Consider the following 245,729-nt stretch of genomic DNA (forward strand, 5'->3'; position numbering starts at 1 on the left):
TCTGTCCCCGTCTCATTGTCTTTTAAAGTAGCCAGGTAATATCCCCCCCCATCTTTAAAACGCTCTTCTTCATTGAGATGTCAGCCCTGCTTTTCATCTTGGTTTTCTCCCGTAGTTCCTTTCCTCTCCTGCACTCATCTCTTTCCCCCATCTTGGCCAGTGGAGGAGAGATACTAGCTGGAAATGGGATGGGCAGCATGGAGCATAGGCGGCAGGTTTGTATAATTTTTGGTGGTGCCAAAAATGGTGGTGCCCGCCCCTGTCCCCCACACTCTCGCCCTGAAGCTACAACGCGTCGGCACCACAAGATTACAAGTGTCAATTAAAAGTGGAAAGTCAGAAGCAGCACTTGCCTGCTTCAATATACGGTATTATATTTTGTTGCACCTGTTGTGACAAAGTGGGAATGTTCTTAATGTTTTCTCTGAATACTGTGTGGGTGCCTCAGTTTCCCCTGCAAGGTGCCAACTGAAGGTGCTGGGGACAAAGAGATCAGAAGAGATCCAGAAGAGACACAAAGGCTAGAGGAGGGAGTGTCAGTTTGGAGCTGGCTGGGGAAATGGGGAGAGGCCCAGAACTTGGGTCTAGGCTCCCCACCCTCCGAGATGGACCTGACTGAGGGGTCCTGTTTTCTGTACCTACAAGCTTTGTTTTAGACTGTGATCCTGTTGTCTAATAAACCTTCTGTTTTACCGGCTGGCTGAGAGTCACGTCTGACTGCAGAGTTGGGGTGCAGGGACCTCTGGTTGCCCCAGGACCTGCTTGGGCAGACTCGCTGCGGAAAGTGCATGATGTGGAAGGGCATGCTGAATGCTCCGAGGTCAGACCCAGGAAGGTGTAAGCTTCTTGCCCTGGAGACAGTATGCTCCGAGAGAGGAGGGTCCCCCAGAGTCCTGACTGGCTTTGTATGGAGTTGTTGCCGGCCCAAAAAGGCCTGAGGCAGCAAACAGTGGTTCGTTGCCCGGTGTGCGTCGCACTAATTATCACACCAGGGTGGAGAATGCAGAAAAAGTTTATTTGAGCTCAAGTAAGGTGCCAGGGAGATATTTACCATCTCAAATCCTGCACACACAGATACAAGCTGTGTGTGTCTTCTTATACATGATTTCAACAAGGCATCCTCATTACCCCCCACTAGTCTCCTCCCCACTCCTATACAGTGTATAGTTAACAATTAAATCATCCTTGACAGCAGACAATTCATCTCGTAACTTTTCAAGGCTGTTAGCTTGGTTTACTTCTGAATTTATTACCTTGCCTCGCCTCCCCTCCCCTCTTTCTAAACTAAACAGGAGATAGTAAAAAGGGGCCCTATCTTCTGGTGTCTTACACTGATAAGAAGCTGTTACACATTCCATTCTCAATACTAGCCTGGGAGTTCAATTAGAGTTTAATATGGAAGCACTTTGGACAAGCATAAAATAACTTTGGTCCATTCAGGCCTGGTACAGAAAAGCTTCATTAATACTGTGGTTTTCTACCCTCCTGAGTTATCTAGGGATATGCCTAATGACTCCAACAGAGTAGTTCCAAAGCATCCCAGCATCCTCTTCCACACCATGCGCTTCCCGGAAGTCCACACAGGCACTGACACTCCCTCCTCTGCCTTGGTCTCTTTTCCAGGCAATAGGAGGCCACCTGATCTCTTTGTTCTCCAACACCTTCAGTTGGCACCTTGCAAGAGAGCGACCCAAGCCATCAGTTGCCCAGAGACAGGGTTTCAGCCATTCTCTGTGCAGACGGCATCACACTGGCACTCTAGGGCTCTACAACAATCACACACCCTTATCCCACCATCTAGATCCTTGAGAAATGCATAGGGGAAACTGAGGCACCCACACAGTAGTCAGAGAAAACATTAAGAACATTTCCACTTTGTAACACCTGTATACTCTAAAGGGTGTAAAATAATCAAGTATCGTGCTAAACACAATGATACTCCAAACTGACCACCAAATTTAAGTTGCACGTTTTTCTCCTCAAGTGAGGGCTCTGGGATGGGGCTGAGGGGTTCACAGTGCAGCAGGGTGCTCAGGGTTGGGGTGCTGGGAGCGCAGGCTCTAGGGTGGGGCAGGGCTGGGGATAAGGAACATGGGATGCAGACAGGCTGCCCCAGGGCTAGGGCCAGAGAGGACTCTCCCCCCTCCTTACTGGTAGCAGCTAGCTCCAGGGGAGGGACCCCTCCTCTCCTCCTCCCCCCCCCCCCCACCTGCAGCACACTCACTCTGCACCACAGTCACTGCACATGCTCCTACGGACTCTCTCAGGTCCAGAAAGCCCACTCGCCTCCCCTATGGAGGGTACTGGGGTGTGGGGTTGCCATCATGTGTGGCCTCTCCACCCCTTCTGCTGCCCCTGGGTGCCGGGGGGGGGCAGGGGAGAGAGCTCCCATCATGTGTGTGCCTCCTTCCCCCTCCTCTCTCCCTCTTCCCCTCCCCCGGTGCTCCAAGAGGCTGCCTGCCACTGATCTCTATAGCCTTAGGCAAAAGCAGCACAAACAAAGGAGAGAGGTACTGGCTGTTTTCTTTCAGGCAGGGAAGCTCCGAGGTGGGGGCAGGGGAGAAACCCTGCTCCAAATATTGGTGGAGCACAGCCCCCAGCCTTGAATATTCCTGGGGCTTGAGCACCTCGAGCCCATATAAGCTGCCGCCCCTGGCATGGAGGAATGGGCAGCACTTACTGCACAGTCAAGTATGATTCGTTCCACGAGGGATCTAGAGTAGTTGTCTTGGAGAACCCTGGATTTTAGATGCACATAGAATCCTCATAATTTGGCCTTTCATCCACTTTAAGGAGATGTCACTTGACAGACACACAAATTGCTTTACTCCTCTTCACTCTTGTGGGCTCACTAAAGAGTAAGTGATACAGCTCCACTACTGACCAGAGTCTCAGAGCTAATTATGGCTGTCCCTACCCTGATATACTAAATTTGGAGAGGGGAGGTAGACAGCGCCCCCACACACAGGAACAGCCATGATTCGGCTGGCACTCTCCTGGTGCACAAGCATAGGGCCAGCCAGTGCTGCTGGCAGAGCTGACTGGTTCAGAGGATGGCATGTCTGCATGAGACAGGGCAGAAGATAGATCCATCAAGACAATCAGACTCCTGCAGGTAAAGAGTGAGATTCCCCCTCACTAATCAACTTGGACAGAAAGGCAAAACTGATCAGAAAATGAAGTCAGGGCCCCATGGCTCTTATGGCAGGCACCTGATTGCTGCACCAGCTGGAGAGCAGCTATGCAGCCTGCAGTGCTTGCTAAAGGTCTGCAGAGAGCACCAAGTATCTGCTTTATGGAGCCTTCTCTCTCTGGGCTAAGGGCTGTGCTGGCTGCATGCACTGCAGTATGCAGTTCGCATTGACCAGCAGGAGACTTTAGCTTCTACAATTCAACCCTCCCAAAACCCAACTTTCCAAATGCTGTCCTTGGGGAAAGAAAATGCATAAGGTTCTCTTTGAGTGGAGAGAGCCTCAGCTGCTCCATCTGGGCTTTGGATGAAAAGAGAGTACCAGAGGGGTAGCCGTGTTAGTCTGGATCTGTAAAAGCAGCGAAGAGTCTTGTGGCAACTTATAGACTAACAGACGTTTTGGAGCATGAGCTTTCATGGCTGAATACCCACTTCGTCGGATGCATGTAGTGGAAATTTCCAGGGGCAGGTATATATAAGCAAGCAAGAAGCAGGCTAGAGATAACGAGGTTAGTTCATATATACCTTACATATATATACCTGCCCCTGGAAATTTAGTTAGTCTATAAGGTGCCACAAGACTCTTTGCTGCTGATGAAAAGAGAGGGAATGGGGATGTCCTTAAGCAAGGAGGATGACACCTCTTCCAGGAGAAAACTAAGCAGGGCTAAAGGACTCTCTCTCTAAGAGAAGAGAGGAAAGGGCAGGCAGAAAGTGTTATGCTCTTGGGGAAGAGGGGTCTGAATGAGGATGTGAAGAGGCACTAAAGCAACTGGCTGAAAGAGGGGGAGGTGTAAAGGTGCTGGGGGGGGGAAGAAGGGAATAGGGGGGCAGACAAGGGAATAAAGTGAGGATCTAAGGAATAAAACAGCACTGAGCAACCTAGACTACAGAGAGAGCAGCTGAGCTTTTCTAATGCTACCCCACAACAATGGGACAGTTAGGGGACGGAAGCTGATAGGTCTGTAGGCTGGGAAGGGGAGAAACATATTTACCTTATTTCTCTCCATGAACAATGTTTAAAGCAAGTAGATAAAACTGCTCGAGGTCACGGAGGGGGTTTTGTTTGCTAGCTGATCTGAGCCCCCATCAGGAGCAGAGCTTGAGCCAAGCGCAGCTCTGTGAGAACAGAGAGCCAAAGGGGCACAGGGATGGAAATAAAGGAAGCTGAGCCCTCCCCCCCTCCGGACCGGAGGCGCCCAGGGAGGGGCACATGCGAGTTTCCCCAGGTACGGGGCGGGGGGGGGAGGGTCCAAGAGAGGCCGCAGCAGTGTGGCTAACTCCGGCGATCTCATTGAGAACCTCGTGACACTGTGCTCAGGAAAGCCCTGGCGCCTGGAGTCGCGGGATCCGGGGAGACTCTCCGCTGTTTTTGTTTTTAAATAGGAAATTTCCAACCCTGGCGGCTGGGCAGGAACCGAAACCTGGGCAGGGAGGGGCGCAGACAGGGCCAGCCCAGCAGGGGGGCTGGTCTGCGATGCCTGGGATAGGGGTTGGCCGCTGCCCACCCGCCTCCCGACCGGCACACGGACAGGCCCGGCGGCAGCGCCACCTCCCGGGTCACGTGACGAGATCCGGTCACGTGAGGCGGCGCCGGGATCAGCTGGCTGCCGAGCTGCCTTCCCCGCAGGCGGCGCAGGGCCTGGGCCGAGCCGGGAGTGGGGATGGCAGCGGGGCAGCACTGACACCCCGGCCCGGAGCGCTGCCCGGTAAGAGACCCCCCCTTCTCCCTGGGGGTCCCCCTTCGTCCCCCCAGCTCCTCCCGGGGGATCCCCGGCCCCTTCCATCCCCCCCCCCAGCTCCTCCCGGGGGATCCCCGGCCCCTTCCAACGCCCCCAGCTCCTCCCGGGGGATCCCCGGCCCCTTCCATCCCCCCCCAGCTCCTCCCGGGGGATCCCCGGCCCCTTCCATCCCCCCCCCAGCTCCTCCCGGGGGATCCCCGGCCCCTTCCATCCCCCCCCCCCAGCTCCTCCCGGGGGATCCCCGGCCCCTTCCATCCCCCCCCCAGCTCCTCCCGGGGGATCCCCGGCCCCTTCCATCCCCCCCCAGCTCCTCCCGGGGGATCCCCGGCCCCTTCCATCCCCCCCCAGCTCCTCCCGGGGGATCCCCGGCCCCTTCCAGCCCCCCCCCCGCTCCTCCTGGGGGATCCCCGGCCCCTCCCTTCTCCCCGGTGGGAATCCCATCCCTGGGACCCCCTTTCCATTCCCTCCCAGCGTCCTGCAGAGGGACCCCTGTCCTCCATCTTCCCCCCTGCCCCAGTTTCACCCCAGGAAGAACCTGCTCCTCAAGCCCCAAGATCCCTGGCCTCACCCTTCATCTTCCTTCCTCCTAACCTCACACTCCTTCCCCCCCTTGACCTTTTCCCTGGCAGCCTCAGCCCCCCTTTTCCTCCTAGACCCTGAGTCTCACCCCCCCCCCCATGTTCCCCACAGGCTACTCCCCAGCCCAGGTCTAATTGTCCCACATGTCTCTCCCCCACCTCTGCTTCTTAGGGGAGTAGCTCTGACTCTGAACTGTCAGCAGAGCTGGGGGAGATGTTCAGGGTCGTTCCCGCCCCCCCCAATCTCTTCACTCCCTACCCATGTCTTCCTCTTCTGTTCCTGTCCTCCTACTCCTCCCTCAGCAGCAGCAGGCCCATTGCCCTGTGGGGAATCCAAAGCATGGCAGGGCTTTTCCAGCTCTAGTCCTCCACTGTGGTTGGCACCACATGATGGAGAGGATGGGCCCACTGTTGTAGAGCAGCCGTGTAGCATGGAATCCAGTCAGGACCCTGCAGGAGGGCAGATGGGTGGGACTCACACTTGCAGGTGTCAAGTATCAGAGGGGTAGCCGTGTTAGTCTGGATCTGTAAAAGCAGCAAAGAATCCTGTGGCACCTTATAGACTAACAGACGTTTTGGAGAATGAGCTTTCATGGATGAATACCCACTTCGTCGGATGCAAGTACATGTACTTGCATCCGACGAAGTGGGTATTCACCCACGAAAGCTCGCACTTGCAGGTGTGTCTGCTTTCTGGGCAGGTGCGCAGCCCATTCGGTGGCTGCAGCCACCTGGAGCAGAGGCCACCTCAGCTGCTGGGGTGTGCAGAGGTGTAAGAAGCCCCTGTAGCAGCTGTGACCTGAGCCCTTGGCAGCTGGATGGGTGCTTTGGAGAGAAACCTGTGCTCATTGTAAGGTTTGAATCTTCGTTCTGAATGTTTTATGTGAAAGTAGTGCCTGGAGAGGGATCAGAAGAGGGGCAATAACTGGCCCCAGGGGGTACTCATTGAAGGGAGTCTCCTGGAGTTAATATTTTTAATTTTGAGGTGGGTTTAGTGAAGGTGGAAGATATTAGCTTTCCAGTCCTGGAGGCTGAGTCTTCTCTTTCCATACCAGGCACAGTAGTGGCAGTGCAAGCTCCCAGGTGTCATCCTGCTGCGGTGCTTAAGGCTTGTTTGGTAGAGATCACCTCTAGAAGCTAAAGGGTAATCTTCTCTTTGTGGCCCATCCATTCCTTTGTTCTCTGGAGGTCTCTTGTATGTTGGAATCCACACTGGTACCCTTAGACTGGCCTTCAGAGCTGCCATTGGTTGTGTGTAATTTGACCATGGATCACCTTCTGTTGAACCTCTGTGCCCTGTATCTACCCTCTTGCTGCAGGAAGCTAACCTCATGGTTGTTCATGGTTGTTCACCATCTATCTGCCTATGTTAGGTAGGGCACAGGTGGCAGAGAGAATAATCTGAGTGTATGACTGTGTGTGTGTGAGTGAGGATGTCTCTAAGTCAGGGGTCAGCAACCTTTCAGAAGTGCTGTGCTGAGTTTTCATTTATTCACTCTAATGTAAGGTTTTGTGTGCCAGTCATACATTTTCACGTTTTTAGAAAGTCTCTCTTTATAAATCTATAATATATAACTAAACTATTGTATGTAAAGTAAATAAGGTTTTTAAAATGTTTAAGACGCTTCATTTAAAATTTATATTAAAATGCAGAGCCCCCAGGACCGGTGGCCAGGACCCAGGCAGTGTGAGTGCCACTGAAAATCAGCTCGTGTGCTGCAGGTTGCCTACCCCTGCTCTAAGTCCAAATGGCATGCGTTCTTTGTCCCTTTCTTGACTCTTTGCCAGTCTTCATAATTGTTGTCCTTCTACACACACAAGTGTTAATGTTCGGAGTGGGTACAAGGTTTTGTGACTGACAGGATAGCTGCTTAGTAGTAAATTCTAACTGGGAGTCTTCCCACGTCAGCTTTGGGCCCTGCCTGGGGTTCTTACTTGGGTAATTCGCTGGCATCTCATCACTTCCTGTTCCCAAGGGATTTGGTTGCTGCTACTTTTCAGTCTCTTTAAAACATGCTGCAGTGAGCAAAGTATAGTAGATGGGACAGCAGAAGACTGAGCTGGAGTTGGGGTTTCCTGGTGTTTTATAGGAGGGGAGAGTGTCTTTCTGGTACCACATGACAGTCTCTGTGCTCCACCTTGGAGAATGCTAATGAGGTCCAGTCAATCACCTGGCCTCTATTTCCAGTGTATACCTTTGTTTCCCAGCATGGGAAGCTTGCTGCTGCTGAACACTGGGGCTGTAAAAGCTGGGGAAAGATTTGTTTTATTGTAGCCCTACAGCGTGGATGGCTTAAGTGTGCTGGTGAAATTCCTGTCCTGTGCATGTGTGTGTAAAGGAGGTTGTGACGATGACACTGTTGATTTCCAAAGGAGAGTCAACGTGCAGCTTTTCCAGTACTACTTAGTGGTTATAGGATTGTATTGCTTTGGTGACTAATATATGTAGGGAAATTTGGGGGGTTACGTTTCTTTGCTTGTTCACAGTTGGGAAAGGTCCCTCATAATTATGGATGGGTTGCGAGGAGGGAAATATAAAGTAAACATGGTATCTGGAACAGCTGTCTTGACCTGAACTAAGTCAGTACAAAGAAATGCTTGACCTGGAAGCTGCACTTCCAGGAATGTTGGGAGTTGACTGAAATAGCATTCTCGGGTACCTGCTTCTCATGATGCTGTCATAAGAATGGCCAGATTGGGCCAGACCAATGGTCCATCTAGCCCAGTATCCTGTCTGCGGACAGTGGCCAATGCCAGATGCTACAAAGGGAATGAACAAAACGGGGCACTTAGCAAATGATCCATCCCCTGTTGTCCACTCCAGGCTTCTGACAGTCAGAGGCGAGGGACACCCAGAGCAGGATTTTGCATTCCTGACCATCTTGACTAATAGCCATTGCTGGACCTGTCCTCCATGAACTTACCTAGTTCTTTTTTGAACCCAGTCCTACTTTTGGCCTGGTAATGAGTTCCAAAAGGCTGACTGCATGTTGTGTGAAAAAGTACTTCCTTTTGATTGTTTTATACCTACTGCCTATTAATTTCATGGGGTGACCCCTGGTTCTTGTGTTGTGTGAAGGGGTAAATAACACTTATTCACTTTCTCCACACCACTCATGATTTTATAGATCTCTATCATATCTGCCCTTAGTCGTCTCTTTTCCAACCTGAAAAGCCCCAGTCTTATTAATCTTTCCTCATATGGAAACTGTTCCACACCCCTAATCATGTTTGTTGCCCTTCTCTGCACCTTTTCTAATTTATCTTTTTTGAGATGGGGTGACCGGAACTGCATGCAGTATTCAAGACGTGGGCGTAACATGGATTTTTTGGCTGATAAGCTATCCCTTCCCAAATGTTTCCTTCCATTCTGTTAGCTTTTTTGACTGCCGCCTCACATTGAGTGGATATTTTCAAAGAACTGTCCATAGTGATTCCAAGATCTTTGAGTGGGGACAGCTAATTTAGACACCATCATGTTGTATGTATAGTTGGGATTATGTTGTCCAATGTGCATTACTTTGCATTTATTGTCATTGAATATCATCTGCCATTTAGTTGCCCAGTCACCCACTTTTGTGAGATCCCTTTGTAACTCTTGGCAGTCTGCTTTGGACTTAACTATCTTGAGTAATTTTGTATCGATTGCAAACTTTGCCACCTCACTGTTTACCCATTTTTCCAGATCATTTATGAATATGTTGAACAGAACAGGTCCCAGTACCGATCCTTGGGGCACTCTGCTATTTACCTCTCTCTATTATGAAAACAGACCATTTATTCCTCCCCTTTGTTTCCTGTCTTTTAACCAGTTACTGTTCCATGAGAGGACCTTCCCTTTTATCCCATGACAGCTTACTTTGCTTAAGAGCTTTTGGTGAGGGACCTTGTCAAAGGTTTTCTGAAAATCCAAGTACACTATATCCAGTAGATCACCCTTGTCAACATGTTTGTTGACCCCCTCAGAGACTTCTAATAGACTGGTGAGGCATGATTTCGCTTTACAAAAGCCGTGCTGATTCTTCCCCAACAAATCGTGTTCTTCTGTGTGTCTGATAATTCTGTTCTTCACTATAGTTTCAAGCAATTTGCCTGGTACTCAAGGTAGGCCTGTAATTGTCAGGATCGCCTATGGGGCCTTCTTTTAAAAATTGGTGTCACATTAGCTATCCTCCAGTCATCTGGTACAGAAACTGATTTAAGCAATAGGTTTTACATACCACAGTTAGTAGTTTGCAATTTCACATTTGAGTTCCTTCAGAACTCTTGGGTGAATATCATCATCTGGTCCTGCTGATGTACATTAAACAGTAGGACTGTCAAGCGATTAAAAGAATCAGTTGTGATTAATCGCAGTTTTAATTGCACTGTTAATAATAAAATATCATTTAGTCAAATATTTTTGATGTTTTCTATATTTTCAGATATAGGCTGGGAGCACAGGGCTCAGGGCTTAATTAATTTTGTTTTCAGTTAATTGCAGGCATTAAGTGCAATTGACAGCCCTGTTGAACAGTAATATCAATTTGTTCCAAAACCTCCTCTGCTGACACCTCAATCTGGGACAGTTCCTCAGATTTGTCACGGAGAAAGAATGGCTCAGATATGAGAATCTTCCTCACATTCTTGCAGTGAAGATGGACGTGAAGAATTTATTTAACTTCTCCACAGTGGCTTTGTCTTTCTTGAATTCTCCATTAGCATGTCGATCATCTAGTGGCCCCACTGATTGTTTGGCAGGCTTCCTGCTTCTGATGTACTTACAACTTTTTGTTCTTAGTTTTGTGTCTTTTGCTAGGTGCGTTTCAGTTTCTTGTTTGGCCTGCCTAATTAGACTTTTACACTTGGCTTGCCAGAGTTTATGCTCATTTGTATTTTCCTCAGTAGGATTTGACTTCCACTTTTTAAAGGATGCCTTTTTGCCTCTAACTGTCTCTCTTAGTCTGTATAACCATGGTGATGGTTTTTTGGTCCTCTTCCTATTATTTTTAATTTAGGGTATATGTTTAATTTGAGCCTCTATTATGGTGTTTTTAAAAAGTTTCCATGCAGCTTGCAGGCATTTCACTCTTGTGACTGTTCCTTTCACTTTCTGTTTAACTAGCTTCCTCATTTTTGTGTAGTTCCCCTTTCTGAAGGTAAATGCTCCTGCAGTGAGCTTTTTTGGTGTTTTCCACCCTCACACCAAAGATGTTAAATTTAATTACATTATGGTTGCTGTTACTGAGTAGTTTAGCTATATTTACCTCTTGGACTATATCCTGTGCACCACTGAGGGCTAAATCAAGAATTGCTTCTTCCCTTGTGGGTTCTAGGACTAACTGCTTCAAGAAGCAGTCATTAAGACGGGCTGGTGCAGCAGATCAATGAGACAGCATGGTCTGGGTGAATGACCGTGTGACTGGGAATTGGGAGACTCCTTTGACTGAATTTCAGGCTGGGCTGTCATTTGACTTCTTTGTACCTCTGTTTTCCCTGTGTATAAAACGGGGATTATACTTGCCTGTCAGGAAGCTTATGGTAACTAGTTGATGATTGCTCTGAAGACACAGAGTGCTGTGTAAGTGACAAAGCCCAGATTCTACATCCGGTCACTCTCCTGCATCCACGCTAACTCCAGGCTTAGAACAGAGGGCACAGCTGGAGCCATACAAAATATCTGAGAGTTCAGATGGCCCATCCCTTTGGGCACGAATTCCCTCACCACTGTAAGATCAAAGGGTTCAGTTCCTTGCTTAAAAGAGCAAACATTCGAGCCTCCCCTGAAGAGTGTCCTGATGAAATGACCAATATTTTAACAGCAAGAGAACAAGCATTTTAGCGGGGAAGTGCCACTAAAGGAAATGAAGTGGGCTTTTTGTCTTAACAGCAGAGAGAAGAGAGTGAATGGGAGCCGGAATGTTTGATTAGGGCAGGATTAATTTGGCTTGGGCCCATTATTGCTGCGATTCAGGAGGGTTGAGACCGCCTTGGATTGGGGCCATCTCTGGTTGTGGGGACTGCAAGTCCTCTCTGAAATGTCAAGTGGCTGACGGGATCTACACTCAGTCTTATCTCTTTGCGTGGATTTCATTTTGTAACATCTGATAGTGTTCTCAGATGTGCTTCCCGCCCCCAGGGTCCCGGCTTGGGCTGCTCTTGCCACCCCTTTGGCATGACTCAGTTGTGCCACCCTTGACTCACTTCACCATGCTGCTGCAGGTTCCGGCCCGGAGAGCGCTCGCACTGCTACAGAGCACAGCGAGCTTGTAACTTCACTTTGGGATTTCCTTCTGCTGCAAGGGCTGTCTCTGCCTCTGAGTGCAATAAATGTGTTAGTTACATACACGAAGGAAACGTTTTCAAGCGAGTAAAAGATGCTGGTGCTAGAATATCTGCCATTGGTTTGGGAGCCAGTCCGTGCTGCCAATGCTGGCCCAGCAGGATTTCCCAGCAATACCAGTGCTGGGCAGGCAGAGTGTAAGGGCAGGGATGACATGAGCTAGAAGCTGGTGAAAGATGTGTCTGCAAAGAGGGTTTCAGATACTTCTGAAGGTGATCTGGCAATGGTACAGTGTACGTGCCCTTTCTTCCGGTCTGTGTAGGATCCCCCTGCACAGGAACCCATGTGGTCTCACAGTACAAAGGATGGCATGGAGAAGCATGTCCACTGTATGATACAGAGGTCCCAGTCTGCTGTACGCGGAGTAAGGATGAAAGATGCGCCATTATGTGGACTCCTTTCGCCTTGTGCTATAGGCACTGGAGTCTCCTTCAGCCATTAGGCTGATGTTGTGTCCATAGAGAGCGTTTACTCGGTGCCTGGAGAAGGATTCCTGTCTCCTAGTGAAGTCCTCCAGGCTCTGGCAGAGGTCCTTGAGCTGCAGAGTGGATTTGTCCTTCACCGACTATTCCAAAGATCAGTGTGTGTGAGGAAAGGCATGTGATGAGAGGACTAGGGTGCAGTTTATGTAACTTAGCTTGTCTGGGGAGAATGCCTTCCTGTCTGCACTGGGGTTGGTTGACAGTGTTCTTGCGCAACATGCATGATAGGCAGTGTTGTCTAGTGGCTAGAAGGAGAGAACTGGGAGATGGGAGGCCCAGGTTCTAGTCCCAGCTTTGCCGCAGACTTGTGTGACTTTACGCTCGTCTCTTGCAGTAGGCCTGTCTTTTCAAAAGTGGCTGCTGGTTTTGGGTGCCTAACTTAAGATGCCTAGGACCTGATTTTCAGAGGTGCTGAGCTCATAAATGTTTTGATTTCAGTTGGAATGAGGGGCGCTCAGTGTTTCTAAATATCAGGGCTCAGCATGTCTCCAGTTGGGCTCCTAAAATCAGTGGCCATTTTTTTTTATTTTATTTTATTTTTTTTGCTGTAGCTCTTCTGTGCCTTAGTTTCTCCAGTTTATGCTGGGGTAGGGTCACTGATCTGAGTTAGTACAGTAGTGTCACTTGGTTGTGTTGGAATAATAAGATCCTCCGAGGTGACCCAATGGACTCCCTCAGCTTGGGATCACTAAATATTATTGCTCTTACGTATCTTCTCGCATAATAATACTGAAGAGTTACTGGCTATCAGTTGTGATGTCTTCAAAGTACTCCTCAGATTGATGGGTTGGATCAGTCAGTCCTATCTGAGAGAGATTGAATTTACCGAGAGCTGGAACGTGCTAATCACTTTGCCGTTAAGGCTGGGACTGAAAAGAGAATGGTCTCCAGCTGACACCATTGGGGGAGGGGAGGAAGGGATAGCTCAGTGGTTTGAGCATTGGCTTGCTAAACCCAGGGTTGTGAGTTCAATCCTTGAGGGGGCTATTTGGGGAACTGAGGTAAAAATCTGGGGATTGGCCCTGCTTTGAGCAGGGGGGTTGGACTAGATGACCTCCTGAGGTCCCTTCCAACCCTAATATTCTATGATTCTATGATACTTCAGGGTCAGGCAGACAATGGCCCTGCTGGGAGATAAATGTTAGCCTGGCCAAAGTGCGCCCCAAGAGAAGGGGTCACTCCTGCAGGAATCAGAAGGGCTCTCAAAATGTTGAGATGAAACTGGAAAGAACTAAACCTGCATCTCTGGAGTCCAGGCGGCTTCATTACATGACATGGGAAAGGTTTTGTCCTAGGAAAGGGACTGATCATGTGTGGCACCTTGCAGACATTTCTGTGCCTCTACTACTCAACTTCCTCTCCCTCCCCACCCTCAACTTCTGTGCCTGTCTCCTCTCCAGCACTTCATTGGCCATCAGGCACCCCTAGCCAGTCCCCACAGATGGGAACAAGTTTTGTTTTGCTCATGCTGGTGTAACTCCTGGGTTACTTCACTGAAATTAACGGGGGAACATGACTGAGAAACAGGAGAATCTGGCTGGGAGAGTCTACACACAGATTCCTGGATGCATCCCCAATGGGCCAACGCTCAGCTCATCAGTAGCTCTTCCTCATCCGCCTGCTCCTTCACAGCACACTGTTCCTTTGGACAGCTTGTTAAACAACTAGTTCCAGGTTCTGAGTCCCACTGTAAATTTTTGTGGCTTTGCAATCCTGTTTTCCCATTTTTCTTAATAGTCTCTCTCCCCTTTTGCTGTGTGAGACTCTCACAAATGGGGTAATTGGCCCTACAGTGGAAAGCGTGAGAGGACTTAATCCTGTATTATGGTCATCCCTAGTGGCTCCAGTGTAGATTGAAAAAACAGCGAGGAGTCCTTGTGGCACCTTAGAGACTAACAAATTTATTTGGGCATAAGCTTTCATGGGCTAGAACCTGCATCATCAGATGCATGGAGTGGCAAATACAGGAGCTGGTATAAATACATGAAAGGATGGGGGTTGCCTTACCAAGTGTGGGGTCAGTCTAATGAGATAAATCAATTAACAGCAGGATAACTTCTGAAATGGTAATGAGTGACCCATTACAGACAGTTGACAAGAAGGTGTGAGTAACAGTAGGGGGGAGAAATTAGTATTGGGGAAATTAGGTTAAGGTTTTGTAATGACGCAACCACTCCCAGTCTTTATTCAGGTCTAATCTGCTGGTATCCAGTTTGCAAATTAATTCCAGTTCTGCAGCTTCACGTTGGAGTCTGTTTTTGAAGTTTTTTTTGTTGAAGAATTGCCACTTTTAGGTCTGTTATTGAGTGACCAGAGAGACGGAAGTGTTCTCCTACTGGTTTTTGAATGTTATGATTCCTGATGTCAGATTTGTGTCCATTTATTCTTTTGCATAGAGACTGTCCGGTTTGGCCAATGTACATGGCAGAGGGGCATTGCTGGCACATGATGGAATATGTCTCATTGGTAGATGTGCAGGTGAACAAGCCCCTGATGATGTGGTTAGGTCCTATGATGGTGTCCCTTGAATAGATATGTGGACAGAGTTGGCACCGGGGTTTGTTGCAGGGTTTGGTTCCTGGGTTGGTGTTTCTGTTGTATGGTGTGTAGTTGCTGGTGAGTATTTGCTTCAGGCTGGGGGCTGTCTGTAGGTGAGGACTGGCCTGTCTCCCAAAGTCTATGAGAGTGAGGGATAGTCCTTTAGGATTGGTTGTAGATCCTTGATGATGTGCTGGAGAGATTTTAGTTGGGAGCTGTAGGTGACAGCTAGTGGCGTTCTGTTACTTTCTTTGTTGGGCCTGTCTTGTAGTAGGTGACTTCTTGGTACCCTTCTGGCTCCGTCAATCTGTTTCTTCACTTCAGCAGGTGGGTATTGTAGTTTTAAGAACGCTTGATAGAGATTCTGTAGGTGTTTGTCTCTGTGTGAGGGATTGGGGCAAATGCGTTTGTATCTTAGATTGTAGATTGAGGTACTGTTATACTAGGTGCTGAACACAACTGCAGACCTGGCCCTGGAGTGCTTACAGTGTAAAGAGACAAGACTGCCAAAGGTAGGATTATTGTCTCTATGTCACAGTTGGAGAACTGAGACATGGATATTAAGGGAATTGAGGTCGAGTCTCCAGAGTCCCATTCTGGTGCCTTAACCGCAAACCCATCAAATATACAAAACAGAAAATATTGGTAATTGCTCCAGGACGGAATCCCAGATGTTACTTGTAATAACCAGGAACGTTGTTCAGAGAAGTGTTTATAAATGACAGCACCACTTTAAAATAGAGACTACAGTACAGGGCCCCTTCTTGCTTTCTCCCCATTTCTTGTCCACCCAAGCTATCTTCCTGATGGATTGTTCTTAACTTGCCTCTTAATCATTCATCCTCTCAGCACCTACAGGAATCCCAAACCAAACTCCTTTTTCTTATGACTTGCCGTGTTGCCTCATTTCATCTGTGGGAGAGGTGAGTTATTTGTGCTTGTTAAGATCTGACAAGAGATCCTGCAGTTTATTGGTACTGTATTAAGCAGTGCATTGTACATAGTACTGTTCTGAATCCTGTAAAGCCAGAGCATTCTAAACTGAGAAACTACCACATCCGCTGTGTGTATTTATTTAAACCTTTGAGAACTGATGATGTCTTTGTGCATAAAAATAAATCCACCTGGGGTGTCTATAAAATCTGAGATTCAGTGAAGGTTGTAAAACTGTTAGCAACCTGCTTTGGTATGTTAACTTGTTATTGATGTACCACGTGTTGGGTACAAAGATCAGCTGGCCTCTGTATTTTTTGCATCTTGCAGCCTCTATTGAAACTTTTATTCTTCTAATAATTTAATTGCCTTAAACCCTCCTGTATAGAGGTAGGGATGCAAACAAAGAATTCTACACTGGTTCTGTTTTAGGACTGTGTTAGTACAGAGCGATCAGAATGGTAGTGTGCTTTCAAAACAAGTGAAGGTGAAAATGTTGGCAAATGATTAGTGGTTCTGGATTGTCTAGTTGTGATTCAGTGTGTTGGCGAGTGGCTAGTGATTCTGGGGGCTTCAAGCTCTGGATGCCCAACGTGAGCCACCTTAAAGGGGCCTGACATTCAGAAAGGAGGAGGCCAGACCTCTCTGAAAGCCCAGTGTCTTTCAGGTGGCTCAGTGTGGGCCCATGAGTTCACTAGTCAGTTTTGAAAGTCTTGGCCAAAGGGCCTGCCGCCATCAGTATGTTTCTTGGAATGTCTCGGTATGGGAATGAATAGAGGAGACATCCCCTTCTAGTGTTGGGTGGGAGGAGGGGAGGAAGAGGGGGCACCGGGGGGGTTAATATTAATGTTTGATTCAAGTGTGTCCTTCCGCCCTGCCCCTCCTCACCTCTATGCCGGGGTATGCTGCCAGTAAGGCTAGCATGTGATGTCTTATTGCAGCCCCACCCTGCCAATATGGGCACAAGGCGGGTTCTGGCGTGCAGCTGTCTGATGTAGTCCTGCAGGTCGGGCTAGTTCCTACATTACAGGGTTCTAATGCTTATCCAAGTCGGGGAAGGAGAAGTGCTGATAAGGAAAACTGCCTTTTCCAGTTCTGGTTTCTATGGAAACAGGACATCGGAAGAGCAGAAATGCAGTAAGTGCTTTAAAATAATTGCCAGTTCTCAGAGCACATGGCCTGTTCTCAGCTCACTCACCCACCTCTGTTGCGATGGCAGCTGTAAGTGGCCAGCCCCCATAACAAGGTGCTTCAGGAGAAGAGCACTAGTATATGCAGGCAGCCTGTGTTTTAACCACTGAGTCATCTAAATCAGGGGTTCTTAACCTTTTTCTTTCTGAGCACACACCCCTTCCCGCCCCCGTGCCCCAGTATGCCATAAAAACTGCTTGGCCCAGCCGTGCCACAACTGTTTTTCTGCATATAAAAGCCAGTGTCTGTGTTAGAAGGTAGCAAGGAGGGCAATTGCCCGGGGTCCCGTGCCACAGGGGACAGCACAAAGCTAAGTTGCTCAGGCTTCAGCTTCAGCCCCTGGTGGTGGGGCTCAGGGCCCCAGGCTGCAGCCTCATGCAGTGGGCTTTGGCTTTCTGCCCTGAGCCCTAGCGAGTCTGATGCCAGCCATGCTTCGCGGACCCCCTGAAATTTGCTCGTGGCCCTCCAGGGTGCCTGAGAACCACTGATTTAGATCTCTTCTGAACTGGATTGGACAACACGGCCGCTAATCAACTGGGGTCAATCCAGGCTACCTCTCCCAACATTGCTTGCGCTAGTGAAATGGCGGGAAATGCGAAGAAAATGGCCAGTGCAGTTGCAGCTTCTGTGATAGACTTTCTATCTCAGTGTTTGAGTGTTGACATTACGGGTTCCTCAAGAAATATCTACACACTTTCGGGTACCAGAGGCTCGGCTCCGGTAGTTCAGGAGTCAGGGCCATCCTTAGGGATACGCAGCATACGCAGCTGCCTAGGGCACCATGAAATTTGGGGCACCAAACAACCCCAAATTTCATGGTGCCTTAGGCAGCTGCGTGCTGCATACGCGGCAGCTCCAGCCCCGCGATCAGCCCTATCCCCTGGCCGGCCCCCCACGAGCTGCGCCCACTGCAAAGGGCAGGGCCGTCCATAGGAGAGTGTGGGACCGCGGACAACTCCCTCCGCCCCACCTCTTACCCTCCCCCCTGCTCCACCCCCAGCCAGTCCCCATTCCACCTCTTTCCCCCAGCGACCTCGCACTCACTGGCGGTGGTAGGAAGCGGAGCAGCCAGGCCCCAGCCAGCTCTACTCCACCAGCTCCCAGCTGCGGTGCTCCACTTCCCGCTGCTGGCGAGTCGGGAGGTGGGGGGGGGACCTTTCCCTAACCCCCCTGAGTGACATGGCTGGGGCCAAGGCAAGGGAAGCGGAGTGGGCTGGGGCCGCGGTGCTCCGCTTCCCGTCACTGGTGAGTGCTAGGACGTTGGGGAAAGGACGCCTCCCGCACTTGCTGGCAGCGGGAAGCGGAGCAACGTGTCCCCAGCCCACTCCGCTGCCCTCGCCCGGGCCCCAGCCGTGTCACTTGGGGAAGGGATTCCCTCCCCTCCCCCCACTCACCGGCAGCGGCAGGAAGTGGAGGAGCCCGGCCCCAGCCCACTCTACTCTGCCAGCTCCCAGCCATGGTGCTCCGCTTCCCGCCGCCAGTGAGTGCGGGGAGGTTGGGGAAAGGACGCCCCCCACAACTTACCGGCGGCGGGAAGCAGAGCGATGCGGCCCCGGCCCACTCCACGGGCTGGGGCCGTGTCACTCCACTTCCCACCGCTAGTGAATGTGCGCTGGTCTCAGCCATATGCTGACTATTCAGTTTAATCCCTAACTTCCACTTTCTTCTGTCTCCAGCGGGTCAGACAAGTCAGACATCAGTGTTGAAGTGAAACTTCTTTATCTCCTATAGGGTGGGAATTCTGTACTTCTCTTTTTAGACTTATTGAGGGCTTGCTGGGTTTTGACTGGCATAAATATAGTCTTCTGGCTTCATGTGATCTTGGTTTTACTCATCAGTTGCTTGTTGGTTTCCTTATAAAACTAACGCCATAGTATCATCAACAGTCTGAGCACCCTGATTGGAGCAGAAAGTACAGGCCAGGAGAACTGTCAGGACGGGGAGAGGAATTCCTGCCAGGAGTGTCTCTTTCTTCCTACAGTCCTCTCTGTTGCTCTTTTGTTTTAAACTCTAAATTAAAATTGTCTGCACAGTTGAGGCTGGGAAACAAAATCTTCTGATCACTTGGCCTGGGCAGCTTTAGATTTCGAATTTGATGTCTGTTGCAAAAATGTGGCTGTCCAGTCTGCATGCTATGGCCCCAGTCCCTCGGGCAAATTGAAATGAAATATTATTGCTTCTGCAACTAAGGGCCTTTCTCTGCACTCTTCTTGTTCTGCTCTGGGCTATTGGGCCAAGATGGCTCAGTTTTTATCCTCTTGGTTTAGCATGTCCAAACCTCATTTAATCTGATGTGTTGAGCTTTGTCTTCACTTTAAAATGCCCCTACAAATCAGACGCTGAGGCTGTGCAACTGACTTCAAGTTCAATTCTAGATGGCTGATGTCCATCCGGTTTGCAGTCTAGATCTGATCATGCAGAATAGCCTGCCTGGTGCTGCTGCTGGGTGCTCCCTGTGACCGTGTTACCAATTCTTTTCACGCTGGTAGCAAATAGCCTGTTGGAACTGGCGCGTTTCTACTCTTGGACCACTCACTTGTATCTTCATCAGATCCTGGAGCGTTCTTCATTGCCTGCATGTGGGTGGGGCTTCTGCCACAGCGGTGTTGTAAGTTAGTGGTATTTCCACCAGGGGTGACACAGGCAGGTGGCTGGTGAACATATAAGCCTTGTTCAAAAGGCCTGTGTGCTGTCATTTGCTTCCCATTTAATGGTGTCTAAATGTCAATTTAGAGGCAGCCATTGTGGGTGAGGGCCCAGCCTCTCCTGTTCCGTCCCAGGGAAAGCACTGCTGATTCTCAGTTTGTACGTTGCCAGAATGGGCCAATTCTTCATTGCTGGGTCACCGTGTGGACCACGGACTGGTGCTTGCTGTAGTTTGGTGAATGTGACACCCGCATCTTCAATGGCAGGAAACCCAACACTTCTGTTTGCCCAGAGAGTGCTCAGCCTTGTGCTGGGTTCTGGGTAACAAGATCCTTCCTAGACGGGTACAACACTTCATCCGATTATGGGTTGTGGGTCAGTCATGCATATTAGAGGCCGGTTTGCGCCTGGGATTTTGACACTGTGTGGGATGTATGCAGATGCGTATCTATACGTGTGATGTCTATAGATCTGTATCGACCTGACTCTCTGCCAGACCTTGGGATAATCGCTATAATGCAATTATTCCAGCAGTAAATACTGTAGTGATAGTGCACGCTACAAGGCAGTTCCTATCTTGCAGCGTAGATCAGACAAGGTGATTCATTAACCTGAAATTTCTCATCGATTTGTGTGGTTCTGTTTGATGCCTTGAGCTCTCCATGGAGGTTTGAGGCTAGGTGTGGTATTGTGATGGTTTCATCTCTGGAAACCCATCTCTTTGATGAGGAAATTCTGTCTTGTGAGATGAGGAAAGTAATTGTTATGTTTGTGTCAGTCTGCGGCAGCTGAGCAGTCTCACTGCACAAAGTTGCTTCCTTTGATTGATTCCAGTGTGCAGGCAGCCTGCAGAGTATCAGCTGCGGGAGGGCAGAGGCACAACCACTGTGGCAGGATTTTATAAAGAGCCCCTGTGACATACCTAGGGTCTAGTCTACACTAGCTGGGTCATCTCTGCCCTCTAACCTGGGGGCTCTTTACACTGCTTTGTTGTTGTTGCCTCCATTCCTGGACTGCTTGCAACCCACTGCTAGTGTGTAAGTCACTCCCAGCTATATCTGTGCGCACTTGCAACCTGTCAGTCACACCCAGACTTTTACCAGCTTGGATTATACTGCAGGGTGACCCCAGCATACTCCCAGCCCCAGATGTTTCCCCGGAATTGTATGTCTTGTACTGCCCAGCCCTCTCCTGGGCAATATAAGCTCATACAAGTCCGTCATTTTATTAATAGAAATGATATGCACGAATTCAGTTCTCCCAAGTACTTCAGTCAAAACACACTGGTCTAGATAAAAGAATAAAAGGAGTTTATTAACTACAATGAGAGAGATTTTGTGTGAATATAAGTAATGAAGTAGAAGAAAAATAAAGATAAAAAGCAGCTAGTGTCTCACTTAACAAACAGATTCTAAGCAAAGATTCTCTTGCCACGTGTTCTCAACAGTATTACTGGACCAGCTTTGTAGGCCAGGACCCCTTCTTCTGTGTAATGGCTGCTTCGTTTGTTCCTTCTGGTGCAGTGAATCGATGGAGAGCAAGAAGGAGGGGTGCTTTGGGGTGTTTCCCCTTTCTTTTTATAGTTCTCTCCTGCCTTTGGGTAGCATCTCCAGTCAGGAGACAGAAGATCTATGTGGACAGGAACCCCAGGCTGTTTCTTTGCTAAAATGTAGATTTGTCGCCCACGTCCCCTTTCCTGCCAAAGAATGGCCACTTAGTAGGTGATGGTCCATTGACCTTATGTACCTCTGGCTGAGGCAGCAGCTTGCCCTTTGTTGTGGAAGAACTGGCTTGGCCACTCTCCAGGCTTGGAATATGTGTTAGTAACTCCAGACCGAGGAATCTTAGAACTCGACATGCAATGTTGCTACACATGTTTTACTAGGACAATAATGATCAGCAAATTATGAGTTTTCAAGTGATACCTCCCAAGGCATACTTTGTACAAAGATCATTATAGTGGTATGTGAGGTTGTGAATACAGGGGTACAGTCTGTCTCGGCTCTGTAAAACTTATTACTGGTGGTTGGGCTTGCTAAGAGAAGGGTGATTAAATCTTGTATTTCCAGGCATGAAGTGACTGCCGGAAGGGGTCAGAAAGGACACGCCCCTTTGTGTTCTCCCCCAGTATCCATGTATTGCATTTCATGCTTATCTGGGGGTGTCACAGTAGCTTCTTGCCTTCTTCTGAAGCATCAGGGTACTGTCTGCTGCTGTGGACAGAACACAGGGGGGCTGTGGCAAATCAAGCATTCCTATTCAGCAACCCAAGGGCATGTTCTAGTTCAGAAGTAAGCCTCGGGAGCCATGACGTACTAGCAACCTGGGCGTCTGAGGGCCATGACCATAGTTACATTGAACCTCCCTTGTGGCTTCTGGGGGATTACAGGATGGGAGGGAAGCAGCTGCCCTTGTTACATCCCAGAACATAGAGGCAGATGTGTCTGCCCAGATCTTACCCATGATCTGCTTCCACTTGACTCCTTCCTTCCTTCACTACTCCCATCCCCTCTAAGGGAGCCAGGGACAAAGGCAGCCTTGTTCTTAAGCCCAGTGGCAGGGGCTATGCCAGCTGCTGACCTAGCGTTAGGCTGAATAGCCAGACATCAAAGCTCCTGGGACTCCTACTGTTTGTAGCATACTTAAGCCATATTTGCGCAAGAGGCCTTGACATTATTATTGGGTAAACACTAATCAAGTCCTTAGCGTGCAGTGTGCCAGCACCTGGTGCTTGGGCACTGGGAGCGGGAGATGGATAAGTCCATTGTTTGCCCGGAAGCTTTTAGAAAAGTCTGATGTTTCAGCTCAAAGTACAAAAAGAAGTGTGGAAAAATTTCCCCTTACAGCCAGGTTTTTCTTACCCGAGAGGAGCAATGTCAATTGGCAATACAAGAGGGTAAAATCACAACTCATCTCTCACTGGGGTGGAGATTTTCTTTTTTTCCTATAAGGAAATTTCTTAGTGCAGTGGCCAAAATAATGGGGAAGTGGTTGGAATGAAAAGTAGAGAGAGAATCTTGCAAGACTAGTTGAAGGACTGAGGTGCAATCCAAGTACAGATCTTTCTCCCACACACCTCCCTTTGGGTCTCTACGGAGCTCCCCACATTGTTCTTGTCCTCATCTGTAATAGTGAAATAAGATGACTTATTGTTAATGCAGTGCTAAGGTTGCAAAATCAAATACTCCAAAGCCTGGAAATTCCAGAAGTTACCAACTTGAGATCTAATCAGTTTTAACATAATGGGTAAAAAGTAGCTTTGTGTCTTCCAATCTTTGAGGTTGTACAATCTCTCATTCCCATTATATAAAAAATAGCTTTGCTATGTGAAAGACTCCTAGGAATAGGGGAAGTGGTAAAACTGACTTGACAGAAATTGCTGAATAAACAACATAAAGACTCTTCCCACCTCCCTCATTTATTTCTGTTCTAGGAATCATAGGGTTTGTCTGAAACAATGGTGGGTAAAACACGTGAACAGAAGTGTGTTTTTTAAGGTACTGTCTCTTTAAAGTTTTTTTCACATTTTTAATTCAGTCTCTCTCACAGAGTCAGTCACCTGGTATATTTTGCTGCCTTACTAAAGGTAATCTTTCCTCTAGTATTGTTTGTTTTTCAATGCCTAGCCTATAAGGACATGCTCAGCATTCCTAGGATTTGCAGTGTGGTATAGGGTGTATTCAGTGTGGTATATAATTATACACAATTATATCTTGTTTTGGAGTTATAGGGCCAGACTTTTAAATGGTGACCTCCCTTTTTGTGCATGCAATTACTATATTAAGTGTAATTTAGGCCACTCGGATGTCTAAGTCTCTGATAGTACCTGCTAATTGGGTGCTGAGATGTCTTATGATCTAAATTGTGCTATGGCTTGACTTCTTCCCTTTGGACTCTTTCTTTATGGTTATTTGTTATTATAAACAACAATGGCCAGATTTCTTTTTTAAAGGGGTGGAGCACCTGTAGCTCTAGTGACTTCAGCCAGAGCAGGAGTTGCTTAACACTACAAACAGGCCACTAGAGTTTACAACAGATGCCTTTGTTAGTTTTATAAATCCCAGTAAGTATCTTTTCTCTAATGATTTGCTTGTGCAAATTGTGTCCCAAGAGGGAGGTCCAGTTAAGGCTAAGCTAAAAATCAGGCTTATCAAAACTTAACGTTAGAGCCCTACGCAGTTACAAAATGTGTATCTGCATCTGATCTGCGATCCGCAAACATGGGCTGTGGATATAAAGCAGATACCTGCAGATTTGCAGGGCTCTAGATACAAATTTTATATCTGCATCCATCCGTGATCCGTAAACATGGACATATCCGCAGATTTGCAGGGCTGTACTTAACATTATGCTACACATATCTGTTTGTGGGGCAAGGCAGAGTGAACATTGCATGTTTTTCCTACTGGTCTAGTCTTTGTAAGTAAAAGAGAATAGGGGAGGAAAAGGATTTCTCTACTTTTTTCTGGTTGTTTACTCTGTGCATTGGACTGTTCTCTGTCAGGTCAGTTTCACTTTCTCCTCTCCTTTCTAGTCAGTTTTCCTCATTTAGGTGATGTTACTAGGGCTCCGTGAGGCTCTTTCCACTTGGATCCGACTGTGGGGTCAGGGCCGTATATTGTATCCGCCTGGGTGAGCCTGATGCTGCTCTCACTAAAGTCTCACTATGCTCAGTGCTGCATTTTCAGACATTCTTGACTGTTCAAAACCATTCTCCCCACCACACACGCGCATGCACACGACACACCTTCATGCTCTCCCTCCCCAAACTTAGCCAAGCATGTGCTGCTCATTAAGACCTGTTGAGACATCAGAGCCCTGATCTTGCACAGGCAGAACCCAGTTGACTTCACTGGGGCTCTGTGTGGGTGCAGTGATCGGAACAATTTCAGATGTTTTGAACTTAGCCCTAAGGTGGGGGAAAGAGAGGCTGCTTTTTACAGAGGGGTAGAGGGGTGGGAGGGAGGAGTGTGTGAGCTTGTCCTCCTGTTATTCCACAGCCAAAGGGGTTTTTCTCAAATTTTGCCTGAAGTGAATTTGTATGAGACTGAGCCTGGAAAATGTCAGCCTGAAAGCTGACTGCTTTGGAAAGCTGCCTGTACGTGTGGAAACAATAGGTAACAGTTTTCATTCCAACCTCCTATGTGGCAGTTGCTGCTGGTGAGACTGCTGTAATATAACTTACCTAGAGCTTTAAGCATTCAAAGCATTGCACAAATACTGACCTTTAAAGCACCCAGCTCTGCACCTGGCCTCATTTCTTCTTACACCCCATCCCCCTCCTTATTGAAGGCTCCTGCATTGTTACTGATAATTCTACCTTGGGCTGCATCCAGGCTTCTTCTAATGGTCTTTTGCCCTCTTCAGACATATCTCCGCTACACATGGAACAGACCTGCCGCCCGGTCCAAGTTCTCTAAGCCTTCTGCTCTGGGAGGTCTAGTGGGGCTAACCTCAGAATGTGTCTCTCGTCTGCTCCTAGTGGTGGTAGTGCTGTCTCTGGTATGGTGGCTGGAGACTGTAAGCTCTTTGAGGCAAGGACCTAGTAATTTATCAACCCATCTGATGTAGCTTTGCCTCTGGAAAGGTCTTTGTGCACCTATGAGTGGGAGTTTTCAAAGTCACCTAAGTGACTTAGGCACCCAAGATCCTGCATTGAAAGTCAATGGGACTTGTGCGCATAATTCACTTAAACACATTTGAAAATCCCAGGCTGTAAAAATAAGACTTCCTCACTCCCCAAAGAGTTGGATCCATTGCTAAAAGAAACCGGGCTAGACCCAAAGCTGTTCCCATGTGCTGGCTGTTCAGGGAGCTGCGTGATGTGAAAAGAGCTGGTGGCCCCAGGTAAGTTCCTGGTAGATCAGTTGTTTTTGCCTGAGAAGCCCACCATAACTGAGCACCTTACTGGAAATCTCACAACTGGCCAAAAAACAAATGGGCTATAAAGCATGAACACCTCCCTCCCTCTTTCCAAGAGGTAGTTCCTTTGGGCCAGGTTTGAAGCACAATGGCAGGGTAGAGTCGGGGAAGCTTGCCCTGCTGCTACTTGTGCTGTACAGATTCTACATCAGACAGGAGAAGGGGCAAGATGGGGTCATCCTAAGAACTAGATACGGGCAGATCAAACAGAATCAGCAAGAGAAAGCTGTGCTGGGCTCTTCTAATGGCCACCCCCATGACAGATGAGCCTGGGTTTCTTTTGTACATTTCACTCACTGCTGACTGCTCTTTTTTTCTAGAGTCCAGGAACTGGGTGACTCTCCTCTTCTGATTGAAGAATGGTCGTGTTAAGGCAGTTTGGGTTGCTTCTCTGGAAGAACTACATTTTGCAGGTACTTTCACACTGGGCTTTCTGTGCGGAGGAGAATAGATGATTGTGGAGATGAGGCTAAGAGAAGCATGGCTTTAGCTGTCTAATGTACGATGCTTCAAATTAAGTCACTTCTCAAGACCCTCCTGGTATGTCTTCAAGCTCCAGTGAACCTTAGCCATTAGGGCAGGTCATCATCCAGAGGAGAATGTCTCTGGGTTCGTTTTCTTCTGCATTTGTCTGAGTGTATGCATGAGGAAGGCAGGGTGGTTTTAGTTTTTTGTCACACCCCTTCTCTGCCTCCCCGCTCCCTCCCTCCCCATTTACCAATCCTTGTCAGTTAAATCAGGACAGCCTGTTGATTTTTTTTAGTTCTTTGCAATCTGCTCCAAATACAGTCTGGGGTACACAGTTTAGCTGTGAGCTAGTCATCGAATTTGTTAGCTCTGCAAGGCTAAGCTGTGAGACTAGGGCAGCTGGACACTGGCTTGTTTCTTTCAGCCTTTCAGACACTTCAGATTTGACATTAGTTAGTTTCCAGATGCTGAAATACTGATCAGGGAACACTGTTTTAAATGCCTGATCTCTCAGATGCTTTTATTTTAGGGTGGGGGCTCTATCCATCTGGCATACAGCCCACACCCAGCCGGCATGGTGCTCAGGGCATCTGATCCATGTTCCATCCTGCTTTGCTCCCAAATGCTACGCGTGCTCCGGGCAGAGCAGAGCACTGATTGGAAGCTGCTGACCAAACTCACCAGGGGCGTTGTCAGGGTTCCTTCCCCACTCTGAACTCTGTGGTACAGATGTGGGGACCTGCATGAAAGACCCCCTAAGCTTATTTTTACCAGCTTAGGTTAAAAACTTTCCCAAGGCACAAATTCCACCTTGCCTTGAACAGTGTGCTGCCCCCACCAAGTGATTTAGACAAAGAATCAGGGAAAAGACCACTTGGAGTCCTATTCCCCCAAAATATTCCCCCAAGCCCTGCACCCCCTTTCCTGGGGAAGGCTTGAGAATAATATCCTCACCAATTGGTACAGGTGAAAATAGACCCAAACCCTTGGATCTTAAGAACAATGAAAAATCAATTGGGTTCTTAAAAGAAGAATTTTAATTAAAAGGTAAAAGAATCACCTCTGTAAAATCAGGATGTTAAGTACTTTACAGAATAACAAAAGATTCAAAAACACAGAGGATTTCCTCTCTAGACAAAACTTTAAAGTTACAAAAACAGGGATAAAACCTCCCTCTTAGCACAGGGAAAATTCACAAGCTAAAACAAAAGATAACCTAACACATTTCTTTGCTATTACTTACTATTTCTGCAATATTAGATGCTTAGCTTAGGAAGATGTATTTTCCCTGCCCCGGTTCATTGTTGACTCCGGGAGACACAGACAAAAAAATCTTCCCCCACAGATTTAAGGGGAGAAGATACTTTCATTGGTCCTTTTGATCAGGTGCCAACCAGGTTATCTGAGCTTCTTAACCCTTTACAGGTAAAAGAGGATTTTATGCTACCCTTAGCTGTATGCTTTTGACAGGTGTGTGTGTTTGTTTGTTTGTTTGTTTATTTATTTATTTTGGTGCTGTGCCTTGTGCATGGCCCACAATCCCAATCCTTGTTCTCCACCCTCTCATTGCAACTCTCTCCCACAACCCTGCGGTGTGTGGGCATTGTGGAAGCAGCTCTAGGTGGAGAACACTGGGATTGGTTTGGTGAAGGGGTGTTTCCTTCAGTGTCTCTATCCTGATTGAAAGGGCACTGGCTGGGGGAAGTGGCTAATCCAATGATCCTGTAGAAAGATTCATTTCACTAAATGTCTCCTTGTTGTTGCCCTTGCATCACCTCTTCAAACGGAACGTTCCGATAGAGCTGGTCCACGTGCCCATGGAAAGGCAGTAGAGAGGGAGTGTTAGTCTGTCCACGTCCAGCCATGCTGGTAACTCAAGACTGGTTCTTGGCACTGTAACCGTTTGAGCTCATGTTGGGAGAGGAGTGAACGCGGGGCCCAGCTCCACCTCGGCACTATCCGAATAGACCCTGCGGTGCCTGTTGAAAGAGGGAGAGGACCTCTGGCTTTCCACCCACCTGGCCTTGAATATTGCCTGCCCCTTGAGTACGAACGGCTCACTGCCGGTTCAGCTCTGCCCCTCGCTGCCAAACCTGTCTGCCTCTTAGGATTGCGGTGAGGCACTGGACCAGTGGGAGGGGAAGGCATGTTGGGTTAGATCTGGCTCCATTCAAGCGGCCTGATTCAGCAGCACAGAGCCTGTCTCTTCCTTGATGGAGAACCCCATCAGCCCAGCTGTGTTTCTACAAACTGGGCAGCAATGAGAAGCGTAAGCTCCTTCAGGCTGACCGGTGAGCGAAGGGTTAATGGGCCACCCATCAGACAGCAGCTCAAACAGTGCTTAGCTGCTTTGGCCTCTTGCTGATTTGGGGCCACCTTCCTGTTCTCCCGTGACTCACCACCCAGACATGCAGAGGCACGGAGCCTGCCCTTGCAATGGGGGTGGAATCTGTAGTTTGTTTTTACAATTAAAAACCATGAAAAAGTTGCAGATCAGCACTACATGTTTGAAATAATCACAAACCCACAGTGCGGTCCTAGTCCGTGACTAGGGCTCCTAGGCACTATGGCAGTGGTCACCAACCGGTCGATTGCAATTGACTGATCAGTCCTAGGGGATCTCCCAGTCGATCACAATCTCCAGCAGCGCAGTGTGGCTACAGCTAAGGCAGACTCCCTGCCTACCCCGGCCCCATGCCACTCCTGCAGCCCGGGGGCAGGGGTCTTCCTCTGCACGCTGCTTCTGCCTGCAAGCATCGGCCCAGCAGCTTCCATTGGCTGGGAGAACTGCGGTGACGGTGCTTGCAGAGAGGAGCAGTGCGCAGAGCCACGAGGGCCCCAACCCCAGGAGCCACAGAGGCATGTTGGTCCCTTCTGGGAGCTGCCAGAGGTAAGCGCTGCCCAGCGGGAAACCACACTCCAACCCCCATCCCTGAGCCCCCTCCCAGATTTAGCACCCTGAACTCCCTCCTGCATCCCAACCCCCTCCCAGAGCCAGCACCCTGTACCCCCCTCCTGCATCCCTGCCCCAGCCCTGACCCCCCTCCCAGAGCCAGCACCCTGTACACCCTTCTGCACACAACACTCTGCCCCCACTCCTGCACCTCCCAACACTGCCACAGCCCGGAGCCCCCTCCTGCACCCAAACTCCCTCCTAGAGCTTGCACCCTTGCCCCCTCCTGCACCCCTCACCCCCTGCCCCAGGTTCAGTCCAGAGCCCCTCCCACACTGCGAACCCCTCGGCCCCAGCCCAGAGCCCACACCCCCTCCTGAACCCCACCCCTCTGCCCCAGCCCGGTGAAAATGAGTGAGGGTGGGGGAGAGCGAGCGATGGGGAGGGGGGATGGAGTGAGCAGGGCGGGGCTTTGGGGAAGAGGCAGGCTAGATCCTGGGTTGCCATTAGATTCAAAAAGTGATCTTGGGCATAAAACAGTTGGAGACCGCTGCACTATGTGGATGCAGCTAGTATCTTACCCTGACTGCCTTACCACATCATGGAGGGCCGGAGCCAGCGGCCTGAACGAGGAGTCTTCATTTTGAACTTGCTTCACTTCCCTCGTCTGTTGTCTGATGCTCTTAGTGCTGGGAGGCAGCGTTGTCTAGTGGGTAGAGCACAGGCCTCTTTTTGTAGCTTTGTACTTCGGAGGTTCTTGCAGAATGGGGGACACTGTACTCAAAGCAAACATCCTCAGGGGCTGGGTCACTCTTGTTCCTGGGTTTGTATGTGTGTCTTGGGAGACTCGGGATATATCTCTCTGGGCTTAGTTCTCTCTAATAGGAAACTGGCAGGCCTGGGTCAGCCAAAGGGCTTGTTTCTCCCTGGCCTCCTACTCAGGGAAAGCCGCTCTGATTGAAGAAATGAAACTTGCAAGTGATTAGCAGGCCAGTTAAAATGGCTGTTGTGTGAGGGTTAGTTCTGTGTATGGAGCTGGGTCCATGTGACTGGCTTAGCAACTAGACAGCAGTAGCTGAGACCCTCGTTGCTGCTGAGAGATGACAGCATCCCCGTAGCCTCCTGAGCTAGCGAGCTCTGTAATAGTGCAGTCCTGCAATGGGCAGTGTATGTTGGCTTCCGTTTATGGAGCCAGATGATGATTTTGGACAAGGTCCAGGAGGCAATTAGAGGGTTAATACAATGATGATGCCCTGGGAGGCAGCCTGTCTGCCAGGGGAATGTTGTAAAACCATCCAACATTCATAACGCTGACTCTGAGCATGGCCTCTGAAACACTCCTCCATCATGCAGGGCCAGATCATGCTGGGTGTAACTCCAGGGACGGCAGTACATTTACCTCAGGGTTGAATTTGGCCCATGACATGTCAGTTATTTCATTGATTCCCAAACCCCAGGGGGACAGAAAACAGGCTGATGCCTGGTAAATGTCAAAGTGAGGCAGCCACCCCTCTGATTGATCCTGCCCCAGCCAGATGTGTGTGGGGAATCCAAACGTGGGCCAGGTGCATAGGCAGCAGTGAGTGGGGCAGCATTAGCTGTACTGCCAGTCCCCCAAATGCTACCCCCTTTCAGGGATTCACGTCCCAGGTGAGCCCCCCTCTTTCTAAAAAACAGTATTTCCATGGATGCCTGGGGTCTGGGAGCCCATCCTGGCCGGGTGCCCCACTGCTCTTGGGATATGCTCCAGGCAGCAGGTCCCAGAGAGCCAGACTGTGCCCCTCTCCTCATTTATGCCACCCTGGAGGCCCTCAAATTGCTCACAGGCCTCAGCCTCTTCTGGCCTTGGCGCTGTCCCAGCATGCATGTCCTAGAACCTGTGTGGGCAGGGAGGTTCTACCGCCCATGGGGGCTCATCAGCCTCTGGTGGGACAGGGGCTCCCCACCCCTCCTGCCCAGGGCAGCCATGCTCCTCCAGCCAGGCAGCAGTGGCTGGAGCTGGAATAGGGGACTTGGCTAGAGAGAGGAATTCTTATTTCATCAACAGTATTTTGAAGAAACAACAAATAATTCATAGCCAGTCAGGTCCTCGCTCCCCCGTCCCTCTCTCCTTCCCAATAACCTTCTTGCCCTCCCCAGGAGTGTGCATCACAGTGTGGGAAGGAAGCATGGTCTTTTTGGCTCTGGAGTGGGGCACCTTGGTTCAATTCCTGGCTCTGCCACAGATCCGCTCTGTGACCTTGGCCAAGTCACTTAATCTCTTGTCTCCCCATCTGAAGAATGGGGTGATCCTTCCCCCCTGTGAGGATAAAATCCTTTAATGTTTGTGAGGGGATGGCAGGTAGGGGGGATAAACTCCTGTGAGGGCTGCCTTGTTGCATTCACTCTTGTTTCTTATAGGCCCAGGAGGAATCAGCCGTTGTAGGAAGAAAAACAATCTATGAAAGGTGGAGGGAGGGGAGTACAAACACACACCCATGAAAAAAGTATCAAGGTTCAACTCCGGTGCATCGATCCTTTCAACGGGGATAGTGAAATGCATCAGTATGAATCTTCTGACAGGAAAACCAAACCCTATTCTGTCCTTGGGTTTAAATTGCGATCCTTCCTAACATCAATCAATACACTTGTGGGCCAAATTAACTGATTGTTGGAAGCAGCTACACAAATTGCACACCACGTTGGAAATGATTTAACAGCTTGAAGACTGCTCCAGGTGGTGTTCAGGGGTGGAGCTGGGGCACCTGAACAGGTAGTTGCCTGGACAACAAATTGAGTAATAACACCTTCCCTTTATCATTGGATCTCCAAGCACTTCACAAGCCTTTATTAAGCATCCCCTTACCCCATTGAAGTACGTAAATAATACCGAGCTCTTCTTTAGCACTTTTCATCAGTAGATCTCAAAGTGCTTTAAAAAGGGGGAAACTGAGGCACAGGGAAGTGAAGTAATTTGCTCAGGGTCACCCAGCAGCCAGGTGACAGATATGGGACTAGAACCCAGGTCTCCTAAGTCCCAGTGCTCTATCCCTGAGGCCATACTCCTCTGAGATGTTCTGCTAATTTTACTAATGTGAAGATGGAGGCAAAGTGACTTGTGTGACGTTTATAGCAATGTAGTGGCACAGCAGGGAATAGAACCTGAAAGTCCTGATTCCCTGTCTTCTAAGCACTGTAAGACATGACACAGTGTAATGATGCTGTGCATCGTCACCCCCTTTGTGCCCTTCTTCCCCCTCCCCTTCACTATATTCTGAATGCTGCTGCCAAGATTCTTATCCCCCTCCCCCAGTCATCTCATTCCTACACCCCTTTCTCAGGTCTCGTCTACACTAGAAAATTAGATCGACCTAGCTGCATCGCTCGGGGTGTGAAAAATCCACATCCATGAGCACTGGAGTTAAGCCGAACTAAGTCCCCGTGAGGTGGGTTTACTATAGTAGCTGGTGAGCCCCTCCCATTGCTGAAGCGCTACACTGGTGGTAGTGTTTTAACTGTAAATGTAGCCTCAGATACTTTTACTGGCTTCCATTCTCCTTCATATTCAAAGCTCAGCACAACTATTCTCTCCTGTTCCTATCTATACATCAACTCTTCTCTCCTCCTTCTTAGTCTTGCTGTTCCTTTACCCAGTCCCAACTTCACTTCTCCTTTCCTGCTGCTCCTCATGCTTAAAGCAGCATCTCTATTGGGGGCCTGATCCAAAGCCCATTAAATGTTTCTCACTGACTTCAGAGTGGTAGCCGTGTTAGTCTGTATCCGCAAAAAGAACGAGGAATACTTGGGCACCTTAGAGACTAACACATTTATTTGAGCATGCGCTTTCGTGGGCTAAAACCCACTTCATTGGATGCATGCAGTGGAAAACTCTCCCAACTCTGTCCACATATCTATTCAGGGGACACCATCATAGGACCTAATCACATCAGCCACGCTATCAGAGGCTTGTTCACCTAAACATTTACCAATGTGATATATGCCATCATGTGCCAGAAATGTCCCTCTGTCATGTACATTGGCCAAACCGGACAGTCTCTATGCAAAAGAATAAATGGACACAAATCTGATATCAGGAATCATAACATTCAAAAACCAGTAGGAGAACACTTCCGTCTCTCTGGTCACTCAATAACAGACCTAAAAGTGTCAATTCTTCAACAAAAAAACTTCAAAAACAGACTCCAACGTGAAGCTGCAGAACTGGAATTAATTTGCAAACTGGATACCATCAGATTAGGCTTGAATAAAGACTGGGAGTGGATGGGTCATTACGCAAAGTAAAAACTATTTCCCCATGCGTGTTTTCCCCCCTTACTGTTACTCACACCTTCTTGTCAACTGTTGGGAATGCATCCTGATTATCACTACAAAAGTTTTTTTTTCTCCTGCTGATAATAGCCCACCTTAATTGATTACTCTCATTACAGTTGGTATGGCAACACCCATTTTTTCATGTTCTCTGTGTATACATATCTTCTTACTGTATTTTCCACTGCATGTATCCGATGAAGTGGGTTTTAGCCCACGAAAGCTTATGCTCAAATACATTTGTTAGTCTCTAAGGTGCCACAAGCACTCCTCGTTCTTTTCACTGACTTCAATTGGCCTGGGATGAAGGCCTTAATGAGGTGATGTGGTCTGATGGATTGAGCATAGAAGTGGGCCTATAGGCCAAGAACTCACACTTAATCCAGCTCTGTCACTGATTTACTTAGTGACCTTGGGCAAGTCACTTCATCGCTCTGTGCCTCAGTTTCCCTGTCTATAAAATGAGGATGTTGATACTTTGCTGCCTCCTGGGATGGCTGTAGAGGGTAATGTTTGTATGGCCTTGGGAATCATAAAGCGATAGACATGGTAAGTACGAGTATTGACACTTGTCAGTGGGGCATTCCATGTACTCAGGGAAACTTTGTGGCTGGAATAACACCCTACTTAGCTTGTTGTGCTTTACTGCCTTGTGCCTCCAGATTATAAACTCTTTGGGTATGACTGCACTTAAGCTTTTAATGCCATTGTACTTGTTAGTTACCATGTCTGAACATTCTACACGCTTCTGTTCCGGGACAAAGCCCTAGGTATATCACAAACCTTTGTGGCCAGGGGCGTGGAGTGTCTAGACTAGCACATTCACATGTGTTAACTTGAGTTAAATGTCAGCTCAGTTAACTTGATATTAAAACTCCAGTGTAGGCAAACTTCTGAGGCAGAGGCTTTGGACTCAGACGCATTCTCCCTACTGTATGGGGTGCATGCAGCACCTCTAGTTCTATGTAACAGTGTTGTTGCAGCTAGGGTTTGAGTGATTGGCAGCTAAGTAGCTTTAACCATTATAGATGTGGTGGGATTGGCTGTCATGCTTGGAGCTGCTGTAGGGTTATACTATAAACTGTCCAGTATTTACATATAAAACCAAACAAGAGGTGACTTTGCAGACATACTGTCAGATTCCAGTGCTGCCGAATAGCCCCACAGCTGGGCATGCTCTGTGCTGGTCAGATTCCCGCTATCCTTGATGCCCTGCTGTAATCTGCAGCTATTCAACTTTGTGCTGTGAACTTGTCAGCTCTCATCAGCTAATCAGACTGGGTGCTTTGATGGGTGGCCTCCAGGGAATTGCTGAGGCGCTGCAAGAAGCGGTATTTGTGACTTCCTTGGAGATGCTCCTTCCCCTGGAGTCAGAGCTGACCTGCTTATAAAGACCTCTTTTTGCTGGAGGAGGAGAATTAACCGTGCTATGCTCTGACTTAACTCCAGCTCCGTTTGCCCCATTCTTCTCCTTTTCCATTTGAATGCATGATTGTTCTTCACTCCCAGCCCTGAGATATTGGGTAATGCTGCTATGCGCTGTTAATCAGCTGCTGTCCTTCACCCCAGTGGTGCTCAATCACCAAGCATCCCTTTCCATCCTTGTAAGAATGCTGTGGTGTAATTTGATGTCTGTGAAGTGCCCAGAGATGGCCAGGAGAGCCCTGTATTTCCTGTCTGTTTCTTGCATGCAATTGCCCTTACCTCTAGGAAGGTTCTCTGTGCACAGCAAGAGGTGAAGAGGGTGGAGAATGACATGTCATGAGTTGAGTGCTCCTGCATCCATCAGGACTTTACATCAAAACCTTGCTAGCTGACAATGGCTAGGCTGCAAACTGGCTTGATTCACTATTAACTCCCCAGGCCTTTTTGGCTTGTTCACCCTGTGCTACGTGCCACAAAACCCAGATGACAAGATCTTGGAGGCCGGGAGCGTCTCTTCCCTTTGCCTGTACAACATCTAGCACAGTTGGGTCTTGGCTTGATTGGGGTCCCTTTGCCAATGCAATGCAAATAATGGTCATCACTTTTGCCTTTGGCTATGACTACAGTGAAATGCAGTTGACTCACTATGCGTAGTACTGGCACGTGTGAGCTGTAATTTCCTTCCCAGTGCTAAATTGATCCCCTGCCTGCTAGTCTAACTGGTTCTCCCTTATTTCTCCTGCAGAAGCGACAGATTTTGGTAACGGTCATAGAAATCTGCTTGCCATTGCTATTTGCTGCAATCCTCATTGCGCTCCGCCACCGAGTGCATTCGATCAGTCACCCCAATGCCACCATCTACCTCAACCAGTCAGTGGATGAGCTACCATGGTTTTTCCATCACTGGAAACCTAATCCCTGGGAGCTGGCTTATGTCCCCTCCAACATCACTGCTGTGAAGAACATCGCAGAGGTGGTAGAAAAGGCGTTGCGCATCAATATCAAAGGTTAGAATGGGCTGGGGGTTCCTGGAGGGGAGGGAGGTCTTTTAAGTGTAGAAACCAGTGTGTACATGTATGTGGGCACGCGTTTCATATGGCCTTATTCACTTGAGCACATTTTGCTTCGCTGAAGAGAGATGGGATTATCTTAAGTGCTTTTAAAGCTAAGCACCTGCTTAAGTGCTTTGCTAAATTGAGATCTGTGGGGAGGCTGCTTTAAGTGTCCTGGATTCAGCTTCAGAAGAGAATGGATATTTCTCTAAGTTAATCATTTCTAGGGACCAGAGTTCAAAATCTGATGTAGGCACCAGGTGACAGTGATGTGGCTGCCTTCATCTTGAGGTGAGTCTTCTGCTATTGCAATTAAAGTAGTCACTTAAAAATCAGACTTCTGTCTGGAAATTTTCACCTCCTGTCAAAGTAGTACCTGAGAGAGACTAACACAGAGGTGGGCAAACTATGGCCTGCGGGACCCTCCTGCCCAGCCCCTGAGCTCCTGGCCCGGGAGGCTAGCCCCCGGCCCCTCCCCTGCTGATCCCCCTCCCCACAGCCTCAGCTCACTGCGCTGCCGGCGGGGCTGCGAGCTCTTGCTGGGCCTCACCCAGTGCTCTGTGCTGTGCGGTGGCGGGGCTGGCTCCAGCCAGACGGCACAGCTGCCTGTCCTGGCGCTCTGTGCGGCGTGGCTGTAGCGCCGCCATTCACCGGTGCTCCAGGCAGCGCAGAAGGGGGTGGGGGGGAGGGGAGGGTTGGATAGAGGGCAGGGGACTTCAGGGTGGTGGTCAGGGGGCAGGGGTGTGGATAGGGGTCAGGGCGGTCAGAGGGTGGGGAACAGGGGGCCGAGGTCCCAGGGGGGCAGTGAGGAAGGAGGGGGGGGTTGAATGGGGGCAGGGGTCCTGGGTGGGCAGTCAGGAATAAGAGGAGGGGGTTGGATGGGGCAGCGGGGGGCAGTCAGATGTGGGGTTCCAGGGGCACTCAGGGGACAGGGAGGGAGGGAGGGATGGATGGGGCAGGGATCCCAGGGGGGCTGTTAGGGAACAGGGAGGGATGGGATTGGGTAGGAGTCCCAAGGGGGCCATCAGGGGGCGAGACGCGGGGGGATCAAATGGGGGCGGGGGCTGGGCCACGTCTGGCTGGTTGGGGAGGCACAGCCTCCCCTGTACGGCCCTCCATACATTTTCAGAAACCCGATGTGGCCCTCAGGCCAAAAAGTTTGCCCACCCCTGGGCTAACAGAACGAGATTAGAAAAACTAGCAATCTCCTTTATGCTGCTTGTTTGTTTTGTGCATTTGACAGCTCTTTGTCTAGTCAGTTTTGCTAGTTTCCCTCTATGATAGGGAGAGCCAGGTGAAAAAAAATTTCTGTTGGAAAATGCTGATTCAGCTAAATGGACATGTTTTGCAGGAACATTTCACTTTTATCAAAATTTTCAATGGGAAATTATGGAACTGCTTCATTTTCACTCCTGTGTTCTGTTGTGAAATGTTCTGACCGTATCGGAATATTTTTTTGTTGTCATTTTGAATGTTTCTGAAATATTTTGGAAGTTTCATTTTGTGGAACATTTTTTTTTTCATTCCAATTTGGAAAATAAGCGAACGTTGGCATTTCCCATGGAATGGAAATTCCCTTTTCCATCAGCTCTAATGATCTGTCTCTCCCTGTAGTTTGCATGAGTCTTTCACCCAGCACTGGAGAGAAAAAGCTTTACAAATAGGGAAATGGGGTTTTGCAACCACAGGAATTGTCAGGGGGATTCGAGGCTGGATCCCGAAATTGCTTTTTAACTCACTTTTCATATTGCTTAGGCTTCCAAGTTGGCAGGATCCCTTTAACAGGGATGGGTATGGGATGGGATCGGATGGGATGGGATCGGTACCAGACCTTCCACCTTAGCCAACATTTGATTTGTTCTGGTTTTGAGTTAGTTTAATGCCAGTAAAAGGTGCCAGATTCCACCCAGGCGAGTGAAGTTCTCTGGGTAGCTGCACACTAGCTACATATTGGCAGCAAATGCCCTACCCTGGCTAAGCCTTGTTGGAGGGGAGCCCCTCTAGCTCTAGAAGAGCTGTCCCAGACCAGAATTGCATTGTCAGGTGACGGGTTTGGTGAGCCGGCTCTGGGGAGGGTCCTGACATTGCTGGCCACAAAACGGGGGGGCGGAGTTGGGAGAACGGTTTGCGGGAGGCTTGTACAGGCCTTGCCTAAGAAGACTCTGAGTCTGGCTGGGCTTTCACGTGCATGAATCAAACTCTCCCGTTGTTTTTCCTTTAAGGATTTGGGGGCAGGGTGAGCTTCCTCTCTTGTGAAAGGAGAAGAACGTAACCCCTTGGTACCAGGAGCTGGCACTCCTGGCATGGGTGGGGACGGGGCATTATACTGGAGCTGCCTTCAAGTGGGAGACAGAGCCAATGTCGCTGATCAAAGCAGAGCTCTGATGATATCATCCTGCCACCCGCCATGCTCCCCAGGCAGCCTGTCAGGACTGAAACCCAAAAGCCCTTGGCTTGGAAACGTCCCAGTGCACTCCCTCGTGGCCGCGGAGCCCACCCCATCACAGGCGACTCACTGCATTGATTTCCCTCCTCTGCAGCTCAAGGGTTCCCCTCGGAGAGGGAGTTTGAGGACTACGTGAAGTTTGATAACCGCTCGGGTAACGTGCTGGCCGCCCTTGTTTTCAAACACTGCTTCAATCAGAGCAAGGACCCCTTGCCACTGCAGGTAAGTGAATCTGCAGGCCAGGCCCTTTCAGAAGTGGGTGTCCTCCCCCGTTACAAAGGCCAGCGCTCTGAGGAGCTGTGTGGTGACCCCCATGGCTGCCTCAACGTGACATGAGAGAGAGGACATCCCAGTTACGATGTTACTGTGCACCAAGTGGAGCACAGAGAACGCCATGAGCATTTCCTAGTGCCACGGTGGTAGAGGAGAGTACCGAGGTTGCCATAGTGATGGGGGTCATCAAAGTATCCAGATACCTATATGAAAGACAGCACCTCCCCGACACAGCATCCCCAATGCTAAACGCAGGGTGGGGGGACTGGTATCCCTTCACCTGTCCAGGCCAGAGACAGCTGCCCTGTTGTGATGTTTTTGGGGAAGACCTCCTAATGGTCTTTTGGGGGTGCTCCAAGATGCATCTCCCTTTTCTCCTCTCAAACTGATGCTCTCTCTCAGGCTCTGATTCTCCGTTGCCTCCTCCACAATCCCCTAATTTTTTTCTGACTCCAGCGCCCTTCTCGTTCTGTTGCCTTGTAGGTTAATTATCAGCTGCGCTTCAAATACAGCCCTAGGAATGCCCCCCGGAGCGAGCAGACAGGCCTGAACCCCAACCTCGACCGTGACTGGCACACCAGCTACCTGTTCCCACTTTTCCAGTTACCGGGCCCCAGAGAAGCCAAGTTCGCTGATGGAGGGACACCAGGTGAGCAGGATGTCTCTGGGGTTCATAGATTCCAAAGCCAGAAAGGGAGCATTGTGATCATCTAGGCTGAACTGCACAGCACGGGCCAGAGACCTGCCCCAAAACAATTCCCAGAGCAGAGCTTTTAGAAAAACATCCCATCTTCATGTAAAAACTGTCAGTGCTGGAGAATCCACCACAACCCTTGGTAAATTGCTCCAGTGGTTAATTACCCTCCTTGTTAACAATTTACAGCTTATTTCCTGTCTGAGTTTGTCTAGCTTCAACGTCCAGCCATTGAATCATGCTGGAGTTTTTTCTGCTAGACTGAAGCACCTATTATCAAATGTTTGTTCCCCATGTAGGCACTTAGAGACTGTGATAAGTCACCCCTTAACCTTCTCTTTGTTAAGCTAAATAGGCTCAAGGAGCTCCATCTATCACTATAAGGCAGGTTTTCTAATCCTTTAATCATTCTCCTGGCTCTTCTCTGGCCCCTCTCCAATTTATTAACATCCTTCTGGAACTGTGGGCCCCAGAACTGGACACAGGATTCCAGCAGTGGTCGCACCTGGGTCTGCTGGGTCCTAACCCAGCGCCTTAGTCCAACTATTCTCCTTCCTCTTGTAGTAAATCCGTGGAGCACACTGCTGGCAGCCAGTGCAGGTGGGAGTGCTGGCATCACTGGCTCTCGGTTAAAACTTTGGGGCAGGGATGCTGCCATGCACTGCAATAGCTGAAACCTATCCAAGGAACAGTCCAAATAAAACACGGGCCCTACTGTATGGTGCCGTATGCACTGTGTTACACATGGAACAATGAGGATGATCAGTCCTAGGGCTAATTATGCTGCTGCTTCTCCTGCTCCACCAAACAGCCTCTGAAGGCCGCATCCTTTCCTAGCATACGCAGCATTACCCCTCGTTGCCATGTTCTATACATCTGTTTAGAGCAGGGGTGGGCAAACTTTTTGGCCTGAGGAATAGAAATTTATGGCGGGCCATGAATTCTCACAAAGTTGGGGTTGGGTTGTGGGAGGGGTGAGAGGTCTGGCTGGGGGTGCGGGCTATGGGGTGGGGCTGGAGATGATGAATTTGGAGTATAGGAGGGTAACCTGGGATGGTACCGAGGGGTTCAGAGGGCAGGAGGGGGATCAGAGCTGGGGCAGGAGGTTGGGGTGCAGGGGAAGGCTCAGGGATGCAGACTCCGGGCGCCGCTTACCTCAATCAGCTCCCAGAAGCAGCAGCATGTTCCTTCTCTGGCTCTGGCACGGCCAGGCGGCTCTGCATGCTGTCCCATCCGCAGGCACCGCCCCTGCAGCTCCTATTGGAGCACTGGAGGGGTTCATTAGAGCGGGGCCATTGGAGCGCATAGGACCCAGAGGGGGGCCATGCCGTGGCTTCTGGGAGCCATGTGGAGCAGCCCCTGACCCTGCTCCCCGGTTGAAGCGCTGCAGGGGGACCATGCCGTGGCTTCTGGGAGCTGTGCCCAACCCTGCTCCCTGGCTGAAGCGCTGGAGTGGGGCCACAAAGCTGCTTCCACAACCCGTGTGGAGCAGCCCCTGACCCTGCTTCCCAGCTGGAGTGCTGGAGCGGGGCAAGCCCTGCTCCCCAGAAGGAGCTCAAGGGCCAGCTTCAAATGGTGGGCGAGCCGGATTCAGCCCGTGGGCCATAGTTTGCCCACTCCTGGTTTAGAGTGTAAGCTCCTTGGAGCAGGTTCTGTGTTTGTTTGTACAGCACCTAGCACCATCAGGTCCTGTTCCCTGTCTGGGCGCCCAGTCGTTATGCTAATACAAATAATACAGTGCGCACCCATTTGCCAGCGGGAAGCATTCACCTCTCGGGGCAGCTGGCTGCTCCGTTCCTGTGGTGCCTCTCACTTGTCACTCTGTGCTTTCTCACAGGTTACATCCGGGAAGGGTTCCTGGCCGTGCAGCATGCCGTTGACAGAGCCATCATACAATACCATGCCAACGCCTCTGCCACCCGCCTGCTGGAGGAGTTCACCGTGGCCGTCCAGCGCTTCCCCTACCCACCATACGTCAATGACCTCTTCCTCCTCGCCATCCAGAACCAGCTGCCCCTGCTGCTCATGCTGAGCTTCACCTACACCTCGCTCAACATCGTCCGCGCCATTGTGCACGAGAAGGAGAAAAAGTTGAAGGTAAATGCTAGGCAGATGGCCAGGGCACTGGTGGCTTCCTGGCAGGCTGAGCTGCCGCTGCGGCAGTGACACCATGTGCTATTGCCAGAGCGCTCTAGTCTGGGGGAGATCAGGACCATGGCTTCCAAGACAGGATGGCACTTGAGTGGTCACCTGCTGTTCCCATGCGGTGGGAGGGGAGTGTATTGGGAAGCTGAGCCGGCAAGGTTGCTCTGCTCTGCTGGCCAGCTTGCCCCAGCAGCCTGGCTCTGCGCCTTGGAGGAGGCTTCTTGTGTCTGTGCTCCTGGTAGCCAGCTGTGAGAAGAATGTAAGGAGAAATGATGCTGTCCTGGGCTGCGGAGGGAAACCTGAGCACTCCACGTGGGCTGGAGTCAGGTGGAACAAGGGAGAGGAAAGCGATAGGGAAGTGAGGGAGTGGGTGGAAAACCCTGTGCAAAAGGAGCATGTGAAAAAATAGCCCTGGAAGAAAAACAACTAATGGCAAGAGCCTTGCTTAGCTTCATGCAGTGCAATCTCCTTGGAACGAGTAAAAAGCCTGCGATCAGTATGAGCTCGGTCTCTATGCACAGTCACAGATAACTCTGCATTAAGTGCTTTGCTTGCCCGTGCCAGATGTATTCTAAAGCTTTTAAGCTGCTGAGTTGTAAACAAAATCCCACTCTTGCCAGGCAAGCAGAGGGCAGGAAAGGGGGTTTGTGGAGGGTTAGTGAATTCCAGGGAGGAAGGAAGCTGATCCTGCTGCAGGAATTCAGCTCTGCCGCCTTGCCATGCAGCTTTGTCTGCTTGGCGATGCTCTTAGATCTGCTGGCAGTGGCAGGCGGGTCGCTGTCTTGGGTCTGAGTCTGATGCCTAAAGGGTGGCTCTGGGGGAGATGGAAACTGTTGTGGGTTCTGGTGGCTCAGGTGCATAGGGAGGTTTGTTGGGGTTGGGGGTTTCTTTAGGTGTTGGGGCACAATGCATTGTTTTATATCAAGAGACTGGTGTCTAGGCAACCATGAGCTCAGGTAACTCAGTCACTAAAGCATCAGATTGTTAATCTGAGGGTCCTGGGTTCAGTTCTTCTTTGGTCGGTGAGATTTTTCCTGGGTTATGTAGGAGGTCAGACCAGATAATTGTAATGGTCCCTTCTGGCCTTATCCTCTATGAAAATGGATTTGGGTTTCCACCCAGTGCTCCAGTGGAACCTTGCTCTTCCTGCCACCCCAGCCTGACCCCCACGTCATCCAGAGTCACTGGCGGTTGTTCAGAGACAGGCTAGGATTTAAAATAGAACTGCGCATGGGTGACAGCTGCACCGTGCTTCCCCACATTGGGCCTGGTTCTAGCACATGGTGCCCGGTTCTCATCAGCCGCCTCTTTCTGTCCCACAATGGAAAATCCGATCAGGGTGCTCTCGGCAGGCAGTTGTCAGCCTGCCAGCAGCTGGCTGCCACGGCACAGGGTAATACGCACTTGTGTTGCCCTCCCACAGGAGTACATGCGCATGATGGGCCTCAGTAACTGGCTGCACTGGAGTGCCTGGTTCCTCATGTTCTTCCTCTTCCTCCTGGTGTCCATCTTCTTCGTCACAATGCTCTTCTGTGTCAAGGTGAGTGTCCTGGCTCCGGCTCCCAAGGTATATGTCAGAACCACCCTGGGGATGGCGGTGGGGGAGCTGATGGCTTTTTCGTGTAGACTGGCATCTCCAGGTGGCTTTAGATTGCAAGGGGGTGGGGGATGTCCTAGGCCCTTAGACTCAAAGATGCTGCTGAATTATATTTCCCCACCACTCTCCACTTCAATCCAGACAGCTTTTCTCTTCACTATCCCAAACCAGGGGGAAAGTGGAAGCTGGGGGGTAAGACTTCGAAGTCAATATTGGGGGTCAGGGCGGTGCCTGCCCCTTCTCAACGTGAAAGTTCACTTTGCTACTTCAGGCTGGGCCTTTGCTGCACTCAGTTTTGTAAGTGTCTGAATCCCTCTCTGCAGACACCGTAGCTTGCTTTTCACACAACCTTGTGGCAAGAAGTTCCACAGGCATCATTGAGGCCAAGAGCTTAGCAGGATTCAGAAAGGGATGGAACGTTCATATGGTTAACAGGAACATCTGGTTATTAAAGGATTAAATCACCCAGGGTTTTCGAAGGGATCTAAACCCTCCTGCTTCAGGTTGCATGCAGCCTTAACCAATGGGAGGAAACTTCCCTTGTGGGCAGGCTATCCCAGAACTGATGCTGAAGGGTTTCCTGTGCCTTCCACTGGAGCAGCTGGTGCTGGCCAGTCAGAAACAGGGTGCTGGACTGGCGGGACCATGGGTCTGATCCAGTCTAGCCATTCCAGTGGTGAGCCTACAGGAGTTCTTGGAGTGTCAGGGGCATAAAGGCCACTCTTCGTTAGAGCCTGGTCTACACTAGGATAATCACCGCCCGTAATGCTCAGTGCAGTGGTACAGACTGTAGGGTAGAAAGCTCTTGGGTATCTTTAACACAGTTTCTTTATCTCTTTTGACCACCGAGCCCATGAGGATTGCAGGTCTCAGTTCCCAGGCTAGGTGCTGTGTCCGTGTGGGTAACAGTACTCATGGCCTGGATTTTGTTTGTAGGTAAGCCAGCAGGGGGCGGTACTCACCAACAGTGACCCAACCTTGGTGTTCACCTTCCTGGCCGTCTTCTCCATTTCCTCCATCTCCTTCAGCTTCATGGTCAGCACCTTCTTCTCCAGAGGTGAGCCCATCCTGTTAACCTTTCATGCTGTTTATCAGAGAGGGTGCTTTGGCTATGGAACATGGACACCCATATAGAAATGGCACCGTATCCTCTTCCCGTGTGGATCCTACCTGCCGACTTTACTAAGATCTTCCCATTAGCCTGGCAGAGCCAGCCCAACTCTGGGAGAGTCACCTAGAGTCTGATCTGCCTTGAGAGTGATCAACAGAATGATATACCAAGTGGCAAACCTTGGAAGACAGGGGGAGCTGCATAGGTGTCACTAAGGGGTTTTGTCCTGCAGAACCTTTATTTCCAGTGGGGATGTGTGAGAAGGAAAGACCCCAGCTTGACTCTCAGATCCCTTGGACCTTGCAGAGCCAACTTGTTACTTACAAACAGAGCAGATATGCTATAGGAGCCACTGAGAGCCAATAAATACAGAGCCCCACAGCTCCATCTTTGCAATTTCTCTTCACCACGTGGTGGAAGGGGCAGGGGCTGGAGTAGTTTCGACAGCACTCATGAGCACTGATTGTTCTTTGGGGCTAAATATCACAGCGTTGGGCTAGCTCCTCTGAATGCCCCTCGCTGTGTGGGAGCTTTGTGGGGAAACAAGGGGTGACAACCAAAGGGCTGTTGGTTGCTTGTGAGTGGGCAGGGGATTTGACTAGAATTCCCGGCTTCTTCCTGGTATCCTTCCGAATGGAACTAGTGACCAAAGGAATGAAATCCCGCCTCCAACCTAGTGCCTCCAGCTTCAGAGGGCAGCAAGCTGTATTTGTGTAGGATTGTTGTGGCCCATGCTTTAAAGAGGGCAAGCAGGGAAGGCAGACAAGAAGCCAGAGGAGAGTCGTGATGCCTGCACCCTCACATCTAGAGCAGGGTTTCTCAAACAGGGGTCGCCGCTTGTGTAGGAGCTGCTGGAAGCGGCGGCCAGTAAGTCCCTCAGCCTGCGCCGCTTCCAGCAGCTCCCATTGGCCCTGAGCAGCAAACCGCGGCCAGTGGGAGCCGCGATCGGGCCGGACCTGTGGATGAGGCAGATAAACACACCGGCTTGGCTCACCAGGGGCTTTCCCTACACAAGCGGCGACCCCTGTTTGAGAAACCCTGATCTAGAGTTTGATGCTCTGCCAGCGGAGCCACCTGAAGGTTTGATTGTTGTGGGACCTTTGCCCAGTTGTCCATTTGGCACTGGGCATTAAGTGCGAGTACGCTGGGGACAGAGGGATGAGCAGTGTGCCACAAACCCAGCAGAGCCAGGTGCATTCCTCCATGTCAATAACTGCAATGGAAATACCTGCTGGTCTCACTTGTCCATTGTTTGGTCTCCTAATGGCTCTTATTCTTGTTGTACAGGGGACAGTCCAACGGGGAGGGTGACCTCTAGCCAGGCTAGAGAAGCTGTTGCTCTGGATTTTTGTGCTGGGTGAGGAATGCAGGCAGATATTCCATCAGCCCCTCCAGCAATTTTCCACAGGAGACTCAGGGAGCAGTTTGTTCTGAAACACACCAGTAGGGGAAGCTCTTTCCTACGGGGTCAGCGTCGTGGCTTGTAAACATCCCTTTTTCTAATGGGAAAGGTCTGTATGTTGAATTGCTGATGCCCCTCCCACCTGGTAAGGGCAGGACTCATCTGGTGGAGGAAGGGTTTGGTCTTTTCCGTCATCCTGGTGTGACTTACAAAACCAAGCCTGCTCTCCTCTGCAGATGTGCACTGAGCAGTGACTTCAGTTTGGGAGGCCACAGGTGTCCTTGGCTGCCGCACTCTGTATGGTAGGATGCTGGGAAAGGCTCCAAAGCATGTTCCCCTTACTGTTCGGCTGTGCGTGGGGCGTGCAGTCACTTGGGGGCTGTCTGGTTTGATGCCCAGTAAGGGCTGTCTATACACATCCCCATTCAGCATTATTATTAAAAGCTGTGGTGCATGGGAAGCTTATATACCGGACCTTTCCAAAATGGGCCAGTGTATGCATTAAGACCTCACTGAACCTGCTGAACTCTTCACTGCACTGCTTGGAGTTTTCTGGGGCTTGAAACGACATGGTGCAATCCGATAGTTAGTGCAGGGAGGTTGGGAGACTCTCCTCTAGTCCCAGCTTGGCCACTGACCTACTGTGTCGCCTGGGCCAATCAGTCAATCACTCTGTGCCTGTTTCCCCGTCAGCGTCATGGACATAACACCCGCCTTTGCCAAGTACTTAGATCTCCTTGCGTGGAAGCTCTGGAGAAGTTTGCAGTATGTCTGTATCCATTTGTGTTTGTCACCACCCTGTTGGAAATTTCTTTTCTTTTTTTTCCCTTTCTCTGCACTTGCAGCAAATGTGGCAGCTGCCGCTGGGGGTTTCCTTTACTTTTTCTCCTACATCCCCTACTTTTTTATCTCACCTCGCTACGACCTGATGTCCCACAGTCAGAAGCTGTCGTCCTGCCTCATCTCCAATGTTGCCATGGCCATGGGGGCACAACTGATAGGCATGTTTGAAGGAAAAGGTGAGTGATTTTTTTCTCTCTCTCCCTGCTGTTGTAATATGCAGGCCCAGCTGGGGAAGCCAAGCACGGGAAGTCAGCCTGGACACTTACACTGAGCTCTAGAGTTCCAGGGTTGGGGATGTTAAGCACTTTGATGCTAGTCTGAAAAATCAGGCTCTAATCTGGCCTCCTTTTTTGAACCTTGAGACTTGATACTGATCCTGTACCACTGAAGGAGTCTTGTCATTGGCATAAGTGAGAGCAGGAGTCAGTCCTTGGACAGCTAATCCAAAGGAGGGGATCTGTCAATGCACACACTTCCCGGCTTCGAGGTTCTGGATAACTTATACCTCTCTGGAGGAGCTGCCCTCAGTTTGTTGGGAGCACCTCATCTCCAAATTGGATTTGGCTGGCAAAGCTAGGATTCTTCGGTGGTTTTGCTTTTGTTAATTACAAAGTTAATACTACTGTAAGGAATGTCATTTCTGACGTTAATTGAATCCAGATCATCTTTCCCCCGCTAATCTCCATATCAATGAGCCGTCTGTCTCTTTTTTTCCAAAAAGGACATTGTCTTTGCGAATTGATGAAACTTAGCAGGAGATTGAGACATGGGTAGTATTTTTAGGGGAGAAGACACACCTCTCTCTCCTTGGTACAGTGTCAGAAAGTGCAAAAGAGGGTGGATGGTTTGTGACCAAGGGCCCCATTTGGGAATCAGGAGATCCGAGTTCCACTCCTGTCACTTATCCTGTCTGTGCCTCAGTTCCCCATCTGTGACATGGGGATTGACTGTACATTCGTACCTGGCAAGGGTGCCATGGGCTATAATTTCTAACCTATGAGAGATGCTCAGGCGCTACAGTGGTGGAAGCCATGTGGGAGCCCAGATGGGAAATGGTGCAGACTGATGTGAAGGTTACACTAATCTAAGCGGTATGTGGCAGGGACACTGTTCAAAGCACTCCTAAGGGGATACAGGGGGTTTTACAAGTGTGTTAGGAGGACCAAATGGTACATGCCTTAAATATGGACACGGCACTGAGGCTGGGTGGACTGATCTATACCAGCACTGAATATTTTCTTTGCCAGCTTGGGTGTCCTGTACTGGAACAACGTTTTTAGCAATTATTTGATTCCTAGTACAGGTGGAGTTTTTGAAGCCATACTCGGGGGGCCGGGGTGGGGGGGGGAAGGAATAGAACAAGCTGCTGAGAACAAGGTCATGCAGTAATGTAGGTATTTAGCCAACACATTTTTGCAGATCTTTGTAAATTAAATCACACAATAAGTTACAGGCATGTGCTAAACTCATATTTATCGTGTCTTGCTTTCAGATGTGTTTTCTATCCCCCTGCCACACACATGTACACAGTGTGCTAGCAGCGAATTTGTGTTGTGATCCCTTATTTCACAGTCCCAGAGAACGTGCACTGCTGTATATATTCTCCCAGCCTGCGGGTGAGGAGTTCCGATGTGTTACATACTGTGGCTGCACATTGGCAGACGCAAACACCATCTTGTGTGCTTTCAGGGACCGGCGTTCAGTGGCAGGACCTCATGAAGCCAGTCAGCGTGGATGATAACTTCACCTTTGCACAGGTGCTGGGGATGCTGCTGTTGGATTCTGTCCTCTATGGCCTGGTGGCCTGGTACGTGGAGGCTGTCTTCCCAGGGGAGTATGGTGTGCCACAGCCGTGGTACTTCTTCTTGACGGTGAGCACCGCTGCTGCGCGCTCCGTCGCTGGCAACGTCTGAGATGAAATGCAGGGATTCTGCTCTCACACCCAGAGTGTTTATTATAATGGGACTTAAATAGGAATTCTCTGCCCTGTTATGCAGGAGGTCAGACAACGATTGCAATGGTTTCTTCTGGGCTTAGTCTCAGCATCTGTGCCAGCTAAAGCCCTGTGCTGCCTTATATCTGAGGAGCCTTGCACTGAGAGCGAAATGCGCTCTCCAGGTCTTGGCTTTAGATCTTCGGGCTGGGGTTTATTGGCACATGTGATGCTGCGAGTCATGTCACCACACCCCAAACACCTACGTTAAGGCTTAGAGAGCAGCCACATGAGTGACTAGATCTTAGAGTTTGAAACCTGGCAGGCTCCATACAAGAGCAGGTGGTACAGGGCCACCAGGCATGGTGGTGTTTTCTTTTGCCCCCAAATCCACATCCCAGCATGCTTTCATTTTAGTGCCTGGCTCTGTAGGGCGGGTGGGAGCACACAGAGCCGAGCGCGTTCCTCTAGGATACCTGTGTGGGGCTCAGGAGCCAGCTCTCTGCTTGGCAGGTTGTGCTGCGGACTGCTGGAAAGCACAGGGAGTGCCAAGACCCTTTGGATCAGGAAACAGTAACCTGGTGCGATGACTTTTGACACTTTCCCTTGCAGCATGGAATGGGTCAGGCCCACTCTTGTGGCAGGCAGAGGGTTGCTGTAGCAGGCAGGAGAGCCAAATATGGGAGTGGAGTCGGGCCTCTCCCTCCAGCTAAGACCCTGAGTGGCCCTTTAGGTCCTGAGAGCATGGCTCCCCCAGTGACTAGAGTGATTGCAGCCTCTGACTAGTGGAAGTTCATGGCTTCTTTCACTTAGTGTGTTTGAAATTGTTGCATGGGCGGGGAGGATGATGTGCAGTGGGAGATTGAAGAGTAGGTGACAACCCTCTGAGCAGCCCTGATTGCCCCCCCACACTCTCACTGGCCCAACCCCCTGCCTTGGGGAGCTGGTGTTCCACTTGGTACATTCCTTGGCCAATATCATGCTAGGTGGGTGGTGCCTGGGGTCCTTGTGCTGCTATCATCTCCATGATGATGACCGCTATAAGAATGACTACCTTCATGATGATGATGTGTGCTAATATTAGCGTCAATGAGGGATTTCTGGCTAGAACCAGAAGGACCAGCGTGTAAGGGCAAGAGCTTTCAGCCAGTGGTTGATCTACCCGTCAGTGCTCTACTTTTGATTACAGGTGCACTAAAACTGCCTTCTTGGAAGCTAGAGTGCATCAGTGGAGCAGTGAATTAATTCTTCTGATGCCTTTTCTTTCGAAAACGGCTGTCAGTAGAGTCAGAGGCTCCCCTGGGAGTCTTGAGAAAATCAGGGGGCTCCCCTTGGGGTGGGGAGAGAGGGGATTTCATGGCCCAGGGCTTCTGTTGTGTTAGAGACGCTCCATTCCTAGCTGGATCCTGTGAAGTGCTGATTTGAAAAAGGGAGTATTTCTAAAGCCTGTCTGAGGTGTGTCCAATGGGCATCTCTGTATGACGTGTCTGTCTCTTTGCCAGTGCTCTGTACGGCTCCATGTACGGGATGTATTGGCGTGAGCTGTGGCAGAACGAATCCCATCTGGGTTATGCTGGTGGACGGGAGGGAAGGTTGCTGTGCACGGCAGCTGGACTACTTTCACTCTCTCTGTATCTTTCCTCTTAGCCCTCATACTGGTGTGGGACTCCCAGAACCGTCCTGGGGAAAGAGAAGGAGGAAGAGGAGGACCCAGAGAAGGCCCTGAAAAGCCAGTACATTGAGGAAGAGCCTGCTGATCTGGTGTCAGGGATCAAAATAAAGCACCTCTCCAAGGTAAAGTCCCCCATACCAGCCCCTGCCCAGCAAGCAGGAGCAATCTGACAGCAACACATTGCAGGTCTTTAGAGCAAGCAGTAGAGATCCCCCCCCAGCAGGAAGAGTCTGGCACCAGATAGATCCGTGCTGGCCTGGGTAATGCAGTGTCAGACAGGAATAGCTAGTAGCAATGCTAAGGATGGGGTGACTCAGCTCTTTCCCTCCCTTCTCCCCCACCCCCTGCAACAGCCTCTGGGGGCATGTCTACACTACTGGTGAAAGTGCTGTAGCTATGCTGCTGTAGCACAGTAGTGTAGACGCTTCCTGCACCAATGGAAGGGGTTTTCCATCAGTGTCTGTAATCCACCTCCCCAAGCAGCGGTAGCTTGGTTGGTAGAAGAATTCTTTCATCGACCTGGCTGCAGCTAGATTGGGAGTTAGTTCAGTTTAACTACAGCACTTAATTCACACCCCTGAGCGATATACCTAGCTCGATCTACATTTTAAGTGTAGACCAGGGCTAAGGGTTTGGAGTCTTTTTTCAGAGTAGCAGCCGTGTTAGTCTGTATCCGCAAAAAGAACAGGACTACTTGTGGCACCTTAGAGACTAACAAATTTATTTCAGCATAAGCTTTCGTGGGCTACAGCTCACTTCTTCGGATGCATAGAATGGAACACACAGACAGGAGATATTTATACATACAGAGAACATGAAAAGGTGGAAGTATGCATATCATCAGCAGGAGAAAAAAAAATTTTGAAGTGATAATTGAGATGACCCATAGAAGGTGTGAGGAGAACTTAACATAGGTTTGGAGTCTGTCACTTTCATGAGCCATGGGGATTGCAGGAAATGACTAAAGGTGTTTGTTACAACGCTCTGGAAACCAAAGTCCTCACTTTGGAGTCCCTAGAAGACATCAGTGGGGCTCCTCGTGCTTCAGACCCATTCCCTTCCCCTACCTGGAGCAGTGGCACCAGAGCACAGGGCTGCATACAACTCCTCTGTCAAAAAAGAGTTCGAAGGCTGGGGTGTAGCTGCAGCAGCCGTGCATGCAAAAAACCCCTCCTGGCATTCAGTGGGTCCTGTGCTGCTATGGGGATGGGCTACTGCCATGCTAGCTATGCGCACTGAGCTCCCAGTGGGCATGCATCCTGGTTGCACTGAGCAGTCCTTCCTTTGGCCCTCTCCTGACGTCTTTCTGCCTCTATGCCCGACGCATCAATTAACAAATATCGAGCTAGCTCCCTCCTTTCCTCCCTTCTGCAATCACCTACTGTTAAACCACCCCCACCGTAGGGACCGCACCCCGTTCTGTACTGTCAGTGTGTACTGTGCGTTTGGCCTGGATCTCCCATCATCCAGCTCCATGCGTGACATGCAAGCTGCTGGGTAAACCCCCTCATTACATGGGCTTTGGGCTTTTAAACAATGGATCAGGTTGGATTCCTAGGCCCTTGCTGATTGTCTGGCTACGCATGCTGAGGAGGGACAGGAAGTGTTGATCTACACCAGATCCCTGTAGCTGATGGCATGGGATTGATGGATGCTGAAAAAACATCTGCCTACAGGCTGGTGGCCATGACACGGGCTTGGGGGATTTGGGGCACACCTGTCCTTCCCCAGGGGTCTGAATTGCCCTCTCTTATATTTTAAAAACTGCCTAACCATAGCTCCCATTTCAATAGGCTGCCATCTTCCTGAGTAGATTATAGCTGGGCGTTGTTAACCAGTAGCCAAGGCTCACACCATGGGTGGTAGCATTTTTGCAGTGGGATAAAACAATCTGTCCGTGCATATGGAGAAACCCAACATTTTAACATAGCCACTCAAGGGATCTGCATACACTGGCTGCATAATGTTGTAGATTTGAAATTGCTCTGCTTAGTCACACTTAGGGGTGGTCTCCTAAGACGTGAGGTGGCCTCATCAGGAGGTGGTCTCTTGTACGTGCTGTGGGATGAAGGGTGCAATGGATAGGCAAGATGAATGTGTGTTTCTTTCTAATACTCGGCTTCTCTCTCTGCTTCTGCAGGTGTTCAAAGTGGGGAGCAAGACCAAGGAGGCAGTAAGGGACTTGACCCTGAACATGTATGAGGGGCAGATCACTGTCCTTCTGGGACACAACGGTGCTGGGAAGACGACCACCCTGTCCATGCTCACAGGTACAGCCCCCAGGCCATCCAGGGGCAGGCGCACTGCAGCACGGTGGATATGGCTGAGCGTGCCCAGGTGACAGCGCGTTTCCTGGTGCAGGGTTGTATCTTGCTTTGGAGCATAACCATCTGCTGAGGTGCCTGGACTCTCTACTGGTGTCTGATCCATCCCCAAAGCAGCATCCTGTGACTACTGCAGCACAATCGACTCTTCTTCTTTGGTTCCCATCCGCCAGCCGAATGAAATCTTTTCACTGCTTTCTACCTTGTACCAGCTTCATTCATCTTTAAACCTTTCTTCACCGTGTCTGTCCTATGCATCCTCAGTCTCCCTCTGTTCCGAGTCCTTTATGCTCTGGTATGTGTCACCCTACGCAGTATCTATTCCAAGTCTATCTGTGACACGTCTAAACCATCGCAGTTGTCTTTCTTGAACCCTCTGCAACGGCATTATTTCTTGCCCTCTACATTTTCTTATCACTGCATTTTTAATTTTCTGCAGCCTCAAAGCTCTCAGCGTTCCCCTCAGCCAGTTCATTTCTGCAGTCAAAATCTTGTTTGTCAGCTTTCCTCAGACTCCAGCATTCCAACCCACACGGTAGTGTTCATCAAAATGTCTTTAGCCTTCCAGATCTTGCAGTTTTCTGAATGCAGTTGCTGTTACTCCAAGTCTTTTTGTGTCATTGTAACAATTCCCATTCTCCACTCCTAGTCTTCCAAGGCACACAAGATTTCCCAGATGTTCTAGTTCTTTGTCTCTGACTTTGATCTTTACCTTTTCCTCCTGTCTTCCAATTGCCATTTTTTTTTTGTCTTCTCCATGCTGATCTTACATCCAAATTTTCTACTTTCCCAGTCGGCCTTGTCAGATGTTCTTTGTAAATCTTCCTTGGTCAGTGCTGGTGGGGGAGGGGAGCAATATTGTCTGTGCGTTATTCTCAGTCCTCCCATACAATGTGACTTCTCTCAGGGCTACAGCCTATACTGCTTCCAGTATCGAGTGGAACAAACCTGCCGATTAGCGTGCGCCCTTCTCTCGTTCCTGTGGTCATCCTGACCCGCTCCATCAGCTTCTTGTCAACTCTCACCGCACTCAGCAACTTGCTGTAGATTTTTTTCCTCTCAGCTTGATCAGTTTCTCTGGGGTGCTATACGTTCTCCTAACTCACCATGCCCCTTGCTGCTAAGTGCTATCAAAAGCCTGTTTGAAGTCTAAAAGTTGTTCTATGCACTTCTCCAGTGTCTGTCCTATTACAAATAGGTGAGCTGTTGTACTTTGCACTGGCCTGTTCCTTTGCACACCCTGCTTCCACATACCTCCTTGTTTTCCTGTGCGACGCCTTGGTGAATGCCACAGAACGATAGACTGTTGCTATTGCACAGCAAATGGCTATCTGGAAATGAGAGGCTCTTGATAATTCAGGGAGCTGTGGGGTGACATGTGGCCCCTTTCTCCTCCTCATGGGGCCTGCCTCTGCTGGCGCAAGAACCAGAAGATGAAATGTGGGAATCTCAGCCAGGCTCTCTTGCTTGATGGCTGAATTCCCCGGATTGGCCCACCCTTCATGTGGCTCTCAGCAGTGTGTGGGGCATAGGACTTGCCAAGCCAGATCAGACCATTGGTTAAGCCAGTCTGGTATCCTGCCTCCTGTAGCAGCCAATAGCTGATGTATCCGAGGATAGCACAACCCCTGCCAGTTATGCAAAGGGAGGAGTGAATTCCTGGTCCCTGCAGTGAGTCGTCCCTCTCCCTGCAGCAACGTGCTTTGCTGGCTGATCAAGGCTATGCAGCCAAGCCAGGACTGAGACTTCATTGGCTTTGAAGGGGATTTCAGGAGGTGGGGGCCAGGGGCTGTGCACTGCTGCATGGCAGACACTGGTTCACATCCCCACCCATCTGTCTCTCTCCCTGCTCAGGCCATTCTGGGAGCTCTGTGAAATCAGCTCCGTCAGGATAGAGGGAAGAAGCTAATTAAGGGGTGGTACAGAGTGACTCTAAGGGGAGCCCCATTCAGTTCTTCGAAACACAGTGGCTAAAGTGAAGGTTAGTCAGCCTAGGGCGAGGGATGTGGGAAACCCACAGGGCTTGGGAGCTGAGGGCTTCAGTGTGGGCTGGGAGGAGACAGGGCCCTGGCACCTCACCGCTCTTACCTACATGTGGTTGTCACCTCCTAGGTCTGTATCCTCCCACAAGCGGCCAGGCTTACATCAGCGGCTACGAGATCTCCCGGGACATGGTTCTGATCCGAAGGAGTCTGGGTCTGTGTCCCCAGCATGACGTTCTGTTTGACAACATGACAGTGGCAGAGCACCTGTACTTCTACTCTGGGGTGAGCGGAGGACATGCGGCGTCCTGGGAGGGAAGAGGCCAGGGGCCTCGCTGTGCCTGCAGAAGCGTTGGTGTCTCAGTAGCATAATGGTGGCCGGTAGCTCTGGGCTGGGCACAGCAGTTGCAGTCAGTAATGTAGCGCCATGTTACTCCTGCGTGCCCCCTGCACTGAACACTGATGTTTATACTTTTCATACAAATAATAGAAAATAATGTTTATCCTTTAATTTTCTATCCATACTGGGGCTATCTACATGCCAGCTTGCAGCTGGTTTGGTTGAACAGGTGCAAACCCTGCAAAAGCACTGTCTTTGGTTTGAATAGCTTATTCCATCCAGTTTATCTTAAACCTGTAGCTGATCCATTTCAGCTAATCCAAAAGAGTTGGATTTAAACTGGGGCGTGCACCAGATTATAATGACACCAAGTTATGCTGCTGCAACTCAGCAGGTGGACAAGCCTATGGCCTGTGAAATGTTGTAGAGTGTATGAGAGAGCGATTGGGAAGTTTGCTTCCTTGGTCATCGATATGAGAGACCGTGGATGGGTGCGTAGCATCTAACTACTCTTGGATGCCTGCCAGCTATTCTGTTGAGTCCAAATTCCCTTCCCTCCTTGTAGCTCTGTGCAAATGGGGCAGGATGAGCTGAACTCACCATCCAGGGCAGACCATGGTCCTTGTTAAATTCTGAAGGGAATGGGGCTTCCCCCACATGCTCATTTGCATTTGGGGGCCTTTTCCCATGTAGCGCTGCAGCTCTAGAAGACCTGAGAGAGCAGCAGAGCCCCTGGCGGAGCGGCTCCAGGGATGCTCTTTCACTGAGACATCTTGCTGTCCAATTTCCCAGCCTGCTGGGGGTGGAGGGTTACTGGACTGGAGACTGGGTGGCTGGAAGGAGAGTTGCAAACAGCGCAGTCCAAGCAGAACCACTCCCTGCCCCCTTTTTCTCCTGTCTTTGGCCTTAGTTGTAAGCTTCTGGTTCGGCCAAGCTAAGCAAAGACTCCAATAGTTCAGCTCAGGGCGTCCCTCTTGGCTGGCTCTCTGCAAACCCAGCTGGGATTTAGCCTCTAGGAATCCCATTAAGGCTGTCGCGTTGGGGCAGCCGCTGGGACTGGCTGTGCCAGAGCAGCATGGCCTCTCCCAGGGGACAGGAAGGGTCTGATCAGGAGATTCCTGCGGGAAAGGATTCACTCTGTGGCAGGAGATGAGCGGTTAACTTCTTCCCTTTCTCCTGACTTTGCATTCCTGGTTAATGCAGAAGCGTGGGTAGAGAGGGAGTATGAGGCATGTCCTTACACCCAGGAGCTGAGTGAACAAGGCCCCTTGCATAGGGGCTTTCCTGCCTGCTTGTGTCAGGTTCGTCCCTGCTGGGTTTGCTTTCTTTACCGTTAACCCTTATTTCACCTTGTCTGCCAGCTGAAGGGCTACCCCTCGCTGAAGTGCCCGGAGGAGATTGACCGCATTGTGAGGCTGCTGAACCTGGAGGAGAAGCGCTGCTCTCTGTCGAAGTCACTGTCCGGGGGCATGAAACGCAAGCTGTCCATCGGCATCGCGCTCATCGGGGACTCCAAGGCAGGTGGCCCTGTGGAGCCCAGCGGCTGGAGTGCTAGTGAGGGAGCTCCCTGGCAGAGTGGCTGGTCCCGAGCCCCTCCCGCTCTGCCACCTGGAGGTGCACTGGTGATCTCAGGGGCACAAGGAGGCTGTGTCATTCAGTGGCTAGAGCAGAGGGCTCTCTGGGGAAAGGGCTGTGGCAAACTGCTGCTGCCACCTGTGCCTGGCCCCGGCCTGCTGGAGCAGGATGGGCGCTGAGCCCCTCCCCTCATGAGTCAGGAGGGTTGTTAGAACGGCACGTGTTGGGGGGCGGGGAGTCCGGTGCCCCCAGAATGGAAGGCAGGAGGCCAGGCTGCCTTTTCCAGACTAGCGCCAAAGTTGGTACCGACAGCGTCTAGACTGGTGGGGCAGCCGAGTGTGTGGCAGTTGGTCCCTCCACTGTGCCCATGACAGACTTGTGCAGAGCTGTGTTCAGCCCAGGCTGGGGACATCCCTCTGCGCTGTGCCGTGTCTGTTCAGAGCTGCTAGCTCAGGGATGCGGTCAGCCCAGGCCTTGCAGATCCCTGCGGGCCACAGAATCATGGAAACGGGATGGATGGGACCTTAAGTAATCATGAATTCCAGCCCCCTGCACTGAGGAAGGGCCACACAAATCTCGTAGACCATCCCTGGCAGATGTTCGTCCTACTGGTTCTTAAAGCCTCCAATGACGGGGATTCCACAACCTCCCGTGGAAACCTGTTCCAGAGCCCAACTGCCCTTGTAGCTAGAAAGTTTCCCCTAATGTCTAACCTAAAGCTCCCAGGCTGCAGACTAAGCCCATTACTTCTTGTCCTACCTTGAATGGACAGGAGAACAATTGATCACAGTCCTCTTGGTAACAGCCCTTAACACATTTGAAGACTGTTCTTAGGTCCCCCCTCAGGCGTCTTTTTTTCAAGACTAAACATACCCAGGTTTTAACCTTTCCTCTTAGGACACGTTTTCTAAACCTTTTTTAATTCTATTGTTCTCCTGTGGAGTCTCCAATTTGTCCCAATCTTTCCTAAAGTGTGGAGCCCAGAACAGGACACAGGACGCCAGCTGAGGCCTCACCAGCGCTGAGTAGAGCAGGACAGTTACCTCCCGTGTCTTACATGCAACATTCCTGTTAATACACCCCAGGCTGCTATTAACCTTTTTCACACCTGCATCACACTGTTGATTTATATTCAACTTGTGATCCTCTGTAACTCCCAGATCCTTTCCTTACTGCCGATTCCCCACTTTGTAGCTGGGCATTTGATTTTTCCTTTCTAAGTGTAATAATTTGCACTTGTCTTTATTTAATTTCATCTTGTTGATTTCAGACCAATTCTTCAATTTGTCAAGGTCGTCTCAAATTCCAATCCTGTCCTCCAAAGTGCTTGCAACCCCTCCTAGCTTGGTGTTATCTGCAAATGTTATAAGCATCCTCTCCACTCCATTATCCAAGTCATTAATGAGAATATTGCATAGTACCCAACCCAGGACTGACTCCTACATGACCCCATTAGATACGTCCTCCCATTTTGACAATGTACCATTGATAACGACTCTTTGAGTACAGTCTTTCAACCAGTTGTGCACCCACCTTATAGTAATTTCATCTAGACTGTTTCTCTAGTTTGCTTATGAGATTGTGATGTGGGACTGGGTCAAAAACCTAACTAAAAGTGAAGATATATCACATCTACTGCTTCCCCCTTCCACTAAGCCAGTAACCCTGTCTAAGAAGGCAATTAGGTTGGTTTGGCATGATTTGTTCTTAACAACTCCGTGTTGGCTATTCCTTATAACGCCGTTATCCCCTAGGTGCTTACAAATTGATTGTTGAGTAATATGTTCCAGTATCTTTCCAGGGATTGAAGTACAGCTGACTGGTGTGTATTCCTCAGGTCCTCTTTGTCCCCCGTTTTAACTACAGGTACTATGTTTGCTCTCCTCCCGTCCTCTGGGACTTCACCTGTTGTCCATGTATTCTCAAAGATAATTGCTAATGGCTCTGAGATTGCTTCAGCTAGTTCCATAAGTGCCCTAGGATGAATTTCATCAGGCTGTGCTGAAGTGAATTCATCTAACTTAACTAAAGATTCCTTAACCTGTTCTTTCCCTATTTTGGCCTGCATTCCTCCCCCCTTGTTGTTAATATTAATTATGTTGAATATCTGATCATCATTAACCTTTGTAGTGAAGACTGAAGCAAAGCAGGCATTAAACACCTCGGCCTTCTTGATGTCATCAGTTATTAGCTTTCCTTCCCTACTATGTAGAGGTCCTACACTTTCTTTCCTCTTTTTCCTTCCGATAATGTATTTAATGCCTTTTATGTCCCTTGCTAGGTGTAACTCATTTTGTGGCTAACTGTTCTGATTTTGTCCGTATGTGCTTGTGCTGTTCTTTCGTACTCCTCCTTAGCAAGTCGTCATCTTTCCACTTCCTGTAGGATTCCTTTTTGATATTTAGATCATGAAAGAGCTCGTGACGCAGCCATATTGGCCTCTTCCTATTTTCCCTCCTTGCATCAGGATAGTTTGCAGTTGTCGCCATGAGAAACTGCCAGCTGTCCTGAACTTCTTTATCCCTTAGATTTTCTTCCCATGGGACCTGACCTACCAGTTCCCGGAGTTTGTTAAAGTCCATTGTCCTTATTCTGCTATTTCACTCTTTCCTTTCCTTAGAATTGTGAATCACTTTCACCCAAATTGTCTTCCACCTTCAGATTCACTACCAGTTCCTCCCTGTTGCTCAAAATCAAGGCTAAACTGGCTGTCTGCCTGGTTCTTTCCTCCACATTCAGAAACAACTTGTCCCCAATACCCTCCAAATATTTACTGAAAAGTTTGTCTTTTGCCACATTACTTTCCGAACAGATGTCCGGGTAGTTCCAGTCCCACATTACTACCAGCTCTTGGGCTTTGGATAGTTCTGTTTTTTGCCTCATCCACCTCCTCTTCCTGATTTGGTGCTCTATAGTAGACCCTTACCATGACGTCACCCCTACTTTTTACCCTTGTAGTTCTTTACCCAGAGACTTTCAAATGATCTTCCTCTCACCTCCTCCTGGACCTCAGAACAAGTGTCCATGTTCTAGGTGTATAATGCAAAGCTCTTCCCTTTTTACCCTGCCTGTCCTTCCTGAATGAGCTACACCCCCTCTTTACCAATGGTCCAGTCATGAGACTTATCCCACCACATCTCTGCTGCCAGTTAAGTCATTATTTAGCTCATACGCTAATATTGCCAGTTCTTCCTGTTTGCTCCCCATATGCCCTGCAGTTGTGTACAGACATTTAACATGCTGAGCTGATTCCACCCCTGATTTCCCACTTGTTGCTCCTTTGACCCTGTTGTAACTATCTGTGTCCCCCCTCCCCGTGTCTTTGCGGAGCTGCCAGGCCAGGGCTGTGTTCAGCTCAGGCCCCTGCACAGTGCCAGGTCTGTCTTAGGCCCATCTAACAGATGACCTTCTCTGGTGCCCAGGTGGTGATGCTGGACGAGCCAACATCAGGAATGGACCCAGCCTCCCGCAGGGCCACCTGGGACCTCCTCCAGCACCAGAGGAGCAGCCGTACCATCCTGCTGACCACCCACTTCATGGATGAGGCAGACCTGCTTGGAGACCGCATCGCCATCATGGCCCAGGGCGAGCTGCAATGCTGCGGGTCCTCGCTCTTCCTCAAGCACAAATATGGTATGGAGAGGCCACCTTCTCCCTCGCTCCATCTGCCCAGAGGAGGAGGGAGTTCCAGGCTTCATGGGGGTGCTGCAGGGCCTTTCTGCTGGGGAGGGGAACATTGCAGAGGTGGCTTTAGCCAGGGTCCGTGGATGCCCCTGCACCCACAGGACTCAGGCCTGGATCAACCAATGTGCACTTGCACAGGGCCCCCAGCTCAGGTTTGGCCCAGCTTCCCCTCCACGTGACAGGTTTGGCACAGCTGCCTGCCCCTCCATCATGGCAGACGGGATCCCGGCCCGAGCCTGAGTGGCACTGTGACTACTCGCTCAGATTTGGCCCAGCTGCCCCATTGTCTTGACAGAGGGAGACTGAGGGAAGGAGCTGAGCCCAGCGCCAGGGGACAGGACCCACCCCAGCAGGGTGAGTGCAGGGAGGCCTCTCTCTCCTGTCCTCCTCAGGCCAGGCTTGGGTTGCAGCACTGGGCTGGAGGCAGGGGTGCTGCTGCAGGTGATAGGTGCCCCCTCGGTGGTCTAGTGTAGTGCACCCATGGGCTCATGAGGCTACATCCACCCTTGGAGCTCTGCTGTCAGGCACCTTGGGGAGGGAGAGACTCCAAGGGCGAAGGGGTGGTGGGACTAACAAGGAAACCCCTGGTCGTTTTGTATTCCTGTTCACTCACTCCCCCTGCCTGTTGCCATTCTCTCTCTTCGAGATGTCATCTGCCCATATTCCTCATCATAGGTAAGTTCATGCAGGATAGTCCATAGGTGTCTATTAGCCAAGATGGTCAGGGACACGACTCATGCTCCACATGTCTCTGAGTGCCAGATGCTGGGACTGGATGACGGGATGGATCACTCGATAATTGCCCAGCTCTGTTCATTCCCTCTGAAGCACCGGGCACCAACCACTGTTGGAAGAAGCTGAGCTAGATGGCCCATTGTCCGACCCAGTCTGGCCGTTCTTATGCTCGTGTGTTTTTCGAGAGACTGCAGGCACCGTGAGGCTGGGAGGGTTTTTCACTCCTTCTGGTGCTGGGATTCCTGAGGGTTCCCTTCTAGATCAACACTATCCGCTAGTCCCTGGGGTCACGTCCACCAGCTCCCAGCTGGGGAGGGTAGGTGAGACTTCTTCAGGTCCTGTCGAGGTGCCACCTGGTATTAGGTTGTAGAGGTCCATGTAATGTGGCATTAGGCTGGGCCCTGTCTTCTCCTCAGCAGTGAGAGGCTAGGTATGCCGTGGAAGAAATTTTCTTTGTGACTGGTGCCTTTCTGTACCTGGCCTCCTCCAGGTGCCGGCTACCACATGGTGATGGTGAAGGAGCCGTACTGTAACCTCGGAGAGATCTCCCGCCTCATTTGTCAGTACGTGCCCAATGCCAGCCTGGAGAGCAATGCTGGTGCCGAGCTGTCGTTCATTCTGCCCACAGAGAGCACACACAGGTAACAGCTGCTCTTGGCAATTGTCATAGCTGCCTTCACTGCTGTTTACATGGCTGTGTGCCGAATCCGGTGCCAAGCTGCAGTGCCCAGTTTCTGGCAGTACTGCCACACACAAGGCCTGCCAGCAGTTAGAGACCTAAACTATGCTGCACTGCTCGGTTATCCAGCAAGGTGTAGGAGGAAAGATGGGCCAGTGGTTAGGGCACTAGCCTACAACATGGGAGCCTGGGTCCAAATCTTTGCTCTGTCCCAGACTTCCTGTGTGACCTTGGGCAAGTCCCTTAGCCTGGCTGGGCTGCGGTTCCTATCTGTACAATGGGAACAGTAGTTCTGCCCTGCTTCCCAGGGGTGCTGAGGGTAGATGCTTTAAAGACTGTGAGTTCCCACACACTATGGTGATGGGCGTCACAGAGGTACCTAACATGGACCGAAATCCAGACTAACTGGGCAAACTGTCAGTAGCCAAAGCAACACTATCGAGCGAAGGGCTGCCTAGAGGAGCAGAGTTGCCTGGTGGTTAAAGTGCAGGATTATGACCCAGGAGACCCTGCTGATGCTGACTCCCTTTGGGACCCTGGACAAGTTCCTCAGTTGCTCTGCCACAGCATTCCCAAGTGCCAAACAGGGCTTCTCCCTGGATTGGCCAATGGCGTTCCTAGGATGGAGGGTCTCTGGTACACCCCAGCTATTGTATCTAGAGAAGACAGACCAGACTGCCTGACGTGGGGCACACAGGTCGCTCCTCAGGTGCACAGAAGAGAGACTGAGGAAGCAGCTTTGCTGCGTAGCTCCATGCTCAGTGCTGGAGCCCTCGGCCTCCGTTTAGGAGGGCTAGAGCAGTCTGGTATAGGCACCAGAGTGCTCCTACTGCTGGGGGGAGATCCCTGCTGTTCCCAGGCGTGCTGTCGCTAACGGGCAGCAGGGCTCTGACGCTGGAGGGCTGCTTGGATTGTAAGCTCCTCGGGGCAGGAACCGTGTCATCGCACAGTAAGGCTAGTCGCCATGGGCGCTACAGGGATATAATGCTGTTGGATTAGCGTTTCCACAGGGGCTTAGTGAAGCTGCAATGGGATGACCGTGCGCTGGGCAAACCACCCTTCCATTGCAAGGCGGGCGGGTAAAGAGTGAGCTGAAAAGCTGCTCCAGAGCCAAAGCATAACTGAATGCAGGAGCTGCATGATGGAACCCAGGCTCCTTGGCTCATGCCAGCGCTTGGCCAGTGTCCGGACGGTCTCTTTGCCCTTAGCTGACTTGATTCCCGTACAACCCTGTCTGCCTGAAATCCCGACGCTGGGTGTCTAGGGCAACACCTGCTGGTGAACTGCTGTTCTGCTCCATCTTGCTTCCCTTCACCCTCTGCTGGTCCATTAATTGAACAAGCTTGTCTGAGGGAGCTGTCTGCCTGGCATCCTAATGGACGAGTGTGGCTGGCTATTGCCTGGCCTCTGCACAGGGAAACTGGAGAGCCGGCTTCTAGCAAGGGCCAGAATGCAGCTTCTAACTCCATCCCTGTCCTGGCAGGTTTGAGGCGCTGTTCACGGAGCTGGAGCAGAAACGGGAGGAGCTGGGGATTGCTAGCTATGGTGCCTCTGTCACCACTATGGAGGAGGTCTTCCTCAGGTGAGTATCACGCGATGAGCCATTCAGATAGCCAGTGGGGAAGGCTTACACCCCACTCACTAAGGGTGGGGTCTCCGAATACAAGCCCCTGTCAGCAATATCTGTTTCAGTGCAGTGACATGATGAGTGAACCCAATCCCCTTCCTTATCCTCTCAGGAAAGTTTCCAGATCTGAGCCTTGCAGCGGGGCTCTGAGATCAGAATAGCTTGTGGACATGTAAAACCTGTACTGAAAACAAGGGCACTCTAGGAACCTCTAAGGAAACAACTGAACCCTCCTGGGGTTCATGCGTCTCTTACACGACTGATCACTGAGATTTAATGTAGCCCTAATTCCTGTCATTCATAGTCAGTCACAGAAGTCCAGAAGGGACTCGGCTGATCGCCAGTCATTCCGGCAATTACTCCAGCATCCTTGCACTCAATTTTATACATTTTTCACCTCTGTATGAGTCATCAACAGTGTTTGAACCCCCCAGCCCTCAGATCCACAGCACAGACCTCTTCCACTTCAGCTGTAGATGTCACTGGTGGTAGACCCGAGTCAAGCTGCTGTTTAGAGCACTGTGAAGTTGGATTGGGAGGCTCTCTGGAAATGCCACTTGAGTCAGCACGTGATTGGCCAAAGCCGCCTTCAGTTTTCTTAGATTTAAAAAAAAAAAAATCCAAGCAGCATTCGCAAGAGCCTCTTGGAGCCCTGAAAGCTCCTGGACCAACATTTCCATAGTATAAAGCCTTTCCACGAACCCTCCTCCTCATGGCTGAACTGGGAATGAATAGCTGAGAGAGAAATATGTGGGGGGATGAGTCGATCAGGCAAAAATCTGAATGAACCTAGGCTGGGAAAGGGCATGTGGACTGGAGTTCAGCTTGTCCGTTTAGAACCCTGCATGGTTGTGTGGGCTCAGGCCAATCTGTAGTGCAAGTTGTTAGCACTGACCCACGAGTCTCCTTTGTTTTAATGTAGCAGCATGAAATTCAGTCCCCTGCGTGACTTCCATTGGCTGCTTTTCCTTGTGTTTCAGGGTTGGCAAGCTGGTGGACTCCAGCATGGATATCCAAGCCATCCAACTCCCTGCCCTGCAGTATCAGCACGAGAGGCGGTCCAACGACTGGGCCATGGATGACTCCAGCAGCCTGAGTGGAATGACTGACATGACTGATGATAGTGGGGCTCTGATCACGGAGGATTGCTCCAGTATCAAACTGAACACAGGGGTGAGTGCTCCGTCAGGAATGTCCGGGCGTAGGGAAGGCTAGAGAGTGTCTCCACTGGCTTGGTTGGGGTTTGGAGGGAACTGTCGTATTGAGACAAAGACACAAGGTTGGGCAGGTAATATCTTTTATTGGACCAACTTCTGTTGGTGAAAGAGACATGCTTTCCAGCTACACCGGGCTCCTCTTCAGGTCTGGGAAAGGTAATCTGTGTCACAGCTAAATGCAAGGGGGAACAGATTGTTAAGCGTAGTAAGGAGTTAACACATGTTGCAGGAGACCATTCAAGATGAAGTGGGCATTTAACCAACACTGCAATCATAAGGCAAAGCAGGGTTAGTGGGTTACAGGTTGTTGTAATGAGACATACAACCAGTGTCTCTATTGAGTCCATGATTTTCAGTATCTACCAAAGTTATGAATTTAAGCTCCCAGGTATGTCTGTCAAGGTGTGGTGCAGGTTTTCTTGGAGGATGAGGACTGAGAGGCCAGATGTGGAGCGATTGCTTTGTGAAGTGTTCTCCCATGGGTGATGGAGAGTTTTTGTCTTTTATCGTTTTTCTGTGCGAGTTCATTTGAGAGCACAGTGATTGGCTGGTTTCACCTGTGTAGCTGTGAGGCAGGTCAGTGTCGGATCCCTATTTTACATGTGGGAAAACTGAGGCACAGAGCGGTGAAGTGACTTGCCTAAGGTTACACAGTGTGTCAGTGGCCGAGTCAGGAATTAAAACCAGAAGTCCTGATTCTAGTCCCCTCCTCTGACTCTGGATTCCCATTGCTTCTGATTTCAAATGCCCAGAATTGCAATCTGAACTGTGTCTCAGTCGCTCTCCTTCTGAAACCTCTCTGATTTGACTGGCACTAGTTGCTGTGCCAGGGTTGAGGTGTATAGGAGAAGAGGCAGAATTCCTCCATAGCGAAATCACTGGATTGTGTGCATCTTAAGCCTTTAATTGGGAAGTACAAGAATTCCTGTCTCCTTTTGAGATGTCCTGATCTTACTCTTCTCAATGTTTAACACTGAATATTTCCAGCATTATAAAGGCAGATTTCCTCTCTCTGGCGTCTTTCCTCTGCTAGGTGGATTTTGTGCATTAAATGAGGGAATAGCCACTGCAGCCCTTTTAAAAGTGCATTAGATTTAGAGGAGAGACAATGTCTGTTGTTGGACCAGCTGCTGTTGGGTAGAAGGGACGAGCTCTCTCGGGCCCCCCAACACAGCTACAACAGCCCTACAAGTGTTATGTTTAAAGGGTCACTTTCAATTGAAAGAGATGCAAATTATCTAATATTTTCCCTGCCATTGTTCCAAGTAGCACGCCTGTGCCTAGCACTGAAGATTAGTGGACACAATCTTTCTCTCACTTTGTGCAGCTGCAGCAGCACCCTGTATGCAGCCTGTGTGTGTCCACATTCTCCTATTTCTCTCTGTGTGTATTTCACTAAGCCACAGAGGAGGAGAGAAAAAAGTAAGACAAGGTGGTTGTAAAACCACAAAAACTGGCTGGGGCCTTGGGGTAGGGGTCTGGAGCTACTCTTCTGAAAACAGATCGGATCTCAAGCTGACAGTGGCCTGTTGGTTAGTTGCAGATTGTTGACCTTGCCATCAGAAGTCAAGTTGTTAACCCCCCATAATGTTCTTACAGGCTTTGCTGGAAGCCAGCATCGCTAGTGGGAGCTCTGATGTGAGTCCAGTTAGCATGGTCTGGGTCAGGAAGGGCCCAGCAGGGATGGGTTTTAGCATGCTTGTCCTGCTGGGCTGTCTGCTGGTGTCAAAATAAAACCTCCTCTCCCCTCTCTCCCATCTCAGTTCTACCTGTGCTGCCAGCAGTTCTATGCCATGTTCATGAAGAGGGCAGTGTACAGCTGGCGCAACTGGAAGATGGTGGCAGCGCAGTTCCTGGTGCCTCTGATTTTCACAACCCTTGCTCTGGTTGTTGCCAAGACCTTCCCCGGGCCGAGAGATTCCGCGCTGCTCAGGCTGACGCTGGACCCGTATGGCAAGACTGTCGTGCCTTTCTCTGTCTCCGAGGCATCCAGGATCTCCCCAAGGCTGGCGGAACAGTATGCAGCGCTGCTGGATGCTCAGGGCCAAGTGCCCCTGGAGGTGCTAGGTAGGTCAGGCCAGGGATGGGGCTGCTACTCTGGAGGGGTCATACAGCATCAGGCTATATGTATAAGAGCTGCTGGTCGCCTGCTCCAAAGATCGTGAACAGCTAGAATAACTGAGCAGAATCAATGTGATGCAGCCAGCAGACACCGGGGAAGTCAGATTCCAGCCTCACTGTATCCTGAACGGCCTGGGTAATGCAGTACATAGGTTATTTCTGATCCTGTCCTGTTAGACCATTTCGCTAAGCAGGAATGCTAAAGACAGAGCTCCACCTTAACCTCCCAATTTCCACCTGCCTTTCAACCTGAGCACTTCTGGTAGCTAATTCTTTTTATGGAGGGTGACAAAAGATTTCTCCATTAGCTCAGAACTCAGTTTTGGCCTCAGTATTCACTGGCTTTATGTTCTTAATATAAGGTGTGCATATTAATGCTCATTAAATGTATCCAGGTCTGCATATAGTCTGCTTATTTTCTCCATATTATTTCTCAAGGTAGGCTATGTTGGCTCTTAGCTAGCCTCTGCCGTCTGTCAGACAAGTAGATGTTTGTTTGCAGATGCATAAATGTTTCCTCGTGTAGATGAGAACAGGGGGTTAAACTTAGTTCAGCTTTCCCAGACTCTGCGTGCGTGTTCACTTAATTTAAAAATGTTTGCTTTCAGAATGCTGTGTTAAACAAGCGCATCTTGCTTCTAAACAAGGAAATCTGGCTTTATAGGAAGGCTTGGAATTGCTGTACAGGCTGTCCCATAAACAGCTTTCTTTAAATAACCCTTCCCCAACTTTGTTAGGTTTGGCCCCCGGGGGCCTGTCTGTATCTCTCTGACACGCTTGCACTATTGGTAGACTTGCTATTCGATTTCTTCTGTCACATTAAATAACAACCTGTAGGTTCATCCCTTAGCAAGAACTCTGGATGGCGTGATCCTCTTTTGACTTAGCTCAGCATAGAAGTACTAGAAGTATCTATGCTCCCTTCAAAGGGCATTTCAGTTTTATATTAAGCAAGCAGCCTATCACTGATTAGATCTATCAGTTGCCTGTCCTGTGTGTCCTATCCAAGCCCTGGAGATTTGCAGAGCCATGCAGTATGTTCTGAGTTTTTCCTGAATTAAAAAACCACCAACACAAACCTAAGACTCACCCACCTGTGTAGCATGCGATTTCTTTCAGTGTGGAGCGTGCCAAGCCTTGCACCTAATTCCCCTGTCAGGGTGTATTAGAGCTGGACTCTGAGGTGTGGAGCCTCCCCTGCTCCTGTGGACTTCTGATGGAGTGTGGTTGCTCTTATGCTCAGGCCCTAGTGTGCGTTGCGTGGGTATGAGCTGGGGTCTGTTGTAATGGCGAAGTGGGTGTGCTTGGCACAGGTGACCTGGAGGAATACCTGATCTCCCGAGCGGCGGAGGAGGGCGGAACTTTCAACGAACGTTATATCGCAGCTGCTTCCTTCGAAGAGGTCAAAAACCGCACGGTGGTCATGGCGCTGTTCAACAACCAGGCGTATCATGCCTCCGCCACTGCACTGATGCTGGCAGACAACGCCCTGTTCCGGCTGCTGGCTGGACCCAATGCTTCCATCACTGTCACCAACTATCCCCAGCCCCGGAACATAACAGAGACAGCAAAGGACCAGCTCATGGAGTACATCCAGCTTCCTTACTACTTGCTTTCATGCCAGGGGTTAGGGGCCCAGATCGGCAGCTGGAGTGAATAGGCCTAGTTCCATCCAGCCACGCTAACTTGCACCAGCTATGGGTCCCGTGCAGAATTTCCCAAAACTGGGAGTATTATCTCAGGCAAGAGCACAGGCCTGGGAGTCAGGGGATCAGGGCACTGTTTCCAGTTGTGCTACAGACTTGCTGCGTGACCTCACCCAAGGTCATGTAAACCCAAATAGCCAAAAGTGGGTGTCTCAGTGGCTGAGTCTGTCTCTAGACACCTAGAGCCTGGTTTTCGGAGACGCTGAGGGCCCAGGATTCTTGCTGTGGTCGATGGAGCTGACGAACACCTTGGGAAGTCAGGCTGTAGGTGTCTAGAGTGTAGGCAGGTACTTGGCAGTGGAGATGCCCACTTTCAGCCATGTTGTACCGCGCTTGTCTGTGCCTTGACTCCCCTCTCTTCCCAGAGGATCATGCTGCTGATGTCACAAGGGAGTGTTAGGGTTAGTTGATGGTTGCCAGGTGCTCCGAGAGTTGTGGCTAGAGGCACTGGGTTACTACTGTAGTGCTCGTTCGTTTTTATTTCACTTACATCTTGGGCGTGGTTTTGGCTCCCTTGAGCTGAGCCTGGGGCGGACAGGGGCTGCTCGAGCTCTGCTGGCACCTTGGCACACTATGCTCTTCCAGCCCATGGCTCCTCTCCACAGGCAAAGCAGCCTGCCATTGGTGCTGAATTATGTGATGGGTAAAGGTCCAGCCAGGGGTGAACTGCTGCGGCCCAATCCTGAGTAGTGCAGAGTGCCTGCAGTTTTTACTGAAGTCTATGGGAGTTGCAGCACCGCTCAGGATTTGCCCTTTGGTGCAGCAAATGCTGAACACATTGCAGAGCAGATGTTGCACCAAGAACGTCTCCCCGAACTGTCCATCTGCTCTCCAGGCTGGAGCACTGGGCTCATTGCTGCCTAGAGTGACTGGGAGGGAGCCCAGGGGTGGGTCTGGAAGATGGTCAGGATCCCATCTGGCATTAGGAGAATCCATGCTGGGGGAGGGAATAGCAATAGGCCATACAGCCACAGTAGCTCAAGCTTGGTCTGTGTGCAGCCTATGGCGTAGTCTGCAGCATGAGCTAAAATGCTCGGTATTGCTCTGGTGAGATTTTCCCCCTGCTAACCAGTTGTTTTAATGTTCCCTTAGAGGCCAGACTGGGTTCGCCATTGCTATAAACTTGCTCTATGGGATGGCTTCCTTGTCCAGCACCTTCGCACTCCTGCTGGTCAGCGAGAGAGCCATCAAGGCCAAGCACGTGCAGTTTGTCAGCGGAGTCTACGTGGCCAATTTTTGGCTCTCAGCCCTGCTTTGGGACCTCATCAACTTCCTCATTCCCTGTGCGCTGATGCTGGTGAGTCACCACTGACATGTCCCTGGATTAGAATCATAGTAATGTAGAGCTGGCAGGGACCTCGAGAGGTCATCTAGTCCATCCCTCTGCACTGTGGCAGAGCCAAGTAAACCTAGACCTGCCCTGACAGGTGTTCGTCCAGCTGCTCTTAAAAACCTCCCATGATGGGAATTCCACAACCTCCCTTAGAAGCTTATTCCAGAGCTTAACTCCCCTTGTAGTCAGAAAGTTTTTCCTAATAGCTAACCTAAATCTCCTGGGCTGCAGATTAAGCCCACTGGTTCTTCTACCTTCAGAGGAGTGGAGAACAATTGATCACCTTCCTCTTTATAACACTCCTTAATAGATTTGAAGACTGTTATCAGGTCCCCCGCTCCTCCCCCCAGTCTTTTTTTTTCCTCTCAAGACTAAATGTGCCCAGGTTAACTTTTCCTCACAGGTCAGGGTTTCTAAACCTTTTATCATTGCTCTCTTCTGGACTCTCTCCAGGTTGTCCCCATCTTTTCTAAAGTTTGGTGCCCAGAACTGGACACAGAACTCCAGCTGAGGCCTCACCAGTGCCACACAGAGCGGGACCATTACCTCCTGTGTCATACATACAACACTCCTGTTAAGGCTCCCCAGAATATTAACCTTTTTCACACCTACATCACGTTGTTGATTTGCATTCAATTTGTGATCCACTCTAACCCCCAGATCCTTTCCAGAAGTGCTGCTGCCTAGCCAGTTATTCCCCATTTTGTAGCTGTGCATTTGATTTTTCCTTCATAAGTGAAGTACTTTGCACTTGTCTTTATTGAATTTCATCTTGTTGATTTCAGACTAATTCTGCAGTTGTCAAGGTTATTTTGAATTCTAATCCTGGCCTCCAAAGGGCTAGCATCCTCTCCACTCCATTATCCAAACCATTAATGAAAATATTGAATAGTACCAGACCCTCGATTTTGATCCCTGTGATATCCCACCAGCAACACACTCCCAGTTTGACAGCAAACCATTGATAACTACTCCTTTGAGAACAGTCTTTCAACCCCTTGAGCACCTATCTTATATCAATTTAGTGTATGCCACATTTCCCTAATTTGCTTATGAGAATGTCATGTGGGACTGTGTCAAAAGCCTAACTAAAGCCAAGATATATCATGTCTACTGCTTCCCCTTCCTGCCCCCCCTTTCCACTGGGCCAGTAACTTTGTCAACTTCCATCCATCTCCTATCCTGAGGGCCCCTCTTATTACAGTAACTGTCTCTAGGCAGAGCAGGGCTGAAGATGGCTCCCAAAGGGCCAGAAGCTGTAGGAGGTGCTGATGTGGCCAATCCAGTTGGGCTGTACCATGTCACGTAGCTCAGTGGCATGGCCTGGGCAGCTCTCCATTTGCCATAAACTCCTTGAGCCTCTTCATGAGTGATGCGAACTGGTGGCTTGCATGAACTGGGTAATGAGACCTGGATCCACTGGCCTGATGTGCCTCAGCCTGCCTTTGTGACCTTGGGCAAGTTACTGATCTGCCCTGTCACTCAGTTCTCCATCTGTAAAATGGGGATAATATTTCCCTGTCTCTTCAGGGGTTGAGGATAAATTCACTGATGTTTCTGAGATGCTCAAACGTCTACATGATGCCCAGTGTTGTAGTCTGGAGATAGATAGAATGGGACCGTCCCAGCTGGATCCATTATTGTCTCGATTACTCTAAAGGACCAAAAGGGAAAACTGCATCTCTGGCCTGCCGTAATCCTGCTGGAAAGACTTGTGGTGGTGGTGAAGTGTAAACAGTGTTGCTTTACTCCCGGTGTCTTGATCTATGGCTTCTTCTAAAAGGAGAATGTTGTCGTACCCTGGTGGGAGCTGATGGGGTTGTGCAGAGGTGGGGGCTTCATCAGACAGTTTGCTCTGTCCAGGCCCCGGAGGGAGCTGGCAGTGCGTGTGAAGAGTTAGCTAACAGCTTAACAATGCTGCTGTCTGGCCTGTTCAGATGGAGGCTCTATGGGCCATGATCTAGAACAGCTCACTCCTCGTGTTGGTTTTCCTCTCGATGTCGTCTCTAAGGTGATATTCCAAGCCTTCGACGTGAAAGCTTTCACCCAGGACAGCCACCTCGTCGATGTGATGCTGATCTTCCTGCTGTACGGCTGGGCCATCATCCCCCTCATGTACCTGCTCAGCTTCTTCTTTTCAGTGGCATCTACAGCCTACACGCGCCTCACCATCTTCAACATCTTCTCGGGCACAGCCACCTTCCTCGCAGTCACGATCATGAGCATTCCAGGTAAAGGGGCTGCCCTCTGCGCTCCTGACAGAATCCCCATCCCCCACCCCCTGTGTCTCATAAGGATGCTGGCATGATTTGTCCTCCAGTGGAAAGAGGTTTTCCTCAGTTCCTTTGCTGGGGGATCCTGCAGCACTAATTGCTAGCAGGGACATCTCTGCAGATTCGTTCCTCCTGCTATGCACTGTGGTGCCAATTCATTTTCCCTCCTAGCTTTGTAAACTCTGAAGTCTTGGCGCTGTGTTTTCTTGGCAAGACAGCAGGTTCCATCATTGAAGTCCGCCCAGCTGATCTTATTTCTCTTTCAGAGCTGGGCCTCGTGGACCTGTCCAGAACCCTGGATAAAATCTTCTTGATTTTGCCCAACTACTGCTTGGGCCAGTGCATCAGTGACTTCTACCAGAACTATGAGTTCATTCAGTTTTGCACCTCTTCTGTCGAAGCCATCATCATCTGCAAAGCATTCAGTGAGTGTCCCAGTCACTCCCTGCTCAGCTCGCCAGCCCACGACTGTCCAGCATCCCTACGCACCCTGCAGTAAGATGGCACGAGCTGGTGTCCATAGCAGACTTTTCTGAGAGGTGTTGGGAGTTAGGGGGAGAGAAAGGAACATTGCTGACATTCAAGGGAACTTGAATTACAAATGCTGCTCATCCCTCTGTATCATTTGGTGCTATTGAGTGCCTTCATGGTGCAGTTGTATTCCTGAGGCTCGGCTTGGCTCCCTCTGGGGAAACCAGTGCAAATTGGCTGGTGGAATTATATTTATTGACTTGGCATTTGGGCTCCTGGGGAGCTGGAGAGCAGATTAGAACCTTCATGGTGATCCAGAGCCATGGTATTGCTGGGCCAGGCTCAAGGGGGACAGAAGAGTTCAGGGGAGGAGCTTGGAGAGAGGTGAAAAATACTAGAAAGCTTACTGGTGTCTTTGATCCCTGATGTGTGAATACACAGCAAGGGTGAATCCCTGTCTCCCTGTTTCTCTGGGCCTGGTTTCTACAGTTAGTGTTCCTTCACGACACCTTAGCGTGGGAAATCTGTGTGTAGCAAAGCGAGACTCGCCAGTGCGGCGCTTCCTGCTGGTTGTCCTGGGAATTAGCTTGATTCCAGCTTGGAGCGCCCTCTGCTGGCCTGTGGCTCACCTGCCTCAGGCCCTGTGTCCCTCCCAGTGTCCCCGTACCCCTTACCCTGGGGTTCTGCCCCTGCAGGATCCTCACTCTCTGGGCCTCCCCTACCAGGGGAACCCCCAACCCACTACACCCACCTTGCCTCAGTGGCTACTGCCAGTCATCATCTAGCCCCGGCTCACTGGGGCAGACTGCAGTCTGTAATGGCCACTCATCATTGGCAATGGGGTAGGACCAGCTGCCTCTTCCTATCCCCGGGCTACACCTCTGCAGCCCCAGTACCTCTGTAGGCCTTCACCAAGTCCTGCAGCCTGAGGGTTTACCAGGCTGGAGCTCCCCAGCTCCTCTTGTCCTTCCCCAGCACTGCTCTGCTTCAGGTACCTTGCTCCCAAGCAGCTGGCCCTTCCTACTCCAGTGCTAGAGTGAGACTCCTCCAGTTACTGGCCCCAAGCCCTCTTATCAGGGCCAGCTGGGCCCTGATTGGGTGTGGCCCCAGCTGTGGCTGCTTCCCCAATCAGCTTAACTTGGCTGCTTTTAACCCCTGTTCTCCAGGAGTGGGGCAGCTGCCCTGCTACACAGTGGTTCCAGCACCTTGGGGTTCCACTCCTGCCCTTGGACGGTGGAGCTGAGAAGTCTGTTTGGAAAGCAAGAAACGAGGAGATGGTTAAAGGCTAATGGGGAGGGGGAAGGGCACAGTGGGGGTGGGGCATTCGCCTTTTACCTCAGAGGAACTAGGTTAAAGTCTGGACAAAGAATGAAGAATCCAGTGGTCTTTGGGGGGGGTCCTCATGGGCATCTTTCTGCATCACCAGATCCTTGCCAGTTTGCATTCTCTGACGGGGTGTGGCACGGAGGAGGGGCACTGGCCCAACTGTCCCCTCCCACCAAAGGGCCGAATGACCCACCTCTGATTTTTTTTTTCCTCCTCCCCTTCCCCCCCCCTTCCAGATATCAGTTACCAGACGAATTACTTCTCATGGGAGACTCCAGGGATTGGGCAATATCTGACCTCCCTGAGTGTCCAGGGCGCCGCCTTCCTCCTCCTTCTCTTCCTCATTGAAACTAACCTCCTCTGGAGACTGAGGACCTTAGTCTGCGGCATCTGTAGGAGGCGGAAATGGGTGAGCTGCTGACTGCGCATTGTCGTTCCAGGCCTCCTCTACCCCCCCACCTTCGTTCTCCATGGTCTGTGCCTTTTTCTTGGCTCGTACCAGCAACTGCCCTGTTCATGGCCCCCTCTGCCAGGTTTGGCATGTGCCTCTGGCCACAAGCATGTGCCGCAGGAAGTCTGCCAGGCCCAGCATTGCAGGGGGTGTCTGTGTGCTTGGGGTCCTGTATAGAGACTCCCCGTGTCGTCAGGATTGGCTCCGCTGATGTCAGGGAGGTGACGCTGGTGTAAATGGGAATTGGGCCCATTGGCTCTTGGAGTGATGATACAAACTGGAGATGGGCCCAAAGTGCTCAGTTCAGATCTGGTCCCGATTGTCCCCGAGCGTTTGGGACCATTGGGATTGGGGGATGTGTGCTCAGTTCAGGGGCGTTTGCATCAGGCTGGTGTAAAGAAAGCCTCCTAGAGCATGACTTAGCAAGTCCAAATCTCAACGGCGCACGAGGCCTGTGAGAGGTGTGGTCATTGTGTTGGAGCCCCGAACTACCTGCTCTTTGCTCTAAATCCCATCTTCTTGCTGACTAAGAGCAGGAGTAATCGGAGGCGCTAAACTGCTCACAGCACTGGTTTATCCGTCCGCTGAGCATGGGGGTTTCTCCTCCCCCTCCCGCCCCACCCCGATCAGGGCTGTGTCAGGCGGGGGCAGAGTATTGTTCTTAGAGTCAACTGGGCAGAAGGATCAACCGAGGGCAGGAGGTGCTGGATCAATCCTCAGGTTGGCTCGGTGGGAAGGTACATCCAGGGTGTATCGGAAAATCTCCATGTCGGGGGCTTGCCCTCGGTCAGCCCGAGGCAGCCCACCTGCCCCTGCCAATAACTCCCTCTGGTTCTACCGGCATAGGCAATGCTTCTGAACAGGATGCCCGTGCTGCCGGAAGACCGGGACGTGGCAGATGAGAGGAAGAAAGTTTTGGAGTCCCCGCCAGAGCTGCTGTCATCACTGAGCAGCCCGCTGGTCATCAAAGAGCTCACTAAGGTGAGCTGGAGCCCAGGCACCTCGCAGATCTGATTCCTACAGGGCTCCTGGGTTAAAGGGGATGGACACGGATGGTTTGTGCCACTACAGCTTAGCAGGAGTGTTGCGGGTCTGGATTTCAAGGTGCTCTAGCAAAGCCATGCAAGGAAATGTTTACACAGCCTCTGGCCTGTGCGTTTGTTTGCACAGCAGCAAAATCTGGCCTTTCCTCCGCAAGTGCCCCCAGCAACTTGGCACAAATGCCAAGTTCCACAAGGCCATCTTCACCCTGGTGAGTGGCGGTGCTGACTGGGGTGGAAGAGTGCAGCTGTTAGTCCTTGGAGCATCCTGTTGGCACGTCCATGGGGAGGAATTGACAGCACAGTGCCCAAGGAAAGCCCTGGGCTTCCGTGAATGTGAAGGGATGCGCCCATGCTTGCCATTTCCCTGGGTGCTTGGATAAACACCTGTCAGGAATGGTCTAAATAATACGTAGTCCTGCCACGAGTGCAGGGGCCTGGACTAGAAAACCTCTCGAGGTCCCTTCCAGTCCTATGATTCTATGATACTGAGCACTGCATGCTAAGGCCCTGCACGCTGGCTGCCATGAGACAGGGGCCTGAGCCCCATTGCTCTCACACGCAGGATGCCAAATGCCCACGTTATGGTCAGCTTCCCTCCTCACACTGGGCAAAGCTGTGGTGGGCAGGGACCCCCTGCTGCTGTGGGGTAGGAGGTGGGGATCTAATTCCGTGTTCCTGGCCCTGCATCAGGTCAGGGCTTGGATTTCATTTGTCTCAAGGTGGGGTCCCCTTCTGAGCCCTGTCCCTGAGCATCCCCTGTGGAGCCCAGCGCCCAGTCAGGAAGCAGCGGTAGTGCATCTGTGGCAGACAGAAGCAGCCCAGCCTCCCTGTGACGAGTGCTTGCTCTCTGCATTCTCCCAGGTGTATAACAGCAGTGAGTCTCTGCTAGCTGTGGATAGAATCTCCCTGGCGGTCAACAAAGGGGAGTGCTTTGGCCTGCTGGGCTTCAATGGAGCTGGCAAAACCACCACCTTCAAAATGCTGACGGGCGACGAGAGCATCACCTCGGGGGATGCCTATGTGGACGGCCACAGCATTCTGGCCAACATCAAAAAGGTACCGAACCCCAGTGAGCGAAGGGGCGAGGCTGGGGTTCTGCTGCCACCCATGGCAGGCGCTGCTGGAGGGGCAGGATGGGGAGAAGTCTTGCTTCAGCGCCCTGTGTTTGATTCTCAAAGTGCATGATGCTGCTTCTGGCTGTGTGCATGTGGTTAGCAGCTGTCTGCCTGGTACGTGGAAGGGCTGAAGCAGGACTTGGGGGTGCTGCACTGTAGGCTGATGTAATAATGATCCCAAGGTGCTGCTTTCATGTCCAGCCAGCCTGCTCCACTGAGTGAAATCTGGTTACTTGGCATGCTGGCCTCCTCTGCTGTAACGGCTGAGATCAAACAAGTTTAACACGTGGATAACTTCAATCACTCTTTGAAGCACGCCATGCACAGTACTCAAAGTGCATTAAGCTACCCAGCATGAGATGGGCTGCTAAAAACAAGCATGGAAATTAGGGCTTGTCATGGAGACTTAGTGTGTGGCAAGCCAAGGTGTAAATCGACAGCGCACTAACTGGCCAGGTGGACAAAAGTTCTGTGGTGCACTCTGACTACAGGAGCTTAGCCCTGCTGGCAACCACAACTGTTCCCAGCCTTTGGAGAGAAACAAAGCGCAGATGCTGGCCTGCCTAGGCAGTCCTGCTTGCTGGGGATAGCGCTGTAGAGGCCGGAACTGTGCAGCTTAGGAAAACCCCAGTCCGGCAGGAGAGAGACGCAGGTCACTGCCCAAGAGAGGTGATGGCTGAGAAGCCAGAAGCCTAGAGCAGGTGCCCTTGGTGGACCACGGTGGGAATACCTGTGGGAATACCTGTGCCGTTGGTCTGAACCATGACAGATCTGGTGGCAGGCAGCGTGTGGGATCTGTAATGGTGTGAATTGCCAGCAGTTACAAGTTCTCACACAACTCATTTATTCTTAAGGTGAGAGTCCAACAATAAAAACCTACACGCCTGCTAATGATCTCACCAGGGATCACCCCGTCTCCAGCAGGGCTCTGGCAGGAGTCAGCCTTTCGCACCCCTCCGGAGGGTTTTCTGGGGGTACAAGTTCATAACAGCCTTAGCTCTGACACAGAACAGTCACCTGGTCAGGTCATCTATTTCTTTACACATTGCTGGCCTTTGATGTCCAGTCTGTGGGAACAGGGGATCAGCAGGCAAAGGCCCTCAGGGCGGAGCTCCCAAAGGCTGTGTTCTGGCATAACCAGAGGTGAGGAATTCGCATTCCCCTCCCCCTAGACATTTCCCAGGAAATCCACATCAAAAGTCCATTCTCCTCTGGCATGTTGTTCAATGTAGTCCTTATATCCTCCAATCCTCCTTACATCCCATCTCCCCCTCGAGGGTACAGACAGTCCCAACCCACAATAATCAATAAACTGTGCATTCAGTGCAGTCGATGCCAAAGTTACTTAAACTTAATTCAGCAAGGTTTTTCAAGGATACTGCAGGAAATTGCCATATCTGTCACAATTTCTGTTTAAAAGAATTGTGGGTACTCAACGGAGTTGTAAGCAACACATTTAATAAACCTAGTTATAGGAAATGTTTCACGTAATGCATAACTAGCTGGTGGAACTCATTGCCACACAATGAGATTTTAGCATGATTAAAACAAGTATTAGACCTTTTTATGGCTAATGAGAACATCTGCAGTTAGATTCAAGAGAGTTAAAATTATGCAGAAGGGATTGAAGCCCTGATACCTTATGGAATAAAGTAGCTACTAACTGATGGGGAATTGGTGAGAAACACCCCTATAGATAGGCTGTTCCATCATGTTTCTTTACCTTCCTCTGAAGTAGTGGGTGCTGACCATTATGAGACCGATAATGGACCTGTAGTCCCTAAATGGGATGAGCTGGCCTTTGTCTGTCCATCTTGGTTGACTTTCAGGAAACTAATGATGTCAGCCAAAGCAGCAGCATTTCCCTTGTTCACTAAGCATCTGGTAGCCCTGCAGAGAATCCTGAGAACGGGCCATGATCATTTAGGTCTGACACATCGGTGGGTGGATGCCAATACATGGTACTGCTGCTCCAGGCATCTTAACAATTCCTTCCCCAAGACAATCCGCCTTGACATTGGGGATCGGTTTTGAGGGCTCTCCTCGAATCCTGACAAAGTTCCAACGAGGTTTTCTGTGTCTGTCCCTTTCCCCGCATTAGTTTGTTCTTCTCCCTGTCTCTCTAACCCCTGGCAGCCCCTCTTTGGGAAGCGGCAGACACAAGGAAGCACAGCACCCTCTGCACAGACACTGAATCTGCAGGGCCGGCTGCAGAATAAAACTGGTTAGGAACTTGTGATCTTGTTCTTCTCATGCTGAAGCGGTGCTGTAGCTAGGTGTTCATGTCCCTGGGCTCTGGTTTGCAGAGGTTGTTGATTTGGGAGAGGGAACACAGAGTTAAGACCTGGAAAGCTACCCACCAGAAACTAACGCAGGGGATCAGGCCATAGGAGTCTGGCGCAAATATCACTCTTGCTAGCGAGGATTTCGAGAGCAAGATACCAGACGTTCTGTACAGAGAACACTTTGTGTGGTGCCCACTTTAGCTCTCTGAGTGACCAATTTCTCCTCTTGCTTATTGCCAGGCAGTACATAGAGTGCAGCTTTCTTTCTTGGTAGCCACAGCCAGCTGAATTGAGCCACCCAAAGAGGATCTGAATAGGGTAGTATGGGGTTGTCAGGCTAGCAGCTCAGGAAGCTTGTGTAGGAATCGGCAAGCAGCAGCCACCCATGCTGTGGTTAGCTAGCTATCCCTACGTAGCTAGCAGCTGTGTTGCTTCTCATGGCTCATTATCCTACCAGCTGGTTAGAAGACCCTTTAGTCATAAGGCCCTTTCATAGGGGGGTGTCTGTCTGTCTGGAGACCCAGTACATTCAGGGCTGTTGGGGTTTGAATCTACCCACTGATGTAATTAATGTAAAACAATTAGTAGTGGAGGGAGTCTTTGTGGCAAGAACAAAGCTCCCCCTGCTGGTGATCTCAGTGAAATGAGCCCCTCGCTCTTGGCTTATTTTCTTGGCCTTCTTTTGCTCCAAGGTCCAGCAGCGGATTGGCTACTGCCCTCAGTTTGATGCCCTGTTGGATCACATGACTGGGCGGGAGACACTGAGCCTGTATGCCCGGCTTCGGGGGATTCCCGAGCGCTACATCGGCAGCTGCGTGGAGAACATGTTGAGAGGGCTGCTCTTGGAGCCCCACGCGGACAAGCTAGTGAGGTCCTACAGGTGAGACGGAGACCCGGAGGCGTTCTCTGCCCAGACACGTCTCTGTGGGCAGGATTGGAAACCTGAGTGCCTGCGGGAGTCTGGCCTAGTGGTTAAAGCTCAGGGCTGGGACTCAGAAGATCGAAGCTCTAGTCCCAGCTCTGTCACAGGCTTGCTGAGAGGTTTTGGCCGGCCTCCCTGTCTCTGCCTGGGCTTCCCCATCTGTCAAATGGAGAAACTTTCCCTGCCTGAAGGGGCTGTGCAGGTAAATGCACCGCAGGGCACTGAGACACAGGGTTGTGCAAATTATTACCTGTTATAGCTGGGGCGGGGGCGGTCGCAGCACGGTCGCATGGGAATGGTTTGAGGAGATGCCCCAGGCTTGTCCCCACCCCCCGGTGTAGCCCAGACAGCTTGGCATCCCCTAGAGCCATGCACGATGCTCTCCCAGCCTGGCTCTCCCAGAGCTGCTTTCAAGGTTGCCTATCTTTTTGGTCCCTCCCTTGCAGCGGCGGCAACAAGCGGAAGCTGAGCGCCGGCATTGCCCTGATCGGCGGGCCTCCTGTGATCTTCATGGATGAGCCCTCCACCGGCATGGACCCTGTGGCCCGGCGCCTGCTCTGGGATGCCGTGACCAGGACACGGGAATGTGGAAAATCCATCATCATCACCTCCCACAGGTGGCTGGCACCCCTTTCCTTGCTGGGATCCAGCGGGGACCGGGAGAAGCGGGGCAGGCTGGTTGGGAGGTTCCCTGCAATGGACTAGCCCTTGCTCCCTGTCTCCCAGAGCACCCGGCTGTATTACACGGGCAAGTGTTTGTGGCACCTGCTGAATGACTATTGCAATGGTGGCAGTGCCCAGTCCTTCGTAGTGTAACCCACTCAGCTCTGTCCATGGCGTCTGGCCTGCGAAGCAGGGACAGGGAGGGGGAGCTGGCACCCCACCTCCCATGTGGGTAAAGAGCAGGTTCCTGTGCCTGGCCCCAGTCCCAGGCAGCAACACCCCCTGATGTTCCAGCATGGTCGCTTCTGGGTGCTGCCTCCATTCCATGGCTCTGTTCTCCTCCCTGCAGCATGGAAGAGTGTGAGGCCTTGTGCACCAGGCTGGCCATCATGGTGAACGGGCAGTTCAAATGCCTGGGCAGCCCCCAGCACCTGAAGAGCAAGTTCGGCAGCGGATACACCCTGCTGGCAAAAACCAGGGCCGAGGAGGAGGGCGACGTGCAGGTGTTCAAGGCCTTTGTGGAGAAGATGTTTCCAGGTACAGCCCCTCACAGGAACACAGCCCCCGTTCATGTCGGGGAGCCCTGGGCGTGGGGCTCGGCAGCGGGCCCCATTTGCACCCATGCATGTGCATGTCGCCTGCAGTCTCCTAACTCAGTGCTAACCTCTGCTTGTCTCCCCCAGGGAGTGTCCTGAAGCACGAGCACCAAGGCATGGTCCATTATCACTTGACCAACAAGAACCTCAGCTGGGCACAGGTGAGGGCAGGCCAGAGGCGGCTAGCGTCTGGCCCAGGCCAAGCCAGGCTTCTCCCTTTCCATAGCAGACACCGGAGGCGCTGGAGCGAAGCAGGGAGTGAATGGAGAGACTTGGGTGCCGTTCCAGCTGGGATTATCCATCCATTGCAGCTGGGCTTTGCTTCAACACGCACATCCCCCGGGCCACTGACGTTCCATTTACTGGTGTCTGTTTAAAGGGACACTGTCCGTTTGAAATACAGGCCATCGGAAGTAACGGATTTAAAAATAGCTTCAGCTCCTCTCCCTACCCCCACTCCCCATGCTAATATTTCTGCCTTTTCCTCTCGCCGGTTGCATTTTAAGCTGATTTGTGTCCCAGAGCAGATGGGTAATTGGAGGGGGCACTATTTCAGGAGGTCTTTAAATCTCTCTAGAATAGTTAGGAATGAGTCAGTGGTGTCCCCCACCCAACTCAGTGCTGTGACTGGCACGTGGTACCCAAAGCTGCTACAATAAAGAAATACCAGGGTATGTGACTGCGGCCAAAGGCTCTGCTAGTACTGGGCTGTGCGTTAGTGGCTGGACTCTGGGTGCCGCAGGGGTTGTACCGCTCCCCCTTGAGCAGTGCTGGGAGGTTGTGGGTGATCACAGCCTTTGGCCTCTGGCTTTGGCTTGGGCAAAATTCCTCCCTTTCTGGGGGCTTTCGAATTTCTTTGGGCAAAAACAGTTGCCCCAGAAATGGCCAAGCCAGCATGCCTGGGCTGGGAGTTGCCGAGCTCTGCTGTGCAGCTCAGAGGGAACAGTGCTGTGGGCGGGGCATCCTCAGGGCGAGTCTCTCCAAGGCATCTGCTGTCCACACCCTCTGCTGGTCCTGCACATGGAAACCTCTGCTTCAGTGTAGCTGACCATCTTGGGTGAGAGGTGCTTCCCCGTCCCTCTCTCACCTCTCACCTGCCAGTTGTCTCCCCTTCCCCTAACCCTTGTCCCTGAGCTCTGTGTCTCCATCTCCCATGTCTGCAAATCTGCTCCTCTCCATCTCCACTGCAGCCCTGGCTGCCTCTTCCTTCATCTCTTCTCACCTGGCCTGTTGCAGCTCCCAGGTCCAGCATGTCCAAGGCTCCTGGAAGCATGACCCTGTCGCGTACACCCATAGCCCCCGCCCCACCACCCCTTCATTTCTCTTCCGTCTTCTCCTGTTTGCCTTGGACTTGCCACCAGCCTAGCCCTTCAGGCCATGTCTCTGCTTCTGGTGTGAGAGCCTTCTCCTCTGCCGCTCTCTCCATCTGGAACAGCCTCAGTCTCTCAGACATGCTCATTCTCTGTCGTGTGTCAGATCTTGTCTGAGAGCCCCTGTTCCCCCTTCCCCGTCGCTCTGACTCACTCCTGGCTGCCTGAGCCTCTTGCTGAGCTCAAAAGCACCGTGGGATGCAGTTTTCGTGAGCTGCGCCGTGCAGATTGTCCTGGCCTGAGCCGCTTGCCTTGGGTTTTGGTGAACTGTGCAACCCAGTTGCCTCCATCCCAGGGACGTATTCTTTAAACAGGGGCAGACCCTTCACTAAACACCCTCCACCCTGAGCCCCAGCACCTCCCCTGCCAGGTCAGGACAGTCAGACCCAGCTCCTGTGGAAACCCATCCACACCTGCCGTTTGACCAGCAGGTGGCACCGCAAGCAGGGTTCTCCTCCAGTGACCCCTGTCAGAGTGCAGCATTGCCTGGGGCCTGTAGCCAGCGCTGTGTCATGGGATACATGCCACCCTCACTGGGGCTCCGGGGCATCCCCGTAGGTAAGGAAACAAGCTTGCAAAGTGAACTCCGAGCCCTGTGGACCGTTACTTAAGTGAGGCTTGTGTAGATAGAGATGCCTGATCTGACCTCCCACGTAAATCAGTCCAGAGAGTCCCACCCAGTTCTCCCCCCCGCAAGCCCAACCACGTGGAGTCACCCGGGCTCTTGTGCTCTCCCCTCAGGTCTTTGGGGCGCTGGAGAGAGCCAAAGAGAAGTTCCACGTGGAGGATTATTCCGTCAGCCAGATCTCCCTGGAGCAGGTCTTCATGAGCTTCACCCGCTTCCAGCACTGCACAGAGGAGCGAGGGAAATGAACAGACACCCACCTGCCCTCCTCCTGGACAGACCTGCTGCCTATACATAGTATATATAGAGACAGTAATTTATATTATCAGCGTGTGTCTTAAATAATGTATAAATGTCAGAAAGTTTTGACCAGGGTGTGTTTGGGGTGGGGGGGCATCCTGTCTGCTCCTCAGTGCAAGGGTCACAAGGAGCATGGATGGGGGTGTGCGAAGCACAGACGGTGAAGAAGCTCACCAACTGCTGCCTTTTGGGGAAATCTCTGACTTTTACTCCCCCCTTCCCATCTTCAAACCAGCTGAGGAGAGGACGGTGCTCAGCAACGGGGAAGCAGCCAATGGAACTACAGAGCCGCTGGAGTCCAGTGCTCATCTCTACACCATGGCTGCTCTGCTTCATCGAAGGGGGGAATCCATGTATCAAATGATCGGGGGGGGCGGGGGTTGGTTCAGAGCTCCCCTCTGGATTGATGTCCTTGTCACCGATCCTTGCACGCGTCTATGTGGGACGCTGGCAGCACATGCCTGAGTGTGCGAGAGAACGTCATTCTTCAACGTTCACTCCCATCCATAGGCACGGCATCAAAATGCAGGGGAAAGGGGCACCAGCACAGAGGTGGGCACCTGATCCTGCTCTTTGCAGTTGCGGGCAGAGTCTCTGTGTCTTTGCAGGGAGCAGGATCGGGCCCCGTGTGCCCTTCGGGAGGGCTGCTTCGTTCCGCGCTGGCAGCAGCGTGAGACAGGTTTGCATCGTACCTGAGCATGGGAGGAACTCTCCCGGCACCGTTCCAGAGGGTCCCCTCGCTAACGTGCCACATCCCTGCTGCACATGCCTCATCTGCCCAGAAACGCACTGGCGTAAGGACCTGGCTTTGGGACTCACCCATGTCGAATTGTATTCCACTGGGGCTTGCTGGGATCTAAGGGGACACTGTCACATAGCTTAGAGCCAGCACTTCACTCGAGTCACTGGGATCTGTTGGGGATTATCCTCCAGGAGCCCTTGGTGTTTAGATGGAAAGAAGCAAATAGTCACTGTTCATGCGACAGGCCCTGCCAATGAACCTTCCGTCCCTTCCGCGGGGGCGTTCACTTTCTCTCTTTAAGCCTCCTATCAGCCTGTCCTGTTCTGACTTGACACTGGGGAGAGCCGCGTTCCGTACTGAGCTGGGCTGCAGCGATCGCACGCCATCCCGGCACACAGCCATCGGCATGAGGCATGCTCTGTGTTGGGAGGATGCAAGACCCCACCGCCCAGGGAGCAGCTATCGGATACAACAGTCGCCCTCTTCAGAGACCATCCTGCCTGCTAACAAGTGAAGGAGCCGTGCCGGCATGCACTCACAGGTGCTCTGAGATCACTGCATGGCCTGCACTTACATCCTGCACAGCCAGCATTTAACAACAGTTCTGGGCTTCCAGGGGTAAGCGCCCACCATGCCCAGCACTGGGGCTGCAACCCACATAGAGCGGGTGCTTGTGTTCTAGAGGGGCGCCCTAGAGAACAGTCCTTGGGGACAACCCATGGTTGGCGCGCTGCAAAGCTGTCCGGGAAGGCTCTGGATCTGTAGTATAGACCACGTGAAATGCTTGTGGGCATGGTTGGGGAGACCCTTCCCTGGTGCATGGTCCAGACCAGGGCAGTGAAAGTACATTCCCATCTGTCTGTGTCTCCTCCCCCAGTGCACACGCCCCACAGAGTAAATTCTAGGGGTGCGGGTAGACTATCCCAGTAAGGACTTAGTGTGGAACAAGGGAACCCTGTTGATCCTATTCAGTAGGGTCGGGGTGCTCCAGGCCACCCCAGATCCCACCCTGAGGTCAGCATGGGCCTGTCTGTGCCAACGGGCATGGCATTTGCTGTCGGACTTGCACAGCACCTGCTGCAACGAGCATCAGCTCAGCACTGAGCCCTGCGTATGCTGCCAGCTAGCTCACCAAAAACCACCCCGGGAGGTCAGGGACGTGCCACTGAAAAGGGAAAAGCTCCTCCGCCCCTGAAAGGCTGCCTGTTGGTGGAAGGCCCCTTGCTGTGGTCCCCAACCTGCAGCACGGTGTGATCTTCAGTGGAACCTCCATGCAGAGCATCCTGTGGGGTACGGGGCACGGCTGATCTCTGCCGTGAGCCAGGGCGGTGTCCCACTCTCTCCGAGGGAAGCGGTTACTGCTTACATTGCTCTGTTGTGAGAGGTGGCTCAGTCTAACCCTAACTTCAGCCTGGGCACAAATAATTTGGGACACGTTCTGGTTTCCAAACCCCGAGCTGAGGCACTGGGAGCCAAGTCCCCAGCCCAGGTTCTGGCTCGTTCAGATCCACATGCTGATTGTAACTGGTAACTGGTGTGAGTCTGGCCTCTACATAGCGCCCAGACAGGGCACGGCGTTTGGTGGTCAAGGAATAGCCACATCCCTGCCCTGAAGAGCTTACAGTCTACATGGCAGAGGGGACGGAGGCAAACCGTGGGCTGGGAGGAGGAGGTTCAGGGGGTTGCTGTGCGAGATGTAGCCCTTTGTTAGTTCCTTAAATGTTTTAATTACAATGGGCTGCCCTGGCATAGTGGATCCAAACACCCAGGCTGCGGGGGTTCCAATTGGTGCCCAACAGGAGCCCAGCTTGGTCTGACCCGTGCTGCTAGTGAAGGCGTAGCTCTCCCTGCTCTCTTCTGAAGGCACTCCAAGGAGGTGGGCAACCTCTGGATCCAAATATGTTATGCCTGGGACACCTCTCCGCTCAGCCTGGCCTGGGTACCTCCCTAGCAATGGCCAAACTGCCCCCACAGGGGCCACCAGTGTGCTCCCTGCAGGGCTTGCATGTCCCTCACCCTGCCGTGGGCCCAATCCTGTGGTGTGCAATGGAAGTGATCAGTGATTGTGGGCAGGGTTGAGCTCTCTGGCTTGCAATGACCAGCTGAAGGGCCAGCTGAAGAGGCTGCAGGAGCAGCTGGTGGTATGTTTGGGGTGTCTCGGTTCTTCTCCTTTGCCTATAACCAGGTCTGATTCCCATGCTGATGACTCGCTCCGTCCATCTGACTGCTCCGTGATCAGGGCGGAGCTGACATATTGCACTATAGCTACACAGATGATTGCACATAAGGAACTAATATTTATGGGCGGGGCACAGATTCCGTTTGAGTGGTCGTGTCATTGGGGTTTTTAATTTATGTTTTGTTCCTGTAACCAGCCCCTTTTCTGTTCCATTCCATTCCCCCAAATGTTACTACGATGGTGCATCATGTTACTGTACTAAGAATGGCTCTGGCTCTTCACTGTGGCATGTGTCAGTTTTATTATTCATTCGCCGAGCGTGGGCACCAGGGCTCGGCTGCCTGGAAATTGGGGAAGCTTTGGACCCAGCAAACCCTGGAGGTGTTGACCACATAGTACATTCAGTGGATCTTGGCAGCTCTCACTACCAAAGGCCAGTCCTGCTCCTGCTTGAACCTGACTGCAATGGCAGTATCAATGGGAGCTGGTGCTAAGGGATCCGTGGGCTGGGAGACCTGGATCCCCCAAAGTCCATATGTTGATGCAGCAAAGGGTGGGCACCTGCTCAGCCAGGTGCTGTGTCAGCCAGCTGTCCTGCAGTTGTACAACCGCTAAGCAGGAAGCGCCCCGTCCTGCTCTCTTTGAAGTTCATGGGAAAACTTGAGTGGAAGCTGGATCAGCCCAGGAATGAATGTTTCCCAGTGGCTGGCTGATTTCTGCTGGAGTAAGCTGCTTGCTTTATTCTCCCACCCCACCCCCAAAAATCCCTGGAGCTGTCCCAAATTCTGTGGGACAGCAGGGGGCAAAGAGGTGATTACAGTGTGGTGTCTGGCATTGCAGTGTGTCTGTGAGAGGTGGCTTTCCCGTGCATTGGTGCATAGCTTTGCAGGTTTCAGGCTGAAGATTTTGCTTTTTGCCTTGTCACTGTCGCTAAGCCCCAAATGCTGTGATGTGGCTGAGGGGGGGCTCTGAAGTGGCTGCTGTCTACAGTGACAGCAACCTGTCACTGCAACTGTGTAGGGGAAATCTCTGGCCTGGCTAGGAAGAGCCATTTTTAGAGGTAGAGTTAAATGTGGAATAATGTATGGCAGGGGCGTTTTCTCTGACCTGTTGGCTAAGAAATTGCCAGGGTCCTGGCTACCCCTTGCATTTGTTGCTAATACAGGATTCATTGGCTTTTTGTGGCAAGGCAGCCCCACATGATCAGATTCTAAAGGCTACGTTATCGAAGTCTCCATAGCATAAGCACCAGCTGGATTTGAGAGTGGAATCCTGCCCCGATTGCAATCGATGGCAAAACTTCAGTGGGGTGAGATTTCAACCAAAGAGAACAGTATGTGCAAGGCCTGACTTCAGCAGATTGGGGTCTGTGTACCCCCACGCTCTCCTTTCCATTTCAATTTGCTATTGGTTTGTGCTTTGCATCAAAACTGCCTTGCTTGCTCTTGGAAGTGTTTCTGATGTGCTTTGATTTTTAACCCCCTCCCCATCTGCAGCAAGAAACCTCCACCCAGCAATTCTGGCCTTCATAATTCAAGGAAATGGAGTCTCCCTTTTTCAAACCCTTTGAGTGATGTTTGCCCATTGCACTAAATACCCCCTCCTCCCACCTTTTGCAAAACACAGGCCTGGAGCCTGAGCACCTGCTTCATGCCCTCAGCATGACCTGCAGGCTGTAGCAGTTACCTATGTGCAGGAACGTGCATGTTAGTGGTGTTTCTAGAAGGGAATTTTCCCAAGCATGTCAGCTCATCTCCCTCCAGCCCAGGAGTGGAACCAGAACTGAACCTAAACCCTAATTTTGTCCTACCTGCTGAACTGGAACTGATCTGGAAAAAAAATTGAGTTAGTTAAAATAAAGGTTCAGCCTTTTTTTTTTTTAAGCTCAATATTTAAATTGATCTTATTTTCATTACAAAACAACCCTCAGGCATGTGGGTGCTGAGAATCTGTTCTCAGCAGAATTTTGCCTTCGAGTCAGTGCTTGGAATGATCAGCCCCTGGTGTCATCATGCTTTCTCCTGCTTATTTACTAAACACACCCTGATTCTGCAGACACTTATGGCTGGGCTTAATTTAAGGCAGGGTGTGCAGCCCCACAGAGGTCACTGGATCCGCTCACAATGCGTAGGGTTAAGCCCAGCATCGGTCTCTGGAGCATTGAGCCCATTTATAATAACAGGATCCCGTGCCAGGAACTAAGCCTACGGCAGCTTGAGTTAGCCCCAGAGGTGGCGCTGGTGCCTCTCTCTGCTGTATGTCTTGGTACCACCCGCGGTTTCCATGTGTCTGTTTCCAGCTCGTGGCGTTCTCTACATTTGTATATTTTGATCTGGGTTTGTGTGAAACCAATCTACTGTAAAGAGGAGGCTAGCAGCAGTGGTGGGAGGGAGGCAGCGGCGTGAGACCATGTCATGTGCTAGGGCTTGTTGCTCTTGGATGGCCGTGTCCATGTGCGCACCAGGCTGCAGCACTGAAGCTTGTCCCATCTCAGAAATCAACTGGATTTTCCTACCAGTGCCTCCTCCCATTACTTGCCTGTAAAGAGCAACTCCCAGGGTGAACAGCTGGGCAGCGTTGCTTTTTGTCCCCCCAGAAAGTGTGGAAGGGGAGAGTTTTAGTGACTCAGACCTGGTCAACCCTACACAGGTAGGTTGACATAAGGCAGCTTACGTCAACCTAATTATGTAAGAGCCCTACTACACTGACCTCACTCCACGAGAGGCGTAGGGCTTATGTCGGTGTAGCTAATGCCACTAGATCCTGCTTTTACTAATATGCACTGTTGTAGAATCATGGAATCATAGAATATCATGGTTGGAAGGGACCCCAGGAGGTCATCTAGTCCAACCCCTGCTCAAAGAAAGACCAATCTGTCATTCTTGTCAATTTCATGGGTGCCTGCTGGAGTTGTGAAATTGACAAGAAAGGCTGGTAAGTTCCCTGTTGTCAACCTCGCACCAGGCTCACAACTCAGGCTTTCACCCCGGGGTGGGTAGGAGGCTCCAGCTAGAGCCCTGCTGCCCCCGGACTCCCTGATCTGAGCCAGACTGCCCCCCAGACTCCCTGCTGGGAGCCTGGCTGCTACCCAGGTGCAGAGCACCCTGCCCAGAGTCAAGCAGCTACCAGGCTCCCGGCGAGGACCTGCACATAGAGCTGAGAGCCCAGGAGCTGGCAGCCCCCCACGCTGCCCCTTTCAAGTTGATGGAAGCGTTCCTGGTGAGGACACGCACCAGCCCCAGAAGGAGGGCAGTGTGGATGTGAAAACCCACAGTACTTGCTGCGGTGACTGTAACTCAACTTAAGTCTGTAGCGTAGACGTGTCCTCAGTGTTGGTATGTGCTGATGGGGGTAGCGGGAGCACTCTGTGATGCCAGGTACAATCCCCTCCCCAGCCCAAGGTGCCCTGGAGAGGACTTGGGCCATGGGAGCCGCACTGGATAATTAGCAGGGGCTGGGATGACTGACACTGGATTTGTATCGAGGAATTGTTTCATCCACTGGATCAAAGTGCAGATTTGGGTGTGAGGAAATAAGGAAGCAAAACACACCCCACTTGCCTCTCCTGTTGGCCTATTATTTATGTTAGAGCTGTAGCCAGAGCCCCTGCCTGCACTCAGTCTCCTGGTCCTGTCACTGCACAGGGGGACCCAGTCCCTTCCCCCAACAGGCTCAATGGATGAGTCCCACACAGTGGGAGGGGAATTGGAGGTGCAGCGAAGTGATGCCATCAGGCCAGGGCCTTACAGCAGGTCACGGGCAGAGCAGGGTCTAGACTCCAGCTCTTTGAGGCTGTAACTGATGGTGTGAGGTCTCTTCCAAAGCCAAACATCAGCTAAGCTGAACCATCGGGTTCCCCTGCCCCAGGGGCCGCTGCTACGTGGCTTTGCCTCCACAAACCACTCTGGCTCATGGCTGCAGGGGACCCTCCGAGGCATGATTCCTCCCCATCTCAGAGCTCCCTGTGCATCTGCCCACAGCGTGGGGGGGTGGGGGAGGCATTGGAGCTTCCCTTTGATGTCCTTTATTGTGCACGCCATCATATAGAGCCTCACTCGTGCTGCTCAGAGCACTCGCCAACGCACTGGTGGCCCTGGGAGAGCCCAGAAAGGGGCCTCATGGCTGCCAGTCACCGCTGCACAGAGCAGCTTGGGGGGAGCCAGCACCTCTCAGGCAGCTCTTAGGACACTGGCATTTTCCAGTCACTCAGCTAGCGCCATGCTTGGGGGCTGGCCTGGCTCATCTAATACTTCGCATTGCTGGGGACGGTCAGCCCAGGGCTGCTGAGTGCGCTGCCCAGCAGGAGAGCCTGAGCCATAGGGAAGTGCACCCACCCCTGCACTAATCACTAGGCAGCACTATCCCTGGGCACAGAGGGTACGTACACATGTGTGATGGCTGCAGCCTCCCAAGGGGTACGTTCTGCCATTGGGCTATGTGCCCTTGGATTGTGCAGGCACCAGCCTATTCTCAGGCCTACGGCAAGGCTCAGGCCCAGGCCGGGAATGGAGCATTGGATGGCCAAATGCACAAGGCAATGGAGACGGGACAGCTGCTAATGAGGTCTCCTCATGCAGGGCTGTATGCACTCGCTGTGAGCACGCCTCCAGCAGCTGCCTGGAACTCAGCCCTAGCGGGTGGGTGCTGCTGCTCTCTGCCTGGGGCATTGCCTGGGGCATTGGCTGGGGCACTGATGGGCTGCTGCTGTGGCAGCTGGCTCAGACCAGCAGCGGGATCCCTGTGGGTCCCACCCATTTAAAGGGAAACGGTGCCTATGCCCACACAGTGCCATCCTGCCTAGTCTCTGGCCTTTAGTTGGGGATCTTGCTCGGCTCCTCCTGGGCTCAGCTTCCCTAGCTGCTACAGGGTGGGCACAAGGCCCAGACGGACTTGGCCGAGACAGGCCTTGGCCCATCTTTGTGCCTCTCAGATACTGCCCCTCATCACACAGGTGCCAGGCCTGGCTGGTGGAGCGATTGGGGGTGGGCAGCCCAGGTGGCTAGCAAGAGGAGCGGTGCCTACGGGAGGAGTCTAAACCCTGAGTTAGTGGGTGGGGTGAGTGTGCAGGTTTGGGGTAAGGAGGAGCAATGCCTGTGTGGTGTATGGGGTGGGGAGGGAGGTGAGAGGCTTGTCATGGGGGTGCTTAGCTTAGGGAAGGAGGAGGCGGCTCTGTGAGGATGCAGCCTGGGAGACCCCAAAGTGGCATGCTGGCCTGGATGAACCAAGTTCTTTTTGAAGGGGCTGCACCAGCCCAGCAGGGAGTGTGCAATGGGGCAGCCGTTTCCCTGTACAGTGTGTGCCAAACGCTACCCTAGTCAGACATAGACACCTTCTGCTCCTCCTCAGGCAGGGGCACCAGCTGCAGGTAAACTCCCTGTTGCCCATGACCAGCCCAGCTGCAAAGGCACCCAAATGTTCTTCTGACCCAGCAGCCCCTCCCCATCATTCACGCACTGGCTCCTTTGCATGCCCCCCACCCTCCGTGGAGGAACTGGCAGAGTCACACGGGACCCTGTCTGGTGCCACCAGCCTGCCAGAGCTGGAGTGGCAGTGGGTAGCTGTACGGGGCCTTGCTGTCTCTTGCCCCTCCTTGGCCAGCAGGGAGCCTGCAAGCAAAGCCCCACAGGCGGAGCAAGCTTCCATCCACTGGCAGTTTCAGCTCTTTATTGTATCAAGGTCCTGGCTACAGATAACCATTGTCTTCCCATGGGGAAAAGCTCAAGGGGCAGAAAGGAGAGAGATGATGAGGGGGGGAGCACAATCCTCTCTCCCCCCACCCACGCTGCAGCTGTGTCGCCAGGCCCCAGAGTCTGCAGGAGTTTCAAGTGTCTGAACACTGGCACTTAAGGAATCCCAGCCGGGACAGTGGGCTGCTCTCCTCCCCTGTCCGGGCAGAGGGCTGGGGGTGGTGTGGCGGAGCCGTGGTCCATTTCCAGTGGCGTCACTTGGGCTGGGATTATTTTAACAAGTGTATTTCTTTAACTTAGTATTTTTTACACTGTATTTTTTGTTGGGTTTTTTTACGAGCCGTTTTCAATTTTGGCTAGAAACTGCTGCGCCCACCACTCCTCCAGGTCAATCGGCACAAAATCTGAAAGAGAGAAAGAGACTAGAACAGAATGCATGAAGATAGGAAGCACAGCTTAACAGCACTCACACTGGTGTATGGCAATTCCCCCAACTACCACCCGGGGGCGACATTGGACTGCAGGCAAATCTTTTCTCCTGGCCTCTCACCACTGCCCCTTTGAGCTGAGGAGGGAATAATTCCCCTGCCCTGGAGCACCTCCCCTTCTTTCAAGCACAACAGACCTGCTCTCCCCGCTGACTGCTGCAGCTGCCTGCATCATGGCTCCCCCAGTTCTTTCTTTGGGCTGCTGGGAGTATGAAGCAACTCCCCGCCTGTTCCCTTCTTAGCACGTTTGATCAAAGGTCTCCTTGTACCTGCCATGAAAGCAGCAGCCTTCGCTCCCTGGAGCCATGTGACTGGGCTGCCAGGCGTGAAAACCTTAGCGCAGTGAGTTTTGGAGGAGATGAGCGTGCTCCCCATGGGACTCTGACCTTGCCTGCTGCTCCCAGGAGAGCCCTGGGCTTCCTGGCAAAAGGCTTCCCTAGTGACTGAGCGGGGACCAAGTCAATGGTGCTCATGAGTGATCTGGCCAAGAGCAGAGTTACACATTGCTGGTGACTCGGAAGGGGGCGCTCTTCTTCTGAGCCAGATCTCACCCAATCCGCCGGCACGGTGCTGGTGGGGGCTCCCCTCTCCCAGGTGCCACTGATCCAATCTGGTCGCTGGAAGAGGGGCCATTTTACAAAAGAACCAGAGAAGGGAGTTCCTGCTGACTTGGGCTGATTCAAGGTCCCAAGGCCCTTTTCTCCAGAGCAGCAGACGAGCCCCCGGCTCCTGGGTAACAACATGCTGCCCTCCTGAGGACGTCTGCACTACAGCTGGGAGCGAGCCACCTGGCCAGTGTTATATCCTTGCGGGGAGCCGGTTTAGGAAGAAATCAGTTGAGGCCAGACAGCAGACAGCTAACAAAACCGCCATTTTATTTACAGAGACAGAGAGCTCACTCAGCCGGCTGAAGCTGGCTGAGCTAACCCATAATAATCTAACTCAGTTGCCATAGCAACAAAAACCATGACAACCAAATACACAACAGCCAGACCCACTCATGCTCACCGAGTGCCTGTTCTGGCTGGGACTGGCACTGACTCTCACTGAGGGGGGCTGGCTGGTCTTCAGAGCCCGAGCTCCAGCCCACACTGCAACATCCACTCTGCTACTGTCAGCACGCTCGCTGGAGTCTGGCTGGCACATGCCTGCCACCCTGGGCTGGGAGCAAGCAACTGGAGCCAGCGACCGGACAGTCAGCACCCAAAGGGGAAAGGGGGCAGCAGGCATTTGAGGTGAGAGCAGAGGGCAGGAAGGGGAGGTGGGGGAGCTGGGGAGAGGAAGGGAGGGGGGAGCGGGGATAATGGTAGACACTCCCCCCGCCCCCCAAGAAGCCTAAATGCAGTTGGTGAGTCGCCTAGTAAAGAGCTGGCGATGCACTGGTCTCTAGGAAGCCAGCCTGGTCCACCAGCCAGCACCTAGCGCTTCCTCTCCTGCATGCACCCTGTGCCGTGGTATGTGTCGCCCCCTGCAGGTGGCTCCTGGACACTTACTTGTCAACACGGGGTTAGGAGTTTTCTCTGCGTACTGCACTGGGCCACGCCCGCTCTCCCCTGGCCGGCTGCCGTCCAGCTGCTGTTCTACCTGCTGCCAGGCTGGAAGGGAGAGCGAAGGTGTGAGCCACCATCACACAAGGGAGCCTGCGATCTGATTGGTCCAGTACAGGCACCGCCAGCTCTGCTGTATGTTGGATCCCCTCTGTGCTCCCCCATCACCCCCGTTTTCCCCAGCTCCCTCCTCCTCCCACACCTCTGCCCAAGGCTACAAGATGCTGCCCCAGTGCCTGACTGGGGGCGGGCAGGTTGCTGCTGAGTGACGGGCAGCGCCTCCCACAGGTGTGTGTCCCCCTGCGCCCCAGGGCTAAGCTTTCCCTGCCTGCCCTGGAGAGCGCTGCTGCCCGTAGAGCCCCCAGACTCAGACCCAGGAAAGGAGACATCACTGGGCTGCTCTGGCCACCGCACTGTGGAGATGCACCCTGGAGCTGGTGACACCCTTAGCAAGGGAATTGCCAAATGCCCATATGTGGCAGGGCAGGCAGACTCCTCCCCCACCGCTAACAGCCGTCACCTCACACACACATTCCCAGCGTCGGAGGCCAGAAGGAACCACTGGGACCATGGGGGCTGAACTCCTGTGTAATGCAGGCCAGAGAACGGCACCCAGACACGCCCTAGGGCAGATCTGTCAGAAACACCCCCAGTCTGGGCTGAACAACTGTCAGTTCTGGAGAACCCTCCTTTGCCTCCCCTGGTTACTTCTTCCAATGGTTAATTCCCTCACTGGTAATAATCTACACCTGATTTCCAGTCTGAATTGGTCTGGCTTCAGCTTCCAGTCAGTGGACCCTTTTTGGATCTTTGCTAGACTGAAGAGCCCATTATCAAGTATTTGTTCCCCATGTAGGCACTTACAGACTGTGATCAAGTCACCCCTTAACCTTCGCTTTGTTAAACTAACTAGACTCATGGAGCTCCATCTGTCACTATCAGACAGGTTTTCTAAACCTCTGATCAGTCCCATGGCTCTTCTCCGACCCCTCTCCAATTTATCAACATCCTGCTTCAGCTGCAGGCACCAGAACTGGACACAGGATTCCAGCAGTAGCCTCCCCAGTGCCAGACACAAAGCAGTACCATAGCTAGGGTGGGAGCAGGGGGAGCGGCCGCTCCCCCACTGAGCACAAGTGGCACCGTTTTAATTTTTTGGCGCCTTTTTAATTTTTACTCTGAACGGGGGGACGGACATAAAAAAAGGCACCACCCGCTGCGGCGCTCCGGGTCTTCAGCAGCATTTCGGCAGCGTGTACTTCAGTGCTGCTGAAGACCCGGAGCGCCGCCCGGTGAGTACAAGCACCGCAGCGGGTGACGCCTTTTTTATGTCCGCCCCCCGGTTCGCTCCACCTGGCTACGCCACTGACACAAAGGTAAAATCATCTGCTCCTACTCTAGAGTTCATGCCTCCCAGAATGGCATTAGCCTTTAGCCACAGCATCACACTGGGAGCTCGTGTTCAGCTGATTATCCACCAGGACCCGCAAATCCCCACCCAGAGTCTGGGCAAGCAAAGGAGAAGCTGGCTGCAGGATGTTTGGATCACAAGAAACCTCCAATCAACATCCTCAGGTGAGCAGAGACAAGGGCTGTCTTGGAGGTGGCAGTTTGCTGTGAGAGAAGGGCCAAGACACACAACAGGATCCTTACCATGGGTAAGCACAAGGAACCCCCCGCACTGACACACTCCTATGTCCCCTCTACCACATTAAAGCCCCCGAGAATCCCCAGCACTGAGACACCCCTGCATCTCCTCTGGTCTGTTAGAGCCCACGGTGACCCCTGGCACTGAGACACCCCTGCATCCCCTCTGCTACATTACAGCCCCCGAGAATCCCCAGCACCGAGACACCCCTGTGTCCCTTCTGCTCTATTGCAGCCCCTGGGAAGCCTCGGTACCGAGACACCCCTGGGAACCCTCGGCTCTGTTACAGCCCCGGGGTAACACCCAGCTCCGAGACACCCATCTGTTACAGCCCCTGGGAATCTCTGGAACTGAGACACCCCTGTCTCAAGTCTGCTCTGTTATAGTCCCCGAGAATCGCCAGCACCGAGACACCCCTGCGTCCCCTCTGGTCTGTTAGAGCCCCCTGGGAACCCCCAGCACCGAGACACCCCTGCATCCCCTCTGCTACATTACACCCCCGGGAACCCCCAGCACCGAGACACCCCTGCGTTCCCTCTGCTACGTTACAGCCCCCGGGAACCCCCAGCACCGAGACACCCCTGCGTCCCCTCTGTTACGTTACAGTTCCTGGGTACCTCTGGCACTGACACACCCCTGTGAGACTGGGGTTTAGAGAGGCTTCCATTCTCTCTCTGAACTAGCCAGACCCCGCTATAGGGGCCTCTTACTTTCATAGACAAAGCGGACGTTCTCCTCGTGGGCCAGCGTGTAGCTCTCCTCCGTGGCTGCCGTGAGCTGTGTCGTCACCAGGGGCCTCTTGCCATTCACTCTGTTGAACACGAGTTTGGGAGTTGGGCTACTGAGGCAAAGAGACAAAATCAGAGGCTGAAAAGACAGATCTCTCTGCATCCAGAGCCAGCAAGCTGTAGGCAGGGGGCAGGGTGTAATGAGAGGAAGTGGATTTTGTGGCCGGAGACTGGGACTGGGAGTCTGGACTCCTGGGTTCTATTTGTTACAGCCTGAGACATGTCACTTTGCTTCTTTGTCCCTCAATTTCCCCTTCCTTCAGCTCTATGTAGATTAGCTCTCTGGGACAGCACCTGTCCCTTTATCTGTCCAGCACCCAGCACAATGGTGCCTTGAGCTCAGGTGGAAGCTCTAGGCATTAGTGAAATATAAACATGGTGAGGTGATAAGACCGTGATTAACATTTGCAGTCTGCTTTCTTTAACTAACAGCCTATTGCTATAAATTATCAAATTCAGCACATGGGACTTGGATCATTTACTGTCGGGGTCACTCTTTCTGCCAGTACACTTTCCAGAACCTCAGTGTGTGGACCACTGCTATGGCAGAGTCACTGCATTATGAGTTTTCACTGGGAAGGAAAATGTTGCCATCGTGGTAGGAGCAGCAGAGTTGGCAAAAGAAACCGAGCCAGAGGCATTTCAACTGGAGCCTCATCTTTCCCTGGCCTTCCTTGGCCAGGAAGTGAAATCCTGCGATTGCTAGCTTCCAGCTTCCCTGTGCAGCGGCTCACACCCAACCCCCACTTGGTCTAATAGATCTAGACATTAACCTTGTCCAAGCACCAGCATGAGGTGTGGGCACGGTGTGTGTCACTACCCATTCAAGCCAGTAGAGGGAGCCAGAGGGCAAAATACGTCAAGTCTGTAGGTGCCACTAAAACAGACTGCTCCTAAGTGGTTGGATTAGAAAAGCCCAAGTCAGCCCAGAGACCCAGCCTGCTTGTCTCTTGTGCCATAGCTGTAGAGACGGTCACAGGCCGAGCATTCCCTAGGAGAATATGAGCTTTGTACTCTGAGGCCAGGTCTGCACTAAAAAGTTAAACCCAGCCGCATCGCTCATGGGTGTGAACAATCCTCACCCCGGACCCAACCTAGCCCCCAGTGCAGACAGCGCTAGGTTGATGGGAAAATTCTTCTATTGACCTAAGCTGCCGCCTCTCAGGAAAGTGACGGGAAACCCCTGCCATCAGCGTAGGTAGCAGCCACACTGAAGCACTCAAATAAATCAAATTTCAAATAACACTCCACATGTTATCTCCAAAGGAGTTGAATATTTTACTATAGGTGGAGCTGGGAGCACCACCTAGAGTAAAGGTTGCCTGATGCTTCCCAGTGTAAGCTCCTGTTTTTAGTTACTTATAACTTTGCCAAACTTCAAGCTGTTAAGCAGAAATTTCACATACTGAGTGTCTGCCTTAGGCTGATTTTGAGGGGGAAGATTTTAGCCAAAATGGCTCTGATGTTTCCAGTAATGAGGCTTGGGAAAAATATGTTTTAAAAAAAAACAAAAAAACTAGTGACCTTTTATTTGAAAAGATTTAGCAGGGCCCCTTTCTGCTTCAGAGCCATGATCCCCTGCCAGGCCCAAGCAGATAGAGGAAACTCTCTGATTTGAATGCAAAAGTGACAAAGGGTGGGGGAAGGGTGGCTGGGGAGTAGATTGAGATAAAGGGCCTGGGCTGAGAGAGACTGGGGCTAGAGATGGCGGGGACGGATGGGAAAGGGAAACTCGAATTGGGAGGTGGGCTGGGGGGAGACTGGGATTGCATACCGGTGGGGTGGGGTAGGGGGAAGGAGTGGAGGGAGTGGGGACACAGATCTTACAAGGGGCTGGAGTGGAAGGGGAGAACTGGGACTGGCCGGGCAGAGACTGGGACAAGGAACCAGGGTTGCAGGGAGATCACTGAGATTGGATGAGAAGCCCAGGAAGGAAGACTGGGACTAGGATCCAATGGGGACGGGAGACCAGAAGCTGGGGTCGGGGTGAGACACAGATTGGATGAGGAACCGAGAGGTGGGAAAGTGAGACTGGCCGGACAAGGAGACTGGAACTGGGGCGCCCAGAGGGGGAGACTAGGACATGCTGGGTAAGGAGACTGGGAGGAGAAGCCTGAGGAGTGGGACTTGGAAAAGGAAGCTGGTTGGGGGGAATGGGCAGAAGAGCCTGTGACCCCTAAAGCACAGTCCCCTCCAAAGCATGGAATGGAACCCACAATTCCTGAGTCTCTCAATTCCTATGCTGTGAAACCCAGTGGCAAAGTGTCCCATACCTTTTTAGTGCTGGACCGATGTAGAGGATAACAACCTACCACTGCTATCAGTTACCTCATTAGCTCAGTGGCAGAGGTTTGTGCAGTACATCTAAAGGGTCCAATCCTGCTGATAAACCACGTAGGACTAAATATGATACCACTTGATGGTATTTCTGGGGGTAGTTCAGTTTAATTTTTTTTTAAACCTAGGAAATTACACACAAACATGCTATCTTACAAGAACATAAAGGTTGCTAAGTCATGCATTCAGAAGATAAGACGTGCCAAAACTAAGGTTGCCCACGCAACCTTAATTTGGCCCCTTCTGCATATGCATTATGGTACAGTCATGAGTTACATGATCACATGCTATTTTTCCCCATAGATCCTAGAAGGTGGAGGGCTCAATGAAGGAAAGACATTGGGGTAATGTGTTTGAAACTGGAGTAGCTGCATCAGACCACACTTTTCACAAATGCACCAAGTGTGTAAGAAGGGTCTAAACCAGCATAGCTACTAGAATTGACTGGGAATTTGATGGAAAATGCTGTTTCAAAATTTGCTGTTCTGGGAAAAATCTCCTTATTTCAATTTTTCGTCCTGATTTGGGACAAAAACAAATTTTGAAATATCAGAATTTCTGATCGGGCAGAAATTCCAATTTCACCAGCTCTCATAGTTCCCTGAGTCTAGAAATTCCACCGTACTCAAGGCCTCAGTTAGTGACCTGAAGGCCAGGACCTGCCCTGTCACTATTTGAGACTGTCAGTCCTGAAAAGTGCTTGAGACCCTGTCTGACCAAGTCTCACAAAATACTGCTAGTCTATTCTTGGCTCCATTGTCTGCCCCTGGGAGCTATTCCCCTGCCTTGATGAATCTGCAGTGCCATAACACAACCTAAGCAATGCCATATGAGCCAGTGAGGAGGGTGCTCAGAATGCCAAAGGAAAATTGCATTCTGTACAACATTCAACACAGTGTGAATGTTACAGCCAGGATGGTAAATAAGTGACTTGCAATTTTAAAGACAGTAAATGTTTAACAATCATATTGTTTAATGTGTGAAAGACAACTGACAAAGGGGTGGGGGGGAATGGAGCTTATGCGTCTTTTCTTGTTTGGTTCTTGAGGATGGAGAAAAATGGCCAGAAATATGTTTTGAGATTTTTAGGGTTCCCTCTACTGCCAATCTGCATGATTTTCACATTAGACACCAAGGCGTTGTCTGCCCTGGGAGATTCTATGGATGACTAGAGCTCTACTAGGATTGTGACACTGAAAATAGCAAAGAAATGAAAACTGATTAATAGAGAGGGAAAGACTATATAAACCTCTGTTTCTTGTTTTAACTCCTATTCAGCACCTCCAGCCCTTTCAGTTAAGAGCAGAGAAAGTTCCCAACTATAGCACTGTGTCATCCAAGGAGTTCTCCAGCAAAAACAGGAAGATTGATGTTCCTGACAACAACAAATATCAAACCCTTCCAGACCGCCACTGTATACCATAAAGAAGCAAACTAAAAGGGCACAAACACAGGTCATCTTGATGGGAGAATCTTGTGGCTATGAGTTAAACTGAAGTCTGGTCAAAATGAGAAACAGCCTTTCATGGTTAATGAAGGCTGTGGTTTGTTCAATAGGCTCTAAGTGAAATAATATATTAAGTGGTGAAATCCAAGAATAATCTACCTCCACTGAAGCCAGATGAGCAAAACCCAACACAGTTTCATCTACCACAATGTAGCAATAATAAATATTTGATAATGCACATCATACAGAGCTGATCAAAGGTTTGCATCTGCCTCTACTGCCATTCAATGATAATACAGGCTGCTTATTTGTCATTGCCAAAATATGTATTTTAAGAAGGTGTTGGGGAGCTGAATTCACCAGGTCCAGGTGCTACTGAGGTCCTTGAATGGAAAGTGCAGAGGATTATTACAGACCATTCCACTGATTACAATGGGGTTGGGATTAGAGACAATATAGGGATAAAAGGCCAATCCTGCAAGGTGCTCAGGTGAAATCAACCTGTTGATTTCAGTGGGAAATCAGGGGCACTCTCCACCTGGAAAGAGGAGCATGGCAGGAGGCCGTTCGTTGTAATCAGTGGGCTTAACATCAGCCCAATCATCACATGGCTCTTTTGCATACTGAAATTCCATTGGCTGCAATGCTTTTACAGTAACTATATTATATAGTCTTCTGATGCTATCCTAGCAGTGCAATGTCTAAAGTGTTCCAAAGATGGATTTTTTCTATTAAATATATTATAATGTTTCCCCTAGAGTATAATCCCCTAGATATAATTATTATCTATTACCCATATGGTGGAAAGAACAGAAACAAACAGACCAGTCATTCCCAACCGGTGATCTGCAGAGCACTTACTGGTGGCTTGTGGAAAGTTGGTTCGTCCCATGGTGCTTTTCCCTGTTTCCAGCTGCTACACTGCACTAAGAGAACAACCACCACCCCACATGTTAATTTTTTATGCAGGCAATTACCATGGTGGTGTTATGCGATCCTGAATGGGAGGGCAGAGGGAACTGGGTGAATGGGAGGGAAAGTACTCACTAGACAATCTCTGTAAGAAGGTATGGCCTGATCTATGAAAAGTTTTGAGAGCTTCCCAAAGTAGACAACACTATCTGCCAGGGAATAATCAGAGCCCCACTATATACAGCCCATCATGAAAATGAAGATTCGCACCACACCAGAGAATTGATAAGCGGAGGAACTGAGGATATCATCTATAGACTAATCTACCTGTTACTATTTGGAGGTGTGTACACACACCTCCCCCACCTCAGACCAATCTGAATAGATCTGCTGTTTCCTTGGCCTTTAAGTGAAACTTCTCCCCCCACTCTTAGTTCTGTTTCATTGGCAGCTACAGAATAAAAGTCAGATCTGATGGCTATGTCATCACCAGAAATCTGTGTTTAATCATTCCAACAAGGGGTTATTTCTGAAGAACTTTTACAGTACATGCTATGGTTGGTTAAGAGTGAATATAGTTCTGCTGTTTGTAAATGGGAATACTGTCTGATTTAATTTGTTCATTATTTGACAAATAGCATGTGAGCATGTAATTAAAAAACAGTATAGTAATGCTTACTCCCAATAGGGAAGCGTTAAGGCTGTATGTACAATAGCAATGTTGCAATATCCTGACTTTCGAGTGCTTAGCTGTGCAGCCCTAAGGTTTTCTTATTGCATTTTTGCTGTGTGGAATTTTGAATGATCTGGTCTGGTGAGGGAGTCCATTCTGGAGAGAGATTGGGAAGAAAAGGGCCAGGCAGACAGGTCTGATGAGAGAGAGGGAGGCCACATAGCAAGCAGGTGCTGGGAAGATCTAGGTGCAATAAGATTAGAGTAAAGTAAGTTTACTTTCATCCCAGTTCTATGCACCTTTCACAGATGGTAATTTTCCAGATGGAAGGGTTCATTGCATTCATGTACCCCAGACTGTACATGTGGGTGATCCAGCAGGGGGCACAAAAGCAGCTCTCACAGAGCCCTGCTGACATCCATGGGGCTCCATGTGGGGGCCAAGGTCCAGCCAGGTGGATCTGACAGCACAACTGAGGGCCATGCATACAGCGAAAGTGGAATACCACTCTGCCCTTGGCTATTTTTCCCTGGTGTGGACAACAGAGAGGCTTGGACATGGCAGTGACTGTGACTTGAGCCAGTGGATTGCAGTGGCTAACTGCCTCTGGCCCCTGCACCACCTCCAGCCTGGATTTCTGGCTATGTCATCATAGTGCCACATGCTGCTCTGACCTTTCTGTCCCCTCACATGGGCTGGGAAACTAGGAAATATTTCCTACTGCAGGCAGGCAGCTGGGTGGGCCATCCCAATACACCTTCATTACCCTTCCCTAGGCCACAGAGTGCCTGAGGGCTGGACCCCTTCTTATCTTCAGACCCACAATGAGGGTTTAATTCCTTATCTTCAGGCTACACTATCTGGGAATGGGGGGGGGGAATCAGAGACTGGGGAGGGTCCTCTATGAGCCAGGCTGTAAAGGGCTTGGCTCCGCAATGAAAGCTCTCCTTGCTGAGTTGTTTCAAGCAGAAGGGAGCTGGGGGTAGCAATGAAGGAACAGACAGGCTGCAAGGGCAGGGGGGAAAATACCCATGGGTTGCACCTGATCCTGTAATGGCTCATTTGCCCCAGGCCATGAACTTCCAAAATGACCTCCATATTTGGCGGTTCCCCCCATCCCCCATGCTCAAGCATAAAAGTTTCTGAAGAGGCTCCCCTGCCTGGGACTGACCCCTGGGTGACATCCTGGCCCCAATTAAGTCAATGGGAGTTATGCCCAGTGCTTAAAGAGGGAATGGGGTTTGCAAGGTCACAGACACGGATTTTTAATTCCCCGGGGTCCCTGAGGTGTGCACTTTAATGCGTTGTCTTGCCAGAACTGCTGCTCCCAGATGATGATAGACACCACACACACACTTTTTTCAGACCACTTTAAGCACTGGTTTTGTCATCGATTTAACTGGGGCCAGGATTTCATGCCTCACAGAGAGAGGGAAAGAGAAATGCACAGTTTTAGGCCATGTATATCCTACTAGGTCCCAAATCTTGCAGCCCCACTATCCCTACAGGGGTTTTGGAGCCCCGGGGGGCTGGCAATTCCAGGCCATGGGCTAGCATGGCTCCTTCCCGTGGATGGGGGGCAGCAGGAGAAAGACAGGCACTTAATTTAGCAGAGGCCCTGGGAGTTCAGCTTCAGGGCATCCCATGCCTGTACTTCGGTACACCCTCCTCCTGCCCCTCCCCCGGCGGGGAGCCTGTGTGCCTGTACAGTGGGGCAAAGGCTAACTCTGGGCGGCAGCAGCAAGAGGGGGGGCTGCCAGTGCTTCTGATCTGACTGGCACCCCTTGGGCTACCAGCTCCACACCTCCACTCCCCACGCTCCCTGCCCCGCCCCCCAGCTCTCTGCACTCGCCTCCCACACTCTCTGCCCCGCCCCCCAGCTCTCTGCACTCGCCCCCCACACCCTCTGCCCCCTGCCCCGCCCCCAGCTCTCTGCACCACTCACCCCCAGTCCCCAACTCCAGCCCCCGCGTGCAGCGGGCCCGGCCCCACCCTGGATCCCTCTCCCTGGCCGCCCGCAGGCCTTTGCCGGCCTGGGGAAGTAGCGATCGGGGCCGGTTCCCGAGTCCGCTGCTCGCCTCCACCCCCTGCTCCTTCCCCGCCAGCCCCTCCTCCTACTCCGGAGCCATGTGGCAAGGACAAGCCGGGTAACCTCTGCACAAGGTCACCCCTCCCCCCGGGCTGCCGCGCCTCGCACCTGGGCACCCCCCGCGGGAGGCTGGAGCCGGGCTGCCGGCGAGCTGGGACCCGGGAGCGGCACGTGCCAAAGGCAGCCCGGCCCGGAGCTCACCTTGCCAGAGGCCAGGCGCTGTGCGGCGGCTGCCGGCCTTTCAGATCCGCCGCCTTGCTCTCCACCTGCTGCGTGGGACCTGCGGGGAGACAGCGGGGTCAGGGCGGGCACGACCCACAGCCCCCCGGCGGCACATCTCCGCGCCCCGCGCCCTCCCAGGTCAGAGAGGCAGGCAACGGGGCACGGGGGACTCCCTGCCACAGGCAACGTGGTGCTTGAGGAGGGCGCGCAGCCGAGCGGGGGGGAGCTCAGAGGAGCAGCACCGGGGGAGGGGAAGCAAAACCTCCTGGCTGGACAGAAACAGGGGCGCACCCCCCGCCGAGCCTGCTCCCACCAAAGAGAAGCAGCTTCCCATTTGCCCCCCCCTTACCTGTCCTTCTCTGGGTGGCTAGCTTGCTAGGTCCCCTGGTAATCGTGTACATCATGTGCCCCGCAGCTCCAGCTGATCGTGTGGCAGGGCTGGAGGGAGCCCAGCTTTACTGTTGCGGTGGGGAAATGTTTTCCCGGCTCCCGGAGCGGGCCGCTAACAGAAGACGGGTCTAGCCAGAGCTTCCAAAGCCAGAGCTGCCTGTTGCAAAACTCTTCCAAGATGCCTTTGACTTTAACTTCGCTGCGCAGAGCTTGGGACAGACAGTGATTCCCCTTTAACAGGCAGAGGGAGGCCGTGAGAGACAGCAGCATGTATGCAACACGCCCCCCAAGCCTCTTAAAGGGGCAGGTGGCGCCTCTGCTTCATTATCCAACTACAAAACACCTAAGGCGCCCTGGATTCTGCTCACTGAACGAGGGGAAATAGAGTGGAGGAAGAAATCGTGCCTGGGTCGCCTTCCTGTTCTCTCTGCATTTGCTGGGTGAATGAAATCTTTGGTGTTGTTTAACCGTTTTCTGTTTTCTGTTTTGTAGCTAAGCCTCTTTGGCTGCTGCTGAACAGTTGTTGCCAGCCAAGCAGTGCGTGATATTAATATACAACCATTAAAAATAGTCCAGGCAAATAATCTTAAAAGCTACCTCCAAAGGCAGGACGTTGGGGATTTCCCGGCCACATGTTTGCAAGGTAGCCCCATGACAGACAAACCTGTGCAATTGATCTTTATTTACTGCACTGTGCCCTCAGGCATGACTCAGGGAGCATGGACATAAACTAATAAAAACACCTGGATGTACATATAAATCCATCCCTTTTCAGAGGTGGAAACAGCCATTGCATTGCAAAATGCACACTGTGATGTTGTTTCAGCAGATTGTCGTCCGACACAGCACGATTGTGATGATGTGTTGCAAGCTGCAAAGGTTATTTTGGGGCTAGGATCAGCCTTGTGCCTATCCCCACCCCAAACCCAGCAGCCACTTTTGAAATGGGATGTGCATGTGCTGCCTGCTAGAGGCCTGGCCAGTCCATCTCCAACTGACGTCAGTGGGGGATTGATTGAACCCTAGGTATGGAGGACACAGGATTTCCCCAACAACAATCTAGATGACCCACAGAGCACGGATTAAAATCAGGACAGCTGCCAACCTAAATCTTTCCCTGGTTGGGCCCGGGGTATTGCAGCACTCCTGGGATTGTACCCAGTGTAACAGAGAGCAGAATTTGACCCACCAAAGTCACCCAGCCTTCTGAAAACCCCCGGTGCCTTAGCTCTCCATGGGGTAAGGAGAAGACACAGGTGCAGCAGCAGTAACTTGCTTTGGAGGGTGGGAATCAGACCCAATGTGATGACCTAAAGCCTCTGTCTCTAATTTCCTTGTAGTTCTATTGGCATCCTAACCCATGTGTCTAATCGAGCAGTAAGTTTGGTCCCATACTAACAACATGTTAGCAAAGTAGCCACTGAGCTTTCAAAGGGTTAAACAGCAGCCAAAAGCTGGTTCCTAGCGGCTTAATAAGTCTCTCCTGGAATGGAGAAAGGGCAGAGCTGGGTGAGACTTAGGTGCCCAGTGGTGAAGGTTACATACAGGACACCTCACCCCAGTGTCTATAGGGGTACTATGGAATGGGAGAATTTCTCTATTGTGTTAAACAGATTGTTTGTGAGAGTGTCAGAATATAAATAGGGGAAATGCTGTTTTCATCAGTCATGACCTGGGGGGCAATGTGGCCTAGTCAGAAATCTGGACACAGGACACCTGGTTCCTAATCCTACACTTCAACTGTGGGCAAGTAATTTCAGCCCACTGTGCCTCAGTTTCTCCATTTGCATCAGGAGTGTAGGAATTCCCAGCTCCCAGGGGCGTTTGGAAGCTTAATTTGGTCATGTTTGCTGAGTGCTCGAAGATCAGAAGGGCAAAGTATCATTATTAGGAATGGGTGGCTTGCTTTCCCAAAGCAACATTAACAAAAAAATCCGGTCCCCAGTGGTTTTATTTACATATTTGTTCATTCCTTTTATGTAGTTTTTCTGCATTGACCTAAAATTTCAGCTCTCAGTAGTACTTTAGCCCTCAGTTGGTGTAAATCAGTATAGGCCCATTGAAGTCAATGGAGATAAGTCAGATTACACCAGAAGATGATCTGACCCTTATATGTGTACAAAGCTTTTCATCCGTAGACTTTCAAGTACTTCATAAAGGAGGTACAGATGGGAAAACTCAGGCAACAGAAAAGCAGTGAGTGATTCTTTCCCAGGTGAAACTGGGGAGAAGATGGGAATAGAATACAGGGCTCCCCTGACTCCTTTGCCCTGGCCACCACTGCCTCGATGCAGTCATTTCACGTTAGGCTTATTTGCTGCTTCTCAGACCTGAACTCTCAGATTTTACATGCTGATTGAAGAATTAAGACGTGGCTGTAATGAGCAATTTAGGGCCCAATCCTGCAAACCTTTCTCTCATGAGCTTCAATGGGGCCGCTGTACTTGCTTGAGCACAGGCTGCAGGCCTGAGCCCTAACTGGCTTTAAACAGCTGAGGGCTGTCATGGAGGTCTGTGTAAATACAGGGGAGATTGATGCAATCAAATGCTTTAGCCCCCACCCTTCAGGTGCACCCAAGTGACTAGCATCCAAGGAGGAGGGCTAGTAAGTTGGCCGTGAGAGACTGTGCATACGCTGGTGATCTTCAGGCAAATTAGTTGGTTGACTGGAGAAAATAAAAGGAAACAAAGGCCCCTTTAACCCATAAGGCAGAGGAAATGCTGTGGAGTTCCTGGCACATTCTCTTCTGTGGGACAGATAATGGAAGAAGAAGTGTGTTTCACTCCTTTAACCCCTGGGTCCCGTCAGACCCGAATGGATCTTGGGGGAGATGCTGTTACGGATCCCGTGGGGCCCTGCACAGCATGGCCGATGTACCAGCTGTGCAGCCAGAAGCTCTCCCCATCACAGCTGTTCCCAGAGCCCTACGGTGAGGTCCTGTAGCACAGAAGGGGGAACAGTCCAAGCTAAGACAGCCCCATGACTCTGACAGCCACTGCTCAATGGAGTCTCCTGCGGAGCCAGTGTTCAGGATGGACGTGGGGGTGTACGGTGCCTCCATGCAGAGTTATGGAGGGGAGCACAAGACCCTGAACAAAAATATATTTTGGGGAGGCAGCTGAGCTTCACTCCCCGAGGATACATCTACTGCAAACCATCCCTGCCCCCATGCCCTGGAGAAAGCCACTATTTGGACTTTTCCTAACACTCAAAGACACCCACTGGAAAAACCAAGGGATTGACTGGCTCCAAATGGCTGAAAGGTTCCCATGTGAAGAGAGCCGTGTCTCATTTGTGTACAAAGACAATAGTCTCTCTGTTTGTGTGACTCTTGAAAGGGGCCACGTTCAGATCAGGTCATAGCTGAGCCATTATGTGGTCTTGGGTCAATCCAAGGCACATAACTCGTAGGCCTCTTATTCACATGGAAGTGACGCAGGCTTTGTCCCACCGGGAAGGCTATCTCTGTTCACTCTACACCCTGGCACAGGAATACATGGATGAAAACAGATTAGGTTCCTCTGGGTGCAAACCATTTGCTGCCCTCATCCAGTGAGATTAGAAAATGATTCATTTGAAACATAAAAGGAAATCGTTTTACATACAATGAATAATTAACCTGTGGAACTCTCTGCCACAATGCATTTTTGAGGCCAAGGCCTTAGTGAGTTCACACTAGAACACCCACGATCACATTAGATAAGATACAACATTGACAAAGGATTGTAGCTCTCATGCTTCAGAGACTGAGGCCATGTCTGCACTATAGGCACTGTAGCAGCATAGCTATGGCACCATAGATATGCTAGCGTAATCCTCTAGTATAGATGCAGCCCACAGTGATGGAAGGGGTTTTCCCATCACTGTAGGAATCCCACCTCCCCCAGCAATGGTCGCTAGTTCAGCAGAAGCATTCTTCCGTCAACTTAGCTGTGTCGGCTCTGTGTGTGAGGTCAGCCGGGCTAGGTGGCTCAAGGGGTGTGTGTGGATTTTTCACACCCCTGAGTCACGTAGCTATGGCAACCTAAATTTTAAGTGTAGACCAGGCCCAAGACAACCTCTAACTGATGCGGCTGAGAAAGAAAATTATCTTATGGGAGTTTCTTCCATAACTGTCCACTGTGGAGTTTCTTTCACCTTCCTTTGAAGTAGCTGTATGGGCCATTCTCAGAGACTGAACAGGATGGACCACTGGTCTACCTTGAAGTAGCAATTCCCTCTTTCAAATGTTAATCACCAAAATGCTGGCTCTGAAATATGATGTCCTAAGCCGCTCTGTACACTGTAAGGAAATGTCATTTCATGTGTCTGCCCCTCTCTGCTGTTGACAACAGGTCCCCAGTCCAGGATCTTCGTCACACATTGCAAAGGTCAGTGTGGTGCATTTGGCCCGAGGCAGGTTGGGAGCTATGGAAAAGTGCATGGTAAACACCAGATTCCTTCCAGCTCCAATCTGAGTTAAATAATCAAAAGAAGGACTTTACCATTCTGTGTTTACACAGCAGAATCCTGCTGCTGGCTTGTTTCCTGCTGTCCCTAGGAAGACAAAAAATCCCCAGTGGAATTCAGTCCGGGCTGGAATAACAACCTGCAGAATCAGTAATGACTTTCTGAGCCCCAAATTACTGAAAGGGGGCAGAAATTAGTAGCCATAATATTCTGCACTTCCCTGTCATAGAATCATAGAATCTCAGGGTTGGAAGGGACCTCAGGAGGTCATCTAGTCCAACCCCCAACCTCCTGTCGTTTGAGGATCTTGAAGGTGGGCTGAATATTATCATCCTTATTTTAACTATGGGGAAACTGAGGTACAGCAAGTTTCCCAAGGTCACACAATGAATCAGTGGCAGAGCTGGGAACCAGGTCTCCTAAGCTCCCACGCTCTTGTTCTAACCACTAGATGATGTCTCCCCTGGTCCCACTGCTGGAAAAGGCTATCCAGAGGAATACAAGGCCCCCACATGCCATCCAGTATTTCTTGTGCCTCAGGTCAGACCCAGTTTAAAGGCAGTTTCCAGTTCAGACTTGAAAAGAAGATGCTTAGTCATTGGACTTTTCATCAGGTGTGGCCTGCCTTTGCCTCACAAGACATCCAGGTTCCAGGGTGACCTTGGGGATTCCTGCTTCTCTAGCCAGTGAGGGCTGGGACTCTGGGAGCACTACAGCACTGACACCTCTCTGCAGGGGAAGGCTCATTTCCCTGTGCCCTTGGATGCCTGCGAGTGACTGGCATGTGCAGCATTGCAGCCACCACCCTTTCTGGCTGCAATTAAGGCAGGCAGCACAGCCCAGAGCTGCCCTGTAGGGCAGGGTACATGGGTACACAGAGAAGCAGAGACCAATTGCAATGATGGGAGGGGGCTGCCAAAGATCAGGATTCGGACGAGCTCTCATCTCAAATTGCTGACCCAGATCCTCAAAGCAGTTATTTGCCTAACTCCCATTGCCTAAGCCACTGCTTATGGGAATGGGAGGTTGTAATATAGAAGGAGGTGCCCCACATGCCCCTGTTGGTCTGGGTAGGACAAAGGGGAAGCCAAGCCCTTTCTCAGCTAACCAAAGTCCAGCATCACTGGCAACGCACGAGTATGTGCGTATTCCTGCCTTTATTTGATATGAGATCTTGTGTTCTGAAGCGCAGAATGAGGAGCTGCAGGGGTTTGCCTTCGCCTGACGGAGCATGCAGCTGGGACGACATGCAACCTCTGGAGTCCTCCGGCCCCGTCGCTCCTGCCCCTCGGGCTCACGTGCAGCTCATGGCCAGGAAGGTCGAGAGCTGGGTGAAAGACTCTCGGATTCACTCAACAGGCTCGGGGTGGAGGGATGAGCTCTGGAGCAGTGTCTGATGCCAGCAAGGGCAGTGAGGCGCTGTAAGACAGCGTGTACTGCTGGGGAGGATCAAGGTCTCTGTATTGAACATTCATTCAGTGTCCTTCTAACTGAGCTACTCTTACTAATGCTCCCCAGACCGGGTAGGCAGGACGCTCTAGTGCACTGGTTCCCAAACTTTTCAGTATCACGCCCCCTTTTTAATTTTTGAGAAACCCTCATGCCCCCCACCTCTCTACCATCATCCAACCACCCTTTTAACAAATTCAATTTGTAATTTAAAATTAAAAATAAACACAAAAACTTGGTATACATTTTTTATTTAAAATTAAAAATAAACACAAATAGTTTTTCTTGGCACAAAAATTTAATAAAAATGTAATTTAAAATGAGAACTAGCATAAACAAAACAAATTTAATGTGAAGGATGCTGCTGCATTTACTTCATGAGTGGGAAATCCTAGGTTTGAAAGATGAAAGTGTGCAATGCAAATGGTTTTCAACATCCAGTCAATTCCTTTGTTTCGTTTTTATTATGACTAAACTTGAAAAAGCTTTTTTTCACAGAGGTACATCGACGAAAACAGAAGAATAATATGTAGTGCTTCTTATCCAAATTTCAAGTAAATTGGGAAATATTTTATCCAAAATTCCTCCAGGCTTAAGTTTTCTAAAATATCTTTCGCACTTGAATATTTTGCATATTTCATTTTGAGTGCTTGTTCTTGCAATACTTCTGGCAACGAATAGACATCAATGTTGAACGGATTACATGCTAATTTATGAACAAGGTTGCTAAAAAAGTTCTCTGGAAAATAGCGGATGAATTTGTCAGCAAGGCAGTCCAGATGAAACACAATTTTGTTCTTTGCATCCTCTTTACAAAGTTCTTGGAAACCTTCATTTTCAGCAAGTGATTAAAATGTTGGAAAAGATGAAAAGTTAGGCGTCTGAGCTTGCGTTCGGTGTTTCCAAAGCTTGATTTTTTCCATAAACACTTTGATGGCATCGTGGTGCGCTATAATGTTTACAGCGTTGTTTCCTTGCAGCTTCAAACTGAGATTGTTCAAAGATTCAGCAATGTGCACGAGGTATGCCAGTAAAAGTTGAAACGTGTGGTCCATAAATGCACGATATAACACTTCTTTTTTCTGTTGCTTGAGGAAAATTTCCACTTTGTTTTTCAATTGAAATAATCTCGAAAGCATGTTCCCTTTGGAAAGCCATCGTACCTCCGTGTGAAACAAAAGAATTTTGATTCGCTTCCAAATCCGTGCAAAGAGCTGCAAAAAGTCTCATATTTAAAGCGCTGTTCTTCACAAAATTGATGGCCAAATCCACAAGTCACGTAGGTCATCTGGAAGGGTTTTAGCAGCCAATGCTTGTCTGTATATGACACAGTGAGTCGTGGTTACGGATGGATTTTTTTCTTTCACCAGTGTCACAAATCCAGAGCGACAGCCAAGCATCACTGGAGCACAGTGGAGCATACACCAACCAGTTTTTCCCATGAAAGTCCATTTTCTTCAAAAAAGTCGGAAACCATTTTCATAACATCAGAAGCCTTTGATGTGGTTGTCAATTCCTTCGAAAAAAGTAGTTCTTCTTTCACAGCTCCATCGTTAATGAATCAAACGTAGACGAGCAACTGACAGCATTGTGCTACATCAGTGGTAGCGTCACATTGAATTGTGAAAAAAGGAGAAGCTTTCACTGCCTCCACAACTTGAAGGTGTAGATCTTTCACCATGTCATCGATGTGACATTTTACGGAACTGTCAGAAAGCAAAATTTCCAATATTTTTGTCTTGCTTTTGGCACCAAGCACAATATCAGCTGCTTTCAACAAGCAAGGCTTCACAAAGAGTTTCTCCTGTTATGTGCACTTTCTTGGTTTTAGTGCTGAGCAATGACAGTTCATAAGATGCTTCTACCACTTTGGCTGATGCTTGATGAAAAGCTCCAGTAATGTCCAGCTTCATGAGTTTTCAATTTTGAAGTTTAGCAGCATAAAACTCTTCTTTTTTTTTCAAAGCGCTGTGGTTCTTTGATAAGTGTCGCTCAAGACGACTAGGTCTCATGGCATCATGGGTGAGAACTGTGTGGCATACTACACATTGAGGATGATCAATCCCGTTTTTTTCCATGATGGTGAAACCATACTTAATGTAGTCTTCATCATACTTCCTTTTCTTAATCACGGCCATAATATACTAATAAAAAAATCTATAAAAATAATTTTCCTGATTTGTGAATAATAACGGACACAAGTTAATTTGAGTTATCATGAATGTTTATTTACTACTGCTATTACGTAGGGATGCGTGCTGCTCTATATATACCCCACCACCAGTCCGGCAAGTAGCCAGCCTTGCGCGGTGAGTGGTGGTAGAACAGTCTCGAACACTCTCGCAAGCGAGTTAGGAAGTTTAAAAAAGTTCCATTGCTTTCTACATTGTTCTTCAGCCTCCTCACCGACTGAAACAGCACTCCTGCACGTCGAAAGGCAAAAAAATAAAAAATATTCACATTTTGTGGTATGAAATTTGAAAACATTGCAGTTATATACTTTTATTTATAGTTGTATTTTTATTATTATTGTACTTTATGTTATACATTTATTCTTGTCTACTTATATTCATAATAAAAAACGAGAAGATTGTTAATACTTTATTGTAGTTTAATATAGGCCTGTAATTGGACAATTTTATTAATAGTTATTATGTATATAGAATATGTATAATTTATTGTCTGTTGGTCTATTACAGAGTTGGGCAAACTTTTTGCCTGAGGGCCACATCAGGGTTGTGAAACAATATGGAGGGCCAGCTAGGGAAGGCTGCACCTCCCCAAACATCCTGGCCCCCGCCCCCATCCGCCCCCTCCCACTTCCCACTGCCTGACTGCCCCCCTCAGAACCCCCAACACATCCAACCTCCCCTGACCCTTGTCCCCTGACCGCCCCCTCCCGGGATCCCACGCCCCTAACCACCCCCCGGAACCCCACTCCCTATCCAACCTTGTCCCCTGACCGCCCCCTCCCAGGACCCCTTGCACCCCCCAGGACCTCACTCCCATCCAACTCCCCTGCTCCCTGTCTCCTGACTGCCCCCTGAACCTCTGCCCCATCCAACTGTTCCCTGTCCCCTGACTGTCCCCCGGGACCTCCTGCCCCTTATCCAACCCCCACATGCCCCGCTCCCCACCCCTTACCAGGCCGCTCAGAGTGGCAGGCCTGGCTTATTGGAAAGCCTGAGAGAGGGCAGGTGCAAGCCGTGCTGCCTGCACGGCAGCATAACTACAGGGGAGTGGGGACAGCAGGGGAGGGACTGGGGGCTAGCCTCCCCTGCTGGGAGCTCAAGGGCCGGGCAGCCTCATTCCCCCCTTGGAATTTCTTCATGCCCCCAGTTTGGGAACCAATGCTCTAGTGCATAAGACATTGACCTGGCTGGGAGAGCTGGGTTCAGCTCCCTGCTGTGCCATACCCATAGACATGCTGGGTGACTTGGGGCAAGGCTCCTAGGCCCAGAGCCTCAAAGGTATCTGGGCATTAAAATCAGTGGGAGTTAGGTGCCTAAATAATGCTAAGGATCTGAGTGTTGGTCTATCTGTGCCCCACTGCCCTATCACCCTCCCAGGTGTCACCCGGCTAAAATCCACTGATGAGTGTGAGGTGCCCAGATCCTACAGCAAAGGGGCCAGGTAACTACATAGCTATGGACAAATTGGGGCATCTGGGTAGGGGCTGGAGGCAGGGTGAGGTTGGACAAAACTCCCTACAGAGCATGCTCCATCAAGCCTTTGCAACAGGGAGAAGGTGCGAGCGGGCTGACTCCGTTTGTTTTTTGGGGAGTGAGGTGGTGAGTTTTTATCCATCTTGTTAGGAATTGTTGGCTTAATCTGATGCCCGGACACCCAGAGGCGCCTCCCCAACACACCACAAGAATGGGGAAGAAACGGCCCCATGCTGATGACTAAAGTGGACGGTACCCGTTGCTGTGTGTGTGTTTAGATGGTACATTGCCAACTGCTGCAAAGGACAAAAGGTAGGTGCTTACCGTGTCACATCCAGCACTCAATCCCGATTGAGGGTGTGGGGGGAGCAAGCTTTGTTCAGGGCAGCCTTTGGAGGTCCCAGGCTAGTCCATAATGCAAAGGGATCAATAAAGGAGAATGAGAAGTTGGCACCAGGGCATATGAAATACCATCACTTTAGGAGCATGGCTCAGTGAGAGCTCAGTATGTTCTCTTGAGCCAGATGCTAAGAAGAAGCCCAGGAACAGGCCAGAGGCTGCTGGGGATTACAAACCATCCCCACCAAAAGTGCACCAAGGAGACGTCAGGCTGGATCAATGATATAACAGAGCTGGCAAAGTGAGAGTGGAACAGCAAAGAGTTAGTCTGCGGCCCTGATCCTGTGTATTCTACATCTCTGCTCCTCCCAGGCCATGCCCCGCTCTGCACTGTAGTGGAAGCTGAACACATTTGGCATGTCCCAGGAGGCACTCTGCTCCCCCAGGGCAGGGGCGGCTCCAGGCCCCAGCACGCCAAGTGCGTGCTTGGGGCGGCAAGCTGCGGGGGGCGCTCTGCCGGCACCGCGAGGGCAGCAGGCAGGCTGCCCTCGGCAGCTTGCTTGCGGAGGGTCTGCTGGTCGTGCCTGCGGGAGATCCGCCGAAGCCGCGGGACCAGCGGACCGTCCGCAGGCAAGCCGCGGAAGGCAGCCTGCCTGCCATGCTTGGTGCGGCAAAATTCCTAGAGCCGCCCCTGCCCCAGGGGCAGGCCTTAACACAACAGAGTTAAAAACATCTCTGCTGATTTTCCTGCCTAAGGGCACTGTGACATACTGTACCTTGGGGGAGCATCTTGTAACCCCCATATTCCTCATTTATATATAATTGTGATATTGCATATAAAGCAGGCCATGTGAGGTATCAGGAGAAAGGTTATGATCTGCTGAAAGTCATTTTTCAATCTAAATATGTGTACCATTAATGTGTATGAAGTTATGAGAATTGGGTCACATGGTTGTCATTAAAATATTCTGTGGGTTTGGGAGGCACCCAGATACTAGCTCTCCAGAGACAATGACAAGGGAGGTAATCAACACCCGGGTGGGTGCTGAACAGCAGACATCACTAGCCATTGTCCAGTAAGGGAGCTACAATTCAATGACTCACCTTCATAAGGCCACACCAGGGGAATTGCTCAACCATGACTGAGGGCTCAGCAATGCCCACCAGACATGCCTGGACTTATGTTCTCCAAGCACATGGACTGAAGGTATAAAACAGAACACAGGGGGCCCATGCTTCGCCTTTCTCCTGCCCCCACCTATGCTGCAAGCAACAAAGACACTCAGAAGAAGACTGAAGACTCCAACAGAAAAGATGGGCCCAGGTTTAAGGGACAAACCTGTATATTAAGGACTGCAATATCCAGTGGAGTGAGAAAAACTGCTTAATAGATGTTGTCCAGTCTAATAGGGTTGAGAGTTTAGACTGCATGCTTAATTTTTATTTTCTTTTGGTAACTACTCTGACTTTTTGCCTATCACTTATGATTAATGAGTGGCTCTGGAAGCCAGGGCCGGCTCTAGGTTTTTTGCCACCCCAAGCAAAAAAAATTTTGGCTGCCCCCCATCTCAGCCCTGGGCTCCTCCCCATACCCCCTGCTGCCCCAGCCCTGGGCTCTCCCCCCCCCCACACACACACCCTGCTGCCCCAGCGCTGGGCTTCTCCCTTCCCCCCCCCCGCACCAGTGCCCTCCCCCTCCCCCACTGCCGCCCCAGCCCTGGGCTCCCTCCTTCCCCCCCACCAGTGGCCCCCACACACACCTCCTGCCACCCCAGTCCTGGGCTCTCCCCCACACACACACCTGCACCCTCCTTCTGCCCCAGCCCTGGGTCACTGGTAACTCACTCGCAGGGCGGGTCATTCAGCAGGAATTTTGGATGTGCGCAGAACACAGACAGGATTGGTTCCCATATGGTTACAGAACTGCAGTAAAGTGGAACAATTTTCAGCTTGTGTGATTGGAGGATATCTGGATGCATATTATAAGACTGTCCTCCATAAATGAGGAAAAGTTGAGGTGCCTTTTTTATTTTTTTGTTCCACTCTTTCTTTCTATGGGGAATTTGCCAATGCAATATCACTGTCTTCCTTTTAAACAAACAAACAAAAAAAAAAGGCAATAGCTGTTGAAAATAGCAATTCCAGTCCTAATAACCACTGGGGAGCATTTCTTGCTCAATTTTATCCTACTTTTTCTACAGCAAGTTACAATTGATCAGTATATTTGATTTGGGAGAAATGAAGTAACAGCTGCCCAAACTGAGCTTGAGCACTCCTGAATTTTGAGGTGTTCCAATCTGGAAGGCAGGTGCTGGGTGTGTGTGTGGGGGGAGGCTGTGGGCTCCGTGGGGGAGCACGGCAGCATGTATGCAGCAGCGTGTCTGGAGCTGCACGGAGCTGGACATGCTGGTCTGAGTGGCACGGTAATGGGGCTCGGGGGTTGGAGAAGGGGTGGGGGTTCCGGGGGGGCAGTCAAGGGACAGGGAGCAGGGGCGGTTGGATGGGGCGGAGGTGGGGGGGGCAGTCAGGGGACAGGCAGCAGTTGGATAGGCATGGGAGTCCCAGGGGTTTGTCAGGGGACAGGTAGGGGGTGGGGTCCTGGGGGGAAGTTAGGGGGGGGTCTCAAGAGGGGGCAGTTGGGGACAAGGACCAGCAGTGCTCAGATAGGGGGTGGGATTCTGGGGGGCAGTTAGGAGCAGGGGTCCCAGGAGGGGGTGATCAGGAGACAGGGAGCGAGGGAGTTGGATGGGTTGGGGTTTCTGTGGGGGGCAGTCGGAGGGAGTGGATGGTGGCAGGGTGGGGCTTCCCTCCCCCTGGAGTGTCCTGTTTTTCGAATGTTAAAAAATGGTCTCCCTACCATCCACAGTACTCACAGCATGCTGCCGCATGAGGTCCCCCTCCTTCCTTTCCAGTGGGTGGTGGCCAAGAGAATGCTGGGAAATGTAGTTCTTTCCCTGCTCCAGGGCTGGCTCTATAGCCAGGGAACTACAGCTCCCATGCTGCCCCTGCAAATGGGCTGCCCCAAGGAGGTGCTTGCTTTGCTGGTGCCTAGAGCCACCCCTGCTGGGAGCATTCATGCAATCTAGCTGGGTGTGGGCTCCACCTGCAGTTGTGCTAAGTGATAACAGGGCCTGGAGGGATTTGCCACTTGTCACTAGCAAAGCATTGTGAGAGACAGCCCAAGCTGGAGAGTTAAGGGAGTACAACAGTCCCAGGCTGCACCCCGGGGATCCCATCACAGGCACAATCCTGCTCCCAGCCAGTGGGAGCCCTGGCTGTGGGAAGTCAGTGCAAGCAGATTTGGGGCCCATATAGAGTTAAGGATTGTAGGTTCCCTTGCCACAGCTGCTGATAGCAACACCACCAAGGTATAATGTTCCTACCCGCCCTACTCAGCTCTAGGGATCAGTGATGGCATCACATGTTGCCAGGGCTTGACAGATAGGGGAAGGTAGAAATGAGGGGTAAAGCAGCAGACTGAAAACCAGAACTCCTGGGTTCTCTTCCTTTCTCAGACTCCCTAACTGATCTTTAGCAAGTCACTTAATTCATCTGTGCCTCACGTTTCCCCAGAAAAGCATGCCTGTTTGGTAAGCTGTTCTGAGCTCCTCATGGGGAGGCACTATGCAAGGGCCTCCATCTTAACCATTGAATAGTTACTTTCAACAGCTGGCCTGCTAGTGTGCTTAGGCCTGTAGCAGTGCAACAACTCACCAGCACGGCACCTCCTGCTGGGCATCTCAGGAATTAGCTCTTTCCAGCCCAGAGTACCCTCTGCAGGCCAGTATCTCACCTGCCACTGGCCCTGTGTCCCTCCCAGACTCTGGTGCCCTTTGTCCAGGGGTTCTGCCCACTACAGTACCCCCTCACTCTGGGTCTCCCCTCCCAGGGGAACCCCCTATCCCCACCTTGCCTCAGTGGATACTGCCAGGTTCCATCTAGCCCCCGTTCACTGGGGCAGACTGCAGTCTGTAAACCCCTCATCATCAGCAAGGGGGGGTCGGATCAGCTGCCTCCACCTATATCTGGGCTGCCCCTCTGCAGCCCTAATATCCTTTTGTGGGCCCTTAACTTGGCCTGCAGCCTGGGGCTTTGCTAGGCCAGAGCTCCCCAGCGCCCTCTGCCCTTCCCCAGCACAGCTCCACCCTAGATACCCTCCTCAGCTTCCCAGGCAGCCAGGTCCTTCTCTCTCTAGGAAACTAGAGAGAGTGTTTATGTCTCAGTCACTAGCCCTCAGCCCTCTTATAGGGCCAGCTGTGGCCTGATTGGGGCGTGGCCTCACCTGTGGCTGCTTCCCCCAATCAGCCTAACATTTTTCCGCCACAGTCCTCTCCAGGGCTGCTTTAACCCCCTCAGGGAAGGAGCGGGGTGACTACCCCGCTATGCCTACAAGGCCATAGCCCACCGTGCTGTCTCCTGGTTTCCTTGTATCTCCCCCATCTGTCTGTGTCCACCCAGGGGCTCAGCTTTCTGTGTGTCCTGGGTGTGCATAGCACCCAGCACAATGGGGTCCCAGACCAATGCAAATCATAAACAACAATAATAACGTATGTCTGCTCGCATACTTTTAAAGCCTTCCTGTTTGTCCCTTAGTCACTGGGGACTTTAAGCCTATTTTTGCGAAAGGCATTACAAAAAGGAATCCATAGCACAGAATCCATTTTTAAAAAAAAATATTATTATGATTATTTGCACAGATGCTTAGAAATGTTCCAAGGTTCATGTTCCACCAGCCTGGCCTATTTGCACTAGCAACTGTCATCACCACAGTGAGATTCCCCTGCCTCTGGGCCAGAGGTGACAAGTGTTTGCTGAGGAAGGCTCCTCAAGGGAGTCAGGAGGGTTCTGTCTATTTGCTTAGGAGCTGTAGCTTTCCATCCTGCACCCGTTGCAGGTGTCTCAGGTCTGCCCTGGGGCTCTGGCACAAAGTTAAATCAGTTCAAATGAGGTTTCACTTAACTGTGCAGTGCCTGTTCATCGCTGTGTAATTCCACTGGCTTCAGTGGTGCGATACTAGGGATACTGGCTCTGAGTCTGTAGGAAAGATCCAGTCCTGCACTCATTGGGCCAGATGATTCATCATTGGCCTGCCCCGGTGCAGTGACGTACACTGGGGGGGTGGAATGCTCCTTCCCCGCAAGATTACATTTTGGTTGCGGTAGCTCCCACAAAGTGCCAGGTGCTTTCCAGACAGGAACAGGTGATCACTGCCCCAATGTAAAGACAGACAGGGAGATGGAAGTCAGGAAAACAGAACAACAAAGAGGAAATTTTTTATACATATCAGTGAGATTCCTGGTAGGCAGCAAGCACGGCAGAAGGGAGTCTGGCTTAAACATTGCTGGCGCGGGGGCCTGGCAGGTGAGCCCAGGAAGGTGAGGTCAGGCAAGGAGACGAGGGCTGGGTGAGAGACTGACACAATCAGGAATAGAGATAATAGGCAATAATAATGTGCCATAGTTCTATAATATCCTGGGACCAACACAGCTACAACTACACTGCATACAAGGTCAGCAATGTGGATGGAGGGAGGGACAACCAGAGAGGATAACTGGGGAGGGGCAGAGCTATAAATAGCCTGGAAGGAGGTGACAAGTAGTTTACATTTGAGGGGACAGCAGGTGGAGTCACTCAGGGAGAGGAGTTACCTGATCACACCCATAGGCTGGGAGCAAGAAGGCACAGGGGCAATTCCCCAAGAGACTGGGGTAGCTGCAGAAATACTGGCAGGGCAGGGCGTGGCCTGGGAGGAGCAGAGATAAGTGGACCAATTAGAGCGAGCCTGAAAGGAGCAGAGAAGGAGGTTGGAATCACTGCACAACACAAGTGTTTTTTCCAAATTCCTGGTACAATTGACAGTAGCTGGTTTGATCCACAGTGACAGGTCTGGCCACATGTGAGATGACATGGCCGGACGCGTGTGTGCGCTCGCACCACAGCTGTTAATATGGGGCGAGTTACACACTGCCGACACTGTGCAATGGTGCTGAGAGGATCAGAACTCTCCCTAACTGCGTAACACATCCACACTCCCTCCTTGGAACCAGACCCATCCAATGGCACACCATCTCCTGCATGGCTTGATGTGCAGCTGGTGGGAACCCTCATGTTTGGAAGCCATGGCATAGGTAGACAGAGTGGCTGGGGGAGGGTCTGATTCAACGACCCCCCCCTGCCTCCAGGCTGCGTCTGCCCACAGAGACCCCAGACGCAGACATCAGCAAAACGTTAGCAGAGAAATGTTGACTTTGCAGATTCAGTGTGAAGCTGACTGTGGCCCCCAAAGAGGACACTGCCGGATGGAGGGGGAGCTGAAGAGGGCTGGGCGGGGGGGTACAGTTTCTATGGCAATACCATACCATGCCACCTTTACTTCTGCACTGCTTCAGAGCTGGGCCCCCTGCCAGCAGCCACTGCTCTCCGACCACCCAGCTCTGAAGGCAAAGAAAAAGGACGAGCAAGGAAAAATCACGGACATTTGTTTGTGTTTTAAAAATCCACTCAAATGGAGATTGGAGAACCAAAAAACAGGTCATGTTGGGGAAAATCCGGATGTAGGATAACCCTACCCAAACCGCCCCGTCATGGACTGAGAGAGCAGCAGGCTGCGGCCTAGTAATCACAGGCCCCGAGTTTCCAATGTGCTGGGACAGGGTGTGTGTGTGTGTGTGTGTGCGCGCTCGATCCCCGGCTCTGCCCTGCCCTGTTCCAACCCCTCCCCTGAGCACCCCGCATCCTCTCTCCTCCCCCCTGCCCCCGAGCTTCTTGCATTCTATGAAACAGCTGGTTGGGGAGGGAGGGGGAGGTGCTAATCCACAGGACCCGTGCTGCAGGGGGGGGAGGGAAGGAGGGCAGCTGATAGTGGGGGCTGGCATTTTTTCCTCATGGGTGCTCCAGACCCAACGCATCCACGGAGTCAGTGCCTATGCTGGTAGTGGTGGGAGCATCAGGAAGCCAGGCAGCTCTTTGGCTCCAAGCTCCACTGAGCCATTCGCCTGGGCCCTGACAGGGCCAGTGTTAGGGAGTAGCAAGCAGGGCAGTTCTCTGGGGCCCCATGCCACAGAGGGGCCCCACAAAGCTAAGTTGCTTGGGCTTCAGCCCAGGGTAGGGGGGCTCAGGCTTTGGCTTTCTGCCCTGGGCCCCAGCGAGTCTAATGCTGACCCTGGGCCCTGAGCTTGGGCTGGTTTGATTTATTTGTGCCTGTATCTGAGCCAAGCCAGGCAACTCATGCTGCATGTGGGCTAAACTCCCCACCTACGGTTGCCAACCCTCCAGGATCATCCTGGAGTCTCCAGGAATTAAAGCTTAATCTTTAATTAAAAGTTATGCCATGTGATGAAACCTCCAGGAATATGCCCAACCAAAAGTGGCAACCCAATCCCCAGAGGAAATGCACATAGAAAGGAGATGGCAATGTGGGGCAGATGTTTGCAATGGACAGGAGCATAGCAGTACCGTTAGCTTGGTGGCATCTTAACACCCTGTGACATGAGAGAACAAGACCCATCTGGCTCTGTGCCTTTCAGGAGCTCTGACAACCTCAGCTCCTAAGGGAGGGTGATGGTCACCCAAGCCACTTGTGGACTCAGGCTTTGTCTCAAAGGCAGGGCTGACTCCAAGTTTTTTGCAGCCCCAAGCAAAAAATTTTCCTGCGCCCCCCCCATCCCATCCCTGCAGCCCCATCCCAACTCTGCCTTATTCCAACCCCTTCCCCAAATCCCCGGCCCTGCCTCCTCCCCTGGGCGCACCACATTTCCCCTCCTACACCTCCCTCCCAGGCAAGCCTGGGAGGGAGGGGGGAGAAGAGGAGCAGTGGTGCGCTCGGGGGAGGAGGCGGAGGTGAGCTGAGCGGGGAACGGTTCCTCTGCCCCCCCCCCGGTTACTTCCTGCAGCCCTCCCTGCGCCCCCCCCCCCACCGCAGCGCACCTCCACTTAGGGCCGGCTCCCGGCTGTTTGCGACCCAAGCGAAAAAAACAAAAGGAGCTGGAGTGCCGCCCCTTGGAAAGTGCCACCCCAAGCACATGCTTGGAGCGCTGCTGCCAGGGCCGGCTCTAGACCCCAGCGCGCTAAGCGCGCGCTTGGGGCAGCGTCCCGCGGGAGGGCGGCGGGCGGCTCCAGTGGACCTCCCGCAGGCATGCCTGCGGAGGGTCCGCTGGTTCCGCGGCGCCGGTGGAGCATCCACAGACCTACCTGCGGGAGGTCCACCGGAGCCGCGGGACCAGCGGACCCTCCGCAGGCACGTCTGCAGGAGGTCCACTGGAGCCGCGGGACCGGCGACCGCCAGAGCGCCCCCCCCTGCGGCGTGCCGCCTTGCTTGGGGCGACGCAAATCCTAGAGCTGCCCCTGGCTGCTGCCTAGAGACGGCCCTGCTCAAAGGAGGAGGAAGATGGGAGAAAACTTGCCACTCAGCCATAGGAGCCAGACCAAATGTGAGCATCAGCTCTATGGAGAGTCGGGGGCGGGAGGGGTCTAGACAGGAGGCGCCACCTGAAAAATACACTTGGAAGAGTGGTGGGACAGTGGTTGTCGGTGAAGGGCCAACAATTTTGTCCAGCATTAAAAAATTCTCTGCTCCCCAAGAAACATGAAATGCTGACCCGCCACTCCCTGACGCAAAACTCTCCCCTGCTTCAAGGGGCCGGATTTGCTGCTCCTCTGCCCCTTGTGCTGTGATGGACACCAGGGCAAAGTCCTCTCCTTGGCAGGCAGAGTTAGGGTTTCAACTGTCTCATCTAGAGCTGTGAGAGTCGGGGGGAGGAGTGAAGAAAAAACTTTGGGAAAAAAATCTTTTCCCCACTGAGGCCATATATGGAAAAACTGGAAATTTGGGGGGAAATTGAAAATAAACTCTTATATGAAATATTTTCATAGAATCATAGACTTTAAGATCAGAAGGGACCATTATGATCATCTAGTCTCACCTCCTGCACAATGCAGGCCACAGAATCTCACCCACCCACTTCTGTATCAAACCTGTGTCTGAGCCGTTGAAGTCCTCAAATCATGGCTTAAAGACTTCAAGGTGCAGAGAATCATTTTCTCTTAGAATGAACAGTGAAAGAGGAAGGCAAAACTTGTGCTATGCTAGCATTTCCGAGCATACATTAGCAACTGTGTAAGTTATATTATACTATTTATAGGATGGCTGATTTTATCTACAGTTCTGACCCTTACTGTCTATATGATGATAATGCACTGTTAAACAGTCTAGTGGTGTTGTTACTGAGAGGTTTGACTATATAGCCAAAATTACTGTTAGTCCGTAATAGTGTGCTCTGTTAACCACATTATAGTGACGTTCACTTTCTGAACTTTTTCTTTAGAAACATGAGTTTCTTCTGTATTGGCATGATAATGTCAGATCACGTTTATTCACACATTATTGCTGGGCCCAAAGGATCGAACCTTCCCTTTTGTTTACAGCAATATTGATCTTTTCAATGTTCAACACTTTAGATGTTTTTTCTATTTGCCACCTGTTTAAAAAAACCAAAAACCTCTGGATCAGCTGCTTGCTGGCAGGAGGTGGGAGGAGGAGTGGAGCCGCAGCACGCTCACGGCTCCGCTCCAGGGAGGAGGAGGAGAAGAGGCAGGGGTGAGGCCTTGGGGATAGGGTGACCAAATGTCCCGATTTTATAGGGACAGTCCCGATTTTGGGGTCTTTTTCTTATATAGGCTCCTATTACCTCCCACTCCCATCCCAATTTTTCACACTTGCTGTCTGGTCACCCTACTTGGGGAAGGGGCTGGAATTGGGGCATATCCCATCCAGCACCCTGCATGAGCACCCCCACAACTCCAGCCCACACCCCTCTGCCCACTCTGACCCCTGCACGCCCCTCACATGCCCCCAGCCCCCTCGGACCCCTGCACCCCATCACATGCCCCCAGCCCCCTGCACCCCCTCACATACCCCTGAGCCCCCTGCCCTGACTCCTGCATCCCCCCCACACACCCAGCCCCCTGCACACCCTCTCACACATCAAGGCCCCTGTCCTGACCCCTGCACTCCCCTCACACCTCCCTAGCCCCCTGCCCTGACTCCTGCACTCCCCCCCACTCCCCCAGCCCACTGGATCTCCCTCACACACCCTGAGTCCCCTGTCCTGACCCCTGCACCCTCTCACACCTCCCCTTCCCCCTGCACCTGCTCACACCTCCCCAGCCCCCTGCCCTGACTCCTGAATCCCCCCCACACCTCTCCAGCCCCCTGTGCCCCCTCTCACTCCCCTCACACACACCCAGCCCCCAGCCCTGACTCCTGCATCCCCCCTCACGCCCCCCATCCCCTGCCCTGACTCTTGCACCCCCCCCTCACATGCCCCCAGCCCCCTGCCCTGACTCCTGCACCCCCCACATCCCCACCCCCATCCTGAGAACCAAACAGGAGCTGCCCCAGGTAAGTGCTCCACACCTCAACCTCCTGCCCCAACCCTGAGCCCTCTCCCTCGCCCTAGCTCCTGGCCAGACCCCACACTCCAACATTTTTTTACAATATTTGGAAAGATCATTAAGTGGTCCGTCAAGCCTCTCCGTGATTTTCAAGCGGTCTGTGGAAAAATAAGTTAGACTACAGGAACAATCAAGGTATCTCACTTTATTTTCATTTACTTGCTATTACTTACAGGAGGAGGATGAAGAAAAAAAAGAATGAAAAATGGAGGCAGGGGGAGATAAGAGAGAATGTTCTTTTTCTTGGCTGGGTCCCAAGGAGGAGCCCCAAAAATGAAGCTGAGCACAGGGCTGGGGGGGGCCCCACTAACTCTAAATCCACCACTGGCTGTCACATCACCTGGGCTGGGGATACTGTCAGGGTCAGCGTACCACTAGGCAAACTAGGCAGCCACCTAGGGCACCAAGATTTGGGGTCGCCAAAAAGCAGTGGCCAAAATTTTTTTTTACATTACAGTGGAGTCACATCTTGCGTGGGGGATAGGTCCTAAGGTCAACGCGTAAGAGGAAAATCGCGTATAGTGAAAATTACCATAATGTACAGTATACACAGTAGACACTAAAGAGGAGTCCTCAACCTACGGCACGCATGCCAAAGGTGGGACGCAAGCCGATTTCTTTTTAATGGCAGGCTGTGGGTCCCAGCTGCTGCTGAGCCTGCTGCCGATCTGGGGTTCTGTTCACTGAGCCGGCAGTGGGCTGAGCAGCGCCGGCAGTGGGCTGGCTCCTGCCAGCCGGGGTCCCAGCCACCAGCCCTGCTCAGCCTGCTGGGGTCCCAGCTGGCTCTGCTCAGCCTCCTGCTGGCCTGGGTGAACGGTCTGGGGTTCCGTTCACCCAGGGTTCCGTCCGCCGGCCTGAGGTTCTGTTCACCCAGGGTTCCGTCCGCCGGCCTGAGGTTCCATTCACCCAGGGTTCCGTCCGCCGGCCTGGGGTTCCGTTCACCCAGGGTTCCGTCTGCCGGCCTGAGGTTCCATTCACCCAGGGTTCCGTCCGCCGGCCTGGGGTTCCGTTCACCCAGGGTTCCGTCCGCTGGCCTGAGGTTCCGTTCACCCAGGCCGGCAGGAGGCTGAGCGGAGCCGGTGGCTGGGACCCCGGCTGGCAGCGGGCTGAGGTCCCAGCTGCTGGCCCCGCTCAGGCCGCTGCCAGTTGGGGTTCTGGCTGCCAGCCCCTTGGCCAGTCAGGCTCCCAGCTACTGGCCCCCCCTCAGCCTCCTGCTGGCCTGGGGTTCTGTTCACCCAGGCCGCCAGGAGGCTGAGCGGATCCGGCGGCCAGGACCCCGGCTGGCAGCGGGCTGAGGGCCAGGGGGTCTCTCCCTGCACTGCCTTTGCCTGCAGGCACCGCCTCCGCAACTCCCATTGGCCGCAGTTCCCAGAGACCCCCTGCCCCCCCCCCCAGCTGCAAGGACGTACTGGCCACTTCCAGGAACAGCCCAGAACCTTCATGCCAGGGAATAGCTGTTCCCCGGCATGAAGGAGGCGCTGGGAGGGAGGGGGAGAAGTTGATCAGTGGGGCCCCTGGACCCACTGGTGTATCCTTGGGAAGCCCCAGGGGACCCCACTTTGAGAAACGCTGACCTAACCTGGACTGCTGGCATGGAGCTGCTACCCCACTGGGGATTACCTGAAAGATACTCTGGAATGTCTCCAGCCCATTATTCCCTTTCTGGTGGTTCTCTTTGCAGGGCCTGATGCTAAGGCCTTATCGGGGTGCTAAGCAGCACTTCTCAGGGTCAGGGTTACCCTTCTTCCCAACCTGCCCAGACATCCTCCCCTTGGCAAGGAGAGCAGGCTGTGACGCCCCGCTGAGCCTGTCAGTGCTGTGTCTTGAACTGGCCAGAAAGAGTGAGTCGGCAGGGGCAACGTAAGGTGTCACCTTCTCAGAGTAAGGCTTCAGCAGAACAGTCCCTCCCTGACACTCAGGAGCAGCCTGGATCTTTAAATACCTGGTGCTGCTTTTAAGGCAGGAAAAATTCTTAAACAGTGCAACCATTTGTGCTGGGAATCAAACCGCAGCCCAGCTCTCCCTAGGAACAACAAACCCTGTTTCAACAATATTCTCATTAAAGCTGTTGTCAGGATCAGGGGCCCTGCAAGCCATTATATTTCACTCCAAGGTCAGGACAGATAAACATCCCGCACATGGGAGACATGCAGCGTGCTGCAGAGGCAGAGGTTTGCGAGGTCAGGGTGGCCGCACAGTGGGTGTGTTAGAAGAGAGAATCCAACCTTTTCCACTTGGCCACACACCTACACCCTCCAGGGGGGAATCCGTACTGAATGTCAGATGCTATAGAGCAGTGGTTCTCAAACTTTTGTACTGGTGACCCCTTTCACATAGCAAGCCTCTAAGTGCAACCCCACCCCCAATAAATTAAAAACACTTTTTAATATATTTAACACCATTATAAATGCTGGAAGCAAAGCAGGGTTTGAGGTGGAGGCTGACAGCTCACGACACCCCATGTAATAACCTCACGACCCCCTCAGGGGTCCTGACCCACAGTTTGAGAACCCCTGCTATAGAGGTCTGCTCCCTGACAGCCTTTCCATTGACTCCAATGGGTTTTACATTGGGCTCTTCTTGCTTAGGTTAGCTAGAACCTACTGCAGGGCCATCATGCAAACTAAACTCCGACCAGCACTCCTTTCACACACTGCTCCCAGGACATGTCCTGCAGTGATGCCAGATGCCTTCTGAGCAGCTGCCCATTATGGGGATCACTTTACTATTCCAGTTTATTATGCTGGGCTGTTAAAAAGCATACATCATGTTTTCCAGCCATCTCTGGAGACACCCTCCCCAAAGCTGCCAGTGCCACTGTTGCAAGGTCAACCCCTGACTCATGCCAACAGAAAGCATTCTGGGTAAAAAAACCCACACCTCTCCCAGAATGCACTCTGCTCTGCCCAAGTGCCTACCACAGCACTACAAATGCAAAGGAAAAGCTGAACTAAGGAAAGGTTATCCCCTCTGTCTAATCCACTCATTTCTCTGCACATTATTGATGGCAAAGTATTGTTGTTCCTTTAGGCTACAGTGTTAGCCAGTATTGAGGGCCTTGCAGGGTTGTTTCTATTACAGTTAGTGTGAGAAATTGATGACACAAGGCAGGTATAATCTTGATGGAATCTTGTTTATTTACAAAGAATGTCCACATCATCCTGTTTCCCTGAACACAGTAGAAACAAAAAGCAGCAGGCAGTTTCTTTGTCCAGAAATCTCCAGGTCTGCCCCTCCAGCGAGCCCTGTGCCCAAGAAGCCCTCTGCTTCTTCTCAGGGTCACACTCACAACTGCTTCTCCTGGCTTTCGGCGTCCAATGCACACAGCCTGCAACCCCAGTTAGTCTATCTGGGTTAGCTCTGGCCTGCCATGAGGCTTAGTGCTATGGGTAGCTACCACCAAAGTCTGCAGCTATCTTTGCTATATAACAGGGTTTGATTGTTCCTTCTGCCAAACTTGAAAGAGGGGGTGGCACCCACTGCTTTTAACAGCGTCTGTGATTGTCTCTGGACCCAATACTCACCCACTGGCAGGCAGCCATTAGCACCTTTCGGCATAACAGTATCAAAGTGAGCTGGCCAGATGCCTCAGATATATTGTCAAAAGCCTAAAACTTCAAATGATCACGGAAGGACTTGGTGCCATTGACAAGCACAGGGCATGTGAAAAAGAGGGTCAATGGGAAAGGAGCAAAGAGGATGATGGTCTCTCGCCCACCAATGTCAAATGTTCTCATCCTATGTTCTCAGTAAAAGGAAATAAGTATTGGCTTCCATTTTCTCATGCGCAGCAGAAAGTTAATTACACAGAGGTACTTAAGATGGCCCATCACATCACTCAGTTAGCTTAACATGCCAGTGTTCCTCGTTTAAAGAACAGCATATATAGCAGTTAGACCAGAACGAAGGAGAAGAGGATAGTTTGTTTCTGAGCTCAAGTGTTACTATCTACCGTAAGCATTGAGTGCGGATAGCCACCTCCCTGAAGCAAATATTGTGAAATTATTACTTTAATATAATTAATTTGTAATAAATATGCAGAAAATAAAGAAATATTCAGGGTTCAGAAAAGAGCTACCAGAATGAATCAAGGTCTGAAATACCTCAACTAAAGATTAAATCCATTTAGTTTCTTGAAGAGATGGTTAAGAAGTGGCTTGATCATGGCTGACAAGTACCTATGTGGGGTAGAGATTTCTCATAGTGGAAGGGGGAAAAAGCATAACAAGGCCCAGTGGTTGGAACCTGAAGCTGGACAAATTCAGGCTAGAAGTAAAATGCAGGTTGTTAACAGTATGGATAATTAACCATTGGGACAACTTAGCTTGGGATGGTGGATTCAGTCGTTAAATCAGTCTCACTTGCAGTCTTTAAATCAAGACTGGATGGCTTTATAAAAGATACGTTCGATCTGAAACAGCTGTTATGGGCTTCAGGCAAAAATTACTTTAGTGGGCAAGATTCACTGACTGTGCTATGCAAGAAGTCAGCCTAGATTATCACAATGGTCCCTGCTGGCCATTGAATCTATGAAATATGAATGAAATATTAATTAAACCATACTGCATATTGAGGCACTTAGCTCACAGTGCATTTCCCAATGTATCAAACCCATCAGTTACAGACAACAAACAGTTCCACCTTAAATTGTTCATTCTAAGTGACATTGCATTTTTTCCCCCTGAACATTAAAAGTTCTGTGAAACTTTTGGTAAATGCTCTGCTGTAGCCTCTAGAATTCCTTCTCTCCCACACTGGGGAGAGCAGCATACTCAGCACTGGGTGGTACTGCCCTCCACCCCAGAGATGGCTGCATTTTAAGGGCAGGCTTTCTATATAACAGTCTTTGGGATCCTGCAGGATGAATGGTGCTGTAAAAATGTAGGATATTATATTATCAATCATGTTATTCTTCTATTAATCATTAATTATTATTGTTCCCTATTCATTATTTCTCCATTAGGAAAGACTAAAAGGCACAGAGTCGCTGCTGATTGTATTTGCAATTAAGCACATAATATTTGTTTAAAATGGGCCTTTTCCCCTATGCAGGGCATTTGAATTGGGGGGAGGCAGTGACTCTGGAGCTAGTGTGATGGCTTAAAGAGCGCCACGAAATACAAATCCAAAGAGCTGCAAAACATGGCTAGAGGCAGAACAGTACAAGGGCAGGGGAGCAGCGGCTGCAAGCGGGTAAGTACCTGTGCAAGCCCCAGGGCGCCCTCTCACGTCTGTATTTTCCTACAGCAAGGGCCTGGCCATCCCACTGCTAATCCTCGCTAGCCCGGCAGAACAGTGTTATGGTCAGCCCATAGGTGGCGCTGCACGGCGCAATGTGATGAGCTCTGCCGGAGAGCCGGGCTACAAGTCGCGCCGCTGGTGTAGTGGTATCATGCAAGATTCCCATTCTTGCGACCCGGGTTCGATTCCCGGGCGGCGCAGAAAAGTTTTTTCTTCTCGGAAGCCACCCCCGCCCTTTTCAATGTCTCTGGAGTGCCTAGAATCCTGCTCATCGGCTGCACCCTTAGGGCTTCTCTTTAACCTGTCCCCCTCTGAGTCCCCCTTTTATTTGCTTGTCCCCCTGTTGCCAGCCACCAGCAACACGGGGGCGAGGGAGGCTGCAGGGGACATTGCCCCCTCTCCGCTCCTTGTGGGGCATGATCCCCTTTTTCCTTTATGGGGTTGTCATTTCAAGCAAGGGCTGGAGGGTTTGAGAGCTCCCCTTGCAGACCCATAGTGGGGCAGGATTATGCCCCTCCCCTAGGGGGCATTTGCACTAAAACTCCCCCCCAACCATTTTATACCCCCCCATCATCTCCTCATGAGAAATTGGTTGCGGTCACTTTAAAGCGGGGGGGAGGGACAGGGAACCAGGTTGAACTGGTGCATTCTGGGATTTCTAGTCTTCTTGCTCTTACCTTGCCGCTACCTTCCCTGGGCTGCCGCACTCGCCGGGACTACAGCTCCCAGCATTCCCTGCGCACGCCGGCCGGCTCCGGTTCTGGGCCCCGCCGCCGCGGTGTGGAGCAGAGGAGCTTTGCCGGCGCTGGGGCTGCGGCGGTGCCGGCTCCCAGGGTCCGCACCCCGCAGCATGATTGTGGCAGCGGCGGCGGAGCGGAACAAGGAGCCCATTCTGCGGGTGCTGCGGGACTACGTGAGCCCCGGCGCGGCCGAGGTGCGGCTGCTGGAGGTGGCGTCGGGCTCGGGGCAGCACGCGGTGCATTGCGCCCGGGCGCTGCCCAACCTGCTCTGGCAGCCCTCCGACGTGGACCGCAAGTGTCTCGAGAGGTGAGAGCGAGCTGCTGGCGGGACCCGCCGCCTCCGAGCCCGGGGAGATCGGGGGGGGGACCCCCCAGGTGTGGGTGTCACATTGGCATCCAGTGCGGGTCTGTGGAGTTGGTGGCGGGGTTGCTTATGTGACAACTTTGTGACTCCACTTCAGTGGATTTCTGGTCTGATCCAGGCTTAATTGCGTCCAGAAACCAGATCCATAAAGATCCCTGCTCCGGGTGTCCCTTCGCTTGGCAGTAGAGGTGGTGGTTATTGGAGCTGGGCTTCTTTTCTGATTTAAAGTTGTCTATTGTTATTTTACCGTTTGCATTTTGACTAACTTATCCCCTTCACGAGGATGTGCTTAATAAGGAAACGAATCTACACCAACCCCAGAAACGAGTCAGGAAGATTTCTGGGCATTGCTCAGACTTCAGTTCCAAATCCAAACAATAGAATATATTTCAAGATGCTTGCAGTCAAAATCCCCATCCCATTCACAATCTTCACAGATCAATCCCAGTAATGTAACTAATTACATCGAGAGAGGTTTAGCCTAGTGGGTGGCTCAGAATACATCAGGGAGCCAGAAGCTCCTAGGTCTGCAATGGCAGGCAAGTCCCTTGGGTTAAGGTTTTCAAAAGCTGCCACTGTTTTTTGCCTACCTGGACTGAGAAACCCTCAGCCTGTTTTATCACCCAAAACCTGTGGCCACTTAACCAAAAAAAGTTTATATCAATCTTGTTGTCCCATTTTCCCATCTGTAAAATGGGGGTCTATTTACTGAAGTCCCAAGGGTGTTCTGAAGTGTCATGAGATGAAGCTTGCAAAGTGCACCAGATATGAAAAAAGCCAAATGTTCTCATATTAGTGGAAGATGGACCCTGATTTCCCCGTGATTGTTACCTTAATAACAATACTAGAGTAACAAAGTGCACTTGCAGACAATAACTTGTTACACTGTATTAAGCAGAGAATTGCATCATTCCCCCCACCCCCAGGGTCATTGCATTGCAACTATGGCTAGGGTGAACAGCAGGCTCCACTAGGGTGGCTTTGACCTTGTTACTCCTGAGCATTGCACCTTCTACTTTTTAATGAGTGCTCTCCTTGCTCAGTGGAGTGGGAAGTCTGATGAAAATGTGCTGCCAGGCTGTATGAAGATCTGGTTGGAAACCACCTAGTACCACTGCATAGTTTGAGGAGTGTGGTCTAATAGGTAGAGCACTGGACTGGGATTTAGGAGATCTGGGTTCTGTTTCTGACTCTGCCCCTGGTCTCATGGGTGACCTTCGGCAAATCACTTCACCCACCTGTGGTTTAGTTTCCCCATCTGTAAAATGGGAATAATGAATTAAGGTCCAATCAGAGTAGACCGGAAGAGTTACCTCTTGTATCTTGCTTACAACAGTCCTGCTAATACATCACAGGACATGTTTGGTTTTTGTGCAGTAATGTTATACTGTTGACTCATAGTTAGCTTATGATCCACTATGACCCCCAGATCCCTTTCCTATTTATATCCAGGGAAAAGAATCTATGTTTGAAAATGCACTGTAGGAAATTATTTCTCTTCACCATTTTGCTAAACCTCCTCTGAAACCCTTAACACACCATCACTCTCACCAGTGCTGGGTGTCGGTTTAGAAGTGCACATCTTGAAGCCTATGCATGGAATTTGGCCATTTTGAATGTCTTGGTACTGGTTTAAACTCTCCCCTCGTTTTCAGCCAGCCTGCTCTTGATTGAAATTCTGAGTCTGTCAGAATTGGAGTTACCAGGCTTCGAAGTCTCCCTGTTGCCATGGTTGCGATGGGAAATTTGCATGCTCCTCTTCTGTCTGTGCCCTCTTGTCTAGACAGTCTCAGCCTAGCGACTGGTTTTGGCAGTTGTAGTGCCTGTGCCGGAACGGCCACTTGGGAAACAGAGGGATACTGCTGTGTCTCCCTGCTACTGGCATCAGACCAAGCACAGAGCTGAGTCTGTTCAGGATTGGCTTTCCCGCTGCTTTTGTGGCACAGTGCCTTGTTGCTGTGAATCAGTGGCTGGAAGGCCCGTGTCCGGGCTGTCAGAGCATGCGGGGCTAGGTTCTCCTGCATATTTGTAACCTGCAGTGCGGGGGGTTTGTGTCATACCTTCCCGGGCCTGGCAGTAAGAGGCAGAGACACAGAAGACTGGATTCACCATCGCCCTGCACCTGTTGCAGGGTTGTTATGTTCAAAGGGAAGATACCCCCACTCCCCCCCAAGACCTTGGATTGCCCCCTCCGATTTTCGCAGGTCTCTGTCTTCTGCTTTCCACCCCCGGCCCAGCTTTGCAGGATATCGAAGAATCACATTGAATGCTCTGTATGCCAGCTCAACTCCACCCCACCTCTCATTTTTCTGAAGTCCTGTCCCTGGCCTCAAATTGCCATTTGCACTAATGCAAAGTGGATGTAAATTATCTGGTATAAATGAGGACACTGGGGATGGGGCAGGGCGGTGGCCAATCAGAACCTTAGGGTGTAAAACTGTCAAAGTCCTTCATACCTCATTGCCTGAGCAGGGGGGTTGGGAGGGACAGAGTGGAAAATGGGCATTATGTCGATGGGCAGGTAGGTCATCCCCGTGGCCACCCACTGGCATGGCCAGCCCAGCAGGCTCCTTGGCTTTTCTGTTTTAAATCCCCCTCCCTGCTCCGATGTGTTCCTGTCTGTCGGCACAAAGCACTGGGCTTCCCTGTACCCTCTCAGAATGGTCTATAACAAAAACACTCTTGGGGTTAAAGGACTGGCTTGGGAAGAAGGGCTTTGCCACCAACTTCCCTTTGGGCCCTGGCGGTTGTCCCTTAATCTCTCTGTGCCCCTTCTGTAAGATAAGGACAAGAATCGTTCTTCCATCATTCGTCTCTATTTAGACTGTAAACTCTTTGGTGCTATGGTGTGTGTACAGCACCTCACACAATGGGCCCTCAACCTTGATCAGGCCCTCAAGGTGCTGTCATACTACAAATAAGATTGACTGCGACACTCAAGCCCCTTGTGTGGCTGTTCTGTCTCCCCCGATGCAGAGGGCTGGGATGTGTTCCCATTTAAAAGGTGATCTAGCAAGTGATAGTCTAAAATTGACCTGCTCCTAGTGTCTATTACATAAGCTAAATCACTGGCTAGGGCTATGCATTTCTTCACGGTTTGCTTAAGTGACTTCCACCAGTTCACTGGTGTGACGTTCTTTAAAACATCATCAGCAAACATATATTTCTTGAATAGTTCACCCTTAGCTCTGAAGTTGATTATAGTTGGCATTATGGAGGGATGATTGCTGGATGTCCATGTCATAGCCAACTCCTCTTCTTCAGCAGTTAAGGTTTGACCCTGATACCAAGTATTGAGAATATTTGCAAGAAAATGAGCTGGAGATAGTGCTTGTCCCATTCATTTTTTTAATGCTTGTAATTTAACTCTGTCATTGCATATTTCTCTTTTTAAGATCTCACTCAGTTCCTTCCGAATTTCAACAGCATCAGCAATAAAACAGCTATTTCCCTGCATTTTGTTGAAGGCTACAGAAACAGGCTTCAGGTTGCTCAACATGTTGGGAACTTTGGCTGTGACAGCGCCATCTATTTTTTCATGATTTTGTTCACAAACTGTCATCAGATTGGGCCAGTTCTTGATATAGTGCTCAAAACAGTCCACTACTGCGTTCCATCACCCGTCTTGTGGGAGAGTTAACTTGGTTCCTCCCACTTTTTTCAGAGCAGCTGCTGCAAAGTGGTTGTTACGGTAGTATTTTGCAATTTCAACAACATTAGCCTTTATTTATGGAACACTGAAGTCTTTTGCTAGGGGGTGCATCAAATGAGCACGGCAGTCCTTAAGAAAGAAGTATGAAATAAAAAAGTTTACCAACCTGAAGATCCTGCATGTTCAGACATGTTCCTTTCATCATCTTCAACGCAGCTTCCTCCTGAGAAGGAACGGTTCTCATGATGTTGTTTCATTCGGGCAACCAGGCCTTGCATTTCTTTGTTGCACTGTTTGCATTTTGCACGCATGCCTGTCTTACCCGCGGGTAGAGGAACTTCATCAAAATATTCCCAAACTGGGTCTCTTTTACGGCCTGCTGCCATTATTGGTTTTCCCTTCTAGTAAGAGAATGGTATGGTATATCTCAAATCAGTGAAGGCTACACTCAGAAAGACCTCAAGACTTCTGGAATATGCTGCTCAAACAGTTTCACTTTTGTTTCTACTGCCTGTCCCTCCCTTCTCACATTTATCTCCAGACTTGTTCTCCTTGTCCAGATCTATTCCGCCCCCAACAATCTTCTATTCATTGAACTTTTTGAAACTTTGCACTTTTAGAGAGAGGTAAAGGATTGGCTCTGTGTATACAAATGTACAGAGGGACAATAGAGTTAGGTCTGTTATGTCTCACTTCTATATATTATTTATTTAAAAACATTTTTGCTGTTAACAAGCATGTTATCTCTGGAGACACAAATCCACAGTTTGAGAACTGCAAAACTAAGCATCTCTGATGGTATCTTCTAGACTGAGCACTGAGTCCCATTAGGTAGATAGAAAGATTAACCTAAATAATCTATACAGAAGCCCCTGGAACCCTATAAAATTGGGTCCCCTATCCATAAACTATTGGAACTCATTTACAAAACTTTTCTTAAACATTACATGACTATATTGTCTCATACTATAGAATTAGAATTTATAATCCCTATTCCATGATGAGATATCTTTGAGCTATAATGTATCTTAATTAAAACTATCTTTAGATAGGTTTTTTCCTCCAAAAGCATTTTATAAAAAAATCAGATTTTTTTTAAATCATTGATTTTTATCCACCCTGGTTCTCCCCTTAAGCTGTATTCACATCTTATCAGTGGTGAGACCTTTTGTTATATGTTGTTTGTTATCAGATGCATCTGCTATAAATCAGCAACTTGCTTCCAGAAGAACTCAGCTTGACTCTCAGAGCCTAGGCTGAGAGTGCAGGGCTGACAGGTAGAAAAACCGTTATTTCACTCATGGGCTGAAGATAAGGGCTGTGTGGGCCATTGAGCCACAAATGCAGGGACCCTGGGTGCTCTTTTTAGAGACGCATTTCAGCACTTACAGCACATCTTGCATTTTGAAATTGCTTTGCAAAATTAAGTATTCCTCCCAACACCCCAGAGAGGTTAACTACATCGTCTGATGCCCCCTTCTACATACAAACAGGTTTTCTGTTACTGTAGTGCCTGAAGGCCCCAACCAAGATCAGGGCTGTGTTGTGCTAGGCGCAGGACATTTGCACAGTCAGAGAGAGTCCCTGCCCCAAAATGAGTTCAACCCCACCTTTAGAGTGCCTTGGTTGTGGGGTGTCTCGTCGTGATTTTCAGAAGTGCTGAGCTGCTGCAGTTCCATCATTAACTTCAGCAGGAGATTGGGGTGCCCAGAGTCTCTGGAAATCTGCCCCTTCATTTACCCCAAATTGGAAACCCAAAACGTGAGGCACTCTGACAGAGGCCCCTTTTTAGAACAGAGGAAGTGAGCCGCCCGCAGCTGCTGGAGAAAGGGGGCTGGCGTGCGATTTCCACAGCGGTCTGCCCTGGATTTAACAATAGGCTAAACTCTCCAAGCAGGATTATGAAAGAGAGTGACCTGAATGGGAGGCTGGAAGGAGAGATCTCCGCTTTAACCTGGGGGCCTGGAGGAGGCTCTGACTACAGCGAAGGGAGAGAGTGTGGCTGGTCTGCATCTTAACAACACCTGTGAGAAGGGACAGCTGGGGAAGTGGGGCCTGTTTTCCTAGTCAACAGCAGGAAGGGAATTCCATGCTGGGGAAAGGAGTCTCTAGTTATCCGACCAGCTCCAGCCCCTGCCCGAGAACTCCTTGCTGAGCTGCAGGGTTGCTTCCCCAGTGACACAGAGGTTAGGGGTGGGATTTGCATTTGCAGAAGGACTTGGGTTTGGCCCAGCTTTGTTCCCCTGACTCCAGTGCTGGCCCTGGCCCAACCCCCACCATCCCAGCTGGGGCTAGCTGACTCTCTCCTCAGTCAGTGATTTAGATGGTGAGCTCCATGGGGCTGTCTCTTTCAGTGTGTCTGTATAGCATTAGCACCATGGGGCCCCGGGGAGGCTCAGTCACTGCTGTAATAGTGCTGATGGCAGTCCTGGGTTAGAGTGCCCCCTGCTGGATGAGAGAAGGCAGGCGCTCCCCTGGAACAGGAGTGGTGTGTGCTGGTTCTGTGGCAGGGAACCGGTACTTGTGCAGTGCTTGGGTCTGGCATGCCCATCAAGCAGGCGCTCTCCTTTCTCCCTCCGCAGTATCTCTGCGTTCATTGCGGCGCTGAGAGTCAGGAACGTGAGGCCGCCGATTTTCCTGGACTCGTCCCAGAGCTGGGAGACATGGGGTGGCGTGAGGCCCAACACGCTGGATCTCATCGTCAACATCAACATGATGCACATCTCTGAGATGAAGTGCACTGAGGTGAGAGCCCTTCCTTCCCTGACCTTTGCTTGGGGTTATGGGAATTCCTTGGACCCCGTTGGGCTGGGTCTCTGCCCACAGAATATAGTCATGTTCTAGCTGCCTGGCATCTCAGCTGGCCTTGCCTGAATCTTAGCCTTGGGCAACCAATATTCTGAAGAGCTGTGGTGCCATCTAGTGGAATATAGATGCTTATTCCCCGATTGAACCCCTGATATTGTCCCTTCTAAAGCACCTTCCTGTCCTAGATCCCAGAGCACTTTACAGACATTGATGAACTCAGTCTCACTAAGCCTGGGGGCAGGGCAGTGCTTTTATCCCCATTGGACAGGTGGGGAAACTGAATTATGTGGCGTCTGAAGTAACCTGCCTTTGGTCCTCACTCCCAGTCCTGTGCGTTTAACTCCAAGCCCATCCTTGGGGGACAAATCTTAGACTCTTTCCCATTGGTTAATCCTCACATTTGCTCACAACATCCCCAGAGTGTATGCAGGGTCCCATGTTAGAATGAGAGCGAATGAGCTTGAACTGATTCTAGATATCCCCATCCCCCCACCCCCTTGTGGCTCCACGGTCTCAGATCGTGTATGCTCACAAATGCGTGCCTCATCCCAGCCCAATATGTACCAGCAAACAAGCTGAGAATCCTCTCAGATGCTTGGACCAGACGGGACAGGTGGAGCCATTTTCATTTTTTGGTTTAGCATCCACTTCGTAAGTGTGTGAGGGCCCCTTGTGCCACCCTGGGAATACTGGAGCTGGCCCACACCCAGAGTCACGTGCTGGGATGCTGAGGGGCGGGGGGGAGGAACACAATCAGCCATGGAAATGAGGGAAAAGGTGGTCACTGCCCCCGGTGGGCTCTGGGAGGGGCCCGGCCATTGCACACTTGGCAGGCACCCAGTTTCTTGCGCCTGGGGGCTCCATCCTTTACTGAGTTTCTGTTTCCCCAGGGTTTGTTCAAAGGAGCAGGGAAACTGCTGAAACCCAAAGCTGTTCTGATCACCTATGGGGTAAGCAATGGCCCCTCGGTGGGCACAGCCCAGCTGGGCTTGGACGCTCTGTGTGCCCCAAGGGGTGGGTGGAGTGAGCGCAGCGGGTGCTGCGTGTCTGGGTCAGGGGGCAAGTCTGTTTGTTAGCTGGGCACAGCCAGTGAGGGGTTAAGCTAGAGCCACTGGGGGCTGGATTGGCAGACTGGGTGCTGAGCACTTCTGAAAATCTGGCCCTGAGTGTGTGCCGAGCCCTGGGCAGCCTCCCTTTCCAGCCCAGGTACTCCAGCACAGGTGGCCCTGCTCACAGTTTCTGCTTTCTGGTTTGTACGTTTGATGGCTCCCACAAGGTTTTACACACACGTCCTAGGACATGAACGCTCTGCCTCCATCCCCCCATCTCAGGAGCTTGTCCCCTCGTGCGAGCACAATCCCCCTCATCCTCCCCCCTTATGTACACACCTGGGGTGTGGTCTGGCGGGCAGTGCTTCACCCGGACCATACCATATTGGCCTGGGTGGTTCATGGGTCCAGGTCAGTCTGCTGACCTCGGTGTGTTTCCATCGCAGCTCTTTGATTTCTCCCCTGCGCTGTTTAGGAATTGGGGGGTGAAGTGGTGGCTGGGCCCAAGCCTGACCCATTGAGAAATCGCAGCCAGTCTGTGGCATCTGGGATGCTGGTGCATGACTTGAGTTGACTCTGTAATGAATCCCTTTACCTCCTTTCCCCTCAGCCCTACGCCATCAACGGACGGATCAGCCCGCAGAGCAATGTAGACTTCGACTGCTTCCTGAGGCAGAGGTAGGAGAGCCTGGCTCGGGTGTTGGGAGGGAGAGGGGGCTGGGCCAAGGGGATCTAACGACCCAGATGCCCTGTGGCCACAGGGGCGGCGCTCTCTGACACCGACGGGGACCTAGCCCCAGCAGGCGTCTGCAAAGATCTAGGTCCCAGTTGCTTGGGAAGTGGGGCAGGGTTGGAGGAGGGTGCAAATCGGCAGAGTGTACGTTTCCTCCCCTTTTCCCTGCACCCCACAGTCTGTGGAGCCACAGCTTCCTTCTGCATGGAAAAGGGGGGGTGGGGAGTGGGAGGAGCTAGGCAACATGCCCTCTCTTGTGGCCTGGAGCAGTTACCACTGCTCTCTGCTGCTGCGTGCAGCCCAGCCCCACTCTGCAGGGTGCAGCCCCTCGCCCAGGGCCAGGGGAGCTGAGGGAGGGACAGGCAGGAGACCCCCACGGTGCACCCGGCCAAGCGCATGCAGATTTCCACAGGCTGACTCAGGCCCCAGGGCATTGGTAGAGGTGGGATCCATGGGGGCTGCGGAGCTATGGGGACCAGTAACGGGCTCAGCAGCTGGTTACCCCCAGTTGGCAGTTTGAATCCCGCCCAGGCTCGGAACATGCAGTCGTTGGCACTAGCAGGTGCCGTTTCTGCTGGAGGATGGTGCGGTGGATCTTCGTGAAGGGCTGTGGCTACGTCTCACCTCCATGGTGGGTAGTATTGCTCAGCAAAGAGGCCACGGCAAGATGGGCCATGCAAACCGAACTCCCATAGAGGGTAGTGCACCCAGGCAGGGTTGGGGTTTGCCCTGCGTCTGCCCATGCTGGGCCCAATGCTCAGTCCTGGGGACTGTCAGTCCAGGGCCTTCCACCAGCTTAGACCCAGCCATTCCCCTGCCCCACCCCCCGTCTGTTGTGCAGCTGGGTCTCCACCCCCAAAGGGAAGGCCGCTTCCTTGGGTGGGCCCACTGCACCCCCACATTTCACAGGGCATGGCCTTGCCCTGTCATAGGCAGCATGCAGCACCTTGGCTGGTTTTGTCCTCGTGCCTTTGAGTCTGCTCCAGCCATTCATAGACTGAGGGGCTGAAAACATTACCCACAATACTCCTCTCCCAGTGCTCATCCAGCTGCCACACCACGGCTGGTGCACTCTGGGGGCGACTCTAGTCCTGGGCAAGAACCCCAGACAGGATCTCTGAGGGTGGCTGGATCCCCGGGGCTGCCACTGTCCTAGCCCCCTTTGTGGGGGAGGGGCTGCCTCTGAACCCCAGAGTCCGAGAGCTCTCAGCACTGTGGGGGCCTGTGGCCATGTGGCGGGAATGACACGTTTGCCAAATGTTTGGTCTCTCTCTTTCGCAGAAATCCGGCCTGGGGCCTTCGGGACACGGCTCTGCTGCAGCAGCTGGCCGAGGCCAATGGGCTGTGTCTGGAGAGGATGGTGGGTGTCCAGAGCTGCACTGCACTGGATTCCCATATACTGAGAGGGCGCATGCCTGTCTTGGAGCCTGAGTGAGAGTCCAACGGGGGCCTGGGATCCCACATACAGGGGGATATTGCTGAGAGCTCCCGCTGCAGGGAGAGCTCCCAGCAATGCCTCCTGCTGGAGAGGCTGGGGCTGGTGTAGCTGGGTGCTCTCCCTGCAGCGCCTCCTGCTGGAGAGGCTGGGGCTGGTGTAGCTGGGCGCTCCCCCTGCACTCCCTGCAGCGCCTCCTGCTGGAGAGGCTGGGGCTGGCGTAGCTGGGAGCTCTCCCTGCAGCGCCTCGTACTGGAGAGGCTGGGGCTGGCGTAGCTGGGAGCTCCCCCTGCAGCGCCTCGTACTGGAGAGGCTGGGGCTGGAGTCTTCCCCTTTCCCACTCCCAAGCATTGATGGCCTTTGGCGCTCTAGGGCTTGTACACAGCGAGCTGGAGCCAGGCTGCCTGGCAAACAGGCCTCTTGGTGCTGCCGCAGAGCTCTAACTCTGGCTTTGTGCTTCTAGGTGGACATGCCCGCGAACAACAAGTGTCTCATTTTCCGCAAGCAGTGACCTGTGGAGCCCGCCTGCTGAACTGCACCCCGCGGCTTTTCAGTGTCCATAGCACTCTGTGGGTCTTTTCGTGGAGCCTCCCTGCCGGAGACGCACCGCTGGGATTGATACTGACTGACTTTAGGTGGATGCTGCTGCTAATGTGCAGTGGAGGGGCTGTATTGTATGTAGTTCATGTTCCCGCTCCCCAAAGCCTCCAGGGATGAGGCCACAAAACCAGGGTCTCTATTGCAAGCTCACCTGCGCTGCTTGCTTCTACCTACCTGAGCTGATCAGGTCTTGACAGCCTACGGTGGCCTATTGTCATGTCCCAAGGGGTGAGGGGACCGGGTGAGGAATAAGCCACCTAAGTGGATACACAGCTTGGGTCACCTCTCCCACTGGGATGTAGCCTCTGCAGTCGAGTCTCTCTTGGTGACTGTTCCACAGCCCCCAGGGGCCTCGTTTTAGTTACACTTCTGCAGCTCTTTATTTTTCTCTGCTCAAGCCGAATGTTCCCTGAGCTTGAAAACCAGCGGTGCCATTTGGCTACCTACTAAGTGGCTTGGTATCAGGAGCTGAGCACCCACGGCTCCTATTGACTTGAGCAGGTGCAAGAGCCTCTGACCCCACACCAGCTTGTTTAGGGGCCTCACCTCAGGTACGCCCGTCCTGACAGACTGGTCCGAGGAGCTGTCATGCCTAGTCATGTGTGGAAGGGGAGCATGAAACAACCCGCAGGCCGGCTCGCTGGCCAGTCTGAATGCCTTCCACCCTCCGAGGCTAGGCTGCCAAGGAGGTAATGTGAACGGGGACTAAAATATAGGGGTGGAAGTTTTCCAAAGTGCCTATGTGATTTAGGGGTATAGGTCCCCTCACTGTTTGAAGGGAAATTGGCTCCTAAATCACATGGGCACTGTACTTTTTAAAAAAAAGTCCTGCAAGGTTGCTATAGGCTGTGAGGGGCAGGGGCTCCCTCTAGTGGCATGAGTGTGGCACGGCATTGATTTGGGTTTCAGGTGGGGAGGACCAGTTCCTCCAAGGAGGCTGCTGCACCGGATCATGTGGCCTTTGGCACAATAAAGAAGTTGCTTTTGCTTGTGTCTGCGTGAGGTTGGCTAGAGTGTCTCTCTGCAGACCAGGTCTAACGTGGGGCTTTGTTTTCCAAGGGGGTGGGGCATGTCCCCTAGCTGCAGCCACACGCACACCCCATGCCATGGCAAGCGTTCAGGGAGTGTAGCCCCACAGGGCTGGCAAAGTATTTCACTCAATCAGCCCGATCCCCAGCCAACCTGAGGCTTACTAAGGGTCCCTGGGGTGGGGGAGAGGGGGCATTGTGGCTGCTCAGAGATCATGCAGGGAGTCTTCACCATTGGCTGGTGCTGCCAGGAGGTAAGAGGGGAATGTGGATTTTCTGGGCATGCAGTGATGTTGGGGGAGTAGAGGGGCTGGCTGCAGGCAGGACTTCACCACAGCTCCAGCCTGGCATCACCCCTTGCCCTCTAGCGTGTGTTTTCTGCTCTTCTGTGCAGCAGGCATATTATTAGCAGCTGGGCTATGAGCACTGAAGGGAGCTCCAGCCACCCTCCTGGAGGGAGGCCATGAGCAGCTTGTCAGAGGTGCTGTCTCCAGGGGACCCCAGCATGGAAGGGGGAACAATGCTGCTGAGGGAGAGCAGCTAATGCAGAAGGTTCTGTCCACAGGCCATGGGCGTGAACATGGCTGGGTTGGTGCAGGGCAGCTGGCACGAGGGGGTGCAGGGGCAGTAGGGACCCTCACAGAAGCTTCTTGCCCCCCACCCCCCCCCCCCCCCCCCCGCGAGTCTGAAAGCTGCCTTATAGCCCAGCTTGGGAGCACAGGCCACGATGTGCTGGGGCAGCTTTATTCTTCCAGCAGCCTTGGGCTGAACTGCTGGCTGCTCTGCGGCTCAGGAGCCTGCTGCCTCGAGGCTGGCTCCAGCCTGGCCCAGGGCAGTAGTAATTGAAATAAGGCTCCCTCATGCTCCGAGGGTTCCTGGCTAATGTGGCTCCATCCCAGGGCAAGTGGCCACGTAGCCCAGAATAGTCTTAGCAGCAGGGACTGAAGGAGGCTCCCGTGCATAACTGCCAGAGGGTTCAGTCGTGCTGTTGAAGGGGAAATTTGCCCTCTGCTGTACCTATAGTTAGAGAGAGCCTGCCACATGGGGTGTGGGGGTGTTAATGGAGGCAGTGCGGCCTACTACATAGAGCACTGGTTTGGGACTCAGGGACAATTGGGTAACTCACTTCACTGCCCTGTACCTCAGTTTCCCCGCCTGTAAAAGGGGGATAATGATACAGCCCTTGGAAAAGTGCTGTGATTTTGATGCCTGGAATGTTTTACAGTGGCGCAAGGTTGGGTTATTGGACCTGGCCCACCTTGCAGCATATCCTCCTGTGCCCGGCCTATGGCTCTGCGCTGAAGGGCCTTTGCCACCATCTCGTTCTGCCAATTCTCCAGGGCCAGGCCAGCTGATGTTCACCCCCTGGCGTCACTGTCTCTATACCAAAAAGGCTGGGCCTGGAGCTCGGCCTAGAGCAGGGGTCTCAAACCCGCAGGCCGCATGTGACCTGTGAAGTTATTTTCTGTGGCCCGCAAGCTCCTCACAGCCCCCCTGCCCTCCCGCAGCATTTACCTAGAGCGGCTCTGGCCCGGCGCGCACCGTGGGGGAAGAGAGGTGCAGGGGTGTGTGTTGATGTTGCTTCAGGCACCGCCCCCAGCAGCTCCCATTGGCTGCGGTTCCTGCAGTCCTGCAGTCGACCCCCCCTGCCCTGAGCCCCTTGCTGCACCCTGACCCCCTGCCACACCACTCCTGCACCCCAACCCCCTTCCCTGAGCTGCCTGCCACACCCTGCACCTGACCCCCTGCCCTGACCCCCTGCCGCACCCCTCCTGCACCCCAACCCACTGCCCTGAGCCTCCTGCCACACCCCTCCTGTACCCTGATCTCCTGCCCTGACCCCCTGCTGCACCCCTCATCCCTCCTGCACCCCCTGGGGGCAGGGAGGGGGCCAAGTTGGGGTGAGGATTTTGGGGGAGGGGTTGGAATGGGGGCTGGGAAGAGGTGGGGCAGGGCAGCAAGGGGGAGGTGTCAGTAATGTGGCCCTTGGGCCAATGTACTAGTCCTCCTGTGGCCCTCGTGGTCATTTAAGTTTGAGATCCTGGCCTAGAGCAATGCTTCCCCCTGGCCTGATCGTTGTAAGGACACCACTCCTTGAAGAGGCAGGAGAAGGGGGAGGGTGATCTGCCTCTCTCCCAGCAATAAGGCCAGGCCCCAGTGAATTACACTTTGGAGTAGTACCATGGGGCTGGAGTAGCTGGCCTCGTGGAGCTCACACCATAGCATCCAGGGACTGGACTGGTCTGGCCCATGCTGTAAAAATCTCAGCACCCTTGGTGGGGAGGGGGCTGGCTCCTTTCTATTCCCCCCACCTTTCCCCAGGCTCCTGGAGAGCTCCACAGCTGGCGGGCTCTGGGCAAAACCAACACTCACAGTTGGGGGGTGGGGGTGCCGATTTTTAATCCCTTTCTCTCTGGGGCACCCTGAGCCTTTCTCCCAGGGGCTGGTTTCTGGTCGAGTGGGCCCGGGGGGACACACTTGCCAGCCTTCCCTCCCTGCAGCAAGCAAGCACTCCCTGCCCAAGCCAGGACTCAATGGCCTCACCCTGCCTGGCCCCATGCACACAAGGGGTGTTGGGCCTGCACACCCCCAGCCCCAGGCTAGCTAGGCTTGAGTGCCCCCTACTGGCACCTTTGCAATGGGTGAGCTAGATGCTGCTGTCTGGCCTGTAGTGAGCACTCCCAGCCCAGGGGGCCGGCGGATTCCAGCTTCAGGCACCTGCCTAGGCCAGGTGAGCTCCAGGGGCAGGGCCCACTCCACACAGAGCAAGGGCTGCAAGGGGAGGGGCAGGCAGCGGCAGCGCCTCAGCAAAGGGCTTTCTGCACTTGCAGCCCTGGGGCTTTCTTTAGCACTGGGGGCTCCCCTGCCAGCCCCCTCAGGCCAGAGAGGAGGCCCCCTGCCTAGGAGCAAGCCAGAGCCTGCATGGCCTCCTCTGGTCGCTCTGTAGCGTGCTGCTGCCCAGCAGGAGGGCAGAACGCAGGGCAAGACCCACCCCTGCCCCTGGCAGCTCACCCAGGGCTAAGTTTAGCCCCCACCCTGGCCCTGAGCCTTCCCCCACAGAAGCCAAGGGGGGATTTGATGATTTAGCCTAGTCCAAGCGCAGCGCCCATTCCAGACTCTGATGACTGAGCATGGGAGAGTCAGCAACCACCTCCCCGCCAGGTCACGCTTTTATTGGTATAGTCTGGCCTCAAAACGGTACATGGGGCAAGATGTGTGGACAGATAAATTACAGTTAGACAGACAGAGGTAGGTCTGGGTAGAATCAGGCTCATCACCACCACATCCCAGGAATTAAACCAACCCGTTACATGCAGAAATACCAGGCTGTGGAGGTGGCCATGGGCTTCTGGGTGGGAGCATCTCCACTCAGACCCCAAGGGGAAGGGTTTGGGGAGCAGGCAGCTCCCCCAGGAATTGCCCCCTGGGTGGCTCATAGCCGTGACTGGCTCGAGAGAGGATGGCAGGGACTGTCTCTTTAGCCCTGTGGCTCTCTCACTTCTGTACTGGTGACCCCTTTCACACAGCAAACCTCTGAGTGTGACCCCCCTTATAAATTAAAAACACTTCTTTATATATTTAACACCATTATAAATGCTGGATGCAAAGTGGGGTTTGGGATGCTGGATGACAGCTTGTGACCCCCCATATAATCTCACAACCCCCAGTTTGAGAACCCTGATTTAGCCTGACTCTCCCCTTCCTTGGGCTGCACCTCTAGTCCTGGAACCTGTTGAGGAGCTCGCAGGTTTTCTTCTCAATCAGCTCATAGATCTTCTTCACGCGCTTATCGTTGGCAGCTCGGACGTAGCTATTGGGGTCCAGCACGGCCATGCCATCATGCACCTCCCCCATGATAATGAGGGGCCCATCCTCCGTGGTCATGTTGGGGCAGGGGCAACTCCAGTCCATATCACTCAAGGTGACCTCCAGGTACTTGATGTTGAAGAACTTGAGGCCCATCTTCTCATCCTTGAGTATGTCCTCGAGGGCGAAACGGGCAATGCCCGAGTCCTGGTCCTCGATGATCTCCATGAGCCGGCCCACAATGGCAAAATCACTGCGGCACAGGCTTAGCACCATCTTGCTCTTGAGCCGGCAGGCCTTGCACTGCAGGGTCTTGGGGAAGGGGCAGGCGTCCTCACAGGACTCCTTGCTCTCGAAGTTGTTGTCATTGCCCTCGCAGCCACCGTAGACGAAGGAGTGGCACTGCTTCATCAGGTGGTTGTAGGCCCAGCGGGCCTCCCAGTTCTTGCAAGGCCCCTGCACCATGGGCAGAGTGCACATGTTGACGGCGCTGCTGACACAGGCCGAGCGGCACGCCTCGTAGGTCTCAAAGTGGTTCTGGTTGGCACCACAGCCGCCGTAGCGGAAGGTGGCGCATGACCCCTTCTTGGGGTCAAAATGCCAGCGCATCTGCTGAGCCTCGCATTCTCTCTTGTCGGGCTCCTTCAGACACTCGGTGGCTGGGACCTGCTGGGTGCTGGATGCCCTGGGCTCCCCCCCGGAAGGCTCTCTCTTGATGATGGAGAGGGGGAAGTCGGCCCGGAGGAGGCCGGCGGAGTTCCTGGCTGTGCAGGTGTAGATGCCGGTGTCTTCCAGCTGGGCATTGTAGATGACCAGCTGGCCGATATTCGTGACCACCACATTGCCATACATCTGGTCAGGCCGCATGATGAAGTTCTCTTGATGGTCGCTCTGCTTCTCCCAGGTGATGTCTGGCCGGGGCCGCCCACTCACGTCGCAATGGAAGCTGACAGTGCCACCCACGTAGACTGACTGGTGGAAGGGGTTGTTGTAGAGGGCTGGGGGGATGGGCACCTCAGCAGCAGCCCCAGGCGTGGGGTGAGCCGTGGTCTCCAGTGGCACCGGGCTGGTGTTCGGCCAAGTGAAGATGTACTTGCATGGCACCACGCTCAGGCTGATGCCCCGGATACAGGCCTCCGCATCCATGTAGCACTTGTTGTAGTACGTGAGCCCATCTGAGGCACATGTGAAGTTGGGCTCCTTCTCACACCTGTCCTTGCACTTGCAGATGGGCTGCCCGTCCCAGATGTCGCAGTCTGAGCCCTGCTGGGTGCACACAAAGCTCTCGCACGAGGCCTCCTGTGCCAGCTCCAGGGACGAGACACTGTCGGCATAGCGGGCAGCCACGCAGCTCCGCAGGCCACAGACATTGGTGCAGCACTTCTCAAAGCCTTCACAGTCCTGCAGGAAAGCAATCAGCAGTAGGCTTAAAACCAGCATCCTCACTGCCATTAATACCCCACTTTTATACCCTTACATTAGCTGTCTATCAACCACTTCCACCCACAACTGGAATGCAGCCACCTCTGGGGTGGCACGTTGGCAGCTATTTAACAGCACACAGCAATATTACGCTACAAAGATTCTGCATCCATTGTAAACTGCAGAGGGATTTAGGAATGGAATTTCAGCAGGACACATCCCTGCTTCTTAAGGAAAGGCCCAGAGGAACATCGCAGGCCCTCAGCCTTGCATTTCATGGGGCTACTGGAAGATCAAGGCACTGAAGGAGCACTCAAGGAAGACAAGGCCATTGCAGAGAAACAATGATTTTTTTGCATGGGTTTTCACTGCAGAAGATATGGGGGAGACCCCCGCAGGTGAGCCATTCTTTTTAGGTGACAAATCTGAGGAACTGTCCCAGAATTGAGATATTAGTAGAGGAGATTTTGAAACGAATGGATAAATTAAACACTAATAAGTCAGCAGGACCAAATGGCGTTCACCCAAGAGTTTTAAAAACTCAAATATGAAATTGCAGAACTACTAACTATGGTATGTAACCTATCACTTAAATCAGCCTCTGTACCAGATGACTAGAAGGTAACTAATGCAACATCTGTTTTTGAAAAGAGGCTACAGAGGCGATTCTGGCAATTTCAGGCCGGTAAGCCTAACTTCAGCACCAAGCAAATTGGGTGATGTTATAGTAAAGAACAGAATTCTCAGCCACATAGATGAACACAGCATACTGGGGAAGAGTCAACACAGATTTTGTAAAGGGAAATCATGCTTCACCAATCTATTAGAATTCTTTGACAAGCATGTGGACAAGGGTGATCCAGTCAATATAAAGTACGTGGACTTTCAGAAAGCCTTTGACAAGCTCCTTCACCAAAGGCTTGTAAGCAAATTAATCAATCATGGGATAAGAGGGATCAGTCTCATGGATCAGTACCTGGTTAACCAATAGGAAACAAAGAGTAGGCAGAAATGATCAGTTTTCACGATGGAGAGAGGTAAGTAGTGGGGTCCTCCCAGGATCTGAACTGGGACCACTGTTGTTCAACATATTCATATATAATCTGGAAAAGGGGGTTAACAGTGAGATGGCAAAGTTTGCAGATACAGTTTGCAGTTAAGTCCAAAGCTGACTGCAAAGAGTTACAAAGGGATCTCACAAAACTGAGTGGCTGGGTGACAAAATGGCAGATGAAATTCAGTGTTGATAAGTGCAGAGGAATGCATTTTGGAAAAAAATAATCCCAACTATACATACAAAATGATGGGGTCTCAATTAGCTGTTACTACTCAAGAAAGGTCTTGGAATCATTGGGGACAGTTCTCTGAAAACATCCACTCAGTGTGCAGCGGCAGTCAAAATAGACAGACTGTGAGGAATCATTAGGAAAGGGATAGATAATGAGACAGAAAATATTATAATACTGCTATATAAATCCACAATACACCCACACCTTGAATACTCTGTGTAGATCTGGTTGCCCCATCTCAAAAAATATATATTAGAATTGGACAAGGTGCAGAGAAGGGCAACAAAAATGAATAATGGTATGAAGCAGCTTGCAAATGAGGAGAGATTAAAAAGCCTGGGACTGTTCATCTTAGAAAAGAGACAACTAAGGGGGGATATGAGAGGTCTATAAAAACATGAATGGGGTGGAGAACGTGAATAGGGAAGTGTTATTTACCCCTTCACATAATGCAAGGCCTAGGGGTCATACGATGAAATCAATAGGCAGCAGGTTTAAAACAAACCTAAGGAAGTACTTCACACAATGCAAGTCAACCTGTGGAACTCATTGCCAGGGGATGTTGCAAAGACCAAAACTATAACTGGGTTCAAAAAAGAACTCGATAACTTCCCGAAGGACAGGTCCAGCAATGGCTATTAGCCAAGGTGGTCAAGGATGCAACCCCATGCTCTGAGTGTCCCTCGCCTCTGACTGCCAGAAACTGGGAGTGGAGGACGGGATGGATCACTGAATAATTGCCCGGTTCTGTTCATTCCCTCTGAAGCATCTGACACTGGCCACGGTCAGAAGGTACGAATCTGGGCTAGATGCACCATCGGTCTAACCCAGTCTGGCAGTTATTATTAACCATATAATAACTGTCTCCTTTGCGTTCTCCTAGCACCTCCCCTCCATGCAGCTCAGCGCACATTACAAACTTTCATGACCTCAGCCTCGTGGTTCCATTTTACAGATGGGGGAAATGTAGGCACACGTGGGGGGTGCTTTGCCCAGGGGGCATGGTGAGTCAATGGCTGAGCTGTGACTAGAGTCCTGGCTCTCAGTCCTCCAGGCTTCATCGTATTCATGAGTCGTGTTTCATAGTGGTTTTCGGCTCTATGGCTTCACACACACATTCCCTGCCCCAAGGCGCTAACAGCCAAGCTCTGTGGGGCGCCCCAGGAGTCAGGATTCTATCCCCGCCCACCATGAGGCTCTATAACTAGGGCTGGCGGGAGAGAGCAATGGGAACACGCCTGTAAAGTCTGTTGAACTTCACAGGCCTGGGGCACCTAGGGTTGCAGGCACCCCCTCCCCCACTCCCATTGGCTGGGAACCAATGGAGAAACACCCAGGAGAAACCAATGGGAGTGCGGAGCCAGTACTCAGGGCAGGGGCAGCGCGCAGAGCCCTGTGGGCCCCCCACCTAGGAGCCAGACCTGCTGGTCGCTTCCAGGGCACAGTGCGGTGCCAGGACGTGTAGGCACTAGCCTGCCTTAGCCCTGCAGAACCACCAACCAGACTTTTAACAGCCCAGTTGGCAGCACTGACTGGAGCCGCCAGGGTCCCTTTTCGACCAGACAACTGGCAACCCTACGGGCAGCCCTGGGGAGGGACAGACTGGGAAGTGAGAGCCTAAAAAAAAAAAAATACAACCCCGGCCTAGCTGCGGCCCCCTGAAACACCTCCTCTATACACCTTTGGGAGGGTGCACTGGGCACCTGGCAGCATCTGGAAGTTACTGTCTTGCAGGGAGCCACTGGGAAGAGCCTAGTGAGGCTGTTTCCTCCCTGCTCTGCAAACCAGCGTGAGCCAGCGCCACCTCCCAGCACCAGTCACCCCCGTGGGGCGTTGGGGCATGTGGACGGTTGCTTGCTGCACCGTTCCCCTGGAGCTGGCAGTGAGGGTACAATGCCTGTCGCACAGGGTCCATGGCCGGAATGCCAGCTTGCTCCCCCTTCCCTCTGATGCAGGCGAGACTGGGCCCCCTTATGTGCACTAGAGTCTGGGGGCCCTGCCTCTCCTGGGGCTCTGAGCCCCTCCCCCTGCTGTCCCATGTGGGAGCCAGGATCTGGTGGGAGTCTGCCCTGCTGGGGGGTCTGAACCAGACAACCAGAAAGACAAAGGGTGGGCAAAGAAGCAGGCGCAAAAAGGGGACGTGACTCACCCACAGTCACCCCATAGGTCAGTGGCGGAGCTGGGAATAGAAGCCAGCTCTCTTAGTTCAGTTCCCTAACCACTAGGTCACACTGCCGCTCCACTGCAAGCCTCATTGATCACTCACAGCATACGGTGCTCCAGGGTCTGCAGCTGGCACCCACATGCCACAAAATGAACGCCGGCTCAAATACAGTTTAGAGCCTTCCAGGCCAGAGGAAACCACTGGATCATCTAGATTGACCTGGGGATTTTAGCTGGGGGCTGTAGCACTGTGAGTGAGTCACACCACTAGGCCATCTGTGTGCCCTCCCTTATGTCCACAGCATGGGGACAAGCCCCACTGGCTGGCTGGTCCAGGCTGCATTGCCTACACAATCACATCCACACCTTTTGACCCTTGAGAATATTGCCCTGAAATCCCTGGCTGATCTGCAGGTGGCTCCTGGCTATTTGTTTTCTCTGGCCCAGAGCCGGATTCATTGCCAGGCCCTTGTTATGGCATCTCCCCCACAGGGGAGGCTTTGGCTGTGCCTTTCAAGGAGAGACGTCCTGTCTCGCTCAGCCTGCCCGGTATCCCAAAACAGTCAGTGGGATGAAACTGACCAGCAGCCACAATTCCTCCCCCCACCCCTGAGAACTGCAGCTAGCAAATAAAAACCTGCCTGGATCTGAGCAAGAGCATCTGCCTGGACAGGCTGAAATCTCACACCCAGGAGCCTGGGGATGGGTAAGGCTGCAGAACAGGCCCTTGGCTCCTAGGCCTCAGGCAGGACATCACTGCAAGACTGCAGGTGTGCACAAACCTGACCCCCCTCCCACATGTGCTAATCCGGGGGGGGGGAAGGGGGGAGCGCAGTGAATAATCCCTCAAGACTGATAACCCTGGGTGGTTGTGCAGCATCTTACACCAGAGGATCAGTGACCTCGCTGGCCAGGCCTGGACCCTCGAGTGCCAGGGGCATGGTTTGAGCCTGGAGGGGGTAGGCAGAGCTCACCTGGTCAGTGTGGCACTCCCGTTCGCAGGTGCTCTGGGCATCCACCCACAGGTTGGGGTTCAGTTGGTTGGGGCACACCCCCCGATGACTCATTCGGATTGGCTGTAGGCTGGCGCTCTCGGCCAGGACAGGCAGTAGAGACAGGAGCAGTGTGGCCAGCATGGGGTCGGGCTGACCTGCCTCCCGGAGCTGGAGCTCCCCTTTTTTCCTCTTTAATCCCCTTCTTCCGAAGCACCAGGAAGGCATCAATTCACGCCAGGCTCCCTCTGCCCAGCCAGGAGGGCTCTTTGCCTTGCACAGCTCCTGACACACAAAAAGAATCACATCCAAAAAGCAACCCGGCATGTGCAGAACCCAGACCTCTGGCTCTACTGTGCCCAGGGCAAGCTCCGCATGGGCTCTCTGGAGACGACGCCTGATGCACGGTCCACTTCAGGGGCTGCTTGCTGGCTGCAGAGCCCCCCGAGGCCCTTTAAAGGTCATCTCCCAGCAAAGGGTTTCTGAGAGATCCCAGGGCGTGTGCCTCTGGGGGAGGGGGACTGTTAGAAGAGGAGATTCATGCAAAGAAAGGGGAGAATGGATCCATCCATGCGGTTCCCAGATCCCCCCAGACTTCATCCAGCTGGTTTCCCAAGGAGTTCGTTAAACCCCAGCCTCAATGGGTGTTTGGTTCACAGCCAAGGCTTGAAGTGTGGCTTTAGCCCTCTTGGGTGTGTGGAGCAGTGGAGTATCCCAGCGAGTGGCTGTGAGCCTGGTCTGGGGTGTGCCTGTGTGTGTCTGTGGCGTGGGGATGGGAGGAGAGGGGAGGGGAGGGAGGCAGGCATGTAACCTGAGTCCACTCCTCTCTCACGGATGTGTCTGGGTGTTTGGAATGGAAAAGCCGCTGACCTCAGACTCTAACCCTGTCTGAGCTGATCGACTGGGCAAACAGTGGGAGAACATCAAAGGGCCTGTGGAGCCTCCAAAGAGCGAGAGGGAAAGGGGGGGAACCTCCAGCCAGGGAGTGAATTCTTACGGGATGAGAAAATCGCCCCAGCACGTTGCCCATTTGGAGTGTGATTGACCAGGCCAGGCCCAGTAGCAAGAGACAAGCCCAGACCTTTTGCCAGGTGCCTGGCCAGTTTGCTTAGCTGTTTCTCCTGCTTCCTTTTCATTGGAAAGCTGTTTCCAGGGGCCCAGGGAACTATTTAGGGCTGGAGTGGCGCTCTCTGGGCTCAGTTCGGAAGGGCTCTCAGATACCACGGTGATGGGCACCATATGAGAGCCCGAACTCAGGAGCTGGGCTCCAGCAGCTAACACTCTGTGTTTTGATGGTGCCCAGCTTGTGCCAATGAGGGTGGCCCTACAGCCATTCTAGTGCCTGCTGCTGCCAGGGCAATCTACGGGCGATAACTTTGCCGAGCGATGAGCCAGCCGAATTGCTCTGAAGGGCAGGGGGAGTTGCTCAGGGACAGGCTCTGTGCTTAGCCATGGCTGGGGGAGCAAGACAGCGGACAATGCCTGCTCGCCCAGGGGCTGCAGTGCATTGTTATGCTGCTAATCCTGAGGCCATTCACAGCCAACTCAGGGGGCTACATTGAAAGCTTGGGAGCTTCAGCCTTTGGACACAGCAGGCCCGTTTGCTACCTAGGCCCGTGTTGGGGTGACTGGAGCCAGGAAATAGATAGTCACCCACATGTCACGCGTGCCATCCACCGCCCCACGCAGTACACTAGGAAATGACAACCACACATAAGGGGAAATCCTGAACTGATGCTATTGGAGTTTGGCCATTGACTTACTGGGGGCCTAGCTTACATTGTTTTCCACCCACAGATCACACAGAGGGGCCAGCACTGTTAACCCCACGGGAAACAGGGCGCCTCAGGGAGGTCAAGCGATACTAGGGGCACCTGACCAAGGCCTCGCATCGTACACTCCGAGGCAGAATTTCAAGCCTTCCTAGCCACAGGGGGAGCTGCAATACCTGGAGCTTTGTTTGCCTGGTCCCCATCGTCCTAGCTGGCAAGGCAAAGAGCTGAGTGTGAGGGCTGCACCCAGATCTGGAGAGGAGGGACTGCATAACTCTAATGGGTGTGTGCTGTGTCCAATGCACCCATCTTCCTCCCAGCACATGCACACCTGGGACATGAGAACAACATGTGACCACCTCTGGTCAAGCCTCTGCTGGATCTAATGATTGTAAGGAGCAGCCGCTGAGCAGGCTTCCGGAGGCACGATGAGGACTAGCTCACTTCCCAAGAGCTGGCTTGGCTCAAAGGATCAGCACCTTGGAGTGAGAGACGAACCTCTTTAACGAGAGCAGTATGGTCAGCACCTGGCTGGATGCCAACAATGCCAATGGAGGAGGAGAAGGTGGCTACATGGTAGTGGACTGAGCATAGGTTTGGGAGCCAGGGATTCCTGATTTATTTTCCCCAGCTCTACTCTGGACTCCCAGGGTGATCCTGAGCAGTCACTGCCCATCTCTGGACCTCAGTTTCCCCATCCATAAAGCTAATGATCCTGATCTCCCCCCTGGACTGCTATGAAGACTCATTTGTGTTTGCGCACACAGCTCCTTCTGGTTATAGAGGACTAAGTGCCATTGTTATTACTCTAGACGAACAGCCTGGCCCTGACGACAGCTGCAGCCCATGCAGGAGGGCTGGATTTGGAAAGCATGCCTGTGGGTTTAAGGCAGAAGCCTTTACAATACTGTAATAAATTCACAGCCCCTGGGATGCCTCACAGTTGTTGCTATGGGGCACACTCTGGTCACTCACAGCACTACACAGCAGCAGCAGGGTTAGGACTCAGCTCCTCCATCCCCAAAAGCGCAGGCACCTACCACTTGAGCTAAAGGACAATAGCCAGCATAGGGTCATGACACACAGTGGAGCTGTGCTGACCCCATCTGTAGAGGGCAGTGGTAACACATACTCACTAACCAGTTTACTATGGTACAACAGAGTGCAAGGGCATTAGATCCAGCATTTAGCTGTGACCCTGTCCATCGTTGGTACTAATACAGCCCTTCTGACCATAGTATCTGAGCACAATCTGTGGTGTATTTATCCTCACCCCACTGCTGGGAGGTGGGGCAGGGCTCTTGTATCCATTGTACAGCTGGGGAACTAAGGGACAGAGAGATGCCCGGCCTTGTCTACCTTGGGAAATTGAGCAGCAGCTATTGGGGAATTAAAGTCACTTGTATTCTGGAATTGTAGCCAAGTGGTCATAATGGGGTTAACTAGGATCTCAGAGTATTGTGGGCTGGAGCTGTGCTCCCCTCCCCGCTCCCTTAGTGCCTGTTTTGTGATGCTGCTGAATGAAGCAGTGAGTTCCTTGCCTGCAGTCCTGGGAGGAGAGAGTTTGTTTTTGTTGCATTGAGCAGTCCCTTTACAATCATCATTATTCTAGAAGAGCTTATTCTGGTCAATTTCCCCTTGCAGATAAGGCCCAAGGCCACCTGGGAAGTCTAGGATTCAATGCCCTGGTCTACCAGTCTCCCAAATCTTAGGCTAGTGCACTAACCCCTGCTCTGTCCTTTCTCTTGGGGAGGCCTCCCACCTGATTGCAGCTGAAGTTTCCAAATACCAGTCACCTCCTCTGCCCAGAAATACACAAGCAGCTCATTTCCCCACAGCTCAGAAATGTCCTGCTCTGACAGAGATCAAGTGATAAGCAAACCAACAGCAACAACAGTGCTTTAAAGCCAACTTCTCCAGGTCACACAGGTTGTGTGTCACTGCCAGAATGAGTGACTTGTTAGCTGACTCAGGCCCCTTCCTAGTAAACATCCTGTATGGGTCCCAGGATGAAACCAGCAGGAGGAAACCACTTCACCCATCCCTTTGGCGCCAGAAGAAGTGATTTCACAACTGCAGGTGCTGAGAATTAAGGATGAAATTAACAACATAGAGAATAAGGTCTTTGGAATTGACAGAAATGAACTCCTTGCTAGTAACTTGTAACAGCAAGTTTCTCTAGAGTGTACACTGAAATCCAAGGAAGATGCCACTATTATCTAAGACAGTGCTTCTCAAAGTGGTGGTCCGGTCCGCGATGGTCTTCCTCATAAGAGCATTGAATAGGATAATAATATGGCACCGGTCACTGGCACATTGGGAAAAAAAATTGCTGGTCCCTCACATCAGATAGCTTGAGAAGCACTGATCTAAGAGACTGAGCTGAAGTCTCGCCACACATGTCTCGCTCCTGCAATTGGATCAGCACAGATGGGCCCCTGGGGTCCATGCGGAATAGAAATGAAAGCAATGGGTCTCTGCACAGGTGCAGGGATCTGCCTATATGGATCCAACTTCAGGATCAGGGCCCTAGTGACTCCAGTTCTGCTTCAAATTCATCCTGTTAAGCAACTTGGTTTTCTTGGGGGTCCAGTAGGAATCCCTTCACCCAGCACTGAAATGCAGCCCCTTCTGAGGTGAGATGTGGCAGCTGTCAGACAAGGTGAGAACCTCTACCTTGATATAACACTGTCCTCGTGGGCCAAAAAAATCTTACTGCGTTATAGGTGAAACCGTGTTATATCGAACTTGATTTGATCTGCCGGAGCATGCAGCCCCGCCCCCCTGGAGTGCTGCTTTACCGCGTTATATCTGAATTTGTGTTATATCAGGTGGCGTTATAAAGGGCTAGAGGTGTATTTTAAACGGGAACTTAAAATAATGTAGTAATCAAAATAACTATTTCTAGAGACCCTCCCCAGACCCATGCAAATGGGACAATCATGGCATCATGCATTGCAATTACATCCTGTCAAACAACATTACAAATCACTTGATGCTGTTGCAGCCAAGCACTTCGGAGAGGATAGTTCAGTGGGGCATGGATTTGGGACCCCTTGAAGAAAGAGGATTCCCTGAATCTATCTGAGGGACTAATACAAACCCCGTTACGGTAATAACCTCATACTCTTTAGTGTATTTGCTCACAAACCCCTTTTAAGATACCCTGCCCTATTATTCCCATTGTACAGCTGTGCGAACAGAGGCACAGAGATTCAGGCCCTGCCTACACAAGGAGATTGACTGGAAGAGCCACTGCAGAGTGAGCTGTTCTGCCGTAGCTTTGCCATTCAATTTCCCCAGGTAGACAAGACCCGCCCAAGGTCACACAGGAAGCCTGTGACAGAGCAGGGAGTTAAAAGCAGGTCTCTCAAGGCCAGTGCGCTAAGCACAGGACCAGAGCCAGCCTGTGGGACAGATCAAGGTCTTCTTAGAGCTGGGGGAACTGTGGCATATAGAGGCAAAGGAGTTTGGTCAAGGTCATGCCCCCAACAGAGGCAGGGCTAGAGTGTGAGCTTGCTGGCCCCCGTCCTGTGCGTTACCCACCAGAACGCCCTCTCTCGAGTGAAACAAACTGTGACCAAGCTGCCTCCCCACATTCAGCTTCCATTCACTGAGCAGGCAGGATCTGTGCCCAACGCTCCCGCAGTGCTTGACTGGAAGCCACTCAGGGGAGCCCCCGAACTCCCCATCCTCCCCTAGGGAGAATCCAAATTAACCTGAGTTTAGATAGTAACGTCCATGCTGCCTGTGACAAGAGCACTTTCCGCCTTTGAGAGACTGTAGGTAAATAATTATCCAGAAATGATACATGGCACATAGGAATTGCCAGGCTGGATCGGACAGTGGCCAGTACCAGCTGCTTCAGAGAAAGGTGCAAGAACCCTGCAGTACTAATCTCATCTAGCTCTTACATAGCACTGTGCATCCATAGAACTCCAGGTGCTTTACAGACAAGGTCAGTATCATCACTCCCATTTTATAGATGGGAAAACTGAGGCACAGGGCAGTGAAGTGACTAGCCCAAGGTCACCCAGCAGCCCCCCGTCAGAGTTGAGAAAAGACACCCCACCCCCAACACACACACCTGGGTTTTATCTTAATCCCAGATAGTTAGAGCTTGGTTTTATAGCCCTTCCCACATTGGTTTGGTGGCATTAACTATTTCACCCCTGGATCTTCTGGTTATCCTTCGGACTCTCCAATCCCTCTTTGAATCTTGCTAGGAGACAGTGTAATTAACCATGCTTGTCTGGTATGTCACCTGTGTTCTTGTAGCACCTGGAGTCCCATCCCAGACTGGGCTCCAACATGCTTGGCAAGCTACAAATAGACTAGAAATTGGGCCCTTCCCCAAGGAGTTTACATGGTCACTATACTGCAGACAGTAGGAGCCTGCAACATTATGCCAGCGGCAGGGAGAACATTCAAATCCTCTTGCCGCACTGAAGCTAAAGGAGAATCTATGTTGGCTACCAGCAGTATAAGGTCTATGACACATTGTTGAGCAGTTCTGATTCCATCCAATAGAGGGCAGTGGTAGCACTGAGAGACTGCCCTGCTCACTGCAATATTTACAGAATGGCTGAACACAGGGTACATACGGTAAATGGGTTACAAGCAGGGGAAAGCAATTGCGAGTTCTAGACAGGCATGTTAACGCCCTGTGTGAGCAGAGCGCAGGCCAAGAGCCAAACGTGCCCCGGCATACTGACCCCAAGCTAGCAACCCACAGCGTGGGTGGAGAGAACAGATGTGCGCTCTGGGGCAGCCGCTGCCGGAGTGTGTGACACAAACATGGTGACCTTGACTCTGTTTTGATATTTGACGTGCATCTCACTCTCCCCAAACAGCCGGCTTTGCCAGAGAAATTGCTCACACGGCCTCAGGTAACCTGCCCTGGTCACGGGATGGCTGTATTATACTACGTGTGGCCATTACCAGCACAACCTAGAAGTGGCAAAGGAGGGACTGGAGAGCTGCTCCCTGCAACTACAGAACTGGGGTTGGCTCGCTACCCTGGAGGTTGGAGGCCTGCACCCAGAGAACAGGTATGGAGGCAGTGCAGGCTCCCCCAACTCCACACTGCCAACATGCCTCAACCTAGATCAGTCCCTTCTAGGGGGGCCTCGGAGCATCTCCATAACCTCACCAGTCTTTGGCTTTTCTGCTGGCAATGCCAACATGAGAAGGCTGCTGCATGGAATTGGAATGGCTCAGTTGTGTCATAGGCCTCATACTGCTAAAAGCAGAGAGAGTCTCTTTTAATGGAAGTGGCAGGGATCCTATGGGGAACTGACAGCTCCTTTTAGCTAGGCTACCAAGCAGCCATTGGATGGAAACAAGGCTCGGCTAGGCTCAGCCTGGTCCAGTAAAGGAACAAAACTCCATGTCCCCTCACTGATCCCTGGAGCTATCAAGCCCCACCTTCAATTTCCATGTTATTTCTGCCAGTGAGCTTGGAATGCCCTAGAGTCTGTGGGAGATGCCTAGTGGAGACAGGGCAGTGAGCCTTTGACACGTAAAACGGATTGAGGGAACACTTCTTAAGGACACAGTGCCTTTGCTATGCTGGGCTTCACACACATTAGCTAGCACCTTGTAAATACTAGCCTAGCCTAGCCCAGGACAGGGAAGGTGGGTTCTACTGCCCCAAGGGAACTTACAGGTGTTTTCATGGTTAATGCGCACCAAAGCGGTTGTGGTGGTTTCAGCAACACTTCCACAACGGCTGTCTGACACCTGGAGCCAGGCCTGAGTGGCCCTTGTTCAGCAGGGAGGTAACTGGGAAACCTGGTGCTCTGGCAAGTGGTTGCCTTAACATAGTTCATGCAACTTGTTCTATGATAAGAAAGGAAGGTTTATGAGTTGTGACAGCACCGCACATGGAGTATCGGCTCTGTCCGGTGACTAGAAATCATCCCAAGCTTTCCACTCCAACAGGAGTTCTGTTCTGACAGGTCACTACAGTACCAAGCCCAGCCTTGACACCTTTGGTTATGTTACTGCACCACACTTGCCATGGGCCTGCTGCACTTTGAAGGTGCTTGGAAAGCCAAGCCAGTGCAGGATGCAGCTGCCTGCTTACCAGCAAAGCTCTTAAGACCAGAAGACACCACGCTGATCATTCTAGTCTGAGCTCCTGCCTGGCACAGGCTATAGGATTTCAAAGCTTCCCAAGAGCAGCCATTTCTACTGTATTTCTTGTTTCGCTCGCATCTCCTCTGCTGGCTGAGTTTGGCCATGACACAAGTGTCACTAACCATTCTCTGCCAGCACTAGATTAAAGGGTGTGTTCACCTCCGGGGCACATTACCCAGAGAGAACCAGTCTAATATGAGACAGTCGTGAACTGCAGCAAAGGCACAGGCGCTTCCTGTGACACTGACAAATGCAGGCTAAGGGCTGAGTTGAGATTCACAGACTTGTTTCACTTGTGGCAGCTCAGATTCATGCTCAGATTCACAGCCCCAGAAAGGCTAGTTCAGCAAGTTGTCTCCCCTCCAAACTGCCTGTCCTTCAGGGCCATTGATAGGACAGCAGTATGGTGGAAACCGGGGCCCTTTTGAGTGGAGGGGTGACGGGGCTTCCTGTGTTTACAGCAGAGCAGCAGCGATACTGGGAGGAAGAATATACTAAGGCAAGCTACTGCCACAAGTTGACAATTCCACAGTTCTACAACCATGCTTGCATAGTGCCCTTATGTGATTGGTTCACTCTCTTACCTGGGAAGCGAGAGACACTCAAAACACAGGGATCCTGCATTAAGCAGCCCAGCTCCTAACGCTGCACGGTGCACATGGGTAGTGTATCCATAGCTGGGAAATATCTACCTTTGGATCAGTGCTAGGGCAGTTGGGCTGGGTCACAGACCCGCTACAGGTACAGGCCATAGCAGACTCACGGACCCCTTATGGGGGACTCCCTTCCCCAGATTAATTCCCCACTGTCCTTGCTCACCCGGTAGGTAAATGGGCTAGATTTTTGCCTATTCTGTCCTCCTTCCAGCATCACTTCACCCCGTCTGAGCTGAACGTTGGCCCCCGGCTTTTATCCCTGCCCCCAGCCAGACGCTGGGGAAAGCAGAGCGCTACACTGTCCTGGCGACTGAGACCTGGGTGCCATCCCAACGGCCTCAGTTCTTTCCCTCAACCCCACCACAGCCTGGCACACAAGAGGAGGGGGAGACCAGACCAAGCCTTGTGCACTCCATGAGAGCGCCAGGGCAGGTGAGCAGCCTGAGTCTGGGGCCTCTTAAATTAAATGTCTGCTCCTGCCAGGGGCTGCTGACAGGTGAACACACCTCCTGGCAGATGGAACCATAGACAGCCGGTGGGGCTCCCAGGATCGGCCCAACCCCCTGCTGCGCTCAGTTCCTGGGAACAGCCAACCAAGCCAGTGCAGGTCTAGCAGGTGCACAGGCTGTGAAAGAGGGCCAAGGCCTCCCAACTTGCCTCCCCCGACAGTGACACCTTAAATGACTGCTTCTTGGAGCAGCTAGTCCTGGACCTCACAAGAGAAGAGGCAATTTTTGATTTAGTTCTAAGTGGTGCACAGGATCAGATCCAAGAGGTAAATAGAACTGGACCCCTTGGTAATAGTGACCAGAATATAACTAAATTTTATATTCCTGTGGCAGGGAAAACACCACACTCTAGCATTTAATTTCAGAAAAGGGGAACTACACAAAAATGAGGAGGTTAGTTAATCAAAAATTAAAAGATACAGTACCAAAAGTAAAATCCCTGCAAACTGCATGGAAACTTTTAAAAGACAGTGTAAGAGAGGCTCAACTTAAATGTATACCCCAAATTGAAAAACATAGTAAGAGAACTAAAACATGGTTAACCACCATGGATAAACAAAAAAGTAAAAGAAGCAGTGAGAGGCAAAAAGGCATCCTTTAAAAACTGGAAGTTAAATCCTAGTGAGGAAAATAGAAAGGAGCATAAACTGGCAAATGAAGTGTAAAAATATAATTAGGAAGGAAGGCCAAAAAAGAATTTGAAGAACAGCTAGCCAAAGACTCAAAAAGTAATAGCAAAAATGTTAAGTACATCAGATGCAGGAAGCCTGCTAAACAACCAGTGGGGCCACTGGATGATCGAGATGCTAAAGGAGCGCTCAAGGACAATAAGGCCATTGCGGAGAAACTAAATGAATTCTTTGCATTGGTCTTCACGGTTGGGGATGTGAAGGAGATTCCCAAACCTTAGCCATTCTTTTTTGAGGTGACAAATCTGAGGAACTGTCCCAGATTGAGGTGTCATTAAAGGAGGTTTTGGAACAAATTGATAAACTAAACAATAAGAAGTCACCAGGACCAGATGGTATTCACCCAAAAGTTCTGAAGGAACTCAAATGTGAAATTGCAGGACTATTAACTGTAGTCTGTAGCCTATCATTTAAATCAGCTTCTGTACCAAATGACTGGAGGACAGCTAATGTGATGCCAATTCTTTAAAAGAGCTCCAGTGGTGACCCAGGCAATTACAGGATGGTAAGCCTGACTTCAGTACCTGGCAAACTGGTTGAAACTATAGTAAAGAACAAAATTGTCAGACATATAGATGTACATAATTTGTTGGGTGGGGTGTGGGGGGGAAGAGTCAACAAGGTTTTTGTAAAGGGAAATCATGCCTCACCAATCTACTAGAATTCTTTGAGGGGGTCAACAAGCATGTGAACAAGGGGGATCCAGTGGATAAAGTGTATTTAGATTTTCAGAAAGCCTCTGACGAGGTCCCTCACCAAAGTCTCTCTTAAGCAAAGTAAGCAGTCATGGGATAAGAGGGAAGGTCCTCTCATGGATTGGTAACTGGTTAAAAGAGAAGAAACAAAGGGTAGGAATAAATGGTTAGTTTTCAGAATGGAGAGAGGTAAATAGTGGTGTCCCCCAGGGGTCAGTACTGGGCCCAGTCCTATTTAACGTATTCATAAATAATCTGAAAAAAGGGGTGAACAGTGAGATGGCAAAATTTGCAGATGATACAAAACTACTCAAGATAGTTAAGTCCCAGGCAGACTGTGAAGAGCTACAACAGGATCTCTCAAAACTGGGCAACAAAATGGTAGATTAAAGTCAATGTTGATAAATGCAAAGTAATGCACATTGGAAAACATAATCCCAACTATACATATAAAATGATGGGGTCTAAATTAGCTGTTACCACTCAAGAAAGATCTTGGAGTCATTGTGGATAGTTCTCTGAAAATATCCACTCAATGTGCAGCGGCAGTCAAAAAAGCAAAACAATGTTGGGAATCATTACGAAAGGGATAGATAGTAAGACAGAAAATATCCTATTGCCTCTACATAAATCCATGGTTCACCCACATCTTCAATACTGTGTGCAGATATGGTCGTCCCATCTCAAAAAAGATATATTGGAATTGGAAAAGGTTCAGGAAAGGGCAACAAAAATTATTAGGGGTATGGAACAGCTGCTGTATGAGGAGAGCTTAATAAAACTGGGACTTTTCAGCTTGGAAAAGAGATGACTAAGGGGGGATATGATAGAAGTCTATAAAATCATGACTGGTGTGGAGAAAGTAAATCAGGAAGTGTTATTTACTCCTTCTCATAACATAAGAACTAGGGGCAACCAAATGAAATTAATAGGCAGCAGGTTTAAAACAAACAAAAGGAAGTATTTTTTCAAACAATGCACAGTCAACCTGTGTAACTCCTTGCCAGAGGATGTTGTGAAGGCCAAGATTATAACAGGGTTTAAAAAAGAAATAGATAAACTTATGGAGGATAGGTCCATCAATGGCTATTAGCCAGGATGGTGTCCCTAGTCTGCCAGAAGCTGGGAATGGGCGACAGGGGATGGATCACTTGATGATTATCTGTTCTGTTCATTCCCTCTGGGGCATCTGGCATTGGCCACTGTCGGAAGACAGGATACTGGGCTAGACGGACCTTTGATGTGACCCAATATGGCTGGTCTTATGCTATTATGTTCTTATGAGGGCCAATGGGCTGAGAGGAGCTGATGCCCTGCGCTCCCACAGGCCGGCGTTCATGGCCCCTAGCAGCGGGCTATGTACTGCACTGCCTCTCAGGCCCCATGCGCAGACTGCAGGCTCAGCTTCTCCGTGTGCGCCTAGGAATGCAGGGAGAGAGACTCAACCCAAGGTGACATTGGCTGCCATGGAAGCAGAGACACCCAGCCACAGACACTCCACTGTCAATCTGAGCAGCCAGAGCCTATGTTCCCAGATTATCAGCCCTGCGGAGCTGCTCCATGGGCCAGAATTTACAGATCTGCTAAAGCTGTATTTACCAGCCACCAGCACAGCCGTGACACAGGATTTCACCACCGTGGCTGGCCAGCCTCAAGGCGAGCTGCTCCTCATCAGAATGCCGCAGGACCCCGGGAGAAGGATGTTTAGGAACAAACAGCAACAGCTGAGGGCAAATGCACCATTTTAGTGATAGTCGTCAGAGGCCCATGAATGGAGACACAAGATGTCCCATTTCAATCAGCAAAGCACTGTGTAGCACCATAGAACTTGCTAGTCCAGTATCCAGACACTCACAGTGACCAGTACATTATTCCAGAGGAAGGTGCAGGAAAGCCAAGTTATCCCAGAATCTCTATATAGCCTCGCAAATGGATTCTTCCTGACCCTCCAGTTAAGAAGTCAGTTTGTGCCCTGAAGCATGAAGGTTTATGTAGGACAGGCCAGAAACCATGGTACCCAAAGCTGTGTTAACACAGGAAATAACAGTTTGGACAGAGCCAGACAGCGCTTAGAAACCAGGTCCCTGCTGGTCTCCAATATCTGATTGAATGTGGCCTAACTCCACCGGCCAGCCAATCTGGGTTTAATCTGGAATAATTCTTAGTACCTACACTAGGATTCCAGAGCATTTGACAGAAGGCTGGTAAGTCTCATTGCTTCTGTTCCCAGATGGGGAAGTTGAGATACAGAGACAGGACACGACGTGCTCCAGGTCACAGCAAGTCAGCAGCAGCGCTAGGAACTAGAATCCAGGAGTCCCGATGCTCAGTCTTCTGCTCTGGCCACAGGACTATGCTGGTTCCGGGGTTTAAGCAGAGGCCTTAGTCCATTTAAACTTGGTTTGTGTAACACAGTTCCCATCCCAGGACAGACAGGGCAAGGCCCAGACAACCTTTCCAGTCCGATGGGCCAGAGACTTAGTTCGCCATGTTGTGGGCACCTCAGAAAAGGGGCTGCATGGCATCATCGGTCCCCATCCAATCAGGTTTCTGTACTTCCCCCTCCAGAGTTGCTGCCTCTTCCTCCAGAGAGCAAGGGGGACGAGCTTACAGCAGTTTGATTCACCCCCACCCCCAGCAGCAGCGCCAACGAAACAAACGGGGGTGGGGGACCAGTCTTTCCTATAGTTCTGGACACAGAATTGGAGCTATTCATTTCCAGTTCCTCCTGCTTCACCCAGTCTCCGTCTCCCGCTCCTGAGCTTTCCTCTTGGCCCAGGCTCACTGGGCAGGAGAGCCAGGATCATCCGGTCCCCAGCCCTGACGGCTCTGATGTAGTAAAGACATTGATCAGCTGAATACGCTGGGTCACCTAGTGCCCTCTGCAGGCAGCTGGGGGTGCCACACAACAGCAAGTTACACATTGGAGGGACTCTTACCCACCGCTGAAATGCAGCCGCTTCTGGGGTAGAACATGGCAGCTGCTCAACAGCCATGCAGCAGTTAAGGCCAGGCTAGTGGGAGGAGAACATTACCAGGGGAGGTTGATCCTGAATGTTCACAGAGGGGGAGCTGCATGGGGTGAACACGGGTATCACAGAGGGGAAAATGCTCAGGTTTGGGAGGCAGGAAATACCTAGGGGACTTTGGGAAATACCTGTGTCTGGTTCGGTGGCATGTGCATGGCAGTGGCACCTCACGGGACCTCTATAGGGGAAGGCTTGCAAGGGACAAGCCTTTCTCTAGGGGCAGTGACCCAATAAGCCAGAAGAGAGGGCAGACTGGCTCCCAACCTGTCACATGTACCTGAGCTGAGCCTGGCAACCTTCTCCCCGTATGCCCTTTGCCTTAGGATCTATCTCCTTCCCTCAGACCTGCAATAGCGACCCAAGGGGGGCTCAGGGCTGTGCCACACGCTGGGGTCTCCCTCATCTGTCTGATCAGGAAGCTGGGAGATGCAGGGAAATGCCGGCTGCACGGGGCTGAGCTGGTTTTGATTCAATAATCAGCAGCAGCTTCTTGCCATGAGCTACACCTGCCCCAGTCCTGCCAAGCTCCTGGCTTCCCCCTCTCTCCTCTCCTGTCCCACAGCATCTCAGCTACACCCTATCCTTGATGCACTGATGTGCCCAGGGGTGCAACATGGACACTGCAGCAACTGACCTGTCCACAACTGCCCATGGTCTCCTTCCACAGGCAGCCCATGACACCCCCAGATCACTGACAGAGCAGCTGCAGTCAAAGACAAAGAGTGACCTCACCATGTGTTAATAGAGGCCCGATGGGGAACCCCAGCAGGAACCAGCAGAAACGCTGTCACTGGGAAGTTAAGCACAGTACATGGGAATGCTGCCAGCAGCCATATAATCCAGCTCGTTTAACCTTGGAAAGCGTCACAGGTCCTGCTAAGCAGGGCTGGGTAGCCAAGATCTCTGCCCTTAGTCCATAGACTTGCTCGCTTTACTGATACCTTAGCCCTGCCCCACACTTCGGGTCTGTTGCATCCACCCACTGCATTTTCTTTACCTGATTTGTATCTCAGCACTATCTGACCCTGGTTGTTGTCCCACTGTGCTGGGCCCTGCACCAAACACACAGCAGGAGACAGTTCTGTCCCCAAGGGCTCACAATCTCTGTGGACAAGAGGCACAGAAGAGGAATTGACTTGCCCAAGGTCACAGGTCAGTGGCAGAACTGGGACTAGAACCCAGATCTCCTGGCTCCCAGTCAGATACTGGCATCGCTAGCTCACAGGCTGCCTCCAGCCTAGGCTGGGAGCTCATCAGGGACTCTTCTCTGCATGTCTGCACCACTTCTAGCCTGTGAGCGCCATGTCTCGGTGCTGCTGCTGGACTAACAGTCCAGTGTGTGAGAGAGACGTGGCCTTGGCACCTCCATCCACACGTCCATAGTAAGGGCAGCCAACAAATCCCGCAGTCAGAGCACAGGGCTGACAGCCCAGGTCTGCACCACTTCTCTCTGGGCCCTGTCTTCCCCAGTTGGAGAAGGGTGACCTGCAATTAGCATCTGCAGAGCGCTTTGCAAACAGAGGCGCTAAGCGCAAAGGGTTAATCCTTACTGAGGCCACTGCTCTTACAGAGAGCCACCGAGCACGAGGGGGAGCAGGTGGCGGGACAGTGGCTCCCAGCTCAAGCGGGCACCACACTGAGGGCTGCAGCACACAATCCCAGCTAGAGGGCAGCACAACCACCGGGGGTATTTCTGAATGGGGAAAAAGGCATCACCACCTGAGTTCTGCTCCCCCATCATCTGCTCACTAGTAACAGCAAGGAAAGGAAGCTGGGAGTTTGCTGCAGACTGTTTCAGGCAGGTCCAGGCACGGGAGCGCAGCACTGGCTCTCAGCAGCCCAACTGGCTAAATAGTGCAGCCCCAGCGCCCTGGCCAGGAGAGTCTCCCAAGGCAGCCCTGTTTCACACGCACTCTTGAGATGTCTCGCGCAGGTCACAAAGATCAAAAGCAAACAGGGAGGATAAAGGGCTGACAAGAACCTTTGTTTCACATGCATCAGGCAAGCCCAGGAGAGGCCCCCAGACCCAGGAGCTATTTCCTCTCTTGTTTGATCTGAGGGCTCCAGTGACTTCTGTCATGACCTTTTGGCCCAGGAGACAGGAGCAGAGATGCCTGACCTCAAAGACAGAGCAACAAACTAACCCCCAGCCACTGAGAAGAGCAGCAGAGCCTAACACTCCAGGCCAGGGGAACTCTTCCTCTGGGCTAGCAGCAGAAGCAGCAGCTCCGACCAAGCCTGCAGCTCAGGGGCTCATGTCTGGATTCAGCAAAGCAGATACTTATGACATCGATGGGACTAAGGCCTTGATTCAGCAGCACAGCCAAGCACATACTAAACAGCAGCACGTGTAGCTCTGCAGAGCCTAGCATGGTGTTTTCTGGAGCATGCCATGCCCGCCTGTGGCACTGCGCCACTAGATCACTCATTCTTGCTGTTGGCAATGTTAAACCACTTACTCACAGTGGCTGACAAACCACCCCTCTTTGGGAAGCAGCCTGGCTTCAGTGCCAGTCGCTTCCAGCTAGATTTGTTTGTTTAAATGAAAACCATTTCTTACCTAGTGACATGACTCCAGGAGCTGGGGCTTTCAGAAAACCACCAGCTCTCACAAGAGTTGGGAAACTAGTAAAGTGATCCCAGTGCAACATGCTCCTCCTGCCTACTTCTCCGTGGGGGGTGAGGCTCAAGGAGCTGTTTGTGAGTCATTCGAACTCGGGCAGAAAAAGGCTAGCGGGGCACAGTGTTAATCAATTTGTCCTGAGCAGTTTTCTTGCCTTGTTCTTTCCGAACAAGGACATCTGCATGAAAACAGAACCTGCTGCTGGAGAGTCACTGACTCCTGCTGATCCTTCCCCACCTGAAATCACACAAGTCCTTTGTTTAGGCTCCTGGGGTGAGACTGCACAGGGTACTTCGAACCTGCCTGAAAAACAAGAGGCATGTTTGCTCACTCTTCCCTGACCAGGCTTTTACCTCATTATGGGGTTTTTCCATGCTTCAGCCGCTATCTGATTTCCCTCCCCTAGCAAGCACTAAGCTGCTAAAACAAGCCTGGCCAGCCGGGTTCAGAGTGGAGATATAATGGGGGGGGGGGGGGGGAAGAGGAGAAGAGGCAGGTCAAAAGGAGGGCCAGTGTCCCCCGCTTCCTTAGGGGGTGAATGAGAAGAGAATTAGGCCAAGAGAAGCTGTCCCTCTTCCCAAAAGTGACTGCTTCTCTGGGATCTAAGAGCCTTATCCCCAGTGATGACCATACAGGCCATTCTTCTAGCTGGGGGTCTCAGCATGCTATGTGACCCCATCTCTCTGATTGCCCCTGTTCACTCTGGAGCGTAGTGACTGCAATATTTGCCATCGTCACACAAAAACAGAAAGTGAGGCAAACTATGAAGTCACAAGACAGCGCCTCCCCTTTGTTTATAGCTTGCTTTCAAAATTCACTTTGAAACCATCTTTATATCAATTTCATTAGCAGCTTACTCCAATTTGGATAGTTCCATTACAGCTATCGGAGTAGTTACCCCAGATCTAACAAAGCAGAAGAAGAGCCCTACCTGGAATTGAAGCTCTGGTGGCCAGCAACTGATGTAGCTGCACAGGGTGAGTTTTACACCACTTGTAACCAACATGAGTCAGAGCTTATGTGGGCTTGATGGGGGGTTTACACACCTGCGTTGCGAACTGTTGTGATTTTCTCACAAGTCTCAGGAGAATCAATGTTTTTCAATGTTTTTCTTTAAACATTAAAAACAAGTTTTGGAGACTAGACACGTTTGAAAAATGACTCGTAAAGGTTCAAAAGACCAAAAGACAAAGAATAGAACCAAATGTGAATTGAAATCTCATCATCTGTAAACCAAATCTCATGATTTTTGAATGGCTGGTAAGGGCAATCCTGGGAACACTGGTATAAGGGCCCCGCTTCGGCAAGTTCCCAATCACCATGAGCCCTGCCACATCCCACCCCCATTCTTGAGCAACCCCAGAAAAAACAGCTTAAAGACCTGCTAAAACCGCAGCCCCACTTGAAACTGATATGATTGTCCAGATCCCGCCTGGTAGTTTAAAACAACAAAAGACTTTAATTTATATAAAACAAAACATGTATATCAGTTGAACAACATTGACTGTACAAAGGAATAAAAGAAAGAGTCCAAAATAACATTGGAATGGTCCGAGTGTCAGACAGCAGCTAAAGACTAGTGTTGATATCAGATGCGAGAACCACTTTCTTTTCAAATGGAGAAAACAAGATGAGTTCAGTTTTGATCAGCAGACATTCCAGATCAATGAATCTTTCCTTTGGACAGGATTTGCTGAGATTGTACAGGGGAAAATGTACGGTGGGAGAAGAGATGGGAGAGGGTTTATTTGTAGGGGATAAACCATCCACAGGTAGTTGGAAGAGTTTCTAGACATGCAGAATGGAATCTTCCATCTCCTCCCCACACCAGCTGCGTGTACCAGATATTAGATATGGAAGAGGCAACATAGGTGAGTTACAGGCTGCTGAGGGGCTGCCACAACTAACTGTCTAACGGAAACCAAATTCAAAGGGGGTTTTACACTGGGATAGGGGTGTGTTCTGCCTCCCATCACCTGTTAGCCATATATCCCAGGCTGCCTGGCTGCTTCTGCTCCCTGTTGAGTGACATGGAGCAGTGGGTGTAGTGCTGCTGACAGGTTCTAGAAATCCCCTGGCTTCCCCGCGACAGCACTGAACTGGACTACAGCTTTAGTTCTTGGTCTGAATCACGGCCACAAGACACTCCTAGCCCTCGGTTTATTTTCTCCTTCTCCCTCATTTGAGCTTCGTTGGTGGCCTGGTTTATAGCCCTGCAGCTGGGCTATCTGTGAAATCTGTCCTCTGGGGTTTGAGAGTGTGCAGAAACTCCTTCGTCTCCAGACCCTGTCAGGGAAGGAAGGGAAAGGCACAGCAGGGAGTGCTGCTGTGGGAAGGGGCTGTGCCATTTCCCTGCCACCCGTCCTCTTTTAGTTGCTGCTTGAACAGAGTGGGTGGTCAGCCGTGCAGGAAACGCAACAGCTTCATCCTGCCCACGTAACAAGCTGCTTTAGGGTGAGCCTGGCCTTGGGGAACTGCTGCTAATGGGAGACAGGCGGTAACAGTAGAGCACCAGCATCTTAGAGCAGACATGTGCCAGTTTTAGTTTCCCAATAAAGAGGGAGGTATAGTGGAGGCACAACAGAGCAACCAAAAGCAGTTCATATAGTTAGATGATCCTGAAAGCCACAGAAAAACTACACGTCCTGGTGGCCTACAAGAGCCTGCCACCAGGTCTTGGTCTCACTCACCTATGACTGAACTTGCATCGAACTGTAATCAGCCTCTCTAGCTTAACAAGGACTAAGCACTACCTCTGCTGGAAGCCCTAGTGGAAAGTTAAAAGTCCTACTGCTATGGGACTAAGTAATGGAAGCTGCTGCTATTGTCCTAGATGGGATTTCTCTAACATCACATGCCTATCCCAAGCACATTGCCAACTAGAGAGATTGCTTGCTCTAGAAGCTGTGAAAACCTAGGTGACAATAAAAACAAGCCAGTGCATTTGCCTTCATGTTTTCCTGCCACTGAACAGCAATCATGGCTGTCTGAGGGCAAAGCAAGATAGCTTTGCTTGGTCATCCAATGCAGGAAAACTCCAGACTAGCAAGGCTGCATTTTAATACCACTTAGAATGGCTACTAGTGCTCCAGTCCTGATCAGTTCTAATATGCCACACTCCAGTGTGAAGTGTGTTCTCCCTTCTCCTGCCTCCATCTAGAAGAGGAGCCATGGGCAATGCTAGAAGATTAGATGTTCCTTGGAAAGGTGAAGTGGGTATTTACAGGTGCAGAAAGGACCCTGGATTCAGGGCCTGCTCAAAGTCTCCGTGCCTATTAGGGGGTTGACCTTATGGCCCAGAAGAATGGGAGGGATAAACAGCAGTACTGGGGAGGATGGGGGAAGGAACAGTGACCCCAGAAGAGTAGCTTGTGATCAAGCTGCATGTTTCTCTCCACTGCAGGCCCAGCAGAAGTGTTTTACTTCTATGCCTGCAGCTCCTCAAGGCCAGCACTGATCAACAAACCTCACATGAGAAGATGCTGCCTGTCATGGGAAAAATAAACCTGGTACCAGCTGACTTTTGGGTCTCTAATATTTGGTCTGACTGAACCTTTGCCTCCAGGCTCCTGCAGGCCACTGCAGCCTCACAGCTGCAACTCTATTTGGGTTTTGGTTTAAGTGAGAGTACAATCAGCCTCTGTCCCCCCCACCATTACATTTAAATCCCAGCCCCCTCCTAGGCCCTCACCCTTGTTACCAGGAATGTTCAGAAAAGGAAGGATCCCGAGTGTAGCATACAGATCGCTCTCTCCTTTCGCATAGATAGTATTTAAAACAAACAAACCCAGAGCAATCCTGTTTGTACAATCCCCCGAAGTGTTTGTAGATATTCACCTTAAAATCCTCCTCTCTCTTCCTCCCCCTTAGCTGGTGCATTGCAAACAGAGGTCCCATGCTTCTATTTACATGGCTGCATAAAATTTTCCCTGACTGCTTCTTAAAAAAAAAAAAAAAGTGAGATCTCTCTATATAATTTTTATATAAATAAGTGAAAGGCAAGCAGGACTGCTTCCTTCAGATTCCCAATTGGCCAACTCTTGCCTCTTTTTTGTCAATGGCAGGTTAAAGTCCAGGTAGAATTTGCCATCATCTTATGCCCTGTTTATTCTTAGAAGTCCACTGTTCACTATCGCACCAGCAACGCATCTGGGAGTTCAAGAGTTACAGTTGCAGCACAGATTCTCCCTTGACCACCCCCTAAGCCTCTTGATCTTCCGCTAAATCCCCTCCTCTGCCAAGACTGGACGAGCTTGTCCCTCCCCCATGCCAGCAGCTGCTGAGTTTTCCACCCAGGCTGAGGAAAATCCCAAAGCATTCCTGAAGGTTCACTTGGCACCGTCCCCTTTACCAGTGATGTGGAATCCAGTCGATATGATGGTCTGAACGTTAAGCTGAACTCGTTTCCCAAAGCTATGCATGTCATCAAAAAAGTGACCCAGAAACGTTCAAAAGGATCCTATTGAAAAGGGTTACGTGTGCAAACATCTGTACATCGGTGGGTGGGTGTGTTTGGAGTGCACAGCATTACAGTCTTGCTAAGAGATCTTGCAGTTGTTGCGTGAACAGTTCTGTGGGGGGCTCTGCGGCGGGCGGATTGATTTGGATCTCTTCAAGCTGTTACCTTTGCTGCTGCTCCCGCCCCCACTGCTAGCCAAGGAGTATGACCGGCCGTGCATCATCACTGCGTTCATTCCATTGGCCATGGAGAAGGATTTCAAGTGGCTTTTGATGGTGACAGGCAGTGGCAGCTTGTCAATGAGGTGGACCGGTGTGCAGGAGACTATTGCACGGCAGCAGAGGTCCTGTAAGCTGAACACTGTCGGTAGAGAAAGAATCAAGCACAGTCAGAGGGCAAGTGACACCCAGATGGTGCTTCCAGGGAGAGAGCTTTCCCTGATGCACATCTCGCCTGCACTGTACACCACCCATTTCTTAGGGAGGGAGAAACTAGTGGTGGCAATACAGTGCCTTAGAGACTGCGGATCTGATGGTGAAAACAAGAAACTAGGAGACAGGACTCCCAAGTTCTGAGTTCTGCCTCCAAGCCTCAGTTTAAACCATCAGCACAATAATCAATCCTTCCCCCCCCCCCCCCCACAATACAGTGCTGCAGGCCTCATTTAGTCAGTATTTGCAAAGTGTTTGGCAGTTGAGTTGCACAGCCCCCTTCTTCCCATTCCAAGATACAAAGAGCAGACGTGGTCTGGAGGAAGGCAACAGCCTTGCTGGGGCGAGGCAGAGCACATTCCTGTTTGGGACCTGTTCAATCTGTACAAGCCCGGGGCAGGCTCTTCTGAACTCTGACCCCATCATCCAGCAGAACTGCCAGCTCCATACAGCTAGAGCAAGACGAAGCCTCTCCGAGAAAGCCCTTACTTCCATGAATTCAGTGTAAAAAGCATGTGACACTGCTTTGTGAAAGCCCCAGCTCATGCGGGATTTCCATACAGCTGGCCACACGGGGGCACACTCCTATCTTTAGTCTGCCCAAGGACCCAGCTTGCGAAGATTGTAGACCCTGCCTATGAAAGGTGTTCAGGATATATTTGCAGCGCACAGAGGACTTCAGTTTTAAATCCTCATTGTCCTCCATAAATGAGGAAAAGTTGAGGTGCCTTTATTATTCTTTTGTTCCACTCTTTCTTTCTATGGGGAATTTGTCAATGCAGTATCACTGTCTTCCTTTTAAACAAGCAAAAAAAAGGCAATGGCTGTTGAAAATAGCAATTCCAGTCCTAATAACCACTGGGGAGCATTTCTTGCTCAATTTTATCCTACTTTTTCTACAGCAAGTTACAGTGGATCAGTATATTTGATTTGGGAGAAGTGAAGTAACAGCTGCCCAAACTGAGCTTGAGCACTCCTGAATTTTGAGGTGTTCAAATCTGGAAGGCAGGTGCTGTGTGTGTGTGTGGGAGGAAGCTGTGGGCTCCGCGGGGGAGCACGGCAGCATATATGCAGCAGTGTGTCTGGCGCTGCGCGGAGCCAGACACGCTGGTCTGAGTGGCATGGTAAGGGGGCTGGGGGGTTGGAGAAGGGGTAGGGGGTTCCGGGGGAGCAGTCAAGGGACAGGGAGCAGGAGGGATAGGATGGGGCGGAGGTTCGGGGGGGGGGCAGTCAGGGGCAGGGTTAAGATGGGTCAGGGGGGCAGTCAGGGGACAGGCAGCAGTTGGATAGGCATGGGAGTCCCAGGGGTTTGTCAGCGGACAGGTAGGGGGTGGGGTCCTAGGGGGGAAGTTGGAGGGGGTCTCAGGAGGGGGCAGTTGGGGACAAGGAGAAGGGAGGCTTAGATAGGGGGTGGGGTCCCAAGGGGCAGTTAGGGGCAGGGGTCCCGGGAGGGGGCAATCAGGGGACAAGGAGCAGCGGCACTTAGATAGGGGGTGGGGTCCTGGGGGGCAGTTAGGGGCAGGGTCCCGGGAGGGGGTGATCAGGGAACAGGGAGTAGGGAGGGGGCGGGGTTGGATGGGTTGGGGTTTCTGTGGGGGGCAGTCGGAGGGAGTGGATGGTGGCAGGGTGGGGCTTCCCTCCCCGTGGAGTGTCCTGTTTTTTGAATGTTAAAATATGGTCTCCCTACCATCCACAGTGCAACTCTCCACTCACAGCATGCTGCCGCATGAGATCCCCCTCCTTCCTTTCCAGTTGGTAGTGGCCAAGGGAATGCTGGGAAATGTAGTTCTTTCTCTGCTCCAGGGCTGGCTCTATAGGCAAGGAGCTAACCAAGGAACTACAGCTCCCAGAGCCCCCTGTTGGTTCCTACCGCCCCTGCAAATGGGCTGCCCCAAGCAGGTGCTTGCTTTGCTGGTGCCTAGAGCCGTCCCTGTCCCTAGGGCACTGCGTACCAACAAACCCTGCCACCTCCACTGCAGTTACCCGCCCCACATCTGGAAGAGTGGAACGAGCCTCACCTGGAGTAGAGCCAGCAGCCAAGTGCCGCTTCTCCCACAGCCTATCAAAGGACTGAGCTCATGCACACACAACCGTGCACCACAGGCCAACTGAGGCGCCTCTTCTTTTAAGCTCACCTCACTGAGTATGTATATGGAACAAAGGGCCTGTAGCACTGGAAATTCAGGAGTGGATTACTCAAGCCTTCTCTGGCTTGAACTGGCACTAGTGGGCTGCCACGTCAGACAAAGTGAGTTCAGCTAGTGAATCACCACAACTCGGAGTGGTCACACAGCTGTGCTCAAACACAGCAGCAGCATGGCTCAGTGGTTAGAGCAGGGGACTGAGTCCAGTCTCCTGGGTTCTATTCCCAGCTCTGATAGCAACTGATTCTGTGACTGTGGGCACACTACTTACCTTCTGTGCCTCAGTTTCTCTGTGTGAAGCAGGGATACGTTTACCAAGCTCACAGAGGTGGGTGGGGACTGAGGCACTTTGTGAAGTGCTTGGAGGTCCCCAGATGGTTATTAAATACTGCCTCTTCCGAGCAGGAAGGCAAACGCCCACCCCTTCAACGTGGGCAGTTTCTTCTGCCCACAGAGCACCTCATCAGCACAGCAAGAGCAGGTCTCCACTCACCTCTGTTAGGTCTCCAAATCTTCTCCATGCCATGCCTCATTAGCACGATGCGGGACAGCTCCGTAAAGGACTCAGTCACGTTGAAGTTGCACAGTGGGCTGACCTCGAAGAATGTCATGCAGTTCTTCTCAGCGTAGGAACGGGCCTGCTCCGTGGGCACCTGTCGCTTGAAGGCTAGGTGAAGCCTGTTTCCAACCAAAATCCGGGGGACACCTGGAGCATGCTTTAAAAGACCATGGTTCATCTTTAGAACAGAGCAGCAAACTCACTGACACACCAGTAAACACAGACTATAACTAGTGGGCTGCTTAGCTTACAGTATCAAAGGCACGTGAGGAAGCGAAACTGCCTCTGCTAGGACTGGCCACTGTGATATAAACGCTGGTGTCTAAGGAGGGACTCCTCATACAGATTAATCCATTTCAGACCTTTCTGCTCATGATTTTACAGGACATTGCCCCAAATTCCTTGGTTAACAGGCCCACAACTCAGCTGTATGGATATCCTTCTCCCTATTGCCTGCACAGTTTTAGCCTGGTAGAAGTGGGTAGCAAGAGAGAGGCTTTAATTTCTTCTCTGACTAGGGAATTGCAAGTACTTCCTCTCCACAGGGTAGTCCTCCTTTGCCTCCAAAGGTCTCCTGGACACAGCAGGGATTTCGACTCCTCTGCATCAGACCTTGGTTTTGTGGCTCATTACAACAGTTGTAACACACCCTACTGCCTGCTAATCCTCAATTGCCCACTTCATTTTAAGTGGCCTTCTACAGTGTATGTGAACCCCTTATGCTGAACAGTTTGCCCCAACCTGTAGTTAGCCCAGGTCTGGTCTACGCTAGGAAATTAGGTCACTATAACTACAGTTCTCAGGGGTGCGAAAAATCCACAGCATTAGGTTGATGGGAGAATTCTCACATCGACCTAGCTACCGCTTTATGGAATCCAACTCTGGATTACCTATGCCTGTGCCAGAACCCCTCCCGTCAGTGTAGGTACCATCTTTACTGAAGCACTTCAGCTGTACTGCTGTAGCGTTTTCAGTGTAGACAAGCCCACAGACACTCTGGTTGCCTTTCCTGGACCTGAAGAAGAGCTTTGTGAACTCAAAAGCTTGTCCCTTCCATCAATAGAAGTTGGTCCAATAAAAGATCCTATTACCTCACCTACCTTGTTTCTTTTGATTATATTTGTAATCTCTGCTTTCCAGCAAGTGCCATCTGTGGGGCTCAGTAAAATCAGAGGTGTCAGCATCAACAGGCTATTCAGCATCCAAGGAGACCTGCCACTTTTACAGCACAATGATATTTCTGTGCTGGCACCAGAAGCTGCAGTGTTTATATTACTGTAGTCACACCAGGCCTTATTGTGATAGATGCTGTATGAACACATCCTAAACAAGTTGCAGTGTCACACTTACCTCGTCTATTTCCTTTATCCAGCGGTCTATCCCATCGAAGGACCAGCGGTTAGTGATGTCATACACCAAGAGAATTCCCTGCATGGAAACAAATGTGAGCCTGCTGAATTTCATGCTATGAAAACCTATTTTGACTTCCAACAGCAGTCTTTATCATGACTGAGGACATATGAGCAAGGATGAACACAGTGGACTGACACACCAGCCCAGGAGGCATGTTTACAAGACTAGCAGTTTGGGGGATGGGGGAAGGAGTTGCCCAGTAGCATGTTTAAATGGACTATCTGAAGCGGAAACTGAGTCATTTTTACACAGAACAACTTCACATGAAGATATGTTGGCAACAAAGCTGACAAAGTTAAACCAGTACAGCACATCTAGCACACTGCCTGCACTTATTTTGCCAAGAATGGTTTCACTCTTTGTCCAGACTTTCTTTTGGTGGAGAAAACTTTACATTTGAGTGAATTCACCAATCAGGAAAGCAAGGGACTAGACTAAATAAGACATGGTACTGTGCAAGCTCCCAAACAACTGCCACTTGTGCATTGTGCACGCAGGACAGATCACTATTCTGGCTGCATCCACGTGGGACAAATCAGGCATCGGGACATTCCCTAGGTTACTCTTTCGGGTTTTATGAATGGGCTCCCTGTCTTGATCTTTTGGTTGCTGATGGCACCTAGCTACCATGACGACGAGGGCACTATAAATGCCTGTGACAGACAGGCATGGCTTTGCAAGACTTTGCTGTACTAGAGAGTATTAAATAAGTCATATGGTGCGTATACTACCTTCTCTAGAGAAGTTTTACAGCTCAGTTTCATTTTTGATAGTTCACCATAAAGCTTCCTCAGTCCTGCAGTCAGAGCAGAGCAACCTTCATTGAATGGACCTTTGGTTTTCAACAGGAAGACAATTTTTAAGCTCATGCCTTGCCCTGAGGCTGCGACAAAAGAAAGCAAATAAGGTGGTAGATATAAATGTGACTGCGTGTGATGGGAGAGAAGGTGACTTTGTTGACAATCCCTTTGGATATTTACACCGAGTAACCTCTAACTATTTTTGAAGATTCAAAGGACCAGGCCACACATCTGGGCCAAAGGAGTACACTTTGCAAGACATCCTGTTTATGTTTAGGTTGCGGTAAGGCCGTCTTGGTGGTGGGAGATGGCAATTGTGAAAAGAAGCCAGCCGTGAAAGATATATCATCAAAAGATAAAAGCATTAGAGTCAAAACAGAGAATATAAAGCTTACGAGGAAGACTAAAGATGGCCCAGAGGGAAGAATCTCAGGTTAACCGCAGGCAGTGTTGCATTTAAAAGCATCCCAGTCACCAACAGCTGATGAGAACACACATCCTAAAGAAATCTGTCCCTTCTTTCAAAAATAAAAATAAAAGCGTGAACTATTTCATCAGAGGAAAGGGCAGAATTACTGTTCTCATGTTCTGCAACAGCCTGCTGCTTGCAATGGATTGCCTAGATAGGTAGCTACACAATGCTGCTTTTAGCTCCAGGTAGTCCATTGAAGTTACAACGATCACCATCAAAAAGCTGCCAGTTGCTAACAGTTACTGCCTAGTAGCTGAAATATCACATTTCCTGCCCTGTTCTTTCATCTGGAAACTATAATGGTTGCTGTGTGGTATCTGTTGGGCAAATCTTGCCTTTTTAATGACAGCTACTATACAATGAGTCCATAGCAATACAGTGGAACATATTAGAGAAAACTTGGATTAGTGTTTCTTACTGAATCAGTCCAGTTCCAGGATTCCCTGTACTCCCAGCACCAAGCGATGTGTCTGACCCTACAAGCACACATTTTACCACCTCTGGTTTCAAAGCATTTACCAGAAAGTGAGCAGACGTTTAAATGATGCAGAGATTCTTCTTAAAGGGCAGCTAATGCCTGATGCTAGCGCTTTCAAACGCTTCTACTTTATTTGTTCTCTCTCTCCCCTTTCTCACCAAGGGTATTTGAATGAAAAACAGGAAGTTCAAGGTAATCTACTCCTACAGCTCCACTACTACTGTTATTGTAACTGGGTTGCACAGGAAGAGTCACAATGGAAGATAGTGATTGGAACTAGAGTAGGAACAGATGAACCAACATTGTTATGACACAGAGGCTCAGCTGGAAATAACTACATCATAAGGAAAAAAACCCAGCACTGATACAAATGGTCAGAGGCCAATGTAAGTGCAAGACAAACAGGTCCAGGCCACAAAATTTAGGTCTTGCAGCAGGAATAGCATAGCCAGGCTTCTAAGCAAATGCAGCTGATGTCCCCAAAGGACAGTCAGGTCTTGGGTTGGAGTTAAAGGGTGTGCCTCAAATCAAAACAACTTGCCCTTTAGTGAGAAAAGAGTCTCGCCTCACCCCCACCCTGGATCTGTAAGCAGTGCAGTGAAGTTTTGAAGACTGCACTGACATTTCAGTGTACTGACTGGTAGAAGTCAACTGACCTACAGGATATTCCAACAGACCAGGGGGGTTACTGGTGCTACTGCACAAAAATCTGTGCTTCATTCAGTTAGAAGCACAGGATTTACTGTACCAGATCAGACCGCAACTCCACCTAGTCTTCCAGTATCCTTGTTCTATGCCCAATACTTTAAACAAAATCCCATAATGCACCAGGTCAATTGTACAAAGCGGTATAGGGAGGGGGTGGGATTTTCCTTCCTGTTCTCCCAGGGCAGGAGCGGAGCATGTGGTTTGGATTACACTGGAGTGATGCCTGCTGGGGCATTCTAGCTATGTCAGTATTTGTACCATGTACCACTGTTATTGTCTAGTTTAGTCAAAATTTGCCAGCCATTTTATAAAGCAGTTGCAATATTTACCTCCCTTCTGTAGTTGTGGATAGCGCAAGGAAAACATATACTTGGTGCAGCTGAACATGTGTTTTCACAATGGACTTCCCTTTAAATAGGTTTCCTTGCTTATGGAGAGTGTTTTGGGGGTGGGGTGGGGGAAGGGCCAGGGCCTGGCCAGTTTTTACTATATTCTTCAATACCTCGCAAAGCAACTCTAAATTCCCCTTTCTATACAGTTCAATAGCCCTGATCCATAGCATCTTCTGTCCTCTACAAAGCCTGCCCACTCCTCTTTATTAGTCTCCATTAATGGGGAATTTCTGTTGCCTGCAGAAAGGTGAACATCTATCCAAGGCCCAGTGTGCCAAAGCATAAGGTCATGAGAAAGTTGTTAAAAATCACCACCATCTGCATTATTTACATCACCTGAGTGGGAAAAAGTTAACTTTTTAAAAATTTAAGGTTTTGCCTAAAGTACCTGATTGATAATTATTCTTAAAGTCATAAATAGCAGGCAGTGAGATCAAGAAAGTGTATGTATGTAGGGGGGAGAGGGAGGAGGGGGCAGAAAAGAAAATTTTCTTCAACAATTTTGCAAAGTTCCTATCAAGTAAGGATAAAAAAAAAATCACTCCAGTTCTGTGGCCTTCTATGGAGTCATCCACTAAAACAGAGAAGACAAAAATTAAGGTGCTCCCAAAAAGTAAACATACAGGTTTTTAGTTAGTTTGTTTGTTTGTTGTTGGTTTTTGGGTTTTTTTGGGAGGGAGGGGGGAGATTTTCCATGATTTCTTCATAAATCAAGGCAGCCAAAAGAGGAGAAAACTTTTCCTTAACGAAGCAGAAAGTGGGATTTCTTTTTAAAAAAAATTAAACTGCAAACCAATTAGACAGAAGACATTATGCAGCTGTCTTGTTTACTTGTGGACAAAATTCCCTTAGCCAGTAGAAACAATCATGAGGTCTAATTTGTCAAGAGTCTCTTTCTGCCAGACATATGCTGTGGGATATTTAAGCACTGGAGATTTTGGACGGCAGCTCCCAAAGAGGAATATTGTGCATCAATGCAATACATCACCAGGAAGATTGTGCCAAACTATCAGTAGCTGAGTGAAAGATCAAGGCTATATACTTGCTTTGACTTCAAGAAAGAAGTACGTATTCCTCCACTGTCAACATAAGTACTTTATATTATAATGCCATGCACACATGGACTGGAGTTTAGATTGCCAAGTGTGAAATCAAGAAATACCAAAGTTAAAGTTGTCTGTGACCCTTCACTCTGTCACCATTCCCCCGTATGTGCATTAGGATAGAATAAGCACATACTCTTTTTTTCTGCACAGGATGCATGCTACTGTCTGCAAGAGGCACTTTTTTTTTTTTTTTTTAAATATCCTATCTTTTGTTCTGCCCAATGCCTGATACCCTACAGACCATACAATGAGTTTGGCAGGTGTGCTTTGGAAACTAGCGTCACTGTTCATTTGGAACAAAAAACAGTGACAGAACCATACTATTATGCACACATGCAAATGGAGCCTGGGATAGAGCTGCACAGGCAATCCTAACTTAGACATTGCTTCACTGAATGCTTCCCTTTTCCAACTTACAACCGCACTAAATAATGTTCTGTATGGAATTTCTTAGGTTACTTTAAAAAATAGAAGAATGCCATAGTGTGCAACTATTTGCTAATCAGAAGTAGTACAGTCTGTCACTCTAGGTACTTATATGGTTCTCATCATCATACACCTCACCAAAAAAAGGTCTGTAACCTAATAGTGCTCCTCAGAGGTAAAAGACTATTATTAACCCCATTTTGCAGATGAGCAAATTGAGGCACGGGGAGATTAAGTGACTTGTCCAAGATCACACAGGAAGTGGTGGGAACTGAATCCTGATCTCCTCACTCCCAAGGCAGTACATTAGCCAGTGGATCATCCTTCCTACCTGTCCTGCACAATCAATTCACTCATCTTCAGTTTTCAGATGGAAGGAGGCTGATGCATTCCTAAGCCTGCCTCATTCCACATTTTCTGATGCATTTTGAAAATGAAGTGCTGCTCGGCTTTTTGGCATGCGTACGTATCACCAATACAACACAAAGAATGAATGTGTGCTTGTCTCTCTCCCTCTCTATTAAGTGGAAGTGTCCATGTCATGTATATGTGCACATACATGCAATGAAAAAGGAATGGTCATTTGTTATTGTATAATAAAGCAGTGTGCTTACACATTTATTTTTAAAGCATTTTAACTGTGCTGAAGTTAAAGCTGATTTTCACTCGACCACCAAAAGGTATTTCTGCATAACCAAGAGGAGACGGCAGGAAAGTCCTGTAATGGCAGGGGAAATCAGAGTCCCAGGGAGAACTGCTGCTACTGCATTAGCTAGAGATGACTAGATTGGGCCTATTGAAGAGTGAGGATCTATGAAGTCTTGACAGAGTGTTTATTCTGGCTACCAATGCAATGCATGTTATTTCTGCTATGGTGTTTTGAGTATTTAATAAGTGAGCAAATTGTGGCTTGGAAAACAAGCTTTTGAGATTCTTCGAGAGAGAAAAATACAAGAAAACAAAGAAAAACAAGGCACTAGGAAATTATGTGATTGCAAAAGGCCTCAGCTTAACCCAGGTGCATGCTATTTAATGATTGTCTGGAGTTTGATATTCATTAGCAACCCTCTCCCTAGAAGGCTGCTGGGAAGGAAGGCTGGGAATAGCACCTATCATTCTCTCTTGTTCAGGGGAAGCCGCATATAACCTGGATAGAAAAATCCTCTGAACTGGAGGACTGAAGGCATTTACTGTAACCAGAGCAGTTACATGTTGTCCTTTGCCTCCTCCTCTCACCTTGGCTTGAGTTGAGTGATTGACACAACCCATATATCTGCTGTGATCTAACCAGCTGTAAGGCAGAGCACAGCCAGCATCTGAGAAACAGCAAAAGGTGCCAAAAATTCCAGTATCCCACCAAATACTGTTAAACCATCAACTGGGTGATCAGAAATGTTGTTACTAGGCAGAGCTCAGCAATATTTTTATTGTGTTATGGCTGCAGCTTGGAGACTCCGATCCAGGCTGCCCATGGAATAATCTTAGAATGCATATTAAAAATGAACTGCAGACAGCTGTCTGGAACAATTTATGTAGCACATTCTTTGAACCTCTGTGTATTACAGCCAATGTGAAGGGTGGCTGGTCGAGTCTCCACAGTGTCTGTGGAAACAAGTTTAATTATTGGCATCCACAAGGGTGCTGAAAAGAATGACTCCTCCCCAGACTAGAAACTATCCAATACGTGAAAGAGCCACATGATTGCTGCAATGTTATTTACTCCCTACTACTCTTATAACAAGCTTAGGAGCACTAGTTGTGAGCATCAGACTAGATTAGCCTGTCTCTTAGGCGCACTCTTCTGACATGACAGCAACTGAGTTAGCCATCAACACACACCACTTCTTTCCTATTTATTTTCTCTGCCTGAATTCCCGAAGTCTGAGCTGCACTGACAGCATCTGTCGGGAAGCTGCTCACACAGGTTTCAGTGATGCTTCCCCATTCTTCCCTGCCTCAAGAATTTAAATTCATGTAGTGAGAGCAGAGGCTAAGAACACTGAGGTACTACAGAATAGCTTCCATGAAGGCCTTTCTGCAGTAGATGCAGAAATTCAAGCTGGAGAGAGGTCAGAAAGATTAGAGCGCTGTACCCTCAGTGGACAATTATTCCAGGTGGTGAACTATTTGGCACAGTTACGACAGGAATGGCAGCACCTACTACACAGAGGCACAGCCCCGGGCTGTGATTTACATGTGTTGGATCTTCCCCATCCCAAATATGGGGAGGGGCAACAGGGGGCTGTTCAAGTTAGGACACCAACTTAATCACACATTCCATTTGAACAGTTTGTAACTTATTTGTAGCATCCAAGGTCACTATTAACAGAAAAGATTAGAGACAAAAGTATTTCCAGTTAGGTAATTGAGTGCGTGTTTGACAGAGCTTTGGGTAAAGTTTACAAGAGTACCTAAATCTCCCTGAGTTTCACAGTGCTCAAATCACTTTGAAAATGGGACTTAGATGCTCTTGAAAATGTTGCCATTTGTGACTACTCTGCTTTTCTGTTTTCTTGTAGTCAGTTTCCCCTGTCTGTATGCACCTTTCATCCAACAGCGAAGAGGAAAAGTGACATTCTACCACCATAAAAAACTGGCAGGGGGCTCAGGGGTAGATATAGGGCTACTTAACGAGGCTGTTAAAGTACTGGGGGGGAGCCCATAGTGAGGAGTTCAAAGATGAGAAAATGGAGGCACAGATAGGCTGGAGTGCCTTGTAGATCTCTCACATTCAGGAGAAGAATTAGGACTAGAATGCAAATGTCCCAAGAGTCACTTGTTCTACCCACTAGGCAACACTGCCTGCAACAGCCTATTGCTAATTCTGATGAAGACCCAGTTAGGGAGAAACGCACGATTGTTAACTAATGAACACTAATAGACAAAGGCAGCATTTCAGACCACAGCCTAAAGAATTTAGCCTAATGTTCTACTGGCCTGTATCACTGTTACTGCATTTTAAAGCCCTTTTGGCTAGGCTCTTAATTGGTACTGCTTTCCTTCAAGCCTAGACAAACCTTTTAACCTTTTTAAAGCAGTAGGTAGCCAAGTGAGTTAAATCACCTATTCCTTGTCTAAGGAGATGGCGTGGCTTTGTCGCTTGCCCTACTGTACTCCAATCATGTGTCCATGGCTCCAAGCACCACCTAGTCAGGTGGGTTTGTTTGCTTAGGCTGAAAAGGGGACTAATTCTTCATTGTTCAATATCTGAAATTGGCTAATCTTGGACAATGAGGTTTGAATCCTGATACTTCCAATGACTGACTTTTTCCAGAAGATCAAAGCATGTGCCCAACTGAGGTGGCCCATAAAAATGTGTAATGTTGTTTACCAAGTCCAGTGACTCAAACGCTGATAGTGTGCAATCTGGAGATACAGCAAAGTGTTCAAAACACATGATTCCTCCTTGTTAATGCAGACTAATCTCCTCTCACAATCCAGAGCTCAAGCTGAATGAGAAGATGTATGGCACGGGAAAGGGAATCGTCAAGGCAGATTCTCTTCCCATGCTGAGATTACCATGGACCGGGAAGCAATTAGGACCAAATTTCTTAAGGAAACTTCCACAGAGGTTTTGCTCTCCCCACTCCATTCATTCTCCACACCACAGTCAGGCGCAACCTCCCTGAAGAGGAGATGCTTCTCAGATCAAGCGGATGCCTGGTATTTATACCTAGGAGCCTGAGACTCTGCTCTTGGTGAATGGTAGCTTTCAATCAGAGGAAAGGGCAGAGGTGCCAGTCTAGTGCGAAGTCTGTAGGAGCCTATTCAAGAGCCAGAAGGTGGTGTTAAGAAATTAATGCACCAAAGCCCATCCTTGCAGCAAATTCAGCCTTCTGATGCAACCAGTCCCATCTCTTTGCTTGGCTTCTTAAAGAGCAGTTTAAACTAGAATGGCCCTTTTCCTGAAACATGAGGCCAGCTTCATGAGAAACAGCGGGCATAATTTATTTAAAGGGACATCATTCTGCAATGTTTTATTTAATTTATTTAAAGGGACATCATTCTGCAATGCACCCTGAGATCTGCACAAATATTTCAGCAAAAGCTCAGGCTACACAGTGCATTCTACACTATGAAGGACAGTAGGCACCAAATTGAAGGCAGCTGTTAAAATTTAGAATTAGTGATCACTCTATTCCTCTATATAATATGATTTCAAGAACGTCACGCTATGTGTCACTCTGAATCCTAGAGTGTGAAGTGATGGAAACAGCTACAAACATGGTTAAAAGCTATTTTTGTTTAGAATACGACCAGGTGCAATCATTACAGGGATTTGTGGTCTGTAACTGTCTAATTTCTAAGTTCTCAGCCTTTTTTTTTTTTTACCACATGACTTTACAAATTACAGCATGGGCTTTCAGCTACTAGTATTGAGTGAAGGTTCTATTACAAACCACATAGTGGAAGGATCCCTGGGCTTCCTGTCCTTAGCCTCCAAAAAGTGCCCAAGTTTCACACACAAACGCTTGTCTCATGAGAACAATGCTATGAGGTTGCAGTGGAAATTGCATTCACATGCTGCAGAGAGGTTTTCATTTAGTATCCTTTTGCTTTTTAATAGGTCAGCTCACTCACTATTTACACTCAACCTTTAGGATCACTTAACAAGCAAGAGAGGTGCACCTGTGGAAAGGGAAGTTACAAGCTGTGCAGAATCCAGAGATTTTGAGGAAGACAGAAGTTGTACCTTGCTACATAAGCCCCCTGCTGGCTGTCAGCTCTATCTACATCCCTGCACACAGTCCTTTGTTTACACTAAAATGACCCCCTCCACCCAGATCAGCTGTAAGGTCTGGTCTAAAAATCACATTCCTCACAGACTGCTTCTAGGTGGCAAGGTATGCAGGGAAGGTAAGTGAGGCATACTTTCCATATCGATAAACACTTTCAAGCTTTAATTGGTCACTGTGGAGTGCTGGTGCGGGCATTGTTGGACGTGTGCAAACACCAGCAGTTCCAGACTCTGCCATTCAAAGGAAACATCCAACGCTCTTGTATAGGGGAGGGAGGGAAGCTACTGCCTAAGAAAATGCTCCATTTGGGACTGAAAGTCAGCTCTCCCAATTCAGTTTCAATAAGAGGCTACCCCTCCAAGCCACCTTGTCACATCACAAGTCATTCCAACAGACAGCAGTGCTGAGGACAGGCCTAGTTACAGGAATGAAGTGGTTATCCAATGCAGCCATCTTGCATTATTTATTTTGATTTCTAGTGGTATAACTAGGGTGATCATATTTCCCAAAGGGAAAAACGGGACACCACATGGGTCTGAGCCGCTCACCCAAGCCCTGTCTCCCCCCCCCCACCTTCCCCCCCATCATTGTTCACTCAAGCCCTGCCTGCCCCTTGTGCAGGGCTGGGATTGCTGCTCAGTCGAGCCCTGCTTGCCCCTGCCCAAGCTCTGCCTTCCCCTCCCAGAGGCTGGCACTGCCACTCGCCCCCGCACATTCCTCCGCACCCCACTTTTTTGATCACCAGTTAGCAAGAGCAAACGGGACAATTGCCCACTTTTGCCAAAAAAGTCGGGATGGCTGGGACAGGGCTTAAAAAAGGGACTGTCCTGGTCAAAATGGGACACATGGTTACCCTAGATTTAACTCCATTCCAGTTGTCCAGTTCTGACATGGTAAGAGGTTGCTACACACTGCAAGCCTGCTTCTTTAGCCTTTTGTTTCTCCTTCAATTTTGTACTTGTATTGTAGTAGTGCCTAGAGGCCCCAGTTGTGGACCAGGACCCCCTTGCACTAGACACTGTACACAGACCTAGAGATGTCCCTGCTCCAAACAACTCTGTGACACCCCCATTTGTGCATATGCTGATCAGAAGGGCAGGGCCAGGACATCGGAAGGGAAACACAAGATGCTGGATGGTGCTGTTGGGCATTAACTTGCTTCCCATTAGTCTGGAGAACTTTGATGGTGAGCAGGCCCAGTCCAGCATAGCAATGCTGGTAGTGCTTACCTGAGCACCTCTGGAGTAGGATCTGAAAATGGTGCAGAACCTTCCCTGGCCAGATGTGTCCCTGAAACAGAAAATCCAACAAATTGAGAAGAGTTAGACAGACAAGCCTGGAGAACCCCCTACTGACATTGCTGACGGGAGACTGAAGTATGAACCAATCCATCAGTGAGTCACACCTGATCTCTTTGTATGTGCATAGTATCTGGATGCTCAGCAAGATGCTTTTACATTATTTTGGAAAGTTTTTCCTCCCCAGTAGGTGACCACCTTTAGGATATACCAGGAAGTCCCCTGCTGCAGTCATCATCCTTCCTGTGGAGCAGTACTCTATTTGCACCTTCTCAGCACTACCCTATGATTAGGGCTGCCAATTTGTCACAGCATTTTTTAAATCAAAAATTACAAAGCAGTCATGGTAAATTTAGTAAAAATAACGGATTTGGGGATTTTTAAAATAGAAAATGCTGTGATTGTAAGGAGGGGTCACAGCAAGGGGGCTGAAGAGCAAGCCCATCCTGCACTCATCCTGCAGGAGCGGCTCACTACTCTGAGCAGGGTGACTTGGCACACAGGGTCACAGCACCGCTCAGGTTTGGCCTGGCTACCCCCTCATGATGATGGGCCAAACATGAGCGGTGCTGTGATCCTGCACACCAGGTCACCATACACAGAGTGAGGAGCCAGGCCCAGCCCTGTGGGACAGAAGCAATCGCTGCAGTGTGAGTCACAGAGACAAGTCATGGACAAAACAGGAAAATCAGTGTATCCATAACAAACCTGCAGCCCTCTCCATGACGAGCCAAGAGGCAAACCGAGTCACTATTCAAAAGGGCAAGGCATCTTCTCTTTAATTTCGCTCAGCTCCGAGCGAGACTGGGCTAGGAATCCCTTCTCTGGCAATGGTGCAGACTTAGCCTACCTTCTTAATATTTTTATTTGAACTTAAAAAAAAAAAAAAAAGGGGGGGGGGGAATGAGGGTCCTCCTTGAGCTCATCAGTTCAGAAGCCTTTACTAAAGGGAAGCTGTATTAGTGACCCTTTTTGGCTGTAGGAGAGACCTTTACACCCAATCCTCCTTGGCCACCATGTGCGCAGATACTTCACAGCACACCATCCTTGGGAACAGCACACAGGCACGACAGGGTGCATTACAGACACTAAACACCTCAACTCTTTATTTGTCATTCTTTTAAGTTAATGTCAAGTTTTAAATAAACAGAATTTCAATGAGCATTTGTGGACATCTGGGAGATTATGCTGGAGCACAGCACAGTGATCTAAGCAGTGTCTACTGAAGTGCAATCCGAGGTCAGGCTAACGAGACAGTGCACTGGGATGTCTTCTGCGCCTGTTGTGTCCATTCGATACTGATCTAGGAGGTGCACGTCAACAAGCAATGTGAAATCACCCTGGATCAAGTTTCCCAGAGACTCAATTTCAGACTCTCATTAGCTGCATGATAGAGTCAGATGTGCTTTAAGTTTCAACACAGCACTGCACTCATATTAAGCTTTGAAATGTCACATTATGGAACCTGGGCATCACTGTGACAGCTCAATGGGAAGTTATGGTCAAAACAAACAAAATATTAGATTGCATAAGGAGTAGGATGGTGATTAATACTGAGACTATTATAATGCCGTTATATAAATCAAAAGGTGTGGCCTCATCTGGATAGTGCGTATGGTACTGCTCATTGCCTCTACAAAAAGTTATTTCAGGATTAGAGGGGTTCAGAGAAGGACAACGAAAAAGACAAAAGGCCTAGGAAAATTCTCCTCTGAAGAATTACTGAAAAGACTAGGACTGCTACCTTTGAAAGAAGATGAGTAAGAGGGGACACAATAGATAGGGATTGCTATCCATATAAGCAGCAAAGGAAGATTGGGAACTTCTGTTCTCCCTGTCACATAACAACAGGACAGTCAATCAAATGAAAAGGGGAATTCAAAGCCAGTAGAAGGAAACATCTTTTCACACATCTAATTCAACTACAGAACTCAGTGCAACAGGATGCGGAGTCCAAGAACTTAACAGGATTCAAACAGAAATGGAACATTTACAGGAACAACAAATATCCAATGTTTTCATAATGGTACACAGTTTGTGGAAGGGATATTAAAACCTCATACTTCAGGGCTTAAGTCAATCTCTATTAGATCAGGGTGAGACCTATATGGGGGGCAGATTCCCCTCACCTTCCTGCCTCAGGTCTTACACGTTCCTCTGAAGCACCTGGTGCAGACCCCGATGCAAGATTCTAGACTAGATGGACCACAAATCTGATCCAGTCTTGCAATTCCTACCTACCCACCAAGGACACTTCATGCAAATATCGCACTCCATTCTCATTATTCTCTGCTACAGAGTCATGTTATTGCAGTAAGCCCTGTTCCCAAGAAACTGAATGCAGCCTATGCCCTTTTAGTTTTGGGGTCTGTTCCCTGCTCATCATAGGGCTCCCCCTCACTCCAACCCTTAACCTAAAGGGTGGAAGCCAGGGCCCAACAAAATCCAGGGCCAGCTCTCTGGAAACAGACGTGGAGCCCCACAACCAGGTTTCTTTCCTTCTTTCCCTCATGTAGTTCTTTCCCTGTATAATCTGGGAAGCCAGGCATTGTAGCTGAAAAAGGATTTTTTTTTTTTTAAATAAAGTGCAGGAAGGTTGTGTGGGAATTGGGTGACATGCTGGAGGAGGAGCAAATGGGACCACACTGGGAATAGAGGATGGTGGTCTTGTTGCTGGGACTGGGTGTGCAGATGGTGCGGGCTGACTATAGTTTTACAGTGTGGGAATCCAGCTAACAAAAAATGTTCGTTATGTATTCCAAATTTTCATGGGCCACACACTGAAAAGAGGATCTGTATTAATGCTGCAATGTGAGTTATTATGATGAAGAGGGACATTAATTGCACCGAAGCAGCTTAGGTAAATTGTGCCTGGAGATTAGGTGTGTCATCTTTATAGTGCACTGAAATCTCGTGAACTAAGAGTGCAAAGCTCTCAACAGGACCACAGCAAAGCACTACATTATATCGGCAACATTTCAGCTCTCTCCTTGGGTGTGCTACTTACTAAACAGGAAACGGTCTGGTCATCACCAGGTTATTCTAATGAAAAGAACTAGGAGTCCAGTGGCCCTTGAAGAATTCCACATGGATTTCAACAATTTCCACCCCACCATCAACCTCACCTTGGACCAGTCCACACAAGAGATCCACTTCCTGGATACTACAGTGCAAATAAGTAATGGTCACATAAACAGCACCCTATACTGGAAACCTACTGACCGCTATACTTACCTACATGCCTCCAGCTTCCATCCAGGACACATCACACGATCCATTGTCTACAGCCATGCCCTAAGATACAACTGAATTTACTCCAATCCCTCAGACAGAGACAAACACCTACAAGATCTTTATCAAGCGTTCTTACAACTACAATATCCACCTGGGGAAGTGAGAAAACAGATTGACGGAGCGAGATGGGTACCCAGAAGTCATCTACTGGCCACCACTTACAGCCCCCAGCTAAAACCTCTCCAGCACATCATCAACGATCTACAACCTACCCTGGAAAACGATCCCTCACTCTCAGACCTTGGGAGGCAGGCCAGTCCTTGCTTACAGACATCCCCCCAACCTGAAGCAAATACAGTCAAACCTCGCAATAACGCGCCTCGCCATAACGTGATCACAGGTTGGCTCCACTTTAAGGTATAATACAGTACGGTACTGTACCAATGGTCCCCAACACCATGGCAGGGGAGAGAAGCTGCAGCCCCGCACCTGCTGGGGACAGAGAACTCCGAGGCTGCTGGCGCCGGTGCTCTCTGTCCCCAGCAGGCGTGGGCCCCCAGCTTCTCTCCGGGGCTGCCGGGGCCAATGCCTTCTGTCCCGGGGCAGGCGCGGGGCCATGGCTTCTTTCCCGCTCCAAGAGGAGCCGAGGTTCCCCGCCTGCCGGGGACAGAGAACTCCAGGGCTGCGGGCGCCAGTGCTCTCTGTCCCCGGCAGGCGTGGGGCCGCAGTTTCTCTCCCGCTTCAAAAGGGGCCACGGCCCCCCGCCTGCTGGGGACAGAGAACTCCGGCTGCGGGCGCTGGTGTTCTCTGTCCCCGGCAGGTGCGGGGCCGCGGCTCCTCTTGAAGCGGGAGAGAAGCCGCGGCCCCGCACCTGCTGGGGACAGAGAGCACCGGCACCCGCAGCCCCGGAGTTCTCTGTCCCTGGCAGGCGGGGGGGTTGCAGCTCCTCTCCCCTGCTGGGCACTAGGCGGTGCACCTCAATGCACCGCTTTGGGGACCACTGAAAAACTGACTGGTTTGAAACCCCGCTATACCGCGACCCCGCATTTAGTGCGATGGAATTTTTTGGACCCCAAAGGTCGCGTTATAGCGGGGTTTCACTGTACTCACCAGCAACTACACACAACACCATAGAAACACTAACCCAGGAACCAATCCCTGTAACAAACCCCAGTGCCAACTCTGTCCCCATATCTACTCTAGCGACACCATCAGAGGACCCAACCACATGAGCCACACCGTCAGGGGCTCATTCACCTGCACATCTACTAAATGTGATATATGCCATCATGTGCCAGAAATGCCCCTCTGCCATGTTCATTGGCCAAACCAGACAGACAGTCTCTACGTAAAAGAATAAATGGACTCAAATCAGACATCAGGAATGGTAACATACAAAAGCCAGTAGGAGAACACTTCAATCTCCCTGGACATTCAACAACAGATTTAAAAGTAGCCATCCTTCAACAAAAAAACTTCAAAACCAGACTTCAAAGAGAAACTGCAGAGCTACAATTCATTTGCAAATTTAACACCATTAATTTGGGCTTGAATAGGGACTGGGAGTGGCTGGCTCACTACAAAAGCCATTTTCCCTCTCTTGGTATTGACATCTTCTCATCAATTATTGGGAGTGGACCACATCCACCCTGACTGAATTGGTCTTGTCAACACTGGTTCTCCACTTGTAAGGTAACTCCCTTCTCTTCATGTGTCAGTATATTTATACCTTCATCTGTAATTTTCACTGCATGTATCTGAAGAAGTGAGGGGGTTTTACCCACAAAAGCTTATGCTCAAATAAATCTGTTAGTCTTTAAGGTGCCACTGGACTCCTCGTTGTTTTTGTGGATACAGACTAACACGGCTACCCCTTGGATTCTAATGAAAAGGGGAATGAGCAGTAGGCTTGCATTTCTTACAGCATTACAAGTGAATTGAAGCATGCTTTCAAAAGCTATCTATATTCTCTCTCGTCATGCAGAGACTTCACCATATTCGGAGACACTGGGCCTGCTGCCAAGATAGCTTAGAAACTTAAACTCACCAGAGTTCCAACTTGACCCTTCTGCCATCCAGCAAGATAGTGGTGGTCTTGTAGTCAATTCCTGCAAAGAAACCAACAAAAGCTGAACAAACACTGAGCAGGTCTTTAGAGACACAAACATGCAATCTACTTTCCCCAGCTGCTGACAGTTCTGCAAACCTTTGAACCATAGAAGATGCTGCTTCATCCCAATACACTATCAAGTACATATGGAGTGCTTGGAAGTAGAGTGATCACTAAAGTAGCTCCACTGGAAAGCACTTTGCTTTGATGCAAGAATTACCCTTCCCTCAACCGTGTTTAACCCTTTTCATCATATCCAGGTGTGATGGGTTGAATCACAGAACCCTCCTTGGAAGCTGCCACCTAATGTGCCAAGACTACTTCTGCCCCTGTTTTCCTGCCATCAGCTTAGGACTTCAGTGCCCTGCCTGGTTTGAGCCAGACTCGCTAGCCTGCTGCAAACCCAGACCCCGGGTCTGAATTTCTTGCCCCAAAGCTGCAGACTTAACTGAAAGCAGCTTACAAAAGTGTTCCTGTCTTTAACACTCAAATGCCCAACTCCCAATGGGGTCTAAACCCAAATAAATCCGTTTTACCCTGTATAAAGCTTATAGAAGGTAAACTCATAAATTGTTCGCCCTCTATAACACTGATAGAGAGATATGCACAGCTGTTTGCCTCCCCAGGTACGAATACATACTCTAGGTTAATTAATAAGTAAAAAGTGATTTTATTAAATACAGAAAGTAGGATTTCAGTGGTTCCAAGTAGTAACAGACAGAACAAAGTGAATTACCAATAAAATAAAACATGCAAATCTAAACCTAATCAAAGAATAATAGAATCTCAGGATTGGAAGGGACCTCAGGAGGTCATCTAGTCCAACCCCCTGCTCAAAGCAGGACCAATTCCCAACTAAATCATCCCAGCCAGGGCTTTGTCAAGCCTGACCTTAAAAACCTCTAAGGAAGGAGATTCCACCACCTCCCTAGGTAACCCATTCCAGTTCTTCACCACCCTACTAGTGAAAAAGTTTTTCCTAATGTCCAACCTAAACCTCCCCCTCTGCAACTTGAGACCATTACTCCTTGTTCTGTCATCTGCTACCACTGAGAACAGTCTAGATCCATCCTCTTTGGAACCCCCTTTCAGGTAGTTGAAAGCAGCTATCAAATCCCCCCTCATTCTTCTCTTCTGTAGGCTAAACAATCTCAGTTCCCTCAGCCTCTCCTCATAAGTCATGTGCTCCAGCCCCCTAATCATTTTTGTTGCCCTCTGCTGGACTCTCTCCAATTTATCCACATCTTTCTTGTAGTGTGGGGCCCAAAACTGGACACAGTACTCCAAATGAGGCCTCACCAGTGCTGAATAGAGGGGAATGATCACATCCCTCGATCTGCTGGAAATGCCCCTACTTATACAACCCAAAATGCCATTAGCCTTCTTGGCAACAAGGGCACACTGTTGACTCATATTCAGCTTTTCGTCCACCGTAACCCCTAGGTCCTTTTCTGCAGAACTGCTGCCCAGCCATTCGGTCCCTAGTCTGTAGCAGTGCATGGGATTCTTCCGTCCTAAGTGCAGGATTCTGCACTTGTCCTTGTTGAACCTCCTCATATTTCTTTTAGCCCAATCCTCTAATTTGTCTAGGTCCTTCTGTATCCTATCCCTACCCTCCATTGTATCAACCACTCCTCCCAGTTTAGTGTCATCTGCAATCTTGCTACGGGTGCAGTCCACACCATCCTCCAGATCGTTAATGAAGATATTGAACAAAACCGGCCCCAGCACCGACCCTTGGGGCACTCCACTTGATACCGGCTGCCAACTAGACATGGAACCATTGATCACTACCCGTTGAGCCCGACCATCTAGCCAGTTTTCTATCCACCTTACCGTCCATTCATCCAGCCCATAGTTCTTTAACTTGCTGGCAAGAATACTGTGGGAGACTGTATCAAAAGCTTTGCTAAAGTCCAGAAATAGCACATCCACTGCTTTCTCCTCATCCACAGAGCCGGTTATCTCATCATAGAAGGCAATTAGGTTAGTCAGGCATGACTTGCCCTTGGTGAATCCATGCTGACTGTTCCTGATCACTTTCCCCTCCTTTAAGTGGTTCAAAATTGATTCCTTGAGGACCTGTTCCATGATTTTTCCAGGGACTGAGGTGAGACTGACTGGCCTGTAGTTCCCTGGATCTTCCTTCTTCCCTTTTTTAAAGATGGGCACTACATTAGCTTTTTTCCAGTCGTCCGGGACCTCCCCCGATCGCCATGATTTCTCAAAGATAATGGCTAATGGCTCTGCAATCTCATCGGCCAACTCCTTTAGAACCCTCGGATGAAGCGCATCCGGCCCCATGGACTTGTGCTCGTCCAGCTTTTCTAAATAGTCCTGAACTACTACTTTCTCCACAGAGAGCTGGTCACCTCCTCCCCATACCGTGCTGCAGAGTGCAGCTGTCTGGGAGCTGACCTTGTCTGTGAAGACAGAGGCAAAAAAAGCATTGAGTACACTAGCTTTCTCCACATCCTCTGTCACTAGGTTCCCTCCCTCATTCAGCAAGGGGCCCACACTTTCCTTGACTTTCTTCTTGTTGCTAACATATGATTCTAACATATGATGCTAACATATAATACAGTAATATAACTGAATAAAAGTAAAATCTCACCCTTAGAGATGTTTCAATAAAAGTTTCTTTTCTCAGACTGGATGCCTTTCTAGTCTGGGCACAATCCTTTCCCCTGGAACAGCTCTTGTTCCAGCTCAGGTGGTAGCTAGGGGATTTCTCATGATGGCTGCCCCTTTGTTCTGTTCCACCCACTTATATCTCTTTTGCATAAATTGGGAATCCTTTGTCCCTCTGGGTTCCCACCCCTCCTTACTGGAAAAGCACCAGGTTAAAGATGGATTCCAGTTCAGGTGACATGATCAAGCCTTCATTCCTCCCAGCCTGACTCACAGGAAGGCTTGCCTGCGAACAAAGCCATCCACAGTCAATTGTCCTGGTTAATGGTGGTTTGGAATCTTGATGGCTCCCATCAATTGCCCACACTTTGCATAATAACAATAGGACTTCAGAGTTATATTTCATATTTCTAGTTTCAGCTACAAGAGTGATACATTTATACAAATAGGATGAACACACTCAGTAGATTATAAGCTTTGTAATGATCTCTTACAAGAGACCTTTTGCATGAAGCATATTCTGGTTACACTATATTTACTCATTAGCATATTTTTATAAAATCATATAGACTGCAATGTCACACCAGGTCTTCCAGCCGTCAAGAAAAAACTGAAGATCTTGGTTACATGGAATGTATTGACTTATACCACTACCCTGAATGGAAGTGCTGAGTATTACGTTCAAGCTTTTACGTTGATTAACTGGAGAGTTGGCAACTTTACATCAAAGGAGCTTTTAATTTATTTAACCTGAGAACCAAGAATCTTCCTTTCAGTGAAAGAAGATCACCTCCTGCAACTTCGATCTAAATTTGATGCTGAGAGGTTCACCATGGAGACTGATTCCATGTTCAAAAAGATGAGACTGAAACATGCAACAGAATTGAATACTCTCAGGGCTTGGCTACACTTACAAGTTGCAGCGCTGGTGGAGGCTTTCCAGCGCTGCAATTACACCCCGTCCACACTTGCAGGGCACAACCAGCGCTGCAACTCCCTGGTTGCAGCGCTGGCTGAAAACCCGTCAGGGTTGGGGTATAAGGAGTGCAGCGCTGGTGATCCAGCGCTGCTCAGCAGGTGTGGACACTCACCAGCGCTTTAATTGTCCTCCAGGGACTAAGGAGTTATCCCAGAATTCCTGTTCAGCCACTCTGCTCATCAGTTTGCACTCTACTGCTCTTTCCTCAGGTGACCCGCCCTTTAAATGCCCCGGGAATTTTAAAAATCTCCTTCCTGTTTGCTGCAGCCAGGTGTGTGTGGAGTGCAATCAGTTAATCTTTACAGGTGACCATGCCTCCACGCGGCAAACGAGCCCCAGCATGGAGCACTGGCGAATTGCAGGACCTCATTAGTGTTTGGGGGAAGGAAGCTGTGCAGTCCCAGCTGCGCTCCAGCCGTAGGAATTACGATATCTTTGAGCAGGTATCAAGGTCCATGCTGGATAGGGGCCATGATCGGGACGCACTACAATGCAGGGTGAAAGTTAAAGAGCTGCGGAGTGCCTATTACAAAGCCCGCGAGGGTAATCGCCGATCCGGAGCTGCCCCCACGACCTGCCGTTTTTACAGGGAGATGGACGCGATACTTGGGGGTGACCCCACTGCCAATCCCAGGACCACGATGGACACTTCTGAGCCGGGTGGGGGACAGGAGGAGGAGGCGGAGGCGGGGGGGGAGGAATACGCGAGTGACACCCCAGAAGACACCCCAGAGTCCCTTGAGGCATGCAGCCAGGAGCTCTTCTCAAGCCAGGAGGAAAGTACCCAATCGCAGCAGCCAGCAGTTGCAGAAGGACAAGCAGAGCAGCGGGTTACCGGTAAGCGGCTTTTATTTTCTGGGTGGAAATGTTTCTGGAGAGGAAGGGGGGTTCGGGCTGTATGCATGCCAGTCTAGATGTGGAATAGCCCATTGATGTGGTCTATCACGTCGCGGTAATCGTCTGCAGTTATCTCAGCAAAAGTTTCAGCCAGAGCGTGGGCAATATGCCTGCGCAGGTTTATAGGGAGAGCCACTGTTGTCCTTGTCCCAGTCAGGCTAACGCGTCCGCGCCACTGTGCCGCGACGGGGGGGGGGGGGGGACCGACCATCGCTGAACACAGGCAACCCACATAGGGTCCAGGGCGGAATCCACATTGCTGTAGAAGAGCCTCCCGCTGTTCCCTAGTGACTCGCAGCAAGGAGATATCTTCCAGGATTAACTCCTGTGAAAAATGTTGGGAGACTCTTTAGTGAAGCTAGTGATAGAGATAGGGAGATAGTGAAGATCACCCCTGCAGCTGCATCTTCACTCAAACCCTCTATCACTGAAGCTTACCCAAAGCAACCAGCACCCCTCTATCACTCAAGCCCCAATTCTCCCTCTATAAGCACCCCTCACTCACCATTTTGTGGCTTCTGCTGTGTTATGTGTGTGGTAAAAGAATGCTAAAGTGAGGACTGAGAACTCCTTCAGTGTGTGGGAATTTCAGTCTTGAGATAATGAACACAATGCTTCCCTGTTAAATGTTGTCAATTCTTTTTTTCTAAAGTGACCTTGACTGCTGGACTGACCAGATGTACCACAGCACAGAAGCTGCAGAATTTGAGAAAAAATCCCCGAAAGAGCAAGGAAGACATGCTGAGAACTGTTATTGCTCACTCTGCTAGAGAGAGTAAAAACTTGCAGGAGTGGAGAGAGAAGGAGAGCAGGATCCGCCAGAGGGAAAGCAGGACCCGGCAGAGAAATGCAGTGGCCAAGAGGAAAAGCACAGAGAAGCTGCTAAGCATCCTGTCGCGCCAAGCGGACTCTATCGAGTCACTCGTTGCCATGCAAGCAGAGCACTACCGTGCTACTCCACCCCCGCCCCCCGTCCCAAAGCCTTTTGCCTTGTGCACCAATGTCAGTTCAAACCCCCCTTCCCCAGCATCCAGGTTCTTACCACCACCAGCTGCCTCCAACACCTGTACGTTCACCAACCAGCCCTGCTAACTACAACCCTTACCCTCTGCACTCAACCCCCATCACCATGCAGTTTATGCACCCTGAAGTGCAGGATTCATTGCACAGCACTCCAGACAGGACGTATGCAAACTTGTGACTGTGCAGTTCACCAACCCACATCCCTGCCCTCTTGTGTTCATGAAATGTTGTGTTTCTGTCTGTCAAGGAAGTTTTTTTCTTTTCAATAAAACAATTCTTGGCTTTGAAAACAGTCTTTATTATAGCAGATAGTGAAAGATACCTTAGCCCAGTAAAGAAAGAGGCACTGCAAATCATTTTAGGGATAATAGAATAACAGTGTAAACAGTGCAATTCACTCCCATGCAAGGCAGCAAACATTACTGTTGGCTTTCAGCCTCAAATTCTTCCCTCAAGGCATCCCTAATCCTTGTAGCCCTGTGCTGGGCCTCTCTATTAGCCCTGCTCTCTGGCTGTGCATATTCAGCCTCCAGGACTTGAACCTCGGTGGTCCATGCCTGACTGAATGTTTCACCCTTCCCTTCACAAATATTATGGAGGGTACAGCAAGCGGATATAACCGCGGGGATGCTGCTTTCCCCCAAGTCTAGCTTCCCATACAAGGAACACCAGCAGGCTTTTAAATGCCCAAAAGCACACTCCACAGTCATTTGGCACCGGCTCAGCCTGTAGTTGAACCGGTCCTTGCTCCTGTCAAGCTTCCCTGTATAGGGTTTCATGAGCCAAGGCAGTAACGGGTAAGCGGGGTCTCCAAGGATCACAATGGGCATTTCGACGTCCCCTACTGTGATCTTCCTGTCTGGGAAAAAAGTCCCTGCCTGCATCTTCCTGAACAGGCCACTGTTCCGAAAGATGCGTGCATCATGCACCTTTCCAGGCCAGCCTGTGTAAATGTCAATGAAACGCCCACGGTGATCCACAAGCGCCTGGAGAACCATAGAGAAATACCCCTTACGATTAACGTACTCTGATGCCAGGTGGGGGGGGGGGGGCAGAATAGGAATATGCGTCCCATCTATCGCCCCTCCACAGTTAGGGAAACCCATTTGTGCAAAGCCATCCACAATGTCCTGCACGCTCCCCAGAGTCACGGTCTTTCTTAGCAAGATGCGATTAATTGCCTTGCAAACTTGCATCAAAACGATTCCAACGGTCGACTTTCCCACTCCAAACTGGTTCCCGACCGACCGGTAGCTGTCTGGAGTTGCCAGCTTCCAGATTGCAATAGCCACCCGCTTTTCCACTGTCAGGGCAGCTCTCAATCTTGTGTCCTTGCGCCGCAGGGTGGGGGCGAGCTCAGCACACAGTCCCATGAAAGTGGCTTTTCTCATATGAAAGTTCTGCAGCCACTGCTCGTCATCCCAGACTTCCATGACGATGTGATCCCACCAGTCAGTGCTTGTTTCCTGAGCCCAAAAGCGGCGTTCAACGGTGCTGAGCATTTCCGTGAATGCCACAAGCACTGTAGTGTCACACGCGGCAGGCAAATCCATATCGATATCATCGTCAGACTCCTCACTGTCACTTTGGAGCTGAAGGAATAGCTCGACTGCCAAACGTGTTGTGCTGGCGACACTCATCAGCACAGTCCTCAGCAGCTCGGGCTCCATTTCCCACAGAAATCGCGATTCACACACAGAGCAGAAAGACACTCACAATGGCGCCAAACGTTGCCGGAAAGACAGAATGCTGGGATGTGAAGCGATGCACCATGGGGCGTTGGAACAGGAAGCGGAATGACCCACACACTTCCTTCCCCTTCCCACAATACTCAGCGCCAAAACGGTGCCAAAACGGGACGAGGTGCTCTGTGGGATAGCTGCCCACAATGCACCTCTCAATACAGCGCTGGAAAGTGCTGCAAGTGTGGCCACACTGCAGCGCTGGCCCTACACAGCTGCATGACCAGCGCTGTAACTCCCAGCGCTGCAACTTGTAAGTGTAGCCAAGCCCTCAAAGAAACTACTATAGCAAATATACTTATAAGAATAATGAGTTATCTTACTAAAAAGTAAGTCAGACTTAGTGACAAAGGCACTCTCTCAAATTTCACTGCATTATAAGAACAGTTACCTCCTCCCTTATCACCTACATATATGTCAGGATAAGGAGACTGCAACACACACTACAGGATTGCACAGCATTACATCAAAATCAGTTTGAGAACCATGCTCCAACCACAAGGAGCAAATCCAAAAACTCCTCCTTATAAATCTGCTGAGAAGTCAGAAATGTATTGCAGCACCTCACAGCTTCTTTGTTTCTGCAGAAAGGATGGTTGTAGGAGAGTCATATCATGTCTTGTAAATGTCAGGGACTGGTGGTGGCTGATGCAACTAGGAATTGTGTTTCTTTTTCATTTGCTTAACTGATGAAGTCATAAAATGATATCCATTTAAAAAGGAATCTCTTCTTTTCAAAGACACTTTACAATAGGAAGCTCAATTCAAAGTTATGCTTTCCCAGATTTCTGTGGAAGAGTGTTTTTCCAGGCTATTCATGCATTGCCCAGGTGGCAATACCATTTCACCTTGCCTGCTCCTTGTTTAAGTTTTAAGAACTCACCAGTAGGAAGTGTTCACAATACCTAGGACTACAACACAAACATTGTTTAAACTCTTCAAAGTTTAGTCACTTGGAAGTGACAGTTGTTAGTCTAAGATGAACCAAGCGACTCGTATGCTATTTGGGTCAAGTAGGGCAATGAGCAGCCTTCCTCTAGAGATGCTTGGAAAAGGATCAGTCTGAAGTAGGGCAGTTTAGAATTCTGGTTCAGATTTTTAGCAAAATTTATATTGAGCTGTAGTCTCAACAGCATAGAAATACTAAAAAAGTTCCTGACATGCGCCATGTTAACAGTTAAGTCCCATTTATTTGAAGGTGTTTGATAACTTCTGGATAAACAAGGATTTTTGTTAAAAATCAGGGAGCCAGTCTGCTTGCCATCTCCCTCAGTTTCAGAGGAAGCTGGATCTCCTTCCAAAGTGGTTGGATGGAAAAGGGTACAACATTCCTAGTGAGCACACCCCCTTTTAAAACTAGCCAACATGCTGTTCATCACACCACAGGTATGTGGGGAACAAAGTGCACCCCACAAAGCCAGGTAGCTTCAGGTGCAAAGGGAGCCAACTTGCTGCTTTTCAGTGCTCTGGATTTAGGGAGCCTGGAGTGTAGTGAAGTTTACATTCCCAGTGGCAGTAAAGAGAAGTTAGGCTACAGTCCAACCCTGTTTAACCAGGGAGAGTGCCATCTTCACAGACAGAACCTACCATGTTAGGGCTCAACCTTTCTTCCCCTCCAGCTAGATTTCTCAAGTCTGGAATTAAAAGACAGCCAGCTGTCAAGTTACCGAGTGCATTTCCTCTCTCCTGCAACAAAAGTCCTTCCCCAATAACCTATTGATAGCTACAAGTTTGGTCAATAACGCAAATATCCTGCCCAGCCATCCGATTTCTGCTGATGAAAAGTTAGAGTTGAGCTCTGATTGGGGGGCTATAAAAAGCCATAAAGATAATTATCTTGAATTCCAGCTATTTCCAGTACTTAATCACACAGTACATACAGTTTATATTTTAGCTTCACCTGGAGACAAGCTACTGATCTGGATTTACTTCCATAGATAAAGATCTCTAGAGTCCCAATCCACAAGCTACTTGAGAACAGTCAGTCCAGTCCCTGCATTAATGCTGGTGAAAGCTTGCTCCCTCCCATAAAGGAAAGACACTGTAAGGCCTTGGCTACACTTGCAAATTTGCAGCGCTGCAGCAGGGTGTGAAAACACACCCTCTCCAGCGCTGCAAATTGCGGCTCTGCAAAGCGCCAGTGTGGTCAAAGCCCCAGCGCTGGGAGCGCGGCTCCCAGCGCTGTACGTTATTCCCCACAGGGAGGTGGAGTACGGACAGCGCTGGGAGAGCTCTCTCCCAGCGCTGGCGCTTTGACTACACTTAGTGCTTCGTGCAAGTGTAGTCAATAAGAAAACATCCAACCAAATATCCCTTAATGGAACACTGACCACCCCAGACACAGCATTACTCTGAGGGGGTTCTGTTGGGGGACAGAACTAATTAAGAATGCTGCCTTGTTTCAGCTGCAATGCCCCTGGAGGCTCTTCTCCATACAGAGGTGCCCTGCTGTTTTTCATGCGCCACAGCTCTCTGCATGAGGAAAGCACTCAGACGGAAAGCTCTCTGTGCCAGCATTCAATTGGATTAATGGAACACTTGTAAAAGTGCTAAACCAAGCTGACTACAGGGAATAGCAGCATATTCTTATGGGTGCAAAGGCCATGTGCTTCTAAAATACCTTTGCCAGGGTGAAACTAATCACTTGGCTATTGTTTCTTTTAAAAGCTAGTAGTGCTTGATTGGCTCAGGGAGGGTGGAATATGCAGGCTCTAATACAAACCACAAAAATACAAGCCTATTAAAGGAAGAAAAAATGCTATATGTAGTCTCCACTTTCATTAGCCACCTACTCTGTACATGAACAAGAACTCCTAGTACATTCTCAACAGGCAACAATTACCCTGTTGAGAATTTATGCTGGTTAGTCATAGCAGCGGTGTTTTCTGCAGTTCTATGTAAAAACAGTCTGTGTACTTTAAAGAATCAAGACAGACTAAGAGAAGGTCTTTGGGCATGGGCACATCTACAATAAAAGCAAAACATCTCTATCAGGAGGTTACCTAGCAGCCTCTTGCACTCCTACTTCAGACATGGGTGTGTTAGATGCCTAGATAGAGGCAGAGGGTTAAAGCAGTAGCCCTTCACCTCAAAGCCTTTGTTCAAATGAGTGAGTTTGGGGTTTTCACTTTAGCCCGCACCCCCCCACCCCGACTCCTAGCAAGCCTCTTACCACATGCCTAAATCAGACACTGCTAAGACACAGCTGGCAGTCCGGGCCTCACTCAAGCAGAGAATTGAAAGCGTGGGCCGTGATAGAGGTACATTGGCAAAGCCATGTAGCAGAAGCTCAGAGCACCTGCTCCCACTAAGCCTGACTCTAGGCAAATGGCAGTCTCACCTCATTAAAACAAGTAAAATAGAAAAACCAAGTGCATAACAGGGATCTAGCTGGTGAACAACGTGACAGCACTCTTCTAAGACTGTACTAAAATAGAATCAGACCAGACATTAGAATGTTTCCTCTCTTTTTAGGTGATGGAGTCCCATTCTTGCCAACAGAGGAAGGGTCCCTACAGTATTTCTAATGCTTTGCTCAGTCTAATTTTAAATGTCTTATGCAATGGTGCACAGCTAGAAAAGTGTCAAGTCTGCCTCCAACTCTGCACTTAAAGTTTCAGGCAGCTGCCCAATAATTTCTGTTTACAACAGTTTAGTTAACTCCTAAAGGCAGCCTATATTTTTTCTATGGTGCTTATTCCTTGCTATTTAAGTGCTGGAAAGGGAAATTGCATTTAGGGTTGTATACCAGCCACACCCATTGACCACTATCACAGCACCTCACAAGTTTGAGAAGTCAGGAATTTGTATTAGACCAAGTTAAAATCAAGACACTTCTATATCTGCTAGACTTTTCTATTAAAATATATTTGACGTCTAAATACTAACTGGTAACTTGAGACTTGGTAAACTGAACCACCACTACAGCTTGCATAGATTCAAGTTCTCTTGCTGACTACCACTAATCATGACTGGCAGTCACGAAATGTCCTCATCCTGTATCAACACCATGCTAAAGGTACCTGATCATTGTTAATGGGGGGTGGGGAAATATATGTTATATGCAATGGCAACATTTCAGAGGTGTCATTTGGAAAAACACACACATATGCACAGAGCTGTATAGGTCTGGCCTATAGGACTCAATAAGGTTCTTTCAAGAGCATTAGCCTGTGAGATTGTGCATTTTATGTCCTTGTTGTAGGTAGGTCAGTCTGTTTGAGCAGTATGTTGCATATGCCTGCAGCTTCCTGCCGGACTGGTGGGAGGGTAATGCTCATACACCCATGCAGGAACACTGGCAGACTCATCAAATCCATGGGTACACTTTACTGCTCCTGGGAGCTACAGTCATGACAGAAGCAACTGAAGTCTTATCTTGCAACACTGTTGGCACTGCCACAGCTAGGTGCAGGACCCACCCATCTGTACTTTATTTGTTTTTAGAGAGACCATCAACCAGAGGCAGCAGATGGGGAATACAGCTGAATAACTGACAGAGTCCACATGTGAGCCATTGTGGGAAGGGGGAATTGCTAGACTGGTACTGACACAGCCTTGCAGCAGTAATCTGAAGTCTCACTATTGCACAACAGAGCAGAACACTCCTTTAAGGTTTTGGAATCTGCAGTCCTGTTCAATATGGAATGGAAAACCTGTCTTCTGAAAGGAGACTCAAAGAGCGTGGCTTGTTTAGCCTAACCAAAAGAAGGCTGAGGGGAGATACGATTGCTCTTTATAAACATATCAGAGGGATAAATACCAGGGAGGGAGAGGAATTATTTAAGCTCAGTACCAATGTGGACACAAGAACAAATGGATATAAACTGGCCATCAGGAAGTTTAGATTTGAAATTAAATGAAGGTTTCTAACCATCAGAGGTGTGAAGTTCGGGAACAGCCTTCCAAGGGGAGCAGTGAGGGCAAAAGACATATCTGGCTTCAAGACTAAGCTTGATAAGTTTATGGAGGGGATGGTATGATGAGATAACCTAATTTTGGCAATTAACTGATCTTTGACTATTAGTAGTAAATATGCCAAATGGCCTGTGATGGGATGTTAGATGGGGTGGGATCTGAGTTACTACAGAGAATTCTTTCCTGGGTGCTGGCTGGTGAGTCTTGCCCACGTGCTCAGGGTTTAGCTGATCGCCATATTTGGGGTTGGGAAGGAATTTTCCTCCAGGGCAGATTGGCAAAGGCCCTGGGGTTTTTTCGCCTTCCTCTGCAGTGTGGGGCACAGGTCACTTGCTGGAGGATTTTCCATACCTTGAAGTCTTTAAACCATGATTTGAGGACTTCAGTCGCTCAGACATAGGTTAGGGTTTGTTACAGGAGTGGGTCTATGGCTTGCGGTGTGCAGGAGGTCGGACTAGACCAGGGGTAGGCAATCTATGGCACGCGTGAGCTGATTTTCAGTGGCACTCATAGTGCCCGGGTCCTGGCCACCAGGGGGCTCTGCATTTTAATTTAATTTTAAATGAAGCTTCTTAAACATTTTAAAAACCTTATTTACTTTACATACAACAATAGTTTAGTTATATATTATAGGCTTATGGAAAGAGACCTTCTAAAAACATTAAAATGTATGACTGGCACGCGAAACCTTAAATTAGAGTGAATAAATGAAGACTCGGCACACCACTTCTGAAAGGTTGCTGACCCCTGGACTAGACGATCATAATGGTCCCTTGTGACCTTAAAGTCTATGATTCTATGAATACATTTACCAGTACGTACTACCGCATTCCCTTCTGAAGCGGAGACACACATCACACTCACTCATAACTCAATAGTTACCATTTTAATTTTAAAAGATTATACATGTTTTAATCCTATTAGAGCAGAAACATTCCCTTAGGCAGTGTGTGTCTAACTACAGCTACCAGGAGTTTGCTCCCCATTGAAAGCATCAGGCTAGAACAGACAAGTGAGCCAGCTGGAGTCATGCTTGATTCGCTGCACATTTGCTACAACAGATCCCCAGTTCAAGTGTTCAGGGTTATGCTTTTCTTTTTGTTCCATTGATTTTGCAACTCGAGAGATGAGTCAGAACATATTATTTTCATGTTCATCTGCCACTAGATGCCACTGTCGCACAAAAACTTTTGGCAATGCGACAACCTACTGCTCAGCCATGACAGTACTTCTCTCGAGTCTAGAGGAGGGCTGATCTTTTTGCAGTTTAATTTGTCAGCTTCTAAAGAAAGTTTCAAATTCATTTCTGAGAGAGTTAAAAATTGTGGTTACAGAGTTTCCCCCCCTTTGAATGTACAGTCTACCAGTAGCAAAGTACAGCTCATTTTGAAATACATGTCTCATAGGTTAGCCAGAACTAAGTTTCCATGCCGAACATATCTACTAAGGAGCCTCATACTTGCTACTATTGTGGCATATGCAATATCGGTGAAAGAGTTAGTCCAATAGCTGTGGCTGCTAGGTAACCTTGTCCTACCCTCAGGGTGCACAACACTAAGGAAAAAAGCCTGATGTAGGGCTTATTTATGTCTTTTTATTGGTTGAGGATGAGATCACTTAATATCTTGTTGAAAATATTTTGGACATGTTGCAATGGATGAAGCCTGGAAAACCAGTGTGAGCTGTTGTCTCTAGGCCAGAGTGCACGCTAGCTCTTCTGCTATCCTTCTAACTCAACTATAGCCTGTTAGACACTAGCCCAACTTGAGATTTTGTAAGTAACTAAAGCTATTTGGCATAAGATGCTGTAACTGAAGGTGAAATAGACCATCATATCAGGCTGCCTGCCTGCCCTGGCTCAGCGCAGGTCCCAGAAGCAGCCGGCATGTCCCTGTGGCCCCTAGGTGCAGGGGTGATCAGGGAAGCTTTACGTGCTGCCCCCGCCCCGAGCACCAGCTCCACAGCTCCCATTGGCTGGGAACGGCAGGCAAAAGGAGCTGCAGGGGGGGCGCCTGCGGGCATGGGCAACTCATAATACACACTGCACAAAGCCGCCTGGCTGCGCCTAGGAGCTGGACATGTTGGCTGCTTCTGGGAGCCGCATGGAGCCAGGGCAGGCAGGGAGCCTGCCTTGGCCCTCCTGCACCGCTGACCGGGAGCCGCCTAGGGTAAGCGCTGCCCAACTGGAGCCCGCACACTGAACCCACACCAATACCCTACCCCAGTCCTGAGCCCCCTTCTGTACCCCAACCCTCTGCCCCAGCCCTGAGCTTGCTCCTGCACTCTGAACCCCTTGGCTCCAGGCCAGAGCCCCCTCCTGCATCCTGAACCCCTCATTTCTGGCCCCACCCCAGAGCCTATCCCCCCAGCCAGAGCCCTCACCCCTGCCCCAGCCCAGCGAAAGTGAGTGAGGGTGGGGAGAGCAAGTGACAAAGGGAGTGGGGATGGAGTGAGTGGGGGGGGCGCCTTGGGGAAGGGGCAGGGTGGGGCCAAGGTGTTCAGTTTTGTGCAATTAGAAAGTTGGCGACCCTAATTCCTCTCCTTTGAGTAGTAAATTTTGAATCCCTGGTGCACTTTCAGGTGGACCAGGGATTACTAGTATTATGGAAGCTTCCAGACCCTGGTCCTAAAGGATTCCAAACCCATGTGATTTCTTTTGATTGTCTGTGATTAGAACAGCCATTAGCTATAAGGAAAGTTAAAGCCAGCATTTTTCATGGGAAAAATGCAGCCACCTTCAAGAGAGCGGGATCAGTCATACATTGCAGGATTCTCTGATCAACCTACCAAAGCTGAACTCAGGACCCTTAAAGGGACATCAACTTTTGAAGAATTACACTTCCAATATAAAATTGTGTACCTGCCAGAGTTAACTGCAAGACTTAAAATGTCATGCATTTGGCAACACTTAAGTTTCTCTATTTTTGATTGCCAGTTACATGTCTATTAGCATGCACAGCTGTGGAGGAGCTCATCTGCGTACTTTTACCAGGCCCTGCAAGAATGCTTGCTAGCAGCAGCAAGTCAAATCTGAAACCAAACAGGCAGCAAGCATGTATGTGTACAGAGCAGGATGGTGGGGGTGGAGACAGGGAGGGTATATGCTTGGTGGTATTGCTCCCGGGCCCATCCTCTCTCCCTTGTTCAAAATATCTTTAAATAGATCAGTAGGAAAGCACACACACACACAAAAGAAAAATCAACTCCTGCCAGAATACTAAATAAGTGCACTATCAAATCAGATTTTTGTACTCCGTTAAAAATATTCAAGTTGACTGTCCCTGTACTCACTGCTCTCAGCCCAGTAATTGCTCAGAAGGACAGAAGGTCTTGTTTTTGTTTTTAAAACTTAGGATGCTTTAAAAGGTGTACTGCAAACGATTTTTTGTTGTTGTTGCCAAGCCTTTACTGCTTCTTATGACAGGGACCTGGCAATGGTCCTCTTCCCTTAAAAAAAAAAATCAGATTAAACTTTTAGGACTGAAAAGGTTTTTGTCCAAATCTACGGCCAGAGCAGATTTTTTTTTTTCTCCTTTGTACATCATCCTGGAAGCCCTATTCACAATGGAATCAGAACGACACTATATTACTGTTTAAACATGACTCTGACTAGCAGCATCATAGTGCTTTTTTTGGATCAGTGTGAACAGATTGTTCTTCCCTCCCTCAAGGGCTGTGCTAAGCCAGTCCCTGAAGGCTAACAGCCGTAGGTAATACTTCCCGCTTATATCTACACAGCATGTTTACAGAGGAGGGAAAATATAATTTTACAGATGGGGAAACATGCATAGAAGTGAATTCGACAATCTCACAGAGTAAGCAACCAGTCCCTCATCGCCGACCCCACAATTTGCCCGCCTGATTTTGACCTGCCCCGTCGCCAGTGGTCCCTGTTGAACAGGTGTTGGACCGGGCAAGATCTCTGTGCAACTAACCAGTGTTGCAGGGGCTTTTGTGATAGCCCTTTTTGCAGCTGCGGCGCAATACAGACAACGATGCACACTGTCGAATGCCTGCTGACTAAGTTCAGCTGTGGCCTAGAAGAACTGCATCACGCCATTGAAGATGCCATCGCTTGGCTAGACAACTATGCACATGCCAAATAAAAAAAAATGCAGAGTAAATGAACAGTGGTCTCCATGCTTGATCTACAGGATCACACTGCCTATAAGTAGTCTACAAAACACTGTAATAAACAATTCCAGCACAGTATTTGAATGCTGCCATAGCCTGAAGTTTCTTTGAGCAAAATGGAAAAGGCTTTATAGTTTATCTATCCATAAGCCTGGGCCTGGAGAGGCTCTTTCCAAAGAAAATAATCCCCCAAACCCCACCCCAAAAACACAACAACAAATCCTCCTTGTACTGGATTATTTATAGCTTTAACATATGTTTGCTTTCTTCCCAGAAATTCTTAGTCATTTGTTGCCAGAGATGTATGCATGTATGTTTGTTGCATTAATTGTACGTTGATCTGAAATGCTTAATTACATATGTTCATATGTATGCTTTTTACCAGTCGGGGCTGGTGACTCTTGTCTTCATAGTAGTTTATTAAATAAAATTTTTGCTCTAGCAAAAAAAAAAAAAAAAAAAAAGCCAAAACCAAAAGAAACATCTCTGCTAAAATTCATTAAAAAATAAAAACCCTAGCTCCTACTTTTCACCAGTAGATTTCAAAGTGTTATACAAAGACACAATCTGCAAAATAAGAATTGTTCAGCTTCATAAATAAGCTATTATTCATTTTAGCTCGGTTAGAAATCATGAAGGGGAAAAAAGTCAATTGGCCATTTGATTTTATCCTATATAGGGTCAACATTTTAAAAGCTTCATTATTCTACCCTCCATAGAAGAGCAAAGGATGACTCCTTTCAGAGCATCAGTAAGCAGATGGGAAATAAGGTAAGCTAAGTAGAATTGTGTAACCCAGTCTTGCTCGTATGGCTCCCTAGAACTAGCAGATTGCTGTTTAAACAGCAGACATAATTAGAGCAGAAGGTGCACGACTCCAGGACTCTAGAGACAGCTACTGGAATGGATTTGGACTCTCAGCTGGCAAAGACTAATGAACAACATGTGGCTAGCCCACTGAGCCTCTGGAGAAGGAATCAGATGCACTGGGATGTATTATCCTTGCCTCACAATCCATCTGGTAGTCTCAGTCACAAGAGGAGACAAGAGATGCTGCGGCAGTGCTCTGCTGCAAAGGAGGAAGAGACACTGGGTAAGAAGAATATAGATGACTGAACTTGGCTCATGCAGTGTTGCTGTAACTATGTCAGTCCCAGGATATTAGAGACAAGGTGGGTGAGGTGATATCTTTTATTGGACCAACTTCTGTTGGTGAGAGAGAAGCTTTTGAGACAAGCTTTCACCAACAAAAGTTGGTCCAATAAAAGATATTACCTCACCCACCTTGTGTCTCTGAACTTTGCTTAGACAGGATAGTTATGTTATTAATATTTCCAATGCCAATGACCTTCCATTCTGCAGTTAAGAGTATGGGGAAATTCTCAGGAAGGTATGAAAATAAAAGTGACCGTGGGTCCTTGGTACAGACCATTAGCACTGGAAGAAGAAAAGATTTCTGGACCAAACTCTCCAGTAACCATAGTTATATTTTATTTCCTCTGTTTTGTTTTAAACCTACTCAGATACCCAACCATGTTAACATACAATCAAATATGCAAAGAGCTAAATCACACAGAAAATGTTGGGATTCCATACTTTCTGGATCACAAAGGATAAGCGATCCTGGATTTCTCTCCTTCTTACAAGGAAGAACTGATTCAGAGTCACATGGAAAATTGCTACCAGTAACCACAAGCTACCTGAATTCATCACTACAAGGAATACAGTCACAGAATACATCTGTACAAGGGTAAACGCTTTGAGGCATGCACCAAACAATGAAACAAATGGGAAAGTCTCTGAACATACAGTTAATGGAACTGTGATCAGTAAGGACAGGTCTATAATCAGTAAGCCTTGACAGGTCTCCCATTATTACCCCCTGACCTCAACAACAGAATTAGAGGTTAAAAGGAACATTATATAGATTTGATAGTGTTACAAAAATTTCTTTATGGAGTCAAAACTTGCAGTACAACTGTAAAAAAAAGTAGCGATATATCAAGTTGGGCGAAGTGCCAAGTGGGGAACAAACTGGGATTCAAGTTAGATCTCTACTAAAGGTTTCACGAACATCTGAAACGTTACTAAAATTCACATCCTTAACTGGGAGATACTGTCAGTCTCTGGAAGGACACATACAAGAGAGCAGCTAGGGAAAATCAGAAATATGAACAGAAAAGAGATGAGTCACATTTTTGGAAGAGATACTTTCCATGTTGCGTGGCTTGCAATTTCAAAGATTCTGTGGGAGAGAAAAGCCTTATTTCTAGCCCTACAGCCCCCAAAACAATAGCGAGCATGTTACGTGTGTGACAGCAAGAAGCCAATGCAATTTTGGGCTCCATCGGAACGTCATGAAGCAGGGAGTTAAGACACAGAGTTTCCTAAACTATGGCCTGTGGACAACTGGTGATCCATGGGAAACTGGCTGGTCACATGGTACAAAATCTCCTGGTTTCTAGAACAGATAGAGTACACATGGGAGATTATAGAAGGGACACTTAGTGCACTAAAGCAGCTACACATACTTTCCTGATGTAACTTTTCCCTGTAAGTAGTTTCTGTAGTTGTCACAAATGTTATATGATTTGACAGCGAACAGGAAAAGTGGCAGCCCATCTGATTGCAAATGGGAGCGGAAGCATCCATAAGACCAGACGACAATATATGGTCCATGAAAGGGTTTGACAAATCCTGCTTCTACCACATATGGCTCTGGAGCAAGAGCATCTGGAATATTGCATTCAGTTCTATGTACCACATTACCAGAAAGGTTGACAAATTTAAGGGAATTCAGAAAAGAACAAAAGTCAGGAGACTGGGTTGATGAATGAGACTAGATTAGAAGATCTAACGATACACACTTCTGGAGTTGGAGGAGTGAGGAAGAAGAGATTGACAACAACTATTTGAATCATGTAAACATTAAGAGAGGAAATTAAGATGATCCAGTGGGAATTAACTAGGAATAATTAGATGAAATTAAGAAACAGGTATTTAGGTTAGGAAGTTTTCACAGATATCCAACAGTGAAATTGATTAGACTGTACTTAAGGTCAGGAGTGGCAGTCTATTTAGACATTTAAACAATGGACTGGACAGTATATTAGTAAGTGTACAGGAGAGAACAATTTTATATTTTCAGAGAGTTACAGACTACATCTTTTCCTTCATATTTCTGATAATATTGTCACTAATTGGGAATAAATCACTTGAGCAAGGAAACAGCGTGTGCAGCTCAAGCAATTGATGGAACAAAAGGCATATATGCTCACATTTGAGAGGTGTACTATGCCTCGGCAAAATCCTTCGGGAAATGTATGTTTACTGTATGCACTACATTCAAGCAGCTGAAAATTCTCTCTCCTCCTTTCCCACAAGAGTACTTATTAAAAACAAACACTTCATCTAAACTAGCTCCTCCTGCATATCTAAAAGGCTACAGCACTGTAGCAGTCACTTGTTCTCAGTTTTACATTTCTTCTTTAATGTAGGCAGTATTTAACTATTTTCTGTCCAATGCAACCAGGGATAACTCTCCACAAATTCAACTCTGCCTTTTATTCAGATTCCAAGAACTAGAGGTTACAGAGTATTAGCCTCAGAATTACTGTGCGGTGCATGGAGGCTACTTGGCTTTGTACTGAGGTGCTGGTGTCAACCAGAGCATAATCAAGATGAGGACCAGAAAAAGAGGTGGTGTGATTCTCTCTCGATGAGCTGTGAAAGAGGCTACCTCTGAGAAAGCAACTGCTTTTTCAATATAGAGCATGTTGAGTGTTTCTTGCAGGTGCAGCACCATTGTGAAGGTCTGTTAACAGAATGTGTCATATGCAGGAGCTGCCTTCTGTTCAGAGCTTGCAATGTTAGGAATGTTCAGTCAAGCAAGCCGGCAGTCTGATAGGTAAATATTCCCAAGTGCTTTACAATCTACTGCTTTTCAGATGTTAAACACAGAGTTTCACTAGTGTGGGTAAGAGCAGCAAGATTATTTGAAGGTCAGGCTTGTAGCAAAGGTGATGTTCTGGATGGGCTTCCATAAAGCCAATAACTTTGCCTTATTAACAAACTGACGGTATCTTCCCTCCAAGCCAGTCTTCTTCATAGGTCTTGCAACTGTGTGACAAGTTCCAGACGCAAAATTTAATCCCTTGATCCTCAATAGGAGCACTTAATATGAATTAGCCCTGCACAGCCAGTAAAGTAATCTGGTCATAGACCTCTCCAATTCAGTAGCTGATGGCAGAAGGACAGAGTGGATATAATAGGTGACATTTACACATCTGAGTTCAGAAGACTTTTTCTAACATGAAAGGGTAATTTAAAAAGGCATTTTTGCAGCCTACAGAATTTGAGTGAGTTTTACACGTAATGCTTTAAAATGGCTCTGCTTAGGGACATAGAAAATGCTATAGTGGATCAGACCAATGGGCTGTCTAGTCCAGTACCCTACAAATGGCCAATATCAGACACGTCAGAGAGAAGAGCAAGAAACCTGATAAGGAATATTCACACACAGTGAAAGGCTTTCTCTTCACTTAATGACTAGCTTATGCTCTGAAGCATGAGTGTTTATATCCCTTATTTTTTATTCTCATGCAACTGCAGAGGTTCTCATTATCCACAAAGTGTCTATGTGGAACTGTGCTAAAATCTTGGACTATCTTGGGGCTGTAAGTTCCACAGGCTAATTATGCTTTGTACACAGTGACAGACTCCTCATGCCACACGTTGACCCATGTTCTGGATAGCAGAGCAAAATGCAGAGACTGTCCATCCAAAACTTTAATTTGGGTGAGTGACCTACCACAATAGCCTTTTGCTTCCAGATTATGCCAATGATCCCTCCTGCAGCTCGCTGGATACCAGGAGTTTCCTGACAGTCAAGAGTTGCAATTGTCTTCTTCCTCTGCCCCAGACAAACTCAGTCCGCCACACCCACTCTGACTATTTGTGGAAGAGGATCATGACCCCTAGAATACCAACAACTCAACTGGTTATACTCTGAGTGGAGAATGATGGGTCACTGCATGTTAAGAGTCAGAAACCAAGAGAGAGGAATAGTAGTTTCAAATCTGTGTTGTGACAAAGCACCGCCCCACAGACCTTGTAACAAAAGCAACATTTCCACTTCTAGATTTTAATATTCAACAAAACTTCTCTGAACAGATCATTAAAGTAGCTGGTAGCAGTAATTTCAATACAGGGGAACTGAGACACTCAGTGCAGAGCTGGCCTACAAAAAGCCACGGACACTGGCTGATCCACAAGCAGCAGTCCTAGCCCCAGTTTCTCTATCATGTCCAGCATTAAAGATGCTCCAATAAGTATGTATGAAGTGGGGTGGGGAAGAAGGGGTGCAAGATTATACATGCAACACAAATGAGAGCAATGAATCAGTATTTCACATGTCATCTATATGGAATGCTCATGTTCCCCACAAATCCTTTAATTTGAAACACTACAGCAGGCAGAAGCCACCTGGGACTCATTTTCCTGCATAATGACTGTATTCCACAAGGAAGTGGAAGCTATAACAGAGGGCTGCTTTGAAAAGATGGTTGTTCCCCATGGAGTCAGACAGGCATGCAGTGAACAACAGGAAGCGATGTCTGCTGTTACGGGGACCTTCTGCATTGGTAGCAGGAAAGATTCACTACCTTCTCCGCCAAAGATCCATGGAGGCTTCAAAGTTCCTTGTAATTATTACTTCCCTGGCACTGTTTTAGCAGTCATCTTCCTTTGCACCACTACAGGCAGACACACTGTGGTACCATAGCCCTCAGGGACTATAAAATAAAGTATGAAGTCAGATTCTAAAAATGGCCACTCATCTGCCCTTCCTCTGCATTTAAATTCTCACTCAGAGGAACAGTTTCAATGTGCATTACCTAGCACACAATATGGCCTATTTTATACAGGTTTATACATTTTCATCTGAGCTTTGTCTGCTCGTTTACAGATCTGTAGCCAGAAAGGTCCATGGTAAGATTCACTCTGAAGTAAAACAGATGCATTAGAGTTAACGCTCAAAATCCTGACTGACCTTCCACTCCTAACTGCTCCCTTCCTGTCTTCACAAGGTGGTGAGTGAAGGGTGGAGTTATCAGTCTTGGGGCTTGGCTACACTTACACTTTGCAGCGCTGGTAGTTTGCAGCGCTGGTCATCCAGCTGTGCAGGGCCAACGCTGGTGTGTGGCCACACTCACAGCTACCAGCGCTGGTGTGTGGCCACATTTGCAGCATTTCCAGCGCTGTTGGGAGTGATGCATTATGGGCAGCTATCCCAGCATTCAAGTGGCCGCAACAGTGCTTTTCAAAAGAGGGGGGTGGAGTGGGGTCTAGTGTGACAGGGAGCGGGGGGAAAGAGAGAGTGGATTTTTGGAGCCAACACTGTGTGTTAGCTTCCTGACTTGAAAAATCAGAACATTTTTCCGACCCCTTAGTCTTAACTCTTAATTGCAAACAGCATGCAGGCAACACGACTCCCCGCTGTTTCCCTGCCTGCCTCTCATTTGATTGTTTACAGCCAGGTACAGATGATCACAGCAAACAGGAGCTGTGTTTGTTTTTTAGATAGCAGCAGCAACGGAGGAGCTCCACAGAGCTCATTCACAACAGGGAGGAGGATCTCATTTGATTGTTCACAGATTGATCACAGCAAACAGGAGCTGATAAGCAGCTCCGGTAGAAACGGAAACGGGGAGCTCCGGAGGTTCACAACAAAACAAAGAGAGGCTGCATAACAAAACAAAGGGAGTAATTTAGTTTAAAGCATTTTGGGATATCTCCTTATTCCCTGGAGGCCAATAAAAGCGCTGGTGTGTGTCCACACTTGATGAGCAGCGCTGGATCACCAGCGCTGCAATCGCTACACCCCAACCTGGCCAGGTGTACAGCCAGCGCTGCAGCCAGGGAGTTGCAGCGCTGGATGTGCCTTGCAGGTGTGGACAGTTACTAATTGCAGCGCTGGAAAGCCTCTACCAGCGCTGCAACTTGCAAGTGTAGCCAAGCCCTTGGAGACTGAGCTTTGAATGGTTTCTTGCTTGTTTGCATAAGTTAACACAAACATTAACAATTTTTCATTCCATTTCTCTAACAAAACCGTCAAATGAGTCCATATGGCCCTCTTCACTCTTGCACACTGACAATGTAGCTTACCTGCTATCAGTTTAAAGGGTATTTTATACTATAGTATGCAATGAGTGCTAGTTATACATTCAGAACTTTCTATCAGCTATGAAAACAGTTGATGGGAATGGTATAGAAATACCCCATGTGCACACAGGATGCAGGTATTTAGGATCCCTGATAATGTAGTAACAATGCTATTATTTAGAAAATATTGCCATGACATAAATGTACAGCAAAAGAAAATGCAGTTAACCTTGAGGAGCAACTTTCCATCTATAGATGGATCAAACTGTGAGTGGCCCTAAGTCTTCCAGAAAAATCCATTACAAATAGATAAACATTGTCTTGAGCTAAAAAAGTGAAGCTTTATGTTAAAATAATAGATAAACACAGAAGACATCTGAACCTAGATTTACTAGTGGTAAGGAATTTCTCAGCTCAGAATTATAAGCCATGGAAAGATGGGGTTTCCAAGGGATGTAAAAAGTGACAGAAGCTTTATTACAGCTAGAATCATGTTCATAGTTATCCAATTTACGTACTCTTTAAATATCTTATTAGTAGATATAAAAATACTCATCTTCACTGCCAAATAATAGGGTTCTCCACAGGTCTGTCTTTTAAATGCAGTGTAGCCATGTTGGTCCCAGGATATAAGACACACAAGGTGGGTGAGGTAATACCTTAGGACCTGAAGAAGAGCTCTGTGTAGCTCGAAAAATTGCCTGCTTTGAGCAGGGGGTTGGACTAGATGACCTCCTAAGGTCCCTTCCAACCCTGAGATTCTATGATTCTCTCTAACCAAAAGAAGTTGGTCCAATAAAAGATATAACCTGTTTAAAAGACGGAAGGTGAGAGAGGTAAACAACCACAACCAGTCAACTCAGGCCTGTGCTTTCTATGGTCAATATATTTCCTTTTTAAAAGATACAGTAAAGTTCCCAGGTAGGATAATATCAGAATAATGCCCGATAGTACATGAAGTGCTAGGACTGAAGTAGCAGTCAGATCAGAAGGAGTGGAAACTATTTACTGATAATGTCACTACACTGGAAACAGTTAATGAAGCCTCTTTAATTTGATAGCAGCAAGGGAAGGTCTCAGTCTACACCAAGCACTCTGGAAGTGTGTCATAGTGACTATGACAATTATGCTCTCTTACAGTGCAGCATGCTGGTTTCTGTCTCTTGCCTGGTCTATCCTGTAGCCATTTGGTCTAAAGCCTGTGGCACTTCCTGCTCACCAGAACATCAAATGCAAGATCTATTCTTGCTGCAGGTCATGATGGGCTGCAGCTGCAAGGAGCTTTGAGTCTTAATTCTTCACTCTTAAATTCTTTACTATGTGTGGCCATTAGGAGTTATGACTATTCCTCTTGAGTCCAGGAATTTATCCCTACAAGTGGTCAAGTGGCAGCATACCCATGTTTGGGAAGGATCTGCAGAAGCCTCATATTATTTCCCTCCAACTAAAGTGTGAATGGTTTGGACTACACATTGCAGAAAGTGGGCTTGGGTCTGGGAAACTGATGTACCCAGAACAAACTGACAAGAGGCTTAGCATCAGGGGCATCAGAAGATCCTGGAAATGAGGGATAACTTACCTGCTGACTTGGAGTTACTACAGATATGAAAGACTTTAAACAAAACTTGCTCTGAACTCTCTCCCTGTCTGTATCCAACAATATTTTTTCATCTTTCACTTAAAATGTAAAACAGAGGTCAGCAACCTTTCAGAAGTGGTGTGCTGAGTCCTCATTTATTCACTCTAATTTAAGGTTTCGCGTGTCAGTAATACATTTTAATGTTTTTAGAAGGTCTCTTTCTATAAGTCTATAATATATAACTAAACTATTGTTGTATGTAAAGTAAATAAGGTTTTTAAAATGTTTAAGAAGCTTCATTTAAAATTGAAATGCAGAGCCCCCTGGACCGGTGGCCAGGACCCGGGCAGTGTGAGTGCTACTGAAAATCAGCTCGCATGCCGCCTTTGGCATGCATGCCATAGGTTGCCTACCCCAATGTAAACTTTGGCGCATGGACTGTCTTTGGTGAGTGTACAGCACCTAGCACAATGGGGTTGTAGTTGATGGCAGGGGTTCCAAGGTACTGTACAATACAAATAAGTATTGCAAATTGGATTTTGTACATGGACAGCAGCAGAAAGCATGTTCTGACACACCTGTAAAGAGTCCAGATTTGTAGACTTCATTCTTCAGCTTCTCTCTCTGCAATCCAGCGGAGAGATTAAGCAGCTACAGTTTCTATTCACAGTAGAACTTTGTTCAAGGCCTCATTTAAGGATAGCAACTGCATCTGAAAATTGCGTTCTGAGCCAGAATCAAATCTGTTCCTAAAGTTCCAGACAGTTTCAATGAACACTCAGGAAGCCAGAGAAACAGTCAAGACTCAGTCTAGAATTGGGAATGTTACGTGGATTTGGTCTTTAAAAGAAAATCAAGATTGATTTTATGCACAGAAGCAACACAGACAAAAGTTTTTTCATGATTTACAGTTCAGTTAGCCATAAAATTATACAACTGCACTTGATAACAAAGACTATGAGGGAAATCAGAGGGCATCATAACAATCTGCATTGTTAGATTACAATACAGATGCAATTATAGATCTGTTCATAGAATCATAGAATCTCAGGGTTGGAAGGGACCTCAGGAGGTCATCTAGTCCAACCCCCTGCTCAAAGCAGGACCAAACCCAACTAAATCATCCCAGCCAGGGCTTTGTCAAGCCTGACCTTAAAAACCTCTAAGGAAGGAGATTCCACTACCTCCCTAGGTAACCCATTCCAGTTCTTCACCACCCTACTAGTGAAAAAGTTTTTCCTAATGTCCAACCTAAACCTCCCCCTCTGCAACTTGAGACCATTACTCCTTGTTCTGTCATCTTCTACCACTGAGAACAGTCTAGATCCATCCCCTTTGGAACCCCCTTTCAGGTAGTTGAAAGCAGCTATCAAATTCCCCCCTCATTCTTCTCTTCTGCAGGCTAAACAATCCCAGTTCCCTCAGCCTCTCCTCATAAGTCATGTGCTCCAGCCCCCTAATCATTTTTGTTGCCCTCCGCTGGACTCTCTCCAATTTATCCACATCCTTCTTGTAGTGTGAGGCCCAAAACTGGACACAGTACTCCAAATGAGGCCTCACCAGTGCTGAGTAGAGGGGAATGATCACATCCCTCGATCTGCTGGAAATGCCCCTACTTATACAACCCAAAATGCCATTAGCCTTCTTGGCAACAAGGGCACACTGTTAACTCATATTCAGCTTTTCGTCCACCGTAACCCCTAGGTCCTTTTCTGCAGAACTGCTGCCCAGCCATTCGGTCCCTAGTCTGTAACAGTGCATGGGATTCTTCTGTCCTAAATGCAGGACTCTGCACTTGTCCTTGTTGAACCTCATCATATTTCTTTTGGCCCAATCCTCTAATTTGTCTAGGTCCCTCTGTATCCTATCCCTACCCTCCAGCGTATCAACCACTCCTCCCAGATTAGTGTCATCTGCAAACTTGCTAAGGGTGCAGTCCACACCATCCTCCAGATCGTTAATGAAGATATTGAATAAAACCGGCCCCAGCACTGACCCTTGGGGCACTCCACTTGATACCGGCTGCCAACTAGACATGGAACCACTGATCACTACCCGTTGAGCCCGACCATCTAGCCAGTTTTCTATCCACCTTACCGTCCATTCATCCAGCCCATACTTCTTTAACTTGCTGGCAAGAATCTGAGACAAATATTCAGTATGGTCAAAATAAATTTCAGGGGAACACAAATATTGTGTTTTTGGGAAAAGTTATGTTCCAAAGCCTGGAATTTTAGAGATAAAGTTTGTTTCTTTAAAAAAAATGAAACAAACAAACAAACCACCCTTAACCCTAGACAGCATGTAGTACTTTGGAAGTATGGAGCGCAGGCAGCACGCAGAATTCATAGATGTATGCTTTAAAACCTGTGTATGGCATCAATGCCTAGTTTGGGCAACACAGCTGATGAAAGTTTCCTAGAGTGCAAACATGGCAGCTTCCAGATTTTAGAATACTGTGGTGTTCTAGATGCACATGGACAGAGCTTCTAATAACTTAAAACACGTGCGAAGAATTCTCACAGGCACTACTCTTCACCAAAGCCAGCTGTTTAAAACAAATTCAGCATTTCTAAGCCATGCCATTTGAATCATCACATTCCAATGACACACCAGGAAAGCATTCGAGTAGTGAAAACAGCCCAATTTTTGGACCATATTATCTCCAAAGTCCTTGACCCAATTTGCCCCAAACGATCCAATAAAATAAATAAATAAATAAAATGAACTGCAGCGTTGAATCACACCTGGGGAATTTCAGGTAAATTGGTTAGGTCTGGAAAAGTGAAGTGTCAAAAACATCAGGTTTACAATGGCCCAATCATAATTGAGGAGAGATCAGTGTTCATAATGAATAGAGGAGGAGGTTGGGACTTGGCTGCAGTTCTCCTTATAGTACCCTCAAGTGCTGAAGTTTCACACATCAGTTTGCATTTCCAATTGCTGACATAGCTACAACATTGCATACAGCACTTCCCAAGGTATTTGACCCTCCCAACTTGCTCTACAATTAAAGGTATGCTCCTTTGTATTCTCCTTTATGAATTCTGCAGTGTTCCAGCAATATTGCTTCAGATCTGAATAGGAGAGACTTCGTTTCCAAGCAAGCTACTCTCAAGCAGAGACTACACAGTTCATTAAAACCCCCATGAGCCCTCCTTTTGATCTACAGTCAGTGCACAGCTCTGGCCTGTGAAGAGTTCAGTCCAGTTGGTCTCTTTAGGGATGCAGTAGTGTTAAGGTACAGAAATAATGGAGAGAATTAAGATGCATGGGGGCAGGCAGAGAGAAAAAAGAGCCACTCATACTTGCAATCACGGAACTACTTCCCTAATTACTTTCTTCATCTGAGAGGCTAAACATTCATTTGGCTGTAAGTCTAGATGATGCCAGTGTTTTAAGTTTTAAAGGGACATTGTATATTTTAAAATTGTACTATGAGTTTTTAACCTAATGTTAAAAGCAACACCTATGAGGATAGAGGCTAAGGCTTCACTGCCTAAAAAGGTGTGTTTTTACAGTAAGAGAATTAACATGTAAGCTATCTTACTGTAAAATCCTTGTGGAAACAAGGCTCTAATTTTTACCATAATGAAGCTATGCGAGGTCATCTGCGTATGGGAGTGGGGAAGTGTTGACCTCACCCAGCTACATCACTGTAAAAACTACCTGTGCATTGTTTCCACTGGACTTTCCAGAAAGGTAACTAATGCATATTTGTTCTCTCTGTAAAAAAAAAAAACAAAAAAAAACCCACCTCTTTTTGGCAGTGGAAACAGTCGAAGATGAAACAAACTGGAAAGAGAGGAAACAAAGTGCATTGCTGTTAAATAAGTCTTTGTATTTAGTCAGTTTCCCCAAGCTTCCCCAAGCTCCTCCAAGCAGACTGCATATCTCTGTTTGTTCTAGGCACTTGACTAAAGGGGTCCTGATCCCAATTGGAGTCTCTGGACTCTTCTGTAAATCAAAAACTTTGTAGCTTCTCCTGTGTGTCAATCTCAAACAGCAGAAGGGAGAAAAAAAACCCAACATTTTAAGACAGTAAAGTGGGATTGTAAAACCACAAGTGCTGGCAGGTGATTCAAGGGCTAGTGTAGAACCTGGAACTATTTAACTCTTAAATTAGATTCAGTTGAAGTCCCTTTAGGAATACAAAGAAGTCTGAAGGGTTTGACAGAGTAACTAAGCATGAACCCAAAATTGCATTGCTGTCTGCCATTTAAATATTGTCACTTGTTTAATGTATCTTAAGTGTGCCTCCCTCCCTAGAATGGCCTAACAGTAAATATATTGTGTCAATCTTAACAAAATCCTGTCGCAATAAATACCATGTCTTATGTTGAGATGATCACCACATCACATAGTAGGGATGACAAACACATCTCTTCATGATAGAAGCCTCCTACAGAAAGAAAAGCCTCCTACAAAACAGAACCTCGCCTCAAATGCAATCACCAGACTTCAGACTCAGATCTCCATTCTCTAAGGAAATCTCTTTTAGTGTATGGGGTTTCTGGCATGCACCAGAATATTTATAAGAAGGGAAGGGACACCAGTTTCAATGCTTTCCAAGTTAGACAGTTTCTTCCTACTCACCCAAAGCCTGGAATAGGCTAGGAGCCCAGGCGATGTAATGCTGCTGCTAAGGAAACAGATAACATACAGAAAGTTTCTGGAGAAACAAGTTTGGAGGGCAGTGGAAGGTAGAAGAGAAAGGCTTATCAGGGGAAGGAAATGCAGAAGCGAGCTTAAGGGAAGTCAGAGAGCCAGACTTATTACTACCCACAAATGTATTTCAAGTTTTCTGCATGGCTACTGCAAGTACCATTACAGATGCAACAGGAAGATGCCTTCCCTCTCCCTCTGCAAAGAGTAGAACTTGAGGAAAGTGTGTCAGGAAATGCTTGGTAACAGAAGCTCACTGGGAAGGAAGACAAAGATTTTCCATAGCAGAGTGCATGTAACTTTTGTACTGAGCTTGCAGCCTTTCCACAAAGAATTGGGCAATGCTATGTCAGGACAATGATGAAAACGCTAAAACCTAACAAGCACTGCTTGGTTAATAAAGCTGTTGTAAGAGCAAGATAGCAAAAACAAAACACAAAAGAACACCACTTTTCCTTTTAGTTATTAAATATAAACCTCTAATTTCAGATTTATCAGCTATAAATCCAAAGTGATAAGATGCAGGAATCTTAACCACATAGACAGACAGACATATAAAAGGTGTGTTATAATCTGTAATTCATTGTATTAGCATTTCCAAGCATCCACGGAGCATTTTGAAGAGCACTTCCCCCATCCCCTGTATTATAAATCTGTTCTGTAACTCTAAAGCCTAATTCCAACCAATCCCTTCCAAAGAGGCAACACCTCAGCCCAGTCCTATAAGGTGCTTAGCACCCTCAAAAACCCTCAATGAGAGTTGAAGATGTTCAGGATCTTAGATGGATGTTCAGCACCTTGCATGATCACACTCCTAATAACTTCATTGGGAACAGGATTCCTATAACCCCAGTTTAGAATTAGCTCCACCTGACTCACATCAAGCAGAAAAGAGATCTTACTAAACACAGAGTGCAGAATCTGAGGAACATTTGCTCACAAAAAGAACTAAAAAAGGAGACAAGGATAAACTAGAGGTGTTGGAAATGGTTGGATTCAATGCTCACTCTGATTAGATTAGAGCTCTGTCCCCCTACTGTAGTGGAGATAAATGTTTCCCTGAAGGGGACTGGAGTGAGTGCTAGCAGATGGAAGGGATTACTGTAACAATCGCTCTCCACTTGTACTGTATTTCAAGCGATTGCAAGAGAAGGAGATTCCTAGCTGCATGGCCAATGCAGCAGCACTGAAGAGTTCCCTGCCTATTAATTCTGCAGCCACTGAGGGAACTTGATGGCATGGCTTCATTTACAAGATTTTGTCCCTATCCATCACTCACCAGAATGCTGAAACCTCAGTATGAAACATTGTTGCCACAAACACAAATCATGCCAGAGAATGAACAGTCATTTCTATTGGCGTGTGGCGCCTATTAGTGGGCCAGCCCAAACTGACAGCTGATGTCTATATTGATGTGGAAAATACTGTTCTGTCAGGACACCATGAAACACTCCCTGACTGCATGCAGTCAGGGGGGGGAAAAAAAAAAAAAGAAAAAAGATGGGGAAGCAGCAGAGAACAGGTGTCAAGATAACTGTTCCCTCCCACCTCCCGGACATGCTGCTGCTGTGTCCTTGATGCATCACTGAAACACTTGGGTCCAGATTTGCAAAGGTACTTAGCTGGCCAAATCCCACTGAAATTAATCAGAATTAGGCACCTAAATACCTGTAAAAAATCTGGGCCTTGGACGTACAAGTCTGCCCAAGCAATGCAACAGCATCTATGCCTTGAGAACTGGTGCTGGTCAGAGGAGAGGGCAATACATCTTGATTGCCCCATTCCAAGATTTTAGTAAACACTGGGTGTAAGTCAGACAGATACTTCCTGTGCACCCCAAAAGGGGAAGGGTAGACTAACTGCATGCTGACAAGAAAAAAAGACAAAGGCCTTCTTCTGAAAGAGTTAGCAGTCCACGAAGCAATCTTAAACAATTTCACTTGTCTGCTAACATTTCTCAAGTCAAACAGTGGCAGAGCAGCGCTCCCAGTCACTGCAGGACTCTGCCCCAGGAAGACCTGATTTGGGGGGGAAGGAGGGGCAATGCATGCAATGGGAGGAGGAGGCTGCTGCCTCTCTCCCGTGGATCTCAGAAGCTTGGCTGGAATAGGAGCATGGAGGGGAGGATGAAGCTCTTCTGTCCTTACTGAGGAGGAAATAAGGAGACAATCTTTCCCTCCTTTCCACTCCTGCATGCACTGATTGCAAGAAGAATACGTCTTTTGGCTAGGGACCTATAGGATTGCTACATAGACAATCAAAATATGCAGCTAATACACTGAGTGATGACAAGGTGGAAGGATACTGTGGTGCTGCAGGTTAGATGGTGTTTGTTTAGAGGACATTTTAAAGGAGGATTTGAAGCAGAGGGTGAAAGCCCATAAGACTTAGTCAAGAGGGTAGTTCCAAGAGATGGGTCAGAGAAAGTGACAAAGGGAGCACTTTGGCATGTGATTTGGGCAGAAGACAAGAACTGCTCTGGAGAACAACCTAAATGGATTATTGCTGATTAAATGAGAGGAAACTTTAATGGAAGAGTGTATGGGGTTAAAGATAGTGTGGTGGGATCTGTAGGTATTGGGGGGAACCCCATATATCACAGTGAAGTGCCCTACCCCCTCCTGAGGATCCACCAGCACATCCATCTATTCTCTATAGCACAGGGGTTCTCAAACTGGGGGTCAAGACCCCTCAGGAGGTTGCGTGATTATTACATGGGGGGTTGCGAGCTGTAAGCCTCCACCCCAAACCCCGCTTTGTCGCCAGCATTGATACTGGTGTTAAATATACTAAAAACTGTTTTTCAATTAATTTTTTTTGGGGGGGGGGGGTCGCACTCAGAGGCTGAAGCCAAAGCCTGAGCAATTGCCTTGCTTGCTACCCCGTAAGGCCAGCCCCGGCTTTCATATGCAGAAAAACAACTGTGGCACAGCTGGGCCGTGGTGTTTTTATAGCACGTTGGGGTGGCCTCAGAAAGAAAAAGGTTGAGAACCCCTGATCTATAGCATTGCTACTTGCCTGCCTTCTTACCCAGAGAAAGCACATTAGAGTAACACTGGCCTAGATTCTTGCACCTAGTGAAGTTAAAGTTTCAGCCAGTGGCATCTGTGTCCACCCTGTGCTGAGTTTTATTATTTCTGTAAATGGCAAGTCCACTGCTATATCCTGCTTCTCTTCCTACCCCAGTCCTGGCCAGCAGTGTACCCAGTTGTCTAGAACTATGACCCCACCTTTGCCCATTTTATAACAAAGACCCTGCTGGAAAGCTCACTACATCCCTCCTCTGAATAAATGCGCGATACCATATGGGGTTCTAGAGCACTTAGAAATGGTGCTTCTCTCTGTACTGTAGCCCCAACTAAGGGTTACTATGTCTAGCAGACACCTCTTTCCTGAAACCTGTTCAAACTGATAGTCACCACTCTGATACAGTAGGAAAAGAAAGCTGCTTATCCCATTCCACTCCAAACCCACCTGTGTAGGAAAGGATAAGTCAGAGACAGAGTAGAACAGGTTCTCTATGGAGAAGCACCCTTTTCCACGGGAGTGTGCAAAATGTTTTGAAGCATGTACCCACCAGGAAAGCATGTTGCAGGCAGGTCCTCACCAGTGTTAAGACAAACCCTGTTTCCTGTGGATGTTGATCACCTGCTCACATGGCAGCAGTGTCACTTGTGCACACTGTCAAGTATTCCAGAGAGAGAAATTGACAAGTCTCATCTGGTTGTGACACAGCACATAACAGAGCAGACTTCTCAGCCAAAGGATGAGGCTGGACAAGATAATTTAAGTGCAAGCATATGAGCAGCTTGAATTTCAGGAAGAAGTTTGATTTGTGACACAGCATTGTCTAAATGACATGCATTCCTGCAAGGAACAAGCATCTTCCCAGCTGAATAGATCTGCCTTTCACACCCTGGCTCAGGGCTATACACACACTGCATCCACTTGCCCAGACGCCTGAGAACTCTGAACAGTCAAGAAATGCAATTGGGGCATTTCTGCTGTGCTTTGGTACTCCTGGCTACCGCAACATTTAGGGGTAGGACAAGGGCAACTGTGTGATTCAAGTAATGCAAACAACTTAATTAGTTTTAAGAGGGGATGGGACAAATTTATAAATGCACTGTATTGCAAAGTTGCTTGTGATGATAGGGGCAGGACTCAACCGTCATGGGACTCATTTTCAGTTTGTTTTATGTTCCTAAACCAGTGGTCCTCAAACTGTGGGGCATGCCACCTTAGGGAGGTCTGGAGGAACGTTCAGGGAGGCGTACAGCAGGGCCCAGGCCAGCCCCCATGGGGAGCAGGAAGGGAACGCTGAACAGCCCAGCTCCAGCCCTTGCCCAGCTTTGCCCGATTCCCTTTCCACTCCCAGACCAGCTCTGCCTCTAGCCCCAGCTCCTCCCCCATCTCCAGTTCAGCCCCCAGCTCTGCCTTCAGCCCAAGCTCCTCTGCTGAGCCAACTGTGAAGTAACGGAGGGGGATGTGGACAGATTCCATTACTGGTAAGAAGGATATGACAGGAAAAGTTTGGGCTTCACTGTCCTAAATACGCTGCCTCAGGGTTTCAGCCAGTCACCTGCAGGGGTCAGGAAGGGATCTTCCCCCACCAATGTCTTCTAGGTTTTTGTTTAATCTCCTTCCTCAGAAGCATCAGGGACGGTCACAGCAGGAGATGGGACATTGGACAGGGAGGGTCAGGACTCTGAGGTGGTGCACAGCATATTCTCTCTCAGGGTCTAACTGATCACCAGTGTCAGGAAGGAATCTTCCCCCAGGTCAGATTGGCAGGGACCGTGGCCTTCTTCTGCAGCATGTGGGTGCGGGTCACTTGCCAGGATCATCTGAGTATGTCTCACTTAATCGTTTCCCTGCCATTGCAGGGGCCTCAGGCATTGGTACAGTCTCCCAGACTCCTCAGTCCCTCCTGTGGCACAGAACAGTCTAGTATCCTGTGGGCTGTAATACTTTGGTCTCATTGTGGCTGTTGGGTTTCATGTGCGGGAACTGGGGTCCTGTACTGTACGGGAGGTCAGACTAGATGATCTCATGGCCCCTTCTGACCTCAACTCTATGAAGTGACAAATGTTCAGAGCACACAGCAGTCTCACAGCTTTGCATTTAGTCTCAGCTAGTCTACCTGCAGCACAGGCTGATAAGCAGGGTTCAGAGTGCAAGTGCCAAGCTAGCCTTTCTCTGCCCAAGGTAGCAGGAGCAGAAGGCATAGAGGAAGGAGCATGCTCAGCCTCAAGGGAAAGAGTAGGCTTTGTACCCCTCTGAGCAGGTCCCTCTAGCTGAAAGGAAACAGGACAGGTAGGCTCCCAGGGAGTCCTGCTTCTGCAGTAGGAGGAAGGCAGCCTATAATCATTTTTGGGGGGGTAAATTGAGGAGAACAGGAGGAAAGACCCCACACTCCCTCCATACATCCCAGCATTTCAAGTGACTAAAGTGGGACTGCCCACGGGGGGTGGGAAACCCAGGGATAGGGTGGAACAGAGTTGCGGAGTAAGACCACCCTGCGCTGGCAGCTCCTGTCCTGTGAGACTGGCTGGGCTCAGTTTCGCACTCTGGGCATCATAACTTTACCCCGGGGGGCCAGGAGAAACCTGAGTGGCACTGTGACCCCATGCGCCAGGGACCAGGTTGCAAAGCCAGAGCAGGGAGTTGAGCCCAGCCAGCCCCATAGGAACTGGAGCTGCTTCGACTGGGATAATTTGGGGGGGGGGGGGTCGTCGAAGTGGTTCAGTCCCTTGAAACCCGGGACTGTTGATACGTACGCCCTCCCCAAATAGCCTGCACTGGGCTTTCTTTGCTCAAACATTCCAAGGAGGAGATTGCTTCAGAGCCTTTGTATCCAAACAGCACATCCTGCAAGGAAAGCCTTTCGGTTTGGACCAGACCAGAAACCTGTCAGAATGCAGTCCTTGCCCGCAGAAGATGAGCTCTATGAACTCATCCTCACTTAAAGGATTTCCTTTATGAAATCAGCCCTGGTGAGGGATGCCAGTATATACACACAGTGAGCAGGCCAGGGCCCTAGGAATACAACTGCCCCACAGGAAGCAGGGGGTGCTGCAAACATCAGGGACCCCATCAGCCTTACATTCCTGGTGGCTGACGTCTTAATTATTAACTGAGGATGAACAGCATAGGGAACCCCAGTGGAAGCTTCCGCATCAGCGTGCCTCAGCCCCGATATCAAGCTGCAACCTTCCAGGCACTGCGAGGATGTTCAGTAGCCTTGGCTCCTTCAGTCGTAGGCTGCTCAAGGGTCTCAGTCAGTGCCAATTCACAGCAGTAACCTGTGATGGAGCCACCTGTCCAGAGCTAGAGTCAAACCCACCAATTCATTTCACGGAGGCCAGCCTCCAGAGTTTAACAACTATGTCACTGCATACATGAACACTGTCAATTTGAGTGTGAAATATTGAAACACAGCAATAGCTCAGTAATGCCTCTATCTGCTAGGCATTGGAAAAAAATAAAAAGTAATTCAGAATAAAACTATCACATTTGATAAGAGGTTCATATTCAGGAGTGACCTTTGAACTCTGCTTCCTGTGATTTAAAAAAGCCTGAGAAAGGTCTTTATACTGATGCTTTCAGGAAGGATGCAGTCCATTCTACATATCAAAGTCCCTTTAGCAGCTGCACATAAGCAGGAATTGCAGCTTCAGAGGCTCTTTGCCTCTCTTATGGACTGCATAGTCAATTGCAAAGAAAGCAGACCCCGCTGCTCAGTTGGACCCCATTTCAAGTCACTCCTATAGACTGCCAAGAATTCTCCTGGTGCAGGCCTTTGCTGAAGTCAGATAGGGTAAGGGCAAGCCAAAGCTCAGCTGCATAGAAGACCCTGGTCCTAGGCCACAAAAAGAAATTATCAGCTCCAGAATTTTTTTTGTTTGTTTTTAGTTCTATAAGTTTCTCTCTCAATATTTGAGTATCTTCCCCACCTTCCCCCCCACCCCCAGGTTTTCCCATTCCACCCCAGAGTCCTGCACCACAGTAGCCATCCTTGGCAAAGGATGTGGAACTCCCTGTTGCTCCTTGCTCAGGAACAGTAGTTACCAGGAAGGCCACTCCCCAACAGAGGTTAAGCACATGGGCACTGCAGAACTCACCCCAGAACCAGCAAGGGCTAGGAGAAATCAAACTTGAGAAATGAGTTGTTGCGCTAACCACAAGGCCAGCTCATCAAAGCTTATTCCTTTTTCTCAGATAATGGTAAGATCCGTTGTCTGGACAATTAAAATGAGAAACGGATGGCACAATATGAACATCTGTTTATAGGAAAAAGAGGATGTGTATAGAAATTGCTAGGTTTTACACAAGAGCCTCTGCATAATGTTTCAATTTGGTGGGTTTTGGACAGTATTAGAAATGTGTCCCAAGTTTATGATAAACAAAATCGGATGGTTTGAGGGGCTGGTAATGGAACATGCAGTGTTTCACTTACAGATCACTCGTTTGAATCTGGATCAGTATTGGCCAAACTGGATTGCTCTTCAGGGAGCATATATAGAGTATTTAGTGATCTCAGCCCAGTTCTCAGTGGACAAGCACTATCAACACAAACATACAAAATTAACCTTAGCTGCCAGTTTCAGGCAAGAAGCCCTGAACACCCATGGAAGCTTAACTTCTTTTACAGCTAGAGATGGTCACTGCCTGGTGACAGTTGAGGCATGTTGGCAGGATTTTGTGAGTGCACCCTAGCTGCTCAGGAGCCAGAGGAATTTGATTGCCAGGACTGTCAAGACTTTCCATGAGTGTTAAATTCACTCGAATTGCAAGGCTATCCAATCCCATTATGCACAGGGTATGCAATTTAGCAAGATGAGCCACTAAGTAGTGGAAATACCAAAAATGCAATAGCATTGAGTAAAACTCAAAACATGACCGTAAAATTTGCTACATAAAAATGGGTTCAAGAGCACACAGAAAGCAGCCATGGGAAATTTTAAAGCTATTAGAGGTATTTGGGGTTTTCTTTAAAATAAAGAGAGTTGTGGTATTTTCTGGGGTACACAGTTCAGAGTGCAGGGGGCACAGCCCATATTGATCAATTCCTGATATATTGGTTTCTTTTGTATATTTACTGTTATGGTTAAATGTAAAAATCAGCCCAAGTTATTGAATCACTAGTTCTTTTCCTACATTACTGACTTCCAACTGATTTGAATTGCCTTATCAAATAAAAAGGTTTTTAATTATATTTTTCAGACCTTAGAAGCACCTGTTGAAATGGTATCAACAATAATTCCTGCTGTATCCTTCATTTTTTTCTTGTCAGTCAACACTAGGTGCAAAGTACACCAGTTCTCGATGACACACCACTCTCACTTAAGGGGTGTGGAGCCCTTTTTGCAGGTACCCAGTACCTCACAAAAGTAATCCTTAATATGTGAATGCTAGCGCTCATGTCAAGTCTTGTCTACAGCCCTGTAATTTGCTGCTACGAGTCTAGATCTCACAGCTATCCTGCCCTCTCCAAGCCATCTTCTCAACAGTTTTTGCTTGTACTCGTACAGCAATTCTTATAAAGACTATGCACAAAGAGAACTCAGCACTCTCAGGAGTCAAGCTGTACTTCTCCTACAAACTCTGAATTCAATTTGTCTCACCCCAAATGTTAACAAGCACCTGATTCTCCCAGACTCCTGTCAGCAGATTAAACTGCCAGTGCCAGCTACTACAGCCCCCAGGCTGGTCTTGGCAAAGATGCAGAGTTCCAGGGTCTGGATTAGATTGCTTCTGTCAAGCCCTTGGAGTCACATTTTGCACTGAAAATGGCAAGAACTATGACAGATTGCAAGTCACCACAGGACCTGCACCCTGCCAGGAAGCATTACATTTTAACTACTGAGAGGGGATGCAGGAGAGAGAGCAGCGCCACTCCTTGGCTCTTAATTATAGTCTTGTGACACTATAGTTAATGGTCTGTCAGGGCTTGATTTTAAGGTTTTATAAACCTTGATTTTGCAGGAGGTAGAGAGATTAAGTTTAGGCTCCTGAGTACCCAAGTAGCAACTCACCAAAAGCTTTAGATATGAGCTAATCTCATAGTTCTTTTGGTACAAGTGCCTGAGTACTAACTGTGAGTATAGTTCAGTGCCCGTACTAACCCTCCGACAATGCTCCAAAATAATTTTTTTATTTTTTTTTATTTTGGAGCAATGTACAAGAAGTGCCATGCTAGTGCACATCTAACGAACATGTCAGGTAACAGAGTACTCGTTTCTGATCATTTCTCTACTATGACACAGGAGGCAGATTCTTATGATTTTAAGGAACAAAGTGACAACACCTTTGCACTAGCACAGGTGTGGGCAAACTACAGCCCGGGGGCTGCATCCGGCCCGTCAGATGTTTTAATCTGGCCCTTGAGCTCCCGATGGGGAGCAGAGTCCAGGGGCTTGCCCTGCTCTGCACATGCTGTGGCTCCGCTTGGCTCCTGGAACCAGCAGCATGTCACCCCTCTGGCTCCTACGCATAGGGCAGTCAGGGGGCTCCGCACACTGCCCCTGCCCCAAGTGCCTCCCCCACAGCTTCCATTGGCCGGGAACCATGAGCATTCATGGCCCGCCATACAATTTCCATACCCAGATGTGGCCCACAGACCAAAAAGTTTGCCCACTCCTGCATTAGCACTAAAGAAAGTCCCATTAAGCCAAACTGGTAAGTCGCCAAGCCAAATTGTAGCCAAGTACAATGCAAAACATGGGACACATCCATTGAGCATCATGTACTGTACAATTCCCTTCCTCAATAGAAGTCAATCTATTTTGTAAGAAAAACTAGAGCTGCAGCTCAATAACAATTAGAAAAAAGAGTTATCAATAGCTTCTTTATAATTATGGCTGCAGTTTTACTCCCTCCACCCTTTCCAAAATCCTTACCATTGCTATAGGCGTAAGGGGATTCCGACGCTCCATCTTGAAGGCTCTCCAGGATTTCTCCTTTCCCAACATCACTGTCTCCTACCAACAGGAACTTGAGCAGATAATCATAGCTCTTCACAGGGCTTCCCTGGGTTCCCATTCTCCCTCTCATTAGTGAGGAGGCACAATCCGCATACTAAACATGCAGCCAGACTGAAAGGAGCACTAATGCCAGCTTCCTCGCTTTTAGAGAGGCTCTTATGAGCACAGGTTTTTGTCTCCTCCTTCAAAGGGGGGCAGGAAGGCTAAGGAACAATGAGTCAACCTCAGAATGAACCTTTCATCCTTTCCACCTTATGTCCAGTCTTCTGTACCAAGATATGCTGGGAGCCTAAAAGAAAAGAAAAGAAAAGGAGGGTCCTCATTTCTTCGCTTGCTTTTAGCACCTTTTCAATATCCAGACAAAAATTTTGGTTAAATTCCCAAAGCTGCCAACAAAGAACCCACACTTTTTTTTTTTTTTTTTTGGAAAGGCAGTTAATTTAGAATGCCAGGTTCTAGCATAAGGGTTGTTTTCCTTTCAGACTGCTACAGCCCTTTGGGGGAAGGGGCAATTATTGGTACAATGCTCACACAAGAAGCTAACACTGCTCAAAGCCTCTGAGTCAGAGGTTTACTTATTCTGAAAAGGCATAAATCCTCTGATACAAACAAAACAGTCAGGCCTGTGGGGAGCAAGTGTGGCTGCTCCCTAGCATGGAAAGAGACCATTCCTGGACCAGTGGGGCTGAGCTTCGCCAGCAAAATAAAACAGCAATTTGCATAGGTAGAAATAGACAGGCAGATGGTTAACTTCTTAAGCTTTTCCCCATCTCCTCCCCATACTACCCCCTTCTCTAGCCCACACCCACCCTTAGAAAACCTGGGGTGGTTGTTTTTAAATGCTGAGGGAAATCAGATCTGTTAAGATTTAACTGCCCAGATCAATAAAGTGGCTAATTTAAATTCACACCCGTCTTCCAGCAGCTGTGCTATCCCCACCTCATTGTTCTCTTCCCTCCCCCAATTAAAGGTGCCTAATCCCCTCTTCCAAAATAGAGGGTCCCCTCTACAGACATCAATCTGAGCCAGGAGACCAGGCACTCAGGAAGCTGAAATGAAGTGGCAGAGTTTTCACACCTCCCCCTCAGGCAGAAATGGGGGGTGGGAGGAGGAGGAGGAAAGCATAGCCATACAGGGGACAGGAATGAGGACACCAAAAGACAAGCCCCAAGGGGAGTCAGCCACCACAGACATCACCTGAGAGTGCAAGGCCCAGCCAGTGCAGCAGGGCTGAGGGTGCCAGGGACAGCTCAGCTGGGGCAATGCCAGGCCCCACACAGATGGGTGGAGACCAGGAGCACCCAGCCCATGGGGTAGCAAGACACAGAGGTAAAGGGTATTTTGCATGCCAGCCCTCCAGGAGAGAAGGATGGGGAGTGCCAGACCCAGGGGATGGGGGAATAGAGGGAAGTATAACAAGAGGGATGTTCCCAGGGCTTGGGAGGGGGTCTCTACCCTGGGGCAGGTAGCCAGGACCTAGGCCAGGTAGCCAGGACCTAGGCCAGAGGGGGTCTGGGCAGGCTAGGGATAGGGGTGCCAGGCCAGGGATTGGGGTGCCAGGATGGGAGGGACCCAGGGGCCAGGCCTCAGAGCAGTGAGAGGCTAAGAGTGAGGTTGATGGGGGCATGGCCAGATGCTGTTGTGGAGCCGCTGGGTGCCAGGTTCCAGGGCTGGCTAGAAAGGGGGTGGTCAGTGAGGCAATGCCAGGCCCAAGATCAGGCTGAATTAGCCAGGCTAGGGGAGCGGGTGCCAGGGGGCAGGACCCAGATGGAGAAGAGGTCCAAGGAGGTTGCAGAGGGCCAGGACCAACGGGGAGGTGCATAAGAACGGGGAACGGTACAGGGAGGTGGGGGGAGCAGGGGAGTGCAGGAAGGCGCAGAGCAGGCCCCGGGGAACGGAGGGGGAAGCAGGCCCCGGGGGACGGGGAGGTGGGGGGAGCAGGCCCCGGGGGGTGCGGGGAGGCGCGCGGCAGACCCCGGGGGACGGGAGAGGGGTACAGGGAGGTGGGGGGAGCAGGCCCCGGGGGGTGCGGGGAGGCGCGGGGCAGACCCCGGGGGACGGGAGAGGGGTACAGGGAGGTGGGGGGAGCAGGCCCCGGGGGGTGCGGGGAGGCGCGGGGCAGACCCCGGGGGACGGGAGAGGGGTACAGGGAGGTGGGGGGAGCAGGCCCCGGGGGGTGCGGGGAGGCGCGGGGCAGACCCCGGGGGACGGGAGAGGGGTACAGGGAGGTGGGGGGAGCAGGCCCCGGGGGGTGCGGGGAGGCGCGGGGCAGACCCCGGGGAGTCCGGGCGGGAAGGCGCCGAGGGGGGGAGGGGTACAGGGAGCGGCGGGGGGCAAGCCCGTGGGGGCGGAGTCTGGGACCCAGCCGTATTGGGGGGTTCCCACCCCGAGACGACGTGAGCTTGGGGTTTCCCGCCGAGACTCACCGTCCGCCCGGGCTCACCGCGCTGACACGGGCCGGGGGAGGCGGCTGCAGACTCCGACACAAGCTCCGACAGCCCCGGCGCTCCCCCTCACCACCGCCTCGCAGCACCCGCCCACTGCCTCAAGCCCATAGGGCAACGTTCCCGCCAATCAATATCACACCCGCCCTATCCGCGCCCCTTTCCGAACTCCCCCCGCCCTCTTCCGGCATCATCCTATCAGGAGCCGGAGGGCTCCACCTCATTTGCGGAAAATTGAGCCCATCAAGGGCGTAGGGCAGGACTACAGACCCCGGCATGCAACGCGCCGCCCTGCCCCAGGTCAGGCCTGAGAGCAGCATGCTGGGATTTGTAGTCTCAGCTGTAGACATCAGGCAGGGTTAATAGCTGTATAGCAGCTTGGCTCCGCACAGCTGCCTGCAGACAGGGTGGTACCTGTGATGGGCTGCAAGGCTGCCTACACGCAGGGCGAGCCGCTGCCGTAGCAGGGCTGGGGCGCCTTCAAGATGGGCAAGGGAAGTTTTATGATCCTCATTTTACAGATGGAGAAGGGAGGCTCTGGGATTGCAAAGCTGCCCACAGGCAGGGCTGGGAGCAGTGCGGCTCTGCACGTGACTGGGAACCAGTGCTGTGCAGCAGTGAGACTCAGATGTGTTTGTCCCCAGTGGAAAATTTCAGTAGATGGCAAATTTCCATCGCTAAAGTCTGAATTCTAAGCCCAGTCCGCCTGGCTTGAAAAGCATCATAAAGCTCCTTATACACTCACAAAAAGAGGGGAATAATGAGTCCCCCTCTGGAAGCTGGGAACTTAAAATCTGGGGATGATTTAGGAGCCCACCAGAAACAAAGTCTCAGTGAGTACTGTACAGTTAAAGGAGAACTGCCTGGTCCTTTAGACCTAAATTGTGCATACATGTTAGTTAGGATTTTTTTAAATGTCAAGTAAAAGAGTTTCATTGTTTTTATTTAAACATATGGACATATTTGCAATTCAAAATTGCATCAATGTCCTACTGCATGGGAATCAGAAAAGGGATGGCCCAGACCCTCAAAGGTATTCCGGCTCCTAACTCCCATTGATTTCAGTAGGAGTTGAGTTAGGTACCTAGATACCTTTGAGGATCTGGGCCCATATGTTATTCTGTTGGTCCCCACAGTCATTCAATCACAGCACCTAGGGTGACCAGACAGCACGTGTGAAAAATCGGGATGGGGTTGGGGGTAATAGGAGCCTATATAAGAAAAAGACCCCAACATTGAGACTGTTCTTATAAAATCGGGACATCTGGTCACCCTAACAGCACCACAATCCTGCTGATGTGGTGGCGGGTAGGGGAAAGACACAGACAGGCAATGGAAATTGTTCCAGATTAAATTCTGTAACCTTATTCCTGCTTATGAATGCAATTACACATTGTATAAGGTATTATTAAATGATGATTAATTATTATTATTGAAGCAAAGGAGTGCAGCTAGTGCATTATATCTATGGGGTGTAAACATGGGTAATGTGGCTGAACCTGACAGTGTTGCCAACATATTTGGTGTATGTCTTAAAGCCCCAGCTTCTGGAGTCTAGTGATTATATGAGAATTTAAGCTTTTGTTAAAAATATACGTTTCTAGCCCTGATAGTTGAAGAGAAAAGCTTGAAAATGTGACCTGAATGCATCCTAAATTCAAGGGATAAATAAAAATGACCAAGCATTTTTTTTTAAAAGTCTCATGATTTTTAAGATAATTTCATGATTGTTTGGGGCCTGACTAATGATTTTTGGGTTGGCAATATTGAGTAAAAAAAAAAAAAGGCTTGTATTCAGGACAAAGAAGAACTGAGAAATTACAGAATGACATTAAGGAATCACAGTCAAGCAAATAAGGAAAGCATGGAAGAATACAGATGTCGTCATATAAATACCAAGTATTGTAATGGATCAAATGCCAGAGCTCCCATTAATGTAACTGGAGTATTTTGTGTCACAATACTGTCAATGAGAAAGGTACTAGCTGCCTATCAATCATATTCCAATCTGTTCAGTGCACAAGGATTAAGAAATCGAGGAAGTTGACAATCAGGCTTTTGACACCTGAGGTGGAAATTATTGACAGAAGATACAGATAGGGTTAAAAAAAAACAAATGAATTCTTTGTGTTGGGCTGGATTCAGGACTTTAGGAGATGTTTAAAGTGAAGTGCAGGCAAACATGCTTTGCTGATTCAGGGCCTTAGTTTGCACAAAAGAGGGAGGAGGGAGAGGAGGGCAGGAAAGATGTGAAACAGACACGTATTTTCTATAGCAAAACCAAAGGATATTGCTGGACAATGGGATCATACCAGAGAAGGTGGTCTAGGGCCTGATCCAAAGCCATGAAAGTCTGTCCACTGATTATAACAGTCCTTGATTCAGGCACTTAAAACTCAGCTCTGTTGTGAAAAGTGATTCTGTAAAAATGGCATTGATTGCGTGTTTCGTGTTCATTGTGTCTCAATGTCTCCAGGTTAAACTTACATAATTTACAAGTAACCAGCTGTTTCTTCTAACTGTTGGCTCTGCACATTCCCGTCCGGGCTCTGACTGAGAGTCAAGCTATGTGCTTTCCATCTAATGCACCATCACTAATGAGGTAAGATCTGCAAGGCCTGACTCTGCTCTCAGTGACACCTGTGCAACCCTATGTCTTCAGTCACATTGTACAAGCGTAAGCCATTGTCCATGCAACTGGAATGTAGTAAACAATGCTGTTGGTGAGGCACAAGCTGGAATAGACTCCAGCCTGGCTCTGTGGGGCTGACAGAAGTGAAACACAGTGAAAAACGTATTTATGCCACTAATGTACCTGCATCTGCCCCTCACTATACACAGAGGGAGCAGATCTCTTACATTTTAACACAGTCCTTTTAAAGAATAGAACAGCACTTAGTTATTAAGGCTGGTAAACTGGTAAAACCTCAGGGCTGGATGATGCCACGCCTGAGGAAATTGGGTGGCAAAAGATATAGATCCCTATACATTCTGGCAACAAGGGAGGGACTGGTGTTTTGTGAAGAGAGGCCACACCTGAATGTAAGATGGGATTCTAAGGGAGATCAAAGCAACTAGATGCCAGTCAGCCATGGGGAAGACCCAGAGAATGCAGATTAGCCGGAGAACATGGGAACACCTAGGAATCTCTGAACTAATACAGGATAGTCAGTACGGACTCATACAAAGGTAGGTCAGGTCCCTAGGTAACCCATTCCAGTGCTTTACCACCCTCCTAGTGAAAAAGTTTTTCCTAATATCCAACCTAAACCTCCCTCACTGCAACTTGAGACCATTGCTCCTTGTTCTGTCATCTGCTACCACTGAGAACAGTCTAGATCCATCCTCTTTGGAACCCCCTTTCAGGTAGTTGAAGGCTGCTATCAAATCCCCCCTCATTCTTCTTTTCTGCAGACTAAATAATCCTAGTTCCCTTTGCCTCTCCTCATAAATCCTGTGCTCCAGCCCCCTAATCATTGTTGTTGCCCTCCGCTGGACTCTTTCCAATTTTTCCACATCCTTTTTGTAGTGTGGGGCCTAAAACTGGACACAGTACTCCAGATGAGGCCTCACCAATGCCGAATAGAGGGGAATGATCACATCCCTCGATCTCCTGGCAGTGCTCCTACTTATACAGCCCAAAATGCCTTTAGCCTTCTTGGCAACAAGGGCACACTGCTGACTCATATCCAGTGTAATATAATTGCTAATATGACCCTCATTGACCCCTGCTGGATGGAAATCAGACACATTCAAGAGTGTGTTATTGGTCCTCTACTGCTAGTCAGGGCCGCCCAGAGGATTCCGGGGGCCCGGGGTCTTCGGCGGCGGGGGGCCCTTCCGTTCCGGGACCCGCCGCCGAAGTGTCCCGAAGACCCGCGGCGGGGGCCCCCCCGCCGCTGAATTACCGCCAAAGCGGGACCCGCCGCCGAAGCGCAGCCCGGTCTTCGGCGGTAATTCGGCGGGCGGGGGGGTCCCCGCCGCGGGTCTTCGGGGCACTTTGGCGGCGGGTCCCGGAACAGAAGGGGCCCCCCGCCGCCGAAGACCGGGCTGCGCTTCGGCGGTGGGTCCCGCTTCCCCCCCCCGCCCCGGCCCCAGCCTCTTACCCCCGGCTCCCTCCTCACCCGGAGTCTCAGCGCCTCGCCGGAACAGCCACAGCGTGTGGCCGGCGGGGCCTGAGCTCCGTCCCACTCAGAGCCGCGTGGTGAGGGGGCGGGGCTGGGAGCTCCAGGCCGAGCGGAGGCAGCTGAGCTCAGCCTGGAGCTCCCAGCCCCGCCCCCTCCACACGCGGCTCTGAGCGGGGCGGGGCTCAGGGGCCCCGGCGGAGACTCGGCGCTTGATGCGCTGAGGCTCCAGGAGAGGGGCGGAGGCGGGAGCCTCCGCTGTTCTCTTGGGGGCCCCTGCGGAGCCCGGGGCCTGGGGCAAATTGCCCCCTTTGCCCCCCCCTCTGGGCTGCCCTGCTGCTAGTGCTAGTGGTGATTCCCTCTAGCTCCAGTGGCTGGGGCCCTTGGAGCAGGAGAATGTGAGGTCTTTCCCCATGTACAACTGAAATGGTGGTTGGACACCATGTGAAAACCAAAGTGATTATAACCATCCTGAGGGGCGTGGGTGGAAGAAGTTTGGAGTGGAGGCAGGTGACTAACAATATTCTTCACTTTATGGAACAGTAAACTGCCAGGGAGAACCAGCAGGAAGGAAATGAAGTTTGCTGTTACTACTCCTATTATAATTATTTATTTGCATTGTGGAAGGACCGTCCTATGCCCCAATCACTGCATAAGACCCCATGGTGCAAAGCACGGCACAGACACAGAACAAAAAAATAGTCCATGCCCCAAAGAGCTTACAGGCCAAGTACTCAGGCCATCTGTATGGGAAAGTGGGGTAGGGAACACTTTATCTGCAAAGGGGACAAGAACAGACCAGCCTAATTAGCGCAGCTGGACCTGATTCTCCTCTCACCAGTGTGACTCAGGAGTGCCTCCAGTGAAGTTACAATGGCATGAACTGACAGGAGAGTGTACGCTGAATGTTGCCAGAGGCTCTAAGGGCCATGGCTTGTAAGCAGCGGCTGTACTAGATGAGCTGTACAGAAGCCTGCCCTCGTCTGGCTCTGCAGAGAATGCTATGTTTGTCTCAGCTGGATGTCACTGTTAAATTACCGATTGCAGCATACACTACACACACAGATTCATAGATATGAAGGCCAGAAGGGACTATTATGATCATCTAGGCCAGTGAAACTCAGACATCAGCGATTCAGGAGCCAAATTATCGATCAGCATTACCCAAAAGGCCCACAGGAGTGAGAACTCATTGGTTCATTTACTATTCTTATCTATCTCTATATTTTTTTTCTCTACAGTTGGTTAATAACATAGAAAAAGCATCCTGATTGGTTAATAACTCAGACTGGTTAATAATTAAATCAAGCAGTGTTTTAGTATCCGGTGCTGCAAAGAGCCTCAGGAGACACATTCAAGAGCCATTGGCGGCTCCCGAGCCTCAGTCCGAGTCTCACTGCTCTAGTATGATCTGCTGCATGACACAGGCCAGAGAATCTCACCTAGTAATTTCTCCATCAAGCCCATAACTTCTGTTTGAGCTACAGAAAGACACCCAGCCATGATGTAAAGGCTGCAAGCGATGGAGAATCCATCAAAGTATGAGAATGAAACCAACTGTATACAGCAGGCTAACGCCCTGGACATTAGTGCAATACTGTTATTACCGTAAGACAATATCAGATAAAGGCTAATTGGAGGGGAATCGTTGGCATTCATTTTACCAGGCAATAATCCAAGGCCAAGTGGTTTATTATGGCAAGGAGGGAATTGGATTATTACTGAGGGAAATGGAGGGAGGAAACTAGCTGTGATCATCATTCCACTGACGTCCCCAGCTACTCCGTAGCAAGCACCACCTCAGTTCTGCAGCAAGGCCCCTTCTCCTGCATCACTTCATGCTGGAGAGTCGGATGCAGCTGCAGAGAAATTGAACACTGATTTTTAAAAATCAAATTCAATATGGAAATGAATCATTTGATTAGCATAGCTGGATGTTAATTCGTTTCCTATTGCAATTAATCTATTTGGTGCAGTCCTGTATTTTCCATGTGCAGTGTGCTGCAGAGATTTGAACTGAGAGTGCAGAGTTGCCTTATTAAAGTTGTTAGGGGGAAGGTGGACATTGGGACAGCTGGATAGGAGGTGCTTGGGGCTTCATGACATCTGAGGAGTCATGGGACTTTGGGAGTGTGTGGTATGTACATTAACTGCATGATTTTGCTGTTATGATCTGCAGTGAAATAGCTTACAATGCAGACATTCCAAATGCCATCCTTATGTTTCAGAGTTAATAACCAAGTGAGATAAATAGGGCAGTTCATAACACTATTGTTTCAGGCTGTCTGCAGACTCCAGCAGATGTTGCTGCATTGCTGCACTCAGTTCACATTTCAGAGGTTTTCTTTGGACTGATGAGGGCTGGAGCTTTAGTTTTACAAAACAAGGAAAGGCTTCCATTCTGGAGCTAGATTCTGCAGCAAGGCTGGAGTTTGTGATGGATTCCCTGGCCTCAGAACTGCAGGTTACCTGGGGCCTGGGTTATACTGCGGGTTTAAGCACAGGCATTATATTGAGCAAAAAGAACCCCCCTCCACCCTTCCAGCTGAGATGGAATGTTTCCTCCCCTATTAAAAAACCCAGTTATATCCCATAGCCTCTGCCTTTCCCTTTCCTTTGGTGAGCTAATTTGCATTTCAATGCGCAGAATGCTCTTCTAACTCCCAGCTATTTCACAGCGAGGCTGTTGTCTGGACTCTGGGAACGCACAGAAAGGGCCTGTCCATTGCTGCTGAGCTGTATTCTGTGTGCTTTGCAAGCAGAGTCCTGGGAGGCTGAGAGCTGGCTTGTTTTCTCTCTTGTGGGGGCATGATAGGGCTGCCATAATTCCCAGGGACTGGGTAGCCCATGGGGAAGGGGCAGACAGGAATAGGGCTAGTCTAGAAAGTAGTGTTGTCCCCATCTGATTTTTTCTGGGAATATTCTGATTACAGTTGGGTGCCTAGGGTGTCCAGCCAGCACCTCACAGAAGAGACAACTCATGCCCCTGAGAGGTGTCAGTGGAGATACCACAGGTGACAGCTACACATGCGACAGAGCATTTCCCGCAATGGCATCATGCCCCTTTGTAAGGCTCGTGCCCTCTTGTGGCGATGCAGCATCTCCACTCAAAGCCAATGGGAGCTGTGGGTGCTCAGCCCTTTCTGAAAATCGGGCCCAAGATGTCTCAAGTTGGGCAGCCAAAAATCAAGGTACCCAGAATCAGTAGGCATGTTTGGCCCGGATCACAGGGCAGGGCCAGGAGGCTGGTCCCTGAATCAGTCCCTTATTTCCTGAATGACCGTGCCTCTTCCCCACAAGCCAACCCCTCCAGCTCCTGCCACTGCTCAGAACAGAACTCTTCCACAGTGACTTCAGTGGGAGCTTTGCCCTTAGTCGCCAGGGGAGCAAGATCGGGCCCCCGGGTAGCAGTAAACCCTTCCCAAAAGAGAACTCCTGCAGTGGGGGGACCTGTGTACTCAAGGCCTCATCCCCCGGGAGTGTCAGTGACAAATCTCACAACAAACAATGGATTTGGGCTAATCCTTTTATAGCTTGTGCAACCAGCTAATTCCACTCCACCACCAGGCTGCCCCGCCATGCTTAACAATTACTGCCATCTAGAAAACTCCCCCTGGCTGGGAGACAACTGGGCTGCGAACCCTGACGGTGATAGTTGCCTCATCAGCATTCCCATCAGGGTCACTTTATTTGTCATTTCAGGTCCTGGCTTAGAGCATTAACAGGCTGTTTCGTTGCATTTGCAGAGGCTGAAAGTGGCTGGCGATTTCTCGTAAAGCTGCTGCATTAACTCATAATAACATTAGGGGTCAGCCCTATAGATTTTCTGTGGCGGAAGGGGGAGTTTTAGGAAACTCACTGCGGTAACATTGGGATTGCAGTTGGCTTGTAATGTTGGCTGGCTACATGTACTGCAGACTCCAGGCAGCGGCACAGTGTTGCAGCATCTGAAGGGCTCAGTCCCGCACCAGGAAAGAGGTTCCTCCTCCCTCTTCTGTTGAAAGCAGTGTTAGCACTTGTGGTGAGCGCTGGCCTGTTGGAGCTCAGTTGCGGAGGGAGGTGTCTTGAGAGGTGCTGCCCAATGAAGGGAAATTGACCACGCTCCCCCAAAAGGGAGGGACTAATAGGAAACTGGGGTCAAGAGATTGTGGGGGGACAATTGTATTGCCAATCCCAAATCATGAGTTGGGCCTCCCAAAATCATGAGGTTGTTAAAATTAACACACTTGTTTGTTTTTTGCTCTGCTTCCTGGGTTTTAGAGCTGTTACAGGTCACGCTTTCAAGTTTTTCTCTGCCACCTGGAAGGCCAGGAACGTTCTGTTTTTGTTCACAAAAAGGGAGATGATCACAAAATAACATGACTCCAGCAGTGGGGGCTTTAAGTCAAATCTCAAGAGACTCATGATAAAGCAACAAGGATCGGCCACACCGGGAGTGCAGGGAGAGGGTTGAGTCAGAGGAGAGCATCTCAGACAACGTTTGCTGCTCAGAGGAGAGCAGTAGGGATCCTGGATGTGTGAGGGCAGGGCAAGCTGCCCCTACCCTATCTAGCTCCTGCCCTCTGAGCCCTTCCCTACCATCAGTGTGATTATCCCCACGCACACCCTGTGAGGCAGGGATCCATTGTCCCTGTTTCACAGCTGAGAACCGCATGGCTGAGCTATGCAGTGTTCTGCATCTTTGGTATGCACTTACTCACACTGGTAGGACCTGCCGAGTTCAAAGGGACTGCTCCTGTGAGTCACAGCTGCACAATGTGGTCCAGCGAGATGAAGGGACTTGTCCAACGTCACACCTGGAGCCTATGGGAAAGCCAGGAAGCTAACGCAGGCCTTGGGAGTCCCCAAGCAGCTCCTTACTATGATGAGGCCATCCTTCCTTCGCTGGGCCCCAGCTATGATGGGGGCCTGGGCGATGGACACTGCTTCCCTTGGCAGTGGAGCACACTCGCTAGTTAATTTCACAGACCATCGAACAGCTGCTGGTAGATCCTGTTTTTCTGGGGGAGGAAACATTGCCATGAAGCGTTGGATGGTCCCCAGTGAGTAGGGTGACCAGATGTCCCAATTTTATAGGGACTGTCCTGATTTTTGGATCTTTTTCTTATATAGGTTCCTATTACCTCCCACCCCCTGTCCCGATTTTTCACCCTTGCTGTCTGGTCACACTACCAGGTGAGTGATCTAACCAGTTACGCCTGGGTGAGGGGCACTGGGGCTCCTTTGGGCAGGCTGGGCGGGTCCTGCCCCCTGTTCTGAGCCACATTTATTACATGCTGCTTGGAACCAGCTTGGAGCAGCACCTTTCTGTGTGAGTTTCACCTCCTCGCTTTCTCACATTGCTGGGTTTGGCAGGGCCTGGTGGGGGATATGTCCCATTCTTCCCCTCAGCCCAGGACGGTGCAGCCTGGTCTATGGAAATGTTACTTCAGGGATGGGAAAAAAACAACAGGAAGGTCTAAGGAGGGAGCGGGACCTGCTGCCAAACCAAGCACTTTCCTCTCGTTTACCACTTGTGATCAGTGTAATTGTTTCCATCGATCAATATCCATATGTTTCAGGGCTCAGGTCTCTGGGCTCCCGGTCACATGATATTTCACTGGCTCACTAGGGAGCGTGGGTTTGCTCTTTAAAGTTTAAATTAAAACTGTGAATGCCGAGCAGCAGGGATTTTCAAAGCACATCTCAGACCAGGAGCCCTGCAGGCTGAGATCCTGTATTCATTCTCAGGACAGGCCCAGCTGGGGCAGCAGCATGGTGGGCATTCCCACTGCTACCACTAATGTGCCTCAGCCATGATCCGCACAGCCCACCTGGAGGGAGCAGAGAGGAGTTCTGAACCAATGGCCTGTTTGGACCTTGACCTTTCTGCCAACAAAGTTGCTAATAGGTGACAACTGTGGTGCTTTTTGGGATGAGGAGATCTGTGTGCAAGAACTGGACTGAGCCCCTCCCCAAACTCATTCTACACAGGACAACACGCAGGTGTTGAATAATAATTATCACCAGTCACTACCAAACCAGGCTGAATTAGAACTAGTGACTTAGGCTCCTAGATAAAACTATGATCAATATGGCATAAATGCACAGCTACCACAGAACAGACAGCTGGCTCTCTATCTAGCTTTGTCTGGATGGCTAGGTATGCATGTATGGCGAAGGGTAGATAGATAGGTGAGGCTGTGAAAGGACTCATATCTCATTCCTATTTATATATTGTTTAAAAATCTTCCTTAGTACATTAAAATACAGTTACTTGCTTCACCCTTGTCTCAATTCACTCACTGTCTCAGAGCATGGTTGGGCAGGGGGAACTGAACACGACAGACAAATATTACTAACGCTACTGTAGGAGAAGGGAAATGAAAGATGCTCATCCTCAGCTGAAAGGAGCGATGTGCTGCAAGTGCAAAATGATGTTATAGGTGACCATAAAGAAGGGCACTTAAAGACTTCAGTGTGATTACTCATATGCTTAAAGTTAGGCTCATGCTTCAGTACCTTCCTGAATGAGGCCAGAATGCCTTTCATCCCCAAGGGCTGGAGGGCAGCCCAGTCTGGGGTGGAATGTGACAGCTGATTGCTAGCTCATGGCAGCACTTTAGAACAGGAAGTGAAGCAGATCCTGGGCCAGAATCCCAGCTGGTGCAAAGCGGCAGAATGCCATTGAAGTTGGTGGAGCTGAACCGATTTGCACCAGCTGAAGAGCTGGCTTGCTGCCTCAAACTGAAACTGCCAGGGGAATTTAGGGAGGAGCAATGTAACAAACCCAACTGGAATTCAACCAGGAGGCACATCAGGTTTCATGCCATGGGCCTGACTCTCCTCTCCAACTAGGTTTACACCGGTGCAGCCCCTCTGATGTCAGTATCATTACTCCTGATTTATATGGGCGTAAGATCAGAATCAATCTCCCGCTCCCCGATGCTGGTGCAAAGTACCCTGGGATCTTTAGTGACCATGAGAGATCAGCACCTTGGAGTCACAGTTCAGCATCCCTACCAAAGGAATGCAGCCCTAGCTCCTGCCTCTCCCCCCCAACCCAAGTTCCATCCTTGTGAGAGGATCCTGCCACCTTTGCATCGTGTCTGGTGACCCTCCTTTTGAGAACAATTTCATGGCGGCTCACGTAGATTGGGCGCTGTGTGGGAATTTTCCATTTCTGCCT

At 49.9% G+C, this 245,729-nt stretch overlaps 5 protein-coding genes, 2 long non-coding RNA genes and 1 other non-coding gene across 12 annotated transcripts; 4 read left to right on the forward strand and 4 right to left on the reverse strand.

Annotated features, from left to right (window-relative positions):
• Window positions 1–4,772: 4,772 nt before the first annotated feature.
• Window positions 4,773–85,776, forward strand: ABCA3 (ATP binding cassette subfamily A member 3). The gene is made up of 31 exons (XM_044980998.1): window positions 4,773–4,899; window positions 25,865–25,957; window positions 35,384–35,645; window positions 38,231–38,358; window positions 38,893–39,058; window positions 40,941–41,200; window positions 42,672–42,788; window positions 43,782–43,902; window positions 46,204–46,377; window positions 47,891–48,072; window positions 49,782–49,928; window positions 51,947–52,076; window positions 54,243–54,397; window positions 55,814–55,969; window positions 59,450–59,660; window positions 60,937–61,087; window positions 62,609–62,707; window positions 63,733–63,925; window positions 65,733–66,036; window positions 67,404–67,677; window positions 68,889–69,093; window positions 71,141–71,360; window positions 71,669–71,827; window positions 73,436–73,608; window positions 74,497–74,631; window positions 75,555–75,749; window positions 78,786–78,973; window positions 79,462–79,632; window positions 80,028–80,215; window positions 80,362–80,435; window positions 82,386–85,776. The coding sequence occupies exons 2-31, from the start codon at window positions 25,904–25,906 to the stop codon at window positions 82,515–82,517; spliced, it is 5,124 nt and encodes a 1,707-aa protein (XP_044836933.1). The 5' UTR covers window positions 4,773–4,899; window positions 25,865–25,903; the 3' UTR covers window positions 82,518–85,776.
• Window positions 85,777–91,137: 5,361 nt separating this feature from the next.
• MCRIP2 (MAPK regulated corepressor interacting protein 2) lies at window positions 91,138–103,988 on the reverse strand. Of its 3 annotated transcripts, none has more exons than XM_044980224.1 (5): window positions 103,678–103,988; window positions 103,308–103,386; window positions 95,571–95,701; window positions 93,159–93,260; window positions 91,138–91,599 (listed from the first exon to the last, which is right to left on the reverse strand). In XM_044980224.1, exons 1-5 carry the CDS (start codon window positions 103,730–103,732, stop codon window positions 91,511–91,513), a joined length of 456 nt encoding a protein of 151 aa, XP_044836159.1. In that variant the 5' UTR covers window positions 103,733–103,988; the 3' UTR covers window positions 91,138–91,510. The 3 variants fall into 3 exon arrangements, with proteins under 3 accessions (XP_044836159.1, XP_044836160.1, XP_044836161.1); XM_044980225.1 differs by having other exon boundaries at window positions 95,571–95,698; window positions 103,678–103,986; XM_044980226.1 differs by having other exon boundaries at window positions 91,138–91,581; window positions 103,678–103,980.
• LOC123344243 lies at window positions 92,652–100,828 on the forward strand. Its single transcript, XR_006572490.1, has 3 exons — window positions 92,652–92,900; window positions 94,614–94,870; window positions 99,264–100,828. It is a non-coding gene; the product is annotated as an uncharacterized LOC123344243 (long non-coding RNA).
• Window positions 103,989–111,752: 7,764 nt separating the features above from the next.
• Window positions 111,753–115,468, reverse strand: LOC123344370. Its single transcript, XR_006572532.1, has 3 exons — window positions 115,423–115,468; window positions 113,607–113,687; window positions 111,753–112,040 (listed from the first exon to the last, which is right to left on the reverse strand). It is a non-coding gene; the product is annotated as an uncharacterized LOC123344370 (long non-coding RNA).
• Window positions 115,469–129,443: 13,975 nt separating this feature from the next.
• Window positions 129,444–129,514, forward strand: TRNAG-CCC. The gene has a single exon. It is a non-coding gene; the product is annotated as a tRNA-Gly (tRNA).
• Window positions 129,515–130,011: 497 nt separating this feature from the next.
• On the forward strand, window positions 130,012–141,688 carry METTL26 (methyltransferase like 26). Of its 2 annotated transcripts, none has more exons than XM_044978738.1 (6): window positions 130,012–130,361; window positions 136,653–136,815; window positions 137,769–137,828; window positions 138,538–138,605; window positions 139,942–140,091; window positions 140,559–141,688. In XM_044978738.1, exons 1-6 carry the CDS (start codon window positions 130,165–130,167, stop codon window positions 140,656–140,658), a joined length of 738 nt encoding a protein of 245 aa, XP_044834673.1. In that variant the 5' UTR covers window positions 130,012–130,164; the 3' UTR covers window positions 140,659–141,688. The 2 variants fall into 2 exon arrangements, with proteins under 2 accessions (XP_044834673.1, XP_044834674.1); XM_044978739.1 differs by having other exon boundaries at window positions 130,023–130,361; window positions 139,942–140,020.
• Window positions 141,689–144,875: 3,187 nt separating this feature from the next.
• WFIKKN1 (WAP, follistatin/kazal, immunoglobulin, kunitz and netrin domain containing 1) lies at window positions 144,876–152,191 on the reverse strand. The gene is made up of 2 exons (XM_044980860.1): window positions 151,379–152,191; window positions 144,876–146,931 (listed from the first exon to the last, which is right to left on the reverse strand). Exons 1-2 carry the CDS (start codon window positions 151,721–151,723, stop codon window positions 145,441–145,443), a joined length of 1,836 nt encoding a protein of 611 aa, XP_044836795.1. The 5' UTR covers window positions 151,724–152,191; the 3' UTR covers window positions 144,876–145,440.
• Window positions 152,192–168,968: 16,777 nt separating this feature from the next.
• On the reverse strand, window positions 168,969–234,537 carry RAB40C (RAB40C, member RAS oncogene family). Of its 2 annotated transcripts, none has more exons than XM_044980687.1 (7): window positions 234,420–234,537; window positions 231,910–232,282; window positions 192,217–192,277; window positions 186,867–186,927; window positions 176,454–176,531; window positions 175,038–175,260; window positions 168,969–172,329 (listed from the first exon to the last, which is right to left on the reverse strand). In XM_044980687.1, the coding sequence occupies exons 2-7, from the start codon at window positions 232,061–232,063 to the stop codon at window positions 172,049–172,051; spliced, it is 858 nt and encodes a 285-aa protein (XP_044836622.1). In that variant the 5' UTR covers window positions 232,064–232,282; window positions 234,420–234,537; the 3' UTR covers window positions 168,969–172,048. The 2 variants fall into 2 exon arrangements, with proteins under 2 accessions (XP_044836622.1, XP_044836621.1); XM_044980686.1 differs by having other exon boundaries at window positions 234,437–234,499.
• Window positions 234,538–245,729: the final 11,192 nt, after the last annotated feature.

The sequence above is a fragment of the Mauremys mutica genome, chromosome 11, assembly GCF_020497125.1.
Source record: "Mauremys mutica isolate MM-2020 ecotype Southern chromosome 11, ASM2049712v1, whole genome shotgun sequence".
Lineage (NCBI taxonomy): Eukaryota > Metazoa > Chordata > Testudines > Geoemydidae > Mauremys > Mauremys mutica.

What these genes read in the sequence shown, in the direction of transcription:
- ABCA3 (XM_044980998.1), top strand. Translation starts at nt 25,904, where the DNA reads ATGGTCGTGTTAAGGCAGTTTGGGTTGCTTCTCTGGAAGAACTACATT. An exon ending in CGCTGATGGAGGGACACCAG is followed by an intron (nt 39,059 to 40,940) that starts GTGAGCAGGATG and finishes GCTTTCTCACAG; the next exon opens with GTTACATCCGGGAAGGGTTC. An exon ending in AGTGCCCCTGGAGGTGCTAG is followed by an intron (nt 66,037 to 67,403) that starts GTAGGTCAGGCC and finishes TGCTTGGCACAG; the next exon opens with GTGACCTGGAGGAATACCTG.
- MCRIP2 (XM_044980224.1), bottom strand. Translation starts at nt 103,732, where the DNA reads ATGATGTACACGATTACCAGGGGACCTAGCAAGCTAGCCACCCAGAGA. An exon ending in AGCCACCCAGAGAAGGACAG is followed by an intron (nt 103,387 to 103,677) that starts GTAAGGGGGGGG and finishes GTCTCCCCGCAG; the next exon opens with GTCCCACGCAGCAGGTGGAG. An exon ending in AGCGCCTGGCCTCTGGCAAG is followed by an intron (nt 95,702 to 103,307) that starts GTGAGCTCCGGG and finishes TCTTTGCCTCAG; the next exon opens with TAGCCCAACTCCCAAACTCG.
- METTL26 (XM_044978738.1), top strand. Translation starts at nt 130,165, where the DNA reads ATGATTGTGGCAGCGGCGGCGGAGCGGAACAAGGAGCCCATTCTGCGG. An exon ending in CTGTTCTGATCACCTATGGG is followed by an intron (nt 137,829 to 138,537) that starts GTAAGCAATGGC and finishes CTTTCCCCTCAG; the next exon opens with CCCTACGCCATCAACGGACG. An exon ending in GACTGCTTCCTGAGGCAGAG is followed by an intron (nt 138,606 to 139,941) that starts GTAGGAGAGCCT and finishes TCTCTTTCGCAG; the next exon opens with AAATCCGGCCTGGGGCCTTC.
- WFIKKN1 (XM_044980860.1), bottom strand. Translation starts at nt 151,723, where the DNA reads ATGCCGGGTTGCTTTTTGGATGTGATTCTTTTTGTGTGTCAGGAGCTG. An exon ending in GGGAGTGCCACACTGACCAG is followed by an intron (nt 146,932 to 151,378) that starts GTGAGCTCTGCC and finishes GCTTTCCTGCAG; the next exon opens with GACTGTGAAGGCTTTGAGAA.
- RAB40C (XM_044980687.1), bottom strand. Translation starts at nt 232,063, where the DNA reads ATGAGAGGGAGAATGGGAACCCAGGGAAGCCCTGTGAAGAGCTATGAT. An exon ending in AGGGTCAAGTTGGAACTCTG is followed by an intron (nt 186,928 to 192,216) that starts GTGAGTTTAAGT and finishes TTTCTGTTTCAG; the next exon opens with GGACACATCTGGCCAGGGAA. An exon ending in CCTACTCCAGAGGTGCTCAG is followed by an intron (nt 176,532 to 186,866) that starts GTAAGCACTACC and finishes GTTTCCATGCAG; the next exon opens with GGAATTCTCTTGGTGTATGA.